Source organism: Neolamprologus multifasciatus, chromosome 20 (genome assembly GCF_963576455.1).
Source record: "Neolamprologus multifasciatus chromosome 20, fNeoMul1.2, whole genome shotgun sequence".
NCBI classification, from domain to species: domain Eukaryota; kingdom Metazoa; phylum Chordata; class Actinopteri; order Cichliformes; family Cichlidae; genus Neolamprologus; species Neolamprologus multifasciatus.
In genome coordinates, this window is record NC_140458.1 from 5,043,480 (window position 1) to 5,273,001 (window position 229,522).

Below are 229,522 nucleotides of genomic sequence, written 5' to 3' on the forward strand. Positions count from 1 at the left end.
TGGACTCCCTCACCTTTGTCCCATAGATAGTGTTAATTTTTAAAGACCCTCTTACCTTTGTCCCACTAACCTTTATCCCAGTTTTGCCTCCCACAGTTTTATCTTCTTTTTTTTTGGCTATAGGGAAAAAAAACCCTGTGATGGATTGGTGACCTGTTCAGGGTGTACTTCACCCCTCACCCAGTGGGATGGGCTCCAGCTCTGTTTAACAATTATTGGTAAGGGCACAGGCAGAGCAGCTGATTTTACAAAGAAATATAAAACTATACTGAAGGAGAATATGAAGATGTTAGGTGGACAATACAGAGTAAACACAGCTGCAGACAAATCAGGTGAGGTCAGTGTGTGCTGATTTTACACCCACTGAACTCTCATCTAGAACATTAGCTGGTCTGGAGCAGATTAATTACTGACTTACTGCATTACAACTGCATTCACAGTAGAAAACACAAACACAGAAAAGTATAATGAACAGGTGAAACTAATGAACATGAGAAAACCATCAGGAAATCACAGTAGTGAGAAGACGAAGGCAGAAACTCAAAAAAAGGAAGATGGACAAAGAGAAGCAAAACCCAAAGTAAAACTGTCAGAATTAATGCTTCATTTGGACACATTGCAAAAGAAGATATACAGTAAAACAAGAGATTCTGCTGAGGCAGGTAAACCAAAGCTAAACTCTTTAATCAATAACTGGAGATTAGAGTGTCATTGTGCAAATGTTGGGTCATCTGCAGAGATTTCTGGGGAAGACTTCAAGGAGTGGATATCTGTATCCAATAGCAACTACAATATTTGTTTTATCTTTACCATAATTTAAATCTTAATTTCCAAGGTAATTTATTAGAAAACATTATTTTAAGGTATCATTCTAGCTAGCTTGCAGGCTATGAAGTTCACAAGAGAAACAGAGTGTGGAAAAAAAAAACAACTAAAGAAAACAGTGGATGTGATCCTGTCTGCTTTTATCACAGAAGTTTAGTTGATTATCTGACGAGGACTGAATGACCGGGCTATGTGGTGCAGATGGTGTACTAAATGATGACCCAGAGGTTTGCAAGTGTGCTGAAACTGGAGAGGGTTGTGTCTTCGGGGATTTACACACAAACAAAGGCAAGTAAACACAGAGAGGGAGCTGGGTAAAAAGACTCACAAAGCACAGCTGGGCCACAGTGTAGGCATGCATGAGGCAGATAAGGAAACAATAAGAAGCGTCATTATCTCAAAAACTACCCCAGCTCTTTATAAATACCTTAAAAGCTGCTGTTATCAGTATGGATCCCCAATAAATCTTAGCCCTGTGTACTCATAATGCTTCCAATATTAAGCTTAACTCCTTGTGATAGAATTCTAAAGTATTCCCAGAAATATGATGTTTTCGAGGAATTTCCCCATAAACTTACGACTAGATCTTGGCAAAGATGTTATTTACGAAAGTCCTTTAGCCTTAAAAGATATCCTAAGGAAAAAAACAATGTTGGGAGCACAGAGGAGGACTTTTATGAGGTGCTGAAACTCAGCAGTATGATGCTCTGCCACATTTTCTCTCCAAATGAGGAAATAGAAAATACATATTCTGCATAATTCAGTTAATTCTTCTTGTTTAGTGAGACAATGAAAGTGCATCACCATGAAAAAAGTCTGTCAGTTGCCTTTATATAGCACAGTGAGTCTGTTTAAGATAAGATAAGATAAGATAAGATAAGATAAGATAAGATAAGACTTTATTGATCCCACAACGGGGACATTTTTGCGTCACCTCAGGGAATTAATATGGAAGACATAAACTATATAGCTTGATATAGCTATTGTACCACTACTATTCCTGTTTATAGACAAGTACACACTAAATATACATATGTATACATATACATACATATATACCTGCACATGTCCGTACACATGGAAGGTCCATTATGCATGAAGTGGTGACCGTGGATGTTCACAGTGTCCAGTGACTTATGACATCGTGATTGAGGAGTTATAGAGTCTAACTGCTGTTGGGATGAATGATCTGCGAAAGCGCTCCTTCCTGCAGCGAGGGTTTAACTATTTTCTTCTAAAGTCTGTGGCTGATAAACTCGTGTAAAGTGGACTTACTGACCTATTTGTGCTGTGTCTTATTTGCGGTGTAGAGACGGGTCGATTGATACAAATATTGAACAGCATTGGTATTCGTATCGGACCAATACTAGTGCGATATGATAGATACTTTATTTCTATCCTCTAACTTCAGTGCACAGCCCGCTGAATTGTATTGAATAAATTATTTTTTTAGAAATGAGAAACTAAAACGGTTAAGGTTCAAAATTCTGCTTTGGTGACTATTACTACCATCTTTTTATCCAAATTAAATGTGCACAGGAAGCCGTCTGGTAATAATCATTTAAAGACATTTAACGATATGGAGCAATTTGATATAATTTTCTAGAAGCCTCAAATTGCGGAAGCTTTTACCTGACCACAAAGAACAACTAACAAAGGCAAAACGAAAATTAGGAAGAAATGGTAAATATTTAAAAAGAGAGGAGGGTTGTGAAGTTGGAGAGTCTCTGTGAGCTCTGCTGGACCTCAGCCCTGAAATCAAAGGCTGTTTGACAAACTAGCAAAATGACATTTCTCCGGAATGGTGCTGCATCCATACTTGGATGAGGCGCTCAGAGATTTACTACTTCCATAACGTGTTTAATCTTGATCAGGATGACCGTCGCTTTTCTGTTCAAGGTCACTGCTAAGCTCCTTTTTACAGCGCCCCCTGATGTGTGGATGCCAGCGTCAACAATTCATTTACATCAGCTGTATTTACGTCACGGATAGCACACACACACACACACACACACACGTGTTTGTTTTTATTACTTTGAGTGAAATCTTGCTGAACAGAGCTTCATCCACAGATGATATCCCTTCATGTTTTGTTTTGTTTAATTTTTGTTATTATTATTATTGCCTGCATGCTATAACACCCCCTATACGTGTAAGAATGCTACATTTGACGCTCTGACATCCGCGTCCTTCCACATTATCAAACAATTTTCCTCTTGTCTATTTGCAGCTATATCCCAGCTGCAACTAGAACATAGCTTTGTCTGTGAGGTGAAAAGATTCGCTGCTCAGAGAGCCTCAGTTATTTTAAATTAGAGACAAGATTCAAGAGATGAAGAAGAGATTTGAGAACATGAGGACTTTCGTCCTTACTGGACCGTGCAGACAGGAAGAAATGATCTGGAGCAAACTCAGACTTAGGCTACTGCAATCTTCAGTATGTGGCCTAACAACAGCAGTTCGGAGGCTACAGTGAATTTGAAGGCGAGGATAAGACTCATTAGTCAGCTTCAAAGACACATCAGCAGCCAGCAATGGGACAAATATGGATGTCAACAAATGTTTAAACTGAACAGTCATCTGGAAAATCCCCGGAGATGTTCCTAGATCTAAATTCTACCTTAAATCCAGTCACAAGGAAAAAAGAGATGAACTATAAACTGAAGATGAAGAAGTAAGGATCAGTAGTGATCAGAAACTTAGCTTCCTTGTTTTAGTGTTTTTATTCCACCCATGACTTTTTTCTTCTTTTTTTCTTATTTTATGAGAAAAAAAAACGAAGCAAAAAGTCTTTTGTTCATAAATAGGCTGTAACACCAGTAAATGTCAAATATTAACCATATACAGTGTTGGGGAGTAACGGAATACATGTACCGCCGTTACGTATTTAAAATACAAAATATGAGTAACTGTAATCCGTTACAGTTACCGTTTAAAAAGGTGGTATTTAGAATACAGTTACTTTGTTGAAATAAATGGATTACACGGCGGTACTTCCCTGTTTCATATTGTCGCGGGTCAGGACTGTTTGGGTTTTGTTTGACAGCTACGTTCTGTTGTTCCAGGCGGCGTTACGGTTGCCATGGTTACAGGGTGACGCTCTCTCTCTGCGTGTTTCCTGGGTGAGAGAGGCCTTTGTTGTTGTTATGCTAAGCTAATAGGCAGAATGCTACAGGTATAGCTCTAAAGAATGTAGCATCATAGGCAGTGTAGTCCGTGCTGCAGGGAGAATGGACTGCCGTTATGTCTCTGTGAGCGAGGGAGGGAGAAAAAGGAAACGTACGAGCTGTCATCGAGCAGAAACGGGAGCTGGAAGCATGTAAATATAATAATAACCACTGCAGCCAAGAAGAGTGCCTGACAAGCCCAGTTGTAAGTAAGCTATTAAGACTCGACTGTACACCGTGTTCGTGTTTTCCTCCAAAAACAATAAGTTCCGTTGGAGCAGCCTTTCAACGCCTCTCTCTGTCTCTCGCTAGCAAAGTTGACCCAGACAACAAAGTAAAGCTAGTTTTCGGCTACGAGCCCGACACAGAACCCACCGTATTAGCCAGAGGTCCCTTTACTACGGTTCGGAGCCGCGGACCTTCAGTAATAGTAATAAATCACAGCAATAGTACATTCATGTAGTTGTAAACAGCATGATAATATATTAAGTAATCCAAAGTATTCAGAATACATTACTCTCATTGAGTAACGTAACGGAATACGTTACAGAATACATTTTGGGGCATGTATTCTGTATTCTGTAATGGAATATATTTTAAAAGTAACCTTCCCAACACTGACCATATATGACGTTAGTAGTTCTTGGAATTGGGATAAACATCTGCTAAAGATTTCCAAATACATTTTTTGGCTTCATTGATTAAAAAAAAAAAAAAAAAAAACCCACCAGACCCTCGACACTGGCCGACACCCAAATATGAACACCACATGAGTGTTACACATTCACATGCAACAGCTGGTAACTCTAAGTGCTCTGCAGCTAAAGAGGCAGCTGAAGCAACAGAGGTTTTTAAACCTTATCTTACAATATCTGATGTTTACGAGAGGAGTTATGATTCATTAAATAAATAATAAGATATAAAACTAAGCTAAACAACTAAAAATGGGTTCAGAAAGGGGTCAAAACACACAAGGTGAGCCACGTGTCTGCCACATACCGTGTCCAGACTAATGGGGACGTTAAAGGTAAACGTTTAACAAGAAGAAAGTATCTGACAAGGGCAAGTGTGTGGTCATGTCATCTCAACAAATGAGCGAAAAACAAATAAAACCTAATCCAAACCCAATGTTGAGGCGCTGCCAAGGACACTTTGTGCAGCACAGCCCACAGTCAGGAATCCACCGCAGGCTGCTGTGAATCAAATCATGCAACACAATGACTTTCTGCACATGCTAGCCAAAGCCTCTGCACCCTGGAACAAAGTCGAACACCAAAACTTCAAATTAAAGCCATATGTAGATTCCGCCCATGATTCCCTCCAATCACAGCCAAAGTGGAGCTACAGCCCAACCTCCGCCGACGAGGTCATCAGCGACAAATGACTCAGCTTTCTTTTCTTCCTCATTCACATGTTGATGGGGGCTCGATGTCTGTCCTTCATTTCTTGTGATGGAAACACTGTTCTGTACTTGAATGTTTAATAAAACGAGACGTCCTTGTTTCAGAGATGTCATTTTAAAGCGATATCAGCTAAAGATGCGACACAGCAACATCACCTATCCATTGTTTGCTGCTCATTTTCTGTGGACCGTATGTATTAACGACAAACCCCAGTTCTGAAAAAGTAGCGATTCTGTGCACAATGTAACTAAAAACAGCTTGTAAAAGTCTAATAAAGCCATAATTTATTCCCAGTGGAACATAAAAAATATCAAATACTGAAACAAAAACAAAACCATTCGCACATTTTCAGTTTGGTGGAAGCAAAATGTGAACAAAGTTAGGAGGCCATGATTACCACTGTGTTGCGTCCTCTCTTCTTTAAACAATATTACACTCAGAATGAGCTAATATTCTTTTGTGAAATAGTAAAATGTCAGTTTTCTATGTTCTGCTCTGAACAACATACCTTTGTACATCATTGCATTTACAGTTTACACAGCATTTCAGTGTTTTTGGAATTGAGTTTGTAGACACTGGTGTAAGTTCAATTCAGAGCACGCTACAATGTGACACAAACAATGAGGTATTATGCAGTTTTATTTTTCATAGAAATACCCAAGCAATGAAAGTTTGAGCCAGCAGCTCAGCATCTTCAAAAAGTGAAGTGGTTTGTTTCTTCGTCTTCTCTCAGCTGCTCCCTTTATAGGTCGCCACAGCTGATCATCTGCCCTCAACATCCTCCTCTGTCACACCAAACCTCTGCCTCTCCTCCTTCACTACACCCATAAATCTTCTCTGTGGTTTTCCTGTTTTCCTCCTGCCTGGCAGCTCCATATTAAACATCCTTTGTCTAATATGTCCACTCTGAAGGGGTTTGTTTACCCGTACTCATTAACATTGTGACTGGAATGTATTTACCCAGTGTTTTTGTCACATCACAGATTCATCATCCTGCTGTCCTCATTCCTACCAGGGTGCCAGACAGGGAAAGGTGAGCCACACCATACTGACAATATATGGCATTTAAACAGGTAGGGAGGAAGGGAGGGGGATGATGAAAATAAAGGGATGATGGGATCAAAGGATCAGGCACAACAGGTGGTAGGACACCACCTCTAGAAATTACTTCATTAGCAAAAGCACACATTCATTCACGCCTTCAGAGAAACGGCTCCAGGAGGTGTACTCAGGCTGGTTTAAGTGCCAAAGTAGCAACAGGAAGTCTTTTCTTTATCAAAGAATAGCGAGTCTACATTAACATTCCTGATCAGTTTTTCACATGAAGAAAGGCCAAGGTGTTGCTGACACCATTCAAAGTGGCCAAGTGAGAGCCATGAGCTGAAGTAGGGCTCTTCAGGCACAAACTCAACCTCTTTAGAGTTAGAGAGAAAGATCCTTATATCCAACTTAGTTTATTTTAAGTTTTTTTGACATAGTGTTGTTTGTTTGTTGACATCCTCTAACAGTTCCCAACTCTGAGAACCCCACACGTCTCCTTCCAACACAAATAGAACACAAAGAGTCCCTAAAAGACCCATTTGATCTGGTTCTTAACTTATTTGCAGCTAATTGTGCTGATTGTTTTTATTGCATCGTGTGGAGATTAGTAGTAAAACTTTCTGACTAAAAATAGTCTGGTTTCCATTTGTAATTGGCCAAAAACTGTTGGACAGTCTGCTTATCTGTTCATTTGAAAGTGTTCCTGCATACCTGTGTCACTGTGAATGCTCAATGTGTGAATGTGCCAGAATAAACAGACTAAATATAGCCGCGGACAATAGAGCCTCTGAACTCACACTTATATAAGTATGTAGGTAGGTTGCCAGGTATGTGGAATGACACAGCCATGCAGGCCATTCATGGTCTAAGGTGGAAATAGCTCGAGTAGTGTAATAGTGGTTTTCGTGTGCCATCTAGTGGCGAAGTAGGAACATTGCATAAATAATTAACATTACTGCCACCTGCTGGGCTAAACTATAAGTTTCGTGTTGTGATGATTAAAAAGAGAACTTTATTTTGAAAAGAATCACACAAACTACACTTCAGGTAGTGAACAAGGTAAACAAACAAAGAAAAAGAAAAAAAAGAAGGCGCCTTTGTTCAAGTATGCTACTCATTTGAGGTATTAACAAGTTACTTTAATATTGTCTTTACATTAAGAGAGGTGTTCTGACTTAATTTAATCTAAAGGTATTACAGCTACTGACTGTGTTCTTATTTTTCTTGCTATATTGTATATTTATTTATTTATCTTTCTGGTAATAACTTGTATTATTCTTATTCTTATTATAACCTCAGAACAGCTTGATCCAGATATCAGTCCGCTGTCTGGCGGAACGATACTATTCAGCCAATTAGCGCGGATGAAAACCGGGTTAATTGAAGCTTTGTTGCGCCTTTTGTGAAATGTGAGCGGTCCTTGAGGCTCAGGTGAGAGTGAGTTCCTGAAAAGAGTTCCCGTAGAAGCTCAGGTGAGTGCGAGAAATTACAAAGAGAAAAAAAACCAAATAGTGCAGACGAAGCAAATGAGTCAGTAGGAAACGTGCGTAAACAGGACTGAAACACAGCCGAGCGGCTTCATGTCCAGACAGAACTGTGAGTCAGTTTTCACCTGAGCTGTACCTGTTTCAAGGTCCTGGGAAGACAACCTGTCTTCCTGCCCTAAGCTAACCAGCTGGTGTTGTGGGAAATGTTAGGTCGGGTCGATCAGGAGATTGGCTTATGTGGTTCTAGATATTATCTGCTGGATGTGAACCATATCCATAGCTCCTCATGACACCAGGACACGTGACAGTGGAATTTAAAAATATTCTAGCTTCTGTATTAAAGATGATAACTATCGGTTAATGATGATAATGAGATAAAAACACACTCAAGTTGTCTTAAATCAGCTTCACCTGTCCAGCTAAAAATGAATAAACACCTTTTGAAAAGAGTGATAGCAACACAAAACATTAATTCAGAGGTGATAAAATAAACTCAGAATAAACAAATCTATGGAAACAGATTTGTATCATATGAAATTGATATTAACATAAGATTTTGTGACAATCTGATTGCACTTTGGTAAAGATGTTTCCTAATGTTTGGACTATAAAACAATGATCAATGTGATAAAGAACTGTTTTTTTTAATAATAAACAAACGAATATGTGGAAAATATTTCAGTGAGCTCGAATCAAGATATGGCGCAATTACAAAACTGAAAATGAAATGTGCGGGAAATCGCTGTCAGTTTGGTTTGATTTCTCGGCATAAATTGCATAAAAGGATATTTTCAGTCTCTACAAAGTTCCTCCAGAGCCAGTGAAGCATCAGGCTGCTGTTTATGGTTTTTCTCATGTCATGAAAAAGGTTGTTTTAATGTGTAACATCTACTCGACTGTGGGGAGGGCTGCACCAGCAACCTTTTTTAAAGAAATAAAATCAACACTGAGCAGAATTGAGTTCAGGGTACTGGTGCAGACTTCACAGCAGTCCCAGTTTCTCGTGTGACCCTGTGGGGAATTGCCCTGCTAAGTCCTATTGAGGCTGTAGATATTATAACATGATGGGAAAGGGAGGTTTCTTCCTCCCTGAATGCAACAATCTGAATAAAGCAGAAGTGAAAGGAGGCTCATTGATGATCAGATCATCAGGATAAATGACAAACTGAAGCTGGATCAGACAGGATCCTCGTCTGGGAGGATGTCTGTGTGTTGTGACGCGTTTAAACTGGTTTCTGATTAATAAAAGACGGCAGTCATCTTTTCTCTTTCCTAATGACACGCTGAGTCACAACACAGACGCTGATCTGTGCGATGGTTTCATATCTGAAGAGGAGTGTGTGTCTGCTCACACTACGACATTTCTGTGATTGTGTCTGTGCTCAGTGAGGTAAAGGTATCGAGCGTTACTGAGCACAGACAGAGACCTAAATCTGCTCTGTGGGTCTGCTGTTGATAATCAGCGAGGCATTTTATCAGAAATGGCAATACGGTCCATGACGTTGTCTTTGGATCTCTTGTCTTGTCTGGCAAATGATTCAGATTGTGTCGCATTAGTCTTACAAAATCTTTTATTGTGGAAAACTTTTAAATTTTAAATTTTCTTGTATTAGCCAGGAGAAACGGTGCAGTTTCACTATAACGATTTGTGGGGGGGGGGGGGGGTTTTCTCACCTGGACGAGATATTTCTTCTATCTGCTCTCATATGTACTGCATCGTACACAAAGTTCATAATTTCCACTGTTAAATGATGAAAAAGTCTACATTTAGAGGTTGGAGAGATATGTTGTGATGCAAAAAGCAAATGAACACAAGCAAGTCAATGTTTTTTCATGACTGTTTTTCAATGTTTTGCATCGACGCTGGGATGGAAGAAAACGTCAGTTTACGATGAGGTGTGTGGTTTTTGTGGTAAGATCCCAAAGACTGTCGCTCTTTGTTTGCATGACCCTTCCAAGTTTACAACATCGAGTGGGAGTGACTTATAAACACAGTCTGCAATGATTCAGGCTTAGTAACCTCACTGCAGGTGAGCCACGTGTTTGTTCCCGTATGGACACAAGCAGCCATAAAACAGTCACAGTATTAACAAAATGAAATGACTTGCATCAACGTTTTGGAAGTTTTTAAAAAGTGCTTTGATGTAATTTTGTTTTTGATTTTTAAATTATTACCCCGATCGTCACCTTTCTTCTTAGCTCAGCTTCAGCAGCTCTTTCCCACAGCTTCATGGTATGGCTCATCAGGTTTATCCCTCTGTAGTCGCTACAGCTCTGCACATCGCTTTGTTCTTGAAAACCAGTACCTCTTCAGGCACCTTCTCACTCTTTAAGAGTGTGTATAACCATCTGGTTAAAAGTCCTCTGCTCTCTCTCCAAGACGTCTGAACACCTGCACATACACGTCATCTGGACGTCTTCATAGCTGCCCTCACTCCCTGCTTACTCATTCTCTACACTTCCTGATTCACATTCATTTTCTACACCCATCAGCTCGTCAACTCTACACCCTAATCTGCTGCACATTCTCTCTGCCCAGCCAATCAGTAGAAGTCCTTTTCTCCTTCCTTAGTGTTCAGCCTCATGTAAAGCTCACTGTAAGCCTTTTCCTTTGCTTTTGCCGTGCGTTAGATCTTATCATACTTCTGTCTAAAGCCTTCATCTCTCGGCCTTTCCCACATTTCCTTTGCTGACCTCTTTCTTTGAATAAGTACCTGCGCTTCCTCATTCTACCGCCAGGTCTTCTAGTCCTCTTTCGTCTTTCCAGCTTCTTGTCCGTCTAATGTGATGTAAAGCAGTATCTAGGCAACTTGATAACCCAATACAGCGTTGCAGGGAAGCCATAAAAATGGGTTAATTTTTAATTACCAGTTTGCCAGCAGCACAAACACCAGTTGCATGGGCATGTGTTAGTAATGATAAAGACTAAATACTTTTCCTGGCTTTTCTTTTTAGCCCACATTTACCAAGAGCAGAGCTTCTCAACGTTTTGAGGACAGAGTAGCAATTTAAATACCCAACTTATTTCTGTGTTGTGGTTGCTTTGCAGTTGTGATTTTGTGTGTGCGCATGTTTACAGTTTTATACCATTAGTGAGGTTTCATTTCTTCACAGCAGCTGTGTTTGTCAGTGTTGGGAAAGTTTAGTGAGTTACTGTAAGTCGAACAAGCTGGAGAGAAATGGATCTGTGGCTCTGCTCTGAGCTGGTGAAGAAAATTAAAAGTGGTAAATAATTGAATAACTCGAGGGCCTTCATTCGCCTGCAGGCTGGAGTTTATTTAGAGGTAAAATAGGAAAACTGACAGCGATCAATTGTTCTAAACGGATTTTGTTGAAGTGAGACTTCCCTGAAATAACTTCCTTATCTTCTTGTTTCATTGTTAGTGCTGTGAATTGAAAATGAAAGTTTGCGTGCATGTTAAACTCATTATTATTCTATTGTTTTTTGTCTCAGCGGGTGAAAATCAAAATAGCTTTGGAACCTTTTGAATTTCTCTGGAATCGTACATGCAGGAGTTGTTGGGAATTTCTAAGGTAAGACAAAGTCAGACCCACATCCGTCATGTGTTTGGGATTAGCCCCACTGTTAGGAAGTGACACTGATGGAGCTGGAAGTCTTTAGGGACACCACGAGGATGAAGTTTAATCATCCCAGAGGGCCTCTGTGTAATGTTCTACCCCCTAATAGGTCTCCTAATCACGTTTTTCAAACAAAGCTGGAAAACATTAGTTTAAAGGATGTCTTGAATTCAGTTGAAATATAAAGTAACGTGACAATCTTTGGTTTATTGATCAATGCTCAGACAAAAATAAGTCTCCAAGTAATGGTTCCAATATACACCAAGTGTGTCAAAAAATTAACCCCTGCTGCAAAAAAGGCAGTCGCAATCACCAATGGCAACAGTCTCCCTTAGTATGACCAAAAACCCTAAAATATTCAAAAACCATGTAGAAGAAGGTTGAGGAAGATGATGAAGAGCCCAAAGCCTTCACTCATTCAGACTCCCTGAATCTAAAGTTCATTAAACCATCCTCTAGACCTGAAATTGCAGTTCCTCAAACGGCCACCAGAGGCTGGCTGCAGAAGTGAGTCAGCTTCCACAGACTGTGTTAAAACCTCCAGATCTACAGGAGAAAAGGAGGAAGATTAAAGGCGTCTACTGCCTTTTCCAGCCTCACTGCTGCTCTGTGGACAGCTGTTTGTGTTCAAGCTTTAGTTATTAGTTATTGGTGTTGCTGCTTGGACTGACAGCTGGATGCAGACGCAGATCGTTTTCTTCACAAACAACATTTCTCCTCATGTTAGTTTGTTTTTCTTTCTCCTTTTCGTTTTATTATTTTGATGCATCTCTTCCTTTTTTTTCATTCCATACTCCTTTTCCTCCTCGGTGAAGTCGGCGAGTAATGTGAATGAGTCACATCCTCTAATGTCTTGACCTTGTGAGAAAGTGGGCAGCCAGGAGTCACTCAGATTCCAGGAATCCAGTGTGGGAATCCCCCCTCCTCCTCCCCCTCCTCCCCCTCCTCCCTCTAGCTTGTCTGCCTTGTCGTTCGACCCACAGCCTTGCTGGTTTCACATACCTTCAGTTTGCTTTATACTGCCATTGACACAGTGCTGTTGATCAGCAGGGGAGGGGAAGCTCATACCTGCCAGGTGGAAGTGAATCCTGCTTCTTATTGGCTGAGAGGAGTTAAATAGGAGTGGTTAGTCTCCTCCTATTTCCCTTTCTTTTCAAAAGCACGAATGAAAGCAGCTGGGAAGTGAAAAGAGAAGGAAATTTTCAAGCAGTGGGCTTCTGAAACAGCTGAGTCAAAAACGCAGACAGTCACAGGTTGGTGGTTTTATTTTAAAACTCTTTAAAACTTTTTTGTTCTCAAGTTTTCTACAATTTCAGTGATTAGGATTAAACTGTGTCATCTTTCTGTATCAAATTTAAAGGCGAGCATCACTGAGGTCTTTGTACTTGTGAAGTTTAAGCTCAGACATCCGCCCCCCTCTTCTTTTCAGCTCAGTTTAACTCCTCAGTTTTTTTTTTCTCAACTGTTTTTATTGCTAAAGTTCAGCTTTGCATGGGCCGCCTCTGTTTTACAAGCTGCTTTGTTTGTCATCTGGCAGCAGCAGTGGTGACCTGAAACGCTCTGGAGTCGCTATCGCCCCTCATTTGTATGTTAGCAGGGAGCGCTGTGATCACATGACGTGACTGCAGCATCAGGCTAGACTAAATCCAGTGGTTTAACATTTGACTGTTATCACCTCAGTAGGGTGACGGGATGCTGCTTTTGGACTGTTTTGTTGGGTGTCTTTGAGTTTTCGAGTCACTGCTGGGTGAAACATGACATTTAAAGACATCATAATAAGGTCGACCTGTTATTGTTGGGTCTACATTACAATATAAAGCACCCTGAGGTGACTGTTGTTGTGATTTGGTGCTATATAAATAAAGTTGAATTGAATCAGGTTGATAGTCGACCTCGCTTTTCTGACTTTTTAATGTAGTGCTGTGGAATTGTTTCAGTGTATTCATTCATTCAGTCTAAATCTCCTCACACCAGACTGTGCCAAGGTTAGATCAGAGAATTATAATCAAAGTTACTGGAAATTCACTTAATCATCAATATTTTTTCTTCTTTTGTCAGTTTAATAAATCTTCTTTTTTCATTACTGTGGTTTTAATATTGACCAAAATCAATGTGATTGGTGGTTTTTTGCCATATTTAAGCTGCCCTACATTTATTAATTTCATTTATGTGACTTTTTTTTTATTTTGGTTTAATTATTAATCTGATTATTTGTTAATATTAGCAAAAGATCTGAATCATTGAATCATTAAATGTAGGAAAGTTGTTAGTTTATAATGACTGGGGAAATGAAACAAGTGATTCTAAATAAGAAGCAACAGGTGACTAATGTTTTGGTAATGATGTCACAAGTTTGATGGTTTGAACCTGAATGGGTTTTTGGATGATTGGAAACGATGTGAGCTGTATCAGTATTATGGGATGGGCCCAAGCAGTCACTGCTGAATTCCGACAGGTTTTTAAATCTAAGCTGATTTGGGAATGAAAATGCTAATTACCTGCATCCCATTGTAGCAGCTTGGAGCACCTGCACCAGTTGTAGCAGCAGGAGGACAGTGATGGAGTCGCACTAACTCCTGACTTCACTTATATATGCGTCTACAACTAAAAAGGGCCTTCAGTTTTCTTTCACTTGGTACTTTTAAAACAAATTTGGTATGAACATCTCGTGCATTTATGTATTTATACTGGTTCATAATGTGGTTTCAGACAGGTTGTTTGTGTCTGTCTGTACCATTTACCTCTAATTTCTTTTATTGTCTTTTATAGTGAGTTGAGCCTAGTATTTATATACAAATCCCAAGTTTCTTTGGGTGTTGCTTAACAATTCCAGTTACACTCAACAGTGTTGCAGTAATGCACAAACCTTTCCTAATATGGCAACATCCCACTATAGTCCACCTGTTGAGTGACGTAGAGACCCCCAAGGCGGCTGCGTCACCGGTCTCATTCTTTCATTCATCCAGAGCATGAGTAGCTCTCTCGGATGACGGTTATTAGCAGTGAGGCGCCGTTATGGCTGCATGCAGTCACATGCCCATGGCCATCAGGCTGTGATGTTGCAGAAGAGCCAAGCAGGTAGAGACGTGTCTGTTTCCTGTGAAAGGGAGAGTGTATACAAGAGGGGAATTTTTTTTGTATTGCAGGCGTATCGGTTGTTTTTTGTCTGCTGGTAGTCGCCCCTGGCGTTCAGTCAGAGCAGGGAACAGATGGTCAATGGCTGTGTGGCGCGGTCTATTGACTTTCTGACTCAGAGGCCGCTCCGTGCTGCAGTGGTAACATGGACCAGCTGTGCAGTGTGACAAAATGTATTGATTCTCTGTGAAGTTTTACACACAAACAAACTGCTTCCCTTGATATAAAAGCCTGTATTTAAATGCTCAGACCCAGACTGTTTTTAGCACCATGAGATGAGTGTCATAAAAATTTGAATGCACAGGAAGGGTGTTCCTCTGAGCTGGATTTAGAGTGGCGAAAGGAAGCGAAGCTGGCACCAGACGACGCGCTCGTTTGCCTTAGCTCAGTGTTTAATTGGCTAAAGGTGCTCCTTCTATTTGTGTCCCCTCCTCTCAGAGGTACGACGTGTTCCCGGAAAGCTGACAGGCAGACCGATCACTCAGACCTACAGCAAACATGGCCTCCGTTGCACCGTTCGGCCGCAGGCAGTGGGCATCCCAGTCGCTCAGGGTCACCGCCAAAGAGCTGTCAATCGTCTCTGCCCGGGGTAAAAACACCGCCATCGCAGAGCGCTTCTCCAAGTAAGTCCAACCTTAAGTTTAATAATTTACCAGCAGCCGCTCAGCAGATCTGTCATGACTTTTTACACTTCAGAGTTCTCTGCTCTCGTCATGAGCACAAATTAGGTCAAAGGTTTCCTCTCAACGTTTTCTTGCCATTCAGCTTTTCTCAGTTTCCCGTTTTCTTGAAAGATGTGACTATCACATTGTCGACCTTTAACGAATTGCTCCAGTTTCACTCGTCCTGTCTGGTTTTCAGACTTTACAGAGTAAAACAGGATCAGATTCTTTATGGAGGCCCCTCACCATTCAGGGCATCCCCCTTTACCGCATATCAGGTGACTAACTTGGAAACTGAGACAATGCACGGTAGTTGATCAACTTGGCCACTAGGTGATAGTAGTAGTCTGTCAGTGGGAATATGCAGGTTTTTGTGTTTCTTCCTGATTAACATTAATGGTGTATTTAACACTTACTATGCACAAAAACAAACTTTTAAACCACTGAACTCTGCAGCCCTCTCACATCTAAAAACGGGAGACCTTGCAGGGTCACTCTTTACGACAACCTCCTTAGATGGTTTTCCATCATGCTGCTGGTGTAAATTTACATGAAGAAAACTGCTGATCAGCTGAAATGGGAGAAGCTTTTGGTTAGAGCTGCCCTTTGTGTGTGTGCAGTGGGTCAAAAGAAAAAGAAAACACTGTGGACACAGATCAGATAAGGAAGTGAGTGCATTTACCAGTTGTTGACAGTCTTCACGCAAATGAACTTCACTATTTGCAAGAGCCATGACGACAAAAATGAACACAATCCGGGGTTGGCAGGTAAAGGAAACCTGAGATCTGCTCTGCAGCAGGCGGAGGAGACACACTTGGAAATAAGTCCACCACCTGCCTCGATTTGAAAGCAAAAGTTCATATTACGTGAGCTATCCTATTATCTTAGCAGCTGGAAATGAAGAATGTCATCCAAATTAATTCTCTGGTGGCATTATCATTTCATTCTCAAGTGTTTGCAGTGTCTCATTTTTTTCCTCACCAAGTAGGAGTGGAAAAAACAAACCTACATAACCAGCAATGTAAAATCTAGTCTTTAGGTTTTGTTAGCAAAACCTAAATATTCAGTGCAGGACTCAAGAGTCTGTCTTTAAAGCTGGCTGTTGTCCTCATTGATTAGATAAAATGTCTCTTTTTGCTGTTGGCTCTGTGCAGAAACAGCGACATCTGGCTTAATAGTGTTAATGTTTCCTCAGCACAGCTGAGAGGCTTTGAGCCAAACATGATTTTTGTCTCCGGGTAGAAACACCTGTGAAGGACAGCAGTGGTTCAGCTACGAACTGGCCGTGTTTGTTGTCAGTTTGGGGCTAAAATGTGTGGTGCAGCCGGTCTGAGGCTGAAGATCTGAAGTGTTGAACAATAAAGTGTCCACTGTGGAGAATTTTGTATTTTTCATACCACATTTATTCATATTTGATGTTTTATTTGAACTTTCCCGGCAAAATCCGCTGCCACTGTTTTCCCTGTTCTTGCCTGCTTGTCAACAAATCAACTTTCACCTAACAACGAGTCACTTGTTAAAACGAGTCAGCAGCAGACACATTAATATAAGACAGAAATTAAAGACCATAATTCCCTTTGTTTAACAGGGCAAATGATGAGAAGATGAAAATGATTAGTTTCACTAATTGTGTGATGATGTTTGTTCTGTTGTGGGTTATTAATTGATGGCTTATATTAATGTATACAAGTCACATACTTTTTGCTACCAGACTTGTATATCCCTGCTGGTTATCAGGGTCCAGAAACAAAACAGGAAATGAATCTTCAATCAATTAAAATACTTTATCTTAAATAAAACCTGGCCAATAAAATCAGTTTCACTCTGAAACAATGTATCCACTTCCTCTGCGTACTTTTTGCAAGACGACACGTTTTTCCAAACAGTTGTACTTTAACACATAAACTAATTTATTGTTTTTGGAGAGAAGCGGGAACATTTATTTATTTTTCTAACGAATTTCCTGGGAAGCGGTACTGCTTCTTCCTCACTGGGCCTCATCCTCTCAGTTATTGTTTATCTGAAGCAGTTTTTGTCCTCCACAGGTACCAGATGGCAGCAGAAGAGGGCAGCATAGAGAAGAAGAAAACGGTGCGTACGTTCAAACTCACTCCTGTATGTCTGTGAAGATTCGTTGCTTCCCAGCGGTGGAAGAAGTGTTTTCTATCATGGCCACAATACTTGGCCTCAAGTTAAATTTCAGAATGAAAAACAAAGTGCTTCACCCTAGTAGTCCCTGCATAGAACCGCCAGTATCTATTATTAAAACACAGCCTGCTGCCATGTTTAGACCTCAGTACCTGCTAATTAATGCTGCTGCTCGTTAACACAGACCCACAGAAGTCGAACTCCATTCGGTGAGTCTAGTATCCCAAACGTGCCACATTTTTTAATCTGAAAAGCTTCGACGCTTTCTATTTTTAATTCACAGAGGGTAAAACTCTCATTCCCCATATTCATACGAGTATAAACTGTAGATAAACTACTGCGTAGACCCACATGCTCTGCTGCCAAACATCCTTTCTTAACATTTTCCCAAAAACTATGTGGACATGCACAGACCAAACCCTCGTTCTCTCTCAGAATTTGGAGTTCGGTGACCTCACTTGCTCTTCGTTTACTCTGTTTCTGTGTGGAAATCTCGACTGTAGTAATGTGACTCATTCTGAAAGCTGATTAAAAGCCTTATTAAGTGAACTCCAGCTGTCAGCTAATAACAGAGCAGTTGAAAGGATAATATTTGGCCTTTCAAATGCAGTGTTAAAATATAAACCCTAAAGTGCTCTCAGGCTGGCGGAGACTCAAATAGCTGCTTGGAGACGTTAATCTTGGAAACATCTCCAGCATGCAGCAAGTTCCAGCAGTGAAATTATTCTGTTATCACTTTTGGCATCAGCTGTTCTGCAGCACTGATAACAAGGAGCCTCCGTCACACCTGGTCAGCGTGGTGACTCCACACACGGGAAGCCTTTTTACACTTTTGACCCCTTTTGTTTCTTTTAAATCATTGAAAATGAAGTAAAAAAAATTAAAAACCTTCTAAGTAACTCTGATTTTTTTTTTTTTTCTTGCAGCATCAAAGGTGTGTCTCTTTAGTGTAAGGGCATTTTCTGCAGTTTGTACATGCTTTCTCACAAACGCACACGTGTTGTAGTACCACCACACTGCCTGTCCAAACATCACTTCCCCTCTCAGCTGTCTTAGTTGGTCTGATAATATTTTCTTGCTCGGCTGTGATGCTGCTGTCGTCATGATTTGTCCCTATATAAATAAAATAGAATTAAACTAGGCTTCTGATTGGCCAACATTTCTGTAAAGTTGGTTAAATCATCATCTGTTGCTTTGTCATTTTGTTTAGATGTGGATGGAGATATTTTTCACAATGTATCCTTGTAGGTGGGATGTTCGTGGGTTTTTTTTTTTTTTGTGTTTGTTTGTTTGTTTGTTTGTTTTGGGGGTTTTTTAGAAAGTAAAGTGGATGTAACAGATGTAACTGTGGACGTAGCTTCAGGTTAAACGGGTGGCTTTATACGCCGGTCACTCTTTGCTTTGAGTTTACTTCTTAACCAAATCAAAGGCTCATTAAATATCAAATCAGAGGCACTTTTTACAGCAGGTCTCACACAGTTACTGCGTATATCATGTGGATTAGTTCTGCAAGACTTTGGTTTGAGCTGCTTGGTCTTTTTTTCTGTTTTTGTTTTCAAGTTCTTGTAAACAGTAACAGAAAAGTGGATCCAACTACATGGTCACTATGTTAGGGCCACGGCTGTGAAACTGCTTTATAACTACGTGCAGCCAGAGGATTTATATGAGCAAAGTTTTCTTGTTGAGCTTCATCAATATAAAGAAAACTCTGCTGCCTCTAAAACCTTAGACCTTCCTGTGCGATGAGGTCCAGAGGAGTGATCGGTCAGTAGGTGGTGGGTTTCGCTGATCTCCTCTCTCACACCTTCCTAACCCTGAAAACTTGAGCTTAAGCCTGAAGTTGCCTTGTAAAGCCCAAACCCAAGCCCCGCCCCCTCTCCCTGGTATTTTCTACCAGGTTGCACAACATCTCATCATTAAAGACAATCTTGCATTCCTTCCCCACGTCAAACTTCTCAGGGTGTCAAATCTGTTGTTGTTGTTCGTGTAAATGCTGAATGGCAGTTCTGTCGAATTTCTCTGGCAACCCCTCATTTCCTGAGAGGAAGACTGGAGCTAAAGGTGTTCCTATCAAATCCAATCTCTAAACTAAACATCAGATGTAAATACCAGCCCGGGAGGCTTATCAGGAGATTGGTATTTATCCAGGTTCAGTCTCTGTGCCGTTCTTTGTGAGTTTTTTATTTTTTTGAAGGTTTCCACCTCCCTCCCCTTTACCTTTTTCACATTTCCTGTCTTTATTTTCCCTCCTTTCCCTCACCGACTGTCTGTTTCTGATTTTCTCTCCCTCCTTCCTTACCTCCCCGCCCCCTCACCCTTCGCCCCCTTCACTCCCTCTCCTTCCTTCCCTCCTTCCTTTCCTCTGTCGTAGAAGGGGGGGTGGGCTAGTTGCTTCATTCTGATCACTTCTCAAGCCTCTCACATCTGGGACAGCCTGTAGCACTTCCAGCCGGTCAGCAGACACCAGCACACACACTTTCACAGCATTTTCAACTGGACAGCCAGGTCGTCTGCCTCACTCTCAGGTTTTTGACGCACACACACAAAAGGTATAAAGTTTTTCTAGCTTTCTTTTCAGCTCCAGGTTTATAGATGCGCATGCAGAGCAACTCACGGCTCTTTTGTCTTTCATGCAGGACTTCCTGTTTCCTTTTCATGTCTTTTCCTTTTGTTACCTAGCTCAGACTGTGCACACTCTGCTTGCAAGAATGCGAACATGTAGTTTAATGTCAGTGCAGATGCTGTTTGATTTAGTATAAATGTTTTTAGCGTCATTCAGAAATCGGAGAGTCAAAGTGGCGCGTGTCCAGCATTGATGGAATTTATTGACTAAACTAAAAACAGACTGAGAGCAGCTAGCATCCCTCGGTGGGAGTCTCCTCTGCCAGAGCCTCAGAAATTGTGAGTCATCATAGTTTGTTGTGTGATTGTTTGTGTGGTTGGCAGTAAAAATGAGGGTTATCTTCTCTGTGGTCTCTGCTGTGTTTGAATTCTTCACCCAGCAACCTTTTCATCTCATTGCATCTGCACGATACACAAAACTAGAGCTGGTTAACTCTCAAAGTTAACCAGCAAAGCATGGATGGAAGGTTTTGTTAAATGCATGCATGCAGACTTTAATTAGATTGCATTGTAATGTTTTGCAGTGAACCGTGGAGTATTAAGATTTCCTGCTGCAGAAGCCTGAAGGCAGATACTTGGTGCCCAAAGTGACGATAAAACGTCTGAAATGACAGATAAGGGCTGCGCTGACTCGTGTTTAGAACAACCTTCATAGATAAACGAGGCATCTGAGTCATGAATGACCAAAACAACAAAAAGTCCAGCAGAGTGTGTGCAGGACATGTTTTACAGTTACAGTCGGGTCAGTCCCAGGTTCTTGTAGTTCTTGTATCTCTTCATTCTTGTGCGTTAAAGATCATTGGGTGATTTATTTACTGAGTGGAAACATTTTTATTGCTAATTCATTTTTAAGCAAACACTCAACAAGTTTTCTGATTCAAGATTCTTAACATATAGAGTCTATATTTGTTTTTTGTGACATTTTTCATTAAATAATATCAATTAATAGACTTTTTATGCTTAAATCAGTTTTTTTAGGCTCTTGTGGCCTGGAGGCTTAAAGCCAAACTCGTCAGGTGATTTAACAGTTGATTAATTTGCACAAACACCAGACGTATTCTAGCATGTACTTCCTCTAAAAAATGTGATGCTACACTTGTTTTGAATGGTTATCTGGATAAAAATAAGACTTGAAGCTTACCATCAGATGACTTTTTTTCCCCAGGACTTTCTTACAATAACAGAAAACTGCACTTGCACTGCAGCACATTACAGACTTGTGCATCTGACCCACATCGAGTTGTCTTTTCAGATATGAATCTTTTCTTGTTTCCTGACACAAAAATAAAATATGACAGCAGAAAGGTTTTGGATGTATAATCAGAAATGCTCTGCATTGTTTGGAAATATATTTCAGTCTTTGCATATCCAATATTTTTATGTCCATATCTTTGTTTTGTTTTTTGGGGATGGGAGGAAAATGAACCTAGATGATGTTAATTAAATTGACATAAAGAGTCTTAAGATTTATTGAAACTAACAGTTATAAAACTGTTTTACCTTTGATGCTACAGAGGTAAAAAATTTAACCGAGTGACTGTTTCCTGTTCAGGTTGTGGAAGCTCTACCCTCGACACTGTGTGGCGGGAACCTGAGTGTTTTAAAGAAACGCTGGGAGCAGCAGCAACAGCAGGAACCGCCGTGCATCCAGAGATCCCAATCTCAGGCCCCTCGGACTCCAGTCAGCACGTTACCAGGCTCTAGATCTGCACCTTCATCCCAAATCAAGCTTCAGCAAGACCCCCTAAAAACTACAGTAGTCTCACAGGACCAGGATACAGAGATCCAGGTTCACAGAGTAACCAGAGAGACCAGCCAGGACATGACGGACATGGAGGCGAAGCCCAGCAGAGAGTCAGAGGAGCAGGAGGGAGCTGCGGCATCGGCGGCTGAAGTGCCCGAGTGCGAGAAGCCCAGCATCCCCCTCAACAGCCTCAAGATGATGTTCGAGAAAGGAGAAAGCCCAGAAAAGGCAAGTACTGCTTCTCAGTGAGTTTGAACTCATTTCAACTTTTAGTTAAAGTTGTTTCTTAATATAGAAACTTTTTATTCCACAGCTTACTCTACTTACAATCTTCATGAGTACCTAGTTTAGCTTCGTGTGCCTTCCTCTGATGAAGCATCATACATTAAAATGAATCAGAAATTGAGAAGATAAGTTGGTAGTCTGGGCTTCCTAAAACTGTCCACTTGTTCTCAAAGAAGTCGGATCCCCCCCCAGTGCCGTCATGCTGGTAGTCACATGGTGTAGCCCCACTTCACATCCTCCTCCTTTAAAAGAAACACACACTCAGCTGACTCGCACATTTCTCTCTGCAAAGATCCCTGAGAGATCTCTGCTTCATGCTCCCCGAGGCAGCTAATTGTTGTTTGTGGAGCATAAAAGTCGAGGAATTTGACGTCCAGTCATGCATCAGCTCAAGGCGTGTAAAATGAAAAGTGCTCGTACTCCAAAGTGTGACACATTAACAAGAGCCATGCTGTGACCATTTTATGACGAGCCACTGCGAGGCTTTCAGAGGTGAACTGATGAGTCCGTACTCGAAGTGCTTTACAGATTTAAATTTGGGGTTTAGCCTTTAACTACTGTGAAGTTATGTAAATGTAAAAATACTAAAATAAACATGACCACTTATAAATACACCAGCAATAATAAACGTAATAGTTATACTAATAAAAATACTAATATAACAAAAACACTTCCAGTTAAAGGGCTCATTACAAACTGGAACAGTAATTAAAAATGTGGTGATTGGACACTAAATGTGGAAAACACTTCATGTGTGAGCTAATGAGTGCTTTAATAGTGGTGAGTTAAATATTTAAGACATGACCACATAATATGTGTTAATAAAGATGTGGAAATGAAAGCATGTATGACCTTCTCAAGAACGCCACTAGAAAGGGAGGAAAAAATGCATTTCATTTAGACACTGTATGATTAAACGGCTTATTTGGAAATAAAAGCTGTGTCCAGCTCCCGGGGGGGCAAATACACCAGGACATAGGAAATTTTGAGACATCTGGCTCTAAATATCAGAGAGATGAGATAAGGAAAATGAGTGAGTCATCAGCATAACAATGAAATGGGCGTTAATAATGGGACCCAGTGAAAGACGTGTGCTCTGCAGTTCAACTCGACTTACTGTTGATTCACTTTCACTCAGTTTTGACAGAGGTTCAATGTTTTTATTATTAAATTTGATTGTTTGATGTTTGTGGTGCTCAGTGGGAAGAAGAACTCAGTATTTAAAAATGTATAAATTGTCATTAGGCCAGAAAGGATAAACTGTTGACAAAAAGGTGAAAATTGTGAATTTGTTGGCTTTGGTTTATTTGAAGTTTCAGCTTTCGTGTTCATGCTGCTCCCAATATTTGGAGGAGCGGGTGGACGGCTCAGTTTTCAGCTGATGCTAACATGCTTTAAAGCAGCGGTCCCCAACCTTTTTTGCGCCACTGCTTATGTCCGACAATATTTTCACAGACTGACTTTTAAGGTGTCGCGGATAAATACAACAAAATAAAACCAGTACCAAAAAAAATGAAGATTTATTCCAAACACACGGGAAAAGATCCAGGGAAACAGAGTTGACGATTAAAAACGTTTTAAAAATAAGATTTAAAAACCCTGAAAACCATAAATTTCACACCCGAGCCTCAACTCTCGCGGCCTGGTACCAAACAATTCATGGACCGGTACCAGTCCGTGGCCCGGGGGTTGGGGACCGCTGCTTTAAGGTGCTTCCATATACTGATTCTAATTCTGTTGTGAAATTGGACATTTTATAATGTAGGTCAGTGGGGATCAGAGATGGGCAGTAACGCGTTACTTGTAATGCGTTACTGTAATCTGATTACTTTTTTCAAGTAATGAGTAAAGTAAGGGATTACTATTGCAAAAACGGTAATTAGATTACCGTTACTTTCCCGTAGGAACGCTGCGTTACTGCGTTACTAAAACCGTGATTTATTTTATTTAATTTATTTTTTTTGCGAGAATGTCTCATGACAGTGACGTAAGCGAGTGCGATGTTCGTGACAACAGCTGTGTGCAGATCAACAATGAATCATATATCGAATGCGGGACAGAGTATGAGCGTGCAGCGTTTAAAGCGTGGAAGTACTGACCTTACTTTGAGTTTGATTCCATAAAAAGTGACAAAAACATTAGTGTCCGTTGTGCGTGGGAAGAAAACTTCTTTTTACACCGAAAAAACCCCCTAAACAAGCTCCGAGTGCGCTACCACGTAATGGGAAACTCACAGAGAAACTCGCGGATTCTTCAACTGACCGCTGCAGCACACCTGAGTGTAAACACAAAAACTATTTTATTTTATGTGCTGGAATGTGCAGAAAATAGGTTTAAATGTTAAACAAATTTCTTCAAGTCAGAGAATGTTGCATATAATTAAATCTTTGCTTGATGCATAAAGTTAAAAGGTTAAAACTAATAAAACAAGTTTTAAAAAGAGACTTTTCCATTTGATTACATTTTGTATGATGGATTATGCAGAAAAAGTAGAATTGGGCTGAAAGATCTATCACTTTATCACCTATTCAGGTTGTAAATCGTGTTTTCAAAAAGTAACTAAGTAAGTAATTACTTTTGAAAATAAGTAATCAGTAAAGTAGTGGGATTACTTTTTTGGGGAAGTAATCAGTAATTAGTTACTGATTACTTTTTTCAAGTAACTTGACCAACACTGGTGGGGATAAACTCCACCTTCAAGTGGCCATTCGAGGAACTGCAGCTTTGGTTTTCAGTCCAGGAAGAGATTAAATTAATATCCAGGTGCCATTAATACAAATTTAATGGCACCTGGATATTAAGGTCTTGATGTGGCACAGAGGAGGAAGATTCACAGATAATGCTGAGCAGGATTGACTCTCAGTTTTGGTTTAAAGAGTCTGATTCTTCATGGAAACCTTTGTTTAAAAAAAAAAAAAAAAAAAAAAAAAAAAAAAGGACAAAGAAGGGGTTGTAAAGAAACATGGGATGAAGAAACGTGCAGTAAAACGTGGCGTTTAAACAAAGACATCCGCCACTCTCCTCTCCACACCCGCCTACTATGTGGGCTTTTAAAAAGTGAGATGAAGGAGCACTCTGGGGAGCTGGAGGGAAGGAGTCTTTTTATTGCTCGCTGCATAGTTGTCCTTCCAAAGGAGGGCTTGTTTGGGGAAATCCTCGAGCTGAAATACAGGATCTATACAGTTCTGTAGACACAGTGTCCGGGCTTGTACAATAGGCTCCACTGTAGGGCCGAGGCGGGCTCTCTGCTTCTTTGTTGAGCTCCCTTCACGGGGCAGATGATGTCATGGTGCAGCAGGCTGGCAGACTCATGACTGCAGACAGCTGATCTGCGCTCTGAGCCTCGTCAGACAGTCTCCCCCCAAGGCCGTCAGAGCTCTCCGCCTCCCCTCCCCACCTCATCAATCATCCTTGTGCTCCACTCTCTGCTCCTCAGCCCTCCGTCCACCTCGCCCCTGTTTTCTCTCTCTCACTGCCACCCATCAAAGACCTCCACCCTTCTTTTCTTTGAAGTCATGTTATCTCGGATGGCAATTCCTTTGAGGTGAATGGTCTAATACCTCTAATGTCCCCTGGCTTTTTCTCGCACTGTCATGGACTAATATCAGCAACCACTAAAGCTTTCAACTTTGACCAAAATGTGTTCTCCGGACACCAAAATGTCAGTTTTGCACTTAAGCATTCAAGTCCAGGTCAAAATCATCATAATCTCACCTTTTACAGTCTTAAAAGTGTTACTTTATTTATTTTTTAAGTACATATATTATAATTTTCCACTGTGTGCTGACTGGCGCTGACATAGGAAAAGTGTAAAAGCAACACAAACTTGGCTGTTCGGCCAAGCATGACGTGTGGTGTGTTTTGCACAGAAAGTGTTTCAAACAAGCAGCAAAATGAGTAATCCCAATGCTCCTGGACTCGGAAATTCCCCAAATGATAAGACAGTTTATATTGGCAAGTTTGGATTCATTTCTGATAAAATCTCAGATCATTATGGAGATGCTAACCGCTCTTTATCTTGGACCTAACTTTCCTCCTCCGCTGACCCTGTTTGTTACTGCTATACTATTAGCTGAAATGTGATGTTGTGATGTTTGCACATGAGGTGGTCCTCAGCGAAAATTAGTATTTAGTGCTTTTTCTGCGTAAATTGATGCACGATAAGTTTTGCAAATATGGTATTGTGAAGGTTGTCTGCCAATCGACTCCTTCATTCTGCATGCTGAAGTTTTCTTTGGTTTAATACTGACCCCCGAGTTGCCCCTTATGAATCCGTGTGAGTGGATGTTTGAACACTTGGCCGTAGATAAAACCGCGTGCTTTAAGTGCTTAACTCTATAAGTACCACTCAATTTACCAGTAAATGAGTCTGAATTTAATTAAAACCTGATGCATGTCCTAGCATTCTGCTAATGCAGGCTGATTTTTGTGGAAATTGTCTGCTGCTTGCTTTATGCCTCATATCAAAGGGGTGGGGATGGCTAATAATAAAATGAAAAAAATCTCTGCATTTGTCCAACTGTGGACACACATTAGCAGAAAATATCACCATCGTGTGAATTACTCGGAGTCCTAGATGGTGTGACAGACAGACGTAGCTTTGGGATCTGACAAATGAAGCCAGTGTGGAATTGCTTTCATTATTTTTATTTAACCCCCGTAAATATTTTCCTGATGATTTTATGGGCTTGGTCACTAGTTTTGAGTCTGAGATTTAATTAGCCAATATGTGACCTCACGGTGTTTCCGCCCATCTTTTATACCATCTTTAGTAACAGAATCGACATTCACGACCTATAATTTGGGGGAAGATTTACTCAAACAAAATCTACTTTCTCCAGCCTCATCGTCGTCTGTGTGACGCACGTTAGCGTCATCACTGTGAGCATGCTCACATTGGCCTCTCTGAGCTAGAAGCTAAACGCACTAACAGATCGGTAAAGAGTTTGTCTGCATTCGTTCCTCCAGCTCTTATCTAAACACCCCCCTCTACATCCACTCCCCTCTCTGGGCCGACTCGATGCACTCTGAAATTAATTGACCCTCACCCCTCCTCCCTCCCACACAGCCCAGCCCAGCCTCCCTATCCTCCCTGAGTCACCTCCCTGAGTCACCCCCCTTACTGCACCAGCTGCTGCTTCTCCGCCTCCCTCCTGCCCCACATTGCTCCTCTCTGTAGGCCCAAAGCTTTATTCTGATGCTGGGGGGCCGTGAAACACTTAAACAAGGAAAAAAAAGAAAGAAAGACCATCTGTAAAACCACGGCACACTCCCGCCATCATCCCCGCCATCATCCCCACCTTCATCCGACCACACCCCTCTTTGAGCAGCACCCCCTAGGAACACCTGCTCCTTGTCGCCTCTAATATTCCCACCCACCCTGCCCTCCATCCTCCTCCCCCTCCCCTAAAGCCATCTCCAGAGGGTCCTACCCCACATCTCCCCTGCGATAAGCCACAGTCTGTGCCTCCCCGCTCTGGAGCTGCAGGTCTTGGATCCTGGGTCCTGGATTCAAACACACGATCAAACTCCGTGAGAACCGCCTTCCCCTCGGTCTCGCCGCCGACTCCTCATCCTCTGTGGCTTTTTTGTCCTCCCTCTTCATCTGTCTTCGTGAGAGGTAGCTATGACATATGGTGTTTGTGGCTTTCTTTGTTCGGCTCTGAGACAGTCTCCACTTTTACTTTCCCTGCTTGTTATTTTATTGACTTCTGTGTTGGACGAGGATGTTTGCGCAGCAGCTGAAAGGGGCCTTTTAAGGCTTCTCAGAGTCCACTTTATGGACTTTATCAGTAGCTCCTTTCAACTGTGTCAGCTCACTTTAAAAACAGTGTTATTGTGTGGCTTGAACTGGGTATATCAACACCTTTAAAGGGTGTTAACTGATGCCGCAGGTGCCTTCCTGCTCTTTGTTTGGGTAAGTCTTGGTGTAAGAAGAAGTCGTTGTCTCTGGTAGACTCTGGTGTGTGTGAGGTGGGGTCAAGAGGGGAACTGAAGCTCGCTCGGTCTGTCTGTTTAGGAGCTTTAATAGTATCAGGATTAGATTCTTTGTCTGGCCCGCTGATCCAGCCTTTCGAGACACAACCTGGCCTCGTATGCTTGTTTACATGCCACTCAACCCCTCATTCACACGCATGCATGCAAACCAGTCTCGGACCCCCCTCCTCCTCATCCTCCCCTTCATCCAAAAAGCTGCACCTCCGGTCTGTGGAAGCTAATCCACCCGGGGGAATAGATCCATTCTTATGAAGATGACTGTTTTCTTTGTTGTGATTCGTTTCTGTTCTTAACGCCCCACTTAGGGCCTGAGTGTTGGTGTGTTTTCCTGTTCACAGCAGATGATTCAGTTCTTTCTTAACCATAATGTGCATTATTAATTATTGAACTCACTCCTGACTCAGACTCTCAGATTTGCGCCGTACCCGCCCTCAGATTACATCATCTGTGATGATCTGGTTGTCACTGCTCAGTTTTTAAAGGGGTAGAGGTTAAACCTAGAGGTGCGAGCTTTGGAAATCCTGCTTCTTTAAGCTGTTATAATCTTACTTTTTTTTTTATTAGAGTCATGTGAGTTATTCAATGTGAAGAGAATTATCTGATTTTGCAGTTTCTCTAATTTTGCTGGAGGATTTAACACCTTTCCTATCACCTTTTGTTGAACTCTCGCCACTTTTTTGTAATTGTGACATTCTCTGGCACCATTTAGTGAGCAGCAGTTGAACATTGTGAAGGTTTTCCCACAAAGCGTGAACGCGAAAGTTTAAAGGATGAGGCTGGACTTTCCCAGTGCAACACTTTTTTTTTTTTTCTTTTTTTTCTCTCTCTCTCAAAAGTAGTGAGTTTGTGGACGCTGTCTCCACTTTCATTTACAGTTTAAAGATGAATCGCCTCATGTGAAACGTGATCTGATGCTATTAACTTTAGACAGGGTGGACATTTGCACTGAGATGACCTCAAAAATGAAATTTTCTAATGTGTTTAATAGGGCTGCCACGATTAGTCGACTATCAAAATCGTCGACGACTGATTTAATAGTCGACGCGTCGTTTGAAGCTTTGTAAGATCACAAAAGACGCAGGAATAAGTAGTAGGATTTAAGAGTGTAATAACGGACGGAAACAGAAGATGGCAGCACTGCATGCACAAGGATGCCCGAAGAAGAAGAAGCTGTGTCCCAGAATTCATAGCGCAGCCCAGCTCAGTTTCCAACAATGGCGGCAGCTAGTTAGTTTTAATATTACTCTTATTATTTTTTCTGGGTCACAAAATAAACGTTTAACATATTTTCAGGCGAGAATGTAGCTGTGTAAACTTCAAATATCTGCTCAGTTTATCAAGAGACCACATATTTTTAAAAGTGCTCCGACATTTTCGGAGACATCTGTTACCCACTAGCTCGATAGCTAGCTGGGGGCAAGGCTAACTAGAGCCGCTGAGAACACCCGACTCCCGGCAAATCGTTTTCAAACCCACCGCTGTCTTTCGCTACTCAGGTTAAACATGATATATAAGTCACTTAGATAACTTAAAAATGTTATTGTTTGGCTTTTTTTAGTATTTTATTTGTTCCTGAGTAAATCGGTTTGGCTGAGATTAAAGTTATAGTTTTTACACAGCTGAATAAATGTCAAGCAGACAGCTGATTATCAGAAGTGTGAGATGCTCGAGAATATACTCCGGTGTCCTGTTATATTTTAGATAGCAAGGAGTTTGTTAAACTTCACCGAAACAATCTGCAAATTTCATTAAAATTTAATAAACTATCATGTCTTTATTTTTAGTTAGCACATACCTTAAACACTTAAAGCTGTAAGCTAATGATAGTTATATAAGAGCAGATGCTGCTGGTCCAATAAGCTGTAGGTTGTACGTTCAATGGATGCATGATCTGATTAGTCGACTAATGGCAAAAATAATCGGTGACTAGTCTACCATCAAAATCGTTTGTGGCAGCCCTAGTGTTTAATGTAATCATCCATCTGGGTCCACGTCACAGGGCCGTAGTCTGAGCAGAGATGCTCAAGCTTCCCCCAGGTAGCACAGTAAGGTATTCCCAAGCCAACTAAAAGACGAAGTTTCTCAAGCATGTTGTGTGTGCGCTCCGGGGTATCATCCAAGGTGTGCATGCCAGAGATGCCTCACCTGGGAGTTGTCCAGGAGACATCCTAATGAGAATGAGAATCACCTGAGCCTCATTTCAGTGTGGAGTAGCAGCGTAACTAAGCCTTCCTGAACGACTGAGCTCTTCACTTTATCTCTAAGACTGAACCCAGACGACCTTCTAAGAAAGATCATTTCCACCACTTGTCAGCGATCTTTCCTTCTACACCCAGTTTGAGGCCATAGATGGTGGGAAAGAGATCGACTGGTAACTCGAAGCGTCGCTTCCACGTTCAGCTCTCTTCGCCAAAACAGATCACTGCAGACGCTGCACCAACATATGAAAAGTCTTTGATCACCAAAAACTCTCCAGTGTGTAGTTTAAGGAACGCATCTGTCATATCAGGAGTTTAGCACTTTGTTCTAAAACATCTTTACACAAACACAGGTTCACGGTCAGTCTAACTGAAAACTTGTTGTCTTTTCAAAATACGTACAGTTCCTACTCGCTGCCTCTGTGGCACATAACAGATAAGATGTACAGATAATGCTCGTTGGAGGTTTGAACGCTTGTTAAATAAAGTCTTCTTTCACCTTCATGCATTTATTTTTTTGAGAAGATAAGAAGATGTGTTACACAAATGAGGTTTAACTTGTCTCAAACATACTTTCATCCAGTTTTTTCCATGATGTAAGGCCACTCTGCCTCAGCTTTGTTGTGAAATGTTCCTGAGCTCGACTTGCTGAAGCCTGCAGACGCTCCGAGCCTGTCAGGACTCGGGCCGAAGCCAAAATCCTCCCCGTGGCCCCTGCAGCCTAAAGGCTAAGTGTGCTGTGCCGCTGTTTGTCCCGTTGCGTAAGCCGTACCTTAAATGGCACGAGACGGATGATTTTGTGCCCTGAAGTTTGGGGGAGATGTCCGACTGGGGAATTCCCCACGTTCTGGGCAGATGCTCCTTTGTTATAAAGCAGCAGGTGTTCTTTTCTGCCCTGCAGCAGAGAGGTGATCGGTTTGTTTTCTGGCTGGTGGCTGAGGACAGACGGGGTGTCTTGTCTCAGACACTGAGCTCATAAGGGGATTAAAGTGGTTTGGACTGCACAAACACTACGCCGCTCTTGACCTCTGTGATTCTCTTACCTTTGCATTTCCACGGTCTCTCTCTCCGCTTTGATCTTTCTGATGGTCGGGCTTTAGCTTCCAGGCTGTTGGCTCTACCAGGTGAAACATGTGAGCATCAAAGGACTGCATGTGTTTTTATCTCTTTGCCTTATGTCTGTTTTCTACATCTGTCTGTTTTTGCGTTGCAGGCATCCAGAGAGCAGACAGGCCGAGGAAACACTGGCAGCATGGACCAACTACTAGGAGGTACATGCTTCTCTTTAATGTGCTTTCAGGGTTTTTAGGGGGCAGTTTGTTTGAGAGGTGATCGACAACACACACCAAATGACCTAGACGGCAACGGCTGATGTGAAATTAGTGTTGCATGTTTCTTATTATGTGGTTTATTCTACCTATGAGCGAGCCTCGCATTTCCTTTTAGATGTGGACAAAATTTAAATGTCATCAAATACCAAAAAAGTAAGCGACAGAGTTTTATTATTGGCAGAATGGAAACCTTCTGTAACACACATCTCAGCTGAATGTAAGTCGGTGAATGGCTTCATCTTCACAAACTGCTGTCGGTGGATAAAAAGACAGCTGTGCGCTACTTCGCACCTCTGCCGAATCTTAAAATATCCTCCACACCACATGCGAATCAGACGGAGCACTCAGTCATTTCATTGGCTAATGGTTCATGGTGGTTTTAATTTAAAGAGGAAGTGAAACTCTTTGAGATGTAAGAGGCAGGTCATCCTTTTTTTTTTTCCTTTTTTTTTTTTTTTTAAATGGCGGAGGAGAAACCTGAGAAAACGAGCCCCTGCATGTGACCTTTAAAGGCTCATTTTTAGTAAAACCAGAATCCGTGACATAACCTCCTCAGTAGAGCGAAAGCTGCTGACTCTGCGGTCCACTTCAGCTTTATAGAAGCGTGTTGTTGCTGCTCTTCTCATTGTTTAGGTTCATGATTAGCTGTCTTATCAATCTTGTATACGGCTGTGGTAGAAATAAATAAATAAATGCACAGATGATTAATTTCCTAGAATTCAGGTATAAACCAGAAGTGTGGCTCTCTGCTAACAAATTGGTAAACTCTGAGATGATCGTGATAGTTTTGATATTTACTTGTAGCTGAGTAACACAAGCACCAAATAAAGTAGATGCTTAAATGACCTGATGAAGCAACAGCCAATACTTGGATATCTGCTTCCAGGCTTTTTGTTTTGCACATTGTTTTGCTGAGCTTAAAGCTTTATTATTGTCAGTAGCCGTTAGGTATCTGGTAGTGGTGGGAATCACCATACATCCCACGATACGATATTATCACAATACTTAACGCACGATACGATATTATTGCAATTTTTAAAAATATTTTGCGATATTCAGATTCTGTACATAAAGGTAAACTTTATCAATATTCATTTTCTCTAATAACAAAGTCTCACACTCAGTCTTTCTCTCATTTCAGTTTTATTGTTGACAAACTGAACGGTTTGTATTACAGTCTAGTCCAACTTAACTGAATCAACCATCTGGTACAATTATAGCTATTCTGAACTATGCAGTTTATGAAAACTATGCAGCCCCTTCAGCAACTGAAGAATTTGAAAGTAAATTAAAACAAAATATAATTTTACATTAAATAAAAAAGTTTTAAACTTAATTAAAATAAAACATGTCTTAAATTAAAATAAGTAAACTGTCATGTTTATTGCTGCCAAAAACAAGTTAAACACATTTGGACAGTGAAGGAATGTCAGGATTCTTGCTCAGAAAAAGGATCAACATGCTCTGAAGTCAGAGCACAAAAACCTTTTTTGTAACAAAATATCGATTTCTGCTGTCCCTGTATCGATACATTATTAGCAAACAAAATATCACGATACTACACAGTATCGATTTTTTTTTTCCCCACCCCTAGTATCTGGTGCATTTTAGCCTCTATTTTAATCTCTTTACCTGCATGTAATGCAAGCCTGCTCAAATGTACTTTCTAGGCAGAGCAGTTTTGACCAAACAGAATCAAGTAGATCCCTTTGAGTTCTGTTTACAGAGATTATTTTTATTCTTGAGCATCATGCTGTCTGGCTTAAAAAGAGGCTGACTTTAAACAGCTTGTATCAGGAAAAGGATGAAGCGAAGGTCCGCAGTAAGAGCAGTCAGTTGGTGAATAATACGTCAGTTTTAATGTTTGGAGTCACATTCGAGTCCCCTGATGTGATGTAAATGCAGAGTTCAGCCTCTTTTAGCTCTGTTTTGGTCTCCATCAAGCTCAACGTGGCTTCATTTTGCTCAGCAGCTGTCTGACTTTTGTGATGACAGCCAAAAAAGGCACCTCGTGTGCGTATGCAGTCGTTTTAACAACATACAGTAAAAACATGAGCGATGGAAAAACAAACGGAAAGACATCTGCTATGTCAAAGGTAAACTGGAGCTCTTCGTTAACGGTGTCAGATTTACAAAGTCTTTGGGATTTTTCTTTACAAAGAGTCTCTTCCTGCTATCTTCCTGGATGGATTACATCCTTCCCCGAAATGAAAAAACTCCGAAGTGACGACACGGGCTGCTGTGTAAGCGCTGTGGTCAGCCCACTTCTTAAGAGAGCACAGGAAGAGACAAACCCACAGTTTCCCTCCACGCTGCACGCAGCTCCTGACCCCGTGTTCCCGTCATCAGCCTGCATTCACAACGATTAATGAACTGTAACAAAGAAAGTGGCGTCTGCAGGTTACAGCAAGCACAGAAAACACTGTTCAGACATGATGTGTGCGCACAAAGATGAGTTAAAATAGCTGAAGTGTTTGTTAGGCAATAACTTCTCAGTGTTGTGTGTTTTGGCAGATGGAAGCCTCGCCGAGTCCACGCCTCTCCGTGATCGGATGGCCCTCTATCAAGCGGCCATCTCCAAACAGGAAGTCCCTCCCGCTTCAGTCAATGTGAGCTTTTTGTGCCTTACTGGAAACTTTTATTAGAAATTTATAAACCAGAAATGAAAGTGAGATTGGTGGAGTATTCATGGTTAGTGAAAAACACAAATCAACCAGAGAATTAAAAAAAAACGTGCCCTTAAAAGATCTGCATACCTTCACATTATAAAATAATTGGGTTACGTTACAGAGGATGGACATTCACTGGCCTGAGCGAGCCCTGCTGTGAAAAACATGCTTCAGCTGTTATCTTTTCCTCAACGTGAAACAGGAAATGAATCATGCATGACCTTTGGGTGCATGACGCTTGTAACACGAGCCTATTTATTATTTAGACAGCGCAGTTAAGATTGCAGAATCACACTGCCCGCTGACAAAAAGCCAAAGTATTTCCAAACAAACAGTGTAAATCGTCTCTGTGGAGCCGAGCTGGGTTGTGAACTCTGTGCCATCACCACCACACCGATGTTCCTGAATTATTCCAGGCATGAATGGACACCCGTTGGGCAGAGCACTGGGGAATTTTGTATTTTCTGGGATGATTTTTGGAGATAAACTAACTAATGGAAGCGAGTTGAAACAAAATGACTCCTCACATGTGATCCCAGCAAAGATATTTGCATGATTAAGAATTTAAGATAATTGTGTTTTTGTGGACCTACTTTTTCCTGGAGTTGTTGCTGTTGACCAGCTGCATTATTGGTCAACAGTCTAGAAAAATCCCTGCTCTCTCTGATATAGGTTTAAACATCTGCTTTGAATACTTAAAAATTACTTGGAGCCAAATGGTACATATACCTAAGACACTGCAGTCCCACACAGTGTGCAGCATTGTGGATGCTCTGTTAACAATAACCCTACAGGTGATACCCAGTAGGTTTATCTCCTATGAAGCAGGCGATGCCGATGGCTTATATTCCGTTGTTAACTTTCTGCTCGTCCTTCTTGTTTCGCTCAGGACGATCAGCTGGATGGTTTCAGTGGGAAGCAGAAGGAGAACGTCCCCCCGTGCACTCTGGACATGGTGAGAGTTTATAGCCTGAAGGTGTTTTTGTTCCAGGGCGTCAGTTTCAGCTCATCTCGACACGCATTTATCTAAACGTGTGTCAGTGTGTGATGTTTTTTTCACATCTCTTCTCCCGTTTCAGAGTCCAGAGTCTGAACCGAACACCAGGAGAGTTTTCACCTCAGAGACCAACGGTAAGTTCTGCAGATAATTCGTGATGAAAAGCTGAAGTGAGGTTCTCACGTCTCGTATGAACTGTCCGTCCTTGGCTTTAGTTTGTAATCCTGTAAGTGGAAGGGCTTTATCAAATATGCAGATGGCTCCCTCTAGTGTTGGTTCTGCATTACTGCCTTTCTTCATTTTTAAAAATGTTTCTTATTTGCTCTCTCTCAGGCTCAGGACCCGGCACTCCTGTGTCCTCCAATCAGAAAGACTCGTCCCAGTCAAAGACTCCCAGGGTGAGTCCTCACAACAAACATTTACACCTGTGCACCCTACACCCATCTCCACCTCCTTATTTTTATTCTTAGACTTCAACAGAGTAGCTTTGGGGAGGTTTGATGGGCTCAGCAGTCATTGTTGGTGTCCATATGTGACTAAAAATGGGGGGAAATCATGTTTATGCGTGTGCAGAACTTCCGTCTGCCGGTGAGGGAGACCTGTGCATCGTGCCTGAAGACGGTCTATCCTCTGGAGAGGCTCGTGGCCAACCAGAACGTTTACCACAGCTCCTGCTTCCGCTGTTCACACTGCAACACCAATCTCAGGTGAGGCCACGGCAGATCGTGTCAGACGATACACCCACGTGAACATTTACAAAGGATTTTACTGCATTTAAAGGGTTACTTGGAGGAAAAAATTTAAAAATCCCCTCTAAATTAAACTTTATCTCGAGGTCCTGTGTTCCCAGTAATCTAAAGAATTTAAAGATATGTTCTGCTGTTTATTTTGATTCTATTTATTCCATCAAAAATATGCAAAACTCTGAAAACTCATTTTTCAGAGAGTACCATTTTAACCTGTTATGAACCCAGGACGTTAACAATCTCTTTCAAACCTTTCCTGATCAAGACTTTGATGTTTTCTCTAAACTGTCCTTTGTTTTGGTCTAGTTTGGCGAATTACGCCTCCCTGCACAACAGCGTCTACTGCAAGCCGCACTTCTCCCAGCTCTTCAAGGCCAAAGGAAACTACGACGAGGGCTTCGGCCACCGGCCGCACAAGGAACTTTGGGAGGGCAAAAACGAGAGCGCTGAGGCCTCGCCGACATCTGTAACCAAGCCAACGGCCCAGAGCCCGGCCACACCCTCAGACCAGGAAAGCCCCAGTGTGGAGGACTCACCCTTGGCTAAAGTCAACGTCCTGACGGCCACCATGGAGGCTCTGGGACAAGGTTCCTCAGAGAAGGCTGACAAACCCACAGAGACCCGCAGGCTAAAGATCTCCTGGCCACCAAAAACTGAGCCCGAGGACACGCCCAGCCGCGGTGGAGCTGCCGCCAACACAGAGGTGGTCTCCACGGGTAAACCAATCAGAGCTAAGTGGCCTCCAGAGGAAGACTCCCCATCCACACCCCCAGAGGAAGCCAGGGGCTCACCTGTTCTCCGTCGAAACACCCCCCTGAAGGAGCGCAGCATGCCCTTCACCGCGGCAGCTCAACCTGACAGCCCTCCTGCTCCTGAGCCCAAAAAGCAGAGTGCACCGGTAGAGCGGCAGCCGAGTCCTGAACCCGCCAGCATGGACCTCCAGCACGGCGGCCAGTCGTCAGACAGCCAAACCCCCACCGAGGACAGCTGTGTAGACGTGCACACCAGCTCCGGAGAGGAAGAACAGGAAGAGGAGATGAAGAGCGAAGACGCTACAGACCATCATCTCCCCACAGAGGAGGATCTCGATGACGCTGCAGGAGGACAAGGTGAAGAGGAGGAGCAGATGGAGGAGGAAGACGGAGGCGTGCTGGAGGAAGACATGCCAGATGCTAAACTTCAGGAGACTCCAACTGAGCCGACTGCAGTCTCCTCTCCGGAGGCAGAGGTGGAGGCCAGCCGGTCGTCTCAGGACGTGGGCTTCTGGGACAGCGAGGAAGAGCAGGACGAGCTGACGGTGGAGGAGCTGATTAAACGTAACCGACACTACGAGGAGGAAGAAGAGGAGGAAGAAGGGGACGTATAAAGTGAATTTTCTGCTCTCGGCCAAAACGACGACGTCCACGGACGCTTAACTGATCTTCTGCCATTCCTCCTCCTTCAGACAGTTTCTTCTTCTCTTCTTGATATAAAGTTGCAGCCGTGTCCAGAGTGAATTTTATTCGTGCCTCTTTCACGACATTTAGAATAATCAAATTTTTTTAAAAAGATATTTAAAATGATTCCCCTTTAAATAAATATTTTTAACCCAAATGTTATGAGTCACAGAATAGATGTTTTATTTTTTTTTGTGTACGCGACTTTTGTAATTTTGTATTTTCATCGGATGCTTCATTATCAAACTGCTGTCATGAGAAACCGACTGCACGGTCTTATTAGACTGCAGCTCAGCTGTGACTGAAACGTTTCTGAATTAAGACAAAGTAGAAAATAATAAGTTTGGTTTCTTTTTCTCAGAAGAATCCAGCTGTGACTTTTGAGTTCTTGATCCCACAGATGGATGACAGTTAAAGGAAAAACCTACAGCTTTAATGCACCTTGGCATTGACTCAGGTAGCCTAATGGCGAGCGAGTTGAGAGCACTGTCTAAAACGCTTGTTCAGAATCTCCCATAGGCGTTCGTTTGGCTTGAGATGTGTTGATTGTGAAAGCCGCAGCCTATGAGTAACTTTATTTTCACCCGCAAACCACTGTGAGCCCTCGTGTCCAGGTGGAGGCACTGTCACCCAGGAAGACTTCCACCAGGATGGAAATGTTTCAGGTGGACCCAGACCAGCACACCGCCACCTCTCACTGCGTGGGTCAGGTTTTTTTTGTTTTTCCTTTAATTTGTCACATATGTAACCATGAACGCATTGAACTGTAAGAGACTAATGATCATTTGTTTCCACTTCTGACAAGTTAAAACTGGACGTGATTATTGTAACATTTTAAGCCAGGGGACCAAACAGCCTGACCTGCTACTGTATAAATAAACTGTTAAACTTTGAGTATCTTTTGACATACTACTTAAGATTGTTTTCAAAAACTGTGATGTACTTTTGTAATTTCGCATTAAAGTTTGGCTGATGTTTTATTTGGTTTCATATTATTCAGACATAGACAGAAATCCTAGTTATAGCAACTCAAATTCGCTTGTAATGGCATCTATAAGTGGGAAAGACGACGCAGTGTCAGAGGCAGATGGGAATGGCTAGAGAAACTCCCCTCCTACTGTCTTCTGCATCTGTACCCCAGACCAAAAGCTAAGATCCTAATCATGCAAGAATGACTTCACTAGCCTGATTTAGGAGTTCATTGTCCAGGAAAACTACCACTGAAACACAATAAAAAATATATATATATACATACACAAATAAAAAGGGACCACTGCTTAGCCCAATCAGAAAGAAGCAGGGTTGTTTCCAGAAAACCACAATATACCACAACACTGATTTAAAAACTCTGGTATTATTTTCACGTTTATGTGCACCTCACACACATTAAGTTTGCATGGGGTCTTTTATTTTGAAATCTGACCAGACTCTCCTTGGACCCTCCTCATCTGTTCTTTGCAGCTTGACCTGGCGTCAGTTGGGGGGGGGGGGGGAAATAAACAAGACCTGGCACCGTTTAAAGTGGTGCAGTGTGAATTGCCACTTCTGGGAAGTGTCTGAAACTCACTGCGGTGGGTCTGGTGGGACTACAAGCGATCTGCTTTAGAGCCATAACGCAGTGCAACTGCTCCAGGTGCATCCCTGAGGTTACGTGAAAAAGCAGCACGCTACAAGAACTTTTGACAAGTGGTCAAACAAGGAATTTAGACTTGAATGAAAGTTTTAATCTAAACTAAAGCGAGAGTCTTATTGCACAAAAGTTCTCATTATACAGGATCATATGCAGTTATGAGGAAAGTACATCTTACTGCTCCCATTAAGAGTGTAAGTAGCAGTCAGATACTAATCAGTCACTTGATTAATTGATCACTTCTAAAATGTGGAGGTTTTGGCAGTTTGCTCATCTGGAATATGGAGAAAATCCATCAGCATCCACCTTAAAAAAGTAGTTGTTGCTGTCGGTCTGGGAAAGGCTATAACCAAACAATCTGAAGTTCATCATCCTATGCTGAGAAACAAGTGAAAAACATTCAAGACTGCTGTCAATCTTCCCAGGAGCAGAAAACTGAATAAGCAAAAGCTACAAGTATGGCTGCCAGGAGAAAAAAAAGAACACGGCAGCACGGCTTGGTGGAGACTTCTGGAACAATGCCTCTTTAGAGACCAAAGTGGAGATGTTTGGCCATAATGCTCAGTGCCCATTTGGCAAAAACCAAACATGGCATATCAGCACAAACTCATACCAGCTGTCAGCGTGGCGGTCTGGGCTTGGTTTGCAGCCACAGGACCTGGGCACCTTGCAGTCATCGAGTCGACCATGAACTCCTCTGTGTACCAAAATATTCTAGAGTCGAATGTGAGGACATCAGTCCAACAGCTAAAGCTGGGCCAAAACAGGGCCGGCAACAGGACAGAGATCCCGAGCACAGCAGCAGGTCTGCAAACAAACGACTGAAAAAGAAAACGTCCTCCACAAGATTCATGTGAGAGCTTCTTTAACAGGACTAAACATTATAGTACTGGATTAATAATTACTGATTCATGTATATAACGTGTATATCACTGTAATAATGGAGCTGCAGCTAAAATACTACAACATAATGTTTTAGATTTATATTTCAAATAAGTAATTAAAGCTTTGCAATACAAAACATTTGCAGGAAACATAATATAAAACTACTTAAAAATAAAGTAAAATTACTTGCAGGACACAACATTTCCCTTCATTGTAACACTAACATTTTACATTTTTAGCCCTTAATAAATAACTTAGCCTTGTTCATTAACAGTGTTGGGGAGTAACGGAATACATGTACCGCCGATACTCATATTTTGTATTTTAAATACGTAACTGTATTCCGTTACAGTTACAGTTTAAAAAGGTGGTATTTAGAATACAGTTACTTTGTTAAAATAAATGGATTACACGGCGGTACTTCCCTGTTTCATATTGTCGCGGGTCAGGACTGTTTGGGTTTTGTTTGACAGCTACGTTGTTGTTCCAGGTGGTCGCGTTACGGTTGCCATGGTTACACGGTGACGCTCTCTCTCTGCGTGTTTCCTGGGTGAGAGAGGCCTTTTTGTTGTTGTTGTGCTAAGCCAGACATTCCCAAAGTGTGGGGCCCGCCCCATAGGGGGGGCGCAGAGCCATTGCAGGGGGGGCGGCATGAAAAGGGGAAAAAAAACAAAACGCTTGGACACTGCTAGCACGGGCGCCCACACAAACGCAAAGCAGGAGATGAAGCATAGCTGAATATGTTTCCAAACCAACTTCATTCTAAGCCAAAGACTAGAAAATATGGTGAAGCAAATCTTCCCTTTGGTTTCACCTGCACAAGTGCCGAGGTAGGTCTCCCTGCAGGATTGGTTTTCCCTTCGTTGGGAGCAGCGCTGGGCTGTTTAAATCACGGACAAACAGTATCCCACATTCTTGATTTGTAGTTCACAAACACTTGTTGTAATGACTAACTACTCCTGACATTTTGGAGATGTTAGCTCTTTATACAGTAAAGTTACAGTGGGATACAAATAACATCAGGCTGATCCTGCCACAATTTGTTCCCCGGTTCAAATCACGGACAAACAGCATCCAACAGCTGTTTATGTTTTTGAACCCATTTTGCACAGAGAGGCATTTTTTGAAAAATGTATTGATAGCAATGTTGAATATTATTACACAGGAAAAAAAAAACAACTACATGTAAAATAATTACACCATGACCCCTCTGCCTGAGTGGTCATGGTGTAATGACCCCTCAGGAGGGACAGTAACTGTGTGTATATGTAAACTGTAAAACCTGCAGATAGTCAGATTAACAGTATTTCGTCTCTATCTGCCATTCAGCAATTCATCTCATGTAAACAATAACGTGCACACAGCGTGACGTGAAAAAAGGCACATACCTTTGACGTTGCATGACGAACTCTGTATTCCTCTTCCACACATAAACGCAAAAAAGGAGTTTTAAAAAATCTCCGTTCTCGGTGATTCGAAACGCCGTTTACGTGTGGACGAAACAGCTGCGTTTTCAAAAAATACCGGTGTAGGTGTGGACATAGCGTAAAAGACTTAGTAGTTTATTTTCTTACTACCTGTAATTTATTGCAGATTACTTGTATTTGCTTAATTGTTTACTAAATGTTTGAGGTGTGAAATAAACCGCAATGGAGCAAAATATGGGTGTGTGTGGTTGGCGCGCACGCACGAGGGGGGGCGCCAACGTTTTTCTTGTAAAACAAGGGGGGCCCAGCAAAAAAAGTTTGGGAACCACTGTGCTAAGCTAATAGGCAGAATGCTACAGGTATAGCTCTAAAGAATGTAGCATCATAGGCAGTGTAGTCTATGCTGCAGGGAGAATGGACTGTCATACACGTTATGTGTCTGTGAGCGAGGGAGGGAGAAAAAGGAAAAGTACTAGTTGTCATCGAGCAAAAACGGGAGCTGGAAGCATGTAAATATAATAATAACCACTGCAGCCAAGAAGAGAGCCTGACGAGCCCAGTTGTAAGTACGCTATTAAGACTCGACTGTACGCTGTGTTCGTGTTTTTCTCTGAAACAATAAGTCCCGTTGGAGCAGCCTTTCAACGCCTCTCTCTGTCTCTTGCTAGCAAAGTTGACCCAGACAACAAAGTAAAGCTAGTTTTCAGTTATGCGCCCGAGCCCCGGACCTTCAGTAATAGTAATAAATCACAGCAATAGTACATTCATGTAGTTGTAAACAGCATGATAATATATTAAGTAATCAAAAGTATTCAGAATACGTTACTCTCATTGAGTAACGTAACAGAATACGTTACAGAATACATTTTGGGGCATGTATTCTGTATTCTGTAATGGAATACATTTTAAAAGTAGCCTTTCCAACACTGTTCATTAAACACTGACTTACCTGAGAGTGACACCAAATCCACTTATGGACCACCACCAAGGAGAAATCAAAACAATCACTTTGTTACATTACTGAAACTTTTATTGACGTTTAAACATGTTTGAACAAGGCCATTATAGTGCAATTCAACAAGGCAAATAATTTTTTATTTTTTAAACTGGTACATAAATTCTTGGTGAACACGTTTGGAGACGCTACAAAAACTTTCACTGCATTTAGCTCTAATTTGGTTGAACCGCATAACTTTTTTTTGTAAACTGATGAACCGAGTAAACGTCAGTATAAGCGACTTCAAAACCCTGGACGGAGATGTGGCTAACATCGCCCACATTGGTGTCTCGTTTGTATCTTTGCGCTGTCTAGCTTTACAGTTTTTAGTTAGAAGTCTCTCTCCAGCCCTGCATGTGAAGGAAAAAACAAATATCTGATTACATTTTTATATCATTGGCTCTAAAACGAACAAACACGTGACGACTAAATACAAACACGCACTCTCCAGCAGATGTGATTTAATAGGTAACCCTGTGTATTAGTTTTACATCACGTTAGATTTCTAGCATTACCGTCTGCAGTGACCTGTGGATGATTTTGTGTACATGCTAAAGAAACCTGCTGCTTGCACCTTTTATGAAGGCGCAGAGGAATGTTTATTTTACAGGAATGCAGATGTTGTAATAGGAAGATGCAGAGGAATTCAGTTTGATTTGGCTGATACAGAATAACAATGATGACTTTTCTCCCTTTAACCATAAATTAGAAATATGTGGAAACCAGCTCCGACAAACTCGACAGATTGCTTCAGCTCCGGAGTCTGTGTCCCAAAGTGCAACTTAACCTGCGTCTCGTTCTCTTTGGATAGCCAGCGCTTACTAATCCAGTCAAACATAAGGTCCGGGGGCCAGATTCGGCCTGGCAAAAACTCCAATCTGGCCGTCTGTACTTCTTTGGAAGAAGTGGAGGATAAAAGTTTTGGACTACATATCCTTTTTTCTTTTTTGTTTTCAGACTTTTACGACTAATAAAGACCTCCCTCACAACCATTCATACTACATCGAAGTAATTAACTGATAGACAATTAAATTACATAAAACTTCTTTTGTTTTGTTTTATAATTACAGGACATTCTTTTCTGTAATTTTACACATTTCTTTCTTACAATTTAACCTCAAAGGGTTGTGCCGACTGATTTCTTTCAATTCCTACTTTAGGATTTCGTTATCACGTAGATAAACTGAGACATACTGTTGACATCTTCTTTTCTTATGATGTCTGAGGGATTCAGTGTGTGATAAACTAAGAAAAAACAAACACTTTTAAAGCTTCGAGGCAAAAACTGATTGCAAAAGTGAATTCTCCTGGATTTGCACCAAGCCGTCAAGAAAGAAATGCCAGGAGTGATCTTTCACTCAGATTTTAACTTTAGTGCCACCACATCTGCCTTCTATCACTTGAAAAATATTGCTAAAGTGCGACCTTTTCTCCCTCTGAGCAACTGAGAAACTGATGCAAGCTGCTGCTTCGGTTTTTTTTACTAGCAGGATAGAAATTAAATTACATTTAATAGCAATTTAATTAAATTACATTGCTAGACGGTGACTGGAAGGGGAAAAAAAAACAATTTGGATGCGCAGAATTAGAAAAAGTGATCGAATCGAACTTTGTGACACAGACGGTGCTGCTTCTACTCTCTGCACAGTCACACAAACACATCGTTAAAGTGCTGGTGGCCACAAACACAAAGACAAAACATTTTTCTTCTGACATGTTGCACAAACGGCAAATAAACATCAATATCGTTAATATTACATCACAAAGGGAGAGAAACTAGCAGATTGTTTCGAAAGATATCACTCAAAAGTTTGAGGGAAAGAAAATGAAGATAATTCTTCATGTAGTGGGCAAACATGCAGAAGGAGTACAAAAATATTACATTACAGTACAGTGTGATGCAATCGAATCCAACAGCCCTGCGCCTGATGCTTGTGTGTGAGGTTTTCAGAGTTGGCTTTTCCTTTCAGAGGCGTTTTATTTGTGGTTATTGTTAGGTTTGCGGTTATTGTCATGGCTGTAGTGTGTTGTGTCGCATCAGGCAGCATTTCACTGTTTATTTCTGTTCTTTTGTCCACCCGCTGTGTGCATGTGTTCCCTTAACAGCTTCCCTTTCACATAAGTGCAACAAATCGCATTCCCTGAACTTCTGACATAGAAGATAAACTGAAAAGTATATTTCACAGATTCCTCATAGAAAATATACCTGACATGTTTTTTATATATATATTTTTTCATTTGTAATCTCACTACAAAACACTCGCAAAGCTTTTCATCCGCTCTGAGGAAACGTCTGTGCTGCTCAGTGGCAGCGACTTATGTTTGGTTGTGTTTACCGTACTTGCAATAATCCAGATTCAAAAAAACAAAAAGCAAAAAAATGAATGTTAATGCACGTCTGAGATAGATCCGCTGCTGACTTGCAGCCAGCTCTGGGAGAGCAGCGAGCGAGGTGGGGCAACAGCAGGTCTCCGATCGCTCAGAGGAGGGCACCCTCACCCAGAGAGAGGATGAGGAGAGGTTGGGAAAGAGAGTGAGAGACACAAAGAAAAGGAGAGTGGCGAGGAGAGAGGAGGTGAAGAGGAGGGGGGGTGTCTATTCCCTGACACATAAACTGCGAACGAGCTCTGACTCGGCACAACTGTTGGCCTTGCTCTGCTTTGCTTGGGGTTGTGACAAATGAAATAAACTAAGTGTGCCAGACCTCATGAGAGGGATTTAACAGCTCAGTATTACAGACGCACACTGCATGCAGGAGGAGGTTAGAGGAGAGGACGACAGCAGTGCAGATTGCATAGAATTAACAGTTAAATGTCTCTCTGGAGTTTCTCGCTTTGAGGTGCTGCCGTGTATTCCTGCAGCAAGTACTCTGTAACCTACACAGCCCACGTAGGACCTGTCACTGCTTCTTTACAGCCGCGAGGCTGGCCGTCCGCCGCGACGGCTGTGAAATGTACGAGTCTTATAAATAAAAGTCGGGGGAAGGAAGACGACAGCGATGTGCATGAGTGCAGCTGAAGTGAGTGCGTTCTGGCGAGTGTTAGTAGCATGCTAGGCTACCGTTTGTGAGCTCTGCAGCGCAGTCGGCTGTTTGCGAGGCGTCACGAGTCCCGGGCTCATCCGCTGAGGGGATGCAGGTCCACCTTCACCTTCTCGCCGCTGCTCAGCATCCCCACGGTGGGGTACAGGCCCCCAGGTGGGATGACCATCTCCCTCCGGCCCATGAGCTTCCCATTCCTCGTGAAAAACACCTGCAGGGCATCAAACAGTTAAAACACACGCACACGTGAGCCTTTTGCTGATGGAGCGCTCGAATGATTGGTTGTGAAAGGAAAGTCTTCACATAATCGCCGATACTAAAATTTGAGAGCACTCAGCGTGCCAGTTGTAAACAGGAATTATGTGCAGTTAGGAAATATTGTTAAACAAATGGGTGACAGGGTAATGTCTGGATTCTCGATGGTAGGGGGGGGTCAGTGTTTACAGTACATGTCTCTACTAAATCAGCAAGTGATCAAACATTATCCAGCTGCTCTCAAAAGAACATCAACAAGCTTTTCAATCCTAATAGCGAGGGCTTCTTTCCAAGTCTGAGAGCAAATACCGACACACTAAACCAACAAGCAAAGTACTGGCGAGTTTGCGTCTTCTAAAAATCAGACTGAGTCACATATCAAACATTTACTGCGCCACCCACTCGAAAAAGAACGGCTTAGCCTATTTAATTAGAGATGAAGGCTGAGGGAAACATACTTCGTTAGCCTGAACAACAGCGGCGTGGCGGTGCAGTGTAACGTTAAGGAGCGGTGCATTGAGACTTAAACGTGTCCTGCTGAGTAAACACTGACAGATCCATGGATTACGCCGTTCTATTCTCACCCACTTGCGTTTTCCGTGCTCACACCCGCTCGGTGACCTCTCGGCCTCCGCTTGCACAACGGTGCAGGCGAGCGAGCCGAGCAGCTACGAGTCAAGACAGAGTAAAGAACTGCAGTAATTAAAACAATAAAAAAAAAAAACAACAGTTGGAACATGAAGTGGTTAGATGGTTAGAGCGTACGGAGAGCTGCTGGGTGCACATTACAGTGAGGCGTGGTGAGACGGCGCACGCGTGCGGGTTGCAATATGCAGGCCGCGGCAATGGCTCCCACAGGAGCCGTGTTACACACGAATATGAAAGTAATCATTGTGAGGCAAGTCGCTGCGGTTTCTGCTGTTGTAAGTAATATAAAATAATGACCGAGATCCCGCTGCGAAGTGCGCTCCGTGAAGAACTGCCAGAAAATAAATAGGTTAAAGGTACCTCGAGGAGTTTTTTGAACGCTGAGGAGAGATATTTTTCTCCTCGGGAATGTTTTCTAACGGTTCTCTCTTGGTTCACACTGCTCGACTGATCAACAGGTGGCGCTAATGCAGCAAGGAAAGCACCAATGTGCCATCATTCCTCTATAATCTCATCCTGAAGGATGTCTTCATTCCTAAGATGCGCTCAGAGGAGAGAGGAACCAAAACAGAACACGACCATCATGGTGGTGTACTGAGATGGAGTCGCAGGTTAGAGGCTGAGCAGCCAGATTCATACGACACAAACGAGGGACAAAGAGGACGTTTTGGTGGGACAACGTGAGACGTGCTGAGTGTTACGGTTTCAGGGCTTTTTGCAGGAGTTTCTTGTTTGATGGTGGAGACTACAGGAAATGAGGAACACCTGGCAAGTGCTCAGGGCTCAAATCACACCTCGTCTCCGCTCCTGTGACGGTGTCTGTGCCGTCTACTGCCGCAGCACCACTGTTTTCTTGATTTGGTTTTGCACATACATCTCCTCCATGCATCGCCTTACACCGCTGACCAGATGTTTACACATCATGATTGTTGCTAGGTTTAATAAACCTTTGGTAATCCTTATTAAAAAAGAAAACGAGTCTAACAAAAAAATAAAAAATTCTTTGAATACAGGGAAAACGTAAACGTTTGTACCCAGAAACAAAAACTGACATATTAGATGCTTTAACTATTTAACAGACTTGCATTTATGCCATAGTGATGCTCCTCCTTGAAGTGAGCATCATTTATCTTGATGAAAAAGCCTTGTTATTGCCAGATGTCAGAGGGGAATTAACAAACTCCTTTGAGCTCATAAGACAGCAACAGCGACTTTAAATAACCACTTGTTAGTACCATTTCTGATCGTGCAACATACTGATCCTTAAGCTGTTTTGCTACAGCAGCAGAAGACCACGCTGGGTGTACCCCTGTCAACTGAGAACAGGAATCTAAGGCAACAGTTCACACAGGCTCACAAAAAGTAGACAACAGCAACATCACCTGGTCTGATGAGCCTTGATTTCTGCATTTGGATGGATGGGTCACAATTTGGCAAAAGCAACATGAAATCAATCCTGCCTCTTATCAGCGGTTCAGGCTGATGGTGTAATGGTGGAGACGCCACAGCCGACCTGACGTTGTTGCATTCCATCATGACCACAGCGTACCCATCGTCTGCGTCTACTTCCTGCAGGATGATGTATTACAAAGCTCGGGACAATGAGTTCACTGTACTCAGATGGCCTCCACAGTCACCAGCTCTCAATCCAATACAGCACATTTGAGATGTGGTAGAATGGGAGATTCGCATCATGGATGTGCAACCAAACAAAACTGCAGCATCTGCGTGACGTTATCATGTCTGTATGGACCAACATCTCCCAGGAATGCATGAATTGGGGCAGCTTTGAAAGGACAACCTGACAAGATTTACGCAACAAAGTGGCAGATGAGTGTATTTCTGGGTCTTTTCTGTCTCTTAGTCGTCTTTGGGCCACCCATTTCTAGTAAAATGTGTTCAACCTTTTAAAAATAGAACCAATCAAAATGTGGGACATTTTTTCTGTATCAATCCCACATAAAATGGGACATTGAGTCACGAACAGGAGAGTGAAGGGCAGAGGAGACGAGGAGGAATACATTCGAGAAAAAAAATACAGGACATATATATGCTTTAACTCTTGTAAACCTGCTCTGCATTTTTTAAGCTTCGTGGATATACACGCTGAAGTCCTCAGGGTAGGTTTTAACAAAATATACACACAAATTTCTGTTTACAAGAGTTCACCAACAATCAACAATCCAAAACACATGATTTGTGCCTCGGTTGCTTAAAGAAAATTCTCCAAAGCTGTATTCAATTATTATACGGAGACAAGAATAGCCCGAGGGTCTGAAAAGTGAACCTAATGTATATTTAAATAAACTTGCATTCTTTCCAGTGGCCAGCAGGTGGTGACTCTTCTAGTGGCAAAAAGAAGTTTGTGTCGTCTTAATTCTCATTTGCTTTATGGGTTTGTTAAACACTTTGCTGAAATTTTTGTGGTCTCAATCACTAGTTCACTTCCCCCACCGCTCCACGTATTTATTCCCCCTTGTTTCACCTCCTTTTTTTCCATCTCATTGTCCGCAACCCAAAAACTGAGAGCCACTGATTTATGCTAAATTAGAGTGATTCCCTTTAAGAGAATAACAGATGACAAGCAGGGCCGCCAGGGCTGATAGCAAAATGTAAAGAAGTCGCACACACACAATAAAAAGCAATCTATATGTTATTTTCATGGACTTGAATACTCATTTTTTGTGACTCTGAAATGGATATAGTTCAATTGGAAGCATATTTTGTGTCTGTAGCACATATGATGTTCAGACTATTCACCAGGGAAAAGTCAGCTTAGCAAGCAAGCAGCTCTTTAAAGAAGTGGTAGCTGCCATTTTTACCTTTTTTTAAAAAAAACCTAACTGATACGGCTCGAGCAGGGCCTGCTGTGATTTTCCCTTTGTGGGTGTGTCTTCAACTCTTCCCAGCTTTAGGTGCCACCTTTCTGTGTAGCTGATTCTCCTCAGCAATTAGGCCAGAGTACTTAAGGCCAGGGAGGGGAGCGCTCTGGTGCCAAGGACACAGGAAGGGAATAGCACTTATGTGGGTTCCAGCACATGTGTGGATTCCGGGCAACGAGAGGTCGAACAAACTGGTAAAAGTCACGATCAAAAAAGCTCCCACAGAATTAAATATTAAAATATCCATAAGGACAAAGATGGAGAGTGTCAACTTAACTGGGACAGCAGTACAACAGGAAGGAATTTATATTCAGTGCAAAATAAAATTTTTGTAATATCAAGAAACATAGTGATCAATAGAAGAGTCAAACTCGTAATTAGCAGACTCTGGATTGGACATAGAGACTACTTTATTCATAATAAGAAAACATCAATAAAGCATGTTTTTCATTATGTAGCAAATTCATTAAAGAAAAGAAAGAAATGTTATGGAAAGAGAGATTAGGTCAAAAACACAATAATGTAGAAAGTCTACTGAAGTGGACGGCAGAGTTATTATAGTTTTGTAGTTTTGTATATTTAAGAAAACCAGTAAAGATCTGACTTATAGATATCCAAAGCCTCAATCACAAGATCCATCAATCCCTAATCAGTTTGTAATAACAAAAATCAGAAATCCCAGAATATTTCCTCTATAATTTTAGTTTTTTTTTTAATTTGTATTTTCAAGTTCACAAAACTGTTTCAGTTAATTTTTTTTCAGTGGTCTAGTTTAGTAGTTTAGTTTAACCATAATAACTTTGGCAGGGCGGCAGTGGTTCAGGAAGAGCTGTAATACTGAGCAACCTCAAAATAGCAGAGAAGTGGAAAATCCTTCATTTTTGGTGACAACCACCAAAGAAGAGGAGGCAGTAATGCACCAAAAGAAGACAAAGAAGGTCGTGGCGAGGAAGGTGGCAATAAAGAAAAGGCTGGGGAAGAAGAAGGCGGCGAAGAATAAGGCAACCCCACAGGAGGCAGCTTATAGGTCACTCAGTGGTATCCTTGTTTTCTGTTCGCTTCAATCAATCGAAAAGCTTTCATTTTGCTGACCTTTCATGGTTTTTGGAGAACAAGAGCCAATTTACTTTAAAGGAATTGCACTACGCACACCCGTCCACACTTATTAGGGGCCCGGGTCAAAGGGGGAGCAGCCTGAGCACAGAAGCCCAGCTAATCTTTCAAGCGTGCCCTCGGTCTAACCCGGGCCTTCTCCAGGTAGGACATGCCCAAACCACCTCAACTGAGTTAGGCCAACCAATCTAAGAAGAAAGCCTATTTCCGCAACTTGTATCCACCATGTCATTCTTTCGGTCACTACCTAGCCTTTTCCTCAGCCGGAAAAAGGATGAAGTGCCCGGGTCGTGGACGAGTTGCTTCCCGACTGGAGGATTTTAAGTACCTCGGTTTCTTGTAAATAGAAAAAAGAAAATTTGCAGTGGCCACCACCTAATTTCTAATCAGTTATCTTCAATAAGGACGAGCATTTTTCAGTCTATAGGAGGGTAGGTTGTTCCTCTAGCATCTTGGAGAGTTTGTAACAACTTATCTGAAGTTTTAGTTTGTTTCAGCATTTTCTGCGTCTTCATGTAATCCATTTGGAGCCAAACTATCTGCTGCAGCTCTCTGCCTCTCGTCCTGCTGCCAAAAGATCGATTTTTATGACTCGGGATCTGCACTTACAAAAGGAATTTGGGACAGGAAGTCCTGCCACAAGTCTAGCTAGTGAGAGGTCATGCGTTATCTCAAAGATGGTCACCACCTCAGTGTTCACATTTACACATTCAGTTGGTTTCCCATAGTGGCTGGTTGACATGTGAAATCAGACGCAAACAAGTATATACCGCCTTCTTAATTCCCAGAATCAACATTAATTCAGATCTTACTGCAACAATGCTGACTTTGGATACTTGTTCAGACTTCTATGGTTCTTGCTGGCAAGTGGAAAACATCATAGCTGTGATAAATCATGTATAGCAGCATGAATGCTCAGGCAATCACAGGCACAATACCAAGCTTTTGCAGCAGAGCTCATGATCTAAAAACTCCTCCCAGCACCCACGGTCATCTTCCATTACTGTACTTAAGGATGTCTGCAGGTATAAACAAGTTCAATTTAACACTTTAGGGCATTTAAGATCAAACTTGAGAAGAAAATACAGAAGTGGAAAAAGAAAGTGGAAAATATACTCTGTACAAGTACACGCATGGATGTGAGATAAAAGTAAAAAGGGTAAATTACAATATTTGTAAGAACGTAATATGAAATGTTTATTGATTGTTTATTAAAGTGAAACGAAAAACTGTAAAAGCACTAAATGAGCCCGTTGTTCCATTGAATTGAAGGCTCAAATCAAGCTAGTTAATGTCTATGTGCAAAGGTCTTGACCTGTACTTCATTTATTATTTGTTTAACCAGGAAGTGAAACTCTTTGGATTAATAATCTCTTTTGCAAGAATTTAATGGGCTGATAGAGGCAGCTTTAACCTAGCATGTTAGTCAATAGTCGAAGAAACCAGAGCACGAGAAGTGCTCCTCAAAGAAGATCCCAAAAACTTGATTCTGTTCATCTGGACGTAGGAGAAACATTTCGTCACTCATCCAAGTGACTTCTTCAGTGTCAGCTGACTGCAGGTTTCCCCAACCTTATAAACAGTACATTCACTCAATGACTGAAACTAGCACCACTGACGAACAATGGGCTGTGAGGTCAGTTTTGATATGCAAATTGTCATGACCACTGATCAACAACCACAGATCAATGGCATATGAAATACTCCTGAAATATGTGTCCTGAAATATGTGTCAGGAGTACCGACGGAGACACATTTTCTCTAAACATTGTCCTTGTGGCTTTTAAATCCCAAAACACGCTGCACCAAAAATTGGTCCACCCCAAGGATCGGGGAATGATCTGATATCGTCGTGTTGGTGTTGTTCCCAGATCATCATGAAAATGTTGTTCCACATCGCAAGTGACCAATCACATTGTTGTGACGTTATTCTTTTGTGCGCCAAGCCATTCGTGCATTTATGAAATTCCAGTGTTGCAAGGACAATATCAATTCTGCTTACCGTTTATTAAAGGGTTACGGTTAGGGTCAGGGTCCATTGATCGGCGGACAGAGGGGGTTTCTCGCAGCTTATGTACAGTTTTTGGTTTTACGGCGATTTTTCCCGAAGTCGCAAAAGTATGACGTCATAACATTCTGATTGGTCACTTGCAATGTTGATCCTGGAACAAGATTTAGTATGATGATCTGGGAACAACACCAACATGACCATATCAGATCGTGCAGGATCGGGTCCCCCGACACAAACAGCGTAGCATAGTGTACGCTGTTAAGTGCCAGGAGGATTGCCGTGATTTATACATCGGGGAAACCAAACAACCTCTGGCTAAGAGGATGGCACAACATAGAAGAGCCACCTCGTCAGGCCAGGACTCCGCAGTCTATTTACACCTACAGGACAGTGGACACTCTGAGCGCACACATCATGGACAGGGAGGAACGCTGGTTTGAGCGGAGAGTCAAGGAAAAGGGAAAGACCATCTCTGAATCGAGGAGTGGGCCTAAGGGTACATCTTTCGCCATCTTACAATGCTGTGATTGCAGACATTCTCCAACTCATGGCCATTGGTCAATTGTCCAGTGGCTGTTGATCAAAGGTCATGACAATTTGCATATTAATGAAATGAAATGACCTCACAGCCCGTTCTTCGTCAGTGGTGCTAGTTTCAGTCATTGAGCAAATGTACTGTTTATAAGGTTGGGAAACCTGCAGTCAGCTCAGACTGAATGAGCGATAAAACATTTCTCCCACTGCAAACGCTACTTCCAGATGAACAGAATCAATTTTTGGGATTCCCTTACCTGGATGATTGAGCATGCATCAAGACTCCTCAAAGAAGAGCTCTGAAAACACTTCAATCACCAAAACCTCGGTACAATCCTCGGGGATGTTACTACTTAAACTGCTCCAAAAGGTACCGAAAAAAAAACCGCGAAAGGTTTTTGTTGCACCTGCATTAGCACAGAGCTCTGCTATTCTATCTGTTCTTCACAATAAGTATCACTGGGGTTCATTAACCAAGCGCAGCACTGAATATCCCCCCCGCCCCAGGCCAAAGACCCTGAACACACATCCCTCACCTTACATATATACAGCAAAAATTAAACAAGGTTGTGTTTAAAACTGTTCCTCACCGTGACCTTCCTGCCCTCCTGTTCTTGTTCTCCCGCCTCCTCTCCATCCTCCCCCTCCTCCTCCTCCTCCTCGTCATTCAGGTACAGAACATTCTGGACGCTGGCGTGACCTGGGCGGATGTCCAGTCGATCCCAGTCATCTGTGTCACCTGACGACAAAGCACACACTGTGGGGTTAAGAAGAGGCTGTATTTCACAGTCATTCCCTAATAAAACCTAAGGTCAGGTAACACAGTGTGATGAGACAGATATGGTTAGATGACATTTAGAAGAAGTTTAGAAGAAATAATAATTTGATATTTTTTACATGAAAATGATAAAAGTAAGAAGAACTGAGAATATAACAAAATATAGAAGTTGTAAAACTAATAACAGCTGAAATCTTATAATGTTTGAAATTAAATTGCAAAAGATCAACAGTGTGATAGGGTGTAAAAACAGACACAAAGAGAGGTTCACCATTCAAACCTGTGTGGGAAAATAATCTAATGTGGGATTTCATCAGCAGCAGTTCATAATATCATTAAAAGATTCAGTCAACATGAATCTCTGTCTGCAAACAGTTACACTAACTGGCTGAGATCCTGAGCCCCTTAAAGCAGCGGTCCCCAACCCCCGGGCCTCGGACCGGTACCGGTCCGTGAGTCGTTTGGTACCGGTCCGCGAGAGTAGAGGCTCAGGTGTGAAATGTCTGGTTTTCAGGGTTTTTATCGGTTTTCAGCGTTATTTTGTTATCGTTTTTATCGTTAACTCGGTTTTCCTGGGTCTTTTCCCGTGTGTTATGAATAAATCTTCTTTTTTTCGGTACCGGTACTAGTTTTATTTTGTTGTATTTATCCGCGACACCTTAAAGGCCGGTCTGTGAAAATATTGTCGGGCATAAACCGGTCCGTGGTGCAAAAAAGGTTGGGGACCGCTGCCTTAAAGCATCAAAAACAGACCTGATTCTGTAGTGGCAATAAGTGCATTTGTTCGTGCATTCTGTTACCTAAAAAATGCACGAAATTGGAATGTTTAAGACTGGAACAGGTACACGACTGTGAACCAGTCGCCTTCTGCACGCCTGATTCTTGCCCTTAAGAAATACTATCAAGCAGTTGTTTCACTTGTTTATTTAAATAACCAGCTTAGATGACGGCATCGATACAATCATGGAGGTGTGTTCAGGACAAACAAACCTCTTTAATGAGTGACACTGTAATTGCATTTTTCCTCTCACCTTCCCCGTCCAGGATGTAGTCTCGTGGGAACATGATGCCGCAGCCCATGATGTCACCTTTGAAGCAGCGAGGACCAAAAGCATCTCCGACTCCGCTGCCGTGAAAGATCTTTCCATCGTCTATGAGAGAGTGAGAGAAATAAACTGTAAGCTATCCATTTAACCCGTTTATTAAGAATTTGTTCCTCTGTTTATTTGTGCTCAGGATTTCTGCAGGATTAATTACACTGAACTTTTTTTTCAAACCACAATCATTATGACAAATTATGAAAGCATGACGTGAAACCAGCACCAACAATACAGCCTATAATTATTTCTTACATAATATTCTAGCAGTTTCCTGCAGTATCCAGCACTTTCTAAACATTTATATAAATGAACGTGACTCGAACCGTGACGGGTAACTCATTAAAAAGCAATAAATACTGCACAATCACTTAAATCTAAGCAAAAAACTGACACTAGTAGCAGCAGCAGTAATAGTAGCAAAGGAACCTTTAGCGTCTCTGGCTTTGTTACTCCAACCCCTAAACATGCAAGCTGCAGCTTGTAACATGATTTTAGCTTCCTTCACACACCAGAAAAGTTTAAGTAACCCAAAGAAACAACCACTAATGAGCATGCATGAGCACTTGCTCTCAAATGTATCTCCAACTTTCAATTGTGGACACCGCCACAGTTTGCAATCCCTTGTAAATAACTTTTGTGTGACGCATCCTGACTGACTGCAGCAGTTCGTTGGTTAAATGCTTTTAATTTGTAGGTGTTTAGTGAAGAAGTATTTGTAACACAGGCAACAAAGTTTCAAGCTGTAAGGCTGAACTTGAGTGAACTGGACCGCAGTGTTTCTTTTAATGTGTTTACCACAGAGGCCGACGTGTGTACATCCAGCGTAGCGCTAACATACAGGACATCCTGACATTCCAGCAGGATGATGACGTGTAAAGGCGGAAAAAAAACCCAGCCACTACCAAAAACACTTTTTTTCAAAAGAAGGGGAAAAAAAGGCATCAACAACATCTAAAGGAAATCACCAAAACAACACACACTACAGTTTGGAGCGACAATGGAAAAACGGGGCAAAAGAAAAACATTGCAGAGGTAGCCTGCAGACAAGCTTTCCTCAAGTGAAGCGGCGTGGCTGCTGCTGGTAAATATTTATGGAGTTGTCATGGGACCCGTCCCCGGCTCAGGATACTGTTTAAACAATCTCTATCTGAGCACCGGGAGGCAGACAGAGACACTGTATCATTACGGCTCCCATGCGGGCCCTTGTCACAACACCACACACTAGGCAAACAGTGGAGCCACGCCGGCATGAGGCGCAGCGCGGCTAAAAATAGACGAGCAGGGCTTTGGAGAGCGACAAGGACTGGCGCTAGAGGTGAGCTCGGGTGTGCAAGTCCAGGTTTGGGGCCCACGGTTGGAGCTAGCTGACTGGGAGAGGAAAGGTAGGAAGAGCCTGGCAGAGCATCAAGGGCTGTGGCTGGAGGGATGTTTCCTACAGCAAATTATATATTCTTGCTCGCAGTTTGCTGGCAGTTAGTAGATTTGCTATTGCACATCCACAAGAAACATAAAAAAAATAATGGAACTGCAGCAGACGCCAAGATATCATAATCTGGATACTCGTGAACTTTATGTGGATGTGTTGTAAGGACAAACATGTTGAAATAAAACAATGAACTCGGCTGGGCGCCATTTGGAAAAATTCGGACTTTCAAAGTCATCGGATCCCAGCCGAGTGTAACTGCAGCCATTTAAGTTAAAAAATCTACCCAGTGAATTTAAGCATCTCCTCATAATTATCATGAAGGTTTAACAAAAGCAGCCCCATAAATCAACACTCATCCTTTCTCATATCCTCAGTCCAGTTCTTCTCCATAGAGTCTTACACTTGTGTAACAATCGTTGACCTGTGACACACCTTAAGGTCAAGGTCACTGAGACTCATACCCGTGTGGTATGAATTTGAAACTCCTACGTCACCTCATTCTCAAGTTATTACATTCATAAACTTGGATGTCCACGCTGCCTGCCCACCCGCCCAGCAGAGTGATGGCAAAACCCCATGAGGCGTTTACGGCTGTAGTGTAAAAACCATAATCAGCATGACCATCACTTTTACTATATTTTCCACATATTTGCCCCCCAAAAAGCTCTGCTGCAAAAAATACAAGCGCTCAAAAGTACTGCAGTCAGAATTAGTTACTGTGAGCAAATTTAAAGGCTCTGGTTGTTCAGGTAACCATTAAACGCATTTACTGTCCCCTCATTTGCCAACCAGCTGCACCCATTGGTAGTTCATCAAACTCTTGGCATGAAAAGTTGAACCTACTTTGCATCATCAGCAGTTATGTCACATGACCTTGGTTGAAGCCGCTCAATGTCACTGAGCTTGTTTGCACCTTACTTTCGCTGCATGGAGTAAACCACTATTTATATTACCGGCCATAACAAACTTCTTTTTCCGTGGTCTGTGGTCGCTTGTACTGTGTGTCATTGTATTTGTGTTTACGTTTGTCATTGTTAAAAGATCTTTTCATCAGGTCACTCTTGAAAAAGTGACTTTTACACGGATAAACATGTATAAAAATAATAGACATAACTATTACCTATATTTACCCATATTAGTGTTCAGTTTTTCAGGTATCTGATATTTCTTATTGACCTCAGAAGTGACTGTTGATGTTTTTTGTTTTTCTTTTCTTCAGCTATGAGGTTCAATTTCCTGCAGGATCTGCAGACGTGCAACTCTTTTGATGGCCTGATGAATGATAAAATGCTTTTTGGTTTCACTAAAACTAATGATGCTCACATCCCTTTTATTTGCCTTTAATATATTTGCTTTTAACCACTTCAAAGCTAATTTATGGTGGGTGTAAGTGGAAGTTAATGACCCTTAAAGGGGACCTCATCTGCTCATTTCCTGTTCCATGTTTTTATTCCTGGATTCTTAAAGAGTAGCTTTGGATGATTCACGGTTCAAAATGATTATTTATTTTATAGTGTGCCTTTCATTGCATCTGCTGTTTAGTGCAAAAGAGGATGAAAACTGCTATACTGGAAAGGGGAAAAAAGGGCTGGAAAATAGGCAGTTTAAAATTAGCATAGAGGTGTTGACCAAGGAAGCTAAACGAAGCAGCAGATTGGTGATGCTGTTAAACTGGAAGTCTTGATAATAAATTTAGACTGTCAGTAGCTGTCATCACCACCAGGTGTTATATCTACAGCCAGAGCAACAAGAGGGTGAAAAATGGATCTGGGCTCAGGGTTTGGCGCTGGGCCCTCAGAAGGAGAGCTCAGGCTCTGTGGCTCCTGAGCGACTAAGAGCGCCTGGCTGACGACCGAGACCAGCTGGGAAGAGAAAAACTTTCTGGTAACACTAGAGTTTGCCCGGAAAAGAGCGGGCTTCCCTGCCCAGGGAACAATGACTTCACTGACTCCAAAAACATGACAAATTAAACCTAAATATTTATGTTCTTTCGTGATCCCACACATGCACGTGCACATGCTGCTAAAAATGTACTTCAAATTCCATTTGCAGATGCCATGTGGGTTTATCACAAACTAAATGCGATAAGCCCACATGGCATCTGCCGTGTGTTAAAACCGCATGGCAGATGCCGTGTGATGATGATATATGATATGACATACATCCTGGGTTCATTTCCAGTGAGGCCCCAGTTGATGTATATGTGAACAATATACTTCCTTACTTTCTTGGTTAGAGAAACTGCACAATTAAGCAATACAGGCAGGGCTGCAGAGTCTCTGCACCAGTGAAGCTATGGTATACCTTGGTGGTTGATGGTAAATGTTATGAGATAACACTTGAAGAGGACCAGCTCTTAGTTTAATCTCTTAACAAACAATACACATAAAATTTCAGTCAGACTATATGTTCTCAAAGAAATAAGACTTAAAGTAAAGTTTCCATCAGGTAACTCCCCTGTTACCGTCTGGTCCAAATCTGAGGCAGAGGAAGCCTCAGAGGGATGTACAGCTCAGCTGATGGTTTGGTGAGCTGTTGGATTACCTGGATCCAAACTGAGCACCCATGGCAACCTACCAAATCACACTTTTTAATCATGCTGCCAGGAATTTATAAGCTAGCGACAGGCTCTAGGATGGTCTTGCCACTTCCTGCTGTGTTTCAAACAGGTGCCTGCAAGTCAGTAGCTTTCAAAGCTTTCGATTTGGTCATTCACGGGTGTCAATATGTGGACCACAGAGTGTCACACTGCATATGCTATAACACAATAACAACAGCATATCAGCTTTTCAACTATTAATACTGTAGTGAAAGAACTGTAGCTCAAGGTTTTTATAACCAACCAAAACTAAACCAAAAATTAAAGACGAACCTGTTAGGCTCTATCCACACATTTTCATCCACTTAAATAGTTAATCATAAGGAGAAAGATGGGGCACAGTTTGGACCAGTCTATTACAGGGCTAAAATATGATGGTAGCCCAGATTCTTTGACAAAAAGTGTGATTAATGAGCAAAAGAACCATTTTTTGAGTATGAAAAGCACAAGATATATGTCATAGCCCCATTTTTATGCCCTACTGTACACCTTAATGTACAGCAAAGTCCAATAACAACAGTCAGTTGATGATCTCATGTTCTCGTTTTCCTTGTGAATATAACAGTGTGAGTTGTGGATGTGGATTCTTATCATGAAGGTATTTTCTAGATCTTTCCTTCACTGCATAGCTGCTATTGCATAACTGTTATGTACTTCATGTACACTTATTATCAGATCAGTTTAAGCAGTTGTAGCTCAGGAAGTAGAGCATGTTGCTGTCTTACCATAAGGCTGGTGGCTCAATCTCCAGTTCCACAAGCCTGAGTGCTCTTTGGGTAGGATACCCAACTCCAAATGAGTCCTCAAAGGTATAAAATAAAGAGCTGTATACAAGATACAAAGTAAGTACCGACCTACTGTACACAACGATCATCTATTAAACCATTAATAACCGATGTACAGTTAACAGGAGATATTATTTGGTGGTGAGAGTCTCAACTCCACATGTTGCATCATCTCTAAAGCACCCCCAACATGGGACATGGTCTCATGGCTACAACTGCGAGTGTCACCGGTGGCTGGAGGCTCTCCCAGTTGACATTTGGTGAGAAACTAATAAAAACTAAAAATCTCACAGAAACTACAGCTAATGATGTAAAGTGACAAAGTCCACATAAAGACAAAGCTGTGTGTGAAGGGATCAAACATGGGACTTTTACCAATGAGTCTAGGTTTTGTGTCCCATGTGAATCTAAAAGTGAGCGTGGAGTTTTTATTTTTAGACTTACTGGACTTATTATTTAAAAAAATCTGTTGCCAAATGAGTATGGTTAGGTTTAGGTAAAAAAAATATGCTTGGTTGGGCTTAAGCACGAATACTACTTGGATTTGTTTAGGAAAAGTTCATGGGTTTGCATTAAAATAGACTCTTTCACAATCTTACCCATGTATTAAAAAGCCTTTCTGGCTTGGCTTTCAGGCAGAAAGCCCTGAAGGCAAAATTTTCCCACGTGTGGTGTTTCTTCCCAATCGGCAAAGCTATGACATTGCAAAACGTGATCAGTCAGTTCCAGTGATGATGCTGTAGCAACGCTGTTGTTGACACCGTTGTAGGGACAACATCATCAACACCAGCACATCTTCAGGTGTTTCTACAATATATAGTGGTACTAATGTGATGTTTAATATTTTGGTGGTTTTTAAGCTGATTAATGGATCAACATTTAAACAAATATTTTCATTTTTTAGGTTGCCTTTTCATATAGTATGTGGCTAAATCTTTTCCAGTTTGACTCGCTCTGGGTTTTGGTTGGAAAAAGAAAGAATTTGGAAAACTTTCAATATTTATGACATTTTACACATGAAGTAAAACAACATCTGAAAAACATAAAAGTGGATCATATGTGGTGGGTTAAAATTAGTCATGGCCGCATGAACATAATGCAGATACTGTACATGTGCAAACATGCTGAAAGGTTGACTGAGGAATATAATCCCCTTACAGCCAAAAACCATGAGTCAGTCAATTAATTAGTTCAAGCACTTTGAGAGAAAGATGGCAACAACTTTAATAACCCCCCGACTGAGCAAATGACTATTCTGCTTTTCCTAATTTTCTGTAAAATGTATAATGTTACAATGGTAGATGGTAATACTAAACATAACAGCTCTTTAAGGCTCAGTTTTCAGTAGGGGTGGGGGGAAAAATTGATACTGTGTAGTATGGTGATATTTTGTTTGCTAATAATGTATCGATACAGGGACAGCAGAAATCGATATTTTGTTACAAAAAAGGTTTTTGTGCTCTGACTTCAGAGCATGTTGATCCTTTTTCTGAGCAAGAATCCTGACATTCCTTCACTGTCCAAATTATATTTTGTTTTAATTTACTTTCAAATTCTTCAGTTGTTGAATGGGCTGCATAGTTTTCATAAACTGCATAGTTCAGAATAGCTATAATTGTACCAGATGGTTACATTCAGTTAAGTTGGACTAAACTGTAATACAAACTGTTCAGTTTGTCAACAATAAAATTGAAATGAGAGAAAGACTGAGTGTGAGACTTTGATATTAGATAAAATGAATATTGATAAAGTTTACCTTTATGTACAAAATCTGAATATCGCAAAATATTTTAAAAAATTGCAATAATATCGTATCGTGCGTTAAGTATTGTGATAATATCGTATTGTGGGATGTATGGTGATTCCCACCTCTAGTTTTCAGGTAGTATTCTGGTCTTGGATCTCTATGATCTCACAGATGGGTTCTCCCTAATATTTAATGGGGTCATTCCATCTCAAATCATCAAAGTTTTTAGAGGATTATCTGTTCAACCATCTCTGATGAGCCTAAAAATGTTATTGTCCTACGTTTAGACACATACAATTTTTTTGTAAAATTGACTTTTTTGTCTTATTTTTCTTTTCTTTATTTATCTCACAAACAGCTTCTGTCGTTGGGCCATTCAGAATGCCATTAAACACTCTCCCCCAACACCCCACCCCTGCTCACCTACCTCACCAATCCGAGCCATGGTATGAGTAACCCCCATCACTTTGGCCAATCACAAACAGACTCTATGTAGACCAAGTTTTTTTGTTTGCACTACTTCCAAGCACTAAGAACTATTTTGTTCTCTATTGTGTCCCATTCTCTTATGTTTTCTGATATATTTCAGGCCTGGTAATTGAACAAAATGACTCAGTCTGGTTAGTGAGGGTTGTCTCGATCTATGCAGCGACCTTTGGAAAAGCCTGGAAACTATCCTAGTTGTCGTGAAAACCATGTCTTTATCAATATATGCTGAGGATAAAACCTTGTCATTACGGGTGCAAGGGAGGTCATAAAATGTTGTCTTTATGGGGGAAAGAGTTAAAGGAGCATGAGCTAAAACAGCTTCTTTCAAATAGGAGGAATTCAGTCAACCTCTAAATGTACATTATTCAGGCTTTAGTGCTCTCACTTCTCAGTCGGTGTGAATGGAGTGATGTCATACACTATGCTTGCACTGCTCACACTAAAAAGTTCAGCCAATCACATCACATTATGAAAATATCATGGGAGAGAGGTGGGCTTTTTTGTGTAGCTCAGCATCAAAATCTAAGAGGCATTGATCTTTGCTTTAGTAATAAGCCTGCTCTATATGAACAAAGTTAGTAAGAGGGAGCTAACTAGTCCAACTTAACTGCTAATCAAGCCTTGGCTAGCTTGTCTTATGAGTGAGTCTTTATTGTTCCTGATGATGACTATACCAGCAATTATACTCCCACACACTTCAGGTACACCCGTTGTAGTTGAAGCATCGACATTCTGCCTGACGGGCTGCACCGAGGTCGAGGATAAGGATTATTTTGAAATGTGATTTGTTACTTTACTACTCTAAGAGAGTCCAAGAATAAAATTATGAAGCTGGAACAGCAGAATCAGAATATATATTATTATTATTACGTCCCCCTTGTTTTGCTTTGTATTGGTTGGTTGTTTGTAGTCAGTGCCGCTATTATTTTTCAGTTCGCTGAGGTTTTTCTTTTAAAAAAACTTTTCCGACTCCAATCTTCCCCAGTGAGACTCTCTTTTGTTTTTACCCCCTCTGAACCCTAGCAGATTCGGGTCGTAACATTATAAATATGTCAGATAAATTATTGCAAATGAATTCCACTGTGTGGTTTAGCATTTTCTCTGTATTATTGTATGGCGTTTACCTTACAATGTAAAGCGTCTGGAGGCAACAGTTGTTGTGATTTGGCACAATATAAATTGAAATGAACTGAAATGAATTATAGCCACAAAGCCTAGATTCAGCCTCTCTTTGTGCCCCTAAGTGGTACAGACAATGCCATCCAAATCAAATCTGTCCCAAGGTAAGAGGGTGATATTATCTCCCTTACGTAACAAGTTGCTATTGAATAATTGTTTTCGCAGAACTTGAGCTTGAATCAGATTAAACCCTGTCACTGAAGTTAGACTGAGCCCTATTATCTTGGTCGGCGTGGTTGAGCGGGATGGATGGTGGTTGTGGTGGTCGGGCGCAACTTTCAGCTGCGGGTGTTGAGTCATAGCACGTGTGAGTCACTGATGGAGGGGTGTTTGGAAGAGGGGTGTGTGTGTGTGTGTGTTTGGGGCGGGGGGTTGATAGGGTTAATGAGGCTTGCTGAGGAGCACTCACTGGTTGGATGGCTGGTTACTCCTGACAGGGCCCACAGGGACCAACAGCACAGGGACCTCATGGCCCATTAATGTGTGGAGCAAGCACGAAGGATGGAGGTCCACACTGGGCAAAATTCCAATGCAAACACTCGTTGTAACACCAGCGTCGGGCAAAGATCTCTCAGACTATACAAGCTGTACAAAGAAGCAGTGATATTGTTGGAAATACAGTTTGTGTAAATACCTGGAACTTATCAGGACTAAAATAACAGCCTCAAAAGTCAATAATACGCATCAAATGTGATGCAGCTCAGCACTGATTGCGTGTCCACCGCAATGTACCATAAATCAGGCCAAAAGAAACAGAGCTCTGGTGACAAATTGTTTGTAAAAGTTTATACAAAAAGGACAAATGTCACCCTGTGTGATGCAATTTGCCATTTTTCCTGTAAATCACACAATCTACTGCGTTACCTTCTTCTTAATAGCTAATGATAAACTCCTGTACTGCCAATGCGGAGAAAAACAGCACCGATCAAAGTATAGATATCAGCTTTAAGTGTTTATTTGGAGCCAAGACCTGCCAAGAACAACTTGGCAGATATTTGCTGGTTCAGGTACTGAGGGCTAATACAAAAACACAACCATAAAATAACAGACACACCTCTGTGCAGAAACATGCCCTTCTGTGGAACTGAGCAGACCCTATTTTGTTAGACCTTCATCCTTCTTGCCCGCTACAAACTCAAATTCAATATCAAACCAAGAGATCTACAAAAAAATGCTAAGAATATAAAATGATCTCACAAAAAAGTCTTTAATTTATCTCAGAACAATGCTCCAGCAGTCCAATGGTAATAAAGAAACGTAAAGATGAAAACAACCCTCGATTAAAAGCAAAGACACGTGTGACGAGTAACTAGACAATTAAAACGTTACTAGGCCTTAAACTAATTATTGGTTGTTGTTTTTTTGTAATGTACACCACAAGTTAACAGTTGTTTCTCTGTTTTTTTATGTTACAATGAAACATGCAACTACAGCAACCCCTGCCTTCTTTCTGTGACAGGAAGTTTTTACCCTTTAAAGCCGGTCGGAGCGGGCACGCTCCGTTTTGCGTAACTATTTTTAAATCCCGGTAGCACTGCAACCACATAAGCTAGCGCAATATTTTTTTTTGCATATGAAACCAGAGGAGTTGTACTTACATCTCATGCCATCAGCTTGTGCTAGGTCACGGTTTCCTTCCACATATAGCTTTGCAAAAATTGCATAAAAAGCACTTGCAGCAAGAAAAACACAATATTCCAGAAACACACTTTGCTGATCCGATCAGCTGTTCGTAACACTTCCTACGTTGGAATAGACGTCAGCGCGAACTATCGCATGTCCACCATTACCTGCCCGAAACCGGAAGTGACGTCATGACACGGAAATGTAGTTTTTTACCTTCAGGGCCTCATGAACCTATACTGGTGCTTTTAAAAGTTATGTTTGACTTTATGACTTTCTGTGTCGTTTCTGGGATGCTTAGAAGTCAAATTGCACTGCTGGAAATAGTTTATGTTGATGCACATGCTGTTTTTTTGCAAAAATGCATTATAATATTTATTTTCGTTTTTCCTGCAGTATATAAAAATTGGTGTATTTAAAAAATAAAACTATGAAGACACTCAAAATAAATTTCCTGTGGTAGGAAACGATTTTGTGCAACTTTTTTGTATTTACAGTTTTGAGGGATAAGCCTCTTAAATTTCTCTAACTAGAAATATATGTTTATGTTTTCAATTTTTTTGTAGTTTATTGCACTTTTTTGCAATTTATGTAATTACTATGCACTTAATGCAGACATATTATTAAAATGTGGGCTATAATGGTTGTATTTATGTATAGCAACTTGAAATGCTCCCAAAAATGGCTCCACAGCATGTAAAAATATAATATAAGCTCTGGCGGACTTGGTTCTATCGTAGGTCTTAAAGGGTTAAATAAGCAAGGTGGAAAAAAAGCAGATGATAGCTGTGCAAACCAGTGTTGTTCTGCAGCACTTTGATGTAGATAAGTGTGTCGGCTTTGTCAGAGTAAACTGATACAGTATGTATCCACTCAGCTGTAGCCATGTTCTGTACATTCTGACAGACTGTTCATACTAATCTAACACTGCACGAGTGCAAAGCTATGCAAAGCATTTAAAAAGTGATTTCATTAAAGGAAAATGTAATTAAAACTTAAGTGATTCTTAATTACACTTGAATGCTATATTTATATGGATAATGTTTAAATTCATGCATTAAGTAGCCCTCGTAAATAGTTCTGCAGTCTTGGAGGACATTCAAAGCTCCTTTTTGGATGCTGGCTGCCTTTTGTTCTGTCCTTTGTCCAGATGATCTCACACTGCTTTAATAATGTTGAGGTCCGGGCTCTGGAGAGGCGAATCCATGACTGATGATGTTACATTGTGTGTTTTTCTACACAGTTATGCTTTTACTGCACTGGCAGTAAACAATAATTTCTAGATGGCACTGAATGGTGGATCGAAATCTGACAGTACTTTTCTACATTCACAACTACTGTTCTGACAAGGCCCCGAACATCACTGAGAAATGCAGCCCCAAACCACGACAAAGCCTCCATCACCACTGATTTTCAGGGCAATTCTTGCGTAATTTGGCCCGTTTCCCTTCGTTGGGAAAAGCTTCTTTACAGTCACCATTTCACTGAGACCATTTCTGATGAGGTTACAGTAAAAAGTTCAATTCAATTAAATTCAATTTTATTTATATAGCGCCAAATCACAACAAAAGTGGCCTCAAGGCGCTTCATAGGTACAGCGAAAAACCCAACAATCATATGACCCCCTATGAGCAAGCAAAGCAGGGAACAACTGATGTATATTTGGTCCTATGTCAGATATTTGCTGGATTGTTTTCTTATTTCATGACTTTCAGATACTGTTGTTAATCTGCTGTAGATAGGTTTTTTTTTTTAGGTCTTCCACTTCTCCGGTTTCTTTAATTTGCACACATTCTGAGATATGCCAAGTTTCCAGCTAACAGCCCTTTGGAAATCACCTTGTTGTTGCAAAAATACTATTTTATGCCCGTAAAACTTTGGTTATCTTTGGCATTTTTCATAGATTCAACAAAAGAAATTGGAGCAAATTCTGTTTTTTGTGACAGGCTGTTAGTAGAAAAGTGCCAAAAGATACAATTTAAAAGTTGCTCTTTCCTAAGTTGTCAAGCTGTTATGTGAATACACAATACGGGTGACTCCACAAAGCTGGATGCATTTTTATGTTTAATATTTTGTTTTTTATGTATTATTCATAGTTCAGTGTTAGGTTGCTTAACAAAGGCGAAAAAAACTCCTCTGAAAATGGTCAGGGCTGAACTGAAATGAGTGGACAAGCAGCCAATGTCCAATGAAAAACGGCAATGTATGCAATAGGCCCTGCATTGGCCACCAGTACTCCGATGTTGGAAAAGGACAACAGGAAACCAAACATCTCTTTACATGATCACTTGATCTGAAACTGAGACAAAACTATGAGTTTAATAAGTTGATCGTAGTGTGGCATATGCTGAAGCAGACACACACACACACAAGTCAGGCTGTTGTAACGTGTCATCTGACAGTTAAAGGAAGAACTGTTCACGTATGAATACAGGTGTACCCTGAACTTTAAGGTGGAACTTATTATCGAGGATAGGTTAGATAAAGCACAGGATGCTTTCAGAAGGCTCAGCTCCATTTGGAAATCTAGACAGCTTACATAGAACACAAATATAAGCCTCTACAACAGCGATGTGAGGTTCTACCAACCAATCAAGGTCTTCTGCAATGGGTGTCTTCACTGAATATGCAACATCTTCAGACCAAAAGTGTGCCCTGAGATGGACACAATCAGGAAGAGGAAGAAAGGCAGACCACAAACAACTAGAGCGTGAGGATGAAGGTCAAACATTTGCAGCTTTATGTCTCACATTTAGCAAAGAATGCTAGTAAGAGTAGTTTGGTATCCCTTAGAAACAAAATGATTGAAAACCGTCAACGTACTCTAAAAAGTATTGCTTTTTTACTTTTGTCACCCTGCTAAAGCGCATCCATGTACAATTCTTGAGACTGACGAGCCTTTCAGTGAAAATCCTGGATGCGTGGAGACATGAAGAAAAGGCTCCGACTGTTGATTTTGAATTGCTGGATCAGAGTCTACACATTAACCGAAGCATGGAAAGCAAACCTCATATGCACAGCGTGGAAAACCACATGCATCATTTTAGTCTGTAACAAATAAGATTAATGCGAGCTCTACTGGGGCGTGCACATTGCTGTGGTATTCAATGCACAGCAGCCAAACCAGGCAGACCGCAGCGCGAGACCTCTGGGACTGGCACAGTGAGCCTCTGTGAAAGACAGGCCTCGTCTGTCACTCAGCAATGAGGCATCATCCACAGACCCCGGCAGGATGCGTAGCATCAACTGTTATTATTATTAATAAATCCTAAGTACAAATGGAATCTGCAAAGGGATATGGGGATTTAAGATTATAAACATTAACTCAAAACATAAATGGAATGTGCGGACTGAACAAGAAAATGTGTTTTGATAGCTTATTTGGAGGTCAAATGGAATAAAGTATATAAACATTCCTCTAAAAATAAAATCCTACCCTTTTTGTGGTGGAAAAACATGAACGGAAAGTGACATTTATAGTGTGTTATGGTGAATCATTCAGAATAAGAGCAGCAGAAACCCGCTTTGAGAAAGAATAACAATGGGATGCTTCAGAACAAAATAAAGCAGATAAAAGCCAGCTAGCTCCTAACTGCTTTGGTCAGATAAGGACTAACAAGATCTGAATTGTGACACTGGATTTTCAGATAAAGAGCTGGCTACCCACAGTAGCTTCACCAAGTAATAACAACCACCTACCTAGCAGCTTCTATTCCCATATCACGGCACAAGCGTTTGATAGCTAATCTCTTAGCGCTGTTAGTGAGGGGTGCTGAGGCCTGGAATGGGAACTGTAGGGGTTTGTGCAGATGCCTGGATAGATAATGTTCACAGGCTTGTCGTCACAAACAATCAAGACCGAACGTGTGTGTGGAAGCAAAGGGAGATAAAGACAACTTTAACTAAACTCGGGTTTTGGTTCATCACTTATAAAGTTGACCGAACTCCCACAGAAACGCAGATAAAGAGAGATTTGGTCCGTTTTATCTCTCTGATGCTGTCACCGTATGTTTTATCAGCCTTTGTGTCTACAATCCTCCTTGATCTCTGTTTGTGTTAGGCACCTTCAACATTAAGCCGAGTCGGCCCTCTGTGATGTTGGCGTCTAAAGGCAGCAAAAGATGCTTCAGAGGAAGTAAATCCAATTTATGTATTCCACTGAAACATGACTACGGGGGTAATTCCACACCGAGAGGAAAAAACAAGAAAAACAATCAACACATGACTTCTTCTGTGAAACCCAACCCTTTAAGGGGAAACAAGAAAAAAAGAGGAAACTGAGTTAAAATCTCTCACCTGCATGGTAGGCCACTGATCCTCGGCTCCACCCCGGATGTCTGTTCTTGGGGTAGTCCTGCACAAACACAGACATAGGTCACAATAGATATCTGCACCAGGTAGCTTCAGTGATTAACAGATAACAGATTAACAGACGAGCTAATGAACGGCACAAACAGCTTCCCATCGACATAAACACAAGGTTTTTTTGACAGTTGGAGTTTCAAGCAATCAGAAAAACAGATACACAGACTTCAAAGTAATAAAGGTAAAACAGACTCATGGGCTGAGCCTGTTAAAAGAAGTCCTGCTGGCCTCATCACCTGCTAGGATAAGAATTTGCATCTCAGAACTTAAGCTTTGACTACAAACTCTAGACCAGCGGTCTCCAACCTTTTTTGCGCCACGGACCAGTTTATGCCCGACATTATTTTCACGGACGGCCTTTAAGGTGTCGTGGATAAATACAACAAAATAAAACTAGTATCGGTACCGAAAAAAAGAAAATTTATTCATAACACACGTGAAAAGACCCAGAAAAACCGAACGATAAAAACGATAACAAAATAACGCTGAAAACCGATAAAAACCCAGAAAACCATACATTTCACACCTGAGCCTCAACTCTCGCGGCCCGGTACCAAACGACTCACGGACCGGTACGGGTCCGAGGCCCGGTGGTTGGGGACCGCTGCTCTAGACTGTATAAGGTATGATTACCTCCTTTGTAAACGTGACTCTAAAGTGGATCAATTTTAACATCAAAATCTAAAATGGTTTATTTTTTAATATCCTAAAATCTCCAAACTTTTACATTACCAAGCAAAAAACAGATTTAATCTATCCATCTGGTAATTATCTATGAATTCTTAACTTGAAAATGTCAAACTGTCTCCGTTCTTTGAATTATTGTAGCTCACTTAACTCAAACAATGAAACTTCTGGGGGGGGGGAAACATCACTCGGTTTAAAAGCAGCCGCTGATCAGTCACCACCTAGATACTGCTATCGCCATGGGCCAATGACAGAAATGCCTCCAATGCCCCTCAGAGCTGAGAGGTTTGTTCAATAAGGGTTTGAGGTAAAACAGTGCGTAGTTTATTTGCCATTTATGCTCCGGAAACTGCTCGACAAAACCCATTTTTGGTCATACTTTGTCAGACAGCAGAGACAATGATAAACATTGGAAATATTGAAGAGTCCAGTTGTTCTTGACTGCATGAATGCTCTGCTGTTTTTGTGCGTAGCTGGGGCTGTTAGTCTGCGTCTTTGTCCGGCTTTTTTCATGCCTCATTACATTTAAAAACACTAAACATCATGTTGTTTTAAGTAAGACTTCAAAGTAACAAATGAGACTATAATTCAACAGGAAAGTGTGTGCAGAGGCCAAAGAGGAGCAGAACCAAGGGTTGTTTTCCCAATTCTACCCAACTGGGCTTCTTTTTCAAGCTAGAAGAGTCGCCTCCTGCTGGTCATTAGACAGAAGGCGTGCTTAAGGACTTGGCGTCGTAAATGCAGAGTTTCCACTCATCTATTTTTATATATCATCTATGGCATGAACACATCAGAACTGGTATATGTTTCTCAAATAGGAGTTTTTCAATGGCATTCAGCCACAGCTTCACCGGCTCCATCCTGTGTCGAAACAGCAGCTCCACTCAGACTGAGCTGGATGTGAAGCTTCGTCTCTCACCAAGACAGAAAAAAAATGTCTGATTTCACTTTATAATAACAAGGTTAAAATGATTTAATAGGCTGCAAATCCTAGTTTTTTATGTCCATTTATAATTCATTTATGCTAAACAGGCTGGCAGGTAGCGTGCACGTCTCGCACAGTGGCAGATTTAGATCTAGGCAGCTCTGCAAAGCCAGCCTTCAGATTTCCAGAGGAGTTTGAAATGGGTTCTTTATCCATGTTAACATGCTAATGGGTGTGAGGATCATCTGTTTTGGATACCTGTCAGCGTCTGCTGAGGGTGTGTTGTGTTCTCTCTCTCTCTTTCCATCTGTCTGCATGTACAGTGTGTGCGCCTTTCTCCAGGTTTCACCATGCCAACGGTAATAACTATCAGGCCAACTTTTGGATAAGATCACAGAATGACTCAGAGGTAATTACTAAAAATTTTTATCTGTTTTCTAGGCTGCACATCCATTACTGTAGAAACACACTACTGAGCAAGAGAGAAAAGAGCCACAATGACATTATGGTTTTCTTTTATCTCTCGGTGGCCAACATCTTCTAAATGCTTACTTGTACATCCTCTCTTTTCCCCTAAAGTAAATTCTTCCCACTGCACTTCTTTTCATATAGTATTAACACACAAAAGGCAACCTGAAGACCTTTCATTTTCATCTTGTCAAAGAAATCCAAATATGACCAGGATGACGTCAAGAAAAGAAAAACAAATCAGCCTTTAGCAAGACGCTGTGAAGGGAGCTGTGCTTTTATTCAAACAGGCTCTGACTGATGACTGATGCAGACTGAATAGGTAATACATTACCCAAAGCAATATAAGCCAGATGAAATTATTACTATTAGCACCTGTGTGGGATGAGAGGTGAACAACGGGGACAGTGCAGACAGACAGCTTGGCCAGGACAGGCATTCGGAGGCCACGACATCAGGGAGACATCAACGATCCCATCTGACAACCCCATTGGGGCTGGAGGAACAGGAAATGGAGATGGATGGAGGGGGGGAAAGCGAGAGAAGACGAGAGTGAGACATCAGCAGAAGAAGAGAGAGACATGGAGGAATGCAGCTACCGCTCCAAGCCTGAAACCCCTTGATCCGCCAAGTCTGCTCCTCTTCCCCCTCGTCTCAACCACAAGCCTGAGGATTCCTCCAGCTGACTGGCATGTGGGTTCCCCGAGAAGGAAAGGAACGTCTGGGTGTTTTCTCCCTGATTGATGAGCCTGATCAGTGATTTCTAAAATAAGGACCTATTAGGAACAGCTAAGCAAATAAGGGGAAGATTTAGAGTTTCGAATGCAAACCGCAGACATGTGTCTGATAAATGGATCAACCATTAAATGCTTGTTCTCATAGATGTCTTTGTGGTAATTGTTGTGTCCATCATTTCTAATTCAAAACATGTCCTCAGTGTATTGCATCCATCAAAATAAATATGGTGTCCCTTCCACAACCTACTGATTTAACTAACTCTGATTTAATAATGCCTATTGGCTAGACTACCACACATTTTATTCATCGATGAAAATTATCCGCACGGGATAAAAAAAATTATACTATTTAGAGTAAAAAGTCTCAACAGCTGTTGGATGGATTATCAGGAAATTCAATGAAGACATTTGTCATCTTTGTGAACTCAGGTGGCTAGGTTAGGTCAAAGATTTAATTAATCCAACACTTTGGTTTATAATCAAAAACCTTTGACATGTGGAAAAGTTTGCACATACACGTGCACAAAAAAGGCAACCTCAACTGATGTCATCCACATAGACTGCATATGAAAAATAGATGTAGCCACTGTGACATCATCCACTGGTTTCTGGACTTTGCATTGAAAGAATGAAATGTTGTATGCGCTATGTTGTATGGTTTGGAGACAGTGACACTGGAGGTGCTAGGATGGACTGGATTAGAAATGAGCATATCAGTGTGGAGTGAATGGTCTGCGGTGCCGCTGCAGGGGAGGCGGACGCACCTGAGCGGCATCTGCAATCACGCCTCGCCGGCTTAAAGTCTGAACTGGGTTCTGTCTGTCATTTAGGGGGGATTAGCTGGGGGATTCCCATGATGCATTGAGTATTTCCTTTTCAGTCACCTTTCTCACTCAACATGTGTTAACAGACCTCTCCGCATTGAATCATACTTGTTATTAATCTCTGGCTCTATTCCACAGCATGTCTTTATCCTGTCTTCCTTCTCTCACCGCAACCGGTCGCAGCAGATGGCCCCGCCCCTCCCTGAGCCTGTTTCATTATTGTAGGGTCTACCTTACAATATTCGGTCTTTAAGTGATGACGTGATGAATCCTGCTTCCGGGCCCAAACTACTCTGCGTTTAATAAGGCTTTTGTGTTTTTTACATGTTTTAATGCTTTGTATCTTGTTCTATTGAATCTCAACAAGCCCCTAAAAACAGTCAGTGATCACTGTCGGCCTCTCTCAGTTTTTATTACCGCTAATCATTTTAAAGCAGTATATTGATAACTAACCTCGTATTGTGGATGGATTTTTCCAGTTGTTCTCCTGACTGAATTTCAGCCCGTTTACAGCATCCTGCAATGCGATTGCAAATGTACCGAACCTTCGGGAACCCTCACGTTAACTTTTATTGAGTGGAAAAAAGTTAGCGTTCATCCTCCAGCTTCACTGTTTATATTATGCTAACATAGCTAGGGCGATCGTGGCTCAAGAGTTGGCAGCTCGTCTTGTGATCGGGAGGATCACATAGCACATCACTATATACCAGCTAGCCAAACTTCAGTAACCCTACAAACGTCACTGCTGTTTAGTTTCCTGTCTTCATTTATGTTGGAAATGATAGCAGAGCTGTACGTTTTAATTTGTTTCAGAACTCTCTCAGTCAGAACATGGTATATTATATTTATAGCGAGCTAACTGCTGCTAACTTCTAACTCCGTTAAACTTCATAAATTTGTTTTTTGTGGATGCCTGGATGTTAAACGTAATTGTTACACCTGGTAAAGCAGCAACGCTGATCATTTTATTACAGATGAAAGGAAAGAGACAGTTTTTAACTCTCAGTGATGCTGCAGTGATCGTTGGACTTCAATCAACGATTCAATCAGGTCCAACGATTGTTGGACCTGCAGCAGAGTTTGGGCCCAGGCATGGCTAATGACGTCAGACTTAAAGACCGGATATAGCGCCTTGAGGCGACTGTTGTGGTGATTTGGCGCTATATAAATAAACTCAATTGAATTGAATTGAATTGAAAGTTGTTGGTGTGTGTTCGGCTGGCAGCTGAAAAGCTGCAGCCATGTCTGTAAGACACAGCAACCAGGAATAGAGAAAGTATGCTGAAAAGCATTAAAATATGGTCGGGTCTACCGTGGGTTCATTATAATCAGAGGGGCAGCTCAGATCAAGCGGTTTAGAGGCAAAGTTATCAAGGCTGAGGTGGTTTGGACGTGCTGAGGAGGGAAAGTGGGTATAAAGCGGACAAAGGATGTTGAATAGGGAGCTTCCAGGCAAGAAGAAAAGAGTAAGAACATAGAGAGGCTTCAAGGATGTAGTGAAGGAGGACTTGCAGAGGGTTGGTGTGACAGACGAGGATACTAGGAACAGAGTGAGATGGAGGCAGATGATTTGCTGTGGTGACCCCTAAAGAAAATTATTGTTTTAGTGCAATTTTTTTACCTCGAAGTGACCATATTTAGGACCACAGTGAATGATCGAGTGCTGAGTGATCAACTAATGCTTGGAAGATTAGTTAGTAAACTGTAGCCATCAACTGAATGGATGAATTTAACAATAAAAACTGTATTAGAGACTGATTGGGAAGTCTCTATCAAATCGTATTAGTCAGATAAAAACTTATTTTGGTTGCTCCCTCTAGATAATCTATTAGAAGGTACCAACAGCACAAATACATTTAAAGACTCAAACTAGACCACATTAAGGTGTATGAGTTATAACATTATGTAACGAAGAGCGTTTTAATATGGGAGTCATTGTGGATTGATTTGCTTTTGAAGTCAGCCTCAACCAACCAGTTTTTGGCATCTCCCCAATCATTTTTTTTTAGCCCTGAAGGTTGATGTTTGGTTATCCAGAAACAGTGTTAAACTGGCCAAACACTCCATATTCTGGAAGCCTTTTACATGCAATGTTATTTATTGAAAAAATAATCAATCCTATGATAATAGGAATATTTTTATTTCCTTTAGAGGAATGCTGAATTTTTGTTTGGTCATGCAACTTTAGCCTGGATCTCTTAGCGTGACAGTGGGCTGTATTCGCCCCATTTCCTGCTTCACATTTATTTATTGGATTGCACCTTGGTGTCACATTTAACCTGTGCCAAGAAAACAATCTGAGCAGAGCCTGATAGCGTTTAGTTCCCCTTCATTTTGGCGATGAGTGATAAATGAATGATTTTAGTCACAGCCTTTGTATAATTCAAACTTAGCCAAGAGATAAGCATTATTCTCTTGAGGATGCCCCACTTCTCCAAGTTTCTCCAGTCTAGAATACGACATACAGATATATTTAAAAGAAGTTGTTTACTGCACTTTTTAGTTTAAATTAATAAACTATTTAACTTCCTGTGTTACGATTCTCCTACAGCGTTTGCATTCTTACATGTTTTTATCCCCCAGTTAGAAACCATCCATAGATATGTACTCTCTCTGCAGTGCTGCAATTTTGGTATTCAATAAGTGATAGTGCCACTAATCACATGTACACTTCTCTATTGATGACTGGATTAATTAACCAGCTGGTTTACTCTCACAAAACCCAAACGTTTGAAACATGGTCACTGCCCCTGTTTGCCTAGAGCAATGCAAAGAACTGTAAGCTCCTGGAAAGAATAATAAACGGTAGACTTGAATCCACAGCATGGAAGAGCAAAAGCCTTCGATATCAGATCCACAGCTGCTATCAGAGCAGCCTGCATTTCCACACTGTGGCAGAGTAAACAAGTCTGAAAAAGTATGACTGGGAAGGTGCGGGCAGAAAGGAAAACCATGTGGAAGCAGATACCCATCACCTACTGCTGCTATCGCACTGACATATCACAGCACTGTCTAAAAATATAACTCAAGCCATGAAGTGCCGCAGATGTGCATGTACGAGTGTTTGCGTGCATACGTGTGTGAAGAAGTCACAGTTTGCCGGAAGGGAAAGCACTATTTCTGTTTGTACGTGCCTCACCTATAGGGGTTGGACACAGGCTGTGTAGGGAACTAATGCAGGTCTGTTTGTTTAACCCCATGTCATCAGGCTAAAACCTCCAGCTGCCCACATAACAGCAACTGTCTGTCATTAGCCATTGATGTGACTCGAGAGAAGAGAACAACAGCCTATCTGTGTGTATTTGTTTGGGCATGTCCATCACTTTTTATGGATGCAAGTTCAAATGCAAGATGAAATCAGATAAATTGCTAAATTAGCTCTGTTATTGAACGAGCGCCAGAGAGAGTGCATAGCTGATGTTTAGCGTGGCAGCGTATTTTTCATTTAAGACAGGAGTGCGTCGCAAAATTTATAGCTATTTTCCAAAGAAATACCAAATAGTACAATACACTAAAGCCTCTGACTGAGGTAGAGGTAAAAGTCTATTTACAAATACTACTGGAAACTACTGCAAATGGTGCCAAGGAGGCACCAGGAAACCAAAACATCTCCTCTGAGAGAAGAGAACACCAGATATAAGTCGGAGGCAGCAGAACTGTTGGTTTGTGTGAAAGCAGCTGATAAGGGGACAGAATTATATGTTAGTGGAGCTTATAGCAAAGCAAATAAATTACAGATATCGTACTTAAAAGCACCTTTATTTGTCAATACAATCAGAGCTCCCGGTGTGCCACTACACAGATAACAGAGGAAGTGTTCTGCAGAAATGCATTCAGACTTGCCTTCTGGTTTACCTTGGGGACAAAGTTTGAAAAGCTATGTTTTAGACTACTGCATTAAAAGTTTGGGGTCACTTAGAGCAGTTATTGTCTTATTATCAGAAATGTTCATAAGTTAGTTAGTGATTTTTAGTGGAGTATCCACATAGGCCCACTTTCAGGAGCCATCACTTCTGTACTACCTAATGCAGTTTCATGCGTTCAAAGTCAAACTGCTCATGTTGGTACAGCTTGCAATCACTGTGCTGTTATAAGAAGATTTTTTTAAAAAGCTTTCATACAGCGGTTTTCATAAAGAAGTTCCAGTTTGGGTTTTATGTGTACCATTTGTTGGGTTTACAACCTGCTTCTCAACTTGTATTTATACTCGTCTTTATGTTCAGTTCTGCTCTGACGCCTTCCACGTCTTTCTGCTTTAGTTATCCAACTTACACTGCTCATCAACCAGCTGACTCCCAGCCTAAGAGCTTCCTGCTTCTGTCCATGCCAAGAAACTATTCCACATGCCAATGTACAAAAGAAAAGGACAGACTGAAAGAATATGATGTTCTTCATGTATCCATTTTAAATAATACCTTTTCATAGTTCAAGTCAACATCTTCAGACATCATTTACATCTTTTTCCATCTAGGCACCGTCCAAAACCCAAAAGATACACCGTTTAATCCACATTCATGAAGGAGCTGCTGCCCAGTATTTCTGAGACTTGTTTACGAGAAAGGGGAAAGTAGAGCAGGAGACTGAAGATGGATTGTCATCTGTGTTGACGTGGACGCTGTACTGATCTGCTGTTGTAAAGAGAGAGCTGAGAGTGAAAGTGAAGCTTTCAATTTACACTTCAACCCTCAACTAAAGCCAAACACTGCGGGTAGTGACCGAAAGAATGAGATCTTGGATAAAAGTAGTAGAAATGAGATTCCTCCCAAGGCTGTCTAGGCTCAGCCTTAGAGATAGGGTGAGGAACCTGTTCAGTGAGGAGGGACTCAGAGTCAAGCTGCCGAGGATGCATCCTGTGCAACTCTTTGTTGAGGTGTTTTGGGCATGTTGAACTTGGAGGAGACCCCACAGCAAACCCAGAAGATGCTGTGAGATGGCGGAGCTTGGCTGGCTTAGCAATGCCTTGTTGTCCCATCGGAAAAGTTGGGTGGCCACAGCTTAGACCCAGATAAGTAGTAGATTTATGAAAGCATAAAATAGTCAAGTTTTAGAAAGTGTAAGTAGTGATTGTTTTAGCATTGTTGCATTATAAATAAATGACTCTTTAAAGCGGAATTTATACTAAGTAGCATCCCTGACACTGTTGTTGCACTGGTTGTGATCAGAGGCCTTGGCGCAGTAACTGATCCTTTGTTTTATCCTAAGTTGACCCTGCTAGAAAGAGATTCTTGGAGCAGCACAAAAAACCCGTTAGAAGGACTGCTGCATCACAAGAGGAAAAGGAAGAGCGCTGTTCCCAGGATCTGTTCCCGGGGCACACCAGGACAGAGGAAACCGTTTTATTTCTTGTTTGTGTGTACGAGCGTGTAGGCTTTGCTGTGTGTGTGTAGCTTTATGACTGGGCTGCTGTACATTACCAGAGACTCAATACAAGCGGGTCAAGGGTGAACTGAGAAAACCATCTGTCTTTTTTAAACACTGATGGCTACTCAATCAAATACTTTCCGTTCACTCCTCTGTCATATCCATTTTTCTCTCCCAGCTGCATCTATACTCCCACAGGGTTACCGTCATTTTTTGTAGGATTTTAAGCAGATGGCGGTTGTTTGTTTTTCAAAACATGAGGGCTTTCCTGCTTCGTTTTTTTTTTCACCTGTGTTTTTCCCTTTCCCTTGATTTTTCTAGCTCTTGACGTTTTACCTAGCTTCCCCACCTTGCCATCTACTCTCTACACTCTTCCACCCCATAATTAATCCTAGATCTCTTTGTCCCACAGCCTAGCAACCGCTGTGTGTACCGGATGAAAAACAACTGTGCTACCAAGCGTATGCATGCTGTACATTCATAAAGACCCTTATTTTCCGTCTTCAGAGGAATGAGAGAGAAAGCGAGGGGGTCATGACAGGTCTAGGAATGGCAGCGGGGTCAAAACAGATCTTAGATTATGAAACACGCTAAACAACAGCATTTACTTTACACACAAAGAACTCAGACATAATCACATAGCCCAAATTCTTCAGACTTTCCCTTTTGCAGGAAACTGGCAATAGTGGCTTAGGGGATTGAAAAATTTACTCCACCCCCGCCTCCTTTTTCGTCTTTTCTTTTGATCTGTTAAATGTTTTTTTAAAGCTTAAAAAAATTCCCTAAACTTAACGCTTAATAAGGTTTAAAAAGGCGAGAAATGCCAGGCTATAAACATATGAGTCTACGGAGACTGGTTCACTTTTGGAGCCATCCTTCAGTGGCCACTGGAGGAACTGCAGTTTTTGGCACTTCCATGCTTGCTTCATTTTTGAGCCAACGTGTGCTTGTTTAGCACATTTGCATGCTAACTTTCACTAATTTGCATTTAACACAGAGTGCAACGCAGGCTAATAGGAATGTTATTAGCTTCAGGGGTATTTTGAAAATCTGATCAGATAGTGATGCTCAAGTAAAAGTCATAATAATGGATAATACAGGATTCTTGGGGCTGCTGTTGATACCGTAACGTGTATTAAAAAGGGAAAAGCTGCTTTGGCATCGCCCCTGAACTTAGGCTTAAAGCTTTTACACCAAAAACCCTGATTAAACCCAACAAACAAAAGTAATGCAGCCATTTTAAAAAAGGTGAGGGAACCTGAAACCAAGCAAACTGGCTTAAGTAATCGCCGCTCAACCGCTTCCTCACCCAGCACTGTCTGTATGTGTTTACTTACATGTGTGAAACCCGACATTTGTCTGGTTTTATCTTTTTCTGCATATAAAATAATTCTGAAAATATAACAATAATGTCAACTAACATTTTTGACATGTGTATTTGTTGCAAAATCAGTGTTGTCTGAAACAAAAAAGAGTTCTTATCATCATTTGTGGATTCTGAAACGCTACTAAAATGAAAATTATTTTGTTACTCCTTGGATCAAAACATTAGTTACTTTCACTGAGTATTGTAGAAACTGTTACAGAACTACTTAATGCACTGATTGTGAAACAAATGAATGAAAGCAATAAACTCCACGCTCTTACCTTTCCAGTCACAAGGCAGGCCCGACCTAACACATACCCCGCTTTATCCCTCTTTTACACTCTACTGGAGATCATAATTTACAAAATGAGCATCATGTTCAGTAACTATAAACCCATCAGAAAAGTGTTTAAAGAGGTCATGGAGAAAATATCATTTTTATGATCTTCCCCCCTGCTGGAGATTACAAAGAATGTAGATTTAAGGCATTTTACCCATTGTCTTACACTGCATACCTGATGCCTTTGGTTGAAATATCATTAAGGAAAGGCACTGGATAAACAACTGAGTCATGTAATCAACTTTTTAACTTCTTTCGAGTTGTCCTATGCCTTTCTTTTGTGAGTAAACAACAGCTTAACAGTAACAGTAGGCCATAAGACAGACCAACTAAACAAATAGTTGCAGCTTGTGTCTAAAAAAATATCTTTAACTTATAAAATTCCCCAATGCTTTCACCCGGCAGGCTGATAGGCTTGCAGTACATGTGCAGAAACTCTGCTAATATCACAACGTAGTCCATTTAAACCATTTTATTTATTTGCCCATTTTAAAGAATTCCATAGCTACGAAGGAAACGTGTAAGTGGAGCACGCATATGCTGTCCAAGTCTATTTTTTCCACTCACCTTCTCCTATACATCTGTATAGCTCTATATCTTCCCGTCATCCAGTAAGGTGACCTATGCATCCCCTCGTTTCTCTTCTATATAAATTCCCTGTGAAACCTTGAAAGATGTTATAGAAGTTTCATCTTTTGTTTTTGTTATTAAAAGGAGCCGAGTTTTGACCCTGGGAGAGACAGTGCTGGCAGCTCTCTGTAGGCCTTGGCTTTGGCACGTACTAATATTTCACATCCATAACACTCAAGGCTACACTTAAAAGGGTGGGAAAAAACTCACAAATCATTAACCCACATAGATGAAGAAATAGTTCCTGAGTCATCGGAGTTTAATCTTGTCTTTCATGAGGAGGGTTAAAACAACTCTCTTGAACCTATTACACCTTTTATTTTAAATCTCTGCAGGTGTGTATTGAAAGGTCTTGACATATTGATCGTAGATTTATTCAATTTCAGCATCTCTTGTCTATCAGTTTCACTATATTCTGCCTGTTTCGTTCTTTAAAGCCGGCCAGCACTCGAGGTGGCGGTGCTAATGCTGAAATTGGAACCGCATGTGCATACTTTGGAAAAAGAAATAGGGGTTCAAACGAGAGTGTTAAAATTTCGTTAATTGTATTTTCCTCTTAAAGGTGCTTCATCTCCCCAAAGTAGGCCATTAAAGAATGGGCAAACTGCTGGATAATGGGAATAAAAATCAATTATAAAGGCACAGTACCAATACATTTACTACTGAACTATGCTCCAAAATCTAAAAACAGTTTTACCAGCTTAGCAACTCATCCTATTTTCTTAATTCACTGGGATCTGCATGTATGTGAAAGAACTTATAAAAGGACAAGAGTGCCGCTGCTCTTCCATCAGGCCAAGATTACAACATTCCCAAGACAGGGCCTGAGGAACATTTTGTACATGGTAATTATCTGCCTAGTTCCCAATTCAGGCTTTTGTCAAAGTTTTCCATCATTAGCATGTTTTTACCTCGACCACTTGTCGAACTATGGGGAACGGAAAGGGTGCGTATGAGTGAGTAGAATCCAAGAATAAGTCAGTGGGAGACGTGTTCACGCAGTCCACATGCTCTGAAACCATTAAGCTATGCTTTTTAATATATTACAATGTGGAAAATAGGCATGTTGGCTAAATGCTGAACACCCCCTCCCCCAAAGAAAAAAGAAAAAACAGTGAATGTAGGTGTAAAAATGTCAAAAGCTGTTCTTTTCTTAGAAAGCTCACCCTTCTTGCCAAGCCCAGGGCAATGTAGCATTTCTCCCCAGCATCGACTATCTCCACTTCATAGTAATGACAGCGGGTGGTGAGTGGCTGTCGGGCCTGGGCCAAACCCACATCCATAATACTCTTTCCTTTGCCAACATACTCCAAAAGCTGAGAAAGAAAAAAAAACATGCAGAGAAGAAGAAGAATGGGGGTTAATATGCTGAGAAATAAACAACAGACTCACATTACCAACCAAAAGACTGCAGGGTTTCAGACTCTGCGTGATTGGCTCCATTCTGCAACTAACTGTATTTATGACACAAGTATTAGCCCCTGAATCGTTGTAGCGGTGCAACCAGGGGAAAAAATATGAAGAAATATGCAGCTGAGGTCTACCATTACTTTTGTAATGGTTGTCAAAGGTACAGCTGCAGGCAAGCAGGGAACTGTGGTAATGTTGACACCCGTTGTTTGTTCAGCTCAGCCACTGCTGTCATTGTGTTTCTCTTACTTTCTCAAATCTTTAAGAGTTTGTATTAATGACCAAGTCCTTGCAGAGGACCACTTCAGCCTCTTTGAATTTATACAGACTTTTAGCTTCCATCATTTACGTTTCTTAAACCACACCACTGGGTCATTTTTTGGACAAAACACTAACTTGTTCTTAATGAACATTGACCAAAAGGCACAAGATTTTAGACACTTATTCGGCACGAGTCACAGGCATCATATATAGTTTAGTGTAACCAATGCTCTTTTGTCGTTTTCAAATTTTACCATATTTGGTGAACGTGTAATATAATGTCCACCCTGGATGTATTTCAAATAATGTTTGGGTAAGCATTCATGGCCACTGTATAATGAAGTCTTTGGTCATCTTCTGAGGTTTTCTCTGGCAGTACCAAGAGGTTATCAATTTTTTTTTTTTTGAAAAATATCGCAGCAATTATTGGTGACTGCCATGAAATTTGGTACTGAATATCCATCGTGTCAAACTGGCAACATATTTGATCCCATAACTTCCTATTGGCACTATAATTGTCTGCCTCATCCTAAATATCATCTATATACATGCATTGAAATATGGTACAAATATTCTTGATTCCACACCAATGAATCCTTTTGATATTAAATATCCAGATTTTACAAAGAGGACACCAGTTTACTCCAGGTTTTGGGTGTTAGGTGAATTTCTGTTAATGTCCCTCCTGTCCAGTCTTTAGTGTTGTTAGAGAATTGTTTTCTTTGTTTTCATCTGTGCCACTGTTCCTGGACGGTTCATTGTCAGATGGTTTTGGTGAGTGCTTCAGATCTTACCAGAGTTTTCTTCTCCTCACTGATCTTCAGATAAACCTTTGCGTTCTTCAGTGGTCTAGTGCAGCAGCCCCCAACCTTTTTTGCACCACAGACCAGTTTATGTCCGACAATAATTTCACTCACCGGCCTATAAGGTGTCGCGGATAAATACGACAAAATAAAACCAGTGCCAGTACCAAAAGAAATACAATTTATTCATAACACACGGGAAAAAAACCCATGGAAACCAAGTTAACAATAAAAACGATTAACAAAATAACGCTGAAAACTGATAAAACCCTGAAAACTATGAATTTCACATCCGAGCCTCAACTCTCGCGGCCCGCTACCAAACGACTCACGGACCGGTACTGGTGGCCCAGGGCTTGGGGACCACTGGTCTAGTGAACTTCATCGTTCATTGCGAAAGAAGTGTAGTAACATCCCGTTTCCGCTGTGAAAGTTTCATCGGAAGTTCTGCTGAAAGAGTTTGCAGGTGCGGAAAGGGCAGATGATTAAGACCCGTGGGAGTTTCATTTTGCACTTCACTGGAAATGTCTCACTTTTCCATATAATCCTCAACTGTACCAGCTCTTGTTGTTTGTGCAGCTTTCGCCTTCTAAATGAATTAACTTTAAAATGGATAAGCATGAAATCCCAACAGGTATTCATCTTTCCCTCAAGATAAATAAAAACTCTACTTATCCCCTAAACTTTCCACTGGTAGGGCTGACAAACAAAACCATGAATGCCTTAGAGGAGACACCGTTCAAAAATGTCTCACCTGTTTCTAGGAAGGCAGGGTGGATAGGAAACACAGCTGATCAAGCTTGGGCAGGACCCAGTGTTGTTATAGAGGCCAGGGACTTAATTAACCACGCAACTAGCTGTTACAAGTGTATCCTAAGTGAGTGGGCATTATGATAGATTGACACTTCCAAACCCAGTCAAACCCTCACTGAATCGCCCACAGGGACTATCCTACAAGTACGAACAGCCACTCCAGACTGAAGATCCATTACTTGATGGTAATACAATTACTTTCAATTCTATTTTGGTCTTAAGCATCTAAACAGGTGAAGATGGGTGGGAACAGGTGAGTAGGTGGACAAAGCCTTTAGTCTGAGCGGAGTTTCCATGTCACGTGAGTGAACGTGTGAGCATGTGCGCAATGAAGAATACACCCCCAGGCTGAAAGGCTAGGATGACAGACGAGGTGGGGGTGGACAAAATTACTTCTGCATTAAGCCTCTGTGATTCTGAGCGTGCAACACCACCTGGGTGTGCTACGATTCAGTAGTCAGCCACTTAAAACGACACACCTGGTGGGAAAAGCTATTCAACATGTATGTCAAAAAAGTCAAGTGTCTCAATTAAGTTATTACAATTTTTTTCTCTGTGTTATTTGCTGTTGCTTAGCGATCTGTCAAACTGAAAATGATTCAGAAATGGAGCCGAGGCAATCGAAGGTGATTAAACTGGTTAAATAGGACTGTACTTGTGTAGTTCATGTAGTTACACGCATTTTATTAACAGACATAAAAACCAAGAGTTATTGCAGCATTCCAAGTATGCAGAGACTAAGGAAACCACACAACCAATATCAGATTGTTATATTAGATAACCAATATAATAGATTGCAGGATTTCAAGATCTTTTTATAGAGCTAACGATCACTACCTAGGACTTACTTTTCTTATGGGACATACAGTCGACTCTCTGCCAGAAAAACTAAATGGTAAATGGTAAATGGCCTGCGCTTTATAGCGCTTTTCTAGTCCTTAAGGACCCCAAAGCGCTTTACACTACATTCAGTCATTCACACACTGGGGATGACAAGCTACATTGTAGCCACAGCTGCCCTGGGGCGCACTGACAGAGGCGAGGCTGCCGGACACAGGCGTCACCGGGCCCTCTGACCACCACCAGTAGGCAAACATGGGGTTAGTATCTTGCCCAATGATATTTGGCATGCAGCCAGGAGGCAGCCTGGGATCGAACCACAGACCTTCTGATTAGTGGCTGACCTGCTCTGCTACCTGAGCTACAGTCACCCCAAGTAAGTACACCTCATGATTCGACCAGTCAGTCGTCACATCGATCACTGGTTGAGGACTGTGATATCAGCATAGTCCCATGAACATTTACACTTCATTCGCTGCGGTCTTTTCCTGGCTGCTCAGAAAAAGTTATAGAAATCACAGATTCAATGATGGGATAGGAATCGAACAAGCAGAAACAGGAAAAAAAAATCAGTAGTGAAGATTTTTCCGCAGTTTTATGCAGAACCCATGTTTTCCAACTGCTGCAGCAATTTCCCCCTGTGCCATCTGGGAATCCCAGCACTCGCTCTCTTTGATGTAGGATGTAAAAATGCCAGTGGAGACCAACCTGCTCACAGACATGTGCCTGAAGCCCAGCCACAAGCTGAAATAAATTTTTGGTCCCCACTGCCATACACAAGGACAGCCACAGCAAGCATTCAGTTTTGGGGGCTACCTGGGGATAAATACCCACTGCAGAAGTCCTGCACACAAGGTTTTTCCTATATATTGGATAAATGTGCCGCCCACCAAAGACGTTTTGGCCTTCCCCCAAAGGAAAATTACCAGGACTGTGATTTTAAACAAGTTAAACAACTGGGGAGGAATTTGCCCTAAGTGAGCTAATACAGACAATTTTTGGGCCAATCGCCCCTACGTGCTTAGTCAATCTGCCAAAGGCCTATTTTGAGTCAGGAAAAACCCTGACATACCTTCCATGAGTATTAATTAAATCTGAAGTGATTTAATAGCCAGCCAGCAGTTGGTAATGTAACATCCCATCATCTTCTTGTCTTTTATTTCTTGCAGTCTTCTCCATATTGCTTTGCTGTGTGATAGATGTCTAGTAGTGGCAGCAAATATTTCCTCTTTTGTTCTGCAGAGTTAGCATCAAGTGATATTTGCTTGGTTTTATGCCAATTTTTTAAAGTTACTATATTACATACATGGAAATGTTAACTAATATTTAGACTTTAAGGCTATTTTTTGTTGTTTCATTGATAGGGTCACCATCCCAGTCCTAGTATTTCCAACTTGTGTTTGGTGTTGTTTTTGTTGTCCAAGTTCCTCTTGTGCTGAAACATAAAGCCAACACCAAAATCTGCAGTTCCTTTGAAAGCCACCAGAGGCTGGCTCCAAAAAACGACTCCAATTTGAAAATGTCCAACTTTACATCACTAAAATTTACGCTAACAGTCTGGTATGATTAATGGTTTTGGCTCTCTGTTGATTGTCTCTACCGTCATAAAAATCTCTTTATTAATTTTGTTATTTCCTTTTTTTTGTCTCATGTAAATATGGTCACTTCTAGGTCCAAAAGAAAAACTAACAAGGCAGGAACCAAGATGCTCACGCTGAAGCTTCAAAATGTAGAGTCCACAAACCAAATGGGTGACAGTGACAGTTTTATATAAAGTCTATGTCCAGACACAAAAATGAGGGTAACAACAACAACAGTTATCGCAACTGAAAATTCACACTTGGTGCCATTTTTGACTTCACCAATTAAAGTGTACATTTTCTGTCTTCACTAAAAAAAAATTAAAAAGAAAAATCTGCTTTTAAGGGATCAACAAACAGGATTTCTGACATCACAAATACAGTGGATACCAATTATGGTCCAACATCATCTTTTGTGCCCAGCAATTACCTTTTTAAGTTATTCTTATATTCTGGAAATATTGTTGCACAAAAAACATATTTTTGTATGCTTTAATACTCATTATTAACTAATGTCTGCTTATAGTTTGACAATACTGTTAAGCGCTAACTGTAACTGTCTGCAGAAATGTGTGTGTAATGTGTGTTTGTCAACATTTTAACAGCACAGTATGTGCCTGAGCAGCAAAAAATATTAAGATTAAACACAAACTTAATCTGTAGTGCTACTTTTTCTGCTTAACATCTATAAGTTTTTATACTTTTGAGTGATTTGCATTCAACAGAGAAGCAGTAACTGCAGATTGTTCGCCGTATTAAAGGCTGAACAGTTTCTTCCCCCTTTCACAAAGGAAATCTCCACAGTAACCGGTGCCAAAGCCTCATTTGTTTAGTCTTTGTAATACCGTGTTGATTAATTGTTCATGGATAGCTTTCAACATTAGCCTCCACCTTAACCTGCTGCAGTTCATGCCTGGACAGCTGCTTCTCCTTTGGGAGAGGAGGAAAGAGTTTCGGTGTGATGAGCACTCAGTCACACCTCTTTTTGCTTCTTGCTGCTGAGTAATGGAAGGAGGAGAGAGACAAGCGGGCAGAAAAAGAGAGATGTAGCCTTGAGCAAAGCATGCCTCACTGAGACAGCTGACAGCCTCCCTCTCCCTTTCTTTTTTCTTGCTATCTCACTCCTATAATTCTAAGCAGTGAGAATGGTAATGTTGGTGTGCAAGGCCATGTTTTGTTGAGTTGCTGCCTGGGAAACAGATGTAACACCCAGACATTGGTCTTGCCAGCTTCCTGTCACAGCTAACAGGGAAACTTAAGTAGAAGGTGAAAATGAAATTAGGAGACTGCTTCTTTATCATGTGAACAATCAAATCAAATCAAATCTGAAGACCAAATTTTAACCCGATTAAACACAACACCTGTGTGACCTCAGTATCAGTATACAGAAATACACAGTCAACAAAAGCGATTCATGACTCCCTGAGTTTGAGAACAGAAGTCTGCAGATGAGAGGATTGGTAAGCCTAACAATACTGCAATATCCTACATATGTCAGTAACATTTAAAGTAAGATTTGATTTTTCGCTTCAAACTGCTCACTCATCCAAGTGACTTCTTTTTCTCCCACTGAAAACGCTACGTCCAGATGAACAGAATCAACTCTTTGGGATTTCCTTACCTTAATGATTGAGCATGCATCAAGACTCTTCAAAGAAGAGCTCTATTGGGTAAAACACTTTAATCACCAAAGCAATGCTCTGTGATGTTGTTAACTGCTCCAAAAAGTTAAAACAGCCCTGATACTGATACTGGCACGCAGTTTGATCACCTGCTGAATCATCCTTACTACTTCTTTGGGTTTTCACAGCATTTATGTATTTTATTCTTTTCATTCTGAACATGTTTTTCCTTTTCTTTTTATTGCATATGCGCTAACTTATGGACATCACGATGGTGCCGTGTTTAGTACTGTCACCTATATGAATGTAGGGTGACCAGATGATCGGGTCTTCCCAGAAAGTGACATGTAACTCCCATTGCACCCTCTTGGACTGCAGGTAGCAATGGAAGTTCTGCAGCATGCTAACCGAAGCGTGCTACAGGCAGAGAACCCATTCATGCGCCACTACACCGAGGCTGGAAAGTCCTGCTTGCATTACTTCAATAAATTTAGTTGGAAACAGTGTAATATGATAAAAGGCTAAAAGCTTAGGTTAGTTCCATTTTTATTTATAATGAAGATTTAATTACGGTGGCACATATACAAAGGGCAATTACAATAAATACACATAAATCATTTGGAATCAGTTAAATTGTTATTTTAAAACATCATTATCAATATCTGAGCATCTCCATTTCTCACTGTTTCACCTTCTTTTTTGTGCCCTCTTACTCTCTTCTTCTGTTCATGATCCTTCTTAAAATAAATCCTCACCATTTGTGTGCTTAAAAACTAAAAAAATACGGACATAGAAAGTTGACTGATCCAGGCCAAAAGTGGCACCCTGGTTTGGAAAATATATGAGCTGGCCTTGTCCTTGGAACAGAGGCTGTGATTCCCTGCTCTAATTCATCTCTCACTTGGGTTGGATGGCCTCCAGTAGCTAAATCTGACTTGTCCATCAGTCACTTTTTTAATGCATGAGGTATCCCAGATGAAAACTACTGCCATTATGCTGCAGCTGGTCACAGCCACTCTGTCATTGCTGCTTTTTAATGGGCTTCCAGCCAACAGATTATGAGTACTGAATGCAGCCACTGATACGGAACACAGTTAAAAGATACTCTGTCTTCTTCATGTCATGACTCTGTTTACATTACAAGCACAACGCACTTTACCTAGGAATAAATTACCTGAACAAAATTACTACAACGTACTACAACCTACTCATTAGAAAGCACTGCAAACATGCCCGAACAATGCTTAGAGCACGTTTCCCGCTCAATCTGAAAAAATATCTTGTTTGCATTTTTGCAGAAAAACATCTCATGAACGTTCCTTTAGGACAAACTTTTTTTTCAAACCGCCTTCAGAAGTTCACTTGGCACCAACTATATGCAAAATCTAAACGCAACCTATAATTACCACAAAACTGACAACAAGCGAGGTGAAGAAATGTGAACATTTACCGTCAGAAGACAAGACGATATTTGCCTGGGTGCCTGCAGAATGCCTCAAGGCAACATGCCCACCTGCAGTAACACCCAAGACAGTGAGAGAGTACGCATGAAACCTGAACACAAACCACAAGTTATCTCATGAAATAAGACAGGAAAACAATAGGCACACGCAGTGATTTGACGGTTCAATCAATCAGTCATCCCTGAGAATATTCAGCTGAAACCTTTGCGAGCAAAGACCCACATTGTTGCCCTTCACTGACACCTCATCGCTCACTGGCCACGCGGAGCTTTTCGTCACCTTTTAATACACTCCATTTATTATCACCATTACCACTGCTGAGAAGATGTTGCCCAAATTAACTCGGGGCTCCAGTGCCAGCAGGTATTGCCACCAGTGCTGATTTATTTGGACAAAGTCGTAAAAAGTTAACAGTTTCACAGGATGGTTGCCACTGCCAGAACCCCCCCTCACCCCCCAAAAAAACCTCAACATTACTCTTGGGTAAGAAATAAATAGCGCCCGAGAGAGGATGCCATGAAAAGATGGCAACACATATAGGTTTAGAATAATGAATTCTTAGTGCTAACACTTCATGCTGCCAGACTGCTGCTGTATGTTTGAAACAAGAGCACAATTCAGAGCAATGAGGAAGGTGTTTTATAACAGGATGAGGATCCAAGTCAACACTATTGTCCAAAGACTACACCTTTTCAATTCTAAGCCAAACTGTATTCCCCAAGAATATTTCAAGAGAAATAGATTTACTAACATAAATGCATATATAGGAAACATTTGCACTTGAAATCTGCAAATGGGTTAGGCTGCCCTCTAGGTACATTTCATATTTTTAGGTTATCAGTAAGTATAGAAGCATTACTGCAAAGCAATACTTGCAAATGCAAACATTCAAACACATTTTCTCGCTTATGAGTTTAGTTCAGCTAAACTTCATTACTTTCAGATGAGTGAGAAATTTAAAGAAAAACCAACGTAAATTGCCAAGACCATGTGACAAGGCACAAGACACCTCCACAATCTTTAGTGGAATTTGGCATGTCTCTGGAGCTCTCCTACCGGGATTAACACCACTTGTCCAAAAGATATCTCCTGATCTGGTGCTTTGATGATGTGATGGGAAGCACTGTTTAAAACATCAGTGCAGAACAAAGCACAGGTGTTTAAGTGGGTTTAAGATGTGATGACTACAAAAGCCACCGCAGGATGGAAATATCCCCATCTAAAGGACACAAGGGGTCATTGAATGGTTTGATTGAGGTGAAAATGACGTGAATTGTGCAGCATTTAGATCAAGCGAGATATGCAATGTATGTTTTGTTACATCTTTTCATTAAATAAACTATTGATTTTAAAATCCTTCTCCTCATGCGTAATGTTCTGAATTATCCTCAAGACGTTACAGTATTATATTGCCCCGATAGAGCACTTGACTCTCAGACTGCAGGCTTACACGTGGTTCCTAACATATCCAAAACTACAACAGGAGGCAGACCCTTCAAGCTGTCGCATCAGCTCCTACTTTGGATTCAGGAGACAGAGACTACCTCTAATTTTAAGGTAAAGCTCTAAACTTTAAATTTTGTTAAAGGTCTCTCATTAGAATATGAACCATTCCTTAGTTATGCTGCTATAGGCTCAAGCTACTGGAGAATTTCCCATGATGCACCTTCTGCATATATCTCGTTTCATCCCATATGTTTATATACCACATGCTATCAGATTTGATCAGTTTGAGTTTTGTTCTTCTCTCTCTGTTCCCTCCCTTTGTCTTCGCTTTCCTTACCCTCCAACCAGCCGCAGCATATGGCTGTGCCTTCCTGAAAATGGATCTGCTGGTGGTGTTTTCCTGTTACAACAAAATCCTCTTTCCCATTGTTGCCAATTTTTTTGCTCACAGTGAATTGTTTGGTTGTTGGAGTTTTCTCTGTAGCACTACAGTGTTCTTACCTTACATTATAAAGCGCTTTGAGACGACCGTTGTGAATATGGTGATGACTGGCCAGCCACAACATTAAAATAACCTGCCTAATAATGCGCACATCCCTCTTTGTGCCACAAAAAAGACTCTTCAGGACACTGATGTGGGATTTCTGCAGTGTTCTGTAAAGTCTGGAACCAGGACTTTAACGTGTGGTGGGATACTGATCTGGCTTTGTGGCACTTCCTGCAGGTTCATGATCAGATAAAGATTTCAAGAGTTTTCGAGGCCAGGTCAAAACATTGGATTCAGGGATGTAGCACTGCCTTGTAAAACAACAGATGAAGAACGATTTTTGAAAGAAGGATCCCATCCCGCTAGAAGAGTTTCATAGATTCAGAAAATCAGTGCCGCACTGAAGCTGTTCTGGCAACATTTGACGGACCAACGCCTTACTAAGACATCTTTTTGTTGGCTTTTCCTTCCATTTGACACCCATCTCTAACTCATAATCATCTACAACATCCTTTGGGTCAGCTATAAATCCAGCTGGGTTATCTTGTGTGAAGAGGCTTCACTCTGCCCAGCCTGGATTAAGTTATTCATAGTTTCCTCTTTTCTCACGCTGATCAGTTCAAAGAATGGGAGGCGATCATGATGGTGCCATCATCTGGTTGCAACTACAACAACTTGATGGGAAAGTTGTGAACTTTCATCCAGGAGCAGTGTCATGGTGGCGATTCACGACTATTGTTCCCAGAGGAAGGAAGGAAGGAAGCAGGCAACCTTTGAGGGGCGTTGGTATTACAGCTGGCTCTGGCAAGTGGAAAAGGTAAAACAAGGAATGGAGCAGCGATGGAGGACAGTGGTTCACATTCACATACGCTTTGCTGCGTGGCAGACGAGGAGATGCTCCTGTGAGGATACTGCAGTGTGTCGACAAGTTTGTTTGCTTTTGAAAAACTTCGGTGCACTAATACAGCGCCAAAAAATGTCGGCCTGAATATTTTTCCAATTTCTACATGTCGGGGAGTGGTGGAGAGAGATATGGGCATGAGGGGGTGACGGTACACTTGGGAAAACCGATAACTGTAGACTCAGGTGCCGTCCACTTACTTGTCGGCCCGCTCATCCGCAGCTGAGGGGATTAAGCTGGTGGGCACAGTGACTGCTGTGACAACAGGAGGCAGGGGATTGGAGGCTCATGTTCGCACTGAGCCGCACGTACGCAGTGGAAAGCCAGCCAAATGCCTCCTCTCAAGAAAAAACAGCAGAGCAGAAGCATGGTGGCGAGCGAAAAAACATCATTCATGTAGAGTATTAAGCATGTTGTGTTTGCCTAAGACACCTGCTGCTGACAGTCAAGAGAAAGGTAGAAAAAAATAAATCTCCCAATGTATGTGTGAGAACTTGAGATCACTTTCAAAGGTACATTAGATTTACCAGTGTGAAACAGGAACCCTGAACCCTGAAGCTAAACAATCAATCAAGCCTTTTCTCAACAGCGGTAAAGGCCCGATTTACCAGAAGAGCCGGGGCTCGAAACAGCTGTTTTCATTTGTTAATGTCAGGTAATCCAATCACTTTCACACCTTCATTAACCCACAGGGAAAAGAAACTAAAAGGTTCATGCTGAATGTTTGTCTCATAATACGATTTAGTCGTGACAGAAGACCATCATTAAACAAAGTTATGAGAATTAAGAATGAATCAAGTAAATATTATATTATTTGAGAGAAGAAGAGAAAATGTAGAGACTCACTACCTTTCACAGTAAATCAGAAATCTGACTTGTATAAAAAATATTATTATTTTATTAATATTAATTATCTGGTACTGGAGGCAACACTTTTCTATTTCATTGTTCCCATATTAACTTTACTTGAACAGGTTGAACAGATATATTTGGCCACCATTTTTAGCATTTTTTTTTTTCTTCCAATTTTGTTTCTCATCTTGCTAAAAGAAAAATACCCTCTGCAATCAGTTTACTAGCAACCTTTGCTTTTATTTTAAAAGCTCCCTGATAACCAGCTAGTTCTGTGGGTTAGAGATGACCAACATTATTCACGTCACCTGCTAGTGGTTTAAAATATAGGTTTAAATAGGGAGTACTTTCAGTCAAGGCATTAAGGGAAAACTGTAAACTCTACAAGTTTTCATTACATTATTTATCAAAAGGGTTGCACTGTATATGTTGCACCCTGCATGTACAGTATAAACATCAGATATGTGCTTACTGATAAAGACAAATGCCATGAAAACATCTTTAGTCAAACAGTAAAGCAGACAAATTCCCCAAACAACAGTGAATGAAATTTGTTACATTTAAAAGTACATGTAACCATGTAAAGCCAAACACTTATCACGTGTTTGAGTCATGGTTTTACCAGTACAAACTGCAGTTTTTGTTTTGTCTTTGCATTTTATTGAAAGCCTAGATATCTTTTATATAAAAGCTAAAGCTATCCATCAGGTAAATGATCCTTAAAGATGTACATAACCTCAACTGAAAAGGTAACATCTGCTGAACTAAGGCACATCTTTTGCTTCCCAAAGAAGAACTGAAGGTTTTTTGACATAAGAAGGATAATGAAAGAAAAAGCCGAGGACAGGTGGTAACATTATCGGCCATTCTAGTCCTTGAGATATCGGTTAATATCGCCTCGTTTGTAAGTGCGCTGCACGCCCCATCGCAAAAATACAGAAAGAGGGTTGTCACAACATCAGCACACCTGAGTGACTGGCATTTTCACACATCTGTTCTTGTTTATTAGAACACGTTTCTTCAGCTTTGTTAGTGAAAGCTCTGTCAGTTTAAGACACTTGTCATCATAGTAAGGACGAGGCTCACTTGCAAAAAACCCTTTGTGAGTTGCAACGTCCATATTCAATAAAATAACTGTCAATGACACATTTCTCTTTTTTCAGATGTTAAAATGTACGTCGTGCAACTGGTATGTTTTAATTCCCAGAAACTGATTATTAACACTATAAATGTCATGATTTGTACTCTTTCTGTAATTTGAAATAATCTAAATAATAACTGAACTTGATTGCCAATACGTAACTATTCAAGCAAACTGTTGATTTAAATTCTCTTTAGATTTTGTTTTTTGTACTTTTTCAATACTTTTTCTCAGGATACAAATAAAACAGATTCTAAGAAACCAATCATGTCAACATTTTCAAATCTGGTGTTTTTTTGCCCTTGAGCATCGTGATTTATACTATAGTTAAACAGCTCACATACCAAGAATATGATTGTATTGTTTTTAATTGTAAGAGTGAGTGAGTCAGGAGGGTTTTTAAGATTTGTAAGCATATTTACTATGTACTTACTCAACTTGTAGCTTCTGTATTGCACATGTAATTCTATTTTATAGCTTATTTAATCTTGCACATACCTTTCCAGAGTCTACAGATGTAAACTGGTTGCTAAATCAAGTGCATGAAATCTTTTCTATTTTGAGATCAATGTTTTTGTAACCAACTAAAAAGCTGAAGTCTGTCTCCTTAAGCACCTCTGTCTCACCTCCAAAGTTGTTATTTTTAGAAAGTTCCATAATCTGTAAACTTCCCGTTCTTAACAGAAACACGTGCTCATTGGCAATATCACCGTTGATTTCAAAGTTTTAGGCCTGCGGATCATCACTGATAATTAGAGCTTGGTCCCTGGCTACAACTTCAATCTGCAGAGGTTTGCAGTTCCAAAGTTGAAGGATGTACAGTACATCTCAAAACCAATAACCCACTGGACTCTAAAGTTTCAGGTCTGGCTCAAGTTGAGTCAGTGCTGTCCCAACACAGGCACTGTCTGCAAGGCCTCACTTCCACTAACTGGAGTCACTGGACTGGATTTCTGGACAATTTTTGTGGTGTTGGTGCTTTCTGGAGCATTTTTAATGACATTATCTGACTAATAATGGCTTATCGTGTGGTACAAACCACCTGGCTACCTGCTACCAACCAAATCAACAGCAAAGTTTTATACCTCTCTGCGGTTACCAGCGGGTCCTCGAATGTTATCCAAGTATGGGTTTCACAGAGACTGGCAGCGATCTTCAGCAACTAACCACAATTTTCCCTTGCAGCCACTGGCTCCCAAAGGGTTTCCAACTGGTCTCTGGGCCTGTGTGACTGAATCTTTAGCATCTATTCGCAGGTTTGAGTGCTACACCCCTAGTTTATAGACATAGCTAGCAAATGTTAGCTAATAAATTAGCACTACGCCTTCTAGTTCAAACATGGTAACTTACAGGTACCAAAAAAAAAACAGTTGGCAGCAGCCAAAATGTCAGTGTCTATGATCTCCTGTGATACCGCAATGGATTTGTCTGTGTTTTACAAATTCTGTGGTTTTGATCCTAAAAGGCTTAAAAAAAGAAACGTTTTTCATTCCTGGTAAGCAAAATTTTATGATCACACTGTGCATAAAAAGGCTTGTAGCAAAGAGAGGTCTTTGTTATATTTCCTAAACTGAAACAATTGCATCTGTTCCAAGTTTACATTTTGCTTAATGACAAAGCTATTTTCACCACATAAAGCTTTCACTGAAACTCCTTAAAGCTAAATTCATGCCCACAAGGACACAGCCATTAAACTATAAGACACTTGATTTACTTCATTTTTTCCATTAAAAGAGAAGCATGAGTTGAGAGCATTTATTACCCTCAACAAATGGCCTTCAGATGAGTGATAAAAAGTTTGAAAGGAACAAAGATTGCATCAAAATAAAGATTATTCAAAACAGAAAGAAAGAGGCCAGAGCCAAAGCAGTAATCTCTTTTATACCAGCTATGTCAGAGCCATTTCAAGGACATGCAAGAGGAATTATGCAAGTGTAATATTTGGTGAAAAGACATAAAATGGAAAGAGTTATAAAAGAGAGATAGAGAGAGACAGCGAGAAACACGTGACTGCATCAAAGAGAGCAAGAGGTCTACATATTTGGCAAGGAAGGTATGAAGAGTGCTCTAGGATGAGAAACCCACCTATTTAAACAGGAGTGGCCATCCCCCTACTGTAAAATAAACAGTTCACAAAGGCAAAGACTTAGCTGCAGACAAGTCACTACCATCGCCATTGTGTTCTGTGCATTCTGCGGCTTTGCTCTTCTCATCAAAAGCATACCAGCCAGATAACTCATTTATCTTGCAGCAGTCTTTTCCATCATCCTGCCTCACCACCCACCCACCCACCAAGGATGACCATCCTCCAGAACAGTGATTATCCATACTTGCTAAATAGTTAACATGTAAAAACTATTCCACCATTTTGACTAAATGTTGGTGAGGTGTTGATGCCTAATTCATCTATGGCAACGTAACAGTAGATCCGCAAGTCTTCAGAAACCACAGACACTGGAAATGTCTGTTGCATAGCCACATGTACAAAAAAGAAAAGAAAAATGATCTTTAAAATTTACCTCACAGCTTTAGGCTGCACTTAAAATCTACATGACTGTAATAAAAATGGAATAAACAGGAAGAGGAGAAACAAAGCAGGCAAGAGTAGAGGAGAGATGGGAGAAGTAAAGGAGACTAGGATGAGAAACTACGAGAAGAAAGGAGGACATGGAACAAGGAAAGAGGATACACAGGGCAGGAAAGAGGAGATAAAAGTAAAGGCAAGGACAGGAGACAAGGATAGAGGGGGGTATGCGGTACAGTAGGTGAAAAATGAGTGGATAGGGAGAGGACAGGAGACATGTATGGAGGAGATAAGCGAAGGAACAACAAGGAGACAGGAAAGGAGTTGATGGTAGAGGAGAAAAAATGAGGGCAGATGACAGGAGGAGAGATAAAAAGGAAAGTGGAAAAAACACGAAAAGAGGAGATGGACAAGAGTAAAAGCAGAATAACTGACTACAGCAGAATAAAGAAGAAGGGTAGAGAAGAGAAAAGCAGGTCCAAAGACAGCTGGAAAAGTTGAGGCACACTGAGACTGGTTAAAACCGCACAATGAAGTGAATTAAAAGTCAAAACCAACAAAGAGATTAAATGAGACCACCTTGTGGCTGACATAATGTTGAAGCATAATCCTGTTACGCAAAGAGTTCCAATGATCAAGACAAAACTCTGCACTTCTCCGACGAGCTTTTCATTTCCTCTGTCACACTTTCCCTTTCTCTCTCTTGCTTGCTTCCCCCTTAAACCAAAAATTTCACTGTCTTCACTGTGTACACAAAATCCTTGTATGTGTCAGAACCCGACAGCGTTATCAGTCCGAGTATTAGCACTCACTTAAACCCTCACAACGGTGATCACATAATGGATTTTAAAGGTACAGTTCATCCCAAAAACTTGACCATTCCAGTTAAAAATAATTCACAAATCGCTGTGACCACCTTCACGTAGGAGCTAGTTTCCTTTCTGTGCATCATAGCAAAAAGATCCCAAGTTTGAATCCACCAGCTGGGCCTTTATGTGTAGAGCTTCCACATTGTTTGTGTGCTTGTATGTGTCGTCTGTGGGCCCTCCGGCTTACTCCCACAGTTCAAAGACTTTCATATTTGGGTTACTGGTGACTCTAATGGTTATCTGTCTCTATGTGTTAGCCATGCAGCAGACTGGCCAGACCAGAGTGTATCCGACGTCTAACTCATGACAGCTGGAATAGGCTAAAACCCTCCTGCAACCTTGAATTGGATAAGAAGAAGAAGGTGGCTGGCTGGATGGAGAGATACAACCAAAAGAAGAATGCAGCTAGCTAATATTACAGGGACCTGCCACAGTAAGGCAAGTCTTCATGGATGAAAGGGCTCTTTCTTTTCGGGAAGCCATATTTAAGATCCTGAGTTTGTGTCTTTTGTATAATTCTTGTGTTAGAGAGAGAGAAAGGAGAAGAATTATGGATATTCTAAATCTTGAGCAGGCAGGAAACCACAATGATGAAGAAGGAATAAAGCACACAATGGAAACAATAGCTGGAGGCGACACTTTCAGTTGTTTTACCATTCCACTTTACTACAAATAAGTTTTTATTATTACGATGACAGACTTTTTTTTTCCTTGGCCCAAGCTAAACTGAAGGACCAATAACCCAACATCAATATGGATACCAGAAGTTACTTATCCAGGTCTACTCAGACCTCCCTGGCCCAACCTGCAGCTCTGTCAGACCAGAGACATAATCTCCCCAGCATGTCTTGGGTGTTCCAAGAATCTGTTCCCAGGATATATCCAAAAAACCTCAACTGGCTCCTTTCGCTGTACAGAAGTGGCTACTCAACTCTGAGCTTCTCACCAGCGCATTTCTGCTTCTTGTATCTGTGATCCTTTGCGTTCACACTTGGCTTTCTCTTTACCACAAAAAACCGATAAAGAGACTGCAGGGACACAAATATGGTCCTGAAAAAAAAATCCTAAACATGGTCATACTTTTAAGTGCCTACTGTCACCGAGTAGGGGTACAGTCAGCTGCCTAGTGAAAGCTGTAGGTAATGGAGCGACAGCCACTTCACATACTGTGACACTGCCCTGTGTGGCAGTAGACTGTGAAAATGTATAAACATGCAATTCTTTGCTTTGACTTTATAGATTACACAAAACACAGTTTGTCACAGTTGGTGGACGCAGTTCAGTAGAGATAAAATAACTGCTGCTTAAAATTACTCCAGTCGTGATTTAAAGAGCTCTTTGAACACCATCAGTCAAGTGCATATAAGTTGCAGTATAATCAAGAAAAGGTAGAAATCAATGCAGCTCATATCTCCAAAACCAGGCAAGACATGCCAAAAATAATGTAAAGGGAAAAACAGCACTCCATACTCCAGGAATCTACATACATCTGACTTTTGGGTGAACTGTCCCTTTAAGTGTCTGTTTCTTCATGAAAGAGACTAAGAAAGGGAGGAAGAATAAAGAAAAAAATTATTGCCGGACTGCCGAGCAGCCCACACTGCCAGGCCAGGCCAGCCCAGCTGTGAAAACCTCCAACCACATGAGAAAAAGTAAAAGATTCCTTAGAGTCCCATTCCTGCACTTATTGAATTTTTACAACCTGGTGTGCTTCCAGGCACTTGGCTCCAAAAACACTTTTCGTGCCACTGCCACTCTGCGGTCCAGAAAAACAGAAAAGAGAGACAATGAGCAAGACGGCTGGCTGAATCATCCTCCTCACCCACACACTGGCCTTCATCTCCCCTGTGTCAAAGACAGACCCACCTGTAGCCCTGTGGCTACTTGCTGAAACAGAACAAAGGTGTTATAGACCTCCACTGTAAACAGGTGGGAATAAAGATCTGTGATACCTCTGATGACACAGCTGAGCCAACAATGAGTTCCATTCAAGCCGCCACCACGAACTGTTGAATCATAATCAGATTGTATATAAGAGGTAGCCACACACGTCACCCTCTTTGCAGCCAGAAGTTACTGTATCTGAGAGGGTGTGGAGTACCAAGTTATCAGATAACATTAGCACGGTTGGTTATAATGATGCATCACAAACTTTATGGCTGAAACACAGACACACACTGGCTAAGAAAATAAAACAATTTCACTTTACCAATCTGAGGCACTAACTACCCTACCTCACCTTATCTTAAAGCAGCCAAGAATCTAATTTAAGCCCAACAGGATCCAGACTAATAAGTTAGCTGCCATATATCAGACTGTCAACATGCTTTGTAATGCTTTAAACATATTCTTTTTAACAATTAAGTCTTCATCGTGTAGTACTCAGTTTTGTTTGTTTGTCTGTCTGTTTGTTAGCAGTCTAACGTTCAGAGTCGTCAAGATATCATTTTCAATCACTTCTGTATGATGGTTGGTAGGGCTGTGCGATATGACCAAAATCTCATATCCCGATATAAGACAACGATATAAATCACAAAAGTTTAACATTTTTCTGTAAATTCTGTGAATCTCGGGCAGCTCGACTTGCGTTTAGTGTTTCCAGCTGGGCGTCGTTTACCTATACATTTTTAGACATAAGTTGTAACAGCCGCCGTTTTCTTTGTATTTATTACACGGCGTGCTGCGGGGAAAAGCCTGTTCGTTTATTTTTTAGCACCTGACAGCTCTTTTTTTGCTTCTCATTCGTAAACACTCAGCATACTCATTCACATGATTTTAGTTTATTTTGAAAAGCCTCAACATGATCTTTTCAAAATAAGAGCTTTATTGTGAAAGGTTTACGTGGAAAATAAGCAATTTTTTATGGATTACCTTCAAACTTCAAAACAATATACTAGGCCTCGGGGGACATGAGTATGTAGGTTGGCTAAGCATTTGACCTTGACCTTCACTGTTAGCGCCCGAGGTCAAAGTTGACCTTGACAAAAATGTAAAGAAACCATATCGAGTAATCCATGGAGAGAGCAGTACAACACATTTTAATTTTTCAATACCTCACCCTATGATGTCACAGTGTGACGCCGTAACAGGCTGATGTCAGTAATAAAAAAAAAACCCATCATAAAACATCAAAGTTTTAGAATAGACCTCGCGTTTTTGTTTTGTTTTTTAAGCTTTAACGTCTAAAAGGTATAAAACCTAAAACTGATTATATCAGACAGCGAATAACTGGCCGATCTGCACCGAGGCCCAGGGTAAGAAAAGTAGGACTTTGGAATAATGAATGATGCAAAGCTAGAATAAAAACACAGAGCTAAAAATTAGCATAATAGATCAACTTCAGGCAGCAATAGATGGCTTGTTTCAGATGGTGGATGAATTGAGTAGCCGTGTGTAAGATAAATAAGGGCTACTTTTAATCGGTAAGTCGTTCAAAGCTGGGGTGGTTGAATCCAAGAATTAAAAAGAATGGAGTCTGAACTTTAAGCAGCCTTAATTTTTTCTTTGTGACTGTAAACCTGAGTGAAAATGTGAACACCAAATGTTTTGTAAGTGTTGTATGAGTGGTGGGTTTTGTTTTTTTTATTTTCTTAGACCGCTAACACAGTACTATTATGTCTGCTTATTATGATGGCAGTTAAATGATTACCATGTGGAAAGCGTTCTGCCACATCCAGCAACCTAATGGAAGTTTGGTAGATCCTGTTCAGATTCATGTGCAGATAAAAAGTTGGTGTACTGCCCTGCTTGCGTGCTTAAGCTCTGAGGGTACAAATGGCAAACTGTTGCATCACCCCAGACTCTGATGCAGCAGAAAGGCAGAGAAAGCACAGCAGACACGACTCCTTTACTGTAAGTCGGCTGTTTATCTTGTTAATGAAAGTGATGTGTGCAGGACTCAAAGGAAAATTCCTGAGCGGATGTCATGAAGCAATCTGCAAAACCCCTCCAAAGGTGACCCAAATCCCGTCACGGCAAGATGATACAACGGCTGAGACAAAATAATTCAAACTGAAGTGGTTGTGTCTGGAGCTTTCCCCGAACTTTAGAGAGCATTAAGCACAGCTGTCAACAAAGAGGGATTTGGTAAAGAACAGGCAGTTGAAGGATCTTGTAAGAGTACAGAACAAACATGGTGGAATGTCAACAACCGCACAGAAGAGCAAGCTGCAGAAAAGCCACACTATAATCTGTCCCATTCAAAAGACATGTGTTCAAAAAACCACATGCGACGTGTTTGTTTTCACATACTGTACATGGCCCAAAAGAAGGAACATAAACAACAGGCAAATACTTCAACCACTTATACACGAGTACACCACACCGTTATACTTCTGAAAACAGTACCAATATGTAAATAAACATCATCTCCTAAATCATTTAATGAACTCAGAACATTTCTAAATAACATGGGGGAAAAAAGGCTGACATGTTTAAATGAAGAGATTCACTTTCAGAATGCAAGAAAATCTAATGTTTTGTAGCCTTGTTGCTTCTTTTCCAGCTGCTACAACAATAATTCACTTATGTGCAATATGCTATGCAATTTTTTCCATGTATTAGACACTGTTTACTCCCAGTGTTGGACTGAATACTAATGTGGCTTCCTCGGTTGTCCCAGTTGCGTCCAACCAGCAATATATTCATTTTTCTTTTTGCAGAGGACTGACAGCAGAACACAAACAGTGTTGGGGCTTTAGATAACATTTTTCTAGTGAAAAGACTCAAAAAGCAGAGACTTAATGCTAATTGCTGGATGTTTGCCTATTTGCTAATGTTAGCAGGTAAGCTAACAATAGCCAGAGTTGGACAGGCACCAAACCTGGGACTACTAACACTGTCATGATCCTGGGTCCTTTTGACCCAGCGTTTTGTGTTTTCTATTATGATTTTGGTTCTGTTGTTCCTCCTGTTTAGTGTATTCTGTTCTGCCATCTATTCCTGTGTTAAGTCCGCGTTTCCTAGTCTGTGTCTTTGTGTGTGTGTGTTTCCTGTTTTATTGTGAAGGTCTGCGTCTTACGTGAGTGTTTTTAAGTTTGCCTCCCTAGTCTCGTCACGTTAATCACTCCCAGCTGTGTCCCCCACCTGTGTGTAATCTCCCTGTGTTCTCTGAGTGTTTTTAAGTCGTGTCTTCTGTCTTAGTCGTGGCTGGTTCGTCTGTGTTGTTTCCCCTCGGTCTCCCTGCGTTTCTCCACCCATCTCTCTGTGTATATTTTCCCCGGACCTCCCTGCATCTTTGTTCTGGTTTGTTTTGTTAGTTTGCCCAGTTTAGGTTTTCATTTACAGCTTCACCCGCGCCATTTCTGTTGTATTTTCTTTTGTAAATAAATACTCACCTGCACCAGAGCTGCCGCTTCCGGGTCCTAAATAGTTACCACACGGCTTGCCCCGGCAGACCATGACAAACACAAACTTGGTGTCTCTGTGATTTGGTTGTAAGTTGCTCTTAATTTGAAGAAACATCCAAGAAAGATGTTGATACAAAGAAACATCCCTTTGTATCAACATAAAAAAGTTCCAGGTCTATTTTCTGTCAATAGAATCTGCATCAAGCCACATTGCAGACATCCACAGCACAGAGAATCAGGTAAATTTTCATGATTTTAAGTCACATGCTGACCTATATGCTCTACTTCTCCTGTCATTTGAGGGTCAAAACACAACCGAAAAAACGTGACACCACAGGCACACTGAAGTCTTCTGAGGTAATAGGACAAATGCATTTAACATATGCTTTAACATAAGCTATCCTATTATTATAAAGGGAATTTCATAATTATCGTCACCCCTTATAAAATTAAAGAACCACTGAACTGAACAAATATTTTACTAATTTTTTTCAACTAATTGATTTTAGGTCTGCTGGTTAACATTTCTTCTTCACTACGTCTCACAAACACAAAAAAATGCAGGGCAGCCATCCCATAATGGACTCTTCTGACACTGTTCATCCCATAATTAATGGCTTTGCTCTTCAACTGTGATATAAAAACAAAATTACACAGAAATTAAGTCAAAAAAGAGGTTTTACAAAATCTTCACTAACATTAAACATCAGAGCTGAGAGAGTCGGAGAAGCAGCACGAGTTCCTTCACCTTCTCGGTGTGGCTTGAGTGACTGATCAGTAATGTTTAGGAGGCAGCCAAAGCAAATTAATTAACACCTACGATAACCTTTTTCCACTAATATATAACCAAAAGCACTGAACTTCCAATGTTTCCAAACATCCCTTTTAATCAAGCAAAGAAGGAAAAAAAGAACCTGCTCTTACCGTGCCGCTCACCCTGACGTCATAAAGTCGTCCCCAGTCGTCCTCGTGGCTGTCAACCATCATCATACTATCATCCTCCTCCAGGAACCACTCAGCTTGCAGGTCGACCTTCACCTCCTCCCCCATAGAGTGCATCCCCACAGCGGGGAACAGCCCCTCTGCCGACACGGGAACCTCTACTGAACCCACCTGGAGAGAAAGCGGGTGTAAAAATCCTGAATAAACAACCCTGCGTGCCCATTTGAAATGAGCGTGTTATTATTAAAACAAAAATACCTACCTCTTTCCCGTTTTTGGTGAAAAAGACTGTTGTGATACCTGCTTCTATATTTTCTGAGTGTATTCCACAGCCAATGCGGTCACCACGAGCACATTTCGGGCCAAACTGCTGCCCTACCGGGTTGCCATTATACAACCTAAATGGAAAGAGGAGATAAAAATCCTTTTAAGAAAAGTCCAAGCTTCTTTGAACTACAACCGCATACTTTGTAATCTTGTACAGCTTTCACTACGCAAACCTTGTGTTGCCACAGCTGTCGCGCTCTACCACAAAACAAGTAAAAGAATGCAAAAATTATTTCAAATATTCAGTAAACGCAGCCAGACAAGACGAAACGTTCCATTATCTCACTTAACATGAAAGGAAATTAAAAATATGTAAACACAATTACTTTGAAGCGCATAATTACAGCTCACTTTGGCTTGATAATTGGCCACACATCTGTCTGGTGCTGAAATTTGGTATCATCAAGTGAAATTAGATGCTGACATATGAATCAGTTCCTGAGGCAGAATGTATTGCTTTGAAAAGTAAGTCACGTGTATAAATCCAACACACAGTATTCATAGGACGAAGCAAGCAAAACTGGAAGGTAAAATATTTAACTGGTCACGCTCCCTCATCACAAGAACCTGCTGCTTATTTACTTGTTCATCAAACAAAAAGAAGAAAATACTCTGAAAAAGTAACCTTAAACTATTTCTGTTAAATTTCCTTTTTGCTACTATTAAAATAGTCACACAAAACAAAATATCAACAAACCAAGAAATGAGGAAATGAGCAAGTTAACACTACCGAACCAATATATAAATGCAGCAGCCAAACCATGCAAGAAACCACCACTGCCCTGTAGCGTATAGGCAACTCCAGTTTGACTTACTTGCCGTTGTCAGCGTGATAAGCTACAGAGTATGGCAGCCAGCCCGGCTGGTGGTCCAGCCTGTAGAATTTAGGCACCAGGCCCACAGCAATGGTCCCTCTCACTCCTGTGTCCACTATGGTCACCTACACAAAGACACACACATTATATTGAAAACACACTACAGTGGCATCAGTTACAGTTCATTTAAGCCACAGTGCCAATAATGCCTAAAACATCGATAAAAGTCAGTGTCTAATGCCAGAAGCAAGGGTAAGGGTATAATATTCAGATATAAAATCCGCAGCCTGAACTAAGTGTATCCAGGTCATTTACAATCACATTAAATTAATTCAGTGCCACCACGTCTCTTGATGATCTGCAGTGTCTGTTGGCAGAGGTATTTGGCTATGCAGAGCAAAGAACTATTAGTACGAACCCAATGCAGATGGTGTTTGCACGCTGTCCTCCAAATGACAAAACACATAAACCGACAGCGATTACACTACAAGTAACTTGCTGTGTTGCATTGGGATATTATATTCCATATACTCTCAAAAAATACAAAGGTACTTTCATATGCTCCCTATTTTCCCAAGGGGTCAGCACCGTGGATGGACCACATGTTTGATTTGGCACAGATTTTACACCGGATGCCCTTCCTGACGCAACCCTCCCATTTAGCCAGCCTTGGGACTGGCACTAGGGACCAGCTACGTTTGTGTCTCGAACCGGGGATTTAGCAAGAATAACTAGCTTGAAGTAATTGTTTCCTGTATGACTTTATCAGTCTCTCACATCTTTGTTAAGGAATTTTGTCCTACACTTCTTTTAAATGTCATTGAGGTTTGTGGGCATCCATTTATGCAGAGCTATCTTAAGGTCCCACCACAGCATTTCAATCGTGTTGAGGTCTGGACTTGGAGCCATTGCAAAAGCTTGACTCTTCATTATACAGTTTATCACATTCACCCCACATCACCCATCACCCAATCATGACCCAACTTTGCAAACGTAAACCATGCTGCCATGACCTTGTTAGATAGAAGAGGCTTTCTCCTTGCAATCCTTCCAAACAAACCATACTTCTTCAGTCTTTTTCAGTCACAAGCTTCAACACTTAACGTTGTTTACACCATAACAGCCATAGCCAGCTGCTTTTCGTTTCCCCCACAATGGCCGTTGACATTTTCTACTGTTACTGTTTGTGTATAAAACACTTCTGTACACACTATACCTCAGCATTTCTGAATATCAACACTTCACAAAAATTCAGGTTAATTGCAATATTTTTTTTTTGGTTTTTGGTTTTTTTTGGGGGGGGGGGGGGGGGGGGGGGTTTACACCCAATTCACCTCAAATGCTCTGGCTGGCATTCATCAGTAGCAAATGCATCCTGCCGTTCTGCAGTTTACCTGAACTTTTCTCTCGGTAAACATTTTTGTGTTTTTGCCAATGTTAGCCACTGTTAACTGGTGTTACTGAAGCTTTCTTTGAATTCTTTCGATCTAACATTAGCTAGCATAATGTTAGCCAGCTATAACAACAACAGCTATGTCTGTTATATAGCTTATATATATTCTATGTAGCCGCTATCCGTAGACGAGAGAGTCGCATGTCTGTAGGGCTGGGCTATATCATACCGTTCACGGTTATACCGGTGTAATTTTGGGCAACGATAGGAAAATGAAATATTGCGATAGAATACGGGTAAAACACGCATGCGCAGTGCCTTTGTTTACATACGCACATGGCGGCGACGCAGAATGAGAAGAGCGAAAGCGGATCGTTAAATGAAACGGATGAACCAGAATTGGTTTGTAAAAATGCTGCAACTTCAGTGGTGTGGAACTGGTTTGGCTTTCGTCCGTCAGATGCACAACAAAACACTATTGTTGGTAGAGCATGCCAGCGGGCCGTCGTTATTACCGTGTTGTTTGGAAAATAAGGCACACTTAAAATCAATCCTTTGATTTTTCTGAAAATCGACAGTGACCCTTATAATCCCGTGTGCCTTATGTATGAATTCTGGTTGTGTTTACTGACCTCGAAACGATTTTATGTACACGGCGCTCGAAAATCTGTCAAATGTTTTAGTACGACTTTGCTAAACTACAAACCCGCACTGCTTGATGGATTGTTGGAGCATTACGGCTATCGTAGTCAGGAGCCTCGCGGAGTGATACGTACTGTGCTTCAACATAATATTACCTGTTGTGTGTGTATAACCTCTTTTTAAGTTTTGTGGATATCATACATGGTTATGCTGAGGATATGTCGGCCAATTTCCACTGGAAATGCCTTTTGGTTAAACTGTCAGCAAGGAATTTGCATTTGCACTGTTACATTTTTATATAACTTTAATGCACTTAAAAAACAGCTGCTTGTTTAAGTGAAAATACATTGATGGGGTTTTTTGCACTAATAAAGTTGTGGAGTTGTAAAGTATTTTGTCTAGTGTCAATTATATCATCAGTTATATCGTTATCGCAAATTTTCAAATGTATATCGTGATAAATATTTTTGGTCATATCGCCCTGCTCTACATGTCTGTTCTGCTGATGGTATTAGTAATTACATAAGCATATTTATGTGCAGTTTTTTACGTTAGATCCCTGCCTTGAGCTCAGAAGATGAGTCTTGTGATAAAAGAGGAAGAGGATAGGTGAAGATGAGGGAACAGATAACAGGAGGAGGAAAAACTGATGAAAATATAAATGTACAAATCTTAAATGGTTATGTATAGTTTTTGAAAAACTGATATAACTGATAACTGATACATTCTGGTTTTATTCAGGAATCTGGAATATTAGAATACATTTGTATTTGGGTATAAAGGGATAACATGCTAACTGGGGTCAGCAGAATCTGCTATAGCTTTTGGGGTTTTTGCACGTTCTCTGAGCATTGCACAGTCTGCTGTTGGGGAGAATTTGCTGGGACTTTTAATCCTGGGAAGACTGTGGTTTTGTTTAACACACACCTGAATGTTCAAACCTGCAAAGTGCAAAAAAAAACTGCTTTTTTCCAACTGGTGTTGAAACAGTAAAGGTATACTTAGTTTTTCACAGAACTCGATGCAGTCTTGTAAAAAAAAATCATAAAAGTTTCTTTTCATATGACTACAACGATTTGCTCATATTGCCCAGCACTAGTCAGACGTTATGCAATCCTAATCCTGTACAGGAAAATGGCCCCATCCGGTTTAAATCTGTATCAGCTCTGTTATTGGCAAACACTCCAAGTTATTTCTCACCTCACTAGGTTTCCTTCATCCCACCTGTCTCTCTAAGTATATCAACATGTGAAACCAAACTTCTTGGGTTTCCCTTACCAAAGATTTCTGGTCTGATTCCTTTCCAATCTGGCACTTGAGAGATTATAGTGTAGATCACTGGTTTGTTAAAAAGTACATTCTTGGCCGAGGCACAATACCACTTCTGTGCTGTTGAAATATCATTTGTGTCTGTATGATTTAAATAAAAGTTACAAAAACATGTGTGACAACTTAGATTAGGAAAGAGCAGGAATGCGCGCATGATGTTCCGTTAAGTTATGATAGTTTTGACTTTTTCAAATAAATCTATTAAAACAAGTGGAATGTTGCCGATGTTCAGTCTGGGCTGAAAGAAGCGATGAGGAGGAGGAGTGGAGAGCGAGCAGCGGTACTGACAACGGAGCTGAAATGGATTCTTTGTGAAAGCTGAAAGATGGGGAAACACGAGGATAGCGGTGACGCAGACGCGCACAGAACCCCGACCTTTATCAGAATAAATTCTTCTGAATTTTGAGATATCCTGGGAACTGACAGCATGTGCGTCACAGAGTGGAGAATAATGTAGCGCAAACCTCTGGGTAACGACCAACGTAAAATCCACTAAATGTCAAAGAAATCCATCCTCCAAATGTGATTCTTGTTTCAGTATAAACATTATTATTGTGAAGATTTTCCTTGCAGGGGAGAGGAGAGAGGCCATATGTGAGTTTGACATCAGATTTAAGAGAAACGTCAACTCTGGCACATATCAGGGACACCTCACAGCTATAAGAAATAATGTCGAAGCATGCTGCCAGCCTGCATAGAGTCTCAGTAGAGGAATATTTTAACATATATCTGAAATGATGCTTCTCATGTCAAGAAGAAAAGATGTGAAAAGAAAACTAGAAGAAGTGAATCATTTGAAGAAGAGTATGGTATTGCTGGAGGGTCCTGTCTTAGTATATTTGCAGCCCAGCAGAAAGAGACTGGTTCAGTAGATATCAAGCCCCGTTCAAAACGATTTGCTCGTAATGCATCGCCATGTGGCTGATGTTTGGTTGCTAGTGGACATTCCAGGCTCCCCATTGCGTCAGTAACCCTGTAACATATGTACCACCCCCCTCACATGCCAATCAGCGGTATCCTACTCGTGAATCGGTCGCTGCATCAATCCCTCACCTAAAAGCTGATTTTAAGGTTCACTCGGGGCTTGTAAATCCAGTTTTTTCACCTCACTACAGGTCATTGAGATTCTTTGACATTTCATGGTCTCTGGTCACCACATGTATTCAAACAGGACCAGCAACTTCAGACCAGCAAATTCTTGGAACGGCCTCAAGGTGACTACCAGCTCAGTAGTTCCCTGAAGAACTACAGTCCCTCAAGGGTGATTTTTTTTGTCTAACTTACCCATGTGGATGCTGGATTTAGGAGTATAGATACGTGTGAGTATTAATGTTAAATCTAATCTACTAATAAAATATGTTTGATTATTAAAGATTGAGATTCCCAGTATATATATGTAGTGATGAAAATTTGCTTTTTGTGGGTTGGTAGGGGAAAACATTGGACACTGCCTAACTGGCTTCAACAGTGCTGTGTGCGGTAGTGAGAAGGATGTTCAGACTATAATCTGTGGTGACTGTGTCCACCCCAGGCTACCCCTTGGCTCCGCCCGTGTCCGTAAGGATAACAACTATCAGAAGGGACTGACGCATCAGCTTTGCTATATAAATGTATAATAACCTCTCCTGCTGCTAGTCTGAATGCCTTCCTGTCTGCTGAAAAACACTGGTGTGGTAGACTAATCTCTGCGCTTACAGATAACCACCTAACCGACACCCCATCCCTCATTCCAAAGACGCTGGGACATTTTTGAGGTAGTGGTTTTGCACTGGTGAACTGAGGCTGTAGGGGGGCACCGAGAATTTAATATGAAGTTGAGAAAATTGTCAGCAACTGGATTCCAGGGGATAAAATGGCTGGATGGAAAAGCAATTGCGGGCACAGCCAAGGATGGTGGTATGTGGGCTATCGTATAATGAATAACGATCCACTGATTTTATATTGTTCATCCACTTCTGCTGGACTTAAACATTACAAAGAGGAAGCAAGAGAACAAATAAATCCTGGTACTTGGAATACAATAAAACAATGCTGACATGCTGCATCACTATCGATGTGCCTTACCTCAAAGTAGCAATTTCCCTTTGATAAAGGCCGGCCAGCCACATAGCATCCCACTTCTTCAGAGTTCCCTTGGTAACTAAAGAGGAGAAATTACAGGTTAACAATGGGTGATTTCTAGTAATTGCTGTATGCACAGTCAGAAAGAATACATCTCATTTCACACAAAGTCCTCTTGATTTCGATCAATAGGCACACACCGACACATGCAACAGATGTGAGAAATAAGATGGACATTAAAATGCTAATAATAACAAAGCAGATTTATATAATTCAAATAAACCACACACGTGTAATGATTGCAATTGTTTCTGCCCTTTGTGGACTTTCTTTTGTTGTCTGCTGCGTGTTTGATCGGGGGAGCAGATCACTGCTGCTTTATTTCCTTTGCCATTCAATTTTGAAAATTAATAAATAAATATATCCATGATGAAATGTCTCTGCAGACAGCTATACATTTGTGCAGACTCAAATCAATTCTCTTTGGAAATAAGAAGAATTTGTTGAGAACAAAAATGTTAAGCTATGCAAATAAATTAGACGTGTCGCTATTCCTGGCTCAAATAGCACACATAAGCACAAAGGGGCCACATATACAGTAGTTAAGGCAAGGAGTGAGCTTCCAGACATGGTGCATTATCCTGCTGGAAGCCGCCATAAGATGATAGATGGGTACGCTGTGGTCAGAAAGGGATGTACATGGTGAGCAATAATACTCAGACAAGCTGTGACTTTGAAATTATGCTCAATTAGTGCTAAGGGGGAAAAAAGTGTGCCAGGAAAATATCCTCCACACCATTACAGCACCACCACCAGCCTCAACTGTTGATACAAGGCAGGATGGATCCATGCTTTCCTTGTTGCTTACCCAAAATTCTGATCCTACTATCCAAATGCTTCAGCAGAAATGGAGACTCATCAGACCAGGCAACGTTTTTTCCAATCTTCTACTGTCCAATTTTGGTGAGCTCGTGGCAGTAGTGGCCTCTGTATCTACTGAAGTGTCTGGTGACTTTATTTTGTATAGAAAAACCCTGTGTTTAGAGATTTCAACCAGAAAACCTCCTGTACATCTTTAGCGTGTGAACTTCCAAGCCTGTTAAACTTCCATGTCAGGAAATTTCTACCATCACCAGTGTTGCTTTGATGATGGTTGTACTGGCCCATATTCTTCCCTACTTATCCGTCTTAGAGGAGAGATGGAACCTTTCCCAGGATTATGCTCTACATAAATAAACTGACAAAAAAATAAATTGCCAAACTGACTGTTACTGGAAATGAAAATATTTATCATGGCACTGATAACTGTTCCTAATGTGCATCAGTAATTACAAGAGGCTCCAAAGGTCTAAGCAATACAAAACAAAACAGTCCTCTCTTCACCCTGTTCAACAACGCCAAACGATCTCTTCAAGTGAATCCCCAAACAGTGGCATTTAAGAACAGGCTGACCTGAGTGTGTCTCCATCCTTCTGCAGCCTCATATATCGCTCCTGTGCTGGTCGACCATCACCGATGTCTCTGACACGACGCCTCAGATTCAGGAGGCATCTGTGGTGTAGTACGTTGATGTCATCCATCTGAGTAAAGAAAATGGAACTGTTAAAACAAAATAAGCACTTTATGATCATGTACAGCAGGCTCTGTAATCTTTACTATCAAATCATACTGGCCAATCTGTTGTTGATGATGAATTGGTTGTTGGTTAATGATGAATTGACTTCATTCTGAGACATGTTTCATACCCGGCTGCAAACTGTAATTCTGTATGTTCTCCACAAATTATTCCAAACTCTTTGTTCTTCATAGCCACAACCTGGAGCGATGTTTACATGTGCCTGGTCAAACAAATCTAAAAGTGAGGACAATTTATGTCTCACCCTTCTGCACTTGAACTAAGCACTGCTCATATAGTTCATATATGTAACCTCACTTGAAACAAATGCAAGTCCATAAATCTGGAACGCTCGCAGCTTTTCCCGTTACATTAAGGTTGAAGATCCAAAGCATCTTTTAGGCTACGTTCACACTGCAGGTCTTAATGCTCAATTGAGATTTTTTGATCAAATCCGATTTTTTTGTCTGCTCGTTCACACTACAAATAAAATGCGACAGCAAACGCTCTCTAGTGTGAGCCCTCAAAGCGGCCCGCATGCGCAAAAGAAGATGCCACACACAACGTGCTCTGTTTAGACCCAGAGCAAACAGTATTGTTTGACTGATGGCCCTTAATATAAAGACTTCGGACTTTATGTTTCCCAATTTTTGCTTTAAGTTATTTTGTTATTTACATAATAATGTAAATAACCTAATAATGATCCTTATTGCTGTTTTAGAGGAGCGGTGCTTCAGAGGATAGTTGCAGATTTCTGTCAGAATCTGCAGATTATACAGTACAAATACAATGTTCACATTTCTCCAACGTTGTCTTCCCAACAGTTTCACTGACATCTACACTGGATGGCCAGGAAGCGTTCACGATGTCTTCTCGGGCGCTTCTCCGGCGCTGATAATTGGCGTCTGTCTTGTGTCAGTGACGTAAAAGACGGATTTAATGCGACATGACCGTTCACACAGCAGTCGCTTTCTAAAACATCGGATATGTATCGGATTCAGTACCACATACGAAAGTGACCCAGATCGGATTTGAAAATATCGGATTTGTGCCGTTCACACTGTCACACCATGATCAGATATGGGTCGCATAGGGTCAAAAAAATTGGATTTGATGCGCTTTCGCCTGCAGTGTGAACGTAGCCTTAGTTGCTACCTTATTCATAAGGGGTTTCCACAGAGGGTAGCTCTGCATATTTGATTTAGCAGCTTTTTACACTACATCCTCTTCCTGACACAACCCGGAAGGTATTTGTGTCTCCTCCCAGGATTGAACCAGGGATCTTTCACTGGTTAGGCAAATATGTAAACCACTACACTACAGAGCTAACAGACATCAGCTTGAAGGCTTATTTGATCAACTCTAGCCTCCCATTTTCAGTTAAGCCCCTTCTCTCATTGACGAATGCAACAGTTTGACTGTTTATCTTATTTATTCCTTGGAGTAACTGGAAAGAAAATAGCTGAGAAACAGTCTAAGAGAAGTCGAGGAAGTCAGACAGACCTCTCAAATTATATAAATCCTCTTCCAGAGGCTCCCAGATCTCTGGGAGAGGATTCTGAGGGGTCTGTTCCACAATTTAGTAGTTAATAGAGATGGACCGATCCGATATTACGTATCGGTATCGGTCCGATACTGACGTAAATTCCTGGATCGGATATCGGAGAGAAATAAAAAATGTAATCCGATCCATTAAATATCAAAAAAGCACCTCACGAAACTTGCGACACGGCGTAACTCGGCCCATAACCGTAGCACGTCGGAGCAGTGTGCCTCACGTGATAGAGCGGCTGTGTGTATTTGTAGCCTCGCTACCAAACCAGCATTTCATCTCCGAGGAAGTGATCCCAGAGAGAAGTAAAGCAAGTGTGTAAGTTCATCTCTGAATGTTTGTAAAGCATTCCTGCGTTAAGCTTAACAACCGATATATGGAGCGAGTGCCTCTTCTCTCTTCCTCCCTCTCCTGCTGCTACTTCAAACGTGAAACTGATCAATGATCAGCTTTTCTGTCGCGAGTCCGTCTCTCTTCTTTGTTTATCGCCCACTTCGCGCCAGAAAGAGGAAACCAGCGGCTGAACAACAGCAGCAAGTTTAAGCTTGATAATCTTTTGTTAGAATTTATTTAATATTACTTTCTAGACCAGGATCCTTTTCTACGCAGCTGACAGCTGGTAACTGTGCAGGGGTGGATCTAGCAAAGTTTAGCCAGGGGGGCCGATAGGGCATTAACAGGGAAAAGGGGGCACAAAGACATACTTTGACCTTTGGGGTATGAACTAACAGCCAGACATTCACCTTCAGGAATTTCTGGTAGAGAGCAGTATTCATGTTTCCATCAGTTACAGCAAGTCACGCTGAAGCAACAAAGCAACTTCAGACCAAAAGCTGTCGCTCTTCTTATGAAATGCTGTGTTAGTTTTACGCCAAATGTAACAAGACGCAAACTTTTCTTTCATCAGTTCCCAGACTTTTTTCCCCCAAAGTCTTCGGAATCATCAAGATGTTGTTGGCAAATGTAAGGCAAGCCTTTGTGTTCTTTTTGGTTAAGAGTAGTTTTCACCTTGGTACACTCCCATAGATGACATTTTTGCTCAGTCTCTTTCTTATTTTTGAATCATGAACACTGAATCTTAACTGAGGCCTTCAGTTCTGTAGATGTTGTTCTGTGTTCTTTTGTGATCTCCTGCATGAGTCGTAGATGCGCTCTTGGAGTAATTTTGGAAGGCCGGACACTCCTGGGAAAGAGCACTACTGCTCCAAATTTTCTCTATTTGCGGATAATGGCTCTCACCGTGGTTCACTGGAGTCCCAAACCCTCAAGAATGCCTCTCTAATCCTTTCCATGACTTTGTTTCTCATCTGTTCTTTCTTTTGATTGTGGCATGATGTGTTGCTTTTATCCTGTTTCACTTCACTGGCAAATATAGTGAACTTCAGTTGAAAATGAATGTGATTAATTGCAGTCCATTCGTGATTTAACGAGGGTGAATTTCTTTTTCACACAGGGCCTGGTAGATTTAAATAGCTTTTCTGCTTTTTCAGAGAACTGTGTACACTTAATAACATGTATAAACCGCCAGTCAATCATATAGATGAGTTCCTAAATAAATCTCAGTCTTAATCGTCACCTACTTTCTATAACCTTTTCATGAACTATTAAACATGTATCAGCACGAAGAAACAGGTGGCACACACACTGAAGCTAGCCAGAATAAATCATAGTTATGATAGTTATTGACATTTATTACAGTTTTAAATTCTATTAAATTCTTGCTTCCAATGACCCCAAGGCATAAGAGAAACGGTACACTAGAAATGCAAACGTAAAGCTTTCGCCGTCATGGTCGCAAGAAGGGGGCGTGCCGATGTTTACATCTGTCATCCAGCTGCCGTGCTAACGAAGATGCTAGTTTTAAGTTCAGGTGATGGTCAAACAGGTAACTTGTGTATTGTTAGCTGAAGGTTACAGGTAAGGGATGATTAAACGAGCCTCCAAAATTACAAACATCAGCTCACCAGACGAAGACGGGGGGAAAGCGGTTGAATTTGGCCAGGAAGCTAAACGCAGGTTAGCGTCATTAGCGGCTAATGCGATAGCCTCTTTACGCTTCAGCGCAAAGCAAAGAGAACAACGAGAGACTGTTCCCCAAAGCCGGAGAGCCGAGTTTTGCGTCAGTGTAGCCGTCATTTCCGATAACTCACTCGCTAACCTGCTATCTAGGCAGTAAATGAGGCAGAAACTCACTTTCGTCCATCAGCTATCCATCCATCAGCGGCACACTTGTGTAAACTTTGGGAACGGCGCTTCCCAGTGACGTCACGCCCCATTCCGCTGAACGGGCCAATTGCAGCGAGGTTTGAGAAGTGGTGAGAAGCCACTTGGCCAATCCCACTTCTGCGATGTATATATCAGCCATGTATTTGACACCATTCATTATGTTCATGAATCCCTCACCACACACTTTACACTCTGTAAACCTCGCCTTCTGTTCACAGGTTCTGTTTCATTATCCCAAACTGAAACATTACTATAAATATGAATCAGGCAGTTGGCTACCTCAGTAGGGGTCCAGAGGGGATATGACCCACTCCCCACCACAGGGTTTGTGTAGAAGAAGAAGTGGCAGCAGAGAGAGAAACTTTCTGAGCCAGTTGGGACAGATCTGAACTTTTTTGGAGGAATCAAGAGAAGGAAGAAATTGTGTTTAGCCTGCCCGAAGGAGGAAAAATGAATAATCCAGGGCACTGTGGAAAACAGAGCCCCCGTCGGTCTGGCAAGTGTCTTGGAACATTCTCCTAATATGTGGAAAAGGACTAGAAGTGCTGCGGCTTGCAAGCTGATGGGAACACAAGACGGCAGGTGATTTCTGCCCTCCTTGCCAAGATTAATCAGAACAGCAGGCGGCTGATGGCAAGGCCGAAATTGGCCTCACGTAGCCCTGAATTCCAGCCAGTACAGGCCAGTGGGTATGTCTGTCGGTATGCTCTGCAGAGTCTGAGCTGCTACTGCGGGAGCCAGGCACACGTTTTAACAACGAAATGTCTTAAGGTCAGGCACTGTATTAAAAAAATAAAAGCTAGTGAGAAATGTCATTACCACTCAGCGTTGTTGGCTTAATATAAATATTTATGCCCTGTTTGTTTGCTTTTACATCTGTATGCGGACCAGTGAAAGGCAAGGTAAAGTTATAACCTTGATTATTATCACGCATAAGCACTGTTTGAGAAACAGCACTCCCTGACGGCTGCAGACTCCCCCAGCAGGACAAAGCTCCTGCCAGACTACAAAACCTGAAAGGAACACAATAAAGCACCTAAGGTGTTGCGTTTTGGCCTCCCCCAGTCTGATCAAACATCCCAATGATGTGCCAGAACAAGCCAAAACCACAGAGGTCCCACCCCTGTAATTCACAGCACCCAAAGGATCTGCTGAATGGACATCCAGAGAGTTCCCGTGTCCATGGCCTGATGGATAAGAGCTGTTTTGGCAGACTCAATCAATATTAGGCCAACCTCTACCAGTGATGTTGTAATCCTGTGATGTGTTGCAGGGATAGTTGGGCATAAGTGACAAGAGTGGCAAAAACAAAACAGAAAGAACTGCTCCCAAAACATAAATGCTTTTTCTAACTAAATGACTATACACAAAAGTGCAGCTTTGACTAAGAATGAGAGGTCTGATCTAACCACTTCACTCTCTCAACTGCAGTAGTTGCAAAGTTACTTTTTGCATATGCCTGTGAGAAAACAAGACTTGTGCCTTTTACAGTTTTGTGCGCTGTAAAAACATCATTTAGATCCACTGAATAATCTGAATCACATGAGAATATTTAACATAACTGGGCTGAGGTGTCCGTTTTATTATGCCAGGGTCGAGTGTTGTACATTGAGAAGAAGCGCAGAGGAATCAGTAGCTGAAGAAAATCCTTACTGAGTGGAGCATAATTCAGTTTGGTCTTGTGCGTTTGTCCCTCTCCTCCTCCCTCTAATTATCCAGATGATTACTCTTCCAAGTCAAACACCTGGCAAGCAAAAGCTCCAACTGCCATTTAATATCTGATAGCTACTGAAATATAATCTAGAGGTTTAACAGCTTATGAAAGACTGGATTAGATGTAATGCAATATCCGACATGGCAGCGATTAGGCTGATGCACGCAGTTGGTGCGTGGAGTAAACTTACATCAGTGTATGAGCACGCTGGATTTCTTGGTGTATTTCTTCTGAATCCAGCTCGTTCTGTGAACTTTGACACGTGTGACAGAAAGACAGAGTATTACAGGTGTGTAGCTCAGGTTTAGGATTACATGTTTGCTCAGGAAACGTTCTGTCATAACCTCGAACCGAAGTCGAGCAGGAGCGAACGCACAGCTGTGCATTTGTCGTGGCAAATGACAATGCAGTGGCAGCGCCGCCGATGGAAGCTCATACTATACATTTGTGTTTGTTACCATGGCAAATGTTCTTCCAGAAAGGTCTCTGACATTGGAAAAAGTGCAAATGGCTGAACGTGACTTCTACTGTTTATGCATGGGCAATGTTGAACATAAGTGGAAGAAGAAGGACTAGATGAATGTGTTCGTATATACCAGGAAAGGGTGGGGAGATTTTGATAATTTCTGAAAGGAACATAATCCACCCCCCACTTGCTCTGTCTCCCTCCCTGCCACCTCCCTCTCTCTCTCTCTCTTTCTCTCTCTCTCTCTCTCTGAGTCCCAGCCCCTGAAGGTGTCATAACTGTGCTCTCTCTCTCTCTCACTCTCTCTCTCTATCACCGCCTTTCAGATCTTTAAAAGCTGGTGCTTTGCCGTGTCTCTCACGATCTCCATTTGTCTCATCTGGCACTGCAGGGGACTCTCGACCGGCAAAGCACCAAGGAGAGCTACTGTATAGAAGCGGGAGGAAGACTGAGGAAAGAGGAGAGAAAGGGAAAGAGAGTAAGAGTGAGAGAGAAATATACATCCAGAAATAGCATCAGCTACATTTAACTGACAGAGAGTGACAGTGTGGAGAACCTGAGACCTGGACAGAAAATGCCTATCCTTTCTAACTTAACAACCGTTGTATTGTTGCTCATTGCTCACTGCGGATCATGGACCGGGGCGAACCGCTTGGGCCCCTTCAAGGTCTGTCCTTCCTGCAAGGATCCACTGGGGGCAGGTCGGCCCCCCAGGGACCATAATGCTGCTGGCAGCACGTCAGTGCTGGCCCAAGGAGAGCCCTGTGGTGTGTACACCCTGACCTGTGCCAAGGGGCTCCGTTGTGTTCCCCCACCAAGGGAGCACAGCCCCCTCCAGGCTCTGTTGCAGGGAAGGGGCATTTGCGCCAAGTACAGCAAGACTAGTCCCACCGAGAGGCCCCACCCCACAGGTAAGATACTGTATTTACACACACACGTGCATGAAATCACATAGGCACGCACCTACAGATGCAAACAGGGGCTTGCACGGCAACTGCATATAGGCTTGATTTGAAGGGGATATATGGCGACAGCCACACATTAGTGTATATACAGTGTGCCTCCCCCAGTATTGCTATAAATTGCATGTGATGCTGTGTCACTTACCAGCACAAGAAGGGACAATTAGTATGTGGCATTTAAGCCTGGTTGCATTTTGTGCACCACTAATGAATTTGCAGACCTCTGGCATCTGTTCCGCAGCACCTCTGGCTTCACTCTTGATGAAAATGTCAGTTCCTTTTATGGTGGAAAATCACCACAATCACATTAACAAAGAGAAAACTACACCTTGAGTGAGCTTTCTTCAATTTTGGGGGATCTGTAAGTGAAGATATGCACCCGTGAAGTGTTATTGTTACCATCCGTTTCAGTGACAGGGTGCATGACAATGATGTGTCCAACAAGCCGGCTTCTCTGTAGAGAATTTAGAATGAATGTGAAAACTGTAACAGTGTCACCTACATTCTGATCAAGCTGCTTTTTATTGCAGTGATCTCCATCTACTGTTCAAACTGAGATACTGCGATTAACTATCTGAAAAGGAGCCGTACTGACAGAAATTAGGTCTCTCGTTAAATGGCCAGCACACATGCATGTCCTCTTACTGAAGGTTCATTAATGTACTACGCCAAAAGAAGCAAAGCTATATCACAAAGTGTGAGTGTATTATTTTAAGTATGTAGTGTATAATCTGACCGTGGGTGCTGTTTTACCGGTATTATGCTTCAATGTTCTCATGTCGGCGTGTCATTTCCTCTCAGGTCCACATCCTTCACACAGTGGTGACATTGAAAAAGTAAGTTCATCCTCTTATTGTGAGATAAGCTACTCCATCTTCACCTAAATCATTAAAAATCTGACATTTCTAACCCTGTTACGGCTGTATGTTGAGCTGCATCTACACAGTTCTTCCCATAGATCCTCTGTCGTTTGGGGTGTTGCAGTGGCATGTACACACACACACACACTGCTCTGAAGCCATGCATTATGGTGCATGATGTGTGTGCTGCTATGCGGCAGAACTAATTGAGCATGATGTGAATCAGGAAAGTTTCGAGCCGGCCGCTGCCGCTACAGATTTCTCAGTTAGTGAGCTGGTTTGCTGTGCAGTGTCTGAGCCAGTATGGATGCTATAAGTAGAATGCAATAGCCACCTAAATGGTCATATTTAGGTGACTATCGCACAGTTCAATTTCTCAAAGTGACACAAAAACGCAGAGTCACTTCAAACCATTCAGTGACCTGAAAATCAAAAGCATTGTATAACAATATGGTTATATAATCATATACAATATGTGACATCTGATCTATATATATAGAAATGTGCATTTTCTCTGCTTCTGGCTGGAATGCTGCATCACCGTAGCTAATCCTTAGTGATTCACATCGACATGTGTTCTGCAAAGAGGATTTCTGCCAACACAATCACCTGAGGGGGGATAGCAGCTTGCCACTGCCACTCTTCGTATTAAGGCAGGTTGTCTCTGTTCGCCTCTGGCGGTGTTTGAAGTCACACTCTGCGTTGCTGTTTTCAGGCACCCTGTCGCAAGCTGCTCAATAGCGTCCTGAGGGGTCTCGAGCTGACAATCTTCCAGTCTGACCGCGACATCTATATACCCAACTGTGACACTCGCGGCTTCTACAGGAAAAAGCAGGTAGAGCATTATCAGTAGAGCTATCGTGAGGCATGACAGTGGAACTTTGTTGAGCTTATGTGATGGGAAAATGTCTCGTTGCTGCACTGACTTGGTGTTACTGTACATGTGTCAGAGCTGCACTCCACTGCAGCTTTCTGTTCAGTGCAATCCACAGATTAGCGTGTGACCACAGGGGCTGAGAATAACTGACACCTCTCTCTGAGCCTCTCAGCTGTGGGCTCAGAGAATCACTACTGCGCTATGATGACATATCATTTTCTCTCTCTGCCTCCCTCACCACCTTTCCTACCCTCTATCTCGGCGCTCTTTCCCTATAAAAATCTCCCTCTCGTTCCTTTAATTTCACACAGTGCCGCTCCTCCAAGGGCATGCAGCGTGGCCACTGCTGGTGCGTAGACGAGCTCGGCACGCCCGTGCCTTCACGTGCCAGCGAAGATGGTACCATACCATGCGACGGCGAGTGAGGGACAAGTCCGCCTGGTTGCTCTCAGCCTGGAGGAGGTGGAGAAAGGAGGAGGGCGAGGAGGAGGTGGAGGAGCAGGAGCACGGGGAGAGGGGGTGGCTTTAGCTTGTGCTAGACACTGCCTGGACAGGAGGGAGCAGGGATAAACCACTTCCTATGGAAAATACACACCAGTTAATGTCCTCTCTATAAGCAAGACAAACACACTCTCACAGTCCAGCAGTAGCAACAGTAACATCTGCCTGAATGTTCAACAGTTGCAGCAATGTCCTCTGCGTCGTGTGGTGGCGCGCTGCATGCTCACATTATTGCTCCGTGAACTGCCTCAGTGATCCAAGCTGTATCTCTCCAAATGATCTCTATATTCCCTGGCTCTTGTCCCGGCTTTCTGGTAGATTTTTATTTTCCCTTTTCACTTTAGGATAGCTGACACTGCCTGTGTTTGTTCTGATCTCAGTGGGCTGAAATACTGTTACGCAGGTGATGTGACACAAACGTTCGGAAAAAAAAAAACGTGTCTCCCTCACCGTCCTCTCTCCCTCTCTCCAAAGATACACTGATATCAACATACTTATAATTGACAGAATATTTCTTTTCTATTAATTTTTTTTTTTTTGAGTATTTCCATCAAGTACTGCTTGAATCTCACAGTATCTTATATATATATGTCAAGTCAGAGAGAAAAAAAAAAGTCATACTAATATGATCCTGGAAGCTTCTGTTCACTTTCTTTGTCAAAATAGCGTTCTGACTGCTTATTGGTTGATTGTTTGTACATATGTTGGATTTTTGTGGTTGACTGTGTGTTCTGAAGTGGCAGACAAAAAGCTTACGGCTGTTACCCTTTTCAAAAAGTTGTAAGGCATATTTTTATACACGTCAATATAATATTTTATATATGAATTGTTGGTTTATTTAATGAACTACAGTACAATGCCATGTATTTTTATATTGTCAGCAGTTTCTTATTTAAAGACAGAGATTATTTTATTTCATGTTAGGGGAAGTGTTGTGCTTTAGAGGCACTTTTATGGCAAAACTCATCACATTCATCAGAGCTCTATTCAACTGCTGTACATCTTATGGTTAGATCTCATGTTTTTAATTTTCCTTTTTGTTTATTTATGCTTTGTTCATTTGAGAATTTAAGAATGTCCATGTTACTATTATGTTTTCTTTTGGCACATCCTACTTTTAAAATTATGATTTCAGTACAGAAAAAAAAAAGGTCAAATTTGTTATTGTTATAGTATGTCTTTCCCGAGTCCTTGCAAAAGTCATGAAATTGTGTGCTATTAAAGTGTGATTAGAATTTATCTATTTCTGACCAATCTTGTTGTGCCAATGTGTGTGCCGTGATGAAAGGTCCATGCACAAAGGACCTGTAAGATTTGCAAATATGAAAATAAAACATAATGATAATAAAAATAGAGAAGAATAAAACATATATTAATATAACAACTGGTGTTGTGTGTGTTTCTTTTGTGAAATATGTCATTTGAGAGCAATTTTAATCACCCAGGGAGTGACCAAGAGAAGAAAACAGCTGCAAAGATCATTTCTTTAGGCCCAAATTTTCACAACAAGAACAAGCAATTATGTCATTGAAAAGGACGTAGCTACACTGATTAAAACACTGTACAGTAGACTGAGGTTAAGTCTCAATCTATAAGAAATAATAATACACTATGGGTACTATAAACTATACATAGATGTATGACTGCATAATGCTAGTGTTTGTAGCATTTAAATGCAAAACTAAGACTAATTAGCGCTAAAGCCAAATGTGTGTTTGGACCAACATTTGTTTACTGATAATAGCTAGAGCCAGTGCTGTGTATATCAAGACTTAATTAGGTACACTTGTTCAACTACTTATCAATGGAAATATCAAATCAGCCAATCACATTGCACAAACATCTTCGGTTTATTATCCAAATTGAACATCAAAATTGAGCAGAAAGATGATTTAAGTGTCTTTGAACATGGGATGGTTGTTGGCATTAGTGTTTCAGAAGCTGCTGACCAACTGGGATTTTCCTACCCAGCCATCTCTGGGGTTTACAGAAGGTGGTCTGAAGAAGAGAAAATTTCTAGTGAGCAGCAGATCTCTGGGTAAACATACGTTGTTGATGACTAAAGTCAGAAGGGAATAAATAGACTGCTTCAAGTTGGTTGGAAGGCTGCAGTAATTCAAATAACCCCTCGTTGCAACCAAGATATGCAGAAGAATATCTCTGAAAGTACAATGTCAAACCTTAATGTAGATGGACTACAGTAGCAGAGTCCCACTCTTGTCAGCTAAGAACAGACTTTGGCATATACAACATGCATGCTTCCAGCATGTCACAAAACTCTAATCATCTTAAAATGATTTCTTGAACATAAAGTAAGTAAGAGGTGTAACGTAAGCTTTGCGGCAGCATTCTGAACAACTTGCGGACGATCCACAGAGCCTTCACATAAACACGTAAACAAAGAATTTCAATAATCCAAACGAGATGAGACAAATTCATGGATGACCATTTCTAGTACTGAGCGTGATACAATGGGACTCAGCCTAGCAATATTTTTTAAATGATAAAAGCAGGAGCGAACCAGTAAGTTAGCATGAGTGTCCAAAGTCAGAGATGAGTCAAAATTTACACCAAGGGTCCTGATAGAAGGTGGGGGCATAAGTGGGTCCCAATCAGCCAGGGTTTCGGGTGAGCTCATTGTGAAACCAGGCCCCACATTATCATGCGATTTCCTGAGGTCAGATGGCCCAGGATGTGAGTGGGCGTTAAGGCGTCTGGGGAGGGAACTCAAAACTGGATTATAGATGGCAGAGAGTTGGTGTCGTAAACCACCGCCTCTGTTCAAAGATGGTCGCTCACAGTGGACATAGATGCTTCTTTCACTCCTCTTTTAAACCATCTGTCCTCTCTGTCCAAAATGTGAACATTGGCAGCCTCGAAAGAGTGACCTTTATCCTTAAGATGCAGATGGACAGCTGAGTCTTGTCCTGTGGAGGTGGCTCTTCTGTGTTGTGCCATGCGCTTGTGAAGTGGCTGTTTGGTCTCTCTGATGTAGAGGTCTGGGCATTCCTCGCTGCACTGTACAGCAAACACCACATTGTTAAGTCTGTGTTTTGGAGTTTTGTCTTTCGGGTGAACCAGTTTTTGTCTGACTGTGTTGCTGGGTCTGAAGTACACCGGGATGTCATGCTTGGAGAAAACCCTCCTGAGTTTATCTGATACACCGGCTACATAGGGGATGACAATGTTGTTGCGTCTGTCCTTCTTATCCTCCCTCGCTGGTGTCTGATCTTCTTTTCTGTGCCTCTTTGCTGACTTTATAAACGCCCAAATAGGATAACCGCATGTTTTGAGTGCTTCCTTTACATGTGTGTGTTCCTTCTTTTTCCCTTCAGGCTTAGAGGGAACATGTTCTGCCCGGTGGTGTAGGGTCCTAATTACCCCAAGTTTGTGTTCCAGAGGGTGATGGGAGTCAAACAGGAGGTACTGGTCCGTGTGTGTGGGCTTCCGGTAAACTTCGATGTTGAGGTTGCCATTCTCTTCAATGTGCACAGCGCAGTCCATGAAAGGCAAACAGTCGTCCTTTGTGTCTTCCCTGGTGAACTTGATGTTTTTATCCACAGCGTTGATGTGCGCAGTGAAGGATTCCACTTCTTGTGTCTTGATTTTGACCCAGGTGTCGTCTACATATCTGTACCAGTGGCTGGGTACTCTTCCTTTGAAAGAGCCAAGAGCCTTTCTTTCCACTTCCTCCATGTAAAGGTTGGCTACAATAGGTGACACGGGGGAGCCCATGGCACAGCCATGTTTTTGTCTGTAGAAGCCTTCGTTGTATTTGAAGTATGTTGTGGTGAGGCAGAGGTCTGTGAAGTGGGTCCTGTCTTCTAAGGAGTTGTCTTCTTGTAGTCGTTTCCTGACAGTCTCCACTGCCTCCATGGTGGGTATGCAAGTGAAGAGAGAGACTACATCAAAGGACACCATGGTTTCATCTGTATCCAGGGTAAGTTTCTGGACCTTGTCGGTGAAGTCGGTGGAGCTCTTGATGTGGTGTGGGGTGTTCCCCACTAGAGGTGCAAGGATGGTAGCAAGGTGTTTTGCAATGTTGTAAGTGCCATTTGACCTTAGAACTGAAGAAGCTTCTCGGATGAGAGTTGAAACGTCTTCAAGCAACTTAAAGAAGTCCAGACGCTTTTCTTTGCAAGCTCCTTTGATTAGAGAATAAACACAGAAAGACAAGACGAACAGGAAAAAAGACAGGCAGGAAAACACTCAAGGGAGTAAATATGAGAAATAACAAAGTCAGAAAAATAGGAGTTCAAAACTAATCACCCTGAAATGCATCCAAAAATCCACAAATACTAATCAGAAAACAGGCTCAGTGTTATGAGAATGATGAAGCATGAAAATCTGAATCCAAAACTGAATGCATAAAAGATGATACCCTGCTTTGTAGACTCAAAAGAATGTTCTCAATACCACTCTGAAGTAAAACAAAAAGAAAAAAAGATGAATGGCTGAACAGAGAGAGAGCACAGCGTCACTACTTAAACTGTCAAAAAGTATTTGGATTTACTAATTTATAAAAAAAAAAGTCCATATATTATGTATTTATCTCAAAACTGCATGCCAGTACTTATCTACCAAACCTGTGTTTCAATCTTGTCATTGCCTATAACTGCTCGAGACTTAAAATCATGAACGTGATTTTAAAATGTGGATATTAAATACAATTTGATTCTCTTTAACAGCTCTTTAGTACGAACACAGGGAAATGAGTTGTATTTGAAACTTCAATCTTACTGCTTTGCAAATTTTACTGCAGTGCTTACCACAAAGCGCACAGTCACTTGTTAGTGTGGTTTAAATGATCTGCATCTAATGTGCAGGGTAAGAATCAAAACAGCAGTTCACCATTGTTGTTTATTGGAGAATGAAATAAACTGCACTGTCCTGAACTGCTTGTGAAAAGTCACTGGGTAAATTCTAATTCTTCAGTCAGTGTTGAAGAGGTCATTTGGCGACTTCCTGTTTCACACTGTATATAAACGATGGACGTAGCTGATATGACGATGACATTAGTGACGTCCTGCTGTGAAACCTTGAGCTGACAGTGCACCCTCATTGCCAAAACCCAGACTTTCCTTCTGCCGTGACTCTAATAATGAGAACAATTTACCAAAAGAACATCATGTTTCATTCAGTACGACCTGAAACTAGCAAAAGAGCCCATGAGGTCATCAGGAAAGTTTTTACTGAGGCTTCAAATGAAGGAGCTGAAAACTCATTCGACTAAAGCTAAAGTCATTTAGCCACCACACGAGTCACCCTCTGATGGATATTGAAAAGAATACAGTTTCAAGGCAGTTGAACTGCACTTATCATGACCCTGGGTCAATTTACCCGGTGTTTGTTTGAGTTTTTTAGACGTTCAAGTTTTGTTTATCTAAGTACTCTATGTAATTCTTGGTTTTCTCAGTGTTTATATTGTTTATCTATTTGGCCGCATTACTGTAGTTAGTCCTGTTCTTGGTCCATTTTGGAATTTTCAGTAGTCAATCGTCTTGAGTCAAGCCAAGTATAAAGTTCAATCATATGTCTGCTTTCCTATTATCACACTTCCTGCTTTATTTTGTTTTGTGATTTAGTTCAGCTGTCTCTCATTTGCAGCAGTCAATAAATGGCTTGCTTGAAATTGGACTCAGTCTACCTCCACATTTCTGCATCCTCCTCTAACACCCGACACGGCCTAAAGTATCTTTCGAAGCTGACATATGGCTTCACTGTCAGACCTAGAAATGACTCCCATCTTTTATATACAGCCTATGAGTAAAACATAGTAAATCTTCAAAGCATTAAAGACTATGCTGTATAAAACTATATGTGCTTCTGTCAATTTAATTTGAATACACAGTAATGGCATAAAATTAATACTTTCATATATAATGTTGAGTTACACTTCCCAGTGAATCTTTGCAGAAAGGGCCCTTGAATGGGCCCCAGCAGCTTATTTGTTGTTAAACCTTCTGCATATTCTGTCCTGATCTCAGGGATGAAGGCTCCGCTTGAAAATGAAAACACAATTTCCACAACAGGTTTTTTCTGAAAAAAACAAAACAAAACATGAGAAGCTTAAATCAAGTGTGTACTTAATGGCTATAAACACTTAGGCCTGAAAGGGAACAATAAAGTGTGACAAATCAAATCTGATCTCATAAAGGGAAAAACACTAAAGTCTCATTTTTTTTGGGCACTGCTACGCAAACATTATGAACTTTCGCATTTTTCTAATCATGAACAAGTAAGACTTCTTTGAATCATTACCTGCATGCAAGCATGGTACTGTGTAGTTCTTGGATTTAAGGCTTTGTGCTTATATCCATTTTCTGAGAATCCCCTCTGCAGTCACACTAACCAGCTGCCAGCAGCGAAACAGAAATTACACATTAGAGCACATTAGAGTCATGCTGCCTTTAAGCCATTAGTAGGCACATAAAGGATAATTTTCTTCTGCTTCTCCGCTCAGGGACCAGATACATGCCTGTTTCCAAGGTAACAGCATAGAATATCTCATATCTCTTTATAAATGCATAATATGAATTGAAGGTCTTGGAGAAAATGAAGACGCAAACATGATGCTTTGCAGAAATCACATGTGTGTCCTATTTCTATATTTGAATCAAAAGTCAACTCAATTTTCTGGTTTTAAATGAGATAAAATGATAAATTTTTGTTGAAGTTGTTGGAAACTGTTAATTATTTTCATGTATTTTTATAACAGATACCTTGCTTGGTCTTAAGCACCTTGCAAAGCACTTCATTTGTGAATTTTAGTAACGCAAACAGGATTACGTCAGGTTTTTAGCTTTTTTAAAAACACATTTGTGTCGCATATTCTAGCTCAGAGTTTGAAAGACATGAATCTTTCATCTCTGCTGTTTAGTGCAAAATAGGATCCAGCAGTCTGGGATCCCATCAGCACATTTCAAGAGACTGTTCTGCACAGATTTGGTCCAACAGGTCCAGAGGCTTTGTAGAAGTACAATATCAATCGGCTGCAGTGTCCCTTTAAAGACAAGCTAAAGCAAGGCAGCTGTTTCTGTGAGATCTCTTAGTGACCTCCACACAAAGTAACCTCACAGAATTCTGAGGTTTTGCTGCCCCCTAGAGGTTACGCATCTAAATATGAAAAAAGGAAACTATAAAGATTACTGTATAGTGGTATAAAGGCAACAATTTGCATTTATTTAAATGAGTTACATATCTTTACATAGCAGTCCCAAAGTCAAATGATATAAATACAATTTCTTGTTGGGCCCCTATGGCCCCATTATACACAGATCTGTCACAACAGTAACAAATGCCTGCCTAATACTTATTAGTTCCATCTTATGCTTTCAAAACATCTCCAGTCCCTCAGGGCTTGGACACAGGACCTCTGAGGATGGGATGCTGAAGGTAAAACCTTTAAGTTCTGTTGGCTGTGTGGCTGGAGAATCAGTGTATCAGATCTGTTTTATCAGAGCATTCTACAGATGCTCAGTCAGATTGGGATCCACATAGTTTGGCGAAAATAGCACATATTTATGCTGAAAAATGCCAGTGTTAGCAAGGTATCACAACACCAGTTGTGCCAATGACCTCAGTAGGTTCAAATGGGACAGGCTACTGAAAGAAATTCTCTAATGATAATCAGAAACAATCCATGGAGTCTGTCCATTTCTAAATTTCCACAGAAATTAAGTGATGAAAATTGTATTACGCTTGGATAAACCCGCTTGAAATATCCAAACATTTATAAAACAAGTGGTAAATTACACTAACTTATTTTAGCCACAATACACAATACATAATGATTGGTTCTCAAATCATTATATATTACTCCGAAGGGTGGCTGGCCTCTCCCTTAGAGATAGGGTGAGAAGTTTGGCCATCCGGGAGGGGCTCAGAGTAGAGCCCCTGCTGCTCCACGTCGAAAGGAGCCAGCTGTGGTGGTTCAGGCATCTGACAAGGATGCCCCCTGGGTGCCTCCTGGGTGAGGTGTTCCAGGCATGTCCCACCGGGAGGAGGCCCCGGGGCAGACCCAGGACACGCTGGAGAGATTATATCTCTCGGCTGGCCTGGGAACGCCTTGGTGTTCCCCCGGATAAGCTGGAGGAGGTGGCTGGGGAGAGGGAGGTCTGGGCCTCTTTGCTTAGGCAAAGAGATGGATGGATGGATGGATGGATGGTTCTCAAACCTGTCAAAATGGGCCAGTTCTCCAAAGATATCAACACAAGAACTGATTCTGCATCAGCACTGGCACCACAATGGTGGAATAAATATAATTTCAGCTGGTTTTGAGGAATCTGCTTTATGCAGCAGAACCTGGGGAAGAAGAAAAATCATGACAACTAAAAGCCATCATATATTTACTGTGCTTGTTTTATTTTTTATGTCTGTTAACTATAATTACAAAGTCATTTTTATTTTATTTTATTTTTTATTAAATAAGTAAAGACATTAAAAATAGCAACACTACTTTATTGCATTAAAACAGTTGGGGGAGGCTGTATTATATTGTAATACTAATCTTTATTGTGCCATATTCATATTCACACACACACACACACACAATATTTTCTGTTATTTGTAATAGTAATTATTATTACGTCTTCAACTTATTATTTTGTTCTCCACCTATACATTTTTCTCAATTTTCCTTTTTTTTTTTTTTTTAAAGAAACACTGCACACCTAGCTGAAATATGCCATGTTTTTGGATAATTGCTCTTTAGCACAGAAGACTAGGAGAGAGGAAAAGTGGGGATGTCTTATTTTTTTCAGATTTCTGAAAAAATATTCTGAAAAAACAAAAAACACATTCCCACCTTTTTTTTCTCCAAGAGCCCTAATCCTCTTCCTATTACTTGATTACCTTGTGAAAAAAATATATAAATATATTTTCTGCATCAGCAGAAATGCAGAAAATATTGCAGAAAATGCAAAAAAATATATAAATATATTTTTTACGTGTCAAATTGTGTTATCTTTGGCATTTTTAAACCAAAGAATTGGAGTAAATTGGAGTAAATTATGTATTATTGTGACAGACTGCTAGAAACAAAGAGCCTAAAGAAACATTGGTCTTTTGCAAACAAAATGTTCAGGAATACTGACTGGATTGAAAATGACTGAAAAACTGGAGAACTGTTGCTCAAAACCACTTGAAAAAACTTTATTCTAAAGTTTGGCTGCCTAGAAGCAAAATATAAAGAAATGAAGGCTGTTTCAAGACTTTTGCACATTACTATATATCATTATTAAGATAATATTTACTCTCATTTTCAGATCTATGACAGAGATGAATTAACATTTGATATGATCCAGTTTTTAAGAAACTGTATCCAACTGACGGAGAAATTAATCGTACACTAACCACGTGGTCTATAATAACACAGGTGGGCTCGAGGGGGCGGTGGTGGACTGTCTGTCAGTGATTACATGGAGCTGTGAAGTCACGCTTGGGTGAAGTTAGTAATGATTCATCTCCTCGGTTTAAACGTTAAGCGGTGCTCTGGGGAAACAGCGTCAGTTTGACACCAGCTGAGCGGGTCTGGTGACCTTTGGTTGTTGCGAGCCTGGACAGAACAGCCCGAGGAAGGTTAGCCGCTTTAGCTTGAGAGCTCCGGGTGACGGCAGCCGTCAGGAAGAGGCGTCACCGCCCCTACCAGCGCCAGTCGGAGCAGGGCACGAGGGGGAGACGGTCTGCGGCCATGGCTGCCCTCGGTAACACGGGGGCTACCTCCAGTCCTATGGTGATCCTGGCGCCCAAAACGAAGACGAAGAAGAAGCACTTCGTGCAGCAGAAGGTGAAGGTGTTCCGGGCTAGCGACCCCGTGCTGAGCGTCTTCATGTGGGGCGTTAATCACTCGGTGAGTCGGTGTTAGCTAACGTATCACTAAATGCTAACGGTTGTGCTAACTCAGTGTTAGCATGAAAGCTAGCCAGAGTACAGGTAACATCCCCGGACAGGTGAGGGTGTTAGATCGAAATCCGTCTGGTTGAGTGACAGTACACGTTCACCTGGAGAAAAACACGGATGTTTACAGAGCTGCACAAACGGTGGGAACTTGTTTTGCGGCACACAGGGCTGAAAGGTCTTTATAGTCGTACAGTTTATTTACAAAGCAGGTAAATGTGATTCTGTCCTGCTGAAGTTTCTCACGAGTGTAAATAATTCACATAAAATCCTGACTAAAGAATTCCCGGTGTAGTTTAATATTCATGAACTTTCAGATGTATATATTATCTGAAGGGGTCACAACACCTGTCACATAACAGATGATGAATGGCATAAACAAACATAAAAGACAAGTATACATTAATACAAGAACATTCAAACTTGGCACATACGGGCTATAAGACCACAGAAACCATCTGTGTTTTGACAGCCTAAAATTAAAATGTTCATATTTCAAGATCGGTTTGAATTCCCCCCTTTAAAATGTGTCAAACAGGGGAGATCAGGGTGGTTCTAGTCTGTTGTGTTTGGGTGGGGCGCTAGAAATAAAGGATAGGGAACTGATGAGATGAAAACTGGAAGTTTGAGCAGCTGACTACTAAAATAAAGTAATCTCTCTCTGAGATCACTGTCTCTCTTTCCACACTATCCCGGCATCGCTGTATGATGATCCTCACTTAAAGTCTGCATGTGGCTCAGTCTGTAAATCTTTTGTGCATATCTCAAAATGCTTACAAATACAAAAGGTGCATCTTTGTGGGTGGGGTGCACATGACCTCACAGGTTTCCTTCAGTATTGCCACACTGATGGGTCAGTTCCTGTAAACAAACAAACAAAAACAAAACAAAAGAACTGTGTAAATGAACAGATTCCTGGTAGAAAGCATTTTTGCGTTCTAAAAAACTTCACTTGAAGGTCAAACTTGCTGAATCATGCAGAAACTCTGAAACAGCTGTCAAATAATGACCACATCTTAACAATAACAGCCTTTAAATTTCAACTAAAATATTGGAAACACATTACAGCTCAAATGTCTTATTCTTCTTTTTATTCTTGTCCTACTGTTCAATGAACGTGATGGGCCGCTGAGCATTTTCTTCTTGGAGCTATTGGTGGACTAATTTATAAACCGCACTCCATGTTTTATTCAGTAGGACCTGAAACTAGTGAATGAGACCATAAAGTCATGAAGAAAGTGTTTGCTGAGGTCACAGAGCAAATTAGCTGAGACTTTGTGCCCCCCTGCAACCCAGAGTTTGCCTGTGGTTTTGAGTAACAACAGGATTGCTCCACTCTATACTTCATTTATAAAAGTAGCTCATTCTTAACTACAAATAATAATTTTTAAAAAGTGTCAGATTGACAGAAATTTTTGAAAAGTAATGAAGTAATTTTAAACTAAACATTTGATGCTGCTTTAATCCAAGATATCAGCAATCTGGTGCTTTTTCTCTTCTTACATGAAAGACATTTGATGGCCTCATTTTGGATTCTTTTAAAATGATTAATGAGCCGCTTTAGTTGTGCAACATCAGAAAACTGACAAAAGTCCCCACAGTGCTGTCGTACAGCTTGAGAGTTACAAATGTTTGTTTTCTGAATCTCTTCTAAAAATCTCTTCTTATTGCCTGACTTGTTTTCTCTTCATTTCGCTTGTTTCTTGTCATTTTCAAGTATTTTTAATCATTTTCTTTTGAATGGTTAATGTATTTTTAATCTTTCTGTGAAGCCCATTGTAACATTAAGATCAGTTGTCTTTCATTGCTTGTAAAAACAAAATGATATTTGTCAGTTGTGGGTTTATTTCAGACACTGAATTCTGTTTAATGATTGCCTCTTTTTTTCTGCAGATTAATGATCTCAACCAGGTGCCTGTTCCCGTCATGCTGCTGCCCGATGACTTCAAAGCCAACACTAAGATCAAAGTCAACAACCACCTCTTCAACAAGTAAAACTCAGAAATGAGCACATTTAACTAGTCAAGTGAAAATGTAACTTGCTGACCCCTTGAAGCTTTTGAGAAACTACAAAAAACCCATCGGGGTATAAATCAGTGATAAGACTGGATGTTTGTGTTGGACTGTAGAGCTGGACAAATGTTTTGGAGCTGAAATTTAGTGAGAAATAAGTCATGTTTGTCTTGGAATGAGTTAAGTTTCCTAACTGCTTCCTCTCACAGGGAAAACCTCCCAGGACATTTCAAGTTCAAAGAATACTGCCCTCAGGTCTTTCGAAATCTAAGGGAACGGTTTGGTATTGAGGATCTGGACTATCAGGTGTGTAAAGTTGAGTCGTTGGCTGATGATCACTGATGATACTGTTGAATGGTGCATTCAAAACAAACATGAAGTTTTTGCCTGGCTCGAGTACATAAACAGTCTGCGCAGCGAAGAGAATTGACCTGAATTTGCTTTGGGCTACACAAAGACAGCAAGTATTAGTTGTAAATCTCTTGGCACCACCGACAATCAGGAATGGAGGATGGCTGTACTGAAGCCATTTGAGAGGCGGAGCTTTCATTGGTGGTACTGCACGTTTGGGGTGAATGCACCATAAGGGATGATCGTAGCTTGTTTTCATAAAAAATGACTGAAATTACTTCTTGTCTTTAGTACTTTACTAAAGATGAGTGCCTGTGCTAACCTGTGTGACGTTTCCAGGTGTCACTGACTCGCAGCCCACCTTTCAGCGTTGATGATCAGGGAGAAGGCCTGCTCCTTAACTCTTACGACCGGACGCTGGTGGTTAAGCAGATCTCCAGCGAGGATGTGGCAGACATGCACAACATCCTGTCAGAGTATCACCAGGTATGGTTATAGCATGGACAGAGTGGGTGTGTGTGTGTGTCAGGTCAGCCAAACTAGTGATGTCTGCAGCCCATTTAGACGTGTAGAAAGCTTTTCTGGCCGGCCCAAACCTTTAATTACAACTCTGATCAGCACACGAGTCTTTGATTAATTTTAATTAATTGTTTGAGAAAATGAAAAATATCATGTCATTTTTAAATCCCATGGGTTTATTTTCTTAGTTCTTTCTCTTCCAAATGTAATTATTTATAGTATTTTATGACATTTAAAACTCTTTTTTTTTTTAAAGATTATTTACCTTGTTTTCCTGGCTTGAGATTAAATTTCATGGAAGCACTGGTCTGCATATAGTTGAGGCTTAAGAGTCTGTGTTGGCTCACCGTACAGAAGTCTTTGGCTTTTCCTGTTATTAACAAAACTGTATTTAAACCCTCACAGCTAGTTTCCCGGACTTGGATTAAACCTAAGACTAACACTAAAAGAAAGGTTTGAACATTGCCGTTGCTTTTATTCTAGGGCTAGGCTTATGGCATGTCTGGTAAACTAAGCCTATATATTTTTATTTTTAAACCTGAGTCTTGGTGATTTCGGATGACATTCTTTTTTGGGTGACAAAAATTGTACACACATTTGTTTGTGGCATGTGACTTGTTTGTTTGTTGTTTGATGGTTACTTTTAAAAGTTCTCTGCCTTGTTGTGTGGAACCACTAAATGGTAAATGGCCTGTATTTGTATAGCGCTTTACTAGTCCCTAAGGACCCCAAAGCGCTTTACACATTCAGTCATCCACCCATTCACACACTGGTGATGGTAAGCCACATTGTAGCCACAGCTGCCCTGGGGTGCACTGACAGAGGCGAGGCGCCACCGGGCCCTCTGACCACCACCAGTAGGCAACGGGTAAAGTGTCTTGCCCAAGGACACAACGCCCAAGCCGGGGCTCGAACCGGCAACCTTCCAATTACAAGGCGAACTCCCAACTCTTGAGCCAGTGTCATTAACTGAAGTAGCTAAAGCCTGTCTGAAATGTAACTACACGTTACATTGCGCCAGTTTGAGTTCTAGTCAAGTCTGACGCAGTTAGCCATTTCCGGTCCAAATGCCTCTTCAGATCATATTTAGATAAATACTTGCACTAGCAGTTAAATGGGTGTAAATTCCTTCAACTACGATCGAGTGATTAGTTACAGGTGTTGACATACCATCTAGGTAACAATGAGAAACAGGTTTACTAGCAGGTTTACTAGTTTAACAATAAATGAAATCCCAAAAACCAAAACCAAAGTGGTTTATGGGACTATTTTTGTCTTTCTTAAGACACACACGTGTACAAACAGACAAAAGCCTGTGTGGTGCTGTGAGATTAGATCCTCCTGTACCAACACATGCAGAGCCAAAGATGGCAAAAATGAAAATGAGGTCCAGCCAGGTAAAGTTAGCACAACACAGGTCTGTGACAACTCTGCGCAGCTATTTCAGGTATTTGAGATGAGATGCGATCTTTGAAGAGTTGGTGAAGAGTTCAGTGGAAATCAAAGTGGTTTTGCCTGAAGTCCTACATTCCTATTGACTATAGCTAATATCAAACAACAATGGCAATGTCTGTTGCAAGTTTTATGGTTTTGGTTAAATGGTTTCAATAAAAATACACTCTGAAGGTCAGTGACGTACAGCCCTATAAATGCTGATGAGCAGATTAGCCAACGTATACCTGTGGTGTATCAGAGATAACACTATCCACACACTCAAGTCAGTGACTAATATGATGTTGCGTGGTTAGAGTAATTTGTTGCAGAAAAGTAGCGTTACTAGGGAGAGTCACTGATCAATCAGTGACTCTAGTTGTATGGTTTGAGCTGATCTGCCATGACAGGAGACGGCCAATTAGCATCTAAATCAGATTCTCATTAGACTGAGCTACGGCTGACATGTGCCTCTCGGAAACAAGTGTGGTTGTTAGAAAGTCTAAATACCTGAATTCCATTCAATTTTATTTATAAAGCGCCAAATCACAACAACAGTCGCCTCAAGGCGCTTAATATTGTGCAGTAGATTGTACAATAATAGATACAAAGAAAAACCCAACAATCATATGACCCCCTATGAGCAAGCACTTTGGCGACAGTGGGAAGGAAAAACTCCCTTTTAACAGGAAGAAACCTCCAGCAGAACCAGGCTCAGGGAGGGGTGGGGCCATCTGCTGCGACCGGTTGGGGTGAGAGAAGGAAGACAGGATAAAGACATGCTGTGGACGAGAGACAGATTAATAGCCGATATGATTCAATGCAGAGAGGTCTGTTAACACATAGTGAGTGAGAAAGGTGACTGGAAAGGAAAAACTCAATGCATCATGGGAATCCCTGGCAGCCTACGTCTATTGCAGCATAACTAAGGGAGGATTCAGGGTCACCTGGTCCAGCCCTAACTATATGCTTTAGCAAAAAGGAAAGTTTTAAGCCTAATCTTAAAAGTAGAGATAGTGTCTGTCTCCCGAATCCAACCTGGAAGCTGGTTCCACAGAAGAGGGGCCTGAAAACTGAAGGCTCTGCCTCCCATTCTACTCTTAAGTACTCTAGGAAGTATTTAAAAGTATATAAACCATTGATTTGACTCTGAAAAAAAGGGGGATATGAATTCAGTTGTTCTTGTTTGCGTCTTCCTCATCGTGCTAATGCAGCAGCCAGTACTATCTCCACGCAGCCATTTGCCTGTTAATTTTGCATCTCCTTTACTTCAGAGAAGTCCAGACTCTCCTATGAGGGCTGGTTTTTGTGATCAAGCTAGTTTTGAAAACACAGCGCTGCTAAATAAGCCTCGTTCTCATTAAAAAATAAGAACATTAAAATGGTGAGTTAAACAAGATTATGACATGATGGTGAGAGAGCCGAATGATATCTCTGTGTGAAAGCTGAGAGTTTTTAAGCTGACAGTGTTTGTGCTTTTTTTCATTCAGGCTGTGGAGGATATAGTTATTTTATGCAACTAATGCTTAAGATTCGTTTTTTTTTTTTTTTTTTTTTATCTTTTTCAAACCCATCCTGTTTGTGGATCACAAAATTTAATTCATAAACATTCTTTTCCGAGGAACAGAGTTTATTTGATATTGTAAATGTCAGTTAATATTTAACTGGTGACTCACATTCTTAACAAAAACAAACAAACAAAAAATTATATATATATATATATATATATTATTAAAACCCGATTCTTTGATCCCCATGATAGAACAGAGAAAACCCGACTCATAGTGGTCAAAACATTTATAATTCTTTATTCAATCATCTTCCGGAAGAGAGAACGCCAGCTACAGGATCTCTAACATTAGAATCATAAAATGTAAAATGGTAAATGGCCTGTATTTATATAGCGCTTTACTAGTCCCTAAGGACCCCAAAGCGCTGTACACAACCAGTCATCCACACATTCACACACTGGTGATGGTAAGCTACATTGTAGCCACAGCGCCCTGGGGCGCATTGACAGAGGCGAGGCTGCCGGACACTGGCGCCACCGGACCCTCTGACCACCACCAGTAGGCAATGGGTGAAGTGTCTTGCCCAAGGACACAACGACCGAGATGGGGCTCGAACCGGCAACCTTCCGATTACAAGGCGAACTCCCAACTCTTGAGCCACGATCGAAAATGTGTCTCATATAGGTGTTATTTTGGTACTTTACACGTCACACAGTTTCAACAACTCCTTATATGGTACAAGTTCCTCTTTTCTGTCTGGCTTCCCGTATTTATTAATATGCTTGTATAGCTCTACACTAACTTCCTGTTTTTCAGTCTGGCTGAGCATTTAGTTTGTGAGTCAAACAGACGGTGTAGATGTCAGGGCCTTTTATTGTGAAAGGAAGAAACAGGAAGAAGCCCTTTCTGTACGTTGATAGAACAAGTATTGGATTTTAATAATAATAAGACAGCTGAGCAAACACTAATTTTGGTTACGTTTATGCAAATTCATGTCAATACAAAGTTAGACCAATTAGAAGGCTGACTTGCTTCATATTGTCTTTTTTCCCATCCATCCATTTTCTTTCAATTATCCAGTTTAGGGTCAGGCTTCAACCTTTTTCTAGTGTGTGAGGGGCACATCAAGAGACTTTTAACCTCACATCTTTACTGAAAGGTCACGTTTCCTTCAACAGTAATCTGCTGAGAAGCTGCAGGAAGAGTGACATTAATAAAAGGGTGACATGCAAGTTGGAGACTGTCCCAGTTGTTTCTTTTTCATCCTGCAGTGCGACTATAAATAAACCTCCCCATGAGCATCTTGAGTCCTTTCTGCCTGCTGCTCATTCAGTCAGCCCCGAGTCTGTCCATCCATCTCACCTCCTGTCTGCTTTCCTGAGCTGTGTGTCTGCTGCTGCGCGTGTCCTACTTCACGTATTTTCTCTGTCTCCTTCATTTGGACCTTTGCAGCTGAAAAAAACAAAAACATTTGTCCTGGAGGTCTGGAAGTAAGCATTTCGTGCAGATTATGAAAACAACTTTTTATAGATTTGGCAGCAGGCTGGTGCTGTGAGTAAGAAAATGATTTCTTATTGTCTTGAATCATCCTTGATGGAGATCCTGGATTTGGTTTAAGGTGTTTCTCAGACACTCAGCCAGGCCGTTAACCTTCCTGTGGGCGGAAAGCCCAACTGGAAGACGATATCCTTCTGCAGACCAAAGCATTTCTCATCATCAAGGTTAGCCAAGGTTGTTTTTTTGTTTTTTTTCTGTTACAGTCACAGGACACCTTTGCGCACAGGGCTGAACAAACACGCTATATTGTTGGTTTATTAAAGATATTCAAATGTTCATATCGCCACATCTGTGTTCATGTAAATATCAGAGTACATTTGAAGGGGAGATTAGAGCGGCGACATGCTTTCTTTCCGTCAGGTTTTATTTACCATTTGCCGTTCGGCCTGGTGCAGCTGAGTCACGTAGATGATTCAAAACTAGATCTCACTTCAGGCTAAACAGTCCACTGAGCAAACTTTTGGCTGCTTTGGGCTCTCGGTGGAATGTGTAGCCTGTGGTTGTGCAGCCTACATAAAAGTGCGAGGGAGATGAGGAAAATGGCAGCTCTGTTTCAGGACGTTTACTTCATTCAGCAGTGAATGAACTCATTGTTTGTGTGTTCTGCATTTTAGTTTGTTTTGTAGATCAGTTTGTTTATTGTGAGTTTTCTGGAGGATATTTAACTTCTGTGCTACATTTTTAGCCTGCAGAACAATTGTTCGCTTGGACCGGGCATGAGAGCTTTGACTTTGCTTTAGCATTACTCAAATGAATTTTGACAATATTTTGGGTGAGGTTTTTTGGCAGGTGTAGGGATTTTGTCTTGAGGATCTGGTCTGTTGATGCTGTGATGGACTGGTGAACTGTCTACAACAGCGTTCCCCAACCTTTTTTGTGCCACGGACCGGTTTATGCCTGACAATATTTTCATGGACCGGCCTTTAAGGTGTCGCGGATAAATACAACAAAATAAAACTAGTACCGGTACCGAAAAAAAGAAAATTTATTCCTAACACACGTGAAAAGACCCAGGAAAACCGAGTAAACGATAAAAACAATAACAAAATAACGCTGAAAACCAATAAAAACCCTGAAAACCATACATTTCACACCTGAGCCTCAACTCTCGCGGCCCGGTACCAAACGACTCACGGACCGATACCGGTCCGAGGCCCGGGGGTTGGGGACCGCTGGTCTAGAGTGTACCTCGCCTCTCGCTCTACGACAAATGCGATGGGCTTCATTGGCTAAACGGTCCAAAATAGAAGGATTTTTATAGCAACATTTTTAAATGCATTACAATAAAATTACATTATATTTGCTCGCACACATAGTTGTGTAGTCCTGTGTCTTTGTCAGCCAGTAGTAACAAAAGAGAGTGCAAAACAAACTGTCATAAAGAGCGTCAGCACAACAGTGATGTGCATCCAGAGAATGGGCAACTTTCTTGTTTCCAAATGTTTCCTGGCGCCTGTTTATAGTCAATCTGTTGACCAGATACTCTTGGAAATGCAGATTAACATTTTATTTGAAGTAATCTGGAAACTCATGATATTTGTTTGTTGGGTAGGTATTTGCATTTTGGTTTGGGGATTCATGTATTGTTTTATTTTACAGCGTGGGAAAAAGTTTAAGCGTGCGCATCTGCCACTCACACCAATGATCATCACGTCATTTCACCAGCTTTGTTGCTAGATAATGTTGTGATAATGAACAGTTGGCTGAACGTGTGTCACTGGCTTCGGTTGGTGATAGAGAAAGCAAAGGTGATGCCTGTGATCACTTTGCATGTAAATCTTAACAGCACAGCTTCTGTGTGTGTAGTAAGTTAACCTCCCACACTGTAGACTCAATGAGCACTTTATTAGGAACGCATGTACACCCGCCTGTTCATGCAGATATCTAAGAATGTTCTCTAGAGACACTCCAGGGTGGGGCTGGTTGGGTGAGGCACCACCACATTGAGATGTTTTAGATCCCACTGCTTATGGTGCATGTTTTCTTGGTGTGTCTCCAAACTGTTTTCATATGTACACATTACAAGTTTTTCTTAACACAGATGGGAGCGGTTTACTGACTAAGCCATAATTTTGAAATGCTTGCGTGCCACAGTGAATCGAGTGAGTGTAAAATATGAAGGCTACATGTAGTCAAGGCTTCAATTTGAACTTGAATTTGACACATTTATCGAGTTATGTGTAAAAGTCATGCAGATAGCTGAGCTGAACAGAAAAGCATCCACATGTATGCACGCTGCAGATCCTCTGACAGCCTCGTGGTCAGAAAATGGTGTTAGGACACGAAGAGAGATGTCTTTTTAACACCGTGAGCATCTATTGGTCTGATGGGACACTGAATGAGGCCAGTCTGAGGGAAGCATCTATTTTAACTGACTTCTATAGCGAGTGCTGAGCACAGCTAAAAGTCTGACCCTGATACACTCAGTAATTGGCCTCCATCAAAAGCGACCTTTAACTTGTGAAGTTAACATTTGGGTTTGTTGATAATCTTTTGAGTTATCGATGCTAGATTTTTGGCCCATTCTCAAGTCAAAGCAATTGTTAATTCAGTAAAAAATATGGGCACTGTCATCTGTGGGCGTGTCCTCTACCTACTGATGTGCGAACGAAACTCGATGCCTCAGTAAACACTTTGTAAACCACATTCGGTATATTTTTCTTAGGAAAGCTGCCGTTATGCACAGCTGCTGAAATAAGTTGTTCAACCGGTCTTAGTGCAAAGGTCTGTCTAACTTTAGTTTGTTGGTGATGGAGTACTAGAGCAGGGCGATATGACCAAAAATATTTATCACGATATACATTTGAAAATTTGCGATAACGATATAACTGATGATATAATCGACACTAAACAAAATACTTTACAACTCCACAACTTTGATGGGGTTTTTTGCACTAATAATGTATTTTCACTTAAACAAGCAGCTGTTTTTTAAGTGCATTAAAGTTATATAAAAATGTAACAGTGCAAATTCCTTGCTGACAGTTTAACCAAAAGGCATTTCCAGTGGAAATTGGCCGACATATCCTCAGCATAATCATGTATGATATCCACAAAACTTAAAAAGAGGTTATACACACGCAATACAGTAATATTATGTTGAAGCACAGTACGTATCACTCCGCGAGGCTCCTCCTATGATAGCCGTAATGCTCCGACAATCCATCAAGCGGTGCGGCTTCGTAGCTTAGCAAAGTCGTACTAAAACATTTGACAGATTTTCGAGCGCCGTGCACATAAAATCGCTTCGAGGTCAGTAAACACAACCATAATCCATACATAAGGCACACGGGATTATAAGGGTCACTGTCGATTTTCAGAAAAATCAAAGGATTGATTTTAAGTGTGCCGTATTTTCCAAGCAACACGGTAATAACGACGGCCCGCTAGCATGCTCTACCAACAATAGTGCTTTGTTGTGTATCTGACGGACAAAAGCTAAACCAGTTCCACACCACTGAAGCTGCAGCATTTTTACATCCGTTTGATTTAACGATCCGCTTTCGCTCTTCTCATTCTGCGTCGCCGCCATGTGCGTATGTAAACATAGGCACTGCGCATGCGCGTTTTACCCATATTCTATCGCGATATTTAATTTTCCTATCGTTGCCCAGAATTACACCGGTATTACCGTGAACGGTATGATATAGCCCAGCCCTATGGAGTACCAGATGAAAACAAGAAGTACTTTGAGTTTCAGCATTTCCCATGCATGCTTGCGAGCGGGCCAGGCTTATTAATGACTGCCCAAGTATATTTTTGCTTGTTTTTTATTTGTTTCCATCTCATGTTTTAAAAGTTTCCTTAGCGACTGGGTCCCTAGCCCTGCCGCTGCTGTGGCGGTCCTTTATCATTCAGCTGCTTCTTCAGCTGAATCAGGATTTTGTCCAGCTGTTGGATGAACGCCTTCTCCAATCACTGCACGGCTGCTATGCAGCTGCAGTCCAGAGTTTAGACTTCATCAGTTTTTTGTGTGTGTTTTCAGCAACATGGACACCCAAGTTTGTAAATAAAATAATCCTAGAACAAAGCAACATAGGAGTTTTAGATTGATACTACTAGGAGGCTGTTTCTTATCAGTCTCACGCCTGGTGTAGTCTTCCAGGTTTGTTCTTCGGTGGCAGTCTGCAAACACGTTGTGCTTGCATTGCAGCTGGGGGGGTCAGAGAGTAGGTTTACTTTATCCTGAGACATTTTGGCAGCCAAACCAAGACGATATTCAGGAAAGTAGTTGGAAGTTTACTAGAGAAGCAAATAATATGTTTGCATGCAAATCAGCGTAGGTACAGCAAAGGATGGATCAGTAAGAAACAGGAGCAGACCAAGCATGACCCAAGTGTACAACACATAATGATGTGTCAGGGCTTTAAGGTTTATGATGAATCTCATTTCTCCACGAGAGACGATATGAAGCATTGCAAAGACCCAGGAGAATAAGAAACATCGCCGTACTCAATTTAAATTTTCAGTTGAATTGAAATTGAGACATTGATTTCAATTTCTCCAGCACAGACATGAAACTAGAGTTATTAATCGCTCTCGCTTCAAAAGGGAGTTCGAATGTTTGAAGCTTTAACTTCAGTTTTTGTTCGTTGTGTTTGTGAAGTTGTTCCTGCCGTTGACATTAATCCACCTTTTCCACCTGTCATGCAAATTCACAGTCATTTCCTCTTTGCAGCACATAGTGAAGTGTCACGGGAACACGCTGCTGCCGCAGTTCCTGGGTATGTACCGCGTCACCGTGGACAGCGAGGAGACCTACCTGATGGTCATGAGGAACATGTTCAGCCACAGACTGGTGGTACACAGGAAGTACGACCTCAAGGTGAAGAGGAACCTTTTTTTTTAATCACTACTTCTCATCAGTGATTCACAAATTAATGAGGCAGTCGTGCTAGTTTCCACAAGTTGAGGTTTTGGAAATGGTCCAAATTTTACAGTATGTTTGTTCCTCAAATGTATAGAGATGCTTTGAGCATTCAGATAAAAAAACAGCATGTTTTCATTATTTGGGCTTTATTTATTCATGATTTTATTAGAAAAACAAAATGATTATCCGTTTAATTTAGTGTTTTGCTCTTTAAGATGGTCTCTCACTCTTTCTGTTTGATGTATCAGTGGTAATATTAAAAGCAGTTTCTCTTTGTAGGGCTCTCTGGTGGATCGGGAAGCAAGCGACAAAGAAAGGGTAAAAGAAACCTCTTCCTTTGTCCTCTTTTCATATCATTATGTTGTTTTCTGTCTTATCTCAAAGCCAAGAGTCCTCCTGAGATGTATAATTTATTTATTTATTTATTTATCCCGAAGGTCAAAGAGCTCCCTACCTTCAAAGACATGGACTTCAGGAACAACATGCAGAAGGTTTATGTGACTGAGGAGGAGAAGGAAAAGTTCATGGAGAAGCTAAACAGAGATGTCGAGGTGGGTGAGCGGTCTTGTTGTTGTTGTTGTTTCTCTCCTCCGCCACACAGTGGCAGTATCAGCCCGCCGAGGTTGCTCCTCTGATGCTGTTTAGGAAATATTAAATGTATTTAGTTAAATTACTAGTGAAGGAGGAGAAGTTTCAGTTTTATGAGGAAATTGCAGATCTATCATGTTTTAAGAGTTTGAAAATCGAAGTTGGTATTCTTTTTAAGCTTGGATATAAAAGCCTTTTAGAAAACGCTGTCCTCCCCTCGCTCAGTTTCTAGTGAGGCTGAAGATCATGGACTACAGCCTGCTGCTCGGCATCCACGACATCGGCCGAGCTGAACGGGAGGAGGAGGAGTGTGAGGAAGAGGTCAAAGAGGAAGATCCGGAGGCAGAAAACGGCCTCGTACCGGGTCCTACGGTGGGCTCTTATGGCAACTCTCCGGAGGGAATCGCTGGTTACATGTCCTCCGTCAAGCCTCTGGGGCCCGGGGAGTTCGACCCCTACGTGGACGTGTATGCAGTCAGGAGCTGCCCAGGTGAATACTGGTGGGGAGGGGATGCTTAAACCTGAAAGTTAGCTGACTGCATTGATCAAACCAGTACCAGTGACTGTTTTGTCTTCATTTTATTTTTCAAACCAACACCAACCGTTTGTTTCTACATGTTTTGAGTCCTAATGTGATGAATCAATCAGTGCACACAATCAGCCGATTGTCTCTGGCATGCAAAATTATGCTTTCGTGCTATAAATAGTTTATGAGCTCCAGGCTCCAAAGTACATGGGGGTGGGTTTAGCACAAGCTGGTTTATTTCTCCCAGCAGTTTTGAGCCAGAGCAGGAGACGGCCGTGTATTTAGGGATTAAAGTAAACATCTGTTTAAAACTTGCACCTTAACTTGTTTTTGTATTCTGCGATTTGTTGTGTGGCGAACTTTGAGCGTGAGTATTATGGGATGTGTCATGGTTCAAATAGTACTGCACCAGTTTAAAGGCTATGACACAGAGGACGGTGACTTTTTTTTACCTGTCTTATTCCCGTCTGGAGAAAACTACCAAAGGTGTCGGAAGGTGGCATATGAAACGTCTCTTTTTTACCCGTTTTCTCCAACCAGGCAGGTTGTCTGTGGTTTGAGAATAATTTTTGGATAAAGTCATATTCTAATCCTTGTAATTGTTATTTATTGCTGTGAAAAGGAGAAACATGTTCTGTGTAACAGCCTGTATGTTAGGGGTGGGGGAAAAATCGATACTGTGTAGTATGGTGATATTTTGTTTGCTAATAATGTATCGATACAGGGACAGCAGAAATCGATATTTTGTTACAAAAAAGGTTTTTGTGCTCTGACTTCAGAGCATGTTGATCCTTTTTCTGAGCAAGAATCCTGACATTCCTTCACTGTCCAAATGTGTTTAACTTTTTTTTGGCAGCAATAAACATGACAGTTTACTTATTTTAATTTAAGACATGTTTTATTTTAATTAAGTTTAAAACTTTTTTATTTAATGTAAAATTATATTTTGTTTTAATTTACTTTCAAATTCTTCAGTTGCTGAAGGGGCTGCATAGTTTTCATAAACTGCATAGTTCAGAATAGCTATAATTGTACCAGATGGTTGATTCAGTTAAGTTGGACTAGACTGTAATACAAACCGTTCAGTTTGTCAACAATCAAACTGAAATGAGAGAAAGACTGAGTGTGAGATTTTGATATTAGATAAAATGAATATTGATAAAGTTTACCTTTATGTACAGAATCTGAATATCGCAAAATATTTTTAAAAATTGCAATAATATCGTATCGTGTGTTAAGTATTGTGATAATATCGTATCGTGGGATGTATGGTGATTCCCACCTCTACTGTATGTCCTGTTTCACCCTGACAACTTTAGATCCTGAAGACATTTTTTTTTGGAAGTTGAGCATGCATATGAGCCTGGTGTTTCAGATTTGGTTGATTTTCTTTTTTCTTTTTTACACTGAATAAGCCTTTTACACATGACTGTAAAGTAATAATATAGCTGTAGTGGTTCTAATTTTAATATCTGAACGGGGAGCTTTTGGTTTGATGCTTTTTAAATGAGACCTGTGGCTGCCGCTGTCACCACAAGCCTGGTAAAATAACCCAGATTGTTCTCTGCCTTTTAATCTCAGGAGCCCCTCAGAGGGAGGTCTACTTCATGGGCCTGATTGACGTGCTCACGCAGTATGACACCAAGAAGAAAGCCGCTCATGCAGCAAAAACTGTCAAACACGGGGTGAGTAGCACAGGAGAGGTGGAGGGCTGCTGTCAGCCGCTCGAAACACTCTGCTGTACCCGTACGGAGGTCGAGAAATTTACAGATGAAGCTGGTCGCTTAGATTATTGTAATTCCTTGTTTACTTGCTTATAATGCCTCCCTGAAACGAATGCAGGGTGTTCAGAATGCTGCTGCTAGGCTGTTGACAAAGTATCCCAAATACTCGCACGACACTCCACTGCTGATCCAACTGCATTGTCTCCCTGTTAAGTTCAGGGTCCATTTTCTGCTTCAGTGAAGCACTTTGTGATTTTTATCTTGAAAGGTGCTATATAAATAAAATGTTACTTTACTTACTTACTGACAATGTTATCTATTTATTTGTCCCCCCCTTCTCTCTCTCTGTGTTCCAGGCTGGTGCTGAAATCTCCACAGTCCACCCCGAGCAATACGCCAAAAGGTTTCGTGATTTCATCTCAAACATATTTGCGTAACACTGCCACAGGTCGATCCAATTGAGAGCTAAAAGTCTTCTACTATAGACTAAAGGTAGTATGCACACACACAGGTCATTCTTTAGAGTTGATGATCTGAGGCAAGACTTAAGTTGTAGCAATATAATATACTACTTCTGATGCATATATTTATTTTTAAGATGTATTTCTGTAGATGTTAACACTTAATGAATTAACTCTGGAGCAATAGGGTACCTGCTGTTGATCAGTGTTGAAAGTGTTAAACTGCATCTGTGTAAGTTCAGATATTATGTCTCTTTCCTCTGCTTTACTTTGGTTTTCCAGCTGTGAACTTAACTTAGATTGATTCAACTTTTGCTTTTGCAGAGGATTAGATGAGAACACTAATTTCATGTGTGAAATAAATATGAGATGTTGGCTTAAATAGAATAAAGGCAGGAAGTAGAGGGGAATGGGTTTCATAGCTCTTTCCAAAAGTAACAAAAATCTGCTTTTATGCACCTCTAAAGCACCACAGAGGTAACCTTGTGGTTACATTTGCAGATGAGAGGTTTCTGTGTGAACGATCCATCAGTATCTGAGTGTAATGACTCGGATTGAGGCAGACTTGAGGCACCGCATCACCAAAAAATGTCAATGAGGTTTATTTCAAGCAAAAATGCTATTCAAAATTGTCCCAAATCTCTGTTTATTGAACTGGGCTCAAATCTGGTGACTGTGAAGGCCGTAGCATAAGATTTGCATCATTCTCATGAGAGAATTCAGCGAACCCTTGTGCTCTGTGGAAGGAGGCGCTGCTATCAGGAGAAATACATCATCACATGAAAAGACAGAAATCAGTCAGAAGAGTTTAGTTTTGACTTGCAGTGATGCTTTCATGTCAGTGTCAACTCACAGACTGCATACACCCCATCTGATCTTAAATGGTTCAGTAAAATAATAACCTAGTTTAAAAAAAATGATGTATATCTCTTTTTTAAATAGATTTTTAAATAAATGATAAAACCACAACTTCATCTTCTTAGACAGTTTTTGTCATCGATGAGGTTTAGAGGTGCCAGTCGGCAGATGTTCTCTCGGCAACAAAACATATTCCCTACACCCTGTGATCTTAATGAAGATTGGTATTAAAGGCAGTAGTACACTAGATTCTGCACTTGAAGAATATTATTATTTATGTATATATGGACGCCATTTGATTTCCAGTGCCAAATGTGTGGGATCAAAGCTTTATTAAAGCAGGATTTGCACTTTGAATTAGTGTTTTGCTGCTGAGCAGGTAAATGAAACGCAGTTTGAGCAGATCAAATGCTGATTTCCACCAAAGCCTCCATTATTCTTATCATTAAAATGTGTAGAGCAACGTTGTCACAGTGAAACGACCAGAAAGAAGAAAATAAAAAGCATATGGGACGATTTGGCCTGCACACATCTCTTAGCCTGTTAGCATATTGGGTAGTTTGAAGGTGATTTATGAAGGTGCAAATATTTAAGGATCATTTCTGCCTTTAAAAAAAAAAATCATGTGTTTTTGATGTTGTTCTTGTTGTTGTAAAATAAATATGAAAACAGCTTCTGAGAATGAGCCCATCCGTCATGATTCTGACTCCTGGTGTAGTATTTTGTGTGTTAAAATGACCGATATGAGTCACAGTAGCATTAGGATTATGAAGTATCATGTGTGTAATGTAACGGTATTTGAGATTTAGTGATGACCAGAGTACCGTGTGAAACATTCTGAATAGAAACACTACATTTCAGTCGCTCAGCCTTACAGCAGTGGGATATTAAACAGCATTCCTGAACAGTGACAGGGCAGTGATACTCTCTGTATGATGCCTCATCTACTCCATGATTGCACATGTATTTTTACAAATCAGCTTTTGGACCAAAATATATTTTACCAAGAATTTCTGGAAAGTGTTCGACTCATCATTCTTGTGTAACTCTGTGTGCGTGTTGGTGTGTGTGTGTGTGGGAGGGGGGGGGGGGGGTGAGGGGAGAGCTGTATGCTCACTATCTCAACTTCTAAATGTATAAAAATGTGATAAAATGAGGGGGAAAAAAGATTTGAGGTTGCCACAGCAGATCATCTGCCCCCATGTCACCCCATCTCTAGCATCCCCTTCAGTCACACCAACACTCTGCATACCCTCCTTCACTACATCCATGAATCTTCTCTGTGTGCTTCCTCTTTTCCTCCTGCCTGGCAGCTCCATCGTCAACATCCTTTGACCAGTGTATCCACTATCCCTCCTACATATGTCCAAATTATCTTCAGCTTGGCTCCTAACTTTGTCTCCAAGCCGCTCAACCTGAGCTGGCCTTCTAATCTTGCCTGCCCTCTTTACTCCCAGTAAAAATCTTAACATCGGTGCTTGAGATGGAGTGAGTACAGCTGGTTTTATTCTCCTGCCTTCTATCTCTAATTCTTTAAGTGGCTGGCCAATATAAAAATGGATTGCATTTATATAGCGCTTTTCGAGACCCTCAAAGTGCTTTAATTCCACTATTCATTCACTATCACATTCACACACTGCTGGAGTCAAGCTACAGTTGTAGCCACAGCTGCCCTGGGGCAGACTGCCAGAGGCGGGGCTGCCATATCGCACCGTCGGCCCCTTTGGCCATCACCAGTAGGCGGTAGGTGAAGGACACAACGACCAAGACAGACAGAGCTGGGGATCGTACCGGCAACCTTCCGGGTACAAAATGAGCTGTGATACCTTGCTTGGCAGTTTCCAAGGCCTTAGGTATGGGCAGCTTGCTGTACTTCTTAGGCACCCCTTCCTTCATCGCACCTTTCTGCAGCTCTGATAATTGGCTGACTTCCCTCCGTGCTACCGTGATCCTGGCTCCTTCTCCATGGAGGGAACTGCTGGCTGTTCATCTTGTAGCCAAGCATCTCCGTGACCACTGCTACCATGGTGTAGATCAGCCGGTTAGTTCCCATGATGGTCTCTGTAGGGATTGTCCATAACGCTGCATTCACATCATCTAGTAGACCTTCAGAGGGTAGTCTTGGTACCTGGCGACGGAGGGTCCAGGTTTCCAGCTTCTCAATGATCCCATCTTTCAGGTCACACTCGACGCTCCTTCTGTCAAACTTTGACGTCTTGGCTCACTTTTGCTGTAGCATGTGTGTTGTATATATCATCAATCTTCAGTTGTGATAGCAGTTCTTTTTTTCCAGAATGTTGGAACGCTGGGCCCACTAATTGTTTGGATGTTGGATATTGAAGATTCCATAGGTCCCACATCCTCTTCAAGATGTTCCAAAGGTGTATAATGTTACCACAATGTTATCCAGAGCGAGAGAGGGATATAGATATACATAAAGCCCATTTTTCATGCTCATTGTTGGTGTTTTCTTAACTACCATGTAGGCAGCTGAAACCAGAAGTGTATAAAATTCTAGTATTTCGCTCACTAAAGCTGAAGCACAGTTATTTGGAGCTCAAAATAATGGGAAAAACACTGAAAAAGCCCCATCAGCTGAAGTGATCGTCTGTGTTTGGACACCTGTTAATCTTACAATACTCAGTCAGTAACCATCCTAAGAAAAATGAGGTTGCATATGGGTTATACAGTCAAACTTTTGCAGACATAAAGTGATTAAATCTGCAAGTGAAAATGTCTTGGATTAGAGTTGCAAGCAGTGCGAGTAAATGGTTACCCTGGAGGTAGTTTGTTAGTGGGTAAGTAGTATTTTGCAGGTCAGAATAATCAGATAAAGCATAGGTGTTGACATTAGAGCTGTTCTTAGATAATGTGATGGTCAGGGGCTGCTTTTTGTCTCACTGTTTCCAAAAGATGTGTTTCTGCTGACTGGTTCCTTCCTGTTTCATCAGCAGAGATCAAATCTGCTGACTGGTTCCTCCTTGTTTCACCAGAAAACCGAAGGGGGGCCCAGTCAACAGGATGGGCACAGAAAGACAGAAAGAGGGAGCAGTTGAAGGGTCAGTAAGCAACAAAGTGCTGACCACCCCCAGAGACAGTAGGAACGTTGAGTCCAGAGAACAGATCCCATTAATCAGTGTGAATCGTGGCCAACACAAACGTTCCCGCGTTCTCTCCGTATATTGCTGACCTTGGTTTAGCCCCAACTGTGAGGCCAAGGCTTATCCGGGCTCACTCATCAGGAGCCGTGCACTGTCCTCCACCATCCCTCAAGACCAATCTTAACTTTCTTTTGTCCCAGTACTTCAGTCATTAAATCACCTGATGCATAACCGCAGAGATGAAGCCAAGCTCGCTTTTAAGAGTGTTAAAATGTTGTGATGATGAGGATGTGTGCTTCTCTAGATTAAAGAGCCTCCTTCCTCGGTGAGGCTGGGGCGGCCCAGGGCTCCCACCTCGCACTACACTCGGCAAATCGCAGCACAGAGTACGGCTTCCTGGCATTGTTCTCTGCTATGTGGGGCCTCTTTATACTATTTCTGCATTCTTCTTACTGGCATCGTACTTACAGGATCATGTGAGATAACTAACAAATGCATCCTCCCCCTCCATCACTCAGTCAGTGCAAACCTTTTAACCACTTAAGCCAAGGCTGTTGAACAGGATTCTGCCTGCTCGACTTTGTTGTATTTTTTCTTTATCGCTGGAAGGCCAGTTCAGCAGTCTTCTACTACAAAAGTATGCTCTACATGTAGTCTAGCATTGTCTTGCTGAAATACACAAGGCCTTCAGTCAATCTGTGTGTCCCTGCCTCCACTCTGTCTTCACCACAGCCATTTCCATGGTTTTCACAAAACCATTTCTCTCCTTAACATCAGACCTAACAACACCACCGCCGTTCCCTTCATGTACATGTACATTGAAGTGTGCTCTCTGGACACTCACTTCATCCAACTTCCTCCAGAATTTCTCTTTCACTTCTGCCATCCAACCTGTGGGGCATAGGGACTGACAACATTTAACGTAACCTTTCAGTTTCTAGCTTTAAACTCATTCTTGTCTGACACCCTCTTCATCTCCACAACACTATTCTCATGCCATTCCTTCAAGGTTAGGGTTATTCCATTTCTCTGTCTACACCACTGGTGTTAAACTCCAGTCCTCAAGGAGCAGTGTCCTGAAACTTTTCCATGTGTCCCTGCTTCAACACACATGAATAAAATTAGCAGGTCATTAGCAAAACTCTAGAATTTGACTGAATGCCGAGGTGGCATTTTGCCCATTTGATTCATGTCAATAAAACTACTTTTAGAAGGGTTTTCTAAATCCTTACATTTACCTCAGTAGGGTTAGGGGTTCCCATCTAAGCATACAGTCAGGGGCTGTATCCCAATTCAGGGTCTCAACAATCCTCAAGGGCCGCGTACTTAAAGACCGCTAAGGCCGGAAGTGCGAGGCTTGTGAAATGGGACGGTCTAGCCTCCGTTGCGCTGCCCAGGTTGCCTAGCAACCATGATACTAACAGCTGGAAACGTTTCATACAGCTTTGTTTGACAGAAATGAAGGAGAAAATCTTTGGTTCATTTGTTTGTTTGTTTCTACATGAGCTTTGATCATTCTCTGTAAGATTAAGGTCAGCTATTGAACGGTGTATATTTTAAAATAAAGGCTTTAAAACCAAGTTAGTACAAACGTCACTAATGTCACATGACTTTGCCGACATGTGGCCAACAGGAATGTTTTAATGTTCTTTGTTATTAAACATTTGCACATAAATAAGTGACATAATATTCAGTACTTACTTAAGTTTACTCTTCGGGCGCCCCTCATCCGCCGTTTTTTTTTTTCGGCAAAATTATCCACACCCACCGCCGCGCTATGCATTCTGGGATATGTTGGGCTACGAAGTCTACACCGCCACGTCCTTAAAATTCAGGGAAATGAAGGACGCATTTGAGGGCCGCATTTCGAGCAGCCTTCGAATTGGGACAACCTTCGTCGCGTTGCGGTGACGTGATCGGCCTTAAAATGCGGCCCTAAAGGCTGCAGACCCTGAATTGGGATACAGCCATGTTCTACTATGAACTACTAATTTATGCAGGTGTGTTGAAGCAGGGACACATGGAAAAGTTTCGGGACACCGGCCCTCGAGGACTGGAGTTTAACACTCCTGGTCTACACCTTGGCAGAGCAGCTTGAATCCACCTTGAGTCCTCCGTCCTTGCTTCCCTTCCAGCTGGTAAAAACCGAATCATGACCATTTTAAATAACAGGCATCCAATACTAACTTTTGGCCTTGTTTCTTGTGCATAGAGATTTCTTTTGGTTATATTATGTATTCTATATGATGACATATTCTTCACAATTTTATGTTGAAGGACATTATTCCAAGTGCATAAAATGATGCAGGACTTGCAGACAGGTAAATAAAAATCTGAGCTCTTTGTTAGGAGTCTAAAGTTTGTAAGAAGTCTAAAAGAAACAAAATCCAAACTTGGAAACTGGAGCATGATGCATACAAAGGAACAAACACAGGCAAGATAAATAAATGCTTAGACGAAGGATAAAAGGAAATTGAGACCATGTATACATATACACACAAATAGACTAATCAGGGGCAGTGGAAACCCATGGGGAGCAAAACACACCTGAACTTCATCAAGGTAAGAAGACAAGAAGCCGGAGAACATGAGACACATGAATGACAAAATGAAACAGAACAAAAAGGATTCAAACAGGGAAACAAACGTCTAATACAAACACAGAGACTTGACAACAAGAAAGCACAGAGACTTGACACAAAAACAATTCTAACAAAACAAAAATGATTCCAGAAACAAGACAACAAAAACTCAACCTACAATAATAATCCAAACTTGAAGAGTTAACAAAGAAAATCAGACTTAAAAACTCAAAAATAAACGGAAAACTTGAAATGAGCCCAAATAATCCCAGACCATGAAAATAAAGGAGATGTTGAAATGTTAGAAACATTATCAGCTGTGACATTTCACCATCATTGGTCTACTGTAGCAAAATAACCACACTTTACTGCAACATTATAGTACTGTTATGTGTAATACAACATATATATGATGATTTATTATTATTATTATTATCTTATGACAGCTTATCAAATGCTACCTGCAAGCTGATGTCTGACCTTTGACCTATGGCCTTGAAGCATACATACTAAAATGGTGTATTTTATTATCTTTACCCATGTGATTGGGGCAGAATTGGCCGAAATCTTTGGCTTCTATGAGCTGTAAAAACTTTATGGCATCATTTCATTTTCATTGTGTCTCATTGAAAAAATAAAAAAGCGTGTTGTGCAGCTCTCTACGTGCTAGGGGTGCAACGATACTCGTATCGATATTGAACCGTTCGATACAGTGCTTTCGGTTCGGTACGCATATGTATCGAACAATACAGCATTTTTAATTTATTTTATCAACTTTCCTTCTGACGGTGCTGTCTGTGTTGAGCGCTCAGTGGATCTGCGCTCGACAGTGCAGCCTAGGCGGAGTAGTCGAACGCAGATTCACTGAGCGCAGGGCAAGCTAGCGAGACAGAAGTTAAGCTCTCCTTGCAACATGGCAAATTGAACCTCCCCCACCCTCATTCAGATGTGGCGTTTGGAACTATTTTGGTTTTCGTGTGCTGTATGACCCTGAAGGTAAGCGTGTCATGGACTAAAGTAAAACAGTATGTTGGATGTGCCACGCAATGCTCAATTACATGGGTGGGAACTAGTGTGTTAGCGCAGTTAGCTCGTTAACGTGTTGGCTGTCCAGCCCCATGCACGGGGCAATCCGCGGTAGCTCGTTAACGGAGATTTGCCGTGTTGTGGCGTTAACCTCATTTCAGATTAACGCTGACAGCACTAGTGGGAACACAACGAATATGACTGCACATTTACGCTGACATCATCCTAGTGCAAAGACAAGTCGAAGCAGAGAAAAACAACAAGCAGGCATGCTACAAACTTTACCGGAGTCAGCGGTTAGCACATGACTCTCCTTATGGGACCTGATATGTTTAATATGCTGCTGAGAATATAGCCCAGAAGAAGCGTATAGTATAGCTTTTATTTTGGAAAGAGCCATTTCTCTGTAATAAACTCTCTTTTCCAAAGATGAGTGATTCCTCAATCAGATACAGGGCTCGCAAAATCACTAGCCCGACGTCCAGGGGCTAGCGATTTTTCCAGTCGGGCTGCCCTGCCCGGCCCGTCGGCCTATCGTAGGAAGGAAAAATATATGTCAATGCTTTTGTATTCTTTCGGAAATGTAGCTGGGTAATTATGTCATTGGCATCGGTGAGCCACTGTGAATATGTGACATATTGAAATCGCTTGTGAATTTGAATTTGCGCTTGTTTTTTGCTTTCACTTTGCAATCGCGCGAACTGTGTATAGAGAGCGACAGTACTGATTGGTGAGTGATGATAATTTGCGCAACAATTCCTCTGACATCATCTTATCAATCGTTAGCTTACTATGCAAACATGACAAGTGAAATCTCCCGCAGCTTAAACATGTGAGAGGTTGATCGCGCAGAGAATCGCTGAGCGTTATGTGAGTGCGTGTGTAAAAGAAGCAGGATATATATTTTAGTTCTGCTGAGCCAAATAAGACAGGTCAGGGTGAAGAAGTGACAGCCAAAGAAAAGCTTACCACAAAACGGAAAGGTTATGACAAATCAGACTATAAGGCAAAAAGAAAGTGCAGCTTTATGGTTTCATGGACAAAAGAATTTCTGTGGCTGCAATATGACGAGCTAAATAACCAGGGCTGCACATAAGTGGTCCGCAGGTGCGCATTCGCTGTCAAAATAAAAAACGCGCACAAGATAAGAAGTTGCAACGCCTGTTTGCATACATAAGATTTTCTGGAGGAGGACAGACATTTGTTTAGAACTCTTAAAGATGTCGAAGAAGCTCCTTTAAGCAGTTACTTTGGTGTTCCTCCACCTCCAAAGAAATGTCAGAAGGAGTCCAAACCACAAAAGAAGCGCGTATTCTCGGAAAAGTGGTTGCAGGAGGTGAGCTGGCTTCAAACAAATGATGAAGCACAGAGATGTGGTGCAGAATGTGCCGTGAAAATTTAATAAATGACAAATTAAAAAGGCATGAACTTTTTTTTTTTTGTATCGAAAAAATATCGAACCGTGACACCAAAGTATCGAACTGCACCGAACCGTGAATTTTGTGTATCGTTGCACCCCTACTACGTGCATCTTCATATGGTTCTTTTTGACATTTGTTTTCCACTGTCAACTTTGACCTTGGGTACTAACAATAAAGGTCGAGGTTAAATACTTAGCCAACCTGGGTACTCATATCCCCCGAGGCCTAGTATATTGTTGTGAAGTAAAGTAAGTTTTTCATAAAAAATTTGCGGATAATAAAAAGTTTTAATTGATTTTTTCACATTTGGTGCGACTTTAATCCAATCTACTATCACACAACATAACAACATATGTTCTCTCTTACAGAACAGCCTTTAAACTGCCAGTGGTAAGCCAATAATATTTGAACAATGATGCATTATGTTTTGCAATTTCGCCCTTGTACACCACCACAGTGGATCTCAAATCAGACAGACACGATGTGATTCAGTTGCAGACATCCAGCTTTAATTAAAAGGGGTTTAATAGAACCCACTTTTATTCTACTAGTAGAACCTTTGCATTATTCACAGCTTAATCTGTTTTTTTAATGTAATTTAATAAAAATCAGCAATCAACAGCAAATTTGAATTTTTATAGATTAAAACTGTACATTGAATTCTCATTTTTCTATACTTATATGGAAGACAGCTGTGATTTGTCGAGGGCGTGAACTTTACAAAGGGAACTTGGGTCACTGAGAAACTTGAGTTTCATTAATGCACATTTCTAGCAATAATTACTTTTGGAAATCCTCCTTATATAACTTCTCTATTCATGCGAAATACATTATTTCTTTATTTCAATTATTGTATCACTAGCGTTGTGGGTGTCCCTGTACTTCAGCTGTCCTACTCAGTATTCACTGAGGATGTCATAGCTGTATTTGTGTGTGTGTGTGTGTGTTTATGGGAAATGGGAGGGTAGAAACTCCTGTTCGATTGCCCACATAGTCCTGAGCAGCAGAGCTGAAAAGGCACATCTCCCATCTGCAGACTTCACACAGAAGATTCTCCAGAAGACGACAAGGTCTCAGGAGCGACCTTCCCCATTCAGCTCCTGTGTACGCTGCCACCGCCACTGAGGTACGAGAAAACTCGGTAATTTTTAAGGTTGTTAAACCCCACTTTACCTTTAGTCTAGATCTTAAAGGGAAACACTTTATACATCTATCTGTTGTCAGGTGTGGAAAATCATGTTATTGTTTTTACACAGAAATACAGATAGAGATTGTCAGTTGTTAGGTTGCATTTAGGTGTAGGTGATTTTGAAGAGATTAGAGGCTTCAAAATCTGACACTTGCAAGTGTGAAGAGGTCAGAGATCCAGCAACACTGTTTTGTAATGCTTTACCAGCGTGTTTCAGATTGTGTTGATTTATTTCTGCATCTTATGCAAGTTTTTGGAGTTTTGACCTCTTTGGATTTTTTTTTTTAGATAGAAATGTGAAATAAAATTCACTTTTTTTCTTTTTCACTGTTATAGACGCGCAAAGTTGAATCTGTTGAAATCATCTCCAGGAAAAATAAGCTATCAATTGGGCATTTTTTCTGTTGGTGTAAAGGCAAGCTTGTCAGTAGTTTCAGGTTGCAATTTGGGGAAATGTGGGAGGCTGATTTGGATGAGAATAGTAAAGTAAAGGCACTGTGGACAAATTCACCTTCCTCCAAGATGCATGGAGGTGAGGATAAAATCTAAAGGTGTCAAAACTTGTGCAACACCTCTTGCAGAAAGATTTTTATTGTACATAGCATGAGTGTTTCTGAGTTTTTGACTTCTTTACAGCTTAGTGAGAAAGAAGAATGCTTGGAATGGAAACCGTCTGTGTTTTAGATGTGCAGAGTTATATATGTGGAGCGTTGTGAATGAAAAACATGCTATAAATCTGACTTCTAAACAAATCCATGCTTGCATTCACCTCAACGCGAGGCACTCCTGCTCTGAACTGAACACTGTAGGTTGTGAAATAGTTTTCTAATAACCTGCTGGGCTTTCTGTATTCACCTCTCAAAAACATTTTGAGTAAACCACCACCTCCTCCTCCTGTGCCCTTCTTATGCAACGTCTTAAAACATAATCAGATTAACCTCAAAATAAATTCAAACCCTGTCAGGATATGAAACGCTTTCCTTTGCTTTTCACTCCAGAACATGACCATTTTCAACCACTCGCTTGACCACTTGAACGGCACGCCATGGTTCGTCTTCGACTGCACCCTCCAGCTCAACACGAACTCCCGGCGCATCGCCCTCTTCCTGATGTACCTTTTCATCTTCATGGTGGGCCTGATGGAGAACACGCTGGTCGTCTGGGTCAACTGGCGCCGAAGGCATTCCTCCAACGCGGTCCTCTTCTGCATCATCAACGTGAGCCTGTCGGACCTGATGGTGATTGTGATCCTTCCTTTCTTCATGATGGAGGTGACCATGGACCAGGTGTGGCTGTGGGGTCGCTTCCTCTGCAAGGTCACCCACCTCATCTACGTCATCAACTTCTACAGCAGCTCCTTCTTCCTGGCCTTCATGACCCTCGAACGCTATTTCTCACTGTCAAGACCGTCATCGTCAAGCTTCTTCCCTGCGGGAGGCCGGAAGCGGTGGGTGGTCTGTGGGGGCCTCTGGGGGCTCTCCTTGTTTCTGGCTCTGTTAGAGAACATCCATGTGGATCTTCTGGAGTGGGAAGAGCCAGGTTGTTACATGCTGCCTGAATACAACTACACCGAATGGTTCGTCACTGTGTCTTTCTTCTGCCTGGTTTTCCAGTTCCTGGTCCCCGCTGCTGTCATCATTACCTGCAATGTGCTGATCGCTCGTACAGCCAACAGGGCGACGGATGTGCAGAACCGACGGGATGTTTGGCTGGTGCACGTATACTCCCTTGTGTTTGTAATGTGCTGGCTTCCCTACCACTTGGTCATGTTCTTGATGATAATAGACGACCTTGAGCCCTATGTATTCAGCTGCAACACGGTGGAAGTGCTCTACTTTTCTTTCAGCGTGGTGCAGACCATTTCGCTTTTGCACTGTGTCGCCAACCCCTTCCTCTACAACTTCCTCAGCAAGAGCTTTCGGAACAACCTGATCAACACCATGTTGAACTACATTCCCAGAGAGGGGACTGCAGAACAGGTGGGACCCGGAGCCAACGCCAAAACTGCAAACGAGGGCGGTAGAGACCCGGGGAAGCGGAGTAACGCCAGCACCAGCCATTCTGATGTTGGATCATAAGATGAAGCTGAGCTAAGGATCAAGTAAGCTCCAGTCGCGGTATATTTGACCGAACTAAATTCAGCCCTGTCGCTTCCAAGTATCACAGGCATCGATCGGGCTCATACCTTCCTCTCATAGTCCACTTCCTGTTTTGTTAAGCATGTACCTGATCAGTTTTACACACAGGAGGGCAGGAAATGTTTGACGTCTTCCTGCAAAGCTGCTCAACTCACACAGGAACTCATGGCACAGTGAATGTTCCAGGAATTCGTGTCAACAAAATGTGCTGCAGTGCCCCACAGGAGAAATCCTCATATCAGTATACACAAATGCAAATGTGAAAATGTAACTGTTTTATTGCATAAAATCAAAGCTTAATGTTACTAAATGCTTATTTATCTGGATGCTGATGTAGTCATATCTGTAAAAAAACAAAACAAAACAAAAAAACAATAAAACTCCCTTAAACGCTGCTTGTTTCGATCCAAGCTGGAAAAGCTGAGTTGGCGTTTGTAAGCTGATTTGATGATGACAAAGCACAGCCACTCATTTGGAAACTTGTTTATTTTAACAAGGAAATTTGCCTTTCTTGCAGCTGGCTTGTCTTTTCTGCCCATCTTTATTACATTTACTTCCGTTTCTGGAATGTTTCGTGTTCAACAGGTTAAACGATAAGAAGGCAGGGGGAAAAAAAGCGGGGTCTGTGTGTCCACAAACGGCACAATAACAGGAAGAGACCAGGCTTTGCAAGGGCAAAGGTCTGAGCTGCTGGAAACAGGGGAAGCAGATTTCTGCAGATTCATCACTGAATTTCTGATGATGGAGCAGCTCATCCAACAGATAAAAAAATAACAATAATTCAGAGGTGATAACAGTCTTCCTAGAGGCATTTATTGCAAAAACAATATTAAAAAAACATTCATATTTAGCTTTAGAAATAGACAACGAAAGGCATAGAAATAATAAATAGCTGCTGTCATAAATATGAGGTAAGACACAAAAATCGCACAGAAATGTGTAAATGGGCACTTCAATGTCACATTTCTACAGCACAACATACGTCACACGCTCTAAACAAGTCAGTATAGCTTGTGTTTAAAATGGAATTAGTCTGGAAGTTCAAACGCACACTGTTATGTTTCAAAGACAAAAATATTCTCTACTGTGGATTTGTGTTTTATTAGTGAAACATGCACCATAAGAACAGACCAAATAAAATTGTAGGGTTTTAAAACCGTGACTGCAAATAGAATTAGTATGCTACAAATGCAATATGCAATCAGTGTAATTACTCTGTAATTACAATCACTGACATCAAAAACCTATCCTGATATTACAGTAGATAATATCTGCTGCATAATACAGTTGCCTTCTTTCACCTGCTAACATCAGGATACACTGCCACCAAGTGGCTTCTTCTTATCTTAGTTCAAACAGACCAAACCTGCAGTTTGAACGGCATCTAACAGAAAAAAAATATGGCGACCGCATTATAAAAATTCAGGTAAACGCTCAGTCGATCAACAGATACAGAAATAATCAGATGCAAGTGAAAAATAATCTCCATTTCTTTACTTCTATTCTATAAAAATACTAATTTTGTGTTTTAAAACAGTGATTCCCAGCTTTTAAAATTTATTTTCTGGCCGATATCAAAAAAAGAAAAGAGAAAAAAAAGACAGGTTGATGCTAGAGTTCTCGGAGGCCTTTTAAAGGGGGGAAGATCTCCCCAAAAACCAGCTGTAAGCAGCAGGGCTGCATCCTCCTGCAGAAATGAGCCTGTCAGCATAGGAGCATCACTGCGATGACTCGCTTCAAGCAATGAACCTCCAGTTTGCACAGGGATGGTTTCAACCATACAGTTTTACATTACTAACCTCATCTATGGCCAGAAGCTCTGGCTAATGAGTGAAATAGGCTGCTTCTGACAGGTGTCTGGGTGAGGAGCTTGGTCATTAAGGAGGGACTCCTCCTCCACGCCAGTGTCTCCCAGGATGAGCTGGAGGAGACGGCTGAGAACAGGGAAGTCTGAGTATATCTGCTTATAGTGCTGCACCTGCAACCTGGACCTGGATAAGCCACTGAGGGATGGAATTTCTGCCCTTTACGGCTCAAAAAGGGTATATCTTCTCATACTTATAAGATACTGATATTGTGAATGATTAAAAGTGTCCCCACTTTTTTTTTTTTTTTTTTACATATTTACTAAAACTCAAAAAAAATCCTTCACATGTATTTGATTTTAGGGAATCAGTCGCCATTTACAACACATACATAACCATACCTTTCTTACACTACTGCTCCTATGCCAGCATTACTAAATCCTCTATATGGATGTGTGTGTGCGCGTGCTTTGTTGAGCATGCACCAGCATGACCAGAAGGAAGGAGAGGATGCAAGGATGCAGAAACTAAGAAATGAGAAAGGGGGGATGGAGTTGGCCAGTGGGGGTGAGGTAACCGGGAAGACTTTGTTAATTAAAAGTCTAGGGAGATGATTCTTCCAGCTGTTTTACTCCCAAAGTAGCATCCTTCTCTGTTAAAGTTGTTGGGGAGACTCATTTATGTGCTGACTGGACTCCTGTACTGGGTGCTAACTTACATACACACCCATAATACTCCAAAAACTGTTCATTTTGTGTTAGTCAAGTTTAAATAGTGTTAAAAATTCATTTTATACAGTTATCAGTCAGTTAGTGTGCACTTCCAGCAACAGTTTTTGAGGCATAACCAGGATTATTTTTGTGATTAATCTACCTGCCAGTTTTGCACTTTTTACATTTACCCGTAGCATTTTTATTAAAACTATTGTCATCATTTTAGCTCAAATAATCGTAGTCGTATATACTGATAATTTATTAATTTAATACAACCACATTTTAGCCCTTTCATGCACTATGTTCAGCTATTTTAACTAAGATTTTAAGTCTTTACCTTACAATAAAAGGCACTTACTGCTACATAAATACATCTTAAGTGAACTGTTTTTAATTAACTAGTTGTTGTTGTGTTAGTGCAGACAGTTTTTCTATTATCGATTTGTAATTTCTAATTTTTTCATTATTACGTGAAACCACAGAGCCCCTCAAAAACCTGCAAGTGCCCCTCAGTGTGACTCGTACCGCTCTCTGTTTGGGAATCAATGCTTTAAAACACTGTGGAAAGAAAATAATACATTTATGAAAATATTTTGTGTTCGTCTAATTTTCTACATTGAGGTAATTGCAGTGTAATTACACTGTAATTACAATCACATATTAAGACAATCATTTTGATGATGCTACTTTTTTTTTAAAAAATTTTGAAAACAGACTCAGTCAAGAATCTGACCAGTGCAAATGGTCTTTAGTAGGAGAATCGTCCATCTTTAATCCATAGTAATGGATAGTTTTAGAGTTTTTAGGTATTGTTCTTATGTAGTTCTGGTTCCATTTGTGTGTTTGAGAAAGTTAGCTGGACAAAATAAGCAATACTGAGATCTTTTACAATAATTTAGAGACTATGTGATTAAGTAAAAACATTAGAAAATCACTGCACTGGGCTAATACCAGTGTTTATAATAATATTTCAGCCAAAGCATCTTTGTGCCAGGAAATGAAAAAATCCTTCTAATAAAAACAAGAATGGAAACTTCTAGCGCTTCTGACTTTTTTTTTTTAAACAGTTAGCCGGCATTAAATTGATGTAACATGACAGATGTGCATGAGTCATCAGTAAATGTCCTATCTGTTGATAGGTGCTAACTGATGTTGGTGCATCAGTTAGCTAAAGCTCTAGTCTACTATCAGCAGCTTGTGGTCCACGACAACCAGACACAGAGGAGGCGTCAGGGAGGAAACGAGGAGCTGATCAGGTGTCCACAGTGGGCAGCGGTTCTTTAGAGTGATCATTGTACATGAAGGTCTGCTCGATGTTGAAGTCCGGCGGTAAGTGGTCCTTGTGGAGCTCCATGTGTGACGACACCAGCTTCAGCGTGGAGAAGTAAAGGCCGCAGACGGTGCAGCGGTACATCAGGGCGCCGGCGTGCGTCTTCAGGTGGCAGATCATGGTGGAGCGCCCCCTGAAGAAGCGCAGACACACTTTACACTGGTAGGGTTTCTCCCCGGTGTGGATACGGAGGTGGTAGGTGAACTCCCCCGAGTGGGCGAAACGTTTACCACAGTAGCGACACCGGTACCACTTCCCACGCACCCCTGCAGGTCCGACACCGCCGTCCTGACTGGAGCTTCCGTTCGTCAGGACTCCAGAGGATACGCCGTGCATCGGCCCTTGAAAAAACTTGTCCGACACGCTGATGCCCATTCCCAAACCCAAACCGAAGTTGCTCATCTTAACGAGCCCGCTGACGTCCCGTGACGAGGAGGAGGAGCAGGAAGACGGCGGGCACTCCAGAGACTGATCCGCTTTACGTTTCCCTAACCACCCCTGGCCGCCAGCGGTTCCTCCGCTCCCCGTGGAGTCGCTGGTGTGCAGACTGAGGTGGTACTGAAACGCAGAGGACGAGCGAAACGTCTGCGGGCACAGGAAGCAGTGCAGCTCCTCCGCTCCTCCTCCACTGCCACCTCCATCTGCTTTGACTCCGTAAGCCCTCAGCGCCGACTGCTCTCTCTCCTTAGCTGCCGCCTCCTCGGCGTGCACAGCCATGTGTCTGTCCAGCAGGGCGCGCTCTACAAAGCAACGGGCGCAGTGTGGGCAGGTGAAGACGGGCAGGGAGAGGTGGGCGAGGGCGTGCCACAGTAGGGAGCACAGGGACAGCTGGGAGAGGTGACACACGCCACAGCTCAGGCTCTGGGCGCACACGTGGCTCAGCAGGTGGTCTTTGAGAGTCTGAGGAGGAGAAAAACACAAAACTAAAAGTTGAGGAAGCAGGTGTGTAGCAGGGGGACTCCTCATTCTTATTTCCTGCTCATGTTTGCCACCGAACCGGTTCTCAGGCACTGTTCATACAAACATCAGACTTCCTGTGGGTTTCACTGTGAACTCAAGTCTCACTTTTGTGCTTCTTAGACACACCTGGTCCTTGCATTATTTACAAAGTAAATGCTTCAGTTAGGGCTGGGCGATATATCGAGTTTTTTAAAAATATCGATATATTTTTATACGAGATATAAGATGTGACCATATCCTTTATATCGATATATACGTTATAATTGTAGTTGTGGAGCCACAAGTTTGCCTCTCTTTCGTCCACTTTTGTCTTTACTCAACGTTACTCGGCCTCGCCTCTCCTTCACTGAACACAACTCCCCCTCCTCCCCCATCGCTTCACCTGCAGGCAGCGACTAGATGGACACGGCAAATCTCCGTTAACGAGTTACTGTGCATCGCCCCGTGTGTGGGGCTGGACGGCGTCAACGTTTTAACGAGCTAACCACGCTAACGAGCTAACCACGCTAACGAGCTAACCACGCTAACGCCTAAAATCCTTTCATTTTCTCAAAAGTTGACAGCCCGCCTTATGTATGAATTCTGGTTGTGCTTGATGGCCGCGAACCGATTTTATGTGGAACACAGCGCTCAGCAATCTGTCAAAAAATGTTTTAGTACGACTTTGGTAAGCTACGGAGCTGCACCGCGTGATGGATTGTCGGAGCATTTCGCGTAGTGATACGTACTGTGCTTCAACGTAATATTACCGTATTGTGTGTGTATAAGGACCATAAATGGCACCTGAAGCGGATTTCAAACTCCAGGCTGTCAGTCACGCAGTAGAAGTTTTGAACAGAGCAGCTGTGAAATCTGTCTATGTTATTATGCTCAGCGTCTTTTAGTTTACATTTTGACTGCACAATTGTGAGCTTTTTGTTATGGACAAAAACAACAATACTTTTCTTTTATTTATGGAGCATTATTATTTAATAAATGCTCATAATTTATTTTTGAGTAGTTTGTTTCATGTACATCTACGCTGTATGTTAATAAAAGTGCCCGTGTGACATCTGGGACACAGCTTTGACTAAGAACTCTCTTTTTGTTCTTACTTTATGGCTTTAAAAAAATATCGAGATATATATCTTATATCGCCATCCAGCTAAAAAATATCGAGATATGAATTTTGGGTCATATCGCCCAGCCCTAGCTTCAGTTAACCTTAAAGTGAACCACAGAGAGCTCGACAGCATGTTGTGGCTCACAGAAAGAGCTTACAAAGGCCAACGCAACATTTGGGGCTTTTTATCTTAATAATTTGTGAATAAAACAAAAGAACTGCTTTTTAATGAACTGCCCGACTTCATTTCAGTTCATGGAGATAGAAATGGCTGTAATTTCTTAACGATTAATGTAAAAATCAAGTCTGCATTTATCATAACTAAATAGTGTCTGTTTACACATGGAACCATTTATGTATCAAGCAATCGTTTAAAGTGTCTGACTTAAGTTAAAAACCCTCCATAAATATCCACTAACCTGGAAGTCCTTGCTGAGGGATTTGGTGCATACAGCACACTGCAGCTCTTGGCTGTGGCTGCTGTTGGTCAGCGCCCCCTGTGGGATGGCGTAACTGGATGCTGTCTGGCGGTGGTGCCGCAGCAGTTTCTTTTGACTGCAGAACTGCAAGTGGCACATGTCGCAGGTGAAGAGCTGCACTCCCACGTGGGTGAAGGAGTGGGCGATGCCCGCGGCACGGTCGGGAAAAGAGGCTCCGCACACCCTGCAGAGCCCCAGCTCCGTCAGGTGCGTCTCACCGTGTCTTCTGATGGCAGCCGGATCTGCTGGGAGTGCCACTGTGCAAGCTTTACATGTCACCGTGCTTCCTGTCACCTGGAGGAGCAAAGACCATTATTTCCTATGTGGGAACAAAAATACGACCCATCCCTGTGTCCTCTGAAGGTCTGTAGCTCAGAAAACGTTCAGAGCACGATGTTAGAAATACAAACATTACAAAACTTCAGCTGATTCGATTTTATACAGAATGACCTTTTACCCGAACTACTGTATTGCTCACAAACAGAAACATTACCTGGCTACTCGCATTCCCTCCATCTCCATTCTCCACACACACAAGGTCATCTTCATCCTCGTCCTCCTCCTCTCCCTCCTCCATGAAGTTCTCATCGTCGCTCAGCTCGATGATCTCTCCTGCCAACTGTCTCCACTGCTCTTCCTCCGTTCCCTCCACTGCTCCATTACCTTGCAGAGCCTCCCTCTCCTCCTCAGTGTCTCCTTCCTCCACTTCCCCAAACATCAGCCTGCTGTCCTGCTGCACGTCGACCACGCCACCTTCCACCGCTGCCACCTGAAGGCTGCCTGGAGACTCTCCCGAGGATGATGTCGGGGCGCAGGCTTCAGCGCCGAGCTGAGCTGACGAGTCAGGGAGGGAGCAAGACTCAGACGTAACAGGGTTGCTGCTCCGAGACAAAGAGTCGCCCGCGCTGTCAGAAACCATTTGACCATCTGTGTCACCGTCCTCACAGCAGCCTCCCGCCTCCCCATCGTTCAGCCCGTGCTCGGTCTTCAGCTGGAGCACAGGCCCCACAGGCTGCAAGCCGTCAGCCTGAAGGGAAAGGCTGCTGCTGCTGGTGGTTAAAGGCGGTCCTCCTGGTAACTGATGATCTGCTCCCATCTGCCCGTAGCCGATATGAGACTGGACATCTTCTGCCTTTAGGTCCAGAGACAGAGGCCCGGCTTGAACTTCGCGGCCTGACCTGCCCATCCTGATTTGGAAAAGAGGGGAGGGAGCAGCAGCAGGAGTCGGGGCAGCAGACGGGCCAGCCGATGAAGACAGAGAGGAGCAGGAGGCGGCGGAGGAGCACACAGACGGCACAGAAGCTGCACTAACTGCAACCACTGTGGGTGGAGCGGCCACCATGCTGGAGTCCAGGGTGACATCACCGGGACTGCTGGCATTGCAGTTTGCAGACACAGAAGCCTGCAGGTCAGGGAAGGTAGCGTGACAAGCCTTCACCAGTTCGCTGACCCCGAGCCGCTCGGCCAGCTCGTACAGGACGCCGACATCTATGAGATCAGTCACTATCTCCCCGGTGTAGACAAATGTCAGCACTTTCTCAAAGTTAGCTGGGGAGATAAACTCCAAAGAGAAGGCGGCGCTGGACGCGGTGGGAGTTCTGGTGAACAAGTTGCGAAAGTACGTCCCGGCGCAGGCCAGCACTGCACGGTGGGCTGCGAATGTCCGGTTGCCAACTTGCAGGAACACATCACAGTACTGACGTGATTGGCGGCAACGGTTAAGCTCGGAGAGAAGGCTGGCAGCGTGGCCGGGACACTGCAGCCGGATCCTCATCCCTGCCGCAGCTCCTAATGCACTACAATCCAACTGCAGGGAAGGAAATGCAGAATCATCAGAGCAGTACAGGGGACAAATGTCTTCTTTAATATTCGGTGATTAGTCATCCATCTTTTGGTGGTAGATGGATCACTAATGAAAATGTATTCATACGCTGATGCAGTGAAAAAACAAACAACAAAAGCAGCGTGATAATCCAGTTGTTAAATATATAGATAAAATGTGTTACTGCATGATTAAAATATGTAAAGGAACCAAAGTGGCTGTCAAAAAGCAGTCCAGTATGTGGCAACCAGGTTTTACTCCAGTTTTTATAAAACAGGTTTAACAACAGTTTAAAACTAAATTCTGAGTTTTCAGATTTAGAATCGGTTCAGTCTTCTCCGATCCACTCTGAGGTAAGCTGTATGAGGAAGTAATGAAGGAAATCCATTAATTGCACTCTGATACCATGATTCGCCATGGCAACAGGTAGATAAAGAACAAAGCCCCCATTGTGATCGAACAAACCGAGGGTTATGAATGCATGCAGCGTCTGAAGCAGACACTGTTAAAAAAAAATACTATATATCTGCACACACAGGTCTGAGGGATCTTTCAGTAATGGTTTCTGGAGAACTGGTTTGTCAACCAGCTGTGATTTTATTACTGTTGATCTCTTATCTTAAACACAACCTGCTCCAGAGCAGCAGGTTACCATGGTGATATAAGACGTGAACCACCATCATATCAAGTTAAACCTGAAGTTAGTTGGATGATTCATAGTACATTTCAACATGATAGTCAACATGTATGTATCTCCCATTCTGACTTTTATCTTGGACTCTCTGTCTGAAAGAAGGAATTTTAGCTCCTCCCTCGTTACAGAAACCTTATTCTGATTGGCCACTCACTACAAACAGAAGGTTTGAACTGAAAATGGGGGGGCTTCTGTGCCCACAGCTCCATATTAAGGATACCCTTTCCCTGACTTTACAGAAAGTCAAAAATAGAAAAAAAAGTTATTTTAAACGAACTATTTATAGCACTCTGAGCTCTTAGCTGATACGGATTACTCTCATTGCTTGAAACTTTGGCCGTGTTTAACAGGAGCATTTATGTATGTTCTTTATTTATGCATGGCAGAAAATAAAGAAAAGCAGTATAGGTTCACTTTTATAAATAAAAATAAATTATAAAAATGATAGTTTACTCCTTTAGATTCTATTTTTTTAAGCATTTATGTTTTTGTATAAAGAAGCAGGATCTAACTGATCTGCAGTAACAGATGTTGTAAATTATCGTATCTTTTTTTCTTTTTTAAAGGGTGTTAACGCGATGTTTTTGCTGCTTTTTGTGTTTAAAGCACAATTACTCTTAATTTTCCGCAGTTTAAAAAGAAGCTAGAGGATCCCAGACCGTTTTTTTCTCTATCGCAAACAATCCAGACACATTATGGTAACTCTACTCACCCAAACCAGAGGTTTTATTAAAAAATAATCCTCCTACTGTGAGCGCAGGCCCGCTCGTTTCCGTTACCATCACTCACCCATTGAGACGTGTCCGTCGGCGCTCAGAAATCCCCTTTTTCTTTTTGTTTTCATTCGGTCAGCACCGCTAAGGCACTCATTCTACATTTTATAAGCCTTTGCTCTTATGGTCCATCCATCCGTCGCATTTTGGTGACGCATGTCAACAAAGCTGAGCGGCGTTGCCCCCTGCAGGCCGGAGGCGTCACTGCAGGGAGGAGAATTCATCACCGGTCAAGTTTCAAGACCACTTGAAAAATGGCAAAAATAAATCATATTTTGCATGGTTGGATCTTAACAAGGTTCCAAGTTGAGCTTCAACATGCAACAAGAAGAAATGGGAGTGAGACAAAACATGTTTTGATCATGCAATTTATTGAAAACAAAGCTTAAACTGAAACAGGCTGTTTTGACAGCTGATCAAAAGTTTAAGACCATATGCCTTTAAAAGGCCAATCTGTGCAAAAATATGGACTTATTGTCATTTCCTGTCAGGTAGTCACACTGCCATGGCAGTCTGATGGCAAAAGCAAAAAAATACCTTTCCGTTTTTGAACATGGTCAGGTTGTTAAACTGCATAAGTGCGTCATCGCTGTTGAGGTGGGACGCAGCAAGGCAGTCATTTGGAATTTCCTAAATGATCCTGAGGGTTATGGAAAAAAAAGTTGAGTGGAAGACCCAAAACAATTTCACCAGCACAGAGCTGGAGGATCCAATTGGCTGTCCATCAAGACACTGGGCGATCCCCGACCCAAATTAGGACCGTTACTGGTGCTGACTGCAGCCCCACAACAATCAGATATATTCTGAGACAGAAGGGCTTCCAAAAATCCCAAAAAACCTCATCTCCTTGAACGCCACAGAACTGACTGTTTGGACTTTGCAAGAGAACACCAAACATGGGACATTGATCGAAGAAAGTTTTATTCCCTGATGAGAAAAAATTTAACCTTGATGGTCCTGATGGTTTCCAAAGTTACTGCCATGACAAGCAGATCCCACCTGAGATGTAACCATAATGGTCTGGGGTGCTTTTTCCTTCAGTGGAACAACTGAGATTCAGGAGGTGCAGGGGCGTCAAATCTCCACTGGCTGTGTGACCTCACATAAGTGTTGAAATCTCACAGCAGGACAGTTTCCAGTAGGGGCACCCTTAAGCACAAGGACTCCAAGAAGGCTGGATACTCTAAAGCAGGGGTGGGGCAACTCCAGGCCTTAAGGGCCAGTGTCCTGCAGGTTTGAGATCTGTCCTAGATCCAACACAGCTCATTTAAATGGCTAAATCACCTCCTCAACATGTCTTGCAGTTCTCCGGAGCCCTGGTAATGAACTAATCATTTGATTCAGGTGTGCTGGCCCAGGGTGATATCTAAAATCTGCAGGACACCGGCTCTTGAGGTCTGGAGTTCCCCACACCTGCTCTAAATGACCGAGGACTTTCCTTAAGACAGATTTGTCAACCAAGGCTTAGACTACCAGGGTCTATGCCCCCGACCACTGTCTAGTCCACAAAACATAGAACTCCTGCTGTTGACCGCAGGAGGGGAGTGTGGATAATTTCCCAGTCTTTCTAAAAGAGTATTTGTGAGGTCAGGCACTGATATTGAACTAGAGAGCCTAAATTGCAATTTCTATTCTAGCTTATCCCAAAGGTTCTTGATATGGGTGGTCCAATCAAGTTCTTCCACACCACACTCATCCAACCATATCTTTATGGACCATGCTTTGTGCACGTGGCCTTGGTCATAGTGAAACAGCCAAACTGTTCCCACGAAGTTGGAAGCATCGAAATGTCCAAAATACCTTATAATTCACTTCTTTAGCAGGCATCTGTTCAGTGTATAGCACTGGAACAATTAATAGATGCGTTTTACTAGCCAAGCTTGATAGCTTTATCTCTCTTTCTAGTATGGTCACTTGTTGGTGAGGCTCCCAAAATGATTTCTTCCATTTGCACCTTTGATCCAGGAGGACAAAATTTCGTCCCAATGTATACTTGATTGTATATTGTTGGGTTGACAATAAAACTCTACTTGACTTTATATACAGTCTATATGGTGAACATACCGCTCTGACCCAAATGTTGCTAAAAACAGTCAAATAAATCTGTGCAGCAGACACACAAAGACAATAAAAACAACATTTTTTTAATGCTTATTTAAAAAAAAGTTTATTACTTTATTCTGGTAACCATTTGTTTTAGCTCATGAGGGACTCACATGACTCACCTTCGGCCGCTTCACTGTAAACTCATGGGATCGACCTACACAACAGTAAGATGAATGTGAATTATGTCGCAGTCTTCACGTATCCGCTCTCGATATCCCAAATAAAACTTTATCCACATGTTTACATACTTGTAAAACCATCCGCTTACTGCTTTATGACATGTGAGAGAATAAGAAATTATAAAAGACAATGGAAAACAAAACAAAACAAGCTTTTAGAACTACCAGTAAGAAATCACTACAAAATGCAGTCTGGTTTTTTCAGTTGTGTCTTCGTTACAGAGTTTAACATTAAGCATGTAGTCTAGATACATTTATAGTAGAATAAAACGTCATATCTCGGACCTGTGGTCCTAACACTGACATAGGTCATACTCCAAACCATTCATTTTTCTAGTCTAAGTAGAATAATCTCAGCTGATTCGTTGCTGGAAAACAGTTTATACAGTTGAACTGACAGGCTCACATAACTAACACCATGACATATTGTTGGTTTAAGCCGAGGAAGAAAAAAAAAGTAGCAGTTTTGGTCCAGTCACAGCAGGTCTGAATAAAAGCATCACCCTCTGGATGCACTGAGTTGAGTCATCTGCGCTAAAATTTGTTGCTTTTCATCATCGTAGCTGAATTATTGCACTTCTTGCAGAGGAAGTGAAACAGAAGCAGTCCGCTACAGGTCTACTTGAGTCATTTTGAAATGAGGTCAACGGCACAATAACTCAGCAATATGCCTGCAATCAACAAATTGAATGAATATTGCTTTTTAAGTGGTTTGATATGTTGTTCAGTCTTCAGAAACAATGTTTTTCATCCGTTATACTAATGATATCCAGTGCTGTCATTTCGTTATACTACACCCCTCTCCGCGATCAGCTCTGCCCGTTTCCACACATTAAAAATGTTTTCTGTGGCAGCGTTTTCAGTCCACGCTACCGTTTCCTGGAGCTGGTCCGACCCAGGCTGGCGGTGCTGGAGCGGCGACTGAGGATGGGCGTGGCGGCGGTGGGCGACGTCTCGTTGGGGCAGCCGTGCTGGAGCAAAATATCGATGCAGCTTTTGCTCCCTTTTTTCGTGGCCAGCATCATGGCCGTCTGGCCTTGGTTATCTTTCGCTTTCACATCGATTCCATACTGCAGGGAAGAGGCAAAGGACAGAACATGATATTTAAGCCTGTTTATTGATTAGATATTGATTAGATGATTGAACAGTTTGACGTGAAGTGGAGCATACAGCTGAAAAATTATGTGCTGCTCCTCTTCTATTACTGTTGGACAGATTTTCTTTGATTTGCATAGACAGTATATAGAGTTAAGGTAATAAATAAGTCTAACCAGCATATTCATAATTTGATTTATTTCTGATTTTTCTTTTTTCTTTTTTTTCCTGCCTGTCCCATTTGGTTCTTTAGCCGTCAGAATTGTTGTCTGAAGACCAACAAGGATACCCAATGGATTTATTTTGCCAAATGGATCATCATGGCATTGCCGTATTGGTCCATTTGGTCGACCTTTGTTTTTATTATTTATTTTATTTTATTTTCAGTTGTTAGAGACGGGACAGACATGAGTGAGGGATAGGAAAGGGAGAAAGAAAGAGGAAGGAAAAGAAAAACAGAAGGGGAGAGGGACAGTGAGAAAGGGGGGGAAAAAAATCTCCTGGATCACCTGTTGAGAGAGAAAGAATAGAAAACAAGCAAAAAAAAAAACAAAGCAACATACTAAACACAACACCATCGCATTAATCTAGCTAAGTGTAAACAGCAGTAAATACTAAATATTGAATGTTGTTGTGCAGCACGCAGGACAGACAGCGCACAATGTGCTTTGAAGTAGCAGCCAAGAAAGGTGTGATTTAAGTCTACGAACAGTGAACACCCGTGTGCACACCTGTGTGGATCGGCGCGCTTGTATTCAAAAGGTTTCCCCATGTAATGGTCTGCAAGAGGATATAGAGAGCCATAGCCCTGTCCCCCAGGGCATGAAGCAGGCATGGAGGAGATCCAGGCCCCAGAGGCCCCAGAGAGCCCAAGGAGGACCACCAGAGGGGCATCCGTGCCACCCTCATGGGAAGGACTGAGGATCCCCAGACGAGGGGTCACCCAGTAGCCGGCGGGCTGTACCAGCGTGCCCGCCGGCTCCGCCGGCAGCCAGCTGTGCCAGAGTGAACCGAGCCGCAGGCCCAGAGGCTGGAGGCCCGAGGGCCCCCCGCGCCCCGGAAGAAGCCTGACCGAGCAACAGGCGCCAGGCCCCGCCAAATCAATTACTGATTTTTCAGAATTTGCTTCCCTGACGTTCAGTGTTGTCTATGATGACAGGTCATCAGATCTCAGGACTAACATTTAGTTTTTCTTAAACTAATTTGTTATTCAAGCTGCTTTACTCGTTTTAACGTGTGCTGAGTGTCTGTTAACACAGACTCAGTCTAGTAAGGGAAAATTATTCCATTACAGAATAACTCCAGGGGTAGAGCACATTTATTAAATACCACCTGAACACTGTGGAGATCCCAGCACAGAGTCCAGGTGCACTAAAAACAGCCTGTCATCATTTCTTTTGAAGGTTACTGAAGTCAGCACATTCAGCGAAGAGGCCAGCTGGCAATACTGCGATTAGCAACGAGACAGTGTTCTTCAGCTTCAGTTCTTTTACATTAACTTGGATAGAATTGCAGTTTTAACATCACTGATGCTCAGCTGAAATTACACACACATAGTTTTTTCTTTTTGATTGAAGGTTTTGGGTCAGCTGTTCACACAGGATGTGATTCCATTACCAAACACTATTGTAAAGTGATGAATATCTCCTGCATTTGCTTTCCTTGAATGTAATCTTATCTATGCCACATGTCTGGTCAGATATTTGATGACAGATATCTATTGGCCTAGTTACAGCTCCTACACCCTTCACTGTAGATGTCGACTCTGTGGGTTTTGTGGAGAGTCTGGCACACCGAGTGCTTATTATAAAGCCCTCAAACACGGAGTCTGCAGGAGTGCAGGCTCCTAACCACACTGTGCAAAGTACAGCAGCTTTTTAATGTCGTTATAAAAGCTGATAATGACAAACAAGAACAAACAATTTAATATTAAGAGGGCAGCATGTTTTTGAAATGTTGTAAGCACCTGAGAAAAACTCCAAAGGCACATCTGATAAGGGTATAAACTGGTGCAGATGCTGACTGAAAGTTCCTGTTTCCCTCAGAGAAAAAAGAGGCAGCTGCCAATATGACTCCACAGAGTAACACTCATCACAGAATGGCATGGGTACGTGTCTGCAGAGGCATTCACAGTTTCGAAAGCACAGAAGAGTCCATCACTAAGCATTTACACGATCATGGTGTGCATGCATGCACACTTCTACCGGGCAGTTTTTGAAGTAGTTTAGTCCACCCCTATTTCTTTTACTGTGATTTACAGGACTAATGAACTAGTCGTGTTGTTCTACACTCGTCATCGGGCCTGAGGAAATATGAAACCGATATGAATGAGTGTGAACACAAAGAAGATACGCACCCAGATGAGCAGCTGTGTCATGACCACATCTCCCAGCTGGCAGGCAGCGTGCAGAGCCGTGCGCGGCAGCGAAGGCGAGCCGGCCGGCGGAGCGTTGATTTGTTCTTTAGTGCTGTGGGCCAGAAGGAGCAGCAGCCTGGGCAGATCTCTGTCGGTCACTGCAGATAGCAGCCACACCGGCACACCATCCTCTGGAAGCTGCATCCCTGAGGCCGGCACAAGAGGCGCCACAAAGGCTCGCTGTTCATACTTGGCACGGATCCATGACTCTCGCTCCTCTCTAGAAAGACAGAAACAATACAAAGGAGACACACACATGATTAGACACTCTTTGAAACACTGCAGAACTTTGCTTACATTTAAAACTTGACATATCTGCAGGTTTTTAGAAATTCCACTATGGGTGTTATTTGTTCACGTTTTTACACATTGGATATTGAGCGATCAGATTTTTACCTGCTTTTTGTTAGTTTATTTCTTGGGTCTGGGATTTGATTTTTCCCACAAGCACACGAAACCAACGACAACTTCTCTGCATCACTTTTGACTCCATATTTAACCATTTAAATAAATGTACATTAGATATGAGCAGATGCAGTTTAAGCATTTCATATATGTTTAATCACGAGTGCAAAAAAATTCTGCAACTCCGGCCATAAAAACAAATAAAAAATAAAATGCAAAAAAAAAGGATTCAAATTTGTCTGATCTCCCCTTCAAAGTGGTCTCCTGGTGCACTTCCAGTACTCCTGTTAGAAGTCCTGCTCTAACTACTCGTGTCCATTTGTAGACTTTTTGTGGCCCATAAATTTGCGCTTGCGAGTTTTAAGGGAGAGGCTGGCTTTTAGCTTTCAGTGAAAGGGCCTGAAGAACATTGTTGGATCGTTGTCCAAATGAAATCTTTTTGATCACACTGTGATGAAAACCTGACAACATTATAATATAACATACAACAATATAATCAAATGGCTGTAACTAGGGTAAATTAAATAATATTACTCATTAATGTATTTACTTTTAGCCCTTCTGTGACAATGAATCAATTTTGATTTTGACTGATGAACCTTTTTTTTAAAAACCTACTAATAAACCTAATAATGGATATCAATGAGTTTTATTCATAGTTTAAATCTCATTTAGTAGCTCTAAACACAAATGTAATCATTTGTGTACAAATCTGCTTAAATAACATATTTAATATTATTTTAGACTTCATTATTACTATAATCAGTGTTGGGGAGTAACGGAATACATGTACCGCCGTTATGTATTTAAAATACAAAATATGAGTAACTGTATTCCGTTACAGGTACCGTTTAAAAAGCTGGTATTTAGAATACAGTTACTTTGTTGAAATAAATGGATTACACGGCGGTACTTCCCTGTTTCATATTGTGGCGGGTCAGGACTGTTTGGGTTTTGTTTGACAGCTACGTTCCGTTGTTCCAGGCGGCAGCGTTACGGTTGCCATGGTTACACGGTGACGCTCTCTCTCTACGTGTTTCTGGGTGAGAGAGGCCTTTTTGTTGTTGTTGTTCTAAGCTAACAGGCAGATTGCTACAGGTATAGCTCTAAAGAATGTAGCATCATGGGCAGTGTAGTCCGTGCTGCAGGGAGAATGGACTGCCATACACGTTATGTGTCTGTGAGCGAGGGAGGGAGAAAAAGGAAAAGTACGAGCTGTCATCGAGCAAAAACGGGAGCTGGAAGCATGTAAATATAATAATAACCACTGCAGCCAAGAAGAGAGCCTGACGAGCCCAGTTGTAAGTAAACTATTAAGACTCGACTGTACACCGTGTTCGTGTTTTCCTCCAAAAACAATAAGTTCCGTTGGAGCAGCCTTTCAATGCCTCTCTCTGTCTCTCGCTAGCAAAGTGACCCAGACAACAAAGTAAAGCTAGTTTTCAGCTACGAGCCCGACACAGAACCCACCGTATTAGTCAGAGGTCCCTTTACTACGGTTCGGCGCCGCGGACCTTCAGTAACAGTAATAAATCACAGCAATAGTACATTCATGTAGTTGTAAACAGCATGATAATATATTAAGTAATCCAAAGTATTCAGAATACATTACTCTCATTGAGTGACGTAACGGAATACGTTACAGAATACATTTTGGGGCATGTATTCTGTATTCTGTAATGGAATACATTTAAAAAGTAACCTTCCCAACACTGACTATAATTTATTAAAATGATTTAACATTTTTCATGAAATGTTGTCAACTGACACTTTCTGTACATTTTATCTGCTTAAAACTTGTATAGGGTGTACAGGGTTCTTTACAACAGTTTTTGACGTGTGCTGTGATCTGGCTCGACCCACCGTGTCGCACTCGGTGTGGGTTTGGTCCGTCCTTGGGTGCAGCTCTCCCAGATGCTGTTGGCCATGTGGTTTCCGATGGCAGCCAGCACCTGTGTGAGCTCTCCCGGCCAGTCGTCCAGGTCCAGCGAGCGCACACGGGACAGGTGAGTCCCCAGGTTTCGGTGGATCCCTGAGCACTCGATGCAGATCAGCGCACCCAGATTGAGACTGGCCCAGGTGGGATCTGCAGGATGGGAGAAGAGAGACTGCTTAGCAAGAATAAACCATGAGCCAATGGCTGCACCACCACAGTCTGCACATGGTGTGAATTATGCTCCAGAGTTAATGTGCAGCTGTGCCAACGTTTAGGAACTCACTCGGTGCTTCGCAGTCCACACACTGACTGTTGCCTTTGGCATTTCGGATGGCCTGCAGCGCTACGGCCTCGCTCTGACTGCTCCTCCGCGCCTGCACAAACACCCATTTGCATCATTTATTCATATCCACACAAGTGCTTCTGTTTCATAAACAAGTGGTGCTTAAAATCCAACCGCTACCTCAGTAAACACAATGAATAGTAACACGCATTGATTAGAGCAGATTATGACACCACGTGGCATTAAAACGGCAAAACAAAGACATTTTATATTGAACTATTTTTAAAGTTAATGACATTTACTTTCTGACATTTTATTTGACAGCCTTAATTTGGAGTGAGTAAATGTTTTCACTTAGAAATTCTGCTTTGGCACAAACAACTCATTGCTAACCGTCCGATCATGCGAGGCTTTGTAAAGATGCCAAAATAACTGCAGCACAACATGAGGATGTTTTAAAGATAGAAATAGCCACATGGACCAAACAGACGTTCTTGTAGCTTACAGAATAATCAGTCAAGTCACTTAGACGCCAACATTAAATATACTCTGCTAATTTCCCCTAATGAAGACCATAATTTACCACAACTTGAAGCTATCAGCTGAGCCCATGAAGTCATCAGGAAAGTTTTACTGAGGTCAAAGATCAAACTATACAGCTTCTTCTTCTTCTTTTTTGCAACTGCAGGATTTTACAACTAATTGTAAAGTGAATCTTTATTGATATATACTTAGGTGTCATATGTAGTAATTAAGGGCACAGAGGAGGCTGTCAGAGTTTGTCTTTATGAGGGTAAGAGTTAATGACATCTGTTTAAATCAGTGCTATTTTCCCCCTCCTGTTTAGTGCATCATTCTCCTGGGTTTATATAGTTCCCTGCTTCTCTTCCCTACTTTTTAAAAATGTTATGATTATCTTTTAAACAAAACAGGAGAGCAGTTGTACAAAACGTATTCTGTGGTGTCACAGAAAGAGTGGATGATTTTAGAAACATTGTAATATGTAATTTATTTAAAAAACAAAAACAAATAAACCTTTTAGGCATACTTTTCCCATTAAGGTTTCACTCCAACAATTAAATTAAGATTGTGATGCATATAAACTACTGTAGGTAGTAGGGGCGACCGTGGCTCAGGGGGTTGGGAAGCGTATCTGTAACCGGAAGGTCGCCGGTTTGATCCCCGGGCTCTCTGTCCTGGTCGTTGTGTCCTTGGGCAAGACACTTTACCCAACTGCCTACTGGTGTTGGCCAGAGGGGCCGATGGCACGATATGGCAGCCTCGCTTCTGTCAGTCTGCCCCAGGGCAGCTGTGGCTACAACCGTAGCTTGCTTCCACCAGTGTGTGAATGAATAGTGGCATTGTAAAGCGCTTTGGGTGCCTTGAAAAGTGCTATATAAATCCAATCCATTATTATTATTAGGTTTTTACTGGTTATTATTTGCATGTTTTTCACTTAATAGTGCTTCCATTTGAAGTAATTTACCTGCAAAAATTCGTCCACGAACCTTATCTTTCAAAACCTTTAAGTAATCTGTGCGGTAAATGCTCGTTTTCCATCCACCTGCCTTTTAAGAACCAACCTAAATTTTAACAGATTTGAGAACCAAAAGATTCATAAGGCTATAGTTCATTCAATTTCCAGGGAAATCACCGTGCACATAACTCGTGGGCTGGATTCCTGGTGAATTTCTTTTAGGTTGCAAATATATAGCGCCTCTAAAAAAATGTGTCTTCTTTATTGGAAAAGAGGTGTGAGACTGTGGGTGTGATTTGATCAGATATGACTGGGATCGGTGACAGCAGAGACTCAAGCACCATCAGATTTAGACTCAAGTGTTTTTAAAATTTGACCTGTATTCTTCCTGGCATTGCTTTCTTTTCCCGCTCTGCTCTCTGCCCCCACACTGCACTTTCATTCTGTCTTGCTGTGATCAGTCAATCAAACCTTCATGCAGATATCCAAAGGAAAAGTTCAAGAGCAGGGAACAGTTTGTGGATTCTATTTTTGCCGCAATATTCTTCTCTTTAAGCCTCCCAGAAATGATGTTTTTAGACAGCAAGATCATTTTAGTTTAGGAGGAAAAATGATGAGAATAAGTAAAGAATCCATTTCTGAAATGTGTTTTCTGTACATGCTTACCTTGTTTCTGCCGCTCTCACAGGAACCAAGACTTGCCAGGATTTGGCTCTCTATGGCTGTGACCCACGAGTCCCTCTCGTCCATGCTCGGAGCCTCAAAGTGCCACGTCTGCCCAGTAAACGACACTATGATGAAGTCGGCATTCTCTTCCTCTGCGAAGAGAGGGTGAAGCCGGAGAAACATGACATGAGATTTGCTGCATTCGACAAACCGAGAGAATGAATCCATTGAACTTTCAGTCGGTGGAGGAAAAATGAATGAAAAGCAAAACAAAACAAAACAGTGGTTTAGATTCAGACATGAGGACAGAAAAATCTTTGGGTTAATCACGCTGAGGGTAATTCAAACAAACAATGGGGTGTAGATTATGGATGTCAGGCACACAGGGAAGGAAAACAGTCAGAGAGCACAAGCTGTGTCAGCACCATCACCCTCACTTGTTACCTGTCTTATTAATGTTTCTCAAGCTACCAAAGCTCTTTAATTTCCACATTTTGCGTTTGGCTGCAGAGCGAGAGATAAGCAAGAGAAGAGAAAGAGGAGTGCAAGTGTTAGGAAAAAAAGGCAGATACGTAATATTCAGAGAAAGACAAACACGTTTATTAATCTTTATCCACACAGAGGAGAAAGAACGGGAAACAAGAAAAGCTGCACAGGTTAAAAAAAAATCAGAATATAAGCAAGTGTGTCTTAGTAGAAAGTCAAGACTATAAAAATCTCTCAGAACTAAAGAATAAATATTTTATTTAGTTATTATCGTGAGTAAAATTGTTTCTGTATTCATAAAGCAAATAGAAAACACAATTTCTTATTAAACGTAAACTTTTAGCATCAGTAGTTGCGCCTTGTGGAATGATGATGTTACCTTCGGCTTGCCCGACGGCTGCATCCCCTTTCTGATTCATGCTCTTCTTCCTCCTGTTCTTCTTCCTGTCGCTCATGGGAGATGATTGGCTGGGATCTTTTCCACCAAACGAACCGGCTGTCGCTTCCAGGGCATCTGACATTTGGCGCAAACATAACAAAACACACATGACAGAATTGTTTTCAGTCGCAGCGGAGCTGAGGCTGCACCCAGAGTGTCTGAGCCGGCGATGGCGGCTGAAAGGTTTCATTCCCTGCGGTACGTACCGACACTTTGTGCTTTGGTGGACAATGAGGAGGGGCAGCGCTGAAGTCCTCGCTCACCTCCTTGAGGGGACAAACCGCCAGACCGGTCATCGGCAACGACAGAGAGGGTAGCTGGACACAACTGAGGAACTGATGAAGAGAGAAAGTGAAGCGTTTATGTACAATAGGCCATATTTTTATGATCTTTCAGGCTTAGACATGTAAATTTATTGTTATCTTAAGCTTTATTTTCAAGTACAAAATTCCAGGAACAAACATATGGAAGGAAGATAAAACTAGAACCTGCAATCTTTTTAATAGCCAGCAGAGGGCGACTCCTCTAGGTGCAAAAAGATTGTATCGAAGGCCATGACAGAACTAGCATTTTGTAATATTATGGTAACAGTTAAGAGTTAAAACGCATGATAAAGGAGGGTGTGTTTCAGGAGAAAGTAAACACAACAATCCCCGATTTCTTGGTCAGATCTACTCTAAATAAGTGGATTTATCAAAAAGATAAGAAGACATGTCCATCTTTTATATACAGTCTTCAAAGTATGGTCTATTTAAAGAAGACGTACCTGTACTGGTGCTATCAGCGGCTGGCAGCTCTTTACTCAGCCCGTTGACTCCAGGTACAGCTCCAGGGGGAGCGGGCGAGGGGCCTGTCGGTGCGACTGCTCTTGGAGGACGTTTCCCGGGAACTTTAACAGTCACACGCAGCAGATCGATTTCCTTTCCATGGGTATTCTGCGTGTAGTCCTGAAGAGGACAAAATGTTGCATGTTTTTAATCATCCTAGTGATCTGTAATGTTTTCCAAAACAGTCTTTAAGTCAGTTGGGTTTTTTTATTCCTCATAAGGCCCTGCTTTAAACAACTGAATTAAAATATGATGCAAATAGCATCACATCTCATGAATTCTGCTAGAATACCTACATTTCTGTAGATGTAACAAATAAGAATGGGTCTTTCTTTCCAAAACCAATAACAAAAACAATCTAAAAGCATAACGGGTCCCTTTAAATGTGAAAAGCTGCAGCTCTTCTCTCCCCCCTGCTCGTTTACTGTCGCATTGATCGGTGTTGTGGTGTTTTCTTACACTGGAGCTGGAGTGATAAGACAGCGTGCCATTGTTGGACAGGGTGACATATTTCTTCTTCCACTCCTTATTCAGAGAGCTCCCACTCCTCTTCCACAGGATGCCCTGTCAAAAGCATCAACCGGGGTTGCATCAGTCACAGCAAACCACAGTCTGAATCTGCCTAAATTTAGAGCCGCCCCTTCAAAGCGTACCAGAAAGAGTTCGACAGCAATAGCTGAGAGCTCTTGTATTAATAGAACACCCTTGAGAAAGGTTGAAAAGGATGAAACAACAGACTTCTGTGCCGCTTATGTAAGACAAAATAAATAGACAAATGTATTTCTGTTCCCATCTTATTTTCAACAAGGGAATTGGCTCGTGTTATTGTTGTAACTGCAGCGTGTAAATGCCCCCATCACTGGATATTCGGCTTATTTTTGCTTGTAACGGAAACCAAACCTGTTTGATCGGAACGCCCCGCAGGCTGCTCAGGTCACCTTTAGCGTCGCCACCTTTTTTGTCTGTGTCCCGGTTCTGCAACGAATCCAACAGAATTTAAAGTGTTAAAAAAGAAGAGGAGACGATTTCAGCGGGGAGAGTCAGAGGGGGGCGAATGGAGTGAAATGAGAATGAGATGAAGGAGACTAAAAGGTGCGAGACAGGAGCAGTTGGAGGTGACTGACCTTGAAGAGCGAGGGGCGTCTGGGGATGTTCTTCAGCGAGCGAGCGTTGACGCTGCCTCCCCCGTCTCCCTGTGCAACTCGCAGCTCTCTGTGGCTCACCACAGGGGTGGAGGGGAGGGAGTAGGCGTAGCCGATACTGGGGCCATTACTGGCCTGAGAGGAGGAGGGATTGGAGGAGGAGGTGGAGGAGGTCAGGAGGTCAGGATGCAGGGATGGGAATGGAGATGAGAAGAGATGGAGAGAGTGAGGATGGGGTGAAAGATGAAACAGTCACAAAAAGGTGATGATGAGTGACAGCGTGAAGTCTTCAGTCGATCGGTGTGATTGATGGAAACTGATGGATGAAGAACAGGGCGGGCCGTGTTTTCACTGACTAAGCTAAAGTAATCAAACACGACACAAGCGTTGGTGTACACAACCTTAGATGATCCTTTGAATGTCATTTACATTTTAAATATCACGATTTAAGCAGATGTTCTCACAAATAACTTAAACAATGAGGGATAAAAACAGGAAAATATTAACAGTTGGAAGTCGTGTCCGATGTACTGTACAGGGTGGGCTCATTTTTAACATCAGTGCCTTGATGCCAGTAATAAATGAAAATTATATTTCTGAAATAAATATAAACGCATAATATTTAGAGTATAGGTTTTATTTTTATAGTCACCGGGATATTTCCAGGGATAATGCTTTGGTCCACCAGCAACAATTTGTTAAATGTTAGCATTCATGTCTGTTTTATGGTTATTTTCTATTTTACTTTGAAGGTTACATGTACTTCCTGTCTCTGTCTCCCTCTGATTCCCTGATTGTTTTCAAAGTAATCCACTATTTCCCTCTGAATATCACAAAAACAAAGCAAATATCTAACATTTAGTATGTACCTGAGTAAATGTATTGCTTCACACCACTGCTTAAAGCTGCATAAGTTTTCAAAATGTATTTTTTTAAATATACAATATATTTAATCCTCTTTTGATCATATTTGCGCTACAAATATACGAAGCCTTGAGGTTAATGCTCACTTCCACCTGCTCACACGATCAGTGAAAGTTTACTTACATGTCACATAACCTGAAACTGCTCAAGTGTCACTACTGCTGCAGGTCATCGTGAAACAACATATTCAAAAATGAGAAAAAGGAGTTATGATTTCCAAAAAACAGCAACATGATTTACTGTATGTTGCTCGCCAGACGTGACTATTTTTCCGCAAACCTGCTCTAAGAGGGAAAATTACCCCAGTGTACAAATACTGCAGTTCCTCTAATGGCCACTAGAAGGTGGCTCTGGATGAGAGTCAACCTCCGTTGTCTCTCATGTTAAAGTGTCCATATTTGTATCATTGTGTAACGTACTTACAGTCTGACAAAGGACAGTTTGGGGTCTGGTCTTGGATTCTGGAGTTAGGGGCGTGGCTGCTTTGACTAACCTCTCCACCTGTAATACAGTGCCTTTTGGAGCATGTATGCTTTATTTGCCTTTTAGCTCTAATTGGTGTCTTTTCTGTGCATTGCACCTGTACATTTTATCTATGCAACATGCATACGTCACCCTTTTATCTAAACATGGTCAATTCTGGCTACAGAAAACAAAATGGCACCAGTCCAACGCCAGCAGTGTTGGGGAGTAACGGAATACATGTACCGCCGTTACATATTTAAAATACAAAATATGAGTAACTGTATTCCGTTACAGTTACCGTTTAAAAAGGTGGTATTTAGAATACAGTTACTTTGTTGAAATAAATGGATTACACAGCGGTACTTCCCTGTTTCATATTGTCACGGGTCAGGACTGTTTGGGTTTTGTTTGACAGCTACGTTCTGTTGTTCCAGGTGGCGCGGTTACGGTTGCCATGGTTACAGGGTGCCGCTCTCTCTCTGCGTGTTTCCTGGGTGAGAGAGGCCTTTTTGTTGTTGTTGTGCTAAGCTAATAGGCAGAATGCTACAGGTATAGCTCTAAAGAATGTAGCATCATAGGCAGTGTAGTCCCTGCTGCAGGGAGAATGGACTGACATTCCCGTTATGTGTCTGTGAGCGAGGGAGGGAGAAAAAGGAAAAGTACAGCTGTCATCGAGCAAAAACGGGAGCTGGAAGCATGTAAATATAATAATAACCACTGCAGCCAAGAAGAGTGTCTGACGAGCCCAGTTGTAAGTAAGCTATTAAGACTCGACTGTACACCGTGTTCATGTTTTCCTCCAAAAAACAATAAGTCCCGTTGGAGCAGCCGTTCAATGCCTCTCTCTGTCTCTCGCTAGCAAAGTTGACCCAGACAACAAAGTAAAGCTAGTTTTTGGCTACAAGCCTGACACAGAACCCACCGTATTAGCCAGAGGTCCCTTTACTACGGTTCGGAGCCGCGGACCTTCAGTAACAGTAATAAATCACAGCAATAGTACATTCATGTAGTTGTAAACAGCATGATAATATATTAAGTAATCCAAAGTATTCAGAATACGTTACTCTCATTGAGTAACGTAACGGAATACGTTACAGAATACATTTTGGGGCATGTATTCTGTATTCTGTAATGGAATACATTTTAAAAGTAACCTTCCCAACACTGAACGCCAGTATAAGCAACATTTTGTTATTACTCATGAAAAATACATTTTGGATTTGTCTTTGAGCCAAAATGTGATGTATTCAATGGACGTCCTTTAACATAAAGAATATTTGCTGATTAAGTGATCACTAAAGGTATTTTGATCCAGTCTGACGGTAAGTAAATAAATAAATATGTGTGCCAAATTTCCTTGCAATGCATTTGGTAGTTATTGAAGCGTGTGCTGCTGACTTACATCCCCAGAGTCTTTCTGCTAGCACAGCTTAAAACATGATCAGCTGGCATTAGAAGAACAGCCAGAGCGCTGCCTTATAAAACGGTGAAACAGTGCTTTAATTTTGAAGACAGCATCAGCATAGCAACAGCAGAACACTTTCATCAGTGTCCTATATTTATCATGTCTTATGTAATATCTGTGTAGACCGAAAGAAGATTGTGTTTACTCAAACAGTCGACTAATAACTACCGAGAAGGCGTCACACCTGACTGTCATAGTCGCTGCTCTCTTTCTAACACAGTTCTTTAAATGTGCTCAACGTGCTGAACTTTTTGTTTTGTGGATTTAAAGAAGATGTAATCAGCAACGAGGGCTAAGAAATATTAGAATCAATAATTGAATCCCGACAAATAATTATCTGAAGTAGAAAATACATGATAGAATATCCACTCAAAAATATTATTTGTCCCTGATAAACATGAAGCAAAATAATTTGATTAAAATCCAACTAAATATATAAAAATCAAAGGTTTATTCATTCAAATAATGAATCATTATAGAAAATAAGCTTAGATAATATGAATGTAAAACAATCACGTAAATTTCATTTGACCAGATTCTGTTAAATTTGATATTTTACTTTGAACATTTTATATGTAATCAAATTATTTAAAATCCACAATTTGGGATAAATATTTTTTGAGTGTGTGGTGGAAAGCAATCACTACCGTTATTTCAGGTATTGCAATTTAATTTACGTCTGCTTTTCAGAGGGATATATTGCACTATTAACTCACTGGGTTTACTTTTCATCTGAAACATCTGTAGTTGGTGAAAAAACTCATGCAGAAGAAGAATGTAGAATATATTAATATATATCTCACAGCAAACTGTGTTGTGCTTTTTTCCAACAATGAAAAAAAAATCGTACTTCTGAGAAACTAACTAGAAATTTTGATGTAATAACAGCAAATTCTGACAGAAAATATTTTTTTAAATGGCAAAGTCAAGCTTCCACAGTACACAGAATATTTTGTACGGTATATTTTTACATATTGTTCTTAACTTGAGTTTAGGTTTTGTATATTGTATATATTGTATATTGTGTATTTGTTTGAAAGCAATACTTTCATTTTCACTTATTTCTTACCAGGAAATGGTTACAGCACATTACAGCGCTCTGTTTTATCCACATAAACTTAAGGATCTCACAGTTTAGCCAGCCTGATTTTAAACACTGTGCTGTGAGATATACCTGTTACAGTGCACACAGTAATTTACACATTATGGCATTAATATCAATATTATTAATGATCAAATAATAATATCTAATAGATGTAAGTTTTCAGTTAAATATATATTTATACACTTTTACACAATAGTATGTCAACTTTTCTTCCGCGTCTATGTGAAGTCAAAAGCACAAGATGCCTCAGTTATGAAGCGAGCTTTTTCATATTTTAGAGTAAAAACATCAATTAGATTATTGTCATCATGCTCTAAACCTTAAAGTATAATAAAGTAGGAATATAGTACTAGGTCATCATTATAGAAACTGGTTTTGTTAAGACATGGTGCCAGACCAACAGGATATCTGAAGGTGGGGGAAAAGGTGCCACTTCATTAGTTGGTTGGTTTGTGGCTGTTTCACAAACCAACAAAATTAGGAAGTGTGTTTAGTTAGTTTTGGTCCCACAACAGAAAGCTTTTATTATACATGACTCCTAGCTGGTGCATTAATGCCCATCTTATTATAAATAAATAGATAAATAAACCTTTGTTTGTGCAAAACTTAATTTTGCAGAAGATGCATGATATACCTTCATGCCTAGCCACAGTGATTGACATGTTGCTACCCTGTGATGGTGAACATTAAATTCTCCAAACCGGTGGGTAGACCATCGTTGGATATTAAGGAGAAACTAGCGCTCAGTCTAAAACGACCCCATTAAAGAATGGTTTCTTTAGTCAGGAAGAAAAATCATCACATAACTGAGCAATATAAACAAGTGAACAAGTAAAAATTTATTTCAAAAGGAAGTTACCCCCAACAACTGCTGAGCATTTTTGTGAAAAGCTCTATGTGGTGAGATAAGATCTTCTACCACTAAGTTTTCAAAACGGATCTGTTCTACTTACCAAACAAAAAACTGTTTCATTTTATTTACCACTTTTGTGCCACAGTTTCTTCAAAATGTGTAACACAAAGTCCACCGATCACATGCAAAAAGTTACCGGTAGGTAGTTACTTAGAAAAAGGCTTGAAAATGTCAGGATTATCAAGATAAGGCTATCAGGGATGTGTGGTTTGTGTTTCATATACCATTAAATTTGCAAATGCAATATGGGGTATCTCCTATGGAAGCGTCCCAGCAGTAAAACCGAGAAAGGACGTGTTACCTGTCCAGGGAACGATGCTGATCCAGGTGTGGAGCCTCCCGAGTGACTGGGTGAGTTAGGCAGAGACTTGCAGGCCTGCAGTGCCGCCTGCTTCTTCTGAGCTACAATCTTCTGAGCAGCTGAAAAACAAACACTCAAACAGTTGAGTCTGTTTCAAATGTCAGTGTGTAAATAGTAGTGGGTGGATATTTTTCTAAATTTTATTTTCCTTGTAAATCACATCCTTAAGCCTGTTCTTTTGTTTGTGCTGATATCACTTATAAAATGTGAGTCAGCTCACCCTCTGAAAACACTCGGTCAACGTTGAACCCGTAGGTGGCGCAGGTCTCGTAAAAGAGGGAGTGACGCACGTCAATACACAGCTGTCTGGCTCTCTGATCTTCAATCACGCGAGGGTTGGTGCTGCTGATTTTATCTAAAGAAAGAAACAATATCAACATTGTAACACCTGCTTGTCCCATAAGCATCTTCTTTTGTTGTGGATGTTAGGAACCCATTCCTATGAATGCAACTCGCTGGACACTTTGCACATCTTGGCGGTAATCCTTAATTCTTCATGGCATAGATTCAACTAGGTGCTGGAAACATTCCTCGGGGATTCTTGTCCATATTGACATGATAGCATCACACAGTTACGGAAGACATGAAGCTCCTGCCACATCCCGAAGGTGTTCTGTTGGATTGAGATCTGGTGACTGTGCTGGCCGTTTGAGCAGAGTGAACTCACTGTCAGGAAACCAGTTTAAGATGATCTGAGCACCACCAACAGCCGGAGCTGCTGATACAAAGCAGGATGGATCCATGCTTTCACTAGATTCTTACTGTGCCATCTTAATGCTGAAGCAGAAATCCAGTCTCATTAGAGCATGTGACGATTGTCTGCTGTCCAGTTTTGGTGAGTTCGTGTACATTATAGCATCAATTTCCTGTTCTTAACTAACAAATTCAAATTCAAATTTTATTTGTCACATACACAGTCATACATGGTATGATATGCAGTGAAATGCTTACACAACTGCTCGTGACCTAAAGAAAAAAGAAAAGGCTATGAATAAGATAGGAAATAAATATGAAAATTAAAAAGGGTAAATTTAACTAGGAAGGAATAAAATAAAATATAAAAATTAAAGTTAAAAATGAAATAACTGTACAACAAAATACACAATACACAGTATAGAAATATATAAGAATGTATGAAGAAATATAGTTTGACAGATTGTGCATTTATTGAGTTTCTTCTGGACATTTTGATTGTATCGGGTGGTTATTTGAATTATTGCAGCGTTCCTATCAGCTTGCAGCAGTGACCATTTTCCTCTGAACTCTGGCAAAACATGGCATTTACACCCAGAGAGCTGCTAAGGGAGGAGACCCTGAATCCTCCCTTAGTTAGGCTGCAATAGGTGTAGGCTGCTGGGGGATTCCCATGATGCATCCCTTCAGTTACTCACTCACTATGTGTTAACAGACCTCTCTGCATTGAATAGTACTTGTTATTAATCTCTGTCTCTCTTCCACAGCATGTCTTCTATCCTGTCTTCCTTTTCTCACCCTAACCAGTCGCAGCAGATGGCCCCGCCCCTCCCTGAGCCTGGTTCTGCTGGAGGTTTCTTCCTGTTAAAAGGGAGTTTTTCCTTCTCACTGTTGCTTACTCATAGGGGGTCATGATTGTTGGGTTTTTCTCTGTATTACTGTGGGGTCTACCTTAGAATATAAAGTCCCATGAGGTGATTGTTGTTGTGATTTGGTGCTGCATAAATAAAATTGAATTAAATTGAATTGAACTGCTGCTCACTGAATATTACAGTCTCTCATGAGTTAAGTTTAAATGCACTGAGTTCCTGTCATGTGACTGACTGATTAACTTAACTTAAGTTAATAAAGGTTTGGGCTCTGAATATTTGAGGGTACATGACTGATTTGTGCGTTTACCTTGTGTGCCGACCACTATGACTGGGATGTCTGAGCGGAAGGCGCTGAGCTGGCTGTAGAGCTGGTAGAGCTCCTGGAAACTGGCCTCATTCTCCAAGCTGAAGACCAGAATGACTGCATCAGCCCAGCTGCTGAACTGCAGGAGGAAAAGGATAGATGGACAGATGTTATCTTACTGTGCACTGATGGATGATGAAATGTGAAGTGTCATATGTCTGTCGCACTCACACACACAAACACACACATAGACATCATCACAAAGAAGCACCTGTGCATCAGGTGGTCCAGCCTCCTCTCTGATCAATAATAAATGACTCTGACCATCCACCAGCACTTCCTTTTTGTACCGTCCACCTGTCAGGAACAGTGACAGTGACAGACAGGTTATTCAGCAGAGTGACACCCCGAGGATGAAGCCATATCACGCACCAGGTTTCTGAGGTGTCTCTCTGAACAGGTTAAACATGATTAAATACAAAACTCACGCACACAAGAAGACACTTTTTAGATAGGATGTGCTTGTGTCTTACCATCAGGTTTCTCGACTGCGGAGTAACTGCCTGTGATGTATTTGTTTACCAGCGCTGATTTGCCACTTTTCAGACTTCCCAGAACACCCTGAGACAAGGAGGAAGGAAATGCAGCACACACAAGTTGATTCAGGTTCAGCCTGCATGCACATTTACAGCACCATGCATCAAATATAACTCTCAGACTAAATTAAAACGCATCAGACGCAGACTTTCAGTTCCTCCATCGGATAAGCTTTGGCTCCTTTTAGGCAGATTACACTGTCTGTTATTTAATCTGTATTTTCTGCCTGTAGACTGCTTTGTCATCCACATACAGAAATGTGCAGCAGTGAGTAGGTGAAGATAATTCTGAAAGTGCTATAAAAGTGCTTCATTGTAATACAATCTGGTAAAAGTCCCGTGTTCAAAAATATACGGGGAAAGTATGATGCCCATTTTTAGCTCCATATTTTTATTTTTGGATTTCACAAGAGAGGCTTTGAACAATTCACTGCTCAGTACGAGGGATTGGTGCAGCACCTCAGTTCATCTGGTGTCTGAAACAACCTGTATTGGCTCTTAAAGAGCTTGGGAACTGCTCTGTACATGGTTCTAAAGCTCTTTGTGCCACATAACATTTCATGTGCTCCATTTTTTTTAGCCAGACATACACAAGAGAACAATCAATAACAATAAAAATAAAAATAAAAATGGCTATAACTGAACATTAGTTAATTTGAGATCAGCATTTATTTATTTAACCGTGTTTCACTTAATATTTTTCCCTTTTTTTTAATCCTTGACTGCTTCAAGCCAACTTCCTTCTGATTGGCTGCCTCTCACAAACCGAAGGTCTGGATGGCAGGTGGGTGGAACTTCTGGGCTCACTGGCAAAGTCTCAAGTCAGGTTGTTTTTTAGTCAGAAAATAGAGCTACATTTTTATGGAAGTGCATCAACATGGCGACCAAAACAAAACAACAATGCAAAAAGTGTTGAGTGTTTTATTTTGCCGGAGGTTTCTTCCTGTTAAAAAGGAGTTTTTCCTTCCCACTGTCACAGAGTACCTGCTCATTTTTTAAGAAAACTAAAGCAACTTGAGGCAACTGGTACTGTGATTTGGCACTATTTAAATACTATTTAATTTAATTTAATCTTTTTCTAAACTAAACCCAGTAGTTTTTATGATTAAACGTGACCAGATAATTTTGGCTAAAGTGTGAAAAATATGTGGCCTACGACTCAAACTTGTGAGTCTGGTGTCGGCAGGGAAATGAATCGCTATCACAGCTCCTTTGGCCTCCAACTGGGATTTATTTTTTTAAATTGGAAAACAGGAATTTTGTTTACATGGACCTGAGTCAGTTTATATGAGAGCGGACAGACAAAATGTTTAGGGATATGAAAATAAAGGTGGGAATTTTTAGGTCCAGGACTATGAATCAGTGGTCATGATTATATAACAAAATATCGTTAAAACCGCTTTGTGTTGTACTGCCTATAGTGAAGACAGGTGTGCGGTGGCAACCTTAGTATCTCTCTGAGAATGTAGGTAAATGTACTCATTGTTTTCTTGGGTAAATCTAGTTTTGGGACAAATTTTCAGAGCTTTTTGGACTGTCTTTTTCTGTTGTGATCCTGTGCAGGGTTTATGGCCTTAGTGACCAATGAAATAAAGGTTTTGGATTTTTACCCATTTATTTATTTGGGAGGTTCAAAATCACGGCCCTGAGGTGTTGCAAAGATGGTTGCTGAGTTGCAAGACATGCTTCTGTCAGTATGCGGATTTCACCGCTCAGGTTACACACAGCACCATGTCATATCATTTCTACTAAGTTACACTCAATGGTGGTGAACAAAATTAAGATTTTCCATTAAAGCCAAAGTACTACCAATATATACATGAGCAAGTATTTTCCACCAGAAAAATCAATTAGCAGCTATTCTGATACTTATTTTCTTGCTAAAATGCCCGTTTTTAAAGATTCCAGCTTTTCTGCTGAAGACTTGTTCTCTTCCCTTTTCATTACTTTAATAGTTTCAGTTGTTTAAACAAAAAAATGCATTGTTCACTTTGGACTGTGGGAAACTGTGAGAAGATTTTCACACTATTGTCTGAAAATTTGCAACTCAAATGAGAAGATAATGAGCATCAGCATCCATTATGAAAAACATGATTAGTTACAGTTAAAATTAGCGTCACATCCACCGACCGAAACAGTAAAATGCAGTTTAAATGAACTCAACAGTTACAAAATAAATTAACATGATGTTAGTCAGAGGGCTTGTTTGGCTATTTGAGTGTTTCTACTTTTAATACTTTGCCATGCTCACAGAACATTTTAATCCAGGCTTTTTAATTGTTAGTCAGCATCTCTGCAGTGCAATATGAGTACCTCTACTTAATTCACAGGTACATTTAGACCCTTTTTAGAGGTCCTCAAGTGCTAATTTCAGTGATGCAGATTTAAAACAGACTTTAACTAACATATAGCAAAGTACAAATTGTTCTGATAATGTGGGGACATTGCTGTGTCTGCTTATTTTTATTTGTTCTCTAAAGAGTGTCAAACACGTTCACTAATATAAATAAATCACCAGAGATTATTCGCTCATTTTAACCTTCTGATCCACTAATCAGGCTGGTATATTGCAAGTTGCCAGCCAAGGAGCTGATGTGCATTATTATTTTAGTTTTAAAATTTCTATTCCTATTCTGATCAAACTGGGCTTCAGTGTTTGTTTACAGTACAGCTGATATGGTTTATGTTTAAGGTTACAGTTTATCTCATTTATTCGCTGCAACATTTAAATTCACCAAGAATTATAACGCTGCAGCTTCTGTTTTACACACATTCATCGATGATGATTTCACATAACTAAACAGTCTGCTGTACTGTTGTCGATGGTGCATTTCCCACTTGCTCTTATATTTTTGTCATTTTCTAGTGTCTAGTTGAGTGAGGAGGATGGAGAGAGAGAGGGGGGACAGAGAGGTTGAAGAACGAGAGACCAAAAAGTGACGTTAGCTTGAAAAACAAAAATTATTTTATCCAAAGTGGTTTTTCATGCAAGTCGTGGAGGCTTTGTGTGTTTTCCAGTAGCACACAAGTCTGCATACTAAAAGGAGGCCTTGTACAGTTTGAATGAAAACACTTTAATATAAAACAACTCTATTACCAGTTAGCTTTGTGTACAGGTCTGCAGACTGGCAGGGTGATTCCACAGTGTCTGTACTGAATAATGATACTTTAAGTGCTTAATGATTGGGTGGACTGCCTCTATGTGATTAACAGACCGAAATAATGTTTCTTATCTTATCTGCTTTTTCACAAATGGTTCTTTAACTTCCTAAATGACTGAATCTTTGCCTACAGGCACGACCCTTAAACGGGTCGATTAGATTGAACTCTCTGACTTTTCACTCTAAAAAGTAGTAGTTTCACTCTTAGACACTACAAAAGGTCATCCACTTAACTAGGCTGCTTCTGAGGGTAACATTGTAATGTTTATCCAATTGAACTGAGGTTTGCAAATGTGGAAACAACATGTTCCATTAATATTAATTACAGGGCACTGCATGCATGACATGATTGGGAACTGAGGTTTGAACCTGCGCTCGCCCCTGACTTAGTTTAAGAATTTGAATACTTTCTCTACAAACATCCTGCCTAGTTTGGAAATTCATTCCTGCAGACAGAACAGAAAAAAAAATCATCTTTACCTTTTTAAGCTCGTAAAATCCAACAGATCTCTGCTGACCTGCTTTTCACGGTCCTTGACTCTTGAACAGTATTTTTGGTTCCTGTTTTGGTTTCTTTGATATCTATTCTCCTTTCTTATGTTTCTGAACTTCCTGTTATCTGTTACCCTCACCTCCCCCTGACTTGTCTATTTGTTCAGAGACAAGCGTTTTCCACTTCCTGTTTTATTTTGGTAACTGCTTTTTGTTCTGTGCCGCCTCTGCTTTTCTTTTCATTCTAACAGTGTCAAAGAAACATTTTTTATTACCTGTACATTGAGTACATTGAGTACACTGAGTACGGATTCATCTGGTGATGCTGGTATGGTACGGCTCAATAAGTCACATATATAAATGAGATTCCTGCAGCAGAGAAACAATATCACACTTTTTTCATCTGATTTTAACCAAAAACTCTGAACCTGTTACACATCAGGTGATGTCTTCAGAGTCCGTTACCGTGGTGATCTAACAGGTAAAGAGAGAGCCACTTTTATGACACTGAAAAAACTGACTTTAAGCTCTTTTAGCTGGCTAACCCATCCCCCCAGTTTACCTGGTGCTTGTTTTGGATTCCTACTTTGTTTCCTTTGGTCTTTCCTAATGTTTGGATTTTAATTTTGTTTTTGTTATTTTGTTTCCCTCTTTGTCCTGGATCCCGAGGGTCCTCTCTCATCTCAAATTAAAATCTCAGATTAAGGTTAGAGGTATGTTGTACCAAAAATTGTGTAACTTTAGTATATGTTTAACACACCAGAAGAAGAATCTTACAGCAGAACACAAGATGTGACATATTTTGTTTCTAAAAGTCTTCTCTTCAAAGTGGTTCACTGATGATTGTTTCATTTTTCATTAAATATATATATATATATATATATATATATATATATATATATATATATATATATATATATATATATATATATATATATATATATATATACACACACACATATATCTTTTTGCATTAGCCTCATCTCCAATACAGATAATTAACTATAAATTACTGTAATAAATTCCTCTTTTTCTAATGCTCTGGCAGTGAAGGGGGTTTTCTCACCAGTCTCAGCTCGGGGATGGATCTGCTCAGCGTCCACTCCTGGCTGTTGGCAATATTTACTAGAGAGAGAGACAGACAGAGACAAACAGTCAGCGAGGCGGTGACACATCATTTAGATTACATACAGTAAAAAGGGCAGCCATCTTAACAGCCTGTGGGAGGGCAATAAATCACACAGCTGCTGCGTGACTGGCCTCACGTGCGGCCTGGCAGGTCGCCTTAATGAATATAACCTTTCAGTCATGACGGGGGATCCAACAAGGTGGAGCCACACCGCTCTTTATCCACTTTGCTCTCCCCGTGCTGGAAACGACGGGCAGCTGTGCGCTGAGCGATGGAAACCTTTAGTGTTCAACTTGCTGCTGCTCAAAGATGTCAGGCACCTTTTTAGGTTTGAACTAAAAGAAATTACAGCTAAATATATTTATATTTGACTCGTGATGAAATTATGACCTGGACAGATGTGAAGGTGAAACAGCTATAAATGGCGTATGAGAGAAAGTAAAGTATGATCACCAAAATAGAATGACTTCAGTGACTCAACCGCTTTTCTGCCTGACAGCTGGCACAGTTTCTACCAAGCAGCAGCATCCAGAGGTAAACAACAAACAAACAAGACACACAGAAGTGCCAAAAAACTGTGATTCCTCTAATGAACTGCCTGCAAAACCAATTAGTTCCCACAGAGCCCCCACCAGTACTTATACGGTCATGAAGAAAATCATGTTTACAGCCAGATATGAAAATAAACAAATAAATAAAACATTTTGGTGTTTAGCTAATTTCTGTTTTAGCTTTTAGAGGTCTTTGTCTTGTTTTTTCCCCGTCTTCCTTGTTTAGTGTCAGCCCTTGTGTTTTAGTGCTCTCCTATGCCCTGTTTTGGTTTTACTACCTGCTTTTTGTTCCTTTCATCTGCTTTGTGATTGTTTGTTTGTGCCTTCTTCCCTCATGCTTCTCGTTTTACAATCAGCCTTCTGTCTATACATAATCTCCGCTCTCCCTCTGTCACTGTTGGATTGTCTGCTTGTCTTTTGTGGATTTCTGTGTTCCTTATCTTCAACCCCTTGTGTCTTAAAGGGCTTTTTTGGGTTTTTTTTAACCTAATGTTATTATCTGGACTTTTTATAGACAATAAAACTGCCTTTTTGTTTAAACATGATATACCTAAATTCTAGTATATCACCAGTTTGGATTAAACTTAGGGGTCTGGCTATCTTACATGACCAGTGTGCAGTTGCTACCTGTCTGCTAAGTGAAGCAAATGAACTGGACATCTACACCAAACTTCTGCCTTCTGGAGCATTTTTAATGGTAACTGAGAGATAATGTGACCTGCTGCGCAAAGTTTGTGTATATATTATTAGTCTGTCCATCTTTGAGGCTTTGAGTCCACATTCAGTGGGACACGATACGGTGACTACATTCATATATTAAATAGTTTGTTTTAAAGTTCTCAAATTTAAAGGAAGGTTATCGTTAAAACTAAAACTCATAATCTATGCATGTATCTGTCTAGAGCAAAGTCAAGAGACCAAGATCATATAAATGTCTGGTTTGTTTGGTCAACAGCCCAAAATTCCAAAAATCCAGTTTTCACTTTATATAAATAAAATAAAATGTCAGGAATTACTGGACAAATAAAATAAATATGAAAAGTTATTTGGGGTTCCTTTCCTCTTCAGCGACTTACCTAATCGACTACTTCTAAAATCATCAGGGGCCAATTTTAGCTGCAAACTTGGCTTGAAATTGTGTCTGTGATTGTGGCACACAGTCGTCTGCAGTGGTTCGGTCGCAGTTCCTATTGGGCAAAAGAGGTGGCATACACCCAATATGATGCGATGCCCACACCCAGAAACCCAGCTGCAGCTCCAGAGCCATTGGAGGGAAAGACAGACAGAAAAATTGATTCGTAGACATAAAAAGCATCAGTGGCCAGTTTAGGTGCTCTGTCTGGGAACCCATCAGTGCTTGCCTAATGACCTATCCTCTGGGGGCAGCGGCTGATGTTTCACAGCTTCCGGTGTAACCAGCAGATGTTTCGAAATCTGATAGTTTGCCCTAAAGTTCCTGTTTCACAGACTGCGTGTGATTCACAATTTTACTATGAATGCAGACATCAAAGGGAACCTACTATGTTTTCCTGTATTTCTTTTTGTCATACTGTTACGATGGTGGACTCTTGTATTAAACATGGCCAAGTTTCAAATAATTACATCAGCGTGGCCCTTTTATGGTCATCTCACTTTTAGCCTATCAGAGATCACAGAGGTTATAGGGAAGAAAAGAGAGCTAAGGGTTTGTTTCAGGCTGCAGACAGGTCAAATGCTGGTTTCAGCATTGTACTTGGCTCAAAATGCTCTTTTTTTTCTCCACTCGCCTCACGGATTGTTTACCTGGATGCAGCCAAACCCAGTCAAACATGCTTGGTTTATACGGCTCAGACAACAAACAGTAACCAAAAAAGACCAAACATTGTTCACAGATATCTGCAAACTCACATGCAGATACAGAGTGTGTTTGCAAAGATTAGAGGAGTGAAACGCGACAGTCCTGCAGTAACACCTCATGAAAAAAGGATTTACTGAACGACTGTCGTGTTAGACTGGATTCATATTTTTGTTAGGTGTATGTGTTAAGGTGACAATAGAGTCTGCTGACATGGTAGCAGCTCAGATTGAGTGCACTGTAATGCTAAAGCCAGGATAAACATGCTCACGGTAGCAGCATTAATTCTGATGTTTAGCAGGTGTCAAGCAGGCTTAGTTGACAGGTAGCACTCTGGACTGAAGCCGTGATGTCATTAATCCTGCACACGCTTTGTAGAAATTTAACATCTCCATCTCATCAAGGTGGTTATGACTCTTTCTTTGTTAGCAGGGGAAAAGTTATGGAGTCCTTTGGACGACAGTTTTAGAGGCGGGGACTTGCCCAACTTGGAATTGATTAACTTTTGGACTTTATGGACACAAATATGCATCAAATTGAAAAACAACTGGGAAATATTGTCTTGCATAGTGTGGAGGACATTTTCAGCCTTGGTGGAGGTACATAGTCTTAGGCTGTTCTTGTATAGATATGGGCTTTGTTTTGTTAGCCAAAATTGTCCGATAAGATCTGGAGGCTGAAACAGTGATGACTGTGGTGGCTGATGGAGATCAGTACACACAGCTGCAAAGCTGTCTGCACAGGGCTCCATCTCCGTGGTTAAAAAAAGTTTTACACTTCTTCTTGCTGTGGGTTGATTGTAGAATATCTTGGTTCGCAACCAAGATTGCTGCAGAGTGGCTTTCCTCTCAAACAACATTGAATCTTCAGCTTCAAGGACCACTAATGCCTCTACAAGGTTTTATAACAGTAGGCGTTACTCTTGATTCAGGAGCCATGCTGCCTGTGTTCTCCTGTTTTTCTTTCTTTTTTCTTTTTTTGATAAAGAAAAAGCATTTATCAGAAAATACAAAGCAGGAAAGAAACTAGAGGAAGACAACGGGAGACCGGGAGGTTTTGGCAGACTACCCCGATAGATACACTGCCCGTTATCCTCAGTGTGAATGTGTGATGTGTCCTTCAAAAACAGATGATGATTAAACTCAGGCCTGGTTCTAAGTCTAACACCACACACAGCGATGATGTGTTTCACACGATTAAAAAAGGCACTTACACACGAGCTGCTGCTGCAGCCGGCTCCCTCAGAAAAAGGCCAACTCCTACCACACACACACACACACACACACACACACACACACACACACACACAGACACAGACTTTGCATGTCTTTGTCTGTCTTTCTGACTCGAAGCTCTCTTTATGGCCTGCTGCTGGTGCCAAAAACGATCAGACAATGTGATCCTTCTGCTGCTTCGACACACACATGCCTACGTAAAGCCAATTATCCTCAGTCCCCTCGCCAAACCAATCACGAGTGATCCCTCACATCCCTCGTGTGCAGCCTGTAGCTGACATCCAAAACTTAATTCTGATTTTAGGAATTTTTGTCTCTCAAGCATGTGTCACTGCACACACACACGTACATGCACACACACGCGCGCACACACACAAGCACACCTCCTCCACCCTATGTTTCATCAGGCTCTATAGCAGCAGCAGCAGAAGCAGCAGTCCTGCCGGTTGCCATGGCAACACTTCCTCCTGCCTTGAGTATGTGCGTGAATGTGTGCGAGTGTGTGTGCACGGTCGGCGAGGCTGGTCTGACTATTTGAGTGAATCCACAGTGTGCATGTGTAACAGTGTGAATACACAATGAGTGAATGAATGCATAAACACACACGCTCGCTCGCTGGCTCCCACAGGCCGACACTCGCCTTGTCTTTGAGCAAACATGTTGGTGAAAGAGATGCACTGTTGTACGCTGCAGCCGCTCAACTCACAACCCAACAATCCCGAAGCTTAGAAAAGGCACACGCGAGGTTCACACATGAATTTAAATTCAACCTGACGGAGACAAAGAGGGTGAGAAAGAAGGTGCAAAAAATAGTGGCAGATCATGCAGTGGGTGGACTATCAAAGACAGGATTAGAGATGTTCTTGATTCGCTGTGAATCCTCACTTCCCTTTTTTGACGTGGGTGAACGAATATCATCTTGTCTTTCCTCTTTTCTAATCATTCCAGCTTTATGGAGCGACGCAATCCGACCACCAGCTCCTCTCCCTTTTGGCTTCATTAGGAGACTTAAAGCCACGCTGGGAACACTGCTTAACTGTGTGTGCGTTGGGGGTGTTAGTGTCAGTGTTTGTGCGTGCAGATTACCCCTCTAGCGACGTGAAATTGGCCCCGCGCTCTGAGGGGAATTAGGTTAAAACTGTCCAAGATGATTCTATTGTCAATCCTCAGATCAAAGAACTTCATCTATCATAATTTTACAGATGCACATGGCTTTGGGGAAACGTGACAGTGTTAAAGCCTGCAGATAGATTCTGTGCAGGCTTCTTTAAAAAGATCAACCCCACCCCACCCAAATCGTTTCTACTGGATGCCTGTGCACAGATGAAGGGGCTAGGCTGATAAATGTTTGGCTGCATACAGGAGTCCCTGTCTGAAGGATGGATTTGAAGTTGAAGAGGTGACAGTGATGATGTGTTTGTGACCTCCTACCTTCCTCCTCGCTGGAGTCTCTCTGTATATAGACGGGAGGCGCCGTGGAGGATGACCCCGCTGCCCCCGAGCTGCTCTTTGTGAAAATGCCACTGATGAACTTGAGCATCTTTCTGTCTTTAGCAGAGCCTCTATGGCCCTGCTGTCCTTGCTGAGCTTCTCTTGCCAGGCCCAGGTCTTCAGAGAGGCTGTTCAGGTCACTGTTATCCAGCGTGCGGCTTTTGCCTTTGCGAGCCGGTTTGGAGGCCTGGGTAGGAGGTGCGGGTAGGGAGGTTGAGCCGCTCTTCAGCCTGTCCTTTCTGGGGATGTCTCTCATCACTGCAGCCATGCCACCTCCAATCTCCAGCTGTATTCCAGTTTGAGCCTCGTCCTGCAGGTCCCGCCATCCTTCGGTCCTGCTCGCCTCGGCCCAGGAGGCCCTGCAGGGGCCTGGCGAGCGCGTCGTCACGCGGCAGTCCTTGCGATCGAGGCTCTGGGCTGAGGTAGGGCTGCGTTCTCTACCGTCCCGGGAGTCGCGGCCGCGGGTGGCCACGCTGCTGTGAGACTTGAGCAGGCTCACGGGCCGCTGTCCTGCAGGGCGGATAGGGAGGCTGGTCCTGGTTGGGGTGCGGCTGGGCTCGGCCACCTCCATAGGGGGCGTAGTGGTTAGAGATGGAGACCTGCATTGTTTTGCCTCCGGGCTGGAAAACAGCTTCTCGACTACGTCTGCTGACTTTGTCTTCTGAATCGTGACTCTCTCAGCAGGTAAGGGGATAGAGAGGTTGAATGGTGGCTTTTCAGCCACTTTACTGGGGACATTTGAGGGTAGTTTATCTGTCAGAGGGCTGAGGGATCTCCTCTCTCCTTCCTTGAGTTCATCAGTGCCCCCTTTCACAATGACAGCATCTTCAGCTCTTTGTGGTTCCCCTAAAACCACTCCAGCTCCATTTTCAGTCCGTGTGGAAGCTCCACCTTCAGCTTCCACTCTCTCATCTCCTGGTCTGGCCTCCACCTCCTTCCCCTGGTTGCTGTTCTTGGCCTCATCTCCATTCTCTTCCACAGCCTCTACCTTGACCAGGGTGAGGGAAATGAGGTAGGTGGTGCGTTGCTGCAGGGCGCCGCCTCCGCTCATGTGGTCAGGCTTCAGTAGACACACAGTAGATGAATGAAACCAGACAGAGCAACATGAGCAACTGACGCTTTGCCAGCGTGTTCGGATGTGAAACAATCTGACGACACGACAAGGACGAAAAACTTACACGGAGGAAGATTAAGTTTCTCCTCGGAAGACAGAACAGCAGAGAGACTCTTGGGCTCATCCATCCCCCAAATCCCTCTTTCTTTGTTTCGGATTTTAATTTCCGTCACGGATTTCTTCTCTCAATCTAATTGTCATTTCTCTGTGATTCAAAAAGAAAATCCACCCTTCCTGACAACCTTCAGGACCACTGTCAGTACAGTGAAAGCTGCTCTTTTGTTCCTAGAAAACACCCAATTAAAATGTATCCACAACACATGCATGCAGCCACTGAGACAAAAATATCTTCATTATGGTGTCTGATGCCTCATTCTTTATGGTAATCATTTACATGACCTTATTTCATGTGCAGCGCTCCCTCAGCTTACATGTTGCTCTGTCCAACCGCTTCAAAAATCTCGATTCATTCGGAATAACAGCTGCCCTGCATCATACGTCATCAAGGATGTACTGGAGAGCAGCTGTGAAGTGAAAAGGTGAAGTCTTTAAAGATTCATTAGCGTCACCCTAAAGCAGCATGGCACAGTAACCTCCAGAGCTGAATGCAGTCCAGTCCAAATCATGGGCTCTCATTGCACACCTCACATGCGTGTTGACAGCAGCATCCATTCAGAGAGCGCGGCGGCAAAAAGGCAGGCAGCCTCACGGAGACGCGCAGGAAGGACACCGATGAGGGCTGGAGGGGATCGGGAGCAGAAGCCAGGAGAAGATGGATGGAAATCTGGGGAAATGCATGACCGAGCGAGGGCGCGTCCGGCCATCACGCCCCTCTCTCTGTCTCCTGGGCAGCCAGTGTCCTGTGAGCGCATCGGGCGCCAAGCACAAGTGGAGACGCTGAGGCGAGTCACAGCTCCTCGACTGCCTGTGAAGCCTTCTGACAGAGACACCGTCGCACAGGTTCAGCGAGTCCGAATCGCATCATGTACACACACACACACACACATGCAACACACCCTCACACATGCACAGCGCTTCTCTCTCGCACTCTGCGTTTCTCTCTCCTTTCCGCTCACTGATAGGAATCTCTGATGTCCCTCCCTCTACATGCCCCTCCTTGTTCCAATAGGCGATCCATACAATGCAGAGCGATCCCGCTTCTCTTCCCTTGCCTTCCCCTCCTCTATTTTCTCTCCCTCTGCTTCTCCTGCTACTCCTCTCAGACAGTGCAGGGTCCCTGCTTTTTTTTACGGCTCATCCCCATCCCCTCCCTTCCATCTTTCTCCCTGTATGCCGGAGAGCAGAGGAGGGGGTGAGAGGCAGGGACTGGTGGTAAATCATCAATGCACACACACACAAACTGGACCTGCTAAATGAGGGGAGGCTGCAGGAGAAGAGATCAGTGGTAAGGAGAGGAAAGTGTGCAGGGTTCAGCCAGGAATGACAAAGAGTGGGAAAAGGATGTGTGTGTGTGTGTGCAGAAGGAAAAAAGGCACTCGGGCTGGGTGTGTTTTCCAAGTGCCAGAAAATCTTCATCAAGATCATTCAGCTGTCTATTTATGTGTGTGTGTGTGTGTGTGTGTGTGTGTGTGTGTGTGTGTGTGTGTGTGTGTGTGTGTGTGTGTGTGTGTGTGTGTGTGTGTGGCTTCGTGTAGCTCCTCCTCAGTAGGAGGCTTGGCTTGTTTGTTGCTAAGGTGTTACAATCTTCCTGGCTCTGGTGGCACAATCATCTCCTCCATGTCCTTCCTCCTCCTCCTCCTCCTTTCCCTCTGTACACCCTTTATCACAATTGCTCCCTGGATATAAAAAACAGTCTTTGTGAACATGTGTGTGTGTGTGTGTGGGTGAAAGAGATTTCCTGTGAGTGTATTGATCTGTAGTGTATTGCCTTTTACGGCGTGTGTTCATTAGCAGAAGTGGGTGGGCTCACAGCATGAGAGGATAAGAGGGTATTGGACATCAATTTTTGAACCGCAGAGTGGAAAATATGACCAGAATAATTAATCACACATGTTTTATTTGCATTTTTTTCATGTGATGAAAAGATTTTCTTTGTGTTTTAAGATACAGGAAATCGCCTGTGAGTGAAACTTGTGCACAAACAGCACGTGGAAAAAAGACTTGTCTGCTGTTTTCATGATTACATCTTCTCACTGTTCGGAAACTAGTGCGAAAACGCAAGAACGTCCGAATGAAATGCCATATATAATAAAATAATTGGTTTAAAAACTTCCAAACATTCACTCTGATGACAGAAAATTCACACGTTTGAGGAGATTGAAAGATAGATTTTTGTCATTGTTCTCCTTCAAAACTGAAAATTAATTTCAAAATAGTTGCTGATTGATCTTAATCTCTCCGGCGAAGACAAAAGCGCAAGAGGAACTGCTGCAATTATGCTGTGTGCAACACCAGAAGCACTGCAGCAAACATGATTACACATCCATCTCGTGAGTTATTACCGGGTGTAATTTTGTGTTAATTACTCTCTGACTTAAAAAAAAGTGAAATCAGAGGATGTCTCCCGGCACGGTTGCACCACTCTCAGCCTCCCACCATCATCCTATAATACAGGATGTGACTGTCCACCTGCTCAGCCCGCTCCCCCTCCCTTCCACAGTCAGCGAGAGGGCAATAACTACTCGCACTGAATACAAAGGACCTCTGACAACCAGCCTTTGGCTCAAGGGGAAAACGCACGACCTGAGAGGAGCAGCGGCCGATGAATCAAACGCCGAAGAGGAGACGTGATAAAAAACCTCAGACAGGAAGATCAAGCTGAGCTGCTTTTTAAATGACACACACACACACACACCGAGTTGTGACATTATGTGAGTGCAAAATCCATTTTTAACAAGTGCGAGCAGGGACACGACACGAAAGTGCCGGCTGGGGTGCTGCAGTTGGTGAATCTCATTATTGGGGAAAAGACACCCACATGTGAAACCAAATTAGGCAGACACACATAAATACTGTCACTGCCATGCATGCAGACAAAGCTACCCCCAGGCAAACACACTGACACTCATGCGGGTGCTGTCAGATGGACAGTGGCCAAGGGCAGTGGTCATGCTGGGTGATTTTTTATTTCTCCTTCACTATGAGCTGCCCTCACTCTCTTCCCCCCACCTCAGCCTCTCGCTCTGCTGCCGTGCTGCAGCGAACACCAGTCAGATTCACATTTAAATGTCTTCATTTAGCTCCCAGGAGCACCTTTTTCTTCTGCCTCGCCTCTGCCATTTTTCAGCCTTTTCCTTGGCACACAGTCAGTCGACCACGTCCCACTCGCTTATTAAGTCCAAACGAGTGGTGGCTCTCTTTTTAGCAGCAGTGAACTCTCACACTCACAGATCCAGGCCCCCGCCGAGGATACGCTCACTACAGCGCCAACACTCCAGCAGCCTAATTAGACAGAAAATTCAGCTGAATGTTTTTAGAGGTAGGGGATGCCTCTGAGAGCGTGTCAAGATCTGCCAGGCCCTAAAAAGACCTCAAAGCTCAAAAGAATCCATCAGGGAGCCTACTGACCTTCAGTTCACAGACGAGCAGAGCAACAGGCTAGCATGTAACCCCGTTAGGTCACAGTATCCCAGCAACCCTATACCCTTACCCTTTATGTTAGGAGAATAAAATAGATTTTTGGAAACACAAACTTATATAATTTTCAGTGTGTGTTGGTCAAAGTGTTTAGTTTTCATCACCTGAGTACAAAGATTCAGAAGGACAAACTTCAGTTCATCACCAGTGACCCAAATGACAATGGAAACCACCAAAAAACTGTGGGATTGCTGGTTTTTGCACATGTTGTTGAGCTGTTACGTGACAAACAAACAAAAAGTTAACAGCTGTGTTTCACTTAATTGAATGGGCGAAATGACACGCCATGTTGCTCAAATGCATTTTCCCCCAAGTTTTTCCATACTTTTAAAGTGAACAAAGATCCGATTGTTTTAGATGAGCTATTTTACAGAAAATAAAAAAGTGTGCATAATTGAGATTTGCTCTGAATAATAATGTGGTTGTGATTTTTTCTTTTTCATTAGAGGGAAAAAATGATAATAATGTGGTCTAACCAGACTGCACCTCCTCTTGGATCTGTTTTCAGGCATCAGAAAATCTATTTGGTTATGTTGTGTTGATACAATGGATTAAGCAAAGGGCTTTCACCTGATAAGGTGGAGTTCCAATCCTACATGAAACAAAATTAAGAGACGAATCTTTTATTTATTGTGACACACCTGGACAGGACTCTGCTTTTCTGGGAGGAGATGCATGAAGAAAAAGGAGGAGGAGAGCTGCTTGGGTTTGTATTTTGGCCTTTTCTAGATTTCTGCTTAGTTTAGCTTTAATCATATGAAAGATAAGAACAGTGACCAAAGAAATGTAAGATTCTGAAACTTGAAGCAACGACACGAAAAAGAACTGCGAGCAAGAAAAAATGGGCGAGCCCCAAGTTAAACTTCTCTCAACTCTGAGGTGATGACCAAGGTTAGCAAATGATAGCTATGATTGACTTGAGAGGTTGGTTGAATTCATTAGGTCAGTTAATCCCAAAGTGCATTCTCTGGCCCCCTTGTGGACCATGAAGGTACTGCAGATAGGCCTTGACTAGTTAAAATTAAACATTTCTATTTTCAGTTAACTGAAAATCTTAATTCTTATTACAAAAAAATCCAAAATAGATATGTATATATACTTTTTTCCCCACTTTTCAAGATAAAATTCCTTTTTGTAGGCTAAATTAAACAATAATTTTGGCTTAAATCTAATGCACAAAATTCATTGGGACTGGCTCTAATACTTAATGATGATTAATGTATTAGTTAATGTAATTCATTAATGTAATACTTAATGCTAAAGAAAAATATAGATGCATAGAATTCATACTCAGACCAAAAAAAACCTCAGGCCTTAAAGCCTGGATCTGTTAATTAGTAAGTTAATGCTATTTCAAAATAACAAGGTCAGTTCATATAAATATATATAAATATATTTACTTATTTATTTATTTTAAATTTTGAAAACCAGCCCAGCAGTTGAGAGGATTTATGCTCGGGAACTAGATGCCTCAAATCCACACCCCTGGTCTCTATGCAAGCATAGTCTCAGCCATTCCCATTTTAATGGTGATCTGTTGTCCGTCTTTAAGTACAGGCTATGGATGGAACTGTTAACAGCTTATAAAAAGAGGTCAGTGAACTAAACTGTGTACGTTGTTTAATATCAAAATATCCTTTAAAACATTGCCTCTCACAGTCGGTGTGTGGGCCTGTGGGCAGCAAAGAGACACTGATACTACTCGCATACTACTACACATTTCATTCATCCACAGCTGCACAGGATGACACCATGTGAGCGTTTCCTTTCATCTTGAAACTCCTCTAGCTGTCACAGCAGACTAAACAGTTCACCACACTGCTAGTTAACGGTAAATTTCTCATTAGTTCATTTTTCCACTTATGTTTTCGACTCAGTCCGTTTCCGAGGAGTGTTGAGTTCCTCCTGTTTAGTCCACTGATGTTTAGTTTGATTTTAAGTCTTTTCAGTGTGAGTTTGCGGTTCATCAGAGGAAGATCTAAAAACAATTGGTATCAAAATCAAAACTATGCTCAGTGAAAATATGAGACCCAAACTATATATCAAGCCTCTTCATGTTTGTTATACTTCTAAAATTATATTGACCGGCCAAAACTAGAACTAAAGATGTTTCCTCTTTTTCTTTTAAAACCTGTTTTACTCAATTGCCAACATAAACCACCGTCATCTGAACAGAGGACTAACTGAAAGTGTTTGATGTTTGTGTTTTTCTCAGTGACACAGAAGCAATGACTCGGTGATCAAAGCTTTGAGAGTCCATCACGTCCTTCACAGGTAGTGAGAAGCAGGGTACACAGTGGACCGGTCATCGGCCAATTACTCTGATTTAAAAATAACCTTTAACCTAATGCTGGTCTTATGTGTAGTAGGTACCGAGGTGGGGCAGAAAGAAACACCAAAGTGTGGGAATCGCAGAAAAGTAATTTGTTTTCAGGAAATTGCATTACTACTCCTGTTGTTTGTGACGCCACGAGTGTTAAACAGAAACGGAAATCAGTGGAAAGCATCTCAGCAAGTTCTCTGAATCTTAACTAATAACAAAGTGTGAAGGTGTTGTGCCTTTAAAGAGTCACATATAGTAAGAGCAGGCTGACTTAACTTCCACATTAAGTCAGACTTTTTGCTTAAGATGTCTGAGGCTCCTAATCATCAGTTTTATAAATGTGTGGTTAGTTAAATTTGACCTTTTCTTTAGGATTTACTTCATTACATGAAAGGAAATGGAAACACATGAACGTGTTTGGTTTCTGATTGCTTTTTCTTAAATATGCAGTGGTTAGGCTAGCTGAGAAGCCATGCACTAAATTGACCTTGCCCTACTTTGCACCACTTATATAGTGAGTACAATTAATTGGCATACTTAAATGTGCTTTAAGTATTTATTGAGCACTTTGAGCCAACTGTTGTTGTGAATTGGCACTATACACATAAAAACTGAAGTGACAATGCAACATCAAATTGTGAAGCCGGGGCCTTTCCACGCAGCAGCGACAAAAGCTTTTTTGTGCTCTTGTTCCTTTAACTTAAACATACAATTATAGTACTTCCCCTACTTTTACATCTCAGTTACTGTGCACTACCTTTCCACAGAAATCTAAAAACAAAATCACAGGTAGATCAACAGTAACTCGTGTCACATTAACAAGAAAAGGTGGGAAGTAGGATGAGGAAATGATGTAAAACTGATCAGCGTTACATGTAAGGCCCTGTTTATTTGAAAGGAAGTGGCTTTGAGGGCAGTTGCAGATTGGCAGAAAGGAAGTAGGCCGCACAGCAGGTTTTATGCTGCTGCCATGGCGATGGCTGCTGAGGTGGTGTCGCCATTGGTTGCCCATGTCCAGAGCCTGGCTGATAAATAAATGCCAGTACACACCAGCAGCAAGGTGGTAAATTCTTTCCCTCAGAGTAAAACAATAATGGAAATGAGCCTCTCTTCCACTGAAGAGTCACACCGACTGACACAGGAAGTGAAGGGGAAGATATAAATCACCTAGACTGTCTTGTTCTCACCCACCATAGCATTAAAACTTATAAAAGGAAGAGAAACGTATCATTTGTAAGCTGTTTCCCCATCTTAACACGCCAAGAATAACACTAAAATGAATATCCTGTTATTGTGACAACAGCTTTTGCAGTTTACAGGTAAAGGTCAATCACAAAGAGCAGCCAAGCTTAAGAAAGAGGAGCTTACCTTGAATACTGTGGAGGTAAACTTTAAGGCCTGAGCGCAGCTGTTGATCCCCCACCCTTTCAAACTGCTTGGCCAGTCTGTTGATTGCAGTCTGAAGGGAATCATGCCTCTTGATCTCTGCTTTTATTGCAGCGGAGTTCACCGTTTTGCTGTTGCTGGTCATCCTGACACATGGATCGGTGGTAAAGTGAAGCAAACAGCTGCTTCAGCCCATTTGAACTCCTGGCTGTTTGTTCCACAAGAAGAGCTCCAGACGCACAGATGCAGCAGAAACAAGAAGCAAAGGCGGCTCGGGGTGTCTCTCTTTCACTCGCTCTCTCTCGCTCTGTCTTTCTAGACCACAAAGTCGGATCACGACAATGCACGTCTCAGTTTCCTCTGCAGGTTTGAACTGAACTGAATTCACTTCCTTATTTCAAATCTTCACTGTGAGGCGGCTCTGAGTGCTGTCATTTCACATGACAGAAAAGGCGTCTGAAGCGTCCATGTAACTCACATAACACCCTAACTGTTACTACCAAGGAAAGTATATTATGAAGCATGATAATCTGAGACACAGTTTGTGTTAGTCACATATTGAACCTACATTAGAGGACTCTGTGTTTTAATAGTTAAATATGTCACTGTTTTGCAGTCTGGCTGGCATCTGAGCAAATATCCACTGCTGTCAGACATGCTGGTCACGTGCACAGGATCTCACCATAACCAGATTTTTGCCCAATCTTTGCAGCAGCTTTGTAGCACTGATGTTGTTGTTTGGTGCATACAGTATTTGTACTGTTCTCTAATTAGAGAGCAATACAGAAAAGCTGTACCATGCATTTGTTACTTACAGGCTTTATTAACAGGACACCCTAAAAGCTCCCTGAAAAGCCTTCAGCGGATCCAAAATGCTGTAGAGAGAGAGCTAACAAGGACCAGAAAGAGGGATCATATTTCTCTCCTATTAGCTTCTCTTCACTGGCTCCTTGTTAAGGTTGGAATTGAATTTAAAATCCTTCTTCTCACGTACAAAGTCCTGAATCATCGTGTCTCATGTCTCATAACATTATATTATCACAAAAGAGCACTTTGCTCTGAGGGTGCAGGCTTACTTTCACTTTGTGAAGCTTTGAAAAGCAGAATGGGAGGCAGCGTCTTCACCTGTCAGACCCCTCTCCTGTAGAACCAGCTCCCACTTTAGGCCCACCCTCTTTACTTTTTGGCTCAAAACTTTTTATTTATCAATTTTCTTGAATTTATCAAATTAAGGGTGGAGCCTATTCCAGCTGTCATAGTGTGAAAGGCAGGGTACAACCTGGGAGGATACTGAGACAGTAAATAGGCTGGAAACATCCACACCTACACTGAAAAAAAGGCCATGTTGGATTTACCTAATTCAATAGTGGACATTGGTTGCACACAACTGTTTTGCTTTGGCAGAAACTTAAACAACTGAGTTAAATCAACACAACTTATTCATATTCGGGGCGATCGTGGCTCAAGAGTTGGGAGTTCGCCTTGTAATCGGAAGGTTGCCGGTTCGAGCCCTGGCTTGGACAGTCTCGGTCGTTGTGTCCTTGGGCAAGACACTTCACCCGTTGCCTACTGGTGGTGGTCAGAGGGCCCGGTGGCGCCAGTGTCCGGCAGCCTCGCCTCTGTCAGTGCGCCCCAGGGTGGCTGTGGCTACAATGTAGCTTGCCATCACCAGTGTGTGAATGTGTGCGTGGATGACTGGATATGTAAAGTACTTTGGGGTCCTTAGGGACTAGTAAAGCGCTATATAAATACAGGCCATTTACCATTTTTACCATATTCAACAAACCTGTGCATTTTGTGTTGATAAAACGTGATTGAGACATGTTTAGATGAAGTAAGGTGAGCTCTTGGAGCTTCTTAAATCCTTCCCAATTTTGTCATTTTATTTCAACGCTATTCAATAACTTTTACCCCAATACTACCTGGTCACTTAAATACTGCATGTTGTCTCCATATTACATAATGTTCAACAAAGTCTAGAGTCTGGTTAACATAAAAATCAAATGGATCTACAACCCAGTCTTTATCTGGGTTTCAGGGGGACTGGGGTATAACCCTTTAGTGATAGAGTAAGAGGCAGGGTGCACCCTGGACAGCTCACCAGTCTATCACATAGAGACAAACAACCATTTGCACTCACATTCACAGGTAATTTAGAATCACCAATAAACCTAACAACTGCTAACCGTGGGAGGAAACCAGAATACCCAGAGAGAAAGAGAAACCACTAGCGAGATTGTGGATTGTGCAATCTTGTCAATTTCATGAGTCCAGCAACTAACCACTCTTACTAGATTGTATCATGTCATCTCAACAAGAACAAATTAAGTTGTTGAATTTCATACAGATCCTACATGATTTAATTACGTTCAAGATAGAAACATGAAATTTTGGGGGGGGGTTTTTATGTAACAACCACCCAATTAAATTTTTTGGTATACCGAAAAAAGTAGAGGCGGTTGCTCGACTTGACTGAGGTGGATGCCTTCCTCAAACCACGATCCAAAGCGCGCGAGACTGAAATCCCGTGCGGTGTCGCGAGATTTAACATTGATATATTATTGACTCACTTCACTTGAACATGATATGAACAATTTAATCTACCCTCTCTGCGTATCATGTAGTTTCTATATAGTTACACTTAACTTTAAAGCACGAGGCAATTGTGTTAAATACACGCAAGATGCTTGCATAAATCCAAGAGATGGCCAATCCCTGTTTTTTCAGTGTATAGAGAAATGCCAGTTAACCTAACCCATACATATCTTTGGACTGTGGAAGGAAGCCAGTGGACCTAATGACAACACTTGCAAGCATGTGGAGAACATGCAAACTCTGCACAGAAAGTCCCCGGCCGGCCGGTGGAGTCAAACCCAGGAAATTCTTACTTTGATTCGACAGTACTAACCACTGCCAAGATCACCACAAAATAAGAACGAATGATCTGTGAAGCTCTGTAGTGGCTCCTCAGGGCCGAGAGATTCTGCTATGAGGGAGGATTACAAATAGGAAAAGAGGGAGGGAGAAATGGGTGGGGCAAGTACACATTTTGAGTCCTATGAGAGGTAGGTGTGTGTTTGAACTTAAGATCAGTTCATGGGTCAGAAATTAGCTCTAGCAGGGCAATAAAGGGAACAGTGTTGCCCTCCTTGCACATCACTGTCAGTATATCTATCAATTCATATTGCTCACAGCTTATATCCAGATCATATGCATTCCTATATATATATAAGTATATATTAGTAGACACAGAAAGCTTTTGTGCTATCTTGGTGCAAAATATGTTTTTAAAGACAGACTCGTCCTCACAGGCCTCACAGTGTTTTTACCCCTGCAACCCCATAAACGAAAACATTATCACAGTCAGGACCAAACTGTTAGCTTCATCACAGTCTTTGAATCTTGTGTTTCACTACGCTGGTCATACCATCATGGGGCAGTTGTACCTCTTAATTGCCCGTTTATGTAGTCAGGAGGTCTGTCAACTGCTTGTCTACCGTCTCCTGTGGTTTGTGTTTTGTCCTGTTTGTCATACATCTGTTTTTATGCTCTTCTTTTTTGTCTTCTCTTTCTCTTAATCCCCCAGCCTGTCACGGATGGCTTCCCCTCCCAGAGCCTGGTCCTTCTGGAGATCTCTTCCAGCTAAAAGAAAATCTTTTTTAACCCCACTGTCACCAAGTGTTTGGTCATTTGGCATGAATGGATTTTTGAGTTTCCAGCTATAATGTTCAGCATCTTCACCTTATAATATAAAGTGCCTGCATGAATAAAATTAAACTGATATTAAATATGAAAATATCTTTGGACCTATCATTATTACAGAGTTTGCTCACATTATGTAAGTGTACTGGATCCTTACAGGTGATCTTTTTAGCAACAATGGTCTCATTTATGAAAAATTTCTGACCACAACCAGAGGACAGAATAAGTTTTCTGTACTTTTTTTTACCTTCAGTTCTAGGGACACTGTTACTCAATCGATTTCAGATTAAGATTCAGTTTTATTGTCACATCACAGATTAACAAAAGTAAAAAAGTGGGTGAAAAAACTCTGGAATAGCAGATCACAATAAAAAGAAACACGTCAAGACACCGTTAGATACAAAATATTGGAGCATGTCTGGCAAATAAAGAAAAAGGTCATGATGTGTTCAGAAGCCTGATAGTGGTTGGAACATTGCTCTTTTGCATCCTCCTTATGTGACTGAAGATGTTCACTCATGATCTGGTGGCAGGTTTACAAAATTCTCAAGCTTTTTATATAAAAAGTGAATCTTGCTTCCTTAGAAAGGAAGCCAGTGCCAAAATGCTTAGTCCTGTAGTTTTTCTGATGGTCAACAGGGGGCAACACTTGCTCCAAAAAGAAGTCTGATTATATGGAAGTCCGTCGAAAAGTGGCTCTTGGCTCACTTGACTTGTAACCTGAGTAAACAATGTATTGATTGATCCATTGGTTCAGTTGCTGGTTTGAAGTCTTACTGAATAAAGTGTAGTATAAGTATTAACTGGAAATCATCTCCTCTTTATTGTTTTTGCAGGTCGTTTACAATGGATTATCTTTATACCTCCCCTATTTTCCTTTGTCACACCAACCCTCTGCACATCCTCATTCACTTCTTCACACTTGCATTGAATGCTGAACTGAAGTCTATAAACAGCACTCTGGCGTAGGTGTTGTTGTTGTCCAGGTGTGAGAGGACAGAGTGCAGTGCGATGGAGACTGCATCCTCTGTGCTCCTGTTCTGACGGTATGCGAATTGGTGGGGGCCGAGGGTGGGGGGGAGACAGGATTTGAAGTGTGCTCTAAGCACTTTGTGATGATGGGAGTGAGGGCCAGAGATGGCCAGTAATCTGTAATCCGATTACTTTTTTCAATTAACGAGTAAAGTAAGGTTTACTATTGCAAAAAAGGTAATTAGATTACTGTTACTTTCCCGTGACTTACCGCGTTACTAAAACCGTGATTTTTTTGCGAGAGTGTCTCATGACAGTGACGTAAGCGAGTGGCAGCTGTGTGCAGATCAACAATGGATAATATATCGAGTGCGGGAGAGAGTATGAGCGTGCAGCGTTTAAAGCGTGGAAGTACAGACCTTACTTTGAGTTTGATTCCGTAAAAAGTGACAAAAACATTAGTGTCTGCTGTTCACTGCTTGGGAAGAAAACTTATTTTTACAGCGAAAAACCCCTAAACTTCCGAGCAAGCACCGAGTACACTACCACGGAATGGGAAATTCACAGACAAACTCGCGGATTCTTCCACTGACCGCTGCGGCACACCTGCACCAGGGCAAACCTCCGCCTGCTATACAGGTGAAAACAGAGCAACAGGACCGCTGAGTCTTTGATTTTATTTATTTTCTGCTGTTTCACTTGCATTTATTTGAAAGACTGAGTTTAAACACAAAACCTATTTTCTTTTATGTGCTGGGATGTGCAGAAAATGGGTTTAAATGTTAAACAAATTTCTTCCAGTCAGAGAATGTTGCATATAATTTAATTTTTGGTGATGCATAAAGTTAAAAGATTAAAACTAATAAAACAAGTTTTAAAAAGAGACTTTTCCATTTGATTACATTTTGTATGATGGATTATGCAGAAAAAGTAGAATTGGGCTGAAAGATCTATCACTTTATCACCTATTCAGGTTGTAAATCGTGTGTTTAAAAAGTAACTAAGTAACTAAGTAATTAATTACTTTTGAAAATAAATAATCAGTAAAGTAACGGGATTACTTTTTGGGGAAGTAATCAGTAATCAGTTACTGATTACTTTTTTCAAGTAACTTGACCAACACTGGTGAGGGCTACTGGGCGGTAGTCATTGAGGCTTGATGGGTTGGAGTTTTTGGGTATTGGGACGATGGAGGTGGATTTGAAGCAGGCCGCTCCAGTTGCTCCAGTCAACACCAGCAGTGGTGGTTGCTGTTAACCCAGGCTTGACCCATCTGGTGTGAACTCTTTTCACATATTTGATTTAGAAAATATTTTACACCAAATGCCCCTCCTCCCAACTTAACCTAGCTTGGGAGATGCACTAGGAGTACACTGGCTTATGACACCAATAGCTGTGTTATCCATTTATCTATATATGCCTACATGTACCTGTATAATGTTGTCAAGGAGAAAAAAGGATTACTATAGGTTAGTTTACAAGCTCAAAATCAGTGTCATCATGTTAATTGATGATTCCTATTAGTCTGATCGTACTTACATCAGCTAATGTCAGCTGTTGGAGGTGTATTAATAATAAAAATAATTAATGACTTTTCTCACACTGCTGTTTTTGATCTGCTGAATGCATCAACCTCCTAAGGCGCCTAAAAATGAAGCTGCCTCTGAGGGAAAAGTTACCCATCTATATTAAGGTCAGTGACGTGAGGTCACAACAGCACTGTTTCTCCATTCAAAAGCATCACACGCACCAAAGGGTTGTGACCAACTGCTTTAAACTGTGGCTTTTAAACACTGAACTGAACATATCTGTGTTTCCCTTTGTCATACGCTATCACACACATACATCCCTGATGTATTAACAAGCCTGTTCTGTAATCTCTCGGTTACAACAAGTGTCCCGCCATCACTACAGAGATCACACACTGGGGGCTGATAAGACCTTTTCTATCCTTTTCTATACATTTTCTTTTTGTATTTGCTTTGTTTCCTTTTGAAAATAACTATATATATGCAGTAACAAATGTTTTTCCTGACACTCCTGACAAAGTGTTTTTCAGAGATATTGATCTCTGAAAAACACTGAGTTACTGTAACTGCATTCTAGGGAAAGAAATGAATCACCAGCAACCTTTTGCAGGTGATGTATATTTACATTTCTATCCAGTATGGCACATAAAAGTTGACATTTTCTTTCTTTTTATTTTGTATTTTCTTGTCAGAGCTTCAGTATACTGTGAAATGTTTTCATTTATTTACATTTAACAGAAGCATACTATTATTAAAAATTCCCTGACAGGATTATAAATAAAGTCCAATCTGCTTATTCAGTTCGTGGGGTGGGGGGAATCACCGGGTCAGTGGTCACCCAGGTCAGGAAACCATTCACACTCACGCTTGTGGTCAGTTTAGAGTCAGCAGTTAACCCCATGCATGTATTTAGGTTATTGCACTTTACACGATGACGTGAGTCGCTGCCCTGACGTGACGCACCATCGTCATCCGCCCTCGGTGCTGTTCGTTCCCAGTAATCAGCGCAGCTGTTTCTCAGAGCGAGCTAGCAGGGATATTAGTTCAGGTTGTTTGTATTTTTTTTCGCTTAGCTGGAGGAAGTGTTTCGAAGATGGTGTGCGGCGGGTTCACCTGTTCCAAAAACGCCCTGTGCTCCCTGAATGTGGTTTACATGGTGAGTATGTAACATGGATGCTAAGTCTCTGCTGGTTACATTAGCTTGTAGCTAACTAGCTTGTGAATGAAAAAGCGAAACACTGGCGAAGAAATGTACTGACCTGTTTTAACTTTTTGTTTGGCATGCCTCTTTGTTCATTCTACAGATGGTTATTGGTATGTAAAATATTCTGATATTACCATAGCACAGTGGTAATGTGATGTAGCGTAGGTTAGCTGAGTAGAAGTAGCGGCTAGCTTGTTAGCTATCGCCATTATGCGTATGAAAGATCCCGTTACCTGCAAGGCCAGCTGACCTAAAATGTGAAACTAATACGTTTCAGCTTGTTATGGTTTCATGAGCTCTGCTGTCAGTCACCTGGGTGTGTGCTAGGAGAATATAATCAGCTCGCGTCTGCCTTTGTCCTTTGTGTCAGTCATGTGAGTGGTGATGGTCAACATGTTGTCTTCAGTTCAGCTAGCATAAACTCTTATCAGAAAATCTGCAAACGCATACTTCCTGCATTGACAAAGTCCAGATCACCACTTTTGAGAAAGTGCTACATTTCTTACATTCAAAGACTATAAATGTGAAGAACACCAGAGATAAGACTTGACTGGTCGTTGTCAGGCTGAAATTTGCTTTGTTTGCATAATACGCTATGTTAATTTCCTTTCTGATTACTATACAGTGGTGTCTGTTTAGCCACTTAACACAAACCTATGATTTATTAAAGCATAAACCTGAAAGGAAGAGTCTATGTCGTCTACAAATAACAGACAAAAAGTGTCTCTTTAAGCACTCATTCTGCTAGTAAATGCCAAATGTTCCATGGTGTTAGAGGCACAAAGCATTTTAGTATTTTTACAAAAATAACGTGATTCCCAGAGAGCCTAAAACTTGGCATGTCTCAGTATGGTGTGCAGTGTCTCCTTAAGGAAATTTTGAGGAAAGTGGGCAAGTGGAGGACACTGCAGCATATAATAAGTATTTAAAAATCAATTTTCTTTAGAAATAAAAGAATATACTGTTTGCTGAATATCATCAAGGGGTACAACTGTGAGCTCCTACACCATGTGGAAAACATGATGGAGGGTCTGTCATGGTTAAGAGCTGCATGTCAGTCAGTGGTGTGGTGTAGGAGATCTCATCAAAACTCTTAAAAGTACAAAGTTTGATCCACGATGCAGTACTGTCTGGAAAGAGTCTGGCAAAAACTTTTTCATCATAACAATGGCCCCAGACATGCTGCCAATGATTGGTCTCGCCAGAGCCAAGACCTAAACATTACTGCAGCAGTGTGGGATCATCTTGGCACAGACCATGACAAAAGCCAGCCAACATCCAAACAAAAGTTTTCAGTGCCCTTTAAGAATCCTGGAGAACCTTTCCTGAAGTTTACTTAAACAAATTACATTAAGCTTGCGTAAGATCTGTGCTGAAGAATAAAGGTGGTCATAGCAAATATGGACAGAGCACAGACTGTTAGTTTTATTGCTTCATTTTACATGTATGTTTGCACATGTTTCAATAAATCTCTGGACCTAAATCCCATTTTACTAGCAAAATTGGTTCAAGACTTTTGCACAGTACTGTAACAGTACAAAAACTCGGTAGGTTTAAGCAGGATGTCGTTTCTGTTGTTCCAGTCACTCTGTGTAATCAATAGGGATGTACCAATCCTGCAGTTTCCAGTTTCAGTTTGATGTCTCGGCTTTGGGTGTCTGCTAATATGGAGTACTGAACTGATTCCAGTGTTAAATTTAATAATCTGTCTTCCTCACTGTGAGGAGGAGAATGTAAATCATCCTTTATGTACAAGAAAACATCAAGCTCAGCCTAAATGGATTTCCTACTTTGTAATTCATGTGACAAAATACGCATCCACAAATATAAATGTACTGAATTGTTATTTGTTGGTAAAGTGAAATAATGAAAATGGATCAAATATTTTAAGAAGATTAAGTTGATCAGCAAATGTATTTGCAGTAGACTAATTTTGCCTCATAAGGAGAGACCTGCTGCAGGGTCTCTCCCTATGAGTAAAAATAAAATGCAAATTTTTGCTTCGATGCTTTGTTTAATGCACGATTTCTTAGAATTCACCAGCTTCGCGTGGGCAGGTTCAGGAGAACGCATGATAATATTGTATTACAACATTAAGCCCAAGCAGCCCTCGGTTTTCTTAACAAAAAGGGCTGATAACACAACAGCAGCAATTAAGTCGATGAAGTCATAGTTTAACGTGACGCTAGAGTCTGTCTACACACAGCAAAGAGGTGGAGCTGTTACCAAGACCGAGAACTCAGCTTCTTCCTTTAACCACCATTAAAACTACTGCTGGGAAAAGGTGGCCATGAGTTCTTCATCTGGCCACCTGTTTGATGTGAAGTAAAGCGAACTTTTCTTGCAGTAAAACAGTGAAAATCTACAGTAAAGCTAAAGTATTTGTTATCCCATTACTTTGAGTAGTTGATAGAACAGTTTATTACTAAAATAATCAATACCTGCAGCCCTGCTTGGTAATGCTGTCCTTCTTTGAAGTAGCTTCTGCCTTCTATTAAGTCTCTCTGACCAAATATGATGAGTGAAAGTAACCCAAAGTATTTTTAGGTGGTTTCAGTGGTTGAAATGGTTGCCGCAGAGTAAGAAGGTCCTAGTTTGACTCGAGCGGCTAGCGGGTACCTGTCGTCTGAGTTTCTTCTCGCTGTGTCGGTTTGCGCCTGGTAATCTGGCTCCTCCCATCGTCCAAAGGCATGTTTTTAAGGTTAGGATACGTAGTAAGTGTGAATGTGTTTGTCTGCCTGTGGTGTACCCTCCCCCTTGCCCAAAGACAGCAGGCAGAGGTTACTTTAAAAATGAAAAAACTGAGGTTACCAGGTGTAAAAATAAATGAAGCTAACGATAAACTAGTCAAGAAAGCAAGCAAAAGAAAAAAAAAGCTAAATAAACTTTTGAACTCTCGAACGTCTGTGCTGTGTGCCATTGGCGAAAACAGGAGTAAAGCTGGTGTTTGCATAGCTGTTACTGACACACCAGGACAGAGAGCTCGCTGTCCCTGTCGACTCAGTGCCCAGTGAAATACTTGTGACACGACCTGCCCAGTCAGAAAGCTTTGGAACGTGATGCCACCAGTCCTGTTGATGGCTGAGTCACTGCATCTGTCACGAGTTTGATGGTTTGTTTTTTGTTTTTTTAAATCAGGATCGAATCAGAACAAGCGTCAGCGAGCTGTGGCATGAATACATGAACACTTTGATACCTGCGATGCTTCTTTAAACGAACTTATTTATTATTATTTATTATTACTATTATTATTATTATTACTTATTTATTTATTTATAGAACCTATAACATAACCTGTGTAAGTGGCCATTGGTATCATTTATGACGTTTTTATGTGTGATGGCAGCCACGGTAGAAACAAAATGCTACGGTTGTCCGTTTTTCTTCATTCTTGGTACGTTTCCATGTTGCGATGGATTCTGCAGTCTCCATCCAGGAATTTACTAACATCCTTGTATCGAGGCGATGATTAATCAATACCTGTGGAAAAAAGCCAGAAATGCATAGATGATGGACTCGATGGAACTGAACAGATCAATCAAAATAGTCCCAAACTGCGTCGATCGACTTGTACTTGGGTTTCTATTGAGGTGCATGTCAGATTATGGTGTAGAATTTCAGAAGGATCTGTGATTATGATTTACTTCTGAAATGGATGTAAGTAGAGAGAGAAAGTAAACATTAACACATTAATTGGGGGGGGAAAAAGTACAAAAAATTTAAGTCAATAGGAAAACGCAAAGATTTCTTTAAACAGCGACTCATTGCTTTAACTATATAATAATAATAATAATAATAATAATATAGATTTGTATAGCGCCTTTCAAGAAACCCAAGAACGGGAAAAAATATGCAGCTTGATCATGGTTATACTCGGTCACCTGACAACGACCCATTCCCAACTGGGGAAATGTCGGGATGAAGAATAAATGACGCCTTCAACAACTTTAAGCAACTAATTATTTATAGAGTACAGTAGAAAAAAGTATATTCAAGCATCATCTGCATTTATTTACAGTCTCCTCACTCTCACACACACACGTACACGCTTCATGTCTAGAGCTGACAGAAGGCAGCAGTGAAATCTCGAGTTGACAACAATGTTTTATGTTACTGTAAGTGCAATAAAAGCTTTCCAGCAAGTGTTGCTAACTTGCATTCAACCAGAAAGACATTATATAATGAGCAAAAGTAAACGTGAGAGGGGAAGGGCAAAGCATCGACCTTTGACCACAGTTTTCAGTTATATAAAGTTTTGCAGACTGCTGCTGCTTTGCTGTTAGCTTCCTTCATGTTACATTAGCTCTACTTGTATTTCCCACTGTTGTGTGGTTAAATGGATCAACACTGACGTTCAGTCCAGCTTTTTGAGTTCGCGTTGGACGTGTATCCCAACCAAATACCAGATCTGAGCATCCCTATTTTTTTTTTAAATTTAATTTGTAGTTTATTTTTTGCCAAAATATCACTCATGCAACATTTTAGTGGTGAGTTTTTGCTAGTTTCGTAAAGCTCATATGATTGTAAGTCAATATTTTTGTATTTTGAACTGAAAGAGCAGGTTGAAGTGTTGACTTCAGTTTATGATGTTTTAATTTCCCTGTTTGTTCCACAAATACAGAAGTCACATTTTATCATTATCTGTCAGTGCGCCCCAGGGCAGCTGTGGCTACAATGTAGCTTGCCATTGCCAGTGTGTGAATGTGTGTGTGAATGGGTGAATGACTGAATGTAGTGTAAAGCGCTTTGGGGTCCTTAGGGACTGAGTAAAGCGCTATACAAATGCAGGCCATTTACCATATCATGTAATGATTTCGTGTCTTTCAGCTCTTTGACATACAGTTCATGCGCCGTCACAAAATTGATGTGACCAAGCAGACATCAGTCAATAGGGTCAGAGTCGGCAAACATATCAGCTCAACCCTGAAGACATTTGTTTACCAGACCAGCTTGTGCTCAATTTAAATAGATGATTTTGTTTTTCATTTCAGCAATGTTGAAGTGAAAGAATAATAAAAAAAAGCTCTAAAATATAACTGTGTTTGGAATTGGTTACAGATGATTTAAAAAATACATTTTTAAATACATAAAACACTGTCCTGGACCAGCAGCTTCATGTCCTCAAGCTGTGTGAGGTATTTAACACTAAACGTGTTTTTAGTCGGCCTCTTTCTCACACTTGAACTCCAAAACAGAACTCTTCTTTACAGACTGAGCTGTGTCTGTAGTAATCAAACCACAGTGCTGTGACCTCGTGATAAGCTGTGATCCATCTGATGCACTCTTCCTCAGCTGACCGTGGTTAACCTCTTTCCCTTTGCTCCCTTCAGCTGGTCGGGCTGCTGCTGATCGGAGTCGCGGCATGGGGGAAGGGCTATGGTCTGGTGTCCAGCATCCACATTATCGGAGGGGTCATTGCGGTGGGCGTCTTCCTGCTGCTCATCGCTGTTGTAGGACTGATCGGAGCTATGCACCACCACCAAGTCATGCTTTTCTTTGTATCCTTTATAGCTTTGTTGATGCACAAGTTCGCAGTAGATCTGGGTTATTTGGGAAAAATTACTTATCTTTTGGTTTAAATGTTTGTCCTTCCTAAGTCACATCCAGTCCTCTTCCATACTTTTGAACCGTCTCAAGGTTTGCGGTGCCCGTCAGACCTAACACTGGATGTAGTTTATGTAGGTGCTGGGTTGTATCACCAAAAATGTTTTTTAGTTTCTGGCAGCATCACAGTGTACAACAGAATTATTATTCCTGCATAAGTGGGCCTTTATGTAGGTTTACTGTGACTCATTCTTCTGCCTGAAGTTGAGAGAATAAAAAATTGTTGGTATTGGCATTAAACAAGCAGAAGCAGCAGAATTTTAAAAGACAAAACTACACACGGAAAGTGGCAAATGATCTTCTCTTAGACTCTGTTAAACAAAACTAAATATTTGCTACTGGGTTATAAAGCCAGTCTTTTTAAGCCTGGAGTGGCACATTAATGCCACTATTTGTTGTGTCAGATCTGGAGTGTTTGTGCGTAAAGAAACTTCATTTGGAATTACAGCTCCCAAATTCTTGGCCCAAGTTCTGTCTTCAGGTAAAACAACCTGTTAGTAACAGTTTATCTTTACCTCACCTGTGTGTCGAGGAGCGAAGGCCTCAAACTTCCCAACAGTGGACAGAGCTCATCTCTGAGCAGCAAGATAGTTTAGAGAACTAAGCCTGGAAAGTAAAGCCAGTGCTGAAGTGCCTTAATGGGCAGCATGGTTTTATAAAACTCGATGGGAAAACGGCCCTACACTTCCCTGATCTTTTTAATCCGATCAGCTTTTTTTGGGGCTCGGCTTTGAGCTTCAGTTCCAAGTCTTATTTGATTCAACATGAAGTACGATTTCTGGAGTTGGAACAGAGCTACAGTGTAATTAACAAATCACTGCCATAAGAGCATGCAGTGTATCCATGTTTCTCAGTCATGTCCATCCTATGCTCTGATCCGGTTTCACATAGCTAGGATGCAGATGGGAAAAAGGATCTTACAAACCGCTGGATGACGTCACAGTGGCTACATCCATCTTTTACATACAGTTTAAGAAATCAGGGATGAAATCCCTCCCAGTTCACAGATGATTACTGTGTTGTTTGAAACGTGGAGTTTGTTGCTGCCGTTGTTTCTTTGACCCCTGCTTCTCAGTACATGGTCATTCTCTTCATTGTCTTCCTCTTCCAATTTGGAATTTCATGTTCCTGCTTGGCAATGAACCGTGGGCAGCAGGTGAGCCAACATAATGTCTATTTCAAAAGCTTTGCCAACATATCTGCATTTCTAAATTCATATAAAATGTATACATTTAATGCCTTTGGCTTTTATTTGTCATGTTTACATTTTCCAGGAGACATTTTTGAACTCTGCGTGGGGAATCATGGAAAATAAGACCAAGGAAGACTTGGAGACCCAACTCAACTGCTGTGGGCTCTTCAACACCACTGGCAAACTGCAGCAGTTTAACCAGGACTTGGGGAGCTGTCGTGCTGTAAGCCTCAAATATCACATTTTTTCATTAACTAAAGAAAAACACAGTCATGGAAAAACCCACTAGAAAGGTTTAGGTGCATTCTTCAGTTGTTGCCTAAATAAACCCTATTTTATTTCTGGTTTTTACCCACTCTATCAATGATTTTTTTCTGTATTTCCAGTTACACAATGAGCCTCAAGCAAAAATCACATAAGCATTTCCTTTAGGAAAAAGTAGGGCACTTACTGTTATTCTCAGAATAGATTTTGGTAGCTAATACTGGCTTAGCTGACAGCCCGCTGAGTCATAGTGCAAAAAGACCGAACGCCTTTCTCTTTCACTCTAGCCATGCACAACGAAAGGTAGATGTGTGCCCTGTGGAACGAAGATGCTGGATCATGCCACAGAGGCTCTGAAGATCCTCGGAGGCGTCGGGCTCTTTTTCAGCTTCACTGAGGTTTGTATCTGATCCTTTAAATGGACTTCATCAGGTTGGCTTGACAACACCTATGTGTCTAAATGTATTGACTTACTGTCATGTGATTGGCTGATTAGATGATTGGGTTAATGAACAGGTGTATCTAAAAGTAGTGGGTGAATGTGCTTTTTTTTTCTGTGTAATTCACCGTTTTCACTAATGAACAGTCTAAGCATGTATTCCATGTGCTGTTTCATGATGACACACACATATAATATAACACATATATATATTTTCATATTGTAAAATTCTGATATTCTGCTCTAAAGACCCACTTTCAGAACTGTTATTTTCTCATTTCCTTGGTGTTCTAAGGAAAACTGAACATTTTTGGGCTCTGTTGGAATAAAGCTGATTTATACAGTGTTGGAGTTGTTACCGATGTCCTGACCAAATATAAATATGCAGTCTTTGAAATTCATTTTATGCAGTCTCCACTCTAGTGGACTGTGCTGAAGGTTTACCAGATGGCTCTCATGCCAAACCATGAAATAGTCGTGTTTCATGACTGTTTTTAAGTAATGTGTGGTAATAAGTGTAATTAGAGTGAGCAGCATGAGTGTTCATGAGACTCTTCAGGGAGACGTGTCATTGTGGCAAACCAATAAATACAGCCTTGGGCAAAGTAGCAACCACTGTATTTGAAAGTTAACAGTAGTTTTATTGTGTAACCTTAAGTCATTTTAATGCCTAAACCATAATGAGTCAGACTTTTTTTCTGCCTTCGTCTCGCTCTATTCCTCACATCTTCTTCATCGATCCTGTGCGTGTCCTCCTTCACTACATCCATGAATCTTCTCTAACCTGTCTTTCTCCTGCTGTGGCTGCTCCATACTTAGCTGATATAATGGTCTAAGGATGCCATCTCGCCAATGCACATGTCCAAACCATCTAAGCCTTGCCTCTCTAGCTTTGTCTGTAAAACTGCTCAACAACCTGAGCTGTCTCTCTGATATGCTTATTATTTCTTTCAGTCCTTCTGTCATTAATCGATCCTGACACTGCTCTCCACCCTGCCAGCACTTTCCATCACCTCTCACATGCTCTGTCTGTTGCTTTAGCTGGTTGATCCCAGGTATTTAAATTCATCTACCTTTGCATCCTTGCATCTAAACCTCTGTCTCCTTCTCACTTCTACTCCCTTACATTCCTCTTCTCTCTGCACATACCTCCACCTCTTAAAATTGTTCCTGTAACTCCAACCTTTGTTGTTACAAAGTATCAGTAACACTAAAGGGAAGAATTTGCTGGTGCTAAGCACACATTCATACACCCTGCATGCCTAAGTACTCGGTAAATGAATGAGGGGAAATTCAGGTGTCAGTGTCCTGCCCGAGGATGGACTTGGGGGGGATGGGGATCGAACCGCTGACGACCTGATTATTTGCTCTACCACCTGAGCCACAGCTGCCCTACTAACAGATTAAAAGCTGCGACTGTTTCACAGACAGCTTCACTTTTTTTTTTTTTTTTTTCTCTTTTAAATAAAAATGACTCATGATTGCTACACATTTGCTCCCTCCTGCACAGACTGGCTGCAAATGACGCTGTCAGTTTGTTCAAGTTTGTCCAGTATTTTCACTTCACTGTTGTCCTTCCTTTTTGTGTTACATGATGAGCACATTTGTGGTGAGTTGTGGTTTAGCTTTGGTGAGAAAAATAACTTCTAAGGGCCTTTTTAATGCTGTTCTCTTACATGTAAATCGTCTGTTAACAGATCCTGGGAGTGTGGCTTGCTGTGCGCTACAGAAACCAGAAGGATCCACGAGCAAACCCAAGTGCTTTCCTATAGTCTGTCTCACATCACGGCGCAGTAGGTGCAGTTTCAGATACACTGGTACACACAGAATAACGCACATCTAGAGGCAGACACTCGGGCATATAAATACAGAGCCACAACCATCACAACACCAAATGGACAAGCGCACGCAGCACCTGAAAAAAACACTGAGAAAAACAAAACGCGCACACATACACCAGAGACTGAGAAACTCCAACAAACTGTCCAGAAAAGCAAGCTGGAAGACCTGGATACTTATGTGTGAAAGGATGAGAAGTGGTACTTGTCGGTATCACAACCCAGCCTTGATTTGAGTACCAGATTTCCCGATTGCACCAAGATTTCTCTGCATGCGTCCTCTCACGCGTGCACAGACCAACAGCCTCTTTGTTGATCTTGTTCCACAATCCAACCCAACGACTGTGCGGTGTCCAACAGATAAACTTGTATGCACCTTGACTTTTCCTCTAATGTAGTGCCACCTCTTAACGACAAATATACTCCTGGTAATGTGATGTGTATCCAAACATGTCCCAGCATGATGAGAAAGTCAGCAAGGTGGGTGAGAAGGCACACACTGGACATGTGGTGTAAAGTAGTTTTTGAAAGGGTTAAAAAAAAGTATGTAATTATTTTTTCTTTCCACAAAAAACCAGGAATTTGGATTAGGTAGTTTATTTTAGGAAATGTAGTTGCTAGTCTTTGAAGTTCAAATATTTATGAACTGTAACTGAGCCAACTAACTTTTAAATGCCGACGGGCTGCAGCCTCGATGTTGTACATAGTCTTTGCATACTGTAGTTCACAGAAAGTGTACTTGATGGGTTTGCTGTGTAGTTTCCCACCTCTTGCTATGAGGTTTGCCTGCAGTTTCAGAGTCTCTGAAAGCCTGAATTATCACCTCTTCCTATATTTAACATTTTCTTCAGTGTCGCACAGTGACGTCGCTTAGCGTAGATTCTGGTTGTAGACAAGTGGATTAAGGTACATCTTGTTACCTTCTGTATAACTGGAAGAAATCTCAAAAACACAAAACTTGAGTACGTGCTTTTTTTTAATTTGAAGTAATCGAGTGAATTTGGCCAAATCTGTTTATTGAAAATCCAGTTTGGTTTTTATAGTGTTAATTGTGAGAATGTGCTTTTGGTTGCCATCCTTTTCTCTTTTTCTTAAATATTTTAAAACTTGTGATTCTTTGGTGCAGTTTTTTTTTTCTTTTTTGTTTGCCATCAGCTTTTTTTCATCAGTGTTAAAATGCTTTGTAAATGTGCTTGTTAAATATTTTCTGTATCTATTTAAGTTTAACGATGCACAGCCGTTTTGTTGTAGTTTTGATATCGCTTTGCTCGATATGGAACGTTTCCTGTTGATAAATAATTGCTCAGCCTCTCTTTAAACTTTTCTTATTTTCCCCTCTTTTGAATTGCTTTTAACTTAAAGGACTAACGAGCTGTAATTACATGTCTTACTTGAACCTGTCGACTTTAATGATTACGGATTCCTCGCTGCTGCTTTGGAGTTCTCGTCGTAAGCAAAACATTATGACAGATGTTAAGCATTATTATGCCATATATTACACCTCAGTTTGAATTTGCGTGCAGTTGTTATTCAAATGTAAGTTGAATTTTTGAGACTTAATTTTTCCAAATAATAAAAATCTCAAATCGGAAGCTGTTTTTCTTTGAGTCATTGTTTGAAGGACTGGGTCCACACTGGCCATGTTGGCTCTGATAAAGCCAGCCAACGTGATGCTTGCAATTCCACCAGACGCCCCACGGCCGGCCGACTGTAACGTGTAGCAAATGAGGGCAGCAGGAAGTCAAAGATAGAAATGGAGTGGTCAATTTTCAAAATGGGAACCCTATCTAAATTCATTCCTAAAATGGGTACTAGTGTGATCTGAATCACTAATGTAATGTCACGCACCCAAAGCCAATATATTTCTGCAGTTATTAAAACAAGACAGACAAAATAAATAAAAACTAAACTGTTTCATCTTGCCAATAATCAACACACCTGTTTTACAGCGGTGTTGTAAAAAAACACCTTAGACACTCACTGCTTTGTAAAGGTATATTTAACTTTTTTTTTTTTTTATTGCGTATTTGTTTCCGTTTGTTATAGCATTTTAAAGTAATAAGTAAGATCAAATGACCATTTTAAAAAGCCAATTAACTGTTAAAATTAAAGATTGTTATTAAAGATTTCCTGTTCTTGTGACAATGAAGCACTCTGTCCACTGGGTCATACTGGAGGGGGAAAATAAAGGTATTTATGAGATGTAAAAGGTTTCCGTAGATAATTCTGTAGGATTGTTAATGGTTGCCTTCATCTGCCTGTCTGGATATCAGAGTCTCAGGTAATCCACTTTGGGTGGGATGTGACCAAAGTGTCAGTTGATACGGACTGTACTTTGTGAAATGAACCTTTCAGTCAAAAACAGCGGCTATTCTGAGCCAACCTATCGGACAACTTCATACAACTAAAAAATCTTATTTAAAACATTTTTCTCCAGTTATTTAAGTTCAAAGGAATCCCCTGTAAAAAAATGTGCAGTTTTAAAGTTTAATAAATGCACAGTGTTGGGAAGGTTACTTTTAAAATGTATTCCATTACAGAATACAGAATACATGCCCCAAAATGTATTCTGTAACGTATTCCGTTACGTTACTCAATGAGAGTAACGTATTCTGAATACTTTGGATTACTTAATATATTATCATGCTCTTTACAACTACATGAATGTACTATTGCTGTGATTTATTACTGCTACTGAAGGTCCGCGGCTCCGAACCGTAGTAAAGGGACCTCTGGCTAATACGGTGGGTTCCGTGTCAACTTTGCTAGCGAGAGACAGAGAGAGGCATTGAAAGGCTGCTCCAACGGAACTTATTGTTTTTGGAGGAAAACACGAACACGGTGTACAGTCGAGTCTTAATAGCTTACTTACAACTGGGCTCGTCAGGCACTCTTCTTGGCTGCAGTGGTTATTATATTTACATGCTTCCAGCTCCCGTTTTTGCTCATGACAGCTCGTACTTTTCCTTTTTCTCCCTCCCTCGCTCACAGACACATAACATGTATGGCAGTCCATTCTCCCTGCAGCACGGACTACACTGCCTATGATGCTACATTCTTTAGAGCTATACCTGTAGCATTCTGCCTATTAGCTTAGCACAACAACAACAAAAAGGCCTCTCTCACCCAGGAAACGCGCAGAGAGAGAGCGTCGCCCTGTAACCATGGCAACCGTAACGCTGCCACCTGGAACAACAGAACGTAGCTGTCAAACAAAACCCAAACAGTCCTGACCCGCCACAATATGAAACAGGGAAGTACCGCCGTGTAATCCATTTATTTCAACAAAGTAACTGTATTCTAAATACCACCTTTTTAAATGGTAACTGTAACTGAATACAGTTACTCATATTTTGTATTGTAAATACGTAACGGCGGTACATGTATTCCGTTACTCCCCAACACTGTAAATGCATGATGTTTAAACTAAGTTCTTGGCAGCCCTTCTACAATTAGGGTTAAATGTTGTTTTGAATGTAGCAACCAAATGGAAAAGCATTAAACCGAAAAACTGTAACGCTAAAGAAAAAAACTTGTTTTGAATGTTTATCTCATAGTTTCTGAACATTGCAAAATAAAACTCAACCGTTATCGTGGATTGCCAGTGACCTGGTGGGTGATAAGGGAGTCGACTGATGAATAATCATTAATAGAATTACTGACAACAGGCATTTGTCAGGGTCCACGTGTAAATTGAAGAAATGTTTCGGATCCTGTTTCAAGGCCGTCAATCAAGCTAAAGCAGGTTAGCAACACTGAGCTTGTTAACTACGTGCAAAAGGTCAGATTTCCATGAGTTGTACCGTCCCGTTGTAGCGGTGCTCAGCTGATAGTCAGGTGGATTCACTGACTCATCAGAGCTCTGTTCAAGTAAATCAATCTGCAGCCAATGTTCACTTGTGATTAACATCCCGAGGTATATTTTCCCCAGAACATTGCTGACCAGGCGATATTGTAACGGTGAGAAACATCTCATCAGACCCTACGTGAAAGCACTTTAAGTAGGGTCAGCGTGAATCACATGCAACCCAGACTTCAAGATAATATTCAATACAGGACAGCACCAGGGGCGGATCTACGGGGGCAAGGGGCAACTGCTTTAGAGCCTCTCTTCCCCCCCCCCCAGCTGCCCCCCCCAACTTTTATGTCCTTAAAATGCTTTAAAATACCAGTTGTCTAAACCTAAAAAATTGTCTGTTTTCTTAGAAGAAAAGATACAATAAACAGTTTTGTGGATATTTTGTTGACTTAATTTGCATATAGGGGATTTTCACATACTTCACGCTACCCTGCGCTACCCTACCCAGACCTCTCGCCCCTCCTCCTCCACCCATGTAAAATTTTCGAGCTCTGCCACAGGACAGCACAGTGGTTTAAGACCACTGCCTCACAGTAAGAAGGTCTTGGGTTCAAACTCAGAGGGACTGTCTTTCTGTGTTAGCCCTGCCTATCTAGGGTGTCCTGAATTGTATAAGTGGAAGAAAGTGGAGGATGGATGTTAGTAGTAAAAAAATGCAGTGGATTAAATTCTGTGCTCCATATTAGGCACGGCCCAGCAGGGATCACTCCTACAAATACCAGGGTGACTTGCTGACAGCTGCATCTATCCATTTTCTGTCAGTTATCCTGGTCTTGGCAGCAGTTTGAGCAAAGATGCCCAGACCTCCCTCACCCCAGCCACCTCCTCAGCTCTTCTGGGGAGACACTGAGGAGTTCCTTAGCCAGCCAAGAGATGTAATCTCTCTGTTCTGATGCTGCTCAGATGGCTGAATGACCTCAAATGGCTCTTTTATGAAAGGAGGCTCCACTCTATAGTTGAGGAAAGCCCAGACCCTCGCAGCCTTCATCAGCTGATAGATTTAAAGATTGTGACAAAGTAAACATTTTTACTGGGTACAGAACGC

At 41.5% G+C, this 229,522-nt stretch overlaps 8 protein-coding genes and 3 long non-coding RNA genes across 18 annotated transcripts; 5 read left to right on the top strand and 6 right to left on the bottom strand.

Annotated features, from left to right (window-relative positions):
* Positions 1–7,801: 7,801 nt before the first annotated feature.
* On the top strand, positions 7,802–38,452 carry lima1a (LIM domain and actin binding 1a). 3 transcript variants are annotated; one of them, XM_085147358.1, is made up of 11 exons: positions 7,802–7,912; positions 15,078–15,260; positions 17,345–17,390; positions 21,622–22,041; positions 31,507–31,564; positions 34,139–34,233; positions 35,183–35,248; positions 35,373–35,424; positions 35,624–35,688; positions 35,864–35,997; positions 36,343–38,452. In XM_085147358.1, the coding sequence occupies exons 2-11, from the start codon at positions 15,136–15,138 to the stop codon at positions 37,400–37,402; spliced, it is 2,121 nt and encodes a 706-aa protein (XP_085003484.1). In that variant the 5' UTR covers positions 7,802–7,912; positions 15,078–15,135; the 3' UTR covers positions 37,403–38,452. The 3 variants fall into 3 exon arrangements, with proteins under 3 accessions (XP_085003484.1, XP_085003485.1, XP_085003483.1); XM_085147359.1 differs by lacking the exon at positions 7,802–7,912 and adding an exon at positions 12,545–12,759; XM_085147357.1 differs by lacking the exon at positions 7,802–7,912 and having other exon boundaries at positions 14,256–15,260.
* Positions 23,401–214,533, bottom strand: LOC146494184 (uncharacterized). Its single transcript, XR_014871728.1, has 2 exons — positions 213,061–214,533; positions 23,401–24,264 (listed from the first exon to the last, which is right to left on the bottom strand). It is a non-coding gene; the product is annotated as an uncharacterized LOC146494184 (long non-coding RNA).
* Positions 25,029–27,460, bottom strand: LOC146494185 (uncharacterized). The gene is made up of 2 exons (XR_014871727.1): positions 26,648–27,460; positions 25,029–26,617 (listed from the first exon to the last, which is right to left on the bottom strand). It is a non-coding gene; the product is annotated as an uncharacterized LOC146494185 (long non-coding RNA).
* Positions 42,423–115,673, bottom strand: spryd3 (SPRY domain containing 3). Of its 3 annotated transcripts, none has more exons than XM_085147367.1 (11): positions 115,553–115,672; positions 111,645–111,772; positions 110,196–110,271; positions 104,768–104,892; positions 103,888–104,023; positions 103,608–103,796; positions 81,490–81,639; positions 68,917–68,974; positions 54,704–54,823; positions 53,485–53,633; positions 42,423–45,662 (listed from the first exon to the last, which is right to left on the bottom strand). In XM_085147367.1, exons 2-11 carry the CDS (start codon positions 111,770–111,772, stop codon positions 45,528–45,530), a joined length of 1,266 nt encoding a protein of 421 aa, XP_085003493.1. In that variant the 5' UTR covers positions 115,553–115,672; the 3' UTR covers positions 42,423–45,527. The 3 variants fall into 3 exon arrangements, with proteins under 3 accessions (XP_085003493.1, XP_085003494.1, XP_085003495.1); XM_085147368.1 differs by lacking the exon at positions 115,553–115,672 and adding an exon at positions 115,518–115,536; XM_085147369.1 differs by lacking the exon at positions 81,490–81,639 and having other exon boundaries at positions 115,553–115,673.
* Positions 84,838–103,601, bottom strand: LOC146494187 (uncharacterized). Its single transcript, XR_014871729.1, has 2 exons — positions 86,412–103,601; positions 84,838–86,135 (listed from the first exon to the last, which is right to left on the bottom strand). It is a non-coding gene; the product is annotated as an uncharacterized LOC146494187 (long non-coding RNA).
* On the top strand, positions 118,083–122,349 carry igfbp6b (insulin-like growth factor binding protein 6b). Its single transcript, XM_085147374.1, has 4 exons — positions 118,083–118,676; positions 119,529–119,563; positions 120,303–120,422; positions 120,776–122,349. Exons 1-4 carry the CDS (start codon positions 118,340–118,342, stop codon positions 120,887–120,889), a joined length of 606 nt encoding a protein of 201 aa, XP_085003500.1. The 5' UTR covers positions 118,083–118,339; the 3' UTR covers positions 120,890–122,349.
* On the top strand, positions 130,350–148,291 carry pip4k2ca (phosphatidylinositol-5-phosphate 4-kinase, type II, gamma a). Its single transcript, XM_085147370.1, has 10 exons — positions 130,350–130,815; positions 132,756–132,853; positions 133,085–133,181; positions 133,566–133,712; positions 142,923–143,069; positions 143,394–143,432; positions 143,552–143,665; positions 143,928–144,192; positions 145,810–145,913; positions 146,309–148,291. The coding sequence occupies exons 1-10, from the start codon at positions 130,657–130,659 to the stop codon at positions 146,387–146,389; spliced, it is 1,251 nt and encodes a 416-aa protein (XP_085003496.1). The 5' UTR covers positions 130,350–130,656; the 3' UTR covers positions 146,390–148,291.
* Positions 156,108–159,152, top strand: ackr5 (atypical chemokine receptor 5). Its single transcript, XM_085147372.1, has 2 exons — positions 156,108–156,527; positions 157,589–159,152. Exon 2 carries the CDS (start codon positions 157,592–157,594, stop codon positions 158,666–158,668), a length of 1,077 nt encoding a protein of 358 aa, XP_085003498.1. The 5' UTR covers positions 156,108–156,527; positions 157,589–157,591; the 3' UTR covers positions 158,669–159,152.
* zbtb39 (zinc finger and BTB domain containing 39) lies at positions 161,949–168,549 on the bottom strand. Its single transcript, XM_085147356.1, has 4 exons — positions 168,423–168,549; positions 165,611–166,924; positions 165,058–165,411; positions 161,949–163,476 (listed from the first exon to the last, which is right to left on the bottom strand). Exons 2-4 carry the CDS (start codon positions 166,889–166,891, stop codon positions 162,499–162,501), a joined length of 2,613 nt encoding a protein of 870 aa, XP_085003482.1. The 5' UTR covers positions 166,892–166,924; positions 168,423–168,549; the 3' UTR covers positions 161,949–162,498.
* On the bottom strand, positions 171,547–201,783 carry agap2 (ArfGAP with GTPase domain, ankyrin repeat and PH domain 2). Of its 4 annotated transcripts, XM_085147352.1 has the most exons (20): positions 200,633–201,783; positions 199,395–200,514; positions 194,281–194,339; positions 189,499–189,586; positions 189,237–189,322; positions 188,969–189,104; positions 187,317–187,451; positions 187,037–187,155; positions 181,846–181,998; positions 181,622–181,696; positions 181,181–181,285; positions 180,661–180,841; positions 180,101–180,229; positions 179,835–179,969; positions 179,414–179,473; positions 178,970–179,121; positions 176,827–176,917; positions 176,471–176,693; positions 174,143–174,422; positions 171,547–171,761 (listed from the first exon to the last, which is right to left on the bottom strand). In XM_085147352.1, exons 1-20 carry the CDS (start codon positions 200,690–200,692, stop codon positions 171,561–171,563), a joined length of 3,588 nt encoding a protein of 1,195 aa, XP_085003478.1. In that variant the 5' UTR covers positions 200,693–201,783; the 3' UTR covers positions 171,547–171,560. The 4 variants fall into 4 exon arrangements, with proteins under 4 accessions (XP_085003478.1, XP_085003477.1, XP_085003475.1 ...); XM_085147351.1 differs by lacking the exon at positions 200,633–201,783 and having other exon boundaries at positions 199,395–200,614; XM_085147349.1 differs by lacking the exons at positions 179,414–179,473; positions 200,633–201,783 and having other exon boundaries at positions 199,395–200,611.
* A 495-nt stretch (positions 214,534–215,028) lies between the features above and the next one.
* tspan31 (tetraspanin 31) lies at positions 215,029–226,210 on the top strand. Its single transcript, XM_085146437.1, has 6 exons — positions 215,029–215,233; positions 220,612–220,779; positions 221,961–222,041; positions 222,160–222,300; positions 222,629–222,739; positions 224,478–226,210. The coding sequence occupies exons 1-6, from the start codon at positions 215,171–215,173 to the stop codon at positions 224,550–224,552; spliced, it is 639 nt and encodes a 212-aa protein (XP_085002563.1). The 5' UTR covers positions 215,029–215,170; the 3' UTR covers positions 224,553–226,210.
* The last annotated feature ends 3,312 nt before the right edge of the window (positions 226,211–229,522 follow it).

What these genes read in the sequence shown, in the direction of transcription:
- spryd3 (XM_085147367.1), bottom strand. Translation starts at nt 111,772, where the DNA reads ATGGATGACATCAACGTACTACACCACAGATGCCTCCTGAATCTGAGG. An exon ending in ATCAGTGGCCTACCATGCAG is followed by an intron (nt 54,824 to 68,916) that starts GTGAGAGATTTT and finishes ACTCTCTCATAG; the next exon opens with ACGATGGAAAGATCTTTCAC. An exon ending in AGGAGGGCAGGAAGGTCACG is followed by an intron (nt 45,663 to 53,484) that starts GTGAGGAACAGT and finishes GATGCCCTGCAG; the next exon opens with GTGTTTTTCACGAGGAATGG.
- ackr5 (XM_085147372.1), top strand. Translation starts at nt 157,592, where the DNA reads ATGACCATTTTCAACCACTCGCTTGACCACTTGAACGGCACGCCATGG.
- igfbp6b (XM_085147374.1), top strand. Translation starts at nt 118,340, where the DNA reads ATGCCTATCCTTTCTAACTTAACAACCGTTGTATTGTTGCTCATTGCT. An exon ending in CGAGAGGCCCCACCCCACAG is followed by an intron (nt 118,677 to 119,528) that starts GTAAGATACTGT and finishes ATTTCCTCTCAG; the next exon opens with GTCCACATCCTTCACACAGT. An exon ending in ACAGTGGTGACATTGAAAAA is followed by an intron (nt 119,564 to 120,302) that starts GTAAGTTCATCC and finishes TGCTGTTTTCAG; the next exon opens with GCACCCTGTCGCAAGCTGCT.
- pip4k2ca (XM_085147370.1), top strand. Translation starts at nt 130,657, where the DNA reads ATGGCTGCCCTCGGTAACACGGGGGCTACCTCCAGTCCTATGGTGATC. An exon ending in AACAACCACCTCTTCAACAA is followed by an intron (nt 132,854 to 133,084) that starts GTAAAACTCAGA and finishes TTCCTCTCACAG; the next exon opens with GGAAAACCTCCCAGGACATT. An exon ending in AGCTAAACAGAGATGTCGAG is followed by an intron (nt 143,666 to 143,927) that starts GTGGGTGAGCGG and finishes CCCCTCGCTCAG; the next exon opens with TTTCTAGTGAGGCTGAAGAT.
- agap2 (XM_085147352.1), bottom strand. Translation starts at nt 200,692, where the DNA reads ATGAGCCCAAGAGTCTCTCTGCTGTTCTGTCTTCCGAGGAGAAACTTA. An exon ending in GAGAAACATTAATAAGACAG is followed by an intron (nt 179,122 to 179,413) that starts GTAACAAGTGAG and finishes CTCTCTTCGCAG; the next exon opens with AGGAAGAGAATGCCGACTTC. An exon ending in TGTGGACTGCGAAGCACCGA is followed by an intron (nt 176,694 to 176,826) that starts GTGAGTTCCTAA and finishes CCCATCCTGCAG; the next exon opens with ATCCCACCTGGGCCAGTCTC.
- lima1a (XM_085147358.1), top strand. Translation starts at nt 15,136, where the DNA reads ATGGCCTCCGTTGCACCGTTCGGCCGCAGGCAGTGGGCATCCCAGTCG. An exon ending in ATCGCAGAGCGCTTCTCCAA is followed by an intron (nt 15,261 to 17,344) that starts GTAAGTCCAACC and finishes TGTCCTCCACAG; the next exon opens with GTACCAGATGGCAGCAGAAG. An exon ending in TCCCTCCCGCTTCAGTCAAT is followed by an intron (nt 34,234 to 35,182) that starts GTGAGCTTTTTG and finishes TGTTTCGCTCAG; the next exon opens with GACGATCAGCTGGATGGTTT.
- tspan31 (XM_085146437.1), top strand. Translation starts at nt 215,171, where the DNA reads ATGGTGTGCGGCGGGTTCACCTGTTCCAAAAACGCCCTGTGCTCCCTG. An exon ending in CCCTGAATGTGGTTTACATG is followed by an intron (nt 215,234 to 220,611) that starts GTGAGTATGTAA and finishes TGCTCCCTTCAG; the next exon opens with CTGGTCGGGCTGCTGCTGAT. An exon ending in TCTTTTTCAGCTTCACTGAG is followed by an intron (nt 222,740 to 224,477) that starts GTTTGTATCTGA and finishes GTCTGTTAACAG; the next exon opens with ATCCTGGGAGTGTGGCTTGC.
- zbtb39 (XM_085147356.1), bottom strand. Translation starts at nt 166,891, where the DNA reads ATGAGGATCCGGCTGCAGTGTCCCGGCCACGCTGCCAGCCTTCTCTCC. An exon ending in GAGGGAATGCGAGTAGCCAG is followed by an intron (nt 165,412 to 165,610) that starts GTAATGTTTCTG and finishes TTGCTCCTCCAG; the next exon opens with GTGACAGGAAGCACGGTGAC. An exon ending in CCCTCAGCAAGGACTTCCAG is followed by an intron (nt 163,477 to 165,057) that starts GTTAGTGGATAT and finishes TCTCCTCCTCAG; the next exon opens with ACTCTCAAAGACCACCTGCT.